The 259,693-nt window shown below is 45.3% G+C and overlaps 5 protein-coding genes, 1 long non-coding RNA gene and 1 pseudogene across 15 annotated transcripts; 3 read left to right on the top strand and 4 right to left on the bottom strand.

Annotated features, from left to right (window-relative positions):
• Positions 1–16,254: 16,254 nt before the first annotated feature.
• On the bottom strand, positions 16,255–50,657 carry LOC311533112. 2 transcript variants are annotated; one of them, XR_014714504.1, is made up of 4 exons: positions 50,573–50,657; positions 31,223–31,411; positions 22,095–22,264; positions 16,255–16,861 (listed from the first exon to the last, which is right to left on the bottom strand). It is a non-coding gene; the product is annotated as an uncharacterized lncRNA (long non-coding RNA). The 2 variants fall into 2 exon arrangements; XR_014714505.1 differs by lacking the exon at positions 22,095–22,264.
• A 51,576-nt stretch (positions 50,658–102,233) lies between these two features.
• LOC311519494 (protein spire homolog 1-like) lies at positions 102,234–122,380 on the bottom strand (the record flags this gene model as incomplete). Its single annotated transcript, XM_084626035.1, has 16 exons — positions 102,234–102,537; positions 103,976–104,118; positions 104,699–104,726; positions 105,601–105,665; positions 106,996–107,124; positions 108,564–108,712; positions 109,341–109,413; positions 110,969–111,108; positions 111,533–111,662; positions 112,118–112,279; positions 114,714–114,884; positions 116,258–116,326; positions 116,626–116,751; positions 118,463–118,627; positions 119,286–119,317; positions 122,125–122,380. The coding sequence occupies 16 exons, from the start codon at positions 122,378–122,380 to the stop codon at positions 102,351–102,353; spliced, it is 2,025 nt and encodes a 674-aa protein (XP_084482161.1). The 3' UTR covers positions 102,234–102,350.
• Positions 122,381–124,152: 1,772 nt separating this feature from the next.
• Positions 124,153–138,482, top strand: RMP64 (ribonuclease MRP subunit p64). Of its 2 annotated transcripts, none has more exons than XM_084638194.1 (9): positions 124,153–124,266; positions 125,201–125,238; positions 126,290–126,366; positions 130,596–130,727; positions 131,083–131,160; positions 133,132–133,487; positions 134,397–134,458; positions 134,930–135,159; positions 135,713–138,482. In XM_084638194.1, the coding sequence occupies exons 1-9, from the start codon at positions 124,167–124,169 to the stop codon at positions 136,131–136,133; spliced, it is 1,494 nt and encodes a 497-aa protein (XP_084494320.1). In that variant the 5' UTR covers positions 124,153–124,166; the 3' UTR covers positions 136,134–138,482. The 2 variants fall into 2 exon arrangements, with proteins under 2 accessions (XP_084494320.1, XP_084494321.1); XM_084638195.1 differs by having other exon boundaries at positions 124,161–124,266; positions 125,201–125,355; positions 135,713–138,481.
• Positions 138,483–138,563: 81 nt separating this feature from the next.
• TAF13 (TATA-box binding protein associated factor 13) lies at positions 138,564–145,426 on the bottom strand. The gene is made up of 4 exons (XM_084638215.1): positions 145,337–145,426; positions 143,960–144,038; positions 143,078–143,175; positions 138,564–141,890 (listed from the first exon to the last, which is right to left on the bottom strand). The coding sequence occupies exons 1-4, from the start codon at positions 145,361–145,363 to the stop codon at positions 141,720–141,722; spliced, it is 375 nt and encodes a 124-aa protein (XP_084494341.1). The 5' UTR covers positions 145,364–145,426; the 3' UTR covers positions 138,564–141,719.
• A 69-nt stretch (positions 145,427–145,495) lies between these two features.
• On the top strand, positions 145,496–174,314 carry LOC311520481 (kinetochore protein NDC80 homolog; annotated as a pseudogene). The gene is made up of 17 exons (XR_014714712.1): positions 145,496–145,619; positions 146,549–146,677; positions 147,700–147,771; positions 148,346–148,472; positions 149,380–149,554; positions 152,646–152,747; positions 155,261–155,350; positions 156,879–156,972; positions 158,033–158,139; positions 159,017–159,161; positions 160,227–160,432; positions 163,119–163,271; positions 165,295–165,384; positions 167,602–167,694; positions 169,325–169,452; positions 171,722–171,824; positions 173,979–174,314. The product of XR_014714712.1 is annotated as a kinetochore protein NDC80 homolog (transcript).
• Positions 174,315–179,856: 5,542 nt separating this feature from the next.
• Positions 179,857–229,250, bottom strand: GTPBP8 (GTP binding protein 8). Of its 6 annotated transcripts, none has more exons than XR_014711604.1 (8): positions 229,118–229,247; positions 226,526–226,787; positions 186,339–186,437; positions 184,545–184,675; positions 184,032–184,131; positions 183,427–183,545; positions 181,195–181,336; positions 179,857–179,999 (listed from the first exon to the last, which is right to left on the bottom strand). XR_014711604.1 is itself a non-coding variant. In XM_084627925.1 (7 exons), the coding sequence occupies exons 1-7, from the start codon at positions 229,228–229,230 to the stop codon at positions 181,255–181,257; spliced, it is 906 nt and encodes a 301-aa protein (XP_084484051.1). In that variant the 5' UTR covers positions 229,231–229,246; the 3' UTR covers positions 180,749–181,254. The 6 variants fall into 6 exon arrangements, 3 of the variants coding, with proteins under 3 accessions (XP_084484051.1, XP_084484052.1, XP_084484053.1); XR_014711605.1 differs by lacking the exon at positions 179,857–179,999 and adding an exon at positions 180,034–180,234; XR_014711606.1 differs by lacking the exon at positions 179,857–179,999 and adding an exon at positions 180,241–180,650.
• On the top strand, positions 224,733–247,023 carry CD200R1 (CD200 receptor 1). 2 transcript variants are annotated; one of them, XM_084627905.1, is made up of 6 exons: positions 224,733–225,110; positions 239,288–239,602; positions 241,478–241,717; positions 242,766–242,859; positions 244,095–244,146; positions 245,587–247,023. In XM_084627905.1, the coding sequence occupies exons 1-6, from the start codon at positions 225,023–225,025 to the stop codon at positions 245,713–245,715; spliced, it is 918 nt and encodes a 305-aa protein (XP_084484031.1). In that variant the 5' UTR covers positions 224,733–225,022; the 3' UTR covers positions 245,716–247,023. The 2 variants fall into 2 exon arrangements, with proteins under 2 accessions (XP_084484031.1, XP_084484032.1); XM_084627906.1 differs by lacking the exon at positions 242,766–242,859.
• Positions 247,024–259,693: the final 12,670 nt, after the last annotated feature.

Below are 259,693 nucleotides of genomic sequence, written 5' to 3'. Positions count from 1 at the left end.
TCTAAATCCACAGGACTGCTGGTGAAAAGGGCTTGTCTACACTTACTGCTGCAATCGATGCAGCGAGTGTTGAGTTAGGGAGTCTGGTGAAGACACACTAAATCAATGGGAGAGCACTCTTCCATTGATTTGTGTACTCCACCTCCAGGCTTGTGTACACTACCTACCAATGGATGGACCATGATCGAGCCAGCGGGGGTCAATTTATCGTGTCTAGTATAGACACGATAAATCAACTGCCGATCTCTCTAGCGTCGACTCCGGTACTCCACCTCAACGAGAAGCGCAAGGGGAATTGACGGGAGACACTTTCCTGTTGACACAGCACAGTGTCGCCACCGTGGTAAGGGATCTAACTGTGTCGACTTCAGTTATGTTATTCATGTAACTGAAGCGGCATAAGTAAGATCGATTTACCACGGTAGTGTAGACCGTCACACACGTCCTTAAGCGTTAACAAGCTTGAGCTTTAAATTGTCAGTTCTTTGGAGCAGGAGCCCTATCTCCCCCACGTTTGGCCAACAGATAGCACAATAGATCTCCCGCTGTCATTGAGGCCTCTGGATGTTCTTTTCACCATGGGCCCAATCCTGCCCCCACTGACATTACAATTCCCATTGACTTAGGGCTGGTCTACACTACCAGATCGATAAGATCGATCTAAGTTATGCAACTTCAGCTACGTGAATAATGTAGCTGAAGTCGACTTACTTAGAACTATTTACTGCGGTGATAACACTGCACTGTGTCGACGGGAAAGCATCTCCCGTCGATTCCCCTTGCATGTCTCGTTGACATATAGTACCAGAGTCGATGCTAGACTAGACACGATAAATGGACCCCTGCTGGATCGATCGCTGCTTGTCAGTCCGGTCGGTACTGTAGACATGCCCTTAGAAAGGTGCAGGATCAGCCCCCATATGCATCATAGTGAAAGAGATGTGTAACTATCAAATGATTGGTGATACATTGTGCAATGCAGTCTACATGGCCTGATCCTAGGAACTGAGCACCCACAAATCCCACTGATTTCAGAGAGAGTTGTGGGTGCTTAGCACCTACTGGGCTCAGAGAGAGCCATCATTCACTGAGAGCAACATGGCCAGAACAGAACGTGGGACATCGCAAGCAAGTGCTGACAAAACCTAGATAGTACATCACTGCTTGATGGATTCTGCATGTGCTACAGATTTAGCAGAAAAGTCACTTTAGAGAGCTTTTAAAACATTTTACTGGGATTATTTTTCATATCCCTCAGCCTATAAAACCAGACTCCAGTGATTATCATGACTGGACCTTGGAGAGAGAGAGAAATAACAATAAAATGAGCTACTAATAAACATGAACAGAATCTTTATGGAAAAATCCAGTCGATTTTAATATGGATGAAACTTATAGGGGTCTGTAGAAATTACTTTGTCTATAGAATTAAATAGAGAGGATGTCTTTTCTATAGGTGTTTTTTTAACCATGCTAACGGACCTCTAGCAGGGACATAAATCTCTATGAAACTCTTCGGGTGGTTCAAAGGTTCAAGAGGAAAATTGACATTTTCTATTAAAATCTGTAGGACTGTCCCATAAGGGAATATGTAATATAACCACAACATCATGGCCCACCCTTTTCTGCAGCTTCAAGATCTTAGTGTAACTTCTTTCCCACTATTCCATCTAGAAATTGCACCAGTAAAGAGCCAGACCAAACGTTTGTATTAAATACACTTCTACATGTAACATTAGCACATTTACCTGCTGTCCTTCAGGGCCCTCATGAAAATTAGATCCAGCACCCTGGCTCTGATGATGACTCACTGTGTGATCTTGGGTAAGTCCCTTCCTCTCTGTGTGCCTCGGTTTCTCCAGCTGTAAAACAAGGATACCCCTGTGAGGCAGATGACTTGTCTGTCTCACAGGGGTAATTAATGTCTATAAAGTGCTTTGAAGCATTCTGTCTGGCCAGTATTACCCAGGTAGTGGTTCCTCTAAGTGAAGGTCCCCCTTTCCACTGATGTAGTACCATTAACGAGACTGGGCAGTGAGCAGAGGATTTACCCTCGGATGCCGTGAAGTATCCCAAAGGAGAGAGGGCAGGAGAAAACATACACTAAAAGGGGAATGGGGTGAAGGGGAGCAAAAGAAAGAAGAATGAGAAAGAGGAGTGGCAGGGAAAGAAATGAAACCTAGTGAAAGATTCAGGGAAAATAAGAGCAGCCCCAGCAATTCCAAGGCAAGAGAAAAAAGACTGCAAACCGCTGTGCAGAGAGAACAGAACGTATGGCCTGGCCAGGGAACAAGAGGGTGGAGCAGGGGAATGCTGGCAATGCCACCAGTTAGCCAAGCCTCTTTCCCTCAGCAGCAGGGCCTGGCAAGGCTCCATTCCCAGGTTCAGTCCCTTTTCTTGGGGTCTGCGGTTACACCTCCAACCCCCCCTCTCCATTTCTTCTGAGCCTTCCTACCCCCAGCACAGGAGTGGCCAACCAGTGGCTCCGGAGTCACATGCAGCTCTTCAGAAGTTAATATGCGGCTCCTTGTATAGACACCGACTCCAGGGCTGGAGCGACAGGAGCCAACTTTCCAATGTGCCGGGGGATGCTCAGAGCTCAACCCCTGGCTCTGCCCCTGGCTTTCCCACTCCACCCCTTCCCACCCCCTCCCCTGAGCCTGCCATGCCCTTGCTCCTCCCACTCCCCTGAGCCTCCTGCACACCACGAAATAGCTGATCTGGAGGTGCAGGGAGGGAGGGAGGGGGAGGTGCTGATCAGCGGGGCTGCCAGTGGGTGGGAGGCGCTGGGAGCGGCGGGGGGGAGCTGATGGGGGGCTGCTGACATATTACTGTGGCTCTTTGGCAATGTACATTGGTAAATTTTGGCTCCTTCTCAGGCTCAGGTTGGCAACCCCTGCCCCAGCAGATCCCTCTTCGAGCAGGTGGCCAGGGATTTGGAGGAACTTGTCCCTGCAGAAGCTTTGGGATATAAATCATCAGCTTTCCCCTGACACTCAACAGGCAGAAAAGCCTGATGATAGAAATGCAGCAGACAGATCTTCTTCATCAAACGCTGTCATCACTGGAGACCAGAAGGACTCCCCATAGCCCCGGGACTGTGATCTTCTCTAGATCCACCATGGTGCATTGCTGTTGTCTAGTCTTCACCAAGATCCACCCTGGCTGACTTGGCAGGGTAAGGGGACTGCAGACGTTTATCAAAACTGCATGACATTTCAGGACAAATGATGTTTATCTTTAGCCAAATATCATAAGTCACCCAGCCAAATACAATAGTCAAAAACAGCCCCTGCAAGCAGAAATTAATACTCACCCCCCAAATCCAGCAGTATATATACAGTAACTCGCACATCCAGTCACGCACTGGGAATTAAAACCATTGGAACAACTCACCTAGTGCTGTGATAGATTCCATCACTTGAAGTCTTTAAAATCAAGACTGGATGTATTTCTGAAATATATGCTGTAGCATACCCAAGACTCCATCTAGGCTTGATATAGGGCAGTGGTTTTCAACCCATGGTCTGCAGACACCTGGGGGTCCACAGACTATGTCTAAGAGGTCCACAAAAGGTTGTCGTTACCATAGATCAGTGGTTTTCAATCTGTGGTCCACGGACCCTAGGGGTCCACAGACTATATCTAAGATTTCCAAAGGGGTCCACACCTCCATTTGAAATTTGTAGAGGTCTGCAAATGAAAAAAGCTTGAGACCCACTGAGATAGGGGAATGACAGGGTGAAATTCTATGGCCTGCGTTATGCAGGAAGTCAGACTAGATGATCTAATGGTGGACTTCAAAATCTCTGTGAAGTCCTTCAACCACCCCACTCAGCAAAGGTGCAGGAGAAGAGCCGAGCCATGCAGGGTGCCCCATAGGCCAACAGTTTTGGGCTCTGTTTGACCAGATAAAAGGCTTGAGTTCCACTTTTGAATATCCCTCTGTTTTGCAACAGGGCTTGTTAGCTTGAACCCTTCTGCAGGCCAGGGCTGCATGACTACCTCAGGGGAGAGAAGAGGGGCAGTCTTATCAGGTAGGATGATTCCTCCCAAGCTACTGAGGTCAAAACCAACATCTTAAATTACATCTGGAAATCATCATTCAGTGCAGAGCTCAGAGTGTCTGTACAATGTGCTTTCTACAGGCAGCACTGTTTAACAATCAGCCAGCCACATTCTGCACTAACTTAGGCATCCAAGCAGTCTTATGCAAGAGTACATGGCCTTTGCAACACATCAGATCTAAGTTATGCAAGATGGACCCCCGAATTATGAAGCAATGTGTGTCCCCCACATGCCTTCTTCACCTCACTGTCCCCACATCCAAGCCAATCAGTACACCTTCCAGGCATTATTTATATAATTTGATATTCAATTCCATTGGTATTACTTTGCTCCCAAATGTGTAGTGTGCCACTGTTTATGAACTGCAATGTATAACTGCACTGTAGAAGTTGTCGGAAGGGACGCTCAAAGTTCTGATATCCGAGAAAGGGGCAGTTGGCGCTTTCGGTAACTACACGTGGGAAGCAGTTTAGGTTTCTGTTAATGAGAAGACAACTGAGGCTTTTATATTGAGGAAGGAATTCATCTCTGCCCTCCCTCCCTCTTCATCCCAGCAAACCAGCTGCTCCCGTGACTCTCTGATCCAATAGCTGCCCCTACATTCAGTCACAGCAACAGTGGAAGAGAACATTTCTGCTGAGGTGATCAGCAGTTAATGTTGACATTTACATTGTCATTAGGTTTCAGAGTTAACATCACCATTAAGAGGAATCAGATTGATTCATCTGGGTGATGATTTGGGGTGGGGAGTTGTGTGCTTCTTTATGATGTATAAAGTCAACCTGGAAGTTATTTTTAAAAGTTTTTTCTGCTGGTTTTTTATATTTAGACATACCACGCATGTCAAATCTGGTCTGCACTGGAGGATATACTAGAGATCTTGAAGGGTGTGTATCACTGGATCTTACACGTGTATTGAATGGGCAGGTTTACTGAATCTTTAAAGATTTTCTTTCTCCAGAAGGTTAACTTTCATGTCTAATGAACCAAAACAAAAACAACCCAAAGATTTTCTGCTCAAATATGGGTCCTTATGTTTAGCTCCTAAATCCACATGTAGGCACCTAAATAAATGACCTGGTTTTTAAAAGTGCTGATAACCCAGCAGTTCCCACTGAAGTGAAATAACTTGTCTGACCATTAGTTCCTGCATAATTTAAAGCCGTTTTAAGATGCTCTAAATTAAACAGGAGCTGAACTGGCCCTTGAGCAGTTTTAGGATTGGGGGTGGGAAGGAAGAAAGAGGAGAGAAAGGTGCCTTAGAGTTACCTTACCTTATCCAAAAATCTGGCCCAGGGTTTGTAAAGAGAGATTAGTGTTAGTACAAGGCACCAAAAGGACAGCTCTGGAGTTTTTAGTTCTTTGTTTATTCCCCGGCAGGGAAGAGTACATGTGAGTGCAGTGCAAGTTTTTCACATGCATTGTCCTCCTTGTATGCCTCATCCCTAAACCCAGGGCAACCACCTCTAAACTGAGAGGGTGTTTCAGTTTCTTTGGCACTTCAGACCTGGGCACCTCTCCTGAGAATGCCAGAGTGCTACCAGTGGTGGTGTTTTTTGTGACAGGGAGATCTGCCCCCTGGGCACTCAACTGGCACCAACTTCTTTCACACTGGCCATCAAACAGCCATTAGACAGCAATGACTTTTGGTTACTGTTGACATGGACCAGATTTGAACCAGCAACAAAGCTGAAAAAGCCTCTTTAGCCCCATCCCCTAAGTCATCCAGTCCCTCAGAGGAAACTTCTTAACATGAACTGTTTATGAGGCCTGAGCCCCAGCGAGCAACGTTTCATAAGCAGTACGTGCCACAGTGTCTTTGTTGTCCTAGGCTACCAGCTAGTCTGAATAAAGCCCAGCTTTTTCTGGTCTCACTGCTGCCCCAGTTAGATTAAAACCCCACCTCCTCCAAGCTGCAGAAACTCCAGCTGTTTGACATTGTGCTGAGGAAGACAGGGGAGCATAAGAGGACTCCAGATGAAAGAGAGAACTCAAAGGAAACTGGACAGTGGAGTTTCGATAAGACACTCAGTGGGTAACAGGCTCAGTTAAATTTGTTCATTCAGCCAGGGAAGAAAGCGAGTTTTCTCATACATCCTGCTAGGCTGAATTCATCCACACTGGCCATCCAATTACTGTAGAAGTAATAAACAGAACAGGGGTAGGGGGAGCTCAAAATTCCAGATCCAAGCACCCGCAAAACTTTGGAGAAGTTTTCAATCTGAATTTTGTGGCTGACAAATATCTCTGCACTGAACCCATCCAAAACCAGGAATTCAAAATGCCTCTGACTTCTGTGAAAATTTGAATCCTGATTATAAACTCTGTGATTCAAGCCCATCTCAAATCAGAATTAAAATATACACCGATGGCTGCGCAATTAGAGTGTATTTCAGTCCTAACACCAATTCCTTGTTCAGGCAAAACTCCTAGTAAAGTCAATGGAAAAATCCTCAGTGAGGAAGTGCTTTCAGTTCTTGATCTTAGTGAAAATGGGAGTTTGCTGGGAGGGGATTGGGCCACAGAGCCAAAAACTAGACAGAAGGGGAAAAAACCCTTTTGCAGGGGTACAAAGCTGTCAAGCTGGATTGCTGGTTATATTGGTGAAGGGAAGAACAAAGAGGCTATGATTATTTCATCCAGAGGACAGGGCTGGGCTGAGGAGAGCGGCCTCTATTAGAAGTGGCCAGAAAGTCATCTTGACAGCAGCAGGGGAGAGAGGGAAAGGAATCACATTAAGAAGTGAAGTGATTAGAAAGCCCCTAGTTCAAAGACTTGAGACATGAGTTTTACTTTGTTTACTCTGTTGTAAAGCTATTTGTGACTTTGATAATCCATAGGAAATGGGATCGTTTCTCTCTTGGCATGTCAAATTAAACAAACAAATAAAACCTTGTTTGGCTGGAGAGAAGATCAGAGAAGAAAGTGTCAGAGCAGGATTCAGAAACTAAGCATCTTTTAACAATAGATTGGACAAATCAGAGAAAACAAAGAGGGAAGGGCTCGAGTCATCAAAACACAGTGTACTAAATTTCAAAGGTGATGCAAGAACTAGGCTTATCTAGTTTAGGAAATTTGCACTAGTGTAAACTAAATTGCTTTGATGTTGATTTAGTGATATCAATACGACCCCTTAACGTAGACACACTTCAAATGGTTTTAAGTCACATTTAAACTAGTTTATTTTAGGCCTGGTCGGCGCTTGGAAATTAGATTGACCTATATCCATCACTTAGGGCTGTGAAAAATTGTGTGCCCTGTGCAATGAAGTTAGGTCACCCTAACCCCCAGTGTAGATACGGGTAGGTCAACAGAAGAATTTGTCCGTCAACCTACCTACCACCTCTGAGAGATGGATTAACTACATCAACAGAAAAAAACCTTCCCTCGCTGCAGGAAGTGTCTACACTACAGCAGCACAGCTACAGTGCCATAGCTATACCACTGTAGTGGCTGTAGTGTAGACATAACCTCTTACACTTAGGAGGCCCTTTCACCCCCTTATTAATGTGTAGAGGAGTCTAAGATGGTGAAGTTCCCCACTGAGCAACCAGAAGGCACTGTAACAAGGTGTAAGTTATAGCAGAGTGAGAACAAAGTTCCTACATCCTCCTCCTGTTGATTGTTTTTCTTACTATACTCCTTTTTTTCTGGACCCTCTTGTGTAGCCATAGATTTTATGCCCCACTTGCTCTGGCCTAGGCTATGCAAGTTTTGTACCAGCATAATTATCTCAGCTAGGGTGGGACTTTTTTTTACTGGTCTAGTTATACCTTTACAATCCCTAGTATGGACACAGCTATACCGGTGTAACAGTGCCTTATCCTGCTATAGCTTTGTTCCCTTCCTGCACAGGTAGAGCTATGCTTGGTAGAAAGGTGCTTGATACTATACAGCTGTATCCACCCTCAGATGGTTTTGCTTCTTTAGCTGCACACTGGTACAGCTAACGAGGTACAATTTGCGTGCATAGACAAACAGTTGGTGGGTGTAAAGGATTGTACAAGATGCAGGGCAATAGTCAATAGGCCCCTAAGGTTGTGAGTTACAGCTGTGTAGACTCACCTTTAAATTTGGTCCACTGTCTTAAAAATATTCGGGGATAGACTATATTATATTAACTTCATGGTAGAATATCAAAAATGTTCATGAATGGTTAGAATGATGACTTTTTCATGCCTCTGATAGAAAGGTGGAGCATTTGGGATTTTTCCTGTACTCAGTGGCCCATAATGAATGAATGCGCCAAATATAAAAAGCTTCTACCTCAGTGAGAAAGTGAAAATAAGTGTTTCTTAAAGGCTCCCCGTTACAAGTGCCTGTATTCAACTATAATTCATAATTATTACTAATTAATCTAAGTGAAAATGCCCTAAACTAATTGTCCAGACTGAGCAAAATACAAAAATTGTAAAAACAGCATACATAGTGAGACCACATTTTAAAACACACGATTTTTTTTTAATAATTAATCATATTTAAATGGACTGCTCCCAAATGGCTCCTGGGATCTAAATCCACCCAAGCTTAAGGGAAGCTTAGATCCAGGACTGATTTTACCATTTCTAATTTCTGAAGACAAGTCCTCTCCTTGTCCTCTTTATGACACCTTAATGTATTAATTTAAGCACAGGAAGAATTTCTTTCTCCACTGCTGGTAATGACTGATGTCCTGCATTTCATTCACCAGGAACATTGAAAATTGGGGAGTTACGGTTTCACTTTGAGTTGCAAACTCTGGCCTTAATCTTGTATTCTTTGCACATCCCAAACTCTCACTCCTGTCAGTGAAAATTTTATGCCAGTTTTGTGCCTTTGTTGTTTGGGTCATTCTGGGGGATGCGCAGGCCCCTGGCACAGGTTAGAACAGCCTGAGGACTACCCTAACTTGTGCCCAACTGCCTGCAGCCCCAAGAGAATTACAGCACCCAGGAATACTCGGAGCTCAATAGTACGTGGGCCATGCCTCTTCACTCCCAGATATGCCCCTTGAGACAGATACTCCTGTATGCTATGCCTGTTCTGTAATAGCTGGGGGAAGCCTCCTACATCAGGGGCATCCCCTGGTTGCCATAAAGGGGCCACATGGTAGCGATGGATTGGAACCAGAGGTTTTAGAAGCTCCAAAGCAATGCCCAGAGGGGCCCCCTCTGCTTCCCCCAGACTTGGTGGTCGATGTGGCTCCTACTTCTCATTAATCTCCACTCACACTCCCTGGTGCCCAGAATCTGCTCTGAGCTTGGCCTTAGGCAACCTGCAGCCTTCAGTGCCTTGTCTGCAGTCATTAGACGTGGGCAGGCAGACATAACTGCTGCCTCTGTGCAGTTCCCTGGCCCCCCTTCTGCTCCTGTGGTGACATTCAAGTACTTAAGAGCAACGTATGTTGTTCTCATCTAACCTGCAGCACATAAGATCTCCAAGACCCTAAGCACAGATCCTCAAATATACAGGTTATGAGTCCACCACAGGACAGTTGCACTTGGATATACAATAGTCAGGGCAGGGCTCTGCAAATGGTGCTCTGGCTGAGGGGAGAGGAGGCAGCGGAAAGAGTTTAGCCGAAGCACCACTCTTTGGAGCACTAGGTTCTAATGTGAATAAACAGTGAACCCGATGGCACTCTTTTTTTTTCTTTTTTTTTGCATTTGGATCTGTCTTGCGAAACTTTGGTTCTTAAAGGTCTAAATAAATAAGTGAATCCACAATGCAGTGCAATAGTCTTTTGCTATTGTCTGTGATCCTTGGTTGTTATCCGTGATGATTATGCTGCGTTCTGATTTTTCTGAAACCTTCATTTTTCCAGAGGCTTCATTCAGGGGTCCCTGTGGCTTGTATTTATTTATACATCCTCATTCTGGCTAGGCATCAAAGCTGATGAGATGAGATGGTTGCGTTGTTCTGATTTGGTATTCTGGGCACTGCATCTTTACCCTCCTAGGAGTTTTTTCTTTGTGGAATCTCTTAAACTGAAATAAAAGTAATCTGGGCAAAGATTGAGTTGATGCTTAGTGCGTGGAAAGCAGCAATAATGCTAGAAGGCTGTTCAAGGGGTTTCTGGGCTAATTTTGCTGATTCAAGAGATCCTGAACTTGCGGTCCAGTCTTTGAGGGTTCAGGGCATATTTAATCTAGCTCTAATCACACTTCTTCTCTGATAAGACTGCAAGAACAGGACTGTATCTGTAGGCATGGCAGAAATCAATATTTAAAATAATTGATAATACCCTTCAAATATTTATTGTAAAGCGTTTTTTTCAATTTAAGTGTTCAAAGTTGTGGGAAGTTATGGAGCGGGATGTCAGACACTAATCACGTAATGAGAGTAGACCCTGTAGTTCAAAAAGCTAACGTTTTATAACTGTTAACACAAACTCTCTCTATCATATGTCAAAATTTTAGCCTTAAATCAAAGTAAATTCTCAAGCAGCCTATCTGTAAATTTCCATCATCATCAATGGAAACATTTTTCTGTGTGTGCGTGGTGAAAATCGACATTTACCAATAACAATCTAATCCTTCCAAGCTTAATTATCTACAGCTGTATTCCCCTCCCCACTTGTTCTTTTAGTACACGTCCCCATTGACCTAGGTTTGTTCTTTCTTGGCCCATTCAGATCACCCTAAAATTGAGAGCCTATCTTCAATATGTGAAGGGACTGGGTTTCTGATCTCTCCAGCCCCCATTAGTCCATACATCCATTTCTCTCCCTCGCCACATCCCAAGCGTAAAGCCTGGATTAATCCAGCGTGGAGCACATTGTGCGTGAGTCATGACAGACTCACTAAAGCATGCAATGCTGATAAAAGGCTGTCCTGATGGGCTCTGTGAGGGACCGTGGAGAAACAGCATGGAAAAAATCTGCTAACCCCTATCCCTGCTCCAGCACCTGGGATTCCAAGACAGGGAGGCACCTAGGACAAAAGCCTACAGTGCTGGCCTGGCCCTGTTCCTGCCTCAGCCCAGGAAAGAGCCTTCTCCACAATCCCCATTGCCTTCTGCTTTCCCTGGTGGCTGCTGCTTTCCAGGGGCTGCGTGATCAGTTTCAAACTGCTGGGCCAAATTCACCCCTGGTGTAACCCCACTGGCCTCCATGGGATTACACCAAGAATAGCCCCTTGGCCTTCTCTGCTGACAGGGCCAGAGAAAGATTCAGATAGTTAGTGACTTCTAGCAATCAGAGATGGGGCAGTCTTGCCAGGCCCCTCAGCCATCTGCCTGACAAAGGGTCCTTCCCCACAGTACATTTTCCAGCACTTTGTCCCATTCAGTTTGAAATGTCCCAAGTGATGGGGTTTCCACACACAATTCCACAGCCTCGGTTCTCAGCGTTAGCAAACTTACTGTTATCCCTTTGGCCTGAGTGGTTAGCCAATATTCGGGGTCCTTGCGGGACTGTTTCCATTAGGAGAAATGGATGATAGAGGCAGGTATGTTGTCTGGTGCAATCCTGTTTATTTACAATGAGTTCCCACAAAACCCTGCTCTCCTGAACCCAGTGGGAACACACAGCAGGCAGTTTCCTTGGTCACTGTTTCCAAGTCTGCCTCTCTAGTCAGTTCTGCACACCAAAGAATTGTGTCTCTGCTCCCTCTCAGGGCCACGCTGATAAATGTTTCTCTTTCTGTCTGCTGGTGCTCTCCCTCTAACACACACCCAGCTTGACAAACAGTCCCTTAGCCCCTGCATTTGCAATCAGGGAGCCCCTCAGCCCATATGACTTAGCTTCTGATTGAGCCTTGCTATGCAGCCCCTTGCCTTGGACAGTGGCTTCTGTTTCCAGCAAGCTCACTACATGAAGGGTTTAATTGCACCTTCCATTTTAACCTGGTCTGTGATTGTTTATAGATCAAAGACCCACTTAGTGGCAGCCACTACCACCTTCCAACATAACATTATGTTATTCACTTTAAGTTGTCCTTTTCAGCCCATTACTTCCAGTGATAAGGATCATCCTAAACAATTCCTCACGATTTCTGGTATTAAGACATGCAGATACTGACTTACAAACTTAAGCCTCCTCTTTAGCTGTTGTTTGATACACACATACCCTCTTCTCTAGTTACAGTATCTCTTTTCATAGTTCCTCATTCAGAACAACACTTTGTCCCTTTAAAGGCCACCACAATGTTGGAACATGGGGATCCCCACTCTGGATTGTGCAACAGGCAAAAAGAGTTGTGATAAGAGCTGTACCTGTGTGCACACATGCCTGGATTTACCTTGCACTAGGCTGGACACACATTTCTACAGCATCTTTCAGACCAGGATCTCAAAGCATTTAACAGCCACCCTAATTCCTGGAAACTTTCAAAACAAAAAGTCATTCCTGACCTGGAGCTAGTCCTGGGGCACCTCTTATAGGAATATAGGAACAGCCAGACTAGCTGAGTCCCAAAATCCATCTCATCCAGCATCTGGCCTCTGACAGTGGCCAGATGCTTTAGAACCCTGCAGTTGACAGATACAAGATGGAGATTCTGATTCATCGATTCCTGATATTCAGCCTAAATTTTCCTCTGCTATATTTCGTCCCATTACTTCTGATTTTACTAGGTTGAACCATCCAAAACAAACTCTTGCCCACTTTGGTATTTCTTTGATCTCATCTTAACGGTTAATTAGAAAGCAATGCTTATTTCAGGCTTGGTTCTTCTCTCAGTTACCCTCATGTAAACCCCACTTAATTCACACCAATGTAAATTCTAGTGTAAAGTGAGAGGTGAACGGGGCCTTTAATTCTTTTAGTTTTCCTGCATAAATTAATTCCTTCTGCAGCTCCTTAGTCATTTTTCCAAGGCCCAAACATGCACCAAGAAGGTTTTAGTGACTCTAGAGAGATCAAATTAACTGTGAAGATTCAGTTACCTTATAGGGCAGCAAACAGCCTGGCCAGAGGCACTGAGCTCAAAGTGTAGCGGGCAGCACACAGGTCTGTGTCATGAGAAGGACTCTTGGATGATGGATGAAGTTAGCAGTAGCTGCTTCTGTCTGTTTAAATGACCTACCAGCGAAATTACTATTTACAGATCGATCTTGATCTTGATCAATACATTTGCCCCTTCTCTATCTCAACAAAAGAGAGGCAGCTTATCCTCCCAAGAAATTAAACTATTGCTAAGTAGTTTTTCATGGCTGTTTCTTTAGTGTCTCCTGCTGGGGTTGGAGTAACTATGAATTCTCCCACAGCCAGGGTTCCTGCACTGCTGCCTACAGCGCCTCCTGCTGGGACAGCCTGGGACAGGAGTAGCCATGAATTCCCCTACATCAGAGTGTGTACCAAAGCCTGCTCTCATGGTGCGAAGATTGTTATCCTCGGCTCAGGTGCCTCCTGTTCTTTAATCAGGTAGCAGATTTATCATCCTGGAGAGTCCCACAAGGTTCTTGTAAAAACTCATATCTCCTGCTTGAAGCCAGAGGACTGGGCCCCACAGTGCTCAGAAGACAACACTCTTGCCTGTTGGAAAATGGGTGGAGTCCCCAGGGAGGAGGTACATTAAAAGTGTAAGATACAGAACGACTTGGACAATTTTCTCCCCCCGACATACACACCTCCACCCGTGCCCCCTCCACAAAAAATCCCACACTAACACTCACACTGCATGAGATATTTCAAATCCAAATGATTGTTTTTTAGAAAATACGAAAATATTTTTTTTAAAAGCCTTTTAACAGAAGTTGTCTTACAATCTTAAAAATATGCTATTAGGTTCTTTACAAAAATCCTTTCCTATAACGTGTTAGGGCTGTGATTTTCAAAAGACCCTAACTGAATTAGGTGCCAATTGAAATTCAGTGAGATTTGGGGACTTAACTCATTGAGATCCTTTTGGAAATCCGACTCTAGGTTACTCAAATAAATATTTGTCACACTATTCCCATGGCACTATTTGTCCTGTTTACGTTTTGCACTTCTCACAGCTTGGACAAGGAAAATAGGTGGCTGTTTTGCCGTCAGTTTCATTAGCAGGTCCTTATGCCCTAGCACAATGATGCAATGTTTGGGTTGCAAATGCCACAGAGGAATGTTTTTAGAGCTAAAAAAAAATTGTTTCCATTTGAATGATCTCGTGGTCTTTGGTTTTGTAAGAGCTTGGGTTTTTTTCTTCTGCTTCCCCCCAGTTCCTAAATTTGGGCCCAAATTTAATCCTGATAATGTCATGATGAACTCTCTGGCATTTCTACCACACATCACATGGTATCCACATGCCTTTGATCATGGTCTTAAAGCTCTCCTCAGTAGGGTCATCCTTCAGTATCATGTGGTTCCCAAATTCTCTTTGTCGGGTCAGGGGCAAGGGGCAGGTGGTGACCATGACTAAAAGTCCCTGATTTGAACAACCCCACATTATTCCTTACCTGAGACTGACACAAGCCCACCCCTCATGCAGGGCAGAGTACAATATGTGAGCAAGTTGGGAGAGTTAATTGGAAGTGTTACTAAGAAGGAAAAACAAAAAAGTAATAGGAAAGGCATCCTCATGTGACCAAGGGCTTAACCAGAACCAAGTCTTTTTCCTTCATCCTCCCCGCCTGGAAAACAAGGGACCAGCCACTCACAGAGCACCCTTCCACTGGCACGCTGCTCTCCTGGTGGTCTCAACTCTGCTCGGTTGCTCTTGTCTCGCCATACCACGTCAAGCATGCAACCCGCTCAGCTGTTGTGTCCTGGCAGCAGACGGTGCAGTAGGTCTGCAAAACTGGTCATCCAACCACCGCTTCCCCTGCTACTCTGCTGTCCTGCAGACGCCATACCATGGCAAGCATGGAGCCCGCTCAGATCACCACAGCAGTTATGAGCATTGTAAACACCTTGCACATTACCATGCAGTATATGCAGAACCAGAACCTGCAAAAGCAGGCAAGGAGGTGATGGTAGCACAGTGACGAGAGTGATGAGGACATGGACACAGACTTCTCTCAAAGCATGGGCCCTGGCAATCTGGCCATCCTGGTGGCAATGGGGCAGGCTCATGCCGTGGAACGCTGATTCTGGGCCCATGAAACAAGCACAGGCTGGTGGGACCGCATAGTGTTGCAGGTCTGGGATGATTCCCAGTGGCTGCGAAACTTTCGCATGTGTAAGGGCACTTTTGTGGAACTTTGTGACTTGCTGTCCCCTGCCCTGAAGTGCAAGAATACCAAGATGGGAGTAGCCCTCACAGTTCACAAGCGAGTGGCGATAGCCCTCTGGAAGCTTGCAACGCCAGATAGCTACCGGTCAGTTGGGAATCAATTTGGAGTGGGCAAATCTACTGTGGGGGCTGCTGTGATCCAAGTAGCCAACACAATCACTGAGCTGCTGCTATCAAGGGTAGTGACTCTGGGAAATGTGCAGGTCGTAGTGGATGGCTTTGCTGCAATGGGATTCCCTAACTGTGGTGGGGCGATAGACAGAATGCATATCCCTATCTTGGGACTGGATCACCAAGGGAGCCAGTACATAAACCACAAGGGGTACTTTTCAATGGTGCTGTAAGCACTGGTGGATCACAAGGGATGTTTCACCAACATCAACATAGGATGGCCAGGAAAGGTACATGATGCTCGCATCTTCAGGAACTCTGGTCTGCATGAACAGCTGCAGCAAGGGACTTACGCTCCAGACCAGAAAATAACAGTTGGGGATGTTGAAATGCCTATAGTTATCCTTGGGGACCCAGCCTACCCCTTAATGCCATGGCTCATGAAGCCATACACAGGCACCCTGGACAGTAGTAAGGAGCAGTTCAACTATAGGCTGAGCAAGTGCAGAATGGTGGTCGAATGTGCCTTTAGACGTTTAAAAGCTCGCTGGTGCTGTTTGCTGACTAGGTTATACCTCAGCAAAACCAATATTCCCACTGTTATTATTGCTTGCTGTGTGCTCCACAGTATCTGAGAGAGTAAGGGGGAAACGTTTATGGCGGGGTGGGAAGTTGAGGCAAATCATCTGGCTGCTGATTACACGCAGCCAGACACCAGGGCGGTTAGAAGAGCACAGCATGGCGCACTGCGCATCAGAGAAGCTTTGAAAACCAGTTTCATGGCTGACCAAGCTACAGTGTGACAGTTCTGTTTGTTTCTCCTTGATGAAAACCGGTTCCCTTGGTTCACTCTAGTTCCCTGTAAGCCAACCGCCCTCCCCTCCCCACTTCAATCACCGCTTGCAGAGGCAATAAAGTAATTGTTGTTTCAAATTCATGCATTCTTTTTTAATTCATCACACAAATAGGGGGATGACTGCCAAGGTAGCCCGGGAGGGCTGGGACAGGAGGGAAGGACAAGGCCACACTGCACTTCAAAACTTATTGAATGCCAGACTTCTGTTGCTTGGGCAGTCCTCTGGGGTGGAGTGGTTGGGTGCCCAGAGGAGGCCCCCTTCCCGCGTTCTTGGGCGTCTGGGTGAGGAGGCTATGGAACTTGGGGAGGAGGGTGGTTGGTTACACAGGGGCTGCAGTGGCGGTCTGTGCCTTTCCTGCACCTCAACCATATACCAGAGCATATCAGTTTGATCCTCCAGTAGCCTCAGCATTGCATCCTGCCTCCTCTCATCATGCTGCTGCCACCTTTCCTCTTGATCTCACCACCTCTCCTGTTGCTCCCGCCACCTGTCCTCTTGCACATCCCTCCTGTCCACTTTGTGCTTTCCTGGACTCTGCCATTGTCTGCCTCCACGCATTCTGCTGGGCTCTTTCAGTTTGGGTGGACTGCATGAGCTCAGAGAACATTTCATTGCGAGTGCGTTTTTTTCACCTTCTTATTTGCGATAGCCTCGGGGACGGAGATGCTAGTGGCAGCATTGAAACATTTGCAGCTGCAGGAGGAAAAAATGGAGAGTAAAATTGAAAAAGACATATTGGCCATTTAAAAGGAGAGGCTGATGTTTTCGGGTTAACATGCAGCACAAACCCAACTAACCCCTCGACACACCCAATTCTCTGGGATGATTGCTTCACTCCTCCCCCCACCATGTGGCTAACAGCGGAGATGATTTCTTTTTGGCCACAGGCAAACAGCCCAGCAGGAATGGCCACCTTTGAATGTCCCCTTAATAAAATTCATAGCATCATAGAATCATAGAATATCAGGGTTGGAAGGGACCTCAGGAGGTCATCTAGTCCAACCCCCTGCTCAAAGCAGGGCCAATCCCCAACAAAATCATCCCAGACAGGGCTTTGTCAAGCCTGACCTTAAAAACTTCTAAGGAAGGAGATTCCACCAGCTCCCTAGGTAACGCATTCCAGTGTTTCACCACCCTCCTAGTGAAAAAGTTTTTCCTAATATCCAACCTAAACCTCCCCCACTGCAACTTGAGACCATTACTCCTCATTCTGTCATCTGCTACCACTGAGAACAGTCTAGATCCATCCTCTTTGGAAGCCCCTTTCAGGTAGTTGAAAGCCGCTATCAAATCCCCCTTCATTCTTCTCTTCCGCAGACTAAACAATCCCAGTTCCCTCAGCCTCTCCTCATAAGTCATGTGTTCCAGTCCCCTAATCATGTTTGTTGCCCTCTGCTGGACGTTTTCCAATTTTTCCACATCCTTCTTGTGGTGTGGGGCCCCAAACTGGACACAGTACTCCAGATGAGGCCTCACCAATGTTGAATAGAGGGGAATGATCACGTCCCTCGATCTGCTGGCAATGCCCCTACTTATACACCCCAAAATGCCATTGGCCTTCTTGGCAACAAGGGCACACTGTTGACTCATATCCAGCTTCTCATCCACTGTAACCCCTAGGTCCTTTTCTGCAGAACTGCTGCCGAGCCATTCAGTCCCTAGTCTGTAGCGGTGCATGGCATTCTTTTGTCTTAAGTGTAGGACTTTGCACTTGTCCTTGTTGAACCTCCTCAGATTTCTTTTGGCCCAATCCTCTAATTTATCTAGGGCCCTCTGTATCCTATCCCTACCCTCCAGCATATCTACCTCTCCTCCCAGTTTAGTGTCATCTGCAAACTTGCTGAGGGTGCAATCCACGCCATCCTCTAGATCATTAATGAAGATATTGAACAAAACCGGCCCGAGGACTGAACCTTGGAGCACTCCACTTGATACCGGCTGCCAACTCGACATGGAGCCATTGATCACTACTCGTTGAGCCCGACAATCTAGCCAGCTTTCTGTCCACCTTATAGTCCATTCATCCAGCCCATACTTCTTTAACTTGCTGGCAAGAATACTGTGGAAGACTGTGTCAAAAGCTTTGCTAAAGTCAAGGAACAACATGTCCATTGCTTTCCCCTCATCCAGAGCCAGTTATCTCGTCATAGAAGGCAATTAGATTAGTCAGGCATGACTTGCCCTTGGTGAATCCATGCTGACTGTTCCTGATCACTTTCCTCTCCTCTAAGTGCTTCAGAATTGATTCCTTGAGGACCTGCTCCATGATTTTTCCAGGGACTGAGGTGAGGCTGACTGGCCTGTAGTTCCCAGGATCCTCCTTCTTCCCTTTTTTAAAGATTGGCACTACATTAGCCTTTTTCCAGTCATCCGGAACCTCCCCCGATCGCCATGAGTTTTCAAAGACAATGGCCAATGGCTCTGCAGTCACATCCGCCAACTCCTTTAGCACTCTCGGATGCAGTACATCTGGCCCCATGGACTTGTGCTTGTCCAGCTTTTCTAAATAGTCCCAAACCACTTCTTTCTCCACAGAGGGCTGATCCCCTCCTCCCCATGCTGTGCTGCCCAGTGCAGTAGTCTGGGAGCTGACCTTGTTCATGAAGACAGAGGCAAAAAAAGCATTGAATACATTAGCTTTTTCCACATCCTCTGTCACTAGGTTGCCTCCCTCATTCAGTAAGGGGCCCACACTTTCCTTGACTTTCTTCTTGTTACTAACATACCTGAAGAAACCCTTCTTGTTACTCTTAACATCTCTTGCTAGCTGCAACTCCAGGTGTGATTTGGCCTTCCTGATTTCACTCCTGCATGCCCGAGCAATATTTTTATACTCTTCCCTGGCCATTTGTCCAATCCTCCACTTCTTGTAAGCTTCTTTTTTGTGTTTAAGATCAGCAAGGATTTCACTGTTAAGCCAAGCTGGTCGCCTGCCATATTTACTATTCTTTCTACACATCGGGATGGTTTGTCCCTGTAACCTCAATAAGGATTCTTTAAAATACAGCCAGCTCTCCTGGACTCCTTTCCGCCTCATGTTATTCTCCCAGGGGGTTCCCTGAGGGAGTCAAAGTCTGTTTTTCTGAAGTCCAGGGTCCGTATTCTACTGCTCTCCTTTCTTCCTTGTGTCAGGAAGGACCATCTCATGGTCACTGCCTCCCAGGTTCCCCTCCACTTTTGCTTCCCCTACTAATTCTTCCCGGTTTGTGAGCAGCAGGTTCATGAAAAGCTCTGCCCCTAGTGGTTCCTCCAGCACTTGCACCAGGAATTGTCCCCTACACTTTCCAAAAACTTCCTGGATTGTCTGTGCACCGCTGTATTGCTCTCCCAGCAGATATCAGGGTGATTGAAGTCTCCCATGAGAACCAGGACCTGCGATCTAGTAACTTCTGTTAGTTGCCGGAAGAAAGTCTCATCCACCTCATCCCCCTGGTCCGGTGTTCTATAGCAGACTCCCACCACGACATCACCCTTGTTGCTCACACTTCTAAACTTAATCCAAAGACTCTCAGGTTTTTCTGCAGTTTCATACCAGAGCTCTGAGCAGTCATACCGCTCTCTTACATACAATGCAACTCCCCCACCTTTTCTGCCCTGCCTGTCCTTCCTGAACAGTTTATATCCATCCAGGACAGTACTCCAGTTATGTGAGTTATCCCACCAAGTCTCTGTGGGATAATTCCCCTATTTCAACCAGGTGACCATGAATGATTTCACTCTCCTGAGGGTAACACAGAGAGAGATAAAGAATGGATGTTGCTTGAATGCCAGCAAACACCGGGACCACACACTGCCATGCTTTCTTATGCAATGATTCCAGACTACGTGCTACTAGCCTGCCATGGTAAAGTATCCTACCATGGAGGATGCAATAAGGCTGCCCTCCCCAGAAACCTTTTGCAAAGGCTTTGGGAGTACCTCCAGGACAGCTTCATTGAGATGTCCCTGGAGGATTTCCGCTCCATCCCCAGACATGTTAACAGACTTTTTCAGTAGCTGTACTGGCTGCGAATGCATCCCAAGTCTTCAGGGCAAATTAATCATTAAACGCGCTTGCTTTTAAACCGTGTATTATATTTACAAAGGTACACTCACCAGAGGTGCCTTCTCCGCCTTCAAAGTCCAGGAGCTCGGGTTGGGAGGGTGCTGTCTCCAGGGTGATAAACAGTTCCTGGCTGTTGGGGAGAACAGTTTCTCTGCTTGCCTGGTGTGCTCTATCATCTTCCTCATCCACAAAATCCTCATCCCTGTTGCGTGAGACTCCCTTGTCTCCACGTACAGGTGAGGGGTAGTTGTAGGGGCACCCCCTAGAATTGCATGCAGCTCATCATAGAAGCGGCATGTCTGAGGCTCTGACCCCGAGCGGATGTTTGCCTCTTGGGTTTTTTGGTAGGCTTGCCTGAGCTCCTTAAATTTCACATGGCACTGCTGCGGGTCCCTGTGATAGCCTCTGTCCTTCATGCCCTTGGAGATTTTTTCAAATATTTTGGCATTTTATCTTTTGGAACGGAGTTCTGATGGCACGGATTCGTCTCCCCATACAGCAATCAGATCCAGTACCTCCCATTTGGTTCATGCTGGAGCTCTTTTGCGATTCTGGGACTCCATGGTCACCTCTGCTGATGAGCTCTGCATGGTCGCACCGCAGTGGCCAAACAGGAAATGAAATTCAAAAGTTCATGGGGCTTTTCCTGTCTACCTGGCCAGTGCATCCGAGTTGAGAGTGCTGTCCAGAGCAGTCAGAATGGAGCACTGTAGGATAGCTCCCGGAGGCCAATACCGTCGAATTGCGTCCACACTACCCCAAATTCGACCCGGAGATGTTGATTTCAGCGCTAATCCCCTCGTCGGAAAGGAGTACAGAAATCGATTTTAAGAGCCCATTAAGTCGACAAAAATGGCTTCGGCGTGTGGACGGGTGCAGGGTTAAATTGATCTAACACTGCTAAATTTGACCTAAACTCGCAGTGTAGACCAGGGCTGAGTCCTGGCTTGTTTATAGCCATACAATCTAGGACACTTTAGTGCGCCATGATACTGTACAGGACATCATAACCCCACCCCTGGCATGGCTCTGGGAGTGAGTGGTACTGTAGGCCATAGCAGCACACACTGGGAGACACCTAGAGAACGAAGCCTCCCAGCTGGTGATGTTATGGTACCCCAAGGGGCACACTCTGTGGAACACCATAATCATCAGTCTGGGCCTGTGTGAGAAAACCAAGGGACACTTTGTATGGGACATGGTAACTGCAAGTCCGAGAGTTCAGTAACCACCGTACACCCCCAGAATGTGTTATAGTTCTGGGGGCCATGTTGACTAGGATATGGTAACTACACGCCCTGTCTCCCCTGTTTGCACATCACTATCTGCTGCTGGATTGTGGTTCCTTAATGTTATAAAAATAGGCTATTTATTCAGTTTGGCATCTACATCAATTCTTTCGTATTTCTCTCTTCCCCTCCCAATTCTGCCTCCCCCCAGCCAAGCTAATGTCTTCCAGATGAGGTGCTAGGAGCTGCTAATTGCACCCGGATCCATCATGATTTGTGCTTCAGTCAACAAGGCACCTCACTAATGGATCAGAGACTTGGCAGTGGGCCTGGGACCAGCGTCAAAGGAAACAGATGAGAGAAAGAAAGAGCAGAGGGTTAGAGAGAGAAAGAGCGCAGAGAGACCAAGAATGGGAAACTATCCCTCTTCTGAGCAGCCAGTGCCTGAATCCTGATAAGGCTTGTGGTACTCCCCAGTGAAATTGCATGTGTGGGATTTCAGACAGCACAGCCTCATTCCTTTCCCTGAGCAGAAACCTGACACCTGCCCTGGCTGGCCCTTCACTTTCTTTCCAATCACTTGGCAGGGAGCACACAGCTCTGAGGGAGGCTCATGTTCTAAGGCTGACAGCAATGCAGAGCGATAACACACCTGGGTTTTATGAGCTTTCCTCCCATGCAGGGCCTCTGCTGGCTTGAGCTACTGGAGCCAGTTTTCCTGGAGCAGAGCTTGAAGAGGCCTGGCTGAGGAAAGCTGGGAACCCCAGTCCAAGCCGTTTCTTCCCAATCAATCAGATGCATTCATCATGCTTTAGGAACACCCTGTGGGAGAAGAGGAACCAGACAGGCCAATGGGAAATCTGAATCCTGGTGGTGGTGAGGGGAGGGAGAGACGAAGGGTAGAGAAAATAAGAGGGATGGAGAAATAGGGTTGCCAGGTGTCTGTTTTTGACTGGACCACCCAGTCGAAAAGGGACTGTGGCAACTCCACTCAGCACCACTGACGGGCCATTCAAAGTCTAGGTGGCACGGGGCTGACAGGCTCCTGGAAGTGGTGACACATCCCCCGGCAACTAGGTGTAGGTGCAGCCAGCAGGCACCGCTCCCACAGTTCCCATTGGCCAGGAACCACGGCCAGGGGGAGCTGCGGGGGAGACACCTGCGGGTGGAGGCAGAGCGCACCGCATAGAGCCGCCTGGCTACCCCTGTGCATAGGAGCCAAGGGACATGTTGCCACTTCTGGGGAGCGCCCCCCAGAGGTAAGCACTGCCCAGAGCCCACACCTTGAACCGCTCCCACACCCCAACCTCCAGCCCCAGCCCAGAGCCCCCTCCCGCACCCTGACCCCCCCACATTTCTGGCCCCACTCTGGAACCCACACCCCTAGCCTAGAACCCGTACACCCTCCCACACCCCAATCTCCTGCCTCAGCCTGGACCCCCTCCCTCACTCCAAACCCCTCAGCTCCAACCCCCAGCCCAGAGCCCCCTCCTGCCCTGCATAACCCTCATCCCCAGCTGCACCCCAGAGCCTGCTCCCCAGCCCCCTGGCCCCAGGCCAGAGCCCCCTCCTGCACTCCAAACCCCTCATTTCTGGCCCCCAACCCACAGCCCACGCCCCCCAGCCCAGAGTCCCCTCCTGTACCCCAAGTCCCTGCCCCATCCCAGTGAAAATGAGTGAGTGAGGGTGGGGGAGAGCGAGCAACAGAGAGAGGAGGGATGGAGTGAGCAAGGGTGGGGCCTTGAAGAAGAGGCGGGGTTAGGGTGTTCAGTTTTGTGCGATTAGAATGTTGGCAACCCTATGGGGAAGTGGGGGCATAGGTGCCAACTCTGTGGGTGCTCCGGTGCTGGAGCACCCATTGGGAAAAATTGGTGGGGTGCTCTGCACCCACCGGCAGCTCCCCGTCCTGCCCCCACCGCCCCAGCTCACCTCCGCTCCTCCTCCTCCCCTGAGCGCGCCGGGCTCTGCTCGGGGAAGAGGCGGGGCTGGGGCGGGGATTTGGGGAAGGGGTCCAATAGGGGCAGGGAGGGGGCGGAGTTGGGGCAGGGACTTTGCGGAAAGGGTTGTAATGGGTGCGGGGCAGGGGCAGGAAAGGGTTGTAATGGGTGCGGGGCCAGTGGGGGCGGGCACGAGCACCTACCGGCGCCGGGGAAGGTTGGTGCCTATGAGTGGGGGGAACGGTGCAGAGGGAAAGAGAACAGGAAGGAGGGAGTGAAGAGGGAGGGAGATGCAGGAAGGAGAAGGAAGAGAAAGAGCGTCTGAGAAGTGAGAAACAGAATGTGAGGTACTGGAATGAGGTGAGGAGGCCCGAAGGCACAAAGGGGAAAAAGGGGAGTAGGGCAAGGAGGGAAACACAAGAATGAGCAGTGGTAGGAAGGAGCCTGATAGAGTAGTTAGGGGACAGCCATTTGGGTCCTATCCTAGCTGACTCACACACCTTTCGCTGTTTGGAGAGGTTCTGTTACTGGTTTGACTGGGCTTTAGTTTTCCCTGTCTCTGAACTGTCTGGTTTCATCTGCAAAGAGCACCACCAAGATGGCATGAGGGAGATCACTCACACAACTCTACCCACTAGGCCAGAGCCAGGAGGGCTGAGAATCCTCCAGGGACTTCCAAGGAGAAGTCCAAACCTGTGGGGGCTTCTCCCAATGTTATAGAAGTTTGCCAGTCAACATGGCTGGAGGGTATAATAGGCCAGGATACCACGTATCTCCCTTTGGAGGCGTGCCGCTGGCCTGCCATCTTTCGAGTGCTGCCATGCTGCGCCCCGAGGCTCCGCTCCCGCATCCCAGTCTTGCCTGGCGGTCCTGCCCATGCTGCTCCTCTTCCCATCCCTGCTCTACTGCTTCTCCCATGGTGCCCCCCCAGCCATCTCTTGTGCTTCTCTGGTGCTTCCCCGCTAGGGTGATGAGGTGTCCAGTTTTGGACCAGAGCACCCAGTCGAAAAGGGATCCTGGTGCGGCTCTGGTCAGCACCGCTGACCGGGCCGTTGAACGCCCAGTTAGCACGGCACCACAATGGGGCTGGCAGGCTCCCTGCTAGCCACCATGCTGCAGACCATGCAACTCCCAGGTTGGGTAGCAGCTGGCGTGTCTGGCTCCTAGCCTTAGGGGTTACTGGGGGGCGGGGAGTGGGGGGGTCCACATGCTGCCCCGCCCCCCAGCACAGCTCCCATTGGCTGGGTCAGGGCAGGGGAGGAACTAGTGCCACTCGAGTGCTCAGCAGGAGGCTGCTGAGGGGTTGCGTGGTGCCCGCCTCTCCTGCCATTGCCCGGCCCTCTTCTCCTCATGTGGCTGGGCTCGAGCTGCGGCGCGTGCCCTGCGGCGAACCGCGGTCTGTGTATCCCCGTATCTGAATGCTGGGAATGGGGCTGCATCCCCATCCCTGCATCCCTCCCCATCCCAACCCCCTCACACCACAGCCCTGTCATTGCATCCCTCCCCTGTCCCATCCCAGCCTGCCCCTCACACCTACCCATCCCAGCCCTGTACCTTACAGTGCTCTCCTACCCATCCTCTCTACCGCCTGGAGTCGCCACCCCCATGTCCCTCACCCCCCAAGCCCCTGCACCCCATTCACCTCCATACACTGCTACACACCCATTATATCCCTATATAACCCTGTTCCCCCCACATCCTCATGCACCTGTAGCCTTCTGCCTCCCCCTGCATCCCCATCCATCCCACATACCTCCTCTCTCCTTCACTGCCCCCTCTCACCCCAAGCCTGCTCTCAGCCTTGGCCTCTTTCCCTCCCCATCCTCTCTCCTCCACCTCCCCCCACTCCAAAATCTTTTTCCCTCCAACCCATCCTCCTCTCTTCCTGGCTGGGTGATTTAGGCAGCCCCTGAAAAAGTGTGTGAAAAAGTGTCTCTGTGTAGGCAAGTGTGTGCATGTATGTGTGTAAGAGACTGTGTGTGTCTTTGTGTAGGAAGATGCGTATATTGCTGCATATGTGTATACCTTTGTGAATAAAATTAGTAGCCTAACTCTTTGACTTTTATTCCTTTTGCTGGCTTGCACACACAAAAAGTGATGACATAAAACATGTGTATTCATTTCATAACAATTTTTTAAAAGAGAAGGGAACTCTAAAAGATATGTATTGTTTCTTAAAAAGTGAATGTTGACTAGTAATTGCAGAAGAGCCAATATATCATACATTTCTCCCAACCTGTCTAGCTACATTATAAACTCTTTGTTGCCAACTCTTTTTGTGTGTATATCCAGCACCTACGGCCCTGGAGCCCTGATCTTAGTTGGAGTCTCTAAGCACTAAACAACAATTGTAATAATAAATATATTTCCACATTATGTGTGAGTGCATGCTAGATGTGTACACATGAATACACGCGTGTATCTGCATGTAGGTTTGGGAGTGTGTCCATTTCTGTGGTTGTGCTCTATGGATTTGTATTTGGGCGTCGGGAGTGAGCCTTCAATGAACCCATTGCAGCTGTGATAATGTCTGGTCCTAATTCCACATGTAAAATTACAATAACATAGTGAACAAAAAACATGGAGCTGGTTACAAAAAAATGGAAAGATGGGAGGGAAAGAATCATGAAAATCTTTGTGAAATTTCATTTTTTTAAAAATTAGCCTTTTTGACTGTTTTGCTGCCAGCTGTAGTGTCCTGTAACAAATAAAACCTGAACTTAGCATAATATATCTGTCAAAACAATAAATATGACTGTTCGGGCCTTGCAGTGAAAATGAGCACGTGAGCGATGGTGGGGGGAAGCAAGCGATTGGGGGGGGGGGGGGGGGGGGAGAAATGGAGTGAAGGGGGTGGGGCTTCAGGGAAGGGGCGGGGCAGCAGACAGGGCAAGGGTGTTTGGTTTTCTGGAATTAGAAAGTTGGTAACCCTACTCCCCCCGCCCCCACCCCCCGCTGCTTCTCACACTTCTCCACCCACTCAGAGGCAGAGATGTGTGCACAGGGGGCACCTCAGAAGAGGGGGCTGAACAAGGCCAGGCCTTGCGGGGAGCAGGGGGTGGGGCCACAGTCCAGGTGCCAGTGCCCCCTTCCTACCACTTCTAGGGAGCTTCTGGCACTAAGGCCCAGCCTCCCCAAATGCAGGAGTCGCGCACTGCCTGTGCCAATCAGTACCTGAGACACAGGCCAGTTATCAGGCAGCTGGATGACAACTGCAAGGACACCAGAGGTTGGGAGCTTCCTACACAGAGAAAGATGCATTTCAGGCCAGGAACAAGAATGATGTCTTATGTGAAAGGGGTAAGATGTCCAATCTACTAGTGCCTCCCTGTTGACTCTGTTCCATAGCCTCTATAAGGCTGTCACTGGTAGGGTGGCCTGACAGCAACTGTGAAAAATCAGGACAGGGGGTAGGGAGGGGAAATAGGAGCCTATATAAGAAAAAGACCCAAAAATCGGGACTGTCCCTATAAAATCGGGACATCTGGTCACCCTAGTCCCTGGAGCTTCCCCCCCTCAGTAACTGTTACAAGTGATCAGCAACAACAGCCTGCATCCTTGTACAGGAGACCAAAGACCTCTAGCACCACATTCCATAAATCTTCCGCTTCAGCATCCAAACCCTGGGGTTGGGGGAAAATTTGTACCAATCCCTCTGATATTAGTCCAAATGTTACATGACTATCTTCCCCTCTAGTGGCCAGAGTCCTTGTGGAGATGTAAGGTCTAAAAGTGGTGGCAATGCTCCCCACCAGTGAAATATGCCTAGTGTTCAAGTATAAACAAGAATTAGCACATATGGAGTGCTTTTCAGCTGTAGATCTCACAGCACTTTACAAGAGACAGGCCAGTATTATAATCTCCATTAAGAAATGGAGGCACAGACTAGTGAAGTGACTTTCCCATGGGTCACACAGTGAGTGAATGGTACAGCCAGGAATAGGCCTCAGGAGGACTCTCAGTCTTGTGCCTTATCTATTGGACCACATCTGTTGCACCATCACCTGTGAAGTCCACACAACCATAGAGTCATTGCTGTGGGAAGCAAGGTTTAAAGCCAGATTTAGGCTAAATGCAAATTCCAAAGTAGTGTGAAGAATAAATGGAACGGTGTTGCTAATCTGGAAGGATGGGAAATGCTCTGAATTAAAATTCCATCAATTGCAAACAGGAGAAGCCTGGTAGAGAGACCTAAAGAAATGATCTGTGGCTGCCAGGGAAGGCAGGTATGGAGAGAGGCTTCCAGTAACAATGTTACAGGGCCAGTTGTGTTAGATAACCACTACTTGTGCCCTCTAAACCATGGCTAGACTCACTGTGTGTATGTGGGCACAAATCTCAGCTGAGACACCAACCACGACCCTCATGGCCTATAGGCACCAGCTCTAATGGGACCCTCTGCTGGTCCCAACCAGTAAGAACCACGCAAAGCTCCTCTTGGCTGAACGTTGCTCTTTCATCAACTTTGCAATTCTTGGCAAAGTTCATAGGGAGTTTCCACTAGACTATGATTCATTTAGTGAAATTGATCTTGGCCAGCGAGGGAGGGAAGCAGAGACAGACAGAGACACCACACACTTTGAGCAGAGAAAAGAACTGGGGAGTAGCCAGAGATCGGCTGAAAAGCAAAAGGGACCTGTTCTACAAGATATGGGGCTTTTGTCAGCTTTGCTGGACAGTCCATTGGTTTCACAGTGAAGGCAGAAGGTTGAACCCATTGCAGACAGTGTGTATTTACAGACTAGCTAGCTCATGTCTCTAAAGCATTCTGGAGATGAAAGGCAGCTAAGTATCTTTTTTCTTACATACACCTAGTTATTCTCGGCCATGTTTAATAAATACACTGCCCAGGTGTTGGAGGCACCAAAACCCCAAAGATGGAGATTTCTGACAACCTTTCATGTTTTTCCATACACAAAGAGCAAAGTATTTCCCATCTGGGTGACCTTTATTGTAGACTGAAACCAAGTCAAAGGGAAGAAAGAAAGTCTCCCAGCAAGAGAGAATGACAGGTTTGTGCATCTCCCCTATGTCTGCTCTGAAACAAACAGAAAACGTCTGCACATGATAGAGCCCTTAGAGATTTAACAGCTTGGCACAGTACACTGAAAACAAAGGCATAATACTGGCATAGCTAATTGCAGCACACTTTTGACCTAGTAGCTATTCCAAATGTCATTGCTGGAGGGTGCCTACTATAGGACAGTGAGGGGAACCAAATGCTCAGGCCATCAGGGCTTCTTGTGAAGATGTACCAGCAATGCCTAGCTGTTGCACCATGACTATATTATGGTTCTGCAACACCCATGTGATGCAAGGGCACATTCATCCCTGGTATAATCCCCACCTAAATAAATGGAGTTGCAGCAGGTCCAGCATCTCCTACTTCTTTGCTCCACCCCCCCTTTGTGGCCAATTTCTGGTGTGTTCTCTCCCTCCCCCCCCACCCACCCCTGTCTACTTGTAGAGATCTCTCACATGAGTGAGGGAGCTTAGGTGTCATAGTGCTCTGCTTGCTTGGCATAAATCTAGGCCAAGCAAAAGCTGCTCCAGTCAGCCCCATGGCCCCCACAGGCAGCCCCTGACATGCCTGTAGAGCTGCAGGGGATGTATCTTCTCTAGGAGATCTCTGACACTCTCCCCCAGAATGCTAATTTCCTTACTGTGACTCTCTGATGCTCACATTAGCACCGTGCTGTTTCTGCTTGGTACCTGGCCCTTTGCCTGCTCCATCCTTGTTCACCAGCCACAGAAACAGGAGCGAACAAGTGCTGTAGCAGCCACCTATTACTGGATGGGACTCCCTTAGAAGTTAAAAAAAAAAAGCTGCCTCAATCTGGTTGAGGCAGTACTGTTGAGAAATACAAGGCCCTTCCTTCATCTCCATCTCTCCCCATCCTTCCCAGGGCTGAGCCATCTGCTGTCACAGCAGTCTTGGGGCTGGACAATGCAGGTGGGAAGTCAAAAACCCAAGGAGTGGGGACTAAACAGTTGTCTTCACAGCACTAGACTCAGAAATATAGGGCTGGAGGGGACTTGGAGAGGTCATTTAGTCAAGGCCCCTGTGCTGAGGCAGGACCAAGTAAACCTAGATCCTTGACAGGTGTTTGTCTAATCTTTACTTAAGAAATGATAGGGATTCCCTAACCTTCCTTGGAAGCCTAGTCCAGAGTTTAACTACTCTTTTCCTTGCTGTAGATTAAGCCCATTTCTTGTCCTACCATCAGGAGCTGTAGAGAAAAGTTGATCATTCTCTTTATAAACAGCCTTTAACAGAAGTGAAGACTTCTCAGGTTCCCCTCAGGTCTTCTTGTCTCAAGAAGAAACATACCCAGGTTTAAATGGTGTCAAAAGTCTTTCTAAAAATCAAGGGACATCTACTGCTCCTCCCCCTACTGCACTAGGCCAAAAATACTGTTAAAGAAGGAAACTAGGCTGGTTTGGCATAATTTGCTCTTGACAGATCCATGCTGCCTATTCCCTTATAACCCCATTATCCTCTAGGTGCTTACAAATGGACTGTTCAACAACATGTTCCTATATTGAAGTTAAGCCAAGGCTACAGCAATAGGCTCAAGGTACTCAGCATGTGTTCAACATTTCTTTTAAGCCCAATGTTGAGAACTTTGGCTGTGACAGTACCATTTATTTTTTCATTATTTTATTCACACTCTATCAGATTAGGCCAGTTCTTGATATAGTGCTCAAGACAGTTCACTACTGAATTCCATCGCACATCTTGGAGGAGAGTTAGCTTGGTTCCTCCCACTTTTTTCAGAGCAGCTGCTGCATGGTGGTTGTGATGGAAGTATTTTGCAATTTCAACACTGAAGTCTTGGGCTAGGAGGTGAATCAAATGAGCACTGCAAGCATATGTTATTAGCTTGGGACTCTTCACTCTCTAAATTTCTCCTCATCTTGGATACATTTGCAGCATTGTCTGTGACCAAGCTGCATACTAGACATTTGAATTCCCCCCCACAGTTTGTTATAGCTTTTACTGCTACTTCTCATAAGTATTCTGCTGTTTGGGCATTTCCTGATGTATCAATTGTTTCTGACAACAAAAGGGAATGGCTTCCTTACCCACAAGCACAAACAAAGTCATTGCGGACCGTGCTCCACTCATCAAGACTCAGGTTAACAATTTCACCCTCTAGACCTTTTGCACGCTGCTCAATTTCTCTTTCATACACTTTATCCAGTTATTTGCCTGCAACATCTGCTCTGTTGGGTGGACGGTATCCTGGTCTTAACGACTGAACCATTTTAATGAAGTGTGGGTTCTCAAATCATATGAAAAAGGAAAGTCTGTTGCATAACAGACCAGGCAATTTTCTCATCAATTACCTCTTTTCATAATCTGCTGGTTCTTATCTCCATCATCCAGAAACAGCCATAGACAAGGTTGTGTTCCCGCCCCCCCCTTTTGCTACAGGTGATATACTGTGGCTATATGACATACATGATATGACAAACACTATCATTGGCAGATAACTCTAAAACTATAGAAAATGGTGATCTTAAAGGTGGATAGTCTTCAGAATCCTGCATATTGAGGATGGATTCTCCTAAACAAAATAAGTCACTGTAGTTATTTAATCATCCTGTTTTTAGTATTACTCATTGCATTCACTGACACTCTGTACTACTTTAAAGGTGAAATTGTAAAAGGAAGATCTGCCTATTTCAGCTATTTATTTTTATCACAACTGCATCTAAAATGCTAGTGCCATCGAGTAACAACTATATTTTTTGCTCAAACATGAGAATTCAAGAATAGTCCAGAAGGAAGACAGGCAGTCCTTAAGAAACAAGTATGAAATAAAAAAAGTTTACCAACCTGAAGATCCTGCATGTTCAGTCATGTTCCTTTCATCATCTTCAACGGAGCTTCCTCCTGAGAAGGAACACTTCTCAGGATGTTGTTTCCTTTGGGCAACCAGGCCTTGCATTTCTTTGTTGCACTGTCTGCATTTTGCAGGCATGCCTGTCTTGTCCACTGTAACCCCTAGGTCCTTTTCCGCAGAACCTGTGGGTAAGAAGCTGGATATGAGTAAACAGTGTGCCCTTGTTGCCAAGGCGGCTAATGGCATTTTCGGCTGTATAAGTAGGGGCATCGCCAGCATATCGAGGGATGTGATTGTTCCCCTGTATTCAACATTGGTGAGGCCTCATCTGGAGTACTGCGTCCAGTTTTGGGCCCCACACTACAAGGATGTGGAAAAACCTGGAAAGCGTCCAGCGGAGGGCAACAAAAATGATTAGGGGACTGGAACACATGACTTATGAGGAGAGGCTGAGGGAACTAGGATTGTTTAGTCTGCAGAAGAGAAGAGTGAGGGGGGATTGGATAGCTGCTTTCAACTACCTGAAAGGGGGTTCCAAAGAGGATGGATCTAGACTGTTCAGTGGTAGCAGATGACAGAACAAGGAGTAATAGGTCTCAAGATGCAGTGGGGAGGTTTAGGTTGGATATTAGGAAAAACTTTTTCACTAGGAGGGTGGTGAAGCACTGGAATAGGTTACCTAGTGAGGTGGAAGCTCCTTCCTTTGAGGGTTTAAGGTCAGGCTTTATAAAGCCCTGTCTGGGATGATTTAGTTGAGGATTGGTCCTGCTTTGAGCAGGGGGTTGACTAGATGACCTCCTGAGGTCCCTTCCAACCCTGATATTCTATGATAGAGAAACTTCATTAAAATATTCCCAAACTGGGAATATTTTACAGCCTGCTGCCATTATAGGTTCCCTTCTAGGAAGAGAATGGTATGGTAGATCTCAAATCAATGAAGGCTACACTCAGGAAGACCTCAAGACTTCTGGAATATGATGCTCAAAAACAGTTTCACTTTTGTTTCTACTGCCTGTCTCTTCCTTCTCACATTTATCTCCAGACTTCTCCTTGTCCAGATCTATTCTACACCCAACAATCTTCTATTCATTGAACTTTTTGAAGTTTTGCATTTCTAGAGAGGTAAGGGATTGACTGTGTCCCTCTGCAAATCTGTGGACAATAGGATTGAGGTCTGTTATTTCTCACCCCTATATATTATTTAAAAACATTTTTTGCTGTTAAGTATGTTCTCTGGAGACACAAATCCAATTTGAGAACTGCAAAACTAAGCATCTCTGATGGCAGAGTCCCATTGGTTAGATAGAAAATTTAACCTAAATAATCTATACAGAAGCCCCTGGAACCCCATAAGATTCAGTCCCTAATCCATGAACTATTGGAACTCCTTTACAAAAACTTTTCTTAAACGTTACATGAATATATTCTCATACTATAGAATTACACTTTATAATCCCTATTCCATGAGGAGATCTTTGAGTTATAATGTATCTTAATTATAGGTTTCAGAGTAACAGCCGTGTTAGTCTGTATTTGCAAAAAGAAAAGGAGGACTTGTGGCACCTTAGAGACTAACCAATTTATTTGAGCATAAGCTTTCGTGAGCTACTGCTCACTTCATCGGTTGATGAAGTGAGCAGTAGCTCACGAAAGCTTATGCTCAAATAAATTGGTTAGTCTCTAAGGTGCCACAAGTCCTCCTTTTCTTTTATCTTAATTATGACTATTCAGATGGTTTTTCCAACAAAAAACCTTTGAGCAAAATAAAAAAAATAAACCCGTTTTTAGAATTTTAAAAACCAAGCATTGATTTTTAATCCACCCTGGACTGAAGCAAAATAGGCACTGAACTCTGACTTCTTGAAGTCAATCATTAGCTCTCCTTCCCCACTAAGTAGAGGGCCCATGCTTTCCTTCACCTTTGTCTACTCCCAATGTATTAAAAGGAAATAACAGGTTCTTTATGTCCATTGCTAGGTGTAGCTCATTTTGTGCTGTAGCTTTTCTGATTGTCCCTTTATGTTTCCACTTTTTGTGGTATTCCTCCTTGCAATTCATCCATGTTTCCACTTTTTGTGGAATTCCTTTTTGATTTTCAGGTAAAGAAACTCCTGATGGAGCCCAATTGGCCTCTTACAAAGGAGAGATAGGAAGAATAGTATCAGGATAGTTTGTGGTTGTGCCTGGACTATCGTCTCCCTGAGAAACTGCAAGTTTTCCTGAACTCCTTTATCAATTAGATTTTCTTCCCATGGGACCTTACCAACTATCTGGAGTATATTAAAGTCTGCTTTTTGAAGTCCATTGTCCTTATTCTGCTGCTCTCCTTTCCTTAAGATCATGAAATTTATCATCAGCCACTGTCACCCAAATGGTCTTCCACCATCAGATTCACAACCAATCCCTCCCTGTAGGTCAGAAAGAAGTCTAAAATGGCCACCCCCTGGTTACTTCCACCACTTTCTGAAACTAAATTCTCTAATACATTCCAAGAGCTTAATGGAAATTTTGTGTTTTGCTGAATTAGGCCATGTTTACACTACCACTTATGTCAGCAAACATTATGTTGCTCAGGGGTGTGAAGAAATGCCCCGAGCCACAGTTTCACCAGCATAAGGGGTAGTGTTCACAGTGCTGTCAGTGGGAGACCTTCTCCTACCAACATAATTAAGCCACCCCCCAACAAGAGGTGGCAGCTATGTCAACAAGGGAGCTCTCTGTACAGCTGTGCCACTGTAAGCTCTCTAATGTAGACAACCTTAGGTTTTGTAGGTAAAGTCCCCCATTACTACTAGGTCTTGTATTTTGGATATTTGTTCTAGAAATGTCTCATCCACATCCTCTTCTTGATTTGGTGGTCTTTTCCCCCCCCCCTCCCCTAAAGACTTTCAACTGGTCTGCCTCTCACCATCTTTTGGACCTCAGAAAAAGCATATATATTCTTGATGCATAATGTACCTCCCTTTCCCCTGCCTGTCCTTCCTTGTCAAGCTATAGCCCACGGTACAAATATCCCAATCTGGAGATTTATCACTCCAAGTCTCTGATGCCAGTTAAGTCATAATTTAGCTTTACACTAATACTTCCAGTGCTTTCTGTTTAGTTCCCAGACACCTCGCAGTTGTGTCTAAACATTGGAGATGTTTAGCAGATTCCCCCACTGATGTCAAGCATTCAGCACCAGAAAACCAGTCTCGGCCCCACAACATTTAAAAAAGGATGTTTAAAAGTGATAGATTGAGTTGGGCTTAATCTGGCTCTATTTTGGGTGGGCGCAGGAAATGGCCTGTTTTATTCCCCAGAAGGGGTTTTCCTTCTCCAAATCAGCAGCCTTCTATCTGCTTTCACACATGGACATTCAGTCCACTATGGTGCTCTCCCTCACAGTGGGACCTGGAGCAGATGTTCCTCAGTTCAACCCACTCAGCATGTGATTTATGAAGCATCTCAGAGGTCTCTTCTTCCCTCCCTCCATTTCCTTTTAGCAACTCTGGGATTTGGGGGTTTTTTTTAAATTAAAAGAGCACTCCAAGTTTCTTTAAGGCAGGTCCCCTTGATTTATTGTGTTCTAGTTTCAGGAACAAAAGGCTTTTTCCTCAAGTCTTTTGCTACTTTGAGTGGTGGTTTCCTGTTCTACCTCAACCTACCTTCAGGCAGAGGGGAGCAGAGGACCAAACCCAGGTCTTCCCCCAGCATCAGAGAACAGCAAAATTGGGCAGGGATAAGATGTTGGCAAGGGATAATGGACTCAATCCATCAAGAGGCTGAACTTTGTGCTGTGCTGCTTTTATACCATGTGGTTTTCAGCAAAGTCAGTCTAGGATTCAGCCACATGCTAGATCTGGTCTGTCATCCCTGCATTTCACATGCTAGTTTAGATAAAGATACAAAGCAACCCAAACAAAGTAAACATCATGATAGTGGCATAGAATTGGCTATGAAAGCATCACAAGAAAAAAAAATCTGCAGGTCAGCTATGCCATAAATAACGCCACCAGATAGATAACCCTCCACTAAAGTTATGCAGTGGCATAATTCAATGTGAGCAAAACCATCTTTAACAGCCAGTACCACCAACTTGGACAAAATCTCAACAGTAACCCTGTACCTACCATTCTGCAGACAAGCATTGTATGTACACAGGAACCCCTGCAACAATGGCTGCAGAGCAGAACAGAGTGGGCTCCTCCTAGTCAACATACAGAAAGCACCAACAACCCTGAAAGCACTCCCTTCCTCCATAAAGCACTAGACTCAAGGATCCAAACCAGAATCCAACTGGAGACAACTTACTCCTATAAAATCACCACATGCAAGTCTCTACAACCTTCTGACCAGTAGGTTATCACCAAAAATGGAATGATGCCCAGGTTACTGGACCAACATTAAAAAAACAAAAAAAAAAACCCCATAGTCAACAGGGAAGAAGAAAAAAGATTTCAAGAAGTCCCTGCACAAAAGGAGGGCACTAAGACAGTGATTCTCAACATTTTCCATAGTGTGACCCCTGGTTAAGAAGAGTGTCAGGACCTACCACCAATCTAACCTTAAAGGGAAGCTGGCTGCAACTCCTTGGAACCTGTTATGGCCTCCCGGTTGAGAGCCCAGGCATTAGCTGACATCTCCCCACAGTGAAATGGGCAAAGCTAAGTCAGACTTACCAAATACAGATTTGCTCTATGAACTGCAAACTATAAAGCTCTATAAAGCCAATATGACAAAGGAGAGAGCAGGACAAACATGTTTCTTATTCTAGGTCCAAAATGGGGAGGAGGGTGTTAAAAAAAATACATAGTTCCTTGAATTAACAGAAACACCTCCCTTTTATAAGTGTTGAGGAGACACTGTACCTAATCCTAGGTGAGAGGTGGTCTACAACAGACAGCACCACACAACAGCCAACCATCAAATCATGAATGTGCAGCAAAAACAAAATGAATCAAACCCACAAACACAGATCTGGGGTCACAGATCTGGCCAAGTGCCCCTGCCAGCCACACACCAGACTGTTGTGAGGGGAATCAAAGCATCTGGAGCTTGATTGAGTCCGGCCACTGCCCCAGCCTAGGGGCTCCCTAAGCACAGGCTCAAGGTCCAGACCTGCTGTCTAGTACCTCACCCTGAAAGCTGCCATCCAGCTGCCTAGGCTCAAGATGCAATGCTGACTCCCAAGATACCCCACTTGCTTAGTATCCCAGCAAAACTCTCTCAGGGGGCTCACAGTAACTGATTAACAGGTTTCAGAGTAGCAGTCATGTTAGTCTATATCCGCAAAAAGAACAGGAGTACTTGTAGCACCTTAGAGGCTAACAAATTTGAGCATAAGCTTTCGTGGGCTAAAACCCACTTCATTGGCTGCAAGCAGTGGAAAATACAGTAGAAAAGATTATACACACACACAGAACATGCAACGATGGGTGTTGCCGTACATACTCATTACAGTGATCAGTTATGGCAACAAGTATGTACGGCAACACCCATCGTTTCATGTTCTGTGTGTGTGTATAATCTTTTCTACTGTATTTTCCACTGCTTGCAGCCAATGAAGTGGGTTTTAGCCCACGAAAGCTTATGCTCAAATTTGTTAGCCTCTAAGGTGCCACAAGTCCTCCTGTTCTTTTTGTGATTAGCACATATATGATAGCCTCAGCAAAGTGTCTCTCCAAAGCACAAGAGATCACAGCTCAAACAGAAAAACATCCTAACCACAGAGCCCCTCAATAGCTCCCCCTGCCCTTGGGAGCCAGTGGAGGGCCATCTGGGCTCAGGTAAGCAGGCAGGCCCGCCCCTCATCTTACACCGGCCCCACATACTGGAATGATTCCCTTTTCCTCTGAGCTGGAGATAAAATGGCTAACAACCCCTTTTTAAGCTTTCAGCCCCCTTGGTCAGATGGCCCCCTTGCCCCCCTCCAGTGACTTGATTGCCAAGGTGACCTCTCCCTTGTCAAGCCAGTTCTCTTGGTTAGGAGCCAGCCTATGTTTAATGCTATTCCCTTTCAATGGAAGGGCACTTAATGTTAACAACTCTTTTGCCACCAGCCTTTGAAATTTCAGTGCAAAATGGAGGCAAACCTGATGATAGAAAGGGCCAAACTTTAAAAATGAATGTATCTTTACCAAACTGAAAACTTCAGAGAGGCATTCATGCTACAGCAGTCTTTCATAGTAATTCTTATTATGTCATACAAAGCAAAGGGCACTATGAGAACACACCCCTTCTCAGCAGGAGAAGTGGAAACCTAGCAGGAGTATTAACACTAAGTGGAAGAGAGATGCAGCAAGCAGGAGCCAATTACAAAACAGCTGCTTTAGGGATGCCAAATTTGAAAGGCCAGTCAGAGGAAAGGTGTGCTGGGAAAAGATGCCTGTAACAAGGCAAGCCTGCAGCAAAGAGTGTGCAGTTCTAAGAGATGGTACTATGGGTTGTACACTACCCATGTATTGTAGGCATTGCTATCTTCTGAACTGGAGAAGAGTTGGTTAGCAAATTTGTGGTTTTGTCTCTATAAAAGCTTATGAGACAGTAACCAAACAATCAGGAATCAATTCAGTTAGACACAGCATCCTCTGGCCTGGTAATAACAACAACACTGTAGGCTTGGCATAGCCTATTTCATCAGCAGATCTGCAAGCAACTTACAAATACTAATTAAACTCCATAATATCCCTGGAAAGCAGGTGAGCTTTGTTACCCCATTTCACTCAGAGGAAACTGAGGTACAAAGCAAGGAAGTTATTTTCCCAGGGTTCTGCAGCTAGGGTTGGAACCTGAGAGTCCTACCACCCAATTCGCTGTGCTCACCAGGAGATCACATTAACTCCCTAGATACGAGGCAGGATCTGAAGAGACGATCTACCACCAATGACCACATAAAAATGACCCTGTGACAGAGGTCAGGCTCACCTGTTAACTCCCTGCACTTTGATCACTCTGGCACTAATTAGCTCCCTCAGAGAGGGCTGATTAGCTAATCACATTTCATTCCCCAATCAGGATAGCAGGCTGGGTGAGCTAAAGGATTAATTAGCCCAATAGCTGTAGACTGATGAAAAGGCACAAGGCGGCCATGTACAGGGGAGGGTAAGCAGTGCTAGCCAAGTCTAGTATCAGAGAATGCTTCAGCAAGAGATCTCTTCTCGGACCCTGGGAAAAGGGCTGTGGAGTCAAGGGATATTGTAACTAGTATTGCTGCACAAAACTGTAAAGGTGTTTGTGGAGGGAACAGCCAACCAGTGGAGTCTGAGTAGGTTTCTGAGCTGTAAGAAGGGAGGAGCAGATTGTTCTCGGCTACAGACTCCAGTAAGAGACCATTCAATGAGTCTGATCTTGGGTAGTTATTTCTTGTTTTTAAAAGGGCAAAATCATCCTCTTAGCCTCCCCTTTGCCTGCAGCTCTGAGTTAGAATCCATCTCTGCTTTTCCTTCAGATCTGGCTGTTGGAAACATGGATGTGGAACAACTAGAGATCCATGCTCCCTTTGCATATGGTCTATGTTTAGCCTACAGAGAGTCTTGTATCTTTTTGGTTCAAGATCCCCCTGTTGCAATTGGCTAATGCTAGCTGACTCCCCAGATTCCCCTCTGACTGTACATTGAAACAGGGCTCCTGCAATAGAATGAGCTCCTTCCCTCCTTTTTCCCCAGCTGCTCTCAAACAGGTTAGCTCTCAGCCATATTCCATACTTCTCCCCATTTCAGAAACAACTGCAGAATACAAGAAAAAGAAGCAAGTGGTGTGACAATCCAGAATAAAGCACAGCAATGAACTGTCAGCCAATTGTCCCTCTGTTCCCCCCCCAGCATGAGTCTCTATCATTTGAGTCAGACTACCACTAGGATTCCATCACTCAGGCATACCCATATTTCTCAACCTTCAGCCCTGCCAATGTGTAAACTCCAAGTGCGGGGGGGGGGGCGGGGGAGAGGGATAAAGGACTGAAATGTGAAACACCCATGTTACGTTTTTTAACCTATCAGTTATAGTGCAATATGCAACAAAAAACCTGTTTTTAACGCATGTTTCTCATTCTGTAAATTAAATCAGCTTTAAAAAAAAAAAACACCTAGAAAAGAGTCCCAGTTTATTTAACCAAAAGCCTGCTCCTCTGCCCCTAGTTGGGGCATCATCATGATTTGAATCCAGGACTTCCAGACAGGCAGCACAAACTTGCTGCCAAACAAGCTACAGGAGTAACTTACTTTTCTTGTAGACCAGCTAGTGGGATACAGAATTACCTGGCAGACAGCAACAATAGGTTGGGATCAGGACTCCTTGGTTCTATTCCTGGCTCTGACAGGAAAACATTGAGCAGCAGTTACAGAGTGGGTAGGCAAGGATATGGACTTGACAAGCTTATTTTGAAAGGAGATGGGGCTGAGTGGATAAGACTTGAGCCTGTCATTAGAGACTTGGGTGAGATTCTCAGCTCTGCACAAAATATCATTACTCAGCTTCTCATTTAGCTTACTTGTGCAACAGGGGAAAGGATACTTGCTAGCCTGCTAGGATAACTGTCTGGAGTCATAGGTGCCGACTTCTGCTGGGTCCGGGGGTGGGGAGTGGGGTGTCCTCAACCCCCCCCTTCCCCAAGTCCCCACCCCGACTCCACCCCATTCCAACCCCTTCCCCTGAGCGCACTGCATTGCCACTCTTCCCCCTCCCAGAGCTTGTTACGCCACAAAACACCGGTTTTGTGGCAGCAAGCACTGGGAGGAGAAGTGGGGACATGGAGCACTCAGGGGAGGAGGCGGCAGAGGTGAGGCAGGCGGGAACTTGGCTGCCAGTGGGTGCAGAGCACCCACCAATTTTTCCCTATGGGTGCTCCAGCCCTGGAGCACCCAGAGTCAGCACCTATGTCTGGAGTTGCTCAGAACTGAGAGTGCGTAACAGGGCTGGCTCACCTCTCATGAGCACCCCCTTGAGTAAGTGCATGTGCCTGCATTCTCCCTCTTTCAGTTTGTCCCTGCTCTGGGATAGGGCAGTGCCCCAGAGTTCCCTCCCTGAAGACAATGTCTTCACCCTCTTGAGCGACTGCAGCTCTCCAGCTAGGCCACTATAGTTCAGTTCCCCCTCTGGGGTGCCTCAATATCCAGACCTCTGCTCCCATAGCTAATGGGGGTACCCAGCCCACCCATACTCCAGGTCCCAGCCCCAGGACCCTGTAGATAGTTAAAGGGACACAACAGATGACTGCTATATCCCCACAGCCCTACACCATCTTCACCCATACCTCAGGGCCTTGTCTTAATGGAGTCCAAGCAACCAGCACAGGGCACGCACACATCCTCCCCCTCCCCCAGCCACACTACTACAGTTCCAGCAAGTAACTGAATGTCTAGTGGCCCTGCAGCTCTTCTTATACTAGGCTGCTGGGCCCTGATTGGCTGTGTCCCACACAACCACTCTATGCATCTTGGAGGACCCTCTCCACTGCCCTTTTTTGGGGGCAGGGTGTGGCAGGGCCACGAGGCCTCCAGAAGGGGGCATCAGAGGGTCTGGATAACCCCATCACAGAGTGCCTATCTCAGGGCAGACTGTCAGAAAAACAGGCAGACACCCCAAACTAGTGGTGTGTTCTATAATTAGATTTCACCAAGCCAGTGACAAATGTGAACTCCTGGGTCACTATACCAATCTTACCATGGAGACACAGACAGTCCCCTTAGACTCTCCAGTCTAACTTGCCACCCAGACAAACTGGACTTTGTGAATAAAGGTCCCTAACCCCCCCCCCAAAAAAAAATCACACCACATCAGGTTGCTCCCAGTCCCAAAGGGCAAGCCACTTACCTCAGATCCATTGGTACTCCAGATCTTACACCAAAGACAATGCTGGTAGCGAATTCTATTGTAAACTATCGGTTTATTAGCCAAGAAAAAGAAATGAAAGTTATTGCAAGGTTAAAGCAGATAAAAAAAAATTATTAACAGGTGAATCACAGTTTGTAGGTCTAAATGGAAGCAGTGATGGAATAAACTGCTAGTTTCCCAAAAGTGTTTTCAGGGTACCCAGATTGTCTTGGGGGGATCTCGGTTTTGAATCTGGTATCCTCCTCTGTAAGAGTTCAAACAGTCAGAGATACAGGATCTTTCTTTGAATACACATTTATAGCTTCTTCCAACAGAAAACAAGCTGACAGTCTCTCTACTCACACGGGCTTTTGCTGTGATGATGGTGAGAGTGAGGAATGCACTTGATCTTGATCATCACACACAATGACCACTTGCTTTGAAATTAGCATTTTCTGTTACAGTTCTTCATTTGCATTCCAAAGGGTTTCTTTCTCCTTTGATGAGTTATTTAGTTACAGGGGTATACACAATGTAAATGTTTGTGATTATATTATAATGGGATATAAATAAGTGAAAACAATGCAAATAACATCCCATTCGTTTTCATGAAGTTTAAACACCCAATACACTCTTACACCATCTAACCATTACTTGATCATAGAATCATAGAATCATAGAATATCAGGGTTGGAAGGGACCCCAGAAGGTCATCTAGTCCAACCCCCTGCTCAAAGCAGGACCAATTCCCAGTTAAATCATCCCAGCCAGGGCTTTGTCAAGCCTGACCTTAAAAACCTCTAAGGAAGGAGATTCTACCACCTCCCTAGGTAACGCATTCCAGTGTTTCACCACCCTCTTAGTGAAAAAGTTTTTCCTAATATCCAATCTAAACCTCCCCCACTGCAACTTGAGACCACTACTCCTCGTTCTGTCATCTGCTACCATTGAGAACAGTCTAGAGCCATCCTCTTTGGAACCCCCTTTCAGGTAGTTGAAAGCAGCTATCAAATCCCCCCTCATTCTTCTCTTCTGCAGGCTAAACAATCCCAGCTCCCTCAGCCTCTCCTCATAACTCATGTGTTCCAGTCCCCTAATCATTTTTGTTGCCCTTCGCTGGACTCTCTCCAATTTATCCACATCCTTCTTGAAGTGTGGGGCCCAAAACTGGACACAGTACTCCAGATGAGGCCTCACCAATGTCGAATAGAGGGGAACGATCACGTCCCTCGATCTGCTCGCTATGCCCCTACTTATACATCCCAAAATGCCATTGGCCTTCTTGGCAACAAGGGCACACTGCTGACTCATATCCAGCTTCTCGTCCACTGTCACCCCTAGGTCCTTTTCTGCAGAACTGCTGCCTAGCCATTCGGTCCCTAGTCTGTAGCTGTGCATTGGGTTCTTCCGTCCTAAGTGCAGGACCCTGCACTTATCCTTATTGAACCTCATCAGATTCCTTTTGGCCCAATCCTCCAATTTGTCTAGGTCCTTCTGTATCCTATCCCTCCCCTCCAGCGTATCTACCACTCCTCCCAGTTTAGTATCATCCGCAAATTTGCTGAGAGTGCAATCCACACCATCCTCCAGATCATTTATGAAGATATTGAATAAAACCGGCCCCAGGACCGACCCCTGGGGCACTCCACTTGATACCGGCTGCCAACTAGACATGGAGCCATTGATCACTACCCGTTGAGCCCGACAATTTAGCCAGCTTTCTACCCACCTTATAGTGCATTCATCCAGCCCATACTTCCTTAACTTGCTGACAAGAATACTATGGGAGACCGTGTCAAAAGCTTTGCTAAAGTCAAGAAACAATACATCCACTGCTTTCCCTTCATCCACAGAACCAGTAATCTCATCATAAAAGGCGATTAGATTAGTCAGGCATGACCTTCCCTTGGTGAATCCATGCTGGCTGTTCCTGATCACTTTCCTCTCATGCAAGTGCTTCAGGATTGATTCTTTGAGGACCTGCTCCATGATTTTTCCAGGGACTGAGGTGAGGCTGACTGGCCTGTAGTTCCCAGGATCTTCCTTCTTCCCTTTTTTAAAGATTGGCGCTACATTAGCCTTTTTCCAGTCATCCGGGACTTCCCCGGTTCGCCACGAGTTTTCAAAGATAATGGCCAGTGGCTCTGCAATCACAGCCGCCAATTCCTTCAGCACTCTCGGATGCAACTCGTCCGGCCCCATGGACTTGTGCACGTCCAGCTTTTCTAAATAGTCCCTAACCGCCTCTATCTCCACAGAGGGCTGGCCATCTCTTCCGCATTTTGTGATGCCCAGCGCAGCAGTCTGGGAGCTGACCTTGTTAGTGAAAACAGAGGCAAAAAAAGCATTGAGTACATTAGCTTTTTCCACATCCTCTGTCACTAGGTTGCCTCCCTCATTCAGTAAGGGGCCCACACTTTCCTTGGCTTTCTTCTTGTTGCCAACATACCTGAAGAAACCCTTCTTGTTACTCTTGACATCTCTGGCTAGCTGCAGCTCCAGGTGCGATTTGGCCCTCCTGATAACATTCCTACATGCCCGAGCAATATTTTTATACTCTTCCCTGGTCATATGTCCAACCTTCCACTTCTTGTAAGCTTCTTTTTTATGTTTAAGATCCGCTAGGATTTCACCATTAAGCCAAGTTGGTCGCCTGCCATATTTACTATTCTTTCGACTCATCGGGATGGTTTGTCCCTGTAACCTCAACAGGGATTCCTTGAAATACAGCCAGCTCTCCTGGACTCCTTTCCCCTTCAAGTTAGTCCCCCAGGGGATCCTGGCCATCCGTTCCCTGAGGGAGTCGAAGTCTGCTTTCCTGAAGTCCAGGGTCCGTATCCTGCTGCTTACCTTTGTTCCCTGCGTCAGGATCCTGAACTCAACCAACTCATGGTCACTGCCTCCCAGATTCCCATCCACTTTTGCTTCCCCCACTAATTCTACCCGGTTTGTGAGCAGCAGGTCAAGAAAAGCACCCCCCCTAGTTGGCTCCTCTAGCACTTGCGCCAGGAAATTGTCCCCTACGCTTTCCAAAAACTTCCTGGATTGTCTATGCACCGCTGTATTGCTCTCCCAGCAGATATCAGGAAAATTAAAGTCACCCATGAGAATCAGGGCATGCGATCTAGTAGCTTCCGTGAGCTGCCGGAAGAAAGCCTCATCCACCTCATCCCCCTGGTCCGGTGGTCTATAGCAGACTCCCACCACTACATCACTCTTGTTGCACACACTTCTAAACTTAATCCAGAGACACTCAGGTTTTTCTGCAGTTTCGTACCGGAGCTCTGAGCAGTCATACTGCTCCCTTACATACAGTGCTACTCCCCCACCTTTTCTGCCCTGCCTGTCCTTCCTGAACAGTTTATAACCATCCATGACAGTACTCCAGTCATATGAGTTATCCCACCAAGTCTCTGTTATTCCGATCACGTCATAGTTCCTTGACATCACCAGGACCTCCAGTTCTCCCTGCTTGTTTCCAAGGCTTTGTGCATTTGTATATAAGCACTTGAGATAACCTGTTGATCGCCCCTCATTGCCAGTATGAGGCAGGAGCCCTCCCCTCACAGACATTCCTGCCTGTGCTTCCTCCCGGTATCCCGCTTTCCCACTTACCTCAGGGCTTTGGTCTCCTTCCCCCGGTGAACCTAGTTTAAAGCCCTCCTCACTAGGTTAGCCAGCCTGCTGGCAAAGATGCTCTTCCCTCTCTTCGTAAGATGGAGCCCATCTCTATCTATACTAATCTTGATCTATACTAATACACAAGCGAATTTGCCTGAGGCTCAGGCATGAGCTGGCACCGGGCCTGTCAGTATCACAATGGTATGAAGCCTTCTTTAACAACAAGGATACACAGAAATGTAAACAGCTCATAAGGGTGACATTTGAATGTGTGACCTCCTGGCTCCCAGCTCAGTGCACTTTCCCCATGAAGTCTAACCTACTGCCTTTGCCAGCAACCAACCTCTCTCATAACCAGCTCAGAGCTGTCTGTTATTTACAGCTGGGTGTGCAACCCTGCATAAGTCAACCCACATTAGATCTTGGGCCCTCTTATGTGCAATTTTTTCATGGAGGAATTGTGCTCTGAGGGACAACAGTGTCCCCTGTCACCAACGATGCTAGTGGCCTAGCTAGAGAGCTGCTGCAGCTAGGCAGTAGGGCATGGAAAGATGGTAAGTAACTCAACGGGTACATAAGTGGTCAAGTAAATAACTCAGCTGGTGGCTAACTCACAGCCTTTGATGGGACTGCTGCACATGCAGCACCAGAATCAGGTCCTGTGGTCTCTTTCTTGATGTCAGTTTGCCCCTTCCCCTCCTTTGGGAGCAGAAAGAAAGGAAAGGAAACATAACAACACTTTTAGACGAGCGGGTGAGAGAATTCTTAGTGCTTAAGAACATTTAATGGAAACCAGCTGCCGGAGTGAGACCAAAGGGTTGGTCATGCTGGGGTATTGTTCCTAAGGTTACTCTGGAGCAGTGGTTCTCAACCTATTAATCATTGTGGGCCGCAGGTTGAGAACCGCAGCACCCCCCCTCCCAAGTCCCCCCCATAAATCCATATGCCCAGCACCCCCTGCGTAGAGACCCCTCCACAGAGTGGGGCCAGGAGCGGAGCCCTGGGCGTGGGGCTGGGCAGCTGGGACCCAGACCCAGAACCCACCAAGCACGGGGTCGGGCAGCCAGGCCCTGCCAAGCGTGGGACCAGGCAGCCAGGCCCTGGTCACTGCTAAGCGTGGGGCCAGGCAGCTGAGACCCAGACCCCGGACCTCACTGCATGCTGGGCAGGGCAGCTGGGACCTGGATTTTTTTTTTTTTAGTACGCAGCTGCAGGATGAGAACCACTGCTCTGGAGGTACCTGCTGAGGAATAGGGAGGGGGATGGTAGAGAGACTGTGCAGTGAAAAGGAGGAAAGGTGATGGGCGATGTTTTCCCAGGCATTTTACCTCAGAGCTCTGAGAGGCTCCCTCCCCTCACTGTTTAAAGGAGCTGCTCTTGGAGAGGAGCCTTTTGGGACAAAATGAGATGGCGAAAGAGAGAATAAACACAGGTTGAGGGGGGATGTACGTGACAGAAAGAGAGTGGGTGGACTGAAGGAACGAGGATCCCAAAGTTCAGTGCACAAGAAAAAAAGCCAGGGCCTGCCCTGTGCCCCCTTCCGGTCCTCCTCAAATCCAGACAGCTGCAATTTAGATGTAACCGATACACAGACGGCTGTTCGCCCAAGTCAATGTTCTCTCGCTTCCTCCTGATCCGTCAGGCTGTCTCTAATGTGCCCAGACCTGTGGTAACTGCCAAACCCAAGGAGAGTTCTGAGATAGCCAACACATGAACAAACATACAAATGAGTGCTCTGTGGCTGCAAACCTTTGGTGAAACTATATAGTGGGAAGAGGAGCCTAGTGGGGCAGATAGAACTGGGTGGAATAGAATAGCGAGTGCTTTAAACTAGTTCTTCCTCACCTAAGAATAATCAACTCCTACTAATGCCAGGCAATGCCAAGGCTTTGCAACCCCATCACCTTGAAGTCCAGGAGAGAGACTCATTTCCCTACTGCTGTGCCAACTCTATCTCCTGTGCAATGAGGCCTTGCACCCATCAAATCATTGGTCTCTCCCTGTGCTTTCACCAGATCCTACTTGGCATGCTTTGGGGTACAGATCACAACCTCCATTGGTGCCTTTGACCTGAGGTCATAGCTCAGATGCTTCCTCTCTTAGGTGCATTTGCCTTTGTCGACTCTTAATTCGCAGCTTTGGAAACAAAGGTCTGGACATGGTAAACAGGCAAACCTTGTGAGTTCTGTGCCCAAGAACAGAAATGCAATCTGTCAATAGACGAAAGATATGGAAATTCAGATACCCAACTATCCCTTTCAGAGTTTAAAAAAAATTTTTTTTCAACAGAAGAGATGCTCCAAATCAGGAAAGGGTAAAGTACCAGGGGGGTATATGTAGCTCTGAAACTGTAATGCTGTATTAGGACTGCTTGAAATTTAGGGAGATTTTCTCCTTCCATTCGATTTCTTTAGAATGGTGGTTTTCAACCTGTGGTCCATGGACCACTGGGGATCCACAGGTTATGTTTAAGATTGCCAAAGGATTCCTCCATTTGAAAATTTTTAGGGGTCTGCAAATGATAAAAGATTGCTAACCACTGCTTTAAATGAAACACGCCTTTCAACTAGAAAATTTGGTTCTGGTCTATAGTGCTTGTATGTCATCTCTCCTAGTCCCTGTGGAAGACAAATATTTAAAAGAGATGTCTTGCCAACCCCAAAATTCAAAAATCATGAGCCAGGCACCCCCAAAACCATGAGATTGGCTTAAAAATCAATAAATCTGGGGGTCTTTTTGCCTTCTGGTGTTTGAGCTACTAGATTTTCTGATTTCTAGGTGTACGAATACATAAAAAGTAGCAGTCTCTCCCCTGAAGCATTTACCCTACAACTAGACAAGAGTGAGAGGGGAAAAGGGGATGTAGAGAGTTGAAGGGTGGTAGTAGAGGCAGGAATAGGACCCATGTTTTTTTGATTACTAGGCCACTGCCTTACTCACTGAGCCAGGCTGCCTAGTGAAATACCAGTCCTGCCTTATCTACAGTAATGTTCTCACTGTTTGCTGCCATCAGTGAAGTTGCAGCACTGCAAGAGCAATGGTGGGAAATTTAAAGAAAACCTCAGCCTATATGTGGGTGGCTACATTTCCCCATAGCAGTTGGCCAAAACTGTAGAATGGGTGGCATATTTGGGCACCAAAATCTAGAAAAGAGAAGTCTAAAAAGCGTGAGTCTTAGAAGCAGGAATGCTGTGGTGGGCTCCAGTGTGGATATGATTTTCTGTTCAATCTCCTCATTGTAGCTCAGAGGACAGTAAATTATGACTGAAACAGTTAACTACTGGTCTAATATTTCTTAGTGGTGCTCCTGAAGTTGGAAAGAGTGCTGCATAGTGGAGTTATGTAAGGTCAATTAGGGGTGAAGGGATTTTTGTAAGCATGAAGCTAATATGAAATAATTTGTGTCTTGAGCCCTACCTAACAACCCCCTTTCCCAGCAATAATAAAACACCTTCTTTTTCAGTTTGTCACCTTGTGACGAAGATGGCATACTGCTTCAAACACAGCCATGGATCAAAACTTACCCCCCTGCTGTGGCTTTAGCTTTATCCACAAAATCCAGCCCAAGCCTTCTCCCCAGACTTGGTTGCTCTTCCTTGATGACTGCTCAGCCCACACTCTAGGTCTTCTGTAGGTAGCCCATTGCTTATATCTGGATGGGGTAATGAGTCATCTCGAATAGAGTCAGCAGAGCCCACTTAGCATTTCCAACAGGATAACCATTTGTTAAGAAGGTACTTATTTTTTCAGGAACACACTGCCAGCCTATTGCACACCTGCACAATGGTTGATAACAAATTTAAGCTCTAACTGCTCAGATCATTATGATACTACAAATGTGTAACTGCATCCTTACGGGTCAAATCCTGCAAAAGTTACTCTTGTGCATATGCAAAAAGAAAAGGAGTACTTGTGGCACCTTAGAGACTAACCAATTTATTTGAGCATAAGCTTTTGTGAGCTACAGCTCACTTCATCGAATGCAATATGCATATGCATATGCTTACTCCCATACAGCATCCCATTCAAGCCAACAGGCGTCTGCATGGGGGCAAGGATACATGCTGTAATAAGTGATGGCAGGAGCAGTCTCTATGGTAGCATCAGTAAGGTAGTTTGTCTAGTAGTTAAAACAGGGAGCCAAGTCTCCTGAGTTCTATTCCCAGCTTTACCATTAACTCATGGTGTGACCTTGGGCAAGTCACGTCTTTGCTTTGTGCCTCAGTTTTCCCATCTGTAAAACTAGCTGTGGATCTGTCCCCAGTCTTCCTCAAGTTCAGGGCTGTGTCTCTTTAAATTCAGGCTCCTCTCTAATGTAGATAGAATGTAAGCAACAGTACTACCAGTTATAAATGGGGAACGAGATTATGGGGAACTTCAGGGGATCATGTCCTTCAGGTGGGTCACTCCTTCTCTCCCTCTCCCTCTATCCAGCCCTTTTATTGGTTCTTACTCCATATCCTTCACTGGGCCATCTGAGTGCCCTCTTCCCTAGCACACACCCCTCCCTTCATTCTTAGCCTTCCTGTCTTTTAAAGAAAAAATTGTACTTGGATTTCCAAACTGCCTTCCTTCTCTCTCTGTCTGTCTCTCTCTCTCTCTTTGATGTTAATTGTCTGCAGTGCTGGAGAGCTCCTTGGCTGATTAAATCTGAGAGTTCTCCCTGGTTTTATTGACCCATGAATGGGGGCCTCTTCAGTGCTCACTGGAGTGCAGTATCATTGCCCCTCCTCCTCCCCCCCCCCCATTTGGTTTGATGGATTAATCCCGCTGTGTAAAGAAAAGTGGGGTGGGATGGGAAACTGAAGCAGTGGGAAAGGGCGGGTGGGGAGAGGGGAAGAGAGAGAAGGAGCTTCAGCAAATGCTCAGCTGCCCTTGCTTAAAATAACACAGTTTATTTAAGCAGGTCAGCCACACAATAGCATGAGGGAGGTTGTTACCAAGCTCATGGGACCTTGTGTGTGTTGTGTAAGAGGCTGAAGTGGGTTTTAACCAAACTAGGAAAGCCGGCCTCTTCCTCCCCCCATGTGCACTGCGTACACACACTCTCCTCTCTTCTCCATAACACATAGCAGTCCTTGCTTCTCGAGCGCTGGCATGATGGACAGCTTGGGATGACACTGCTTCTCCAGCTGTGCTGACTGAAGATCCAGACTTGGCTTGGCTGGCTTGCTAACCTGGACTCCTGGCGGAGCTGTGGGTGGGGGTGTCTTTGTTGGCACACTGCCCCTCACCCCCCCCACTTTGTTTGAGGCATGTGCAAGAAATTCTCACCTCAAAAGGCTTCTAGCAACTCAGAAGCACTCATCCCTCAATCCCCACCCTACCCCCATTCTGATGGCATAAATGCTCACTCTGAATGGCACAGACTGTCTGCAATGTTTTCAATGTACAAAGCTTCCTGAGCATGGAGAATTTCTTGGTCTTAATATCACATGTCAGAATTTAGTGTGGAGGAAAATAAGGTGGGGGGGGGGGGGCATCAGCTAAGTACATTGCAGGCTGGCTTCACCCTGTTCCCAGCTCTGCCAAAAATATCTCCGTCTTCCAGAGACAGAACATTCCTTGGTATTTCAGCCCTGGGCTCCCCACAATTAGCTCTGCCAATGCCCCTCACTCCTGACCCATGAACAGATTCAACTATTCCAGTCTTGGGTCCTTTCTGATCTGACACTGCCAACTGATCAAATCACTCCAAATTGAGTACTGGTGATTTTGTAACTCTGGGAAATGTTCACAGATGAGCTGGGTTAGGCCACCAAATTCATTTTTCACTTGTGATACAAACCAGCTGTTGAATCGGGGTCACCACCCAGCAGACCAGAACAGTACGTGCTATTGTCCCCCAATAAAAACAACCAGCCCCTAAACCAATTCATGCGAAATCCATGCGTAATTCCCCCCACGCTTCCCCGTTTCCCTCCACTCACCAATGGCTGTGTGGGCTGATTTATACAAGGACCGCTACAGAATTGTACCACTCCTGATCGTATTCATCTTCCCCACCAGAAAGTCAGCAACAGGAAATGAACAGACTCTCTCTCAGGAGACTTATGTAATTTTCCAGTCTCTCTCTTTCTTTCTCTGGCTTCAGAGTGAGCACGTTGCTGTTGGCACCACCTTGCCTGCTTCCTGGCACAGTTATTCAGTCAGCCTGCCAGACGTTTCAAGGCTTACTTGCCCTTTCCAGAGAATGGAAGCAAAGAGGGGGAGACAGGCTCCCTTGGAATGAATTGGCAGCCAGCATGTTTCCAAACACTGAGAGAGAGAAATCTGCCTCTCCAGACTCACCAAAGCTGCCACCGTAGCGGATCTGGGCCAGACAAATCTTAAAATTACCGCCATGCTGCTGGACACGCATGCTTTTTGGGGGACAGAACGGAACAACGAGAAGGGGGCAGAAGGTGCTGGCATTTTCTTTTAAGTCTGTGTTTTTGCAAAAGAGCACCACATAGGCACCACATAAATTCCTGCTCTGCATATGCTGCTTATTTTAATATGTGGAATTCAACCAGTGTAATTAGGAGTAGCTGCAAATGGCCATTTCTTTGCAGAGAGTGCTTATTCCTCCCAGTCCACCTGTCTGCCTGCGCCTCTTTGTATGTGTGTGAAAGAGAGCATAGGGAACTGTGTGTGTGTCTGCGAGAGAGAGAGAGAGATCTTACATTGTGTTAGAGAGATTACAGTGTGTGAGCATGGGGGAGATTGTGTGTGTGTGTATGCATGAATGGACTGAGTGTATATCACTGGACTGTGTATGTATATAGATGAGTGTGTTGCTGTGTTCAATCGTGTGTGCACAGTGAAGACAATTAAGGAGGCCTTGCTCTAAAGGCACTGGACTGGGATTCAGGAGTTCTGAGTTCATTTCCTGTGTGACTTTGGGCAAGTCACTTAATATCTTCATGACACAGTAACTGTAAAATGGGGCCAATAGCACTTTCTTGCTCTCACCCATATCCCTTGGATTGTAAGGCAGGGACTGTCTCTCACAGTCCTAGCACAATGGGGCCCTGAGCTTGATTAGGCCATTGAGGCAATGCTGTAATATTACTAATAAATACATGACAAGTTATTTAAATTGGACACAAATTGAGCAAAAATGGCTTCATTGCTGATCTGGAGAAAATGAAAACAGACTTACTGCCCACTCCACAGCGTAGAGTGGATCTGCAGAGCTTTATGAAGGGGATACGTTATTTTTTGGCAAAATTCATTCCAATTTATGAGTAAGGGCTTTTAACCTGTCAGGTGCTGAGCACTCTGTTCCCAGTCCAGCAAAGCACTTGAGCATATCAGTAATATCACTGACTTCACAAAGATTACTTCTGGTGAAAGGCGCTACGCAACACAAGTCAGGCACCTAGTCCAAAGGAAAGATGGCACAGGGGACTGGAACTTAGGTTCAATTCCCACCCCAGCCACAGACCTGCTGTGTGACTGTGGTTGCCAATGTTGGTGGGACGTAGGCCTGGTGGTTTCATTGCATGACATAATGACTCCAGGACAGCCCTGGAGGGTTGGCAACCTATGTGTGATGGTGAGCAAGTCACTTTACCCTCCCTCTGCCTCATTCCTCATCTGCCCTGTGGGGATAGTGGCTCTGTACTATTCAGAGGCTAATGTCTATTATTGTCTGTGATTTGCTTGGCTACAAAAGGGATGAGGGCCAGATAAATCCTGAGGCAGAGAGGCAAAGTGATACTGATACTATGAAATCCAGGTCAAATGTCTGTTACTATTTCAAACAGGGAGACCGTGCATTGTGGGTGAACTGACACTAACAAGATGGCCGAAAGAAAGAGCAGGGTCAGAAACCAAACTGAGACTGCGCTGTTTGTGAGGCAGGATGAGGGTGGCCTCTCATGCGTTCCCAGAAGACAGGACATTCTGGTATGTCTGGGAAGGGCTTGGGCCTACCCCACTGGCATGACCCCGCCCCCGCCAGCGTGTGCGTGCGAGGCCATGCTGGTGGAGGCGGAATGTCATGCTCTTCAAAATAGTGTCCTCTGTCTGACACCAGACAAAACCACATCCAGATGGAGGGGGACTGTTTGGTTTAAAACCGGATGAATGGTCTGCCTCAACAGGACACCATCCCGGCATGGACTGGTGCCTATCCAGTCCAGCAGTCGATGCCTCTTATATCTCACCATCACTGCCACCAAGTCCTTCTTCAGCATCAAGACTGGATCAGCTCCAGCCCTGCCTGAGGCACCTTTGCCCAAAGGTTGTTTTAAAAACCCCAGCCCTCATTTGTTTAAAAAACAACAACTCCCAAACATCTTGGCTTTGAAGAACAGCCTGGAGAAAAGAGAAAATAATTTCCCTTTCCTTTTAGTGTAATTCCTGGTACGTGTGTATTAGGGACTGGAGCACACAGGGATGGGGGGAGAGGGAGAGAATGGAAAAGTTCTCATTAACGGGGACAGCTCCCCCCAAACTCACACACACAGGTTCCCAGATTTCTCTGAGCTCGCTTTCTTCCATGGAGCACATCACAAAGCCATCTCTTCCTCCCCCGCCTGGGTTGTAAAATAACAAGTGTCATGTTATTGCTGAACTGCGGAGGTCTGGTGCCCTGCAAAGAGAGCGGGGCAGTCTAATTAGGGAAATGAGAGCCATCCTTAATGAGCACTCCTGACTCAGTGGAGTTTAAAAGAGAAAGGAGAGAAAACTGGCTTGATTCACACAGCTTTCTCTTTCCCCTCCTTTCTGTCCTCCCCATAAACCTACTGCAGTTTGGTCCTAAGTCCAGGATTCTCTCTTCACTTAAATATTCAGCTTCTTGCTCCATGTCCGATTTCACTATTGATTCCAGCTTCTTGGCTGATTGCATTTTGTGAAGGTGTGTTTGCGTCTGGCTGTTTGTGTGCGTCGGTGTACCTCACTATGCTTTTGCCTCTGTGACTCTATGTATATCAGTGGGTAGCTCTGGGTCTGCTTCTTTATGAGCACAGATTGATGTGTGTGTACCTGTGTGTGTCTCTGTGTACACAGACTCCTCAGTCATAGAGAAATATACCATTGTCACCATGTGTGCTCATAAAACACATAAAGGCGTTCCTCACATTTCACGAGAGGTACCAGCGTTGTTCCAATTGCCCCAGCGCCAAGCAATCAAGACAATGGCTGTACCTACACCTGTCAGGTTGAGAGGGCTTATGTGGAGGGATGGGAACTGCAGATCCCCTTTTATAGTGGGAACTCCCAGCTCAATCTCAGGGTGCCCATGCCCTCTCTTTAGTGAGCACTTTGAATTTTGTACCCCAGCCTTGGGCATCCCATAGATCAACTGTACTGGACGTCCCTTCCCTGCATATAATGCCCTGCACTCAGCTCAGATTCTCCACCACAGGTTCTAGAATGTTCACTGCGGTCTCTCATGTTAGCCACAATTCTTTCCAGGTTCCCACGCTGAGTTCAGCTGGACTCGTAAGTGTGCTGACCTGTACCTAGAGCCCCTCTGGAGGAGGAGAAGTCAATTGCACAGATACACCTGTGAATTTCTCTCCTGCACTGATTTTATTAGCTACTCTAACTAAAGTTGAGCTTGAATTAAATGTCCCTCAACTTTGGGAGAGTTCAGCTCTGGCTCCCAGCTTTGCAGCTTGGGCCCAAGGGGAAGGAGGAGTTTGAAGTAGGTTCTGATGTAGGGTGACCAGATGTCCCGTTTTTAGAGGGACAGTCCCTTTTTTGGGGACTTTTTCTTGCATAGGTGCCTATTACCCCCCACCCCCATCCCATTTTTTCACAGTTGCTATCTGGTCACCCTATTCTGAGGTGCACCACACTCCCACTTTACTGTCAGCCATGACCTTCTGCTGAGATCCTAGAACTTTATGGCTCCATAGAGAAGGTACATAATGCAAGGCTGAATGGAGGGCCTTATCTTCCTGAACGCAGAGGAAGCAGAGTGCTCCAGGGTTTACTAGACTGTAGCCTCCAGCTAATATTGGGATGTTATTCCCAAGTGTCTGCCAGAATCCTTGTTCAATTAAATTAGCACATGCTGAAATGCTTATGATAGGTTGTAGGGAGCTAGCTCTAAGCCAGAAGCGTGGGAGGAACGCAGTCCGACAGAAAGGAAATAAGCAGAGAACATTTTACCCATAAAAGCACTTTGCTTTCTCCTTGCTTCATTAATCAGCTTTCTCTGATCTCATCCAAGAAATGCCACCAGCTGCCTGCTTCACCCTGCCTGGGAGATGGGCTCATTTTTTGTGTTTGGATCTTACCTTGGGGCAATTAAGAGATCAAATTGTTTCCACCCCTCTCCTAAAAATTAGGGAGAAAACTAGTGTCTAGCATAAAGCTGCAGGCCCCATCTAGTGAAGTATTGAGCACTTTCCCTTCCTTTAGAAGGCAATGGGAGCTGGGCGGGCTCAGCACCCCTGAAAATCAGGTCATTTATTTAACTAAATACAGAGTCAGGTGTCTAACTCTAGGCATATGGCTTTCAAACTGCTGGCCTAAGTAACTTGCCTAAAATTGCATAGGGCCAGATTGGCAACTCCTTATGTCCACTGCTGAGTAGTTGCTAACATGTGTCAACCCAGTGGTTTCACTGTGGCTACTCAAGTAAGTAATTGCTCACCACTGAAAGTAAAGGGTTCACAATCTGACTGATAGTGTGTCAGTGGCAGAATGAGGAGTAGAACCCAGAAGTCCTGAGACCCACTTCCCTGCACTAATCACTAGATAGTTTCCCTAAAGCTGGTGAAAATTTTTTGAAATTTCAATGGAAAATGTTTTAATCAGTCTAATACTCATTTCCCTTTATGGCTCGAGGAGCTCCGATCAGTGCTGAGCACCTGCAGTTTGAATTCGACTGGCACAATGTTTTTTTGTGTGTGAATTACGTAGAGAACCTAGAAAGCCTTAGCCTGAGAGCCAGTTTCCCTCTCCTCTTCCCCTGGCTTGATCTGACAGAGCTGGTGTGAGCCCAGTGTAAAATGACTGTGGGCACCACATCCAAACTAGTGGAGTGTCCTTTAGTTTTGAAGTTGATGTCACACTCAAGTCAAAAATGTGGTTACGAAATTGAGTAGGCAAGAAAACAGGAAATACGGCACAGCTCAGAGAATCAAAGCTTCATCTCCATAGCAGAGTATAATGGTATGGGCCCAAGCTGCAAGAGTTTCATCCGGTTTTCAAACCTCTGAAAGTCTGGCTGTGTTTGCCATCCCCTTTTCGGTTCAGCCCATGATAATGAAAGCTGCCAGTCACAAAATTTAGATCCATATCCAGGCTGTGGTTCTGCAGTGGAGTCAGCAAACTATTCCATGGCTACTCTGTCCAGGCCAGGATTTAGGGAAATCCTGTGCTATGATACTGAGCAGCACAGGCTGTGCTAGTTAGTCAGAGGGAATCACAGTGTCTGTTGGTGTCCAGAAAGTCTCAATAAAGAATCCTCTTTATATTCATGACAGCCCAGTCTTGTCTCTTCTCCACTGTGAGGGACAAATTCTTAATATTATCAGAATGGCCAGGAGGCCAGCAGAGGAAGGAACAGATGCAGACTGGGGGATGGCTTGCGTGGAAACAGGCACAGCTAGAGCAGGAGCAATGAGTTGAAATGACTGGCCATTGGAGTGTTCCCAGCCAGCGTTCCCAGTGACATTGAGCGGACTGGAGAGACTGCTTCCCTTAGGAGCCTGTACAGCTGCCTTGGGGATCACCTGTATGCCAGGAGAGGTCTTCGCCTGTGGGTTGGCTGAACCCTGGTTGAATATTGTGCCTATCATAAGACCTGCAGGTAATTGCCTCTGATGACTCATCACGCTTTCTGGTTCACAAATGACTCATCAGGTTTAGGCAGGCTCAGACACAGAGACACCACATCACTCCACCCCAACCCCCCCTTCAAAAGATGCCTACCAGGCATCTTCAGGCCTGGTTTGTCAGGGTATGACCGATAGAATTTCTGAAGTAGCTTGGGTTGTCAGCTAGCCCTTCCAATCAATGAGGTACCTGAGCCTCCCTCAGAAAACCTTGGAATCCAAAATCTGTTTCATCAGGTATTCTTCTTGCATCAAGACCATGACTGGGGGAAGAGGTGGCTGAATTCATCTGGGAAAGAAGTTGTTGGTGTACTTTTTCAGCAGAAAAACCTGGAACACTGGTACACCTTCATCATATTGGGTAGTTGGAGTTTGAAGGCCACTGGATTAATCTGTTGGCTGACCCAGAATGGGCCAAGATATTGATAGTCCAGCTTTCTTGAGTGATGGTGGACAGTGCCCAGGTGTTGCATCAAGAGCCATACCTTATTCCCGACCACGATATGAGGGATGTCCTGCTGATGGAAATCAGAATATCATTTATAATCCTTGGCTAATTCAAGGTTGGTTTTCAGTTGTTGTGGATGTGGTGCAGGTACTTAACCATGTCCATGAAGAATTGAAAATCACCTGACCTGTGGATTGGCTGAACCCTGGTAGAATGGCATGGGGCCTATCACAAGACCTGTTGGAAATTGCCTCTGATGACTTATCACAGTTTCTGGCTCAGGAGTGACTCATCAGGCTTAGACTTGGAGGTAGCTTGGGCCTGGTCTACACTGCAGAGTTAGGTCAACATAAGGCAGCTTATGTTGACCTAACTATGTAAGCATCTACACTAAAATGTTGCTCCCACTGCTACAACTCACCCACTACGCCGATTTAACAACTTCACTTCCGCAAGAGGCGTAGCACTTAAGTCAATGTCATTAGGTCAACGCAGTGTCAGTGTAGACGTTGATTACCTGGTTAACGTTAACATTGGTCAACCGTTGCTGCCTTTCAGAAACCATCCCACAATGCCCCACACTGGCAGTTAAATTGGTGCAAGCGCTACTGGTGAGGATGCACACCGCTGACACAAGGATAGTAGTGTGGATATGTAAAACCAATTCAATTACTGCAGTTGACGTAACTGAGATCAACTTAATTTTGTAGCCTAGACTTGTCCTCTGACTTAGGCAGGCTCAGGTTCAAAGATATCACAAATATACACACATCAACACACCTAACATTTGGAGGTGTTTGGATCTAGGGTTTAAATTCAGGTGCCTCTCTAACTGTGATTGTGGATGGACTCAACAGCTCTGGAAATCTTTGAAAATCTCTGAGTTAGGGATGGAGCAAACCACCATTTGCAGCCAGTCTTTGAGGGGTGCAGGGAGAGAAATTGTTTAGGTTAAATTGTTTAGATTGGTTCCTGAGGTTACAACCAGATAGGTAGGTTGTAAGTAGGATAGAGCTTACAGTCTACGTAAGTGGTATAAACCCCATCACAAATAGACCAAAACACTGGAGACCATTAGACTACAGGAAACATGTATTGGTTGGGCTGGGTTCATAATAGAGTAGACTGCCTTTAACTTTGCCGCCTCTAAGTATTATGACTCTGTGATTACATAAGAACAGGCCTCAAATCTCAAACCAAAATAAATCCAACCTTTCCCTTTCTTTCTGAGTCTCATTTCTTGTTCCAAAAAGTCTGGTCAACTTTTTTTTTAATTTGCTCGTCTGTTTCATATTAGTTTGTCCCCCATCCCCATGTGCTCCTTGGTTATTATCTTGGGAAGCTGAAGTACCCAGTACAAAACGAAAAAAAACAAACAAAGCACCTGAAAAGCACCGAGAATGATCACGCTCCAGGTTAAGCCTTCAAAAGACAGTGGTGTTCACTAAAAGTTGGAAAGCAGGTGCAAGGGCCGAATTACATGCCAGAGGAAATGCTTCTCCGGCAGGTCCAAAAGCAACAATGTCAGCGCTCTGAGCCGTTCCCAACCATCACTTAATGGGCGGCTGTGCCTGCCGCTTGTGCTTTCTTACTTTGAGCTGCTCTGCTGCAGGACTACCACCCCCAAACACATACTCACACCGTCTTCTCTACCCCTTTTCCTATTCCTCCCCAAACAGACACACGGCACAACCCCCATTCCTCTCCTAATCCTTGGAAAGGTTTCCCTGATTTTCTTTTGAAAGCTTGGGTCATTCTAAAGCCCTGGGACCCTATTTGCCTCTCACTTGATCAGGAGTATCTCCACTGAAACTAGTGGGTGCAGGAGTGGTGCAGGATACTGGGCTGGATGGACCTTCGGTCTGACCCAGTATGGCCATTCTTATGTTCTTAGGGGGAAGATCATCAGTGAGCCAGGTATAACTTCCTGACTCCACTGGTCTAGCCCTGGTGTGAGCACTGCCACTGGTATGATGTCCCTATGGATTTAAGCCAGTGGAGAATTGGTGATGACCCACCATACCTGCTTTGTCCCCCAACAATCCCCCTATGCTGGGGTGGGGAGTAGATGGTGCAGGAGCTGCCGCTGCCATCTTCATGCCAATGAAGAGTTCCCCTTCCCAAAGGTAATTCTCCACTGACCATTTATGGCCAGAAAGTGACCTGTTTGTGTCTTTGAGAATCAGCTCCTCTAAGTCTTATTTATCTATAACTGCAGAGAAGCCAGTGGAGTTCCATCAGGGCTGAATTGACCCTGTGGAGTTATACTGGTGTAAGTGAGAGGAGAACCAGGCCCTAGATATCCATAAACTCCTAGTCATCCCAGAGCAAACCTCCATGAACAGAACATTAAGAGTCTGCCCCAAGAGATGCTCAACACCCTCAACTCCTACTGATGGGAGATTGCTACTCAGAGGTCAGGATATGCCCCAGTTAAGGCTGCACACTGCCTTAACTCCTCTGGGTTTTTTGTGGAGGTTCCTAGTACAGCATGAGCAGTTAGTCTCATTAACAGTGTAGAGTCTATGTCTTTTGTAGAGTGTTTGTTTAACAGGCAAATGTTTACACAGCTTGTGGGGAGGGATTTTAATAGAAAATTAAACTACTGTAGCGCCCTTCATCTCTGTCCTACTCTTGCCAGGTCTCCACAGCCCCCAGTTTCCCATCCCTTTCCAGGGCACTCGTAATGTCTATAAAAGTCGAGAAAGTCTGCGTTGTAAATCAGTTTCTGTCCTTTATAACCAGAGAAAAATGTGTTGCATTTAATGTTGGGTTTGAGGAATTTATTTTTATGATTGTGGCTGGCTGGCTTGAGGAATAAGTCAATACATTGTGCTTGTAAAAAAAATTGTCTGGTCTTGCAGTGTGTGTGAGAGAGAGTATGCACACATGGGGTGTGTAACCACGTGAGGGTGTGTTTGAATGGGGGTTGAGACTGTGGGTATTTGAGGGTGTGGGTCAGGGAGTATGTGTGCATGTTTGTGATTGTATGCGTATATGAGGACATGGGGGTGGGTTTGTGCATGCTTGTCTCTTTGAGTAGGGGACAGGAGCATGTGCATGAGGCTGTGCATATGTGGTGAGTGGAGTTGTGGGGGAGTCCAAGGATATGCATATAGGGGTGTACATAGATGAGCATGTGTGTATCGGATGTACAAATGTGGGAGGAAAAGATGCACTTGTAGTTCATGAATTTAGCTATAGATCCTGTCTGGTGATCTAAATAATTATAGGCCTGTCAGTCTGGCATCAATCCCAGACAAGATAATGGAGCAGCTAATACAGGATTCCATTACTAAATAGTTAAAAGAGGGTAAAGTAATTAATGCAAATCAACATGGGTTTATGGAAAATAGATCCTGTCAAACTAACATGATATCTTTTTTGGATCCAATTACAAGTTTGGTTGATAAAGGTAACAGTATTGACATAAGATACTTAGACTTCTATGTGGCGTTTCACTTGGTTCCACACGATATTTTGATTAAAAAACTAGAATGATATCAAATTAACATGACACACATTAAATGGATTAAAAATTGGCTAATTGTTGGGTCTCAAAACGTAACTATAAATGGGTCATCGTCATTGAGCAGGTGTGTTTCCAGTGGGACTCTGCAAGGATCAGTTCTTGGTTTTATGCTATTTAACATGTTTATCAGTCACCTGGAAGGAAACATAAAATCATCATTCATAAAGTTTGCAGATGACACAAAAAGTGGAAGAGGGGTAAATAATGAGAGAACAATTGATTCAGAGCAATCTTGATCTCTTGGAAAGTGTGCACAAGCAAACGTTATGCATTTTCATCAGGCTAAATGTAAATGTATCCACCTAGAAACAAATAATGCAGGCCATACTTACTGGAAGGGGGAGTCTATCCTGGGAAGCAGTGACTCTGAAAAAGATCTGGGGGCTGTGGTGCGATAATCAGCTGAACATGAGCTCCGAGTGTGATGCTGTGGCCAAAAGAGTTCATGTGATCCTGGGATGTACAAACAGGGGAATCTCAAGTAAGAGTAGAGAGGTTATTTTACGTTTATATTTGGCACTGGTGAGACCACTGCTGGAATAGTATGTCCAGCTCTGGTGCCCACAAGTCAAGGAGGATGTTGATAAATTGGAGAGGGTTCAGAGAAGAGCCGTGAGAATGATTTAAGGTTAAGAAAACATGCCTTATAATGAGAGACTCAAAAAACTCAGTCTGTTTAGCTTAACAAAGAGAAGGCTAAGGGGTGATTTTATTACAGTCTATAATTACTTACATGGTGGGCATGGATCAACATTCATGTCACGCTCCCAGTCAGTAGCCAGCCCAAGCCTGGGAAGCTAATGATCCAACCACCGGACCAAATTTAGGGATGAATCCTGGTGACTCCACCTGAGGCACATTGCACATATGCTAAGAAGAGAAGTATTTACATAGGAAACAAATTTTAATAATGGGCTGCTCAATCTAGCAGAAAAAGGTGTAACACGATCCAATGGCTGGAAAGTGAAGCGAGACAAATTCAGACTGGAAATAAGGTGTATATTTTTGACAGTGAGGGTAATTAACCATTGGAACAATTTACCAGGGGTCACGGTGGATTCTCCATCACTGACACAATTTTAAAATCAAGACGGGATATTTGTCTAAAAGATCTGCCCTAGAAATTACTTTGGAGAAGTTCTATGGCCTGCGTTATGCAGGAGGTCAGCCTAGATGATCACGATAGTCCCTTCAGTCCTTAGAATCTATGAGGGTGTATGTGTGGGTGTGTTTGTGTGTGGGGAGGTGTGCATGTCTGGGTGTGTGGGTATGAGATGAATCCTAGCCCTGGGTCACTGGCTTTTGGAGTTTATTTGCCAAATAATTTGGGACCCATTTCAAAAGATCAGTACAAAGCTTCATTTTCTAGATGTATTTGGAAAGTTTCCAAGCTCTCCTGATATACCTGCCCTCAGCTGCCATATCACCCCAGGCCTTTTCTCTCCTCTCACTCCCTTTCTCTCTTCTGACCTCCCTTTCTCCTTCTCCCATTTCATTCCTTCATTCCCTATATCTCTTCCTCCCCTTCATTTCTTCCTTCCTCTTCTTTCCCTTCCCTCTTTCTCTGCTGCTCTTCTTGTCTCTCTTCCCCCACTCCTGCAGCCTTCCTGCCTCCCCTCTTTCTTTCCACTCTCCTCTCTTACTTCTTCCCCTTGCTTCTTTTCCCACTGCGCTCTCACCCCACATTCTTTTGTTCTCCCTCTTTCTCTCCCCTCCACCGCCTCTGTCTTTCCTGCTCTCAACTTCCTCACTCCCCGCCCTTGCCAAAATAAAATTCCCCCATGTGAAGCTACAGGCTGCCTTCCAGCTGCTAGTGAGACCAAGGGTCCCGGGCATGGGCTCAGCTCTGAGTTCCACAGGGTATTGTAACCTTGGGTACCAAGGCTATAAAATCTTTAGTGTCTCTAGGAAAGATGATTGTAAATTCTTCAGAAGTCGCACCACGGGTGTAAAGTTTCTCCCTCCTTCCCCCAGGCCTCTATGAAAGGGGCTGTGTAGTAAAACAAGGGGCTCACACCTCCCAACAATCCCAGCTGTTAAAGCACTGGCTTCGGTCTATGAAATGTTGACCTGTGGCTGATGTCCTGTGGCCTGATTCTCTCACGGAGTTTTTAGTATCGTGCAGGGAAGAGAATCAGGTCTTGTGGATCTTGGTCACTTTTAGTATTTGACTTTAAATACATGAGTAACAATAATAAGAAGGATCTAGAGGGACTCTGTTCTGACTGTTGAGCAAACAGAAACACATAGACTCTGAAAAATCACTGCTAACATGATCCAATTCACTCTCACTGATTCTGTATCAAAGGTGCTCAAGTTTTATAAATTCAGAAATGTTTTTACTAACTTCCAGTGCCACATACTCCACATGGGATCTGGCTATTCAGCTGGGTGTGTCCTGGCTCTCACTCGGTCACCCATTTTAAAGATCCTGCCATCAGAACTCAGCTGAGAGTTTTGCTCACATGTTGTAGGGAAAGAATAGAATCCAACTCACTGTCCTATAGCTGTTTGGCTGACAGGAATAAAACCTGGAGCAGGTGTGGTGCAAAGACACACAGAGAGCTTATGCTCTAATAAATTGGTTAGTCTCTAAGGTGCCACAAGTCCTCCTTTTCTTTTTGCGAATACAGACTAACACGGCTGCTACTCTGAAACCTGTCAAGAGAGCAGAACTGTGGAACAGGAAGGGGCCATAATTACTCGATCACTTTTCTGACCCCAAGCATAACATTATGACACTCTGCATGGGAATTTGACCATGTGGCCTTCCACAAAAAGAATCAGATGCCTAAATTCCTGGGCATCTTTAGACAATCAAAAGTCCAGAAGGGAGGGCTGGTAAGCTGAGAGGCTGGCAGGATGAGGTAGGAATCATTGATGACTGTACAGCAATCATAGCATTGTACCATGCATAGATCTGTCAGATGAGCTAGTGTGAGATTGCAGTGTCAAATCCAATGTCTCACATTAACAGCCTGATCAATAAATTTAACTCTAATTTGCACCCAGGTCAGGTCTGCTCTTCACAACAGGCCGCCATTCAACACATAGCAGGAAGTGAGTCAGACACTAATAAGATTCTCCTCGTTCTCCTAGATTTCTCACTCAAAGAATGAAGAAAGGAGCGATGCTCGTGTTAATGAACCAATCTGTCACTTCTGGAGACAGTGGCACAAATTTGTTTCACATGACAATTGAAGATGAGTTTGTGATTCTCGTCCTTATCGACTGAGTATACATTTGCCCATAGTGTCAAAGTGCTGCCATTCAGCATGATGGGAAAGACCCAGGCCTGGAAGGGCATTGGCAGAGCTGTGCAGGGAGCCCCGGACTGGAGTAGCAGTGGGGGCTGCAGATCAAGAGAGAGGGGCATTGGCAGAGCTGTGTGGGCAGCCCAGGACTGGAATGGAGGGTGACTGAAGCAGCCAGGGCATTGGCAGAGATATGTGTGGGACAGCAAGGAGTTTTGTAGGTCAGGCGTGATGCGCATTTAGCAGAGCTGTGTGGGAGACTCGTTCCGCACCTGGCTCACTCTGGTCTAGTCTACACAGGGAAATCCAGGGAAATTAATCCAGATTAACTAAAGGGATCAATTTGAAGCAGATTAGTTAAACTGCATTAAACCCCTGTGTGAACACCCTCATTTTGGGCTTGTCTGCACTATGGGCACGACAGCAGCACAGCTTCAGCACTGTAGCTTCCTCTCCTGCTCTTGTTACCTCCCCAGAGTCCCGGGGGCTTTCAGCTTCCCAAGACTATTGTTGTCAGAGGACCATATGGATTAGTCATCCATGCCTCCAATGTTGTCCACGGCCTGATGTACCTAGTCCATTGTGCAACAGTGGACATGATTATGCCCTGTACCTTACTTTCCTAGACAGGCTGAGCTGTAAATCAGGTCTCCAATGATCAGAGCAATGTGGCATAGTGGATAGAGCACTGCAGTGGGACTCAGGAGACCTAGGTACTATTCCCAGCTCTGCCACTGGGTGACCTTGGGCAAGTCATGTCCCCATTCTGTGCCTCAGTTTCCCTATCCCCCGCTCCAAAGTGTTTTACAACGAGCTCTACTGATGAAAAGCACTATATCAGAGCTAGATATTACTATTTGTGCAAGTATTACTCACTGGTGAGTGCATATTACAAGTCCCCCTCTGTGCCCATTCACCTACACAAGCAGGTCAGGACCCCGCCCTGGGTTTGGCTGAACCTCCCCAAGAAAAATAATCTTCCCCCCTACTCAGCCCAGAGATGTCTCCCAAAGATTTGCCTTTTTGCCTTCTGTGCCATGGGCTAACCCATCAAAAGAGCTCAACAATGGCCTCCCCCTCTGGAATGTGCCAGCCTATTTGATTTCTGGGTTGTTGGGCAAAGCCCATCAGGACAGCACAAGGTCCACCCCTCAGGTGTCAGGAGGCACCACAAATCTCAGAACATCAATTAATTACATGGGGCAAAGAATGAAAAACAGGGATGGGGGAGCAGGTCACAAGGTCACAGGGAAGCCTTATGCGGAGAGCCATTAACAATGTCCCTGACCCAAGGACGCCAAGGAATCAGTGCAGCCAAAAAGTTCCAGACTGACAGCCAGGGATACTGAAGTCCTCTCTTCATCCATAAAACAGGTACAGCACAGAGCCAGCTTCCCCGCATTGCTCTGGCCATGTGCATTCACAATAAGCTAGAAGAGGGACTGTCTCTAGAGATGAGAGAGTAATTCAGTCTCCAGGCCCTTGCCAGTCCTTGGCCTCTCCACTGCAACCACCAGAGAGAGGGTCCAATGAGTGGGAATTCAGGGGGTAGCTTTTGTGATGTGTCCCCAGGGTGGATTGAACCCCACCCAGCTCATTTCCACTAGGCCACCAAAACAGCCAGTGGAGGCGAATGACTTTCAATCACTCCTGACCTAGGCTGGCTTTGAGACCATGACCCAAATGCCCAAGTCTCTGTAGCAAAGTGGCTGTTTAATGACACTATTCTAGCTCAAATTCTGAGCACAGGGGCTTTGACATTGCTGTTTATTTTCTTATCTGAGAAGCTCAAGAGAAGCTCAAGACTTAAAAGCAAACCCTTGAAAGCAGAGCATTTCTAATCACATAAAAGTCTCTGTGCAGGCCAGGGCTAAAGAGGGGGTTTGTGACTTTAATCTTTGCATATCCCTTTCTTTCTTCAAGCATCTTTCTCTTGCACACACACACTCACTGCTCCCCCCACCTTCAATAGTATAATACGCCTAGAGGGGAAAGCTGAGGAGGAGGTGGAGGAGGAGGAGGGAGGAGGAAGCCAGCCCCCACCCCCACCCGCCCCCATGCTGAGTCCGAGTAGACTTTGTGAGAAAGCGTCTCTCCAGCTGCAGCCCAGCCCGGTGGGAGTCAATTAATTCTGAATAACCTAAACCGACAGAGGTATTTGCATTCACAACCTGACTGATGACCGTATAAAATTGATTTATGAATTGAAGTGCTTCCCCTCCCCTTATCCCTGATTCAAGCCATAATTGATTATATGTGCTGCAGCGAAATTAAAGAAAAGAAAATTTAAAAAAGAAAAGAAAAAAGGGAGGCCCCACAAATGCTGCTCTGTATTCTCAAGGTTTCCCGGGATTAGCCGATCTATTCATCGCTTATAATTTTTTATTTAAAAAGTTGCTTCCCCTCCCCACCCCGGCGACCACCACCTCCCACTCTGGGATGCAGCCCAGAGCGAAGGACCAAGAGAGAGGTGGACGGGAAGGTGCAGTCCGACTGCCAGGAAACTAGTAACTTGGCTGCCCCACAGACGTATGGGAGTAGAAGGGTTCTCTGATGCCCTTACTGGTGGGGAAGGAGAGCCCATTCTTCAACCTGTGCCCAGCGCAATAACAATGGTAGGCCTCAATCCTGCAGAGGCATAAGCACACGCTTAACTTTGTGAGTAGTCCCATTGTGAGCCTTTGCAGGATGGGGATTTCACTTTGTCCTTCTACAGTGCTTTCTGCTGACGATCTTTAATAGCACCATGTGTATGGTGTCTTTCATCCATACATAGCACAGCATCCATACCCACAAAGGTGGGTAACTATAGCAATATAGGAATTAACAAAACCAGCTCAGAGCCATGGTTCCTCTAGTCCAGTCCCTGTCCGTGACCAGCATCAGCTGCTTCAGAGGAAGGTAAAAAAAACCTTCCAGTAGGTCACGGGTGGGCAAACTATGGCCCGCCGCATCCGGCCCTCCAGATGTTTTAATTTGGCTCTCAAGCTCCCACTGGGGAGTGGGGTCTGGGGCTTGCCCCACTCCACATGGCTCCCAGAAGCAGCGGCATGTCTCCCCTCTGGCTCCTATGCATAGGGGCAGCCAGGGGGCTCCACACGCTGCCCCCGCCCCAAGGAACCATGGCCAATGGGAACTGCAGTGGAGGCGCCTGCAGACAGGGCAGCGCACAGAGCTGCCTGATCGTACCTCCGCATAGGAGCCGGAGGGTGACATGCTGCCATTTCTGGGACCTGCTTGAGGTAAGTGCTGTACAGAGCCTGCACCCCTGACCCCCTTCTGCGCCCCAACCCCCGGCCCCAGCTCTGATCCCCCTCCTGCCCTCCAAACCCCTCAGTCCCAGCCTGGAGCACCTCCTGCACCCCAAACCTCTCATCCAGCCCCACTACAGAGCCCGCACCTCCAGCCAGAGCCGTCCCCCCAGCACCTGAACCCCCTGCCCCAGCCCAGAGCCCCAGCCCGCACCCTGAACTCCTCATTTCTGGCCCCACCCCAGAGCCTGCACCCCAAGCCATAGCCCTCATCCCCTCCCACACTCCAACCCCCAATTTTGTGAGCATTCCTGGCCCGCCATACAATTTCCATACCCAGATGTGGCCCTCAGGCCAAAAAGTTTGCCCACTTCTGCATTAGGCAGTTATAGGACAACCTGCTCCAGAGAAAATTTCCTCCTGACCCCCAATAGATAAAGGATGGCTTGAACCCTGAAGCATGTGGGTTTATGTCCCCGCCAATTTTCTTTAATTACTGTTCTAACCCTGGATATTCTCATTATCCCATTCTTTTCATCGACTTATCTCTTTGCCATTCAGATTTATATAGATGGGAAAACGGCTGCAAAGAGAGGTGATGTGACTAGCCTAAGGTCACACAGGGGATCAGTAGCAAAGTCAAAAACAGCATGTAGGTAAGCTGACCCCCATTCTAGTTCCCCTTTCTCACTCCCTCCTTCTAAACAGTTGCCAAACATTCAAGAGAATCGAAGCCTCTTCAGACAGAGGGAGGTGACTTTTTACCAGAGCCAGGTGAGACATTTCCCTTACAGACCCCAAGCCCCATGAAAATCCCCTGGGTTAGGATTTCATTATAAATGCATTACCCACACCAGGCTCATCTCAAAGTATTCTAAGGCTCACAAGCCTTTTGAACAAGAGCTGCAAAGTTTGGGCCTGAAGCCAGAGCTGAACTCTTCCAAAGTTCAGGTGTGTTTGGCTCCAGGCTTTGTTTTGGCTCCATATCTGGTTGACATGATTTTTTATCATGCAGTTTTGAACTGCTTTAGTATTCATAGACTCAAAGATGTTTAAGGCCGGAAGGGACCATTGAAACCACCTAGCCTGACCTCCTGCATAACACAGGGCTATTTTACAGTTATGGAAACTGAGGTGCAGAAAAGGAATTTTTAGCTGTTGTGAGCAGCTGGAAAGAGGAGGTTAGGCTAGCAATCTGAGCCCTAACTACAGTGTTGCTAGTGTCACACTGTGATGTAAATCTAATTGAATCTAGTCAGATGTTTCTAAAGTGCCCAGGCATCACTTTAGTCTACAGGTGCAATATCTAGTCTGATGAAGACTTCAAAGGCATAAGTACATCTATCAAGACTACATAAGGTTGCCACGCCTGATGTGGATGTTGCTGATCACAGGCAGGGAACTAAATGACGAAACATCAAATGAAGGATTTCCCTTGGCAGCTTAGAAAGCCTGTTGGTAAGGAGCTGATCCAGGGGCCGTTGCGTGGCCAAAGTAGTAGGGATAGCTGTCGAGTTAAAAGAGAATCCACTTTGCCTGTCGCCTACAGGCTTAAAAGGACTGCAGCCAAAGGTTTCAGTCAAAGGCCGTATCCTGACCCTCATGAATGAGGCATTAATTTGAACAGAGAGCAACCTCATACAGATGCGTAAAGCAGGTGCACATGGGACTAAAAGCCCCTGAGATTGGCCTGCCTTCTGCCCAATGGCTAGCGACTTCACACCCTCATGCAGACCATCGCCGAGCCCAGCCTTGCTTATTGTTTGGCACTGCGCAAAGGGCAGGTCCGCTCAGAAATGCTCCCAAGGAGCCAGCCGCTCTCTCTTCTGCTGCAGCTTCTTGTGAATCCATTAATATTCACCCCACTTATACATCTGGGCTGTCACGGCATGAGTTACTTATACCATTAGCTTTACAGTCATATCAGCCATTGCTCAGGGATAAATTGAAAGTTTCAGGGCGTGTGGGAGTGTGTTGTGACAAGGTCCCAAATCCCTATTTGCGTTCCAGCAAAGCGGAAGTTAACTCCTGGCTCAGATCTCACTTAGGTGCTCAGGGAAGAGCGATAATGGTGGGGACTGAAGACCAAGCCAGCAGTCCCTCAGAAGGAACACGGGCAATCCTATCAAAACTGAGTGGGACTCAGAGGGAGGCTTTATGGGTGCAGAATTGCAAATCCAGTGGAAGGCAGCCTACAACCTGAAGCAGAGTTCTGGCTCTGTTTAAATAATTATGTTCTGTTGTAACGTGGGACCACGAATAAAACTCCCACATGAAATACTATTGTGTCATAGCTGGACCTCCTCCACCAGCTTACGGGGGGACTGCTGGGAGATGGTGCTGCAGAGCAATGCTCACCTTGAGTACAAGCTCTAGTCTACTGAGGCTATGTAACCATGCTGTGTGATCCTTGGAAAAGCCCCTGCTCAGTTAGGAGCCTGAGCAAACAGTCACTGTTTGATGCGGACATTAAGGAAGCAAACACATGGCATCTACTCAGACTGCTGTCTAAAAACGCTGAACACTACTCCTAACCCAAACTCATTCCAGACAGCAAAGGCTCGAGAGCAGTGGTTCTCAACCATTTTGGGCTCAGGACCCATTTGTAAATGTTTATGGCCTGTCGCGACCCAGTAAATAGTCTGAGGTTGGAGGCCCCGGGGTGGTTTTGGTTGGGCCCTGCCAGGCTGGGGGGTTGGGTCCTGCCCGGCACTCACCCCACAGTGGTGACCCCTGCAGCTCCTGTGCTGTGGGGCTGGCTGGGCTTGGCTCTCCACTCTGAGTGTTGCAACCTCCAGGGCTGCAGCGCCACTCAGGTTTAGCCCCCTCCCCCTGACTGGACCAAATTTGTGCGAGTTAAGCTGTGACCTGGCTCATGGGGTTGCAGGGCCACTCACACACATTTGGCCTACCCGGGCTCTCGTCATCATGACGGCTGGGCCAAAGCTGAGTGGCACTGGGACCCTAGAGGCTGCAGTGCCTGGAGCTGGGAGGCGAGCACAGCCAGCCCTGTGGGACAAGGAGCCACAGGAGCTGCCACGTGACCCTTTGAAATATTCTGGTGACCCAATTTTGGGTCCTGATGCAAAGGTTGAGAAACCCTGTTTTAGATCTCATTCAAGCCTATTGTTCCCTGGGGCTGGGCTGCTCCCCCTGACAGCAAAGGCTTCGAGGCTGGCTGAAAGTTCAGAGTTATTCCCCCTCCCTCCACCCTGGCCAGTGAAGTAGGCCCCTGGTGGAGAATGTTCACTGCACCCCGTCAGAGGTTGGTGGGGTGGTGGCTATGCTCCCTGTGTGTTGCGGGATGTACAATGCCTGCCTAATGTATGGTGTCTCCAAGAGCTTCTCCTGGCAGGTGCCTTGAGGGCACAATTTAGCCCAGAGATGGGATGTTAAAGTTTGGCTGTAGACATTGATAGTCCAACAGCTTGTTCTATTTGGCCAGTTGGGTTTATTAGATGATGACACCACGTGCACGATAACATAGTCTGTAGTCCCGTCCATGACTAATAAATCCAGCCCAGAGCAAGGGAGAGTCTGTGAGGTGACATGAGGCAGCATGAGCTGTGTTAGTCTGTCTGGGAACTGGAGAGCTAGCAAGAACCGCAGGATCTGTCTGTGTCCAGCAGCCTCAGTAAAGAATCCCCTTTGTACTCAATTCGGCCCAGCTCTGTCTCTTCTCCACTGTAAGGAACATTACAGATGCCAACTTCTAAAAGTGCACAGCTGGAACCTCATCCTGAGAAATACTGGAAGGTCCCTACATCCTGGCTGTTAAATGAGTGGAGAAAGAAGTTAATAGGGGAGACAAAAGGGAAGCTTGAAGAGGTGGGTAGAGGGAATAGGAAATGTAGGGACAGGGATTGGGGCAATCAGGAGGAGAAAAAGGGACCGTTTTATAATGTCCCTTCCATTTTTCCATACACATCATTTAAACCTGAATGATTTTTATTGTAGATGAAGGAAGAACAATAGCAAGAAAGAAAGAGAATGGAAGTAACGTCTCCATTAGAGAGCACAGAGTTTGTGTCTCCACCACACCAACCAGCAGCAACTCTGAGAACAAAATGGCAGTTGGTGCTGCAAATTAAAGTTACAATACACAGAAAATAAAGGCATAATGCAGAAAATAAATGCAGTTTCATTACTCCATATGTCCTTACAAATTAATTATAACAACAAACTGCTTCTGTATTACCATCATGCTTAGGAACTTCTGTCATGATCAGGAGACCCCATTGTGCTAGGTGCCGTACAAACACAGAACAGAAAGATGGTCCTTGCCCCAAAGAGTTAACAAACAGAGTGTAAGACAAAGGGCACCAAGTGGAGACAGTTTGTGGCTCTGCAGACATTTTAAACTTTTGTTTGGTATAAAGACTGATTCCGTTTCCCCCTGAAGTTAATGGAAATCTGTCTATTGACTTGAATGGGAACTGGGTAGGCCCAAATGTGGGCCTTGTTTGATCTGCCAAATGTAGTTTTTATAACACACGTTGAGCCAGAAACGATGCTTGGGTCACAAACTGCTCTTGAGACTGTAGTTGGGCATCTGTGGGGGTGGAGAATGGAACCAGAGAGTTGGGAGAACGTAACAGAGAAAAGTTTAGCAAAATATTCATGGATAAGTATATTTCAAAGAGTTCCCAGTCCCTGCTTTTTTTAAATCCTTCTACCAGGAACTCTTTTTTGTAACGGAAGGCGCTGCTGCGTACTGCACTCCTTTCTTCCAGTATTTGTAAATGTTAAAAAATAATAATCTGCCACACACTAATAAGCTACATGTCAGCCAGGGTGGGCATTAGTTCGCTATTGGACCACTTTATGGGTGGTTAAAGGCCCTCAGCCTTTGCCCTGTTGTCTGACAATGCATCCAAGGCTTGCATCTCTAGCTGTCTGTAACTCCCCCTTGTTGTGGTTTATGGGGGTATAACTTGGTCCGTGATCATGCCCTATTTCTGTCATTGTACAGGATCTGTTCAACTGTTACAGAGTGAAACAAAATCCTGTAAGAAAATATCTGTTTATCAGGGGGGAATTCATCCCCATAAAGAGAGACACCAAAATGCCTATGCACGCACCACTGAAGTCCAATTAAGCCCTCAAAGTAGGGAGGAGAACAACTCTCAGTTGGTGAATGGTGATGGTGCTGGCTCTTACATCAACTGCTCCCCCTGCCCTTGTAGGGGGCATGATGGGGCTGGAAGACAGAGAGGGAGGAGTGGAGCTCTGCTCCCCTATAACAATTCTCAGCTGGTGTCTGACTCCTGAGGGACCATAGTCAGGTGTTGTAAGTGGGAGCAGCTCTGAGGCTGTTCTAATTTACATCAAAGTTGAGGCCAGGGGAGCCTGAGAATCAGGGAGTTGTAATTATCCAAGTGCCAAGATATGACTTGGCATATCTTGGTGCAGAAGACTTCTGCACCAAGCATATCTTGGCACAGAAGACAGGCTGGTCTGTTGGTATTTTTACCTGTTCTTTCCCCAGTTTTAATAACCTGAGCTGCTGAGGAAATTTTTTAAATAGATGTCTTTGATCTTGATGGTACATTATTATTCCTTATTTGTATTATGGTATGTCTTAGGGGGTCCCACCCAGATTGAGGCCCCACTGCACTGCACTGGGAGTCAGAGATGGTCCTCGTTCTGAAGATCTTATTACTTTAATATCACGTACTGCAGGTCATTTGTAGATACAGCACTTATTTAGGCAATGCAAAATTCAAAACGCAAAGTAAATATTTTTCTAAACAGTAAAGTCCCAGCACTCATGCCTGGCTGAGCTGTGTTTTACACACTACCCAGACATGTGAGGGGACGAAAGATGGCTGTATAAGATATGCTTTAGTCAAATACAAGTTATTGGGCTCCACGCATGGATAGCTGAGTGAAATGTGTTTTACAGGAGGTCAGCCTAGATGTTCACAATGGTCTCTTCTGAGTCGATGAACTGATATGCCACTTTAAAATCCTCACATCCCCTGGAATGCGGGGGCCATGGGGGTGATTCAAACCCAGCAGCTTCTGGGCTCCCCAGCCATACTCCTAAGCTAGGCAGTGTGAAGGGGGTGCTCAGCTTTTGAGTCACTTTGCACCACTGAAGCAGCACACATGATGGTGGCTATTACAGAGGCTGGGATCCTGCCCTAGCTGCTGCAGGATCAAAGTTTTTCAAAGAATGCCAGCATCTCAGTTCTCTCGCTGTTTCCCAGATATTAAGGTGAGGGGCACCTGAGAAATGTAACAGATTTCCATTTCTTTCCATCTGGAAAATAGCAAAAAACATTCGGTTTCTTTTATAAAAACAGATCATCTCAGCAATGTTGACTTTTGTAAATTGAAAAAGGTTTTATGAGAGTCAAATCAAAATTCCATCTGTGATGCTAGCACAGCTCCACACAGGCAGGGTTGTAAGAGAGAGGAAAATCTGCCCCCCCTTCCCCAAATATGTATTTAATTTTTGGAGGGGGGAAATAAACGTATGGAGCCAGAGATCCCAAATTACATGTGGAGAGGGAGATTTTTCTGTGCTGATTCCTTAAGCCAGGAAAACACAGGGTGGGTTGTTTCTAGAAATGGCAACTCAACAGCTGTGCCAGCAGGTCGTATATTACAATCTGCTATAAATCCAGGAGGGGATGCAAAACAGAGAGATAGTTCCTAGATTTCACTGGGTTTAAACTGAAATTCCATCCACTCTTTCCTTGTAGCAGCAACCCCCAAAGCCCTGGGAAACTGTGATAAAAACAAGATTTCACCTCCATTTACAGCTTTTTTCACTTCAGATAAATAAAAGTTTTTCCAAAATTACTTTTGCACTCTGCCCCTCTCTGGCCTCCCCCCACCTCCGTAACAAAACAGCCACACACAAAAAAAAGAAGTTTAAAAGACATTCTTTATTTCCCCCTACAGCTGCCCCTGTGCAGCCCCCCCCTCCTTGCTCCAGTGCATGCTGGGTAATGCCATGTATTCTTAGACTCCCAATGGCCCCCATTACTGTCAATTAGTTACGGAATGCTACTGGGATTCATGCCTGACAGCTCCAGCAAAGCAGGAGAAATGGGCTCAGTAGGGAGCGAGGGGCCTGCCCTTTTTTTTCCTCCACCCCACCCCCCCATGAAAAATACCTTTCTCAGCAAGGCTTTCTAACAGCCGCCTCTGCCCCCCATCCACTCTATCTGCATGCACACACATGATGTGTGCTTGTGTATATTGTGCTGGATGGTGAGAACGCTCGGTTCAGGAGACTCCGAGAAAGCTGATCTCCTGAAATAAGGGGGTCTTCAAAATCCTTGCGTGTTTCTCTCAGTAGCCCCAAAGGGCCTCCTGTTACAAATCCCTTGGCTTCAACTCCCTGAGTGTGTAACATCTCACTCCTCCCTTTCAACCCTTCCCACCCCCCTTCAGAAGGAGCTGACAGGTCGGAAGGTTAACTTTATTCTGTATCAAGTGTGGGTCTCACTCACCAGAACCCGCTTCTTGCCCATTTCTGCTGCCCTCCAATGTGAGTGCAACTCCCCCAACCCTGGAAATCCAACACAATAAAGGACTAGGAGGACGGGTTGCTCCAATAATCTCACTGTGAATGTTTGCACAGCAAGGTTTTAAGGAAGAGGTTTAGGGTTTAATGGTTTGGGGGTTTCTCTGGACACACTGCAGAAATGAGATATCATTTGGGCGAGAAAGTTTCCCCACTCTCTAACCCTCGGCACTGGGCTCCTAAACACACCCATGGCGTTCTCAGAGAAGGGGAAAAAAGGGTGTGTATCATATAAGACCCAGTTATGTCACTTGTAGCACTGCCATTTAGAAATGGAGTTAACTTGCTTCCAGCCTGGTCCCTTGCTTGTATCATCCTAACTGGTTTGATTTTTAAATATCACTTCACTCTTCCATAGTGCATTTTACAAACATTGGACCAGATTCTAAACTGGCAAAAATCCATGAAGTGCCATTGACTTCTTTGGAGCTAACCCAGTTTACATCAGCTGAGGGTCTGGCCCACACAAACTAGTGTTGATAGATCAATGATCGTATTGTGAGTAAAGAAGAGGATTTGGGGGGTTCTATTCCTGTCTCTGCCACTGACCCTCAGTGTGGCCTTCGCAAGTCATGTCACCTCCCTTTAGCTGGGCCACGTGCAAACATATTCTTTGGTTTTGGCCCATGTGGCTTCACTTTCCCTTCCCCGTGCTTCAGACTGAAAGCACAATCCAATTTAAGCCAATGAGTTTCACCTGACTTAAATCAGAGTGGCTCAAAACCAGCAACTTCAATCTGAACCATTTCACATTTTGAAGGCGAGCAAACTGTCAGATTAAAATCCCTGGTCCTGAATCCTCCCCTACAGTTTTAGTTCCTGGTCAGACCCAGACCAAGGAGAGGCTGGTTTTTGGTCTGGGACATGGCTGAAAGCCTGAGGTGCAGCCCACACTGGAGGCAGCTTGCACAAGCAGCTGATCTCATGAGATTTCTGCCATTCTAAGGGATGCAACCCTTCAACAACAGAGATTTCCGTACCATTGAAATAAGCTACCAACCCATTCCTTGATGTGGCCTACAGACAGAACCCTGAACGTTAGACAAATCCAAAATCAGAATGTGACAATACCACCTGGGCCCACGTGTAGCACGAATGAAAAATTATAAAGTGTCCCTGATGTACTCAGAATGGACTAGGTTCAACTGAAAAGCTCATGAACATCAGTGAACGTTTAGACAAACCTGGCCTGAGTGTGTTGTTTATAACAAAAGCAGACTCCTGGTGAGTTGTGTATGGCTTAGTTTGGCTGTGAGCTATTATTTTTATGCTATTGATATCAAGAATGTGGGTGGAGGGGAGGGGGTGTCAGACACAAATATCTAGAGATCACAGGGACGGGTCTGCTATTATTTATGCTCACAAGATGCATGGATACTAAGGCAGAAGGGACCACTTGTGATCATCTTATAAAAAGGCCACAGGACCCCCCACACACACATACACACAAAGGAATTCCTCAAGCAGATCTTGTAGAAAAACATCCAATTTTGATTTTAAAATTGTCAGTGATGAAGAATCCCCCACAAACCTTGGCAAATTGTCCCAATGGCAAATTGTCCCAATGGTTAGTTACCCACACTGTCAAAAATTATTGTCTTATTTCGAGTCGGAATTTTTTTAACTGCAATTTATAGCCATTGGATTGTGTAATACTTTTCTCTGATAGATTAAGGAGCCCATTGTTAAATATCTGTTCTCCAGCTAGGTACGTATAAACTCTGATCACCCCTCCCCCCCCTTAACCTTCTTTTTGTTAAGATAAATAAATTGAGCTCCTTGAATCTATCACTACAAGGCATGTTTTCTAATCCTTTGATCATTCTCATGGCTCTTCTCTGAATCATCTCCAATTTATCAACATCCTTCTTGAATTGTGACACTATTCCAGCAGTGATCACACCAGTGTCAAATACAAAGATACGGTAACTGTTCTACTCCTACTCGAGATTCTCTTGTTTATGCAACCACGGATGGCAATAGCTCTTCCGGCCACAGCATCACACTGGGAGCTCAGCTTATTATCCAGCACAACCTTTAAATCTTTTTCAGAGTCACCACCTCCCAGGACAAAGTCCCCCATCTTGCTTCCCAAAAGGGGTTAACAACCTTCCCAAGCCACCATGGGAATAAGATGGCCAAAGAACAACTTCCATCGGAGCTAGTTTTAGGACAGCTTCTATTGGCTTGACAAGAGGGTGGTTTGCTTTTGATTTACTAGGCAAAGCCACTGCCTATGGACCACAAGGATACAAGTTCAAACCCTAGTTATGCTAATATTCAGGCTGTTGATGCGTTGTGAGTGCATCCCTGGAGAAGGGACTCCAGTAAGCCGATTAAGCCCACTATAGTGTGTCACTGGCAGACCCAGTGGCTTGCTTTCCCAGTGTTTGATTATAGGTCTTATTAAAAGGGTTAAATAACCACATGGATACCTATATAACAGCACTAAAGTGAGTAAGCACCATAGTGCTGGAGAAGTTTGTTTTGCTTCTCTTAACAACAAAATGCTCCAGAGCCTGGGTTAGGGATCAGTAATGGGTTAGGGACTTTCCAAGTCTAGGAGAGGGAGGAGGTAATTGGCAGTTGTCTATTTTTTGGTGGTCCATGTGAAATGAGTTGAGCAGGTCCATTTCCTGGTGGACAGGTATCCACAGCACAAAAACTGCCACCAGAATTGGCTACCTTGTTGACAGCCTCACAAAAGAGGCTATAGACTTGAATTACCTTTCCACTCCTCCAGGACAGGGCATTGCCTTGCACGAGTGTTGCTCATACAGTACCTATTTTGTGGCTAAGAACTTTGGTCTCCAGGGCTGCTCATCCAGAATCTTTCCCCAGTGCTCATTTCACACAGCAACACACAACTAACGCACTTTGAAAACCTCTCTGAAAATGGCCTGTCTCAGGAACAAGGAGCAGGAGGAAATCTATGCTTGTTATCACAGGGCTAAACTCATCTCTGTGTCTGAGCCATGGACCGCTATGAGCCAGGAGAGGCTAAAGAGCGTAGAAGAGGGAAGAAGAAAGACTGAACCGCAAGATCTTTTTCCTAACAGGCATCTCATAAATAATGGAAACATGTTGGGGCAGCAGAAGGAGGAGGAGGATGACGAGGGGGATGGTGAGAAACCAGCCAAGGAGGAGAGCTGGTCGTGAAATGCTAGGGGAGGCCACTTTGGTCACATGGTTTCCGAACTGCTGAAGAAAAGTTGACATGAATGTCAGGGCATGAAAAGGCAAAATGGCCACTTTAATTAACTCCTTTTCAGCAGGCCTGACCAGAAGCCACCTCCCTCTTCCCTCCCCTCTCCCCTACCCCCACCCCATCCCCATCCCCATCAAGCCCCTAGTACTTGAGCTGCCTGAAAACAGGATAGTGTGAGAGATGTTTATCACTGATTATAAATGTATCGCTGACAGGGTCAAGGGCCCCTGCTTGCTGCTTCTGGGAGTGAGGCGATTAACTCACTGCCTGGGATTGCCTGCTGCAGACACAGCCAGGGAATAGTACGCTAGTGGCACAAGAGCGGGTCAAGGCCTAATCCTCCCACAGCAGTGACCCCAATGTGTGGGCTCCATTAGCATGTAACATGCCATGTGAAACGGGACTGTCGTCCATTGTGAGTTTGCAAGGCCGGAGTATCACTATCATACTGTCCCAAAAACTGGGGGCTGGAGTAGGAGGACTTATCCTGTCAAAGAAAAGTTCTTCCTTCCCATTTCTGTCCCCTCTAATATCAAGTGCTATGTTGGGAGAAATATTTGGTGTCTTCTGAGGCTAGATCCGCAAAGGGATTCAGGCCCTGAAATTCCATTGATTTCCATGGGAGTTAGGGGCCTCAATATATTTGAGGATCTGGGCCCTGGTGCCATCTAAGTTCATTGCTTTTGTGATGGTAAATTAAGGTGCAGTGGGAAGGATCCACTAGTCTGGGCCCTGATACTCCAAAGAGAACCCAATGCCTCATATCTCCTGTCCTGCCAGAGTAATTTGGCGTGCTCCCAAAGCTGTCCCTAGTTGTACTGGGTGAAGATGGTATTATGAGTCACCAACCCACCACTCCCTTCTCCTGTCCTTTCCCCCAGCTCAGTGACCCACCCTTGTGTGATTTCCTCCTACAGAAAGGGGATTCAACTCTCTGCTCTTTGGGTGTGGGGACCAGGGGCTGGGGCAGGGGGGTAGAAGATCTGCAGTCAGAGAAGATGGTTCACTGACTGGCCTGTTGGTGAGTGACCATGACAGTCCTAATACTGGTGTGGTGCCCCTTCATGCAGGGAACTTTCTACTTAGTCTGTGACTAAGGCTGCCCTTGGGCCACAATGTGTTTTTGACTGATCTGGGTAGCAGAGGAAGGACGGTTCATTGGTTAGGGCTTTGAGAGGCTTGGATTCAAGTCTCTGCTCTGCCACAGGTTTCCTGTGTGATCTGGGGCAAGTCGCTTAGCCTCTCTATGCTTCAGTTCCACATCTGTACAACACAGGTAATAACACTGCCGTACCTCACAGAGGTATTGTGGGGATAAATAAGTCAAAGATTGTCAGTTACTAAGGTGATGGGGACCATATAAGTGCCTTAGATAGATACAACGTGTTTAAACATAACTGGTCCCTGCACTTTTCTTGTTACTGTATCCCTTTCTATCTATCCGTCACACAAGACATCTCTGGTTTGCCCTAGATGGCTGCAATTAAACACAGGGCTTGAGTATGATCTTATTCACCCCAGTTTTGTACCATTCTCACTCCTTTTAATTCAGTGGAGTTACTCCTGGTTTATGGCAAAGTAAGTGAGAGGGGAATTAGACCAATAGGAGCAAGAAAGGGACCTGAACTGAAATAATCTAACTGAAATCCCCAGAAGTTCAGCTGGGGATTGGAGGGTTTGAAATATGAACTAAATCCTGCAGTTCCCCTTATACAAAAGTCTTATAGGGGTTAAAAAGGATGAGACCAATAGCATTCTAAGAACTTACTTTCAACCAACCTATAGGATGTAATAGGGATTGAGATCCTTCTGGTAGTTTTTTTTTTTTTTTGAACTGTCCTATAGACTTCTACAGCAGGGGTATCATTTTCTGTTAAATTGTGTTGGACTTTTCCATCTCTAATAATGTCTTCTCTTTGTAGGTCCATCTACGCTAGAGGGCTGGGCAGTTGCATGGTTAAACATTGCAGCTAAGTTTTTCTAGCACCATTTGCTCCTCACGTGCCTCAGTGTAGCCATATTTACCAGCCTGGTCAGCAGGAAGCAGTTCAGCATGTCCACATATAGTATTCCCTCCAACTGTCGCTTTACCAGTGCATTGTGGCATCTAGTCCATGACTGCAGACACAGCTCCCTGGAGTGAGCATATTGCAGGTGCACTGCATGCTCGCAGGTGCATGTGTTACAATATATATTGAATACGGAAAGGGGTTCAAATATGAGCCACAAGAATGACCTGAGGTCTGGAAAACAGCAACAGCAACTCAGGAAGCTCAGTCTATCCAAGCAAAGATTAATAGGTGCCATGATCGTATTCTACAAGGACCTACATGGGAAAGAGATTTCTGCTAGTAAACAGCTCTTTAATTTAGCATAAAAAGGCATTATGAGAGCCAATAGTTGGAAGCTGCAGTCAGACAAATTCAGAGTAAAAACAAGGCACAAATTTTCAATAGCAATGGTAATTAACCACCAGAAAAACTTGTGTTGGATTCTCCATCACTCGCAGTCTTTAAAGACTATATGCCTTTCAAAAAAGATATGCTGTAGTTCAAATAGAAGTGATGGGCTTGTTGCAGAAATTCCCAGGTGAAGCTCTCAGGCCTGTTATACAAGAGGTCAGGTTAGCTGATCACAATGGTCCCTTCTGGCTAAACCTCTATGGTGTATATATATGCATGCACAAGCCCAGTTTCTCAGCTGGCATAAATCAGTGCAGACCCAGCTAAGGGTCTGACCCATCCTTCCATTTCAATTTAAAAGCACTGAATAAGCACCCAGCCCATGCTCTGGGGACCTTTTATACAAGTTAAAATTCCACAGTTTCCAAATAGTTCCCACCTCACAATGGACAGTGTTCTCAGAAAGACCCACCAGAAAAAATAACTGTGACCCCTCCACAAAAGCCAGGTAATAATGGAGAGAGAGGGTCATTGTGTCTGTGGGCCTGTTGGATCTGATTTCTCTGTCACTTACCTCAACGTAAATCAGCAGGAATTCCACCCAAGCCAGAGGCCCCAGTTCTGTGCACCTGGAGTCATTTCCAACTAGCAAAGGGAGTGTACATTGTTACTGCCAGGGTGACTAGGGGGAGGATTCTGCTTGGCTAATGCTTCCACAGGTGTAACTGGTGACACAGGTGCAAGGCTGGGGAGAATCAGGCTCCAGTGGAGCTGGAGTGGGTGTAGGAGGGGAGGTGGGTGAGGAGTGTTGTGGTTAAGAGTGTGGGCAGGGGGAGGGCAGCAAGGAAGAATCAAGTTCTGGTATGTGAAGGGGGAATGGGGTGGAATAACTCTGCCAACCTTATGTTCAATTCCACCCGATCACACTGAACCTAGGGCAAGTCGGAGCAAAAAAAGCCACTTGTTGACTGAACTGCTCTTCCAGTTCTTTCAAGCTGTGTTTTTGGTTTTTTTAATGTCATTGAGGATCTCCCTCGCTCTTTTTTTTGTGGCAGAAGGGGAGAAACGTTGCATACTTAGGGGCAGGGGGGCACTGCATACTTAGCGCTGAAATAAAAAAGCTCCTTCTATTGACTCCTGAATGGCTGAGATAAAGAGAACCACATGGGAATCATTGTTAGAAACGAGAGCTCCACAGCCTGGCCTCTGCTTTCCCATTATTGTACTATTCTCATCCCTTCCCCCCAGCCTCCTATCCCCCTACCATTCCCCCTCTCCCCTGCGCAGTCCCAGGGAATCCTTTTTCAGGCCTGCACTGCCTCAGGCCCCTCCATTTAGCCTGAAACCGCCATTCAGAATCACTGGATTGGGCAAAATCCCTTCTTCCCCCTCCCCCTCTCCACACACACAACTTGCCCTCATCAGCTGAGCTTCAGTTCAGACCTCACAAAACAAAATGCAACAAAAACCAGCCTGTATAACTGATGGCTGTTGTGGAGAGAGACACCTCCCCCCCACCTCCGCCCCCTTCGTCCACCTTCCTCCCTCCCTCCCTAGCCCCCTCCCAGCAGTTCCTGCTGTTGCCATTCTCCATCTCCTCCCTCCTGACTCTATTTTTTTTAGTTAACAAGTGGGAACTGTTATTATTGCATTCCCCCCTTCCATATTTATTTCCTTTCACACTGGAGTGGGGGGGCTGGAACATGCAATGGAGAGATTTTCTGACACCCGGGCCCCTTTCCATGTACCAAGGAGAAGCTGCAGTGGCAGCAACTCATGCTCCAGAGCCAAGCGGCACAATGCTGCTGGGGTGGGGAAATGAAAAGGCCCTCATGAGCGCTTGGGGAATCAAATGAAAGGGAATCATTAGAACACCTGGGGCGACCCAGCTGGGCAAAGTGCAGCGAGACGGTGAGCAAGGCTGTGGCTTAGTTAATAGGCTGCATGAAAGTTAAATGGAGATTGTTTTCATTTCTAAAGGACACAGGGACTGGAGAACTGTTATTCTGTTCCTTAGAAAGTGTGGCACAGATTGCAAAAAAAACCCCACTCTGGGTTCTTAGCTGGTGTAAACCAGAATAGCGCCATTGACTGTGATTCTCTGACTGCAATGGTTCCCTGTTCTGGTAACTATTAGATAAGGAGCTGAATTCTGATCTCCTTGACATTGGTGTAAATCCACAGTTCCCTGAGACAGAGAATGATCTCTCGTACATGCAGGTAATTATGGAGTAACTGGACCTGACAGCCACCATCTTGGACCGCTAGACCTAAAAGCCTGAGCTGCTACAACCTGTACTGAAGAGCCAAGCCTCTGTAGGCGGGGCTGTAACAACTCATGTCCTCAGTGGCTCAGGAGCCGGTCACACACACATTGCGCAGTGGGTTACATAGTCATTTAAGCCCTAATTCAGCAAAGCACTTAAGCATGTGCTTAACTTGTGTCCTTGCCTTCAATGGGACTCAAGCACATGCTGAAGGATGTTCTTAACGGCTTTGCTGAATAGGAATAGACTTAATCACATGCTTAAAGTTAAGAAGTTAAGTGCTCTGAGGAATAGGGGCCTTGCACCTGGGGAAAGCAGGTGTAAAAAACTGCCCAATCAGAACAGGACGATTGGCGAACGATGATCAATTCTTTGAGGTTATTAATGGTTCTGACCCTAAGGAAGATCAGTGAAAAGTCTCATTTTGTGGAGCACAGATCAGGTGTAATTAATCTGATAGTGTCTTGGATGGATATTTGATGTGTGAAAAATATCTGGGTGGTAATATTCTACATATCTTACTGTCAGCACTATGACTGCAGTTCTTGAATTGGCGAGGTCTGAGAAAGGTGTATAGGGTTTTCTCATCCTAATATGGTTGCACGGCATTCTGTTTTTTCTCTATCTTGAATGCCACAGCTGTTTTATCGGAAAAATGTTGGGCCAGATCTTCTGCTGGTGTAGATCAGCAAAGCTCCCCTTAAATAGCCGGTTTATACTATCTGGGGTCTGGTCCTGTATAAATGCAAAGTTTAAAAAGGCATGGTAGCATTTCACATCCATTTGGCACAGGTGTAAATCATTACACAAGGTGCCAGGCAGTGGAGAATCCCACCTTCTGATCTCACTTACATTTGTGTCAATTTGTAGTAACTGGGCCAGGTGAAAGGTGCTGGATTGACAGCCCTGAAGTCTGACATTTTCTATTGGGGTTAAATGTTGACGGTTACTGACTTGGAGTTGCAGGTGCTCAGCAGTTGTCCAGGTCCTTTTAGGACTCTCTTTATCCCAGACCACTTACAGCATGGGCAGCATCAGTGCAAGCTTCCCTCATGCTGACCCCTGACAATGTGCATTATCATGTTCACCGCATACACACATAGGAGTTAGATTAAAACCATAAAATGCTCTTGTTGGAAGGTTGCAATGTAACACCACTTTATTTCTTAAAAACTTGGAACCATAACACACAAGAAACAAAAACAGAGTGAGACAAAGCAGGCTGCTCCCTAAGGCAGAGAAGCACAACTCACCTCACCTTACTGCAGACTCACTCTGTTAGGTTGAGACCACATACTTTCTGACAGAGGCCCCTAGCCTACAAACAGGATCAGGAAACATCCCTGAGCATTTAAAGTGAGAGCTGACAATTTTAATACAGCTTTCAATACACCACATGTATCAACCCTGCCCTAGAAGGATCTGTCCTTAGGGGTGAGAAGGTAGTTCAATCTCCATTGTCCATTTCTGTTGAGACTACCAACTAGGGGGACTGTTCCTGTCAATTGTGATGTGGATTCCACTCCTCAGAGGACTGTGCAGAGTTCAGTGATTATTCAGTAATCCCAAAGAGAACTTCTTTATTTTGTCACATGGTTCCCCACTGCCTCTGCATCACAGTGCACGCATCGCCCTCCCCCGATCTCCTATTAGGAAGCTAAACCACTTAAAGGTACATTTTCCAATCAACATGCAAAATCAAACATAGCTTTTCTTCACACCTCGTGACCTGCCAAGGCTCAGACATGGGACACGATGTGTGACAAAGACCCACAATGAGGGTTATGCAGAAATTACCCATTTAGGGAACTCAAAATCCCATGGGATTCCTTCTGTAAATGACTCTTTCTATAGGTACAAGTTCATGGTTATTTATTGATGATACAAATAATTTTCAACAATAAAAGTAAAAGGACCTCAAATTGGTGTGGAACACAGGTAACTTGGGACTAAAATGAATGACATCCCTCAAAATGAGGGACATTGGAGAGGTATTCTCTCTAAAAATTTAGACTTGCCATGGACTTCAGTGAGGACTAACATCTTGGATATTTCTGAAGCCATCTAATTAACAAAAATCACAGTTACTCAATTCCAAGCACCACAAATGGGTCTCTCTGAAATTACAGTAGGGAAAGGGGTAAAAGGGAAGCGCCAAATGTTAGCAGCAATCAATGGGCCAGTTTTTCAACCATATCCTACTTGGACACATAAATCCCCAGAGGTTTCTGCTCAAGAAGTGCATGTGCATGAAGGAAGCTTCATTCCTAACATAAATGTGTTAAAAATGCATAAGCATTTTTGTACACCCATGTTTGAAAATCTGGCCCTACATATCCTTTAGGTAGGATCTTTTAGTCAAGGTGAACAGTGCTCTGTGGTATCCTTTACTGCAATAACGATGCAAGATCCTTGTGAGATCCCATCTAGATTCCAAATGAGGATTTTGGAAGATACAAAACTGATTCTTACACCAGTGATGAAAGGACAGAGCACTCTGAAAAGTTCATAGCCAGGTCCATGTCAGCCACCAACTGGCCTGCATGCATTTGAGAAAGCTGCTAGGTCTTTACCACAATACTGAGTCTCAGTTTAATAAATCAAGACTCTTAGAATTCAGAGACACAAAATCGCTCCTTGACTTTTCAACTTGACACCTGCAGAGCAGTTTATTGAAATAAGTGCTGGGAAAGCAGACACAGAGTGAGGCGGGGTTATTGAAGCTGGTGTGATTTGGGAATAGGTGGGTTCTCCAAAGTTTTTTAATGCTAAGTGACCCCAGGATTTGGGGAATCGGGTTGGTATTGCGTGAGCCAATGATTTGGAGAAAAAGATAGTGTTGGGTGGGCTAAGAATTGAAGAGACTCAGTAAGTTGTGCAGATGGGACCAAAATGCAGGAAATTTCTCCTGTAGGATGCTCTTTCATATCCAGCCCATGTTGGTGGAAAAAAAACATAGAATTACTCAGAAATTGGAGGAGGGTGTATGTGTGTGTGTGTGTGAGGGGTGGTGGTGGTGATTCTGACCCCCTTGAGGGGGTTAGCATAAGGAATGGCCTTCCTGCAGCCTGGAGGCCTCTGCGAGATATTACATATCCCTGAAACTCAAACTCACCTGAGGGTGATATAAAAGTAATGGTGTAGCAATGGAAATAAACTTGGGCAGTGCCACTGGCTCAATGCATCCTGGGATGAATAAATAATGAAAGCAACAAGTATCTGCAACTAAATGGCAGTATACATACCTGTTGTTCTTTACCCCTCTCTCTCTCTCTCTCTCTCTCATTGACCTAGGTTTGCTCTTTCTTTGCCCCTTCAGATCACCCTAAAATTGAGATCCTGTCTTTGACAAGCAAATGGGTTCAGGCTTCCGATCTCTCCAGCCCATGTTAGTCTGTGCATCCATCTTTGCTCGTCTCTCTCTCTCTCCCCTCGCTTCACGTTGCCACATCCTGAGCATGAAAGCTGGCTGGATTAATCCAGCATGGAGCACATTGTGCGTGAGTCATGACAGACTCACTAAAGCGTGCAGTGCTGATAAAAGACTGTCCTGATGGGCTGTGTCAGGGATCTTGGAGAAACAGCATGGAAAAAATCCACTAACCCCTATCCCAGCTCCCACGTCCAGGGCCCCAGACAGGGAGGCACCTCAGAGAAAAGCCCACAGTGCTAGTCTGGCCCTGTTCCTGCTTCAGCCAAGGAAAGAGCCCTTGTCACAGTCCCCACTGCCCCATGCTTTACTTCATGCTTTTCAGGGGCGGCATGATCAGTTGCCAACTTGCTGGGCCAAATTCACCGCGGCATAACCTCACTGGTCTCAGTGGAGTTACATCAGGGATAACCTGTCCCACTCTGCTGAAGGGGCCAGAGAAAGATTCTGATGGTTACTGACCTCTAAAAATCAGAGTCAGGGCAGCCCTGCCAGGCCCCTCAGTCCAGCCCTCTGCCTAATGCAGGGTCATCACCCACAGTACATTTTCCAGCACTTTGCTCAGTTTAGGGCTACATGGTGGCTGTTAGTCACTGGCCTGCTTTGGGGGTGGTGCCCAGCTACATCAGACTCATGGGAACCCCAGGCTGTCTTGTGCCTCAGGACAACACAACACTCTCCAGGGTGTGAGGAGAACATTCCAGCTGCGAGACCCTTTAAGGGGATGTAGCATCTTCCCTGTGCTCCCATCCCTGAATTTCCAGAGACATCTTTGTTTGAATAAGGGCCCAGCTCTGATCCCCACTAATCTGGTCTGGATTCGAAAGAGTGACTTAGAGGGGAAAGTGGCTGTGTAATATTAGCATTTACACAACCTTGTCAGTCTCTCTAATCTTTGACCCACCCCAGCACCACTTCCCTTCCAAATTCTTGGGGCATTTGACATATTTTCACCTGCCCCACAGTTTGTTTGTGCTCCCTTCTTATTGTTATTTGAGTTACAGTAGTCCCTAGATGCCCATGGGGAGACCATGGCCCATGTTGTTCTAGGCACTGTACACACACATGCTATGAGACAACTCCTGGCCTGAAGAGCTTACAGTTTAAATAGACAGGACTGAGGAAAGGTGAGAGGGAAAAGAGAGGCATAGAGTGGTGAAGTGACTTGCCTGAGGTCACACGTCAAGGCAGCAGCAAACCGAGGAATAGAACCCAGGTTCATGCCTCCTGGTGCCCTATCCACTAGACCATGCTGCCTTCTGTGTTTGCACAGACTGTGTCTGTCTGCTTGTCCCACGTGCCTTTAGATTTTAAGCTCTGTAGGGCAGGACTCCCATTGTTTCTATCACATGCTGACCAGTAAAGCACTGTGCAATACTAACATTTCTCTATCATGATTAATCCTAATATCTACTACCACCCAAGTTCTTGGCTCACTCAGTACTCTACTATCTTACCATCCTCAGCTCACCCAATGCTATCCTCACCCCTCATTTGCTTGGCCAGCACAATTGCCCCCACCATCACCCAGTCGCCCTTCCCAAACTCCAGCCTCCTCGTCTGCCGCTTGGAATGAAGAGGGAACACTTGAATCTGAACTTTCCGAAGCACGATTCCAGCTTCCAGGGAAGGCTAAAGTCCTCACATGGTTGTCTGTCACTGATTTATCGACGCCTCCCTAATCGTGGAATGCCAGCCATACATGGAGATCTGGGGAAAGAAAGAGCTTTACTTGAGGAATGAGAGGTCATTGCCGTCAAATCAGATATAGGCTCCAAGGGATTCCGCCCCCCCGCCCTTTGCTGCTGCTGCTGTTGTAACGAATTTACATCTGCTGATCTGTTTCAGCTGCCACAGTTTTCCGTGTTCCAGACTTGGACCTTAACTCTATGGAATGGGGCTGATTGCTCGGCCAGTGGAAGCTCTGAGTGTGTGTGTCTGGGTCAGTGTGAGTGACAGTGTACTTTTACCAAGGCATATTCTTTTTAATCCCCTGCCAGCCATTTTCTGAATGGAGATTTTCATCCCCCCCTTTTTCAGCCATAACGTAAGCACGAATCTAAGAATGATCAGTATAAATAGGATTTAATGAGCTTACTGACATCGTAGGAGGCCAGGAAAAGATGAGAGCAAAATTCCAACCCTCGTCTTTATTAACTTGTTTATTAACAAATCTAAAGAAAATATTATTGAACAAATTCATTCATTTTTGACTGATTGATGTGACTATTCCCCATGAGCTGCAGGGTTCCCCTCCCACACACACACACACTCCCTGTCAAACACTCTCCCCCTCCTCCCCTGCAACATACACTTCAGTTGAAAAGCACCTGGCAATCTAGTAGGGTGCCCATGGAAAGATGGGATTGAGAAACCTGCATCATGTGACACTGTACCAGCCCCTAAGACATTGCAAACCCTTCCCAAAGCACCCTGCAGCCAGTTGAACAGTGGGATAGCTACCCACAGTGCACTGCTCTCTGTGTCGATGCAAGAGCAGCTAGTGTGGATGCGCTCGGCCAATACAAAGAGCATAGTGTGGACAGGAAACAACGGTTTAGTTAAAATGCTTTAATTAAAGTGGCATAACTTTTGTTGACAAAACTCTCTAGTGTAGACAATGCTTAAGGCTCAGGATCACTGGGGTGAAATCTTGGCCCATTGAAGTCTGTGCCAAAACTCCCAGTGACTTCCAGAGAGCCAGGATTTCACCCCAGTCCCTGTTGAGGAGATGGGGAAAGGGAGAAGTAAACCCCAGAAGGAAGGTGTGTGTGTGTGTGTGTAAAGGGGAGAGACAGACAGAGTATGTGTTGGGGAAGTGTGTGAGAGATTGTGGGGGGGGAGTGTATATGTGAGAGAGACAGTGTGAGTTGGGGAAGTGTGTGTGGTGGGGGAGAATGGGTCGGCATGCTGTCTCTAAGTTCAGACATCAACCTAAGCAAGCGATCCTGGGGGGAGGGGGACATCACCCCCCACACATCAGCCCCCAGCTCTGTACAGTACAGCAGTTCCTCCCCCTGCCCCCCCCCCCACAGCAGCCGGCTCTGCCTGCCTGCTCATGGGTCTGTGTTTCCCTCCGAGTTCTCCCACAGCCTCCTCAGCTGCCTGGAGCAGCATCCCCAGCAGCTCTGGGAGCTCTCCAGGCTGAGGAATGTCAAAACTTCCCCACGCTTTGAAAGGGGAGAGGTGCATGCCAGCAGGGCAGCCAAGATCAAAAGAGTGAACAGAGCAGTCACGGCAGGTGTTGTGGGATACTGCGGGAGGCTAGTTATGTCGACAAAACAAACAGCAGCGTCTACACTGACGCTTTGTCACTTTAACTTTGCCGCAAAAAGCTCTGTGCCTCTTGTCAAGGGGGCTTTATTTTGTCAGCAAATCAGTGGCGTTTTGCCCCCAAAAATAGCTTTGTGGCGTGTACACCTCCCCTGTTTTGTTGGCAAAACTGTAGACAAGGCCTTAGTAGCAACTTGAGGTGGCTGCCAGACTGCCTTTATCCCCTCTAACTCCTTTCTCTCTGCACATTGTCTCCCCTGAGGATGGCTCTGGCCTCCTTGTGTTGGGTCTGTACCGTGGATCCCAGTGCCACATCCCTGGAGTATAACTCAGGAGGAGCGTTGATTTGATGATAGACTGAGGGGAAACGCAATGGCCTTTCACCAATGCAGACTTAATGCAGTTGTTCCGGCAGAGGGCAGAATTAGCCTGCTGAGTTCAAATTTAAAGGAGAGCACATGTCAGGAACATTGCCCACAGAAACAGAGCACCCACACCACACGACACATTGGTTTGAGTGCGAAGTTCTTGTTAGGAGAGCTCCAGGACTGGAACAACGGGAGAAAAGGGGCTGCAGTGCAGGAGCGAGGGGCACTGGCAGAGCTGTGGAGAGTGGGGAGCCCAGGAGAGGAATAGCAGGGGATGCTACAGGTCAGGAATGGGGTGCATTGGCAGAGATGGGGGGAGCCCAGGACTGAGGGTGCTGCATGGGCAGAAGAGAGATGCAGAGCTTTTTGTGAAGAGGTTTGTACAGCACCTGCCTGAACTACTCCTGGACCTCATAGGTGGAATTGACCCTCATTCTCCTGACGACAAATTCACTCTCCAAAATACAATACATTGAAACACAATCACTTCCTTTGAATGGAGCTGTGATGGAGCACAGACCTCTGGTGGAGCAAACAGCGCTGATATAAAGTGGATTCGTGCCAAATACAGGCTAACAGAATATTCTAGGAACTGAAAAGAGAATGGTTTCATCTATTGGGGAACACTTCTGGGAAAGACAATCAGCCGCCCCTGGGGAGGGACCCATTAACACACAAACCAATGTGATGCTAACTAAAGTGTATGCAATGAAATGATATGCATTTTGGGGTGACAGCTACTTAGATCAAAGGAGAATGTGGGAAACTGACTTCTACTCTGGGGGTGTGTGTATATGTGAAGGGCAAACTTTAATTAACCATGGCAGACAATGACTCTTTTTCTGGGAAAGGGACAGAGCTTATATCACTTCCCAAGACACTGCACCTGAGCAAATATTATGTGGAGACACCCTGCTCGAGGACTCCATGGCTAGTCTGGTAATGGCAATCCAACCCTAACTTCAGAGATTGCCAGGAGCATTCCTGAGGGGCCAGATTCCCAGAAGCACTCAGGATCCATCAGTTCCCACTGAGAACAACTGGAGCTGCTGAGCACCTCTGAAAATGTTGCCACTTCAGTTATGTGCCTCAGTGGGAACTGAGCAATGAGTATCTGGACCGAGTAGAGAGCTCTGACACAGAGCTGGGCCCGTTGACTTAGAGGCGAACCTATGAGGTGTTGTGATACTAAGAGACTGGCAAGGGATTTGGCAGCAGATAACAATGGGGCTGCTGTAACCCAGATGTTGCGACCCAGACTTGGACTAGGTATGATTTTCTGCCATTCATTTCTGCTGTAGTATGATTTTTCCTCTCCATTTTCCAGCAGACATAGGCTGCCTTGGCAATATTTCACTGAGGACAAGGAAAATGAATTCCTTGCTTCTGGGGGGAGGCAGGAGGGTAAAATGTGCCCAACTTAAGGAATCTGTTCCAAAGGCCTTGCCAAATGACTGCCTGCCCCAAGAGGTGCTGCCAAGATACTGGTTGACTCCATCATCCCTTCTCTTTGTCATGATTCCTGCAAAAATCTCTAGACAACAGTCAGGGTGCTGGAATATAGAGATCACTGCCCATTATGGCACTGTCTCATTGTTTCCTTGTACTCCCCCATCCGTCTTCGCTCATCTGTTGCCTCTTGTCTTCTACTCTGATTGTAAGCTCTCCGGGGCAGGGACTACCTTTTTGTTCTGTGTTTGTGCAGCACCTGGCATAACGGGGTCCTGGCCCATGACTAGGGCTCTTTGGCACTATGGTAATACAAATAATAATAATAATAATAATAATTAATAATGATTGATGTCAGTAATATACAAGGGTAAGGCTTGTGGACCATGAGGAGTGAGAGGTATAGGGGACTGAAGGTACTTGGTTTAAAAATATCTTGGGCATGATTCGTCATTGGATCACTCTAATTTAATGCCAATGTAATTCTATCAGTTCCAAGGTAATTACACTGCCGTGAATTAGACCCGTAGCTTTACGACCCTCTATGAATGTAGTTTCCATCCTGACTAGTGTGGGGCTGCAGAACAGCTAGGGAAGCATCACCAAGGATTTCTTATACAGATAGGCTCCAGCCGGACCCTGAATCCAAACCTCACCCAGTTTTGGCAGGGTTCCTGAGCTAAACTCAGATCTGCAAGCTGGTCTTCCAGGACCATGGAAATGACCCTAATATTATTTTGGGCTAGCAAAAAATTGCACCATTGCAACATGCTGGTGTATCTTTTAGAGTTGAACCCACCTCTTGTTTCTTTATGACTGTCATGTTGTGTGGCCCCATGGCAACCTTTTTACACAGTATTGTGGAGTAGAGCAAACAACTGATTCCCATTAACAGGCTCTTAAACAAAAACCTAACTCCATTTGTTTGACAGGCTCTTGTCTTTTTGGAATGTCCATCCTGAATATTAAATAACCCTCCGAAATTGTGATTATCAGTTTTTGGCAACTGCCCTGCAGTTGTGGTGGTGGGGGGTTGGTGGTCTATTTACTATAAGGATCGATAGATTGGTACAACACGCATTTTAAAAAAACCATACAGAAACCTAGTCCTTGAATATTTGACTTTTACAACATCTCTGCTGGGTAGTAGAAGACTGTGAGCTGGATTCTGGCTGGTGTCAACTGGTGTATTTCCATCATTCAAAGTAGCTTTGGCTATTTGCCTCAGCTAAGCAGTCTGCCATATATCTCCACCCACATAAATCTAACTAGCCCATCATTAGAACCCAGTTTTCGTCAATAGTTTCCCTATGCTTTTTGATGATAAAAGGCCATTTGCTCCCTGAGTAAATAAGACCATAAACCTTCTGTCCAAGCCAGTACAGAAGGCACAGTGTCTAATATCCACTGCTTATGAATTATTATGTTGTACTGAGTAGTACCTAGGGATTCCAGTCACAGACCAGGACTCCATTGCACTAAACAACATACAAACAGCATACGGCCTTTTTTCACTATTACTAGCAAGACCATACATCTTTCTTTAATTTTATTCCAATTAACACTTGTCATCATACCTGAATCACAATAATTAAATGAGCAAGACGTCACATACAGAAGCCACACTACAGCGGGCCAGATCCATTGACTTCAGTGGAGAGACACTGATCTCCACCAGCAGAGGATCTGGCCACCAAATCTATGCCCCACGTTTCTGTGTTCCAAGACGTGTCAACAGCATATGGAATACTGATGCAACTCCCATTTTACGTTTGGTGCAAGTGCCACAGGCTTTGTTACAACCCGAAGTGATTTGTTGGTTTGGAATTGCGTTAGGTCCTGTCTCCTCAGCGAGGCCATTCTCTCCGCTTATGAATCACGGGCGTAAGCTAGTAAGTGCACTCAGACTCCCAGTGCAGCCAGGGGGAAATGACAAATGCTTTCTTAGTGGCCACAGCAGCCCCATTGTAAGAAACCAAGGAATCACTTCCCGGTTACTGTAGCTTGCAGATACCTTGATCCAACTTGAACCCCCAAATAAAGAGATTCCAAATGATATATTGGCTCTTCTGCTTCAGTGACTGACCACTCGGGAGCAAGAATGCAGCTCCAAGGGGCGCAACACAAGGGTCTGAAGAGCTTGGCTGTATTTTCTTCCACTTAAAATTTGGAGAGGTGAATAGCTAGTGAAAGTTAGAAGGAGATTGATGGCTTTGGAAGCTGCAATGCCCTCTTCCTATGCAGGACAGCTTTGGTACAGGCAGGCAACCTCATGCCTGACCTTCCCCTCCCTGCCCCATCAGTGACCTCAACCCTGACCTCCCTTTCCAGGGGTGAGAGATGGTTAGAGAATGGGGAAAGAGTCTAAGAAGAGATCAGCTCAAGAATTTTGGCGGGAAGGGGAGGCAGGAGCAGAGAGCTGGTGGTCTCTCCATGCTCAGTTATTATCTGCCCAATGGCTTTATACGGGGCATACACCATTTGCCCTGGTCCAACTCACTTCACTTCAGCTCAGCTTGGAACTGTGCTCCCTCTGCCCATGACCCCATGGAATTCCCATCTCTATCTCACTCTGGCTAATGTGAGATGGGCAAGACACATCCCAGATGGATTGTTAAAGTCTCCCATTCTGATGCCCTCTAGGTCCAAAACAGCTGCTTTCTGAACCAGCCATGACCTAAATATTTCAACAGTGCAACCGTAAATCCGTCTGCAGCTCTGTTTCTCTCCTTTCCCTGGAAACTGTCTCCTTTCCACTCTTCCTTCCCCCCGCCGGCTACCTTTCCCTGTCCTGCTTCTAAAACACTCAGCCCACGTGGCAACTGGGGGAAGCCGCTCAAATTTCACATTGATTTAATTGCCATGGCTGTGCTTGTTTGATTTATCTTCACACATACACTTGACAGATATTGTCTCATAAAAACTCCATGGAGAACCCTGCCAAAAAGGCCCCCAGCCATACTCTGCTAGCCTGGAATCTCGCTGGAACAAACCAGCTAAGTAGGGGGCATGCTTAGTAACAGTACCTAGATGGGAAACCTCAAGACTTGTAGAAAGCATCGCTGGTGCTCAGTTGGGGTGGACTGATGTATCAGGGGGTTTGACGCTGCTGGAAGTGTTGTTAAACAAGGTCCTCACTGCTCGGAATCACTAAGGACTGAATGGCACTTTATACAGGCGCTGGGAGGTATATAAGCTGTATACAAGCGCTGTATAAGGTAGTACCTTGTTCAAATTATCTCATATTTGGACTGCTAACCCCCTTCTGGACTCCCATGAGGTACAGAAAATTTCAAGACAATCCAAGAAAGCATGTGGATTTTACAGCTCTTTGAAAAAAATCAGTTGTTAAGCAGTAAGCTAGTCTCAACCAATAGCCGTGCTACCAGCCAACTATAATATTTGCATTGTGTCTAAGGGCTTTTCTACACGGTGCAGAAATGCCGACTACTAGGTTGTTACCAGGAGGAGGGGAGGAAAAATGTTTTTCTTAACCTCTGAGGCTAGGACAAGAAGCAATGGAGTGAAATTGCAACAAGGGAGGTTTAGGTTGGACATAAGGAAAAACTTCCTAACTGTCATGGTGGCTAAGCACTGGAATAAATCGCCTAGGGAGGTTGTGGAGTCTCCATCATTGGAGTTTTTTAAGAGCAGGTTAGACAAACACCTGTCAGGGAGGGTCTGGATAATACTTAGCCCCGCCTTGAGTGCAGGGGACTGGACTAGGGGACCTCTCGAAGTCCCTTCCAGTCCTGTGAGTCTATGAAAGTGCACTGATGTGCTGCACACTAACTGACCTGTGTAGACCCTGCTGGCGTGCACTAAAAGTTCCCTAGTGCACTTTAACATGGTACTGTTTCAAATGGTCCTATGTCAAAGCATACTAGAGAACTTTTAGTGTGCACCAGCAGAATCTACACAGACCAATTAATACCTGGCCTATTAATGTGCTTTAGAAATCAGTCCCTCATTGCTGCAGCGGATAGACAAGCCCAAAGTATAACTTCATTTTAGTTTTAGTTGATGCATTGCTCTCAAATTCCCATCCTAAACTACTGCGCAGTGGTTCTAACAAACACGTGACACGTCCCACTCCAGTGACCTACGTCTCCGTGTGAAGTGACCAATGCAGAAATAGTTTCGGACTGTAAATGTCAGGGATTGTTTCTAAAATGGGTGCAGCTCTGAAAATATCCCATGTATATAGGTGAAATAAAACAGATGCAACCGAAGTCACAAGCGCATTACTGATGTTCACCTGTAGGGTTCCCATTGCATCCAGTCAGTGTTTTGTTATATATCATATAACACCCCATATTCCTGAGATTGGCACAGTGATCTGGAGGAAAACACTGTGATGATCAGTCTGACCTATATGACAGAGCCCATACAAATCTCCCAAAATAATACCTTTTTACCGATAGCATATATTTTAATAAAAACATCAATCCTAAAATTGCCAGTGATGGAGAATCCACCACAAACCTTGGTAAATTGTTCCAATGGCTAATCACCCTCACTGTTAAAAATGTACACCTTATTTTCAGTCTGAATTTGTCTCGCTTCAAATTCCAGCCATTGGATCTTGTTATACCTTTCTCTGCTAGATTGAGGAGCCTGTTATTAAATATTTCTTCCCCACACAGGTACTTAAGGACGGTAATAAAGTCACCCGTTAACCTTTTCTTTGTTAAGCGAAATAATTTCAGCTCCTTGAGTCTATCACCGTAAGGCATGTGTTCTAATTCTTTAATGATTCTTATGGCTCTTCTCTGAACCTTCACCAATTTATCAACATTCTTGGACTGTGGACGCCAGAACTGGTCACCGTGTTCTAGCAGCAGTCGCACCAGTGCCAAATACAGAGGTAAAATAACCTCTCTGCTCCTACTTGAGATTCCCCTTTTTATGCAACCCAAAATTGCATTAACTCTCTTGGCCACAGTATTGCATTGTGAGCTCATGTTCACTTGATTATTCACCATGACTTTCAAATCTCTTTCATTCACTGATTCCCAGGATAGAGGCCCTCATCCTGTAAGTATGGCCTACATTCTTTGTTCCGAGATGTTTGCATTTAGATGTAGTTGTATCAAAACATTGTTTGTTTGCACCTAGCTTGCCAAGAGATCCAGATCACTCTGTATCAGTGGCCTGACTTTTTTATTATTTACCACTTTCCCCAGTCTGTGTGTTGTCTGGAAACTTTATCAGTGATGATTTTATGTTCTCTTCCAGATCACTGATAAAAATGTTAAATAGCATAGGGTCAAGAACTGACCCCTGCAGGACCTCCTTAGAAACACACCCTCTGAGTGATGATTCCCCATTTAAAATTACATTATGAGACCTTTCAGTTAGCCAATTTTTAATCCATTTAATGTGTGCCACATTAATTTTTATGGTTCTAGTTTTTTAATCAAAATGTTGTGTGGTACTAAATCAACCGTCTCACAGAAGTCTAAGCATATTATATCTACACTATTACCTTTATGAACCAAACTTGTAATCTCATTAAAAAAAAGGTATCACGTTAGTTTGACAGGATCTATTTTCCATAAACCCGTTTATTGGCATTGATTATATTACCCTCCTTTCATTCTTTATTAATGGAGTACTGTATCAGCTGTTCCATTATCTTGTCTGGGATTGATGTTAGACTGAAGGCCTAAAATTACCCAGATCATCCCATTCACCCTTTTAAAATATTGGCACAACAGTAGTTTTCCTCCAGTCTTCTGGAACTTCTCTAGTGTGCCAAGACTTACTGAAAATCAAGATTGGTCTAGGCTGCTCCTCAGCCAGCTCTTTTAACACCCTTGGATGCAAGTTATCTGGACCTGCTGATTTTGGCTCACAACATGGACAATATAGCAGAGGCTTCCATCTAGAAATCTGTCACCTGGATTAGTGAGTCCCCATAGATGCACAAAAATAGAGGGAGTGCCTTCAGGTCAGAATTACAGTACTTCAGCTGAGACCATTCCCGGGAAAGTCAGCGGGGCAGGGGAGAAGATAGTCCATAACATATACATGTTGTACTCCCACACTGACAATATGGCTATGCTGTCAGAGGACTTCTCCCAACTCTCTTCAAGTTCTTTAGCTTCTTGGCATGTTCAGACCTACAAGTATGAGGTAGGAAGAGATCTACAAAGCGTGTTCCCCTGCCAAGGAAATACACCCTTGCTCTGCTAAGCAGGACCCGAGGAGCCAGAGGGTGAAATTCACACAAAAGTATTATGTTCAGTTTAAGTCTCTAGCAAAAGAAAAGAGCTGCTGTTGTTTCTTAACACAGCCTGAACAGTCTAAGACGATTCCTCATGCTGGTAAATGGTTATGGAGGACTCTGTTAAGGCACATGGCAGTCTCTCTGCAGGTAACCAACTAGTGAAGAAAAGAAGAAAGTGTCATTTTGGTTCCTTGAAATATCATGGCAGAAAACTTCTCAGCCTGCCTTGAGGTATTCTGTTCATAGTAAGGGAGACAAGGTGGGGTGAGTTAATATCTTTTATTGGACTAACTTCTATTGGTGAGAGAGACAAGCTTTCAAGCTCCACAGAGCTCTTCTTCAGGTCTACATATTCATAGTAAAATACACAGCTGATTTCATTCCCTGTCAGACCAGAAGGCCATGCTCTAACTGCATCAAGAAAGCCCGATACTCATGTGATCCCATTTCAGGGGACACCAAGAAATCAATAGGTTACAGAGTAGTAGCCATGTTAGTCTGTATCAGCAAAAAGAATAGGAGTACTTGTGGCACTTTAGAGACTAACAAATCTATTAGAGCATAAGCTTTCGTGGGCTACAGCCCACTTCAGATGATGCATAGAATGGAACATATAGTAAGAAGATATATGTACTCCTGTTCTTTTTTTGAAGAAATCAATAGTTGTGGTTATATGATGCTGCTCCACCAGGGACTAAAATCACCATGTGATTCCACTTAGATTGGACAGATCCCTGTGACTGAAGGATTCTCCTTCATTTTGGTGATTCTACTTTGCCTGGGGAGAATTGATGTAACTCCTGGCCTCACAGAGAGCAATACCATTCTTGCACTGGTACAACTGAATAGAAAGAAGATTGCAGAGTTCAGAAAATGATGGCTAATATAAATTACAGTCTTTTGCTGCCCTCTGCTGGAAGACTGAGCACATAATTCAGTTTTACTATTCATGGACATCCTGCTTGTTACAAGAACAGATATACTGGTGGAGGATGAATTCATAAAGCTATTTCCCAAGCCAAGGTCAGTCACTTGAGCCTACTGTAGTATAACAAAGTGACAAGCATCACAGGTATTGAGATGGGTGTTAGCTCATCATGGTTCCCTCCTCACTCACCCTGTTTGAACCACAAGATAAAGGCAAAGATGTTTTGCAAAAAGAAAAGGAGGACTTGTGGCACCTTAGAGACTAACCAATTTATTTGAGCATGAGCTTTCGTGAGCTACAGCTCACTTCATCGGATGCATACTGTGGAAACTGCAGCAGACTTTATATACACAGAGAATGTGAAAAAATACCTCCTCCCACCCCACTGTCCTGCTGGTAATAGCTTATCTAAAGTGATTATCAGGTGGGCCATTTCCAGCACAAATCCAGGTTTTCCTCACCCTCCACCCCCCCACACAAATTCACTCTCCTGCTGGTGATAGCCCATCCAAAGCGACAACTCTTTACACAATGTGCATGATAATCAAGTTGGGCCATTTCCTGCACAAATCCAGGTTCTCTCACCCCCTCCCAAAAACCACACACACAAACTCACTCTCCTGCTGGTAATAGCTCATCCAAAGTGACCATTCTCCCTACAATGTGCATAATTAAGGTGGGCCATTTCCAGCACAAATCCAGGTTTTCTCACATCCCCCCCACCCCCATACACACACAAACTCACTCTCCTGCTGGTAATAGCTCATCCAAACTGACCACTCTCCAAGTTTAAATCCAAGTTAAACCAGAACATCGGGGGGGGGGGGGGAAGAGAGGTAGGAAAAAACAAGAGGAAATAGGCTACCTTGCATAATGACTTAGCCACTCCCAGTCTCTATTTAAGCCTAAATTAATAGTATCCAATTTGCAAATGAATTCCAATTCAGCAGTTTCTCGCTGGAGTCTGGATTTGAAGTTTTTTTGTTGTGAGATAGCGACCTTCATGTCTGTGATTGCATGACCAGAGAGATTGAAGTGTTCTCCGACTGGTTTATGAATGTTATAATTCTTGACATCTGATTTGTGTCCATTTATTCTTTTACGTAGAGACTGTCCAGTTTGACCAATGTACATGCCAGAGGGGCATTGCTGGCACATGATGGCATATATCACATTGGTGGATGTGCAGGTACACGAGCCTCTGATAGTGTGGCTGATGTTATTAGGCCCTGTGATGGTGTCCCCTGAATAGATATGTGGGCACAATTGGCAACGGGCTTTGTTGCAAGGATAAGTTCCTGGGTTAGTGGTTCTGTTGTGTGGTATGTGGTTGTTGGTGAGTATTTGCTTCAGGTTGCGGGGCTGTCTGTAGGCAAGGACTGGCCTGTCTCCCAAGATTTGTGAGAGTGTTGGGTCATCCTTTAGGATAGGTTGTAGATCCTTAATAATGCGTTGGAGGGGTTTTAGTTGGGGGCTGAAGGTGACGGCTAGTGGCGTTCTGTTATTTTCTGTGTTAGGCCTGTCCTGTAGTAGGTAACTTCTGGGAACTCTTCTGGCTCTATCAATCTGTTTCTTTACTTCTGCAGGTGGGTATTGTAGTTGTAAGAAAGCTTGACAGAGATCTTGTAGGTGTTTGTCTCTGTCTGAGGGGTTGGAGCAAATGCGGTTGTATCACAGAGCTTGGCTGTAGACGATGGATCGTGTGGTGTGGTCAGGGTGAAAGCTGGAGGCATGCAGGTAGGAATAGCGGTCAGTAGGTTTCTGGTATAGAGTGGTGTTTATGTGACCATTGTTTATTAGCACTGTAGTGTCCAGGAAGTGGATCTCTTGTGTGGACTGGACCAGGCTGAGGTTGGTGGTGGGATGGAAATTGTTGAAATCATGGTGGAATTCCTCAAGGGCTTCTTTTCCATGGGTCCAGATGATGAAGATGTCATCAATATAGCGCAAGTAGAGTAGGGGCTTTAGGGGACGAGAGCTGAGGAAGCGTTGTTCTAAATCAGCCATAAAAATGTTGGCATACTGTAGGGCCATGCGGGTACCCAAAGCAGTGCTGCTGATTTGAAGGTATACATTGTCCCCAAATGTGAAATAGTTATGGGTAAGGACAAAGTCACAAAGTTCAGCCACCAGGTTAGCCGTGACATTATCGGGGATAGTGTTCCTGACGGCTTGTAGTCCATCTTTGTGTGGAATGTTGGTGTAGAGGGCTTCTACATCCATAGTGGCCAGGATGGTGTTATCAGGAAGATCACCGATGGATTGAAGTTTCCTTAGGAAGTTAGTGGTGTCTCGAAGGTAGCTGGGATGTTTTGGTTTACTTACTTCTCCCTACTTATGAAATTAGTGGAATAGGCTGGATTAGCTAAAAATGGAAAAGAACTAGCATATCTATATATCCCCTCATTCTCCACAGCAACTTGTTCCATCAGTTTGCCAAGTCTCTCTTTGAGCAATCCCTAGCTAAGGCATTTCTGTCTCTTATGATGGACTTCTCTGAAATATAACAAGTTTTGTTGGTGGGATATTTTGTCTGACACACAGTTAGAGTTATGTCTCAGCATTCTAGTTCCAGCCTCTTGTACCAACCTGAGCACTCTTCATTCATGATTGACTACTTGTGTTGATCTAAAGGCTGTAGGGTTGTGTTGACGGTGGTCATGACACATGGAAATTCCACTACTGGCATGGGCCAGTCACTCTCACCTGTAGTTTGAGGTGGGTGGGTTCACCTCTCCTATAAGGGCAGAGCGCTTACTGTAATGGTCCAGTCACAGACTAATGTAACTCAAGGTTTCAGGAAGAATGGAGAGAAGATTTTGTTTTTCCACTGCTCTACTTTAGCACTGGTTCAGTAGGACTGTGGGGTAAACTTTTGTCCTCTACAACCGAAGTATGCCCCAGCTTGTCTCTTGGAGACTAGCTTAGTTTACAGCTGAACCATGACACAGTGAGCAGAAAGCTAGCATGCTAGTGACAGGAGCCTCAGGACAACTCTAATGAGTGGACTACAGTTCAGTGTTTGAAGTACTCTGAAGTGCTTTACCTTCACTGGGGCAGGCACACAGCCTAGTAGACTCAGCTTGTGTTGTGAATAACTGTTAGTCTGGACTGCCTCTGCCCAGCTGACAATTTACATCCTTTGATTTGAATTTCCAAACTCTTCAAAGTCAGATCTGAGTTTTGCAGCATGGATCCAGCTCAGATGTCATCTTGTCTTCCCTCTGCCCTAGTGGCTCTAGTCTAGAATCAGCCATTTACCTTTAAGTTCCAGATGTTACTTCATCCAGCATGAATGTCACCACAAGCCTGTTGACAGTCCTGGTGAAAGCAGCTACCTAGCATGTCAAATTCTTACCGAAAAACCCTCCCGCACAAGCTGAGGGAGGAGAAATCTACCTTTGAACGACATTTGTTTCTACAGGTGTCTTAAGGGGAAAGGGGGGATTTAAGTGGATTCTAAAATTCATATATACCAGCAAACCCTCTTCCCTTCCACCCCTACAATTTGAGTTTCCCCTTCACAGAGTTTACCAAAATGCTCTTTATTTTTCTACTTTAGCATCACAAAGCAGCAATATGGTCCAATTCAGAACAGTTGAAAAAGTTCAAGGCCAGACTAAAAGCAAAGTACTGGGCTGAGAGCAACTACTGTAGGTGGTGATGGAGGGTTGCCAGTTACAGAGAGGTAGGAGGGGAGCAGCCCTGCTGGCATAGTACTGACAGCCTCCAGAAGAGCTGGAAGCACCAAAGAGACTTGCTTACCAACCAAGCTGCAAGCCCTGCAGTTTGTCTGCTGGCCATAGCTAGAATCCTATTCTGTATCTGCAGTTAATTTCTGGTGATGTTAAATGAGCCAATTATTGGGGGGGGCGGGCGGGCGGAAGAAGGGCGGAGTGAGCATGAGGGGTGTGATCATGTGATGGAAGCCTCATTTCCCCCTGCTAAGCAACAGAGCTTTGGGGTGAGTATTCCCACCCACTTACTGTGCTATTTCACTATTTAGATGATAGGGATTGCCCTTTGGCAGTGACTATTAGATTTCCATGGTCTTTATGGGTGACAGCAAGTGTGGTGAAGGATGAGATGCGAGAGGCATGATAGTGCTTCAACATTTATTATTTAATTTATTAAATAAATAAATTAAAAGCAGATTGCTGAGAGCCACAATGTTTTACACTATTTCACTATAAGTAAACAGCTGTGCCTTCTGGGTAGCCAAGAGTATCCAGCAGGGGGTCTTTTATTCAGGCCTTTATGTTAATATATTCACTTCTTCAGGTGCAAAAAAAACACAAAAATGTAAAGGACTCAATAGGACAGGAGACACATTTGGAGAGGAGTCATTCCAGTTCAGTCCATGACCTGGATCTTTTCTTGGGAGGGATGCATTGCTGCTGGCTGGAGAGGACATGCAATAGGTATTGCTCACATTTGGTACAGACGTCCATAGAAGGCCAGTCCATCACGGTCTCTCTCTGAGAGGCAAGAGACTGTGCTAGGCAATAGGGTTCAAACACTAGTGGTACTCTGAAAGTTACAAAAATGAATCCAGGCTTCAGTTAAATAGGTGGAGTGTTCTGCCAACCCCTTTCCCGATCTGATCCAACACCCACTTAGCACTTCATCTAGAGTACAGTCCTGGATGGTGCTGAGCACCTTCTACTCCCTTCAGTGTATGACATGACTGGAACAAGCAAGCACCAGCTCATCTGCATTTGGGGAGGGGTTGGGGGTGGGAACATGGCCTCCAATGATCAAGATAGCAGTGACCTCTAGGATGCAGATAAATAGATCCCCACAGTTACTAATGTGCTTTCTTTACAGCTGTGGCTGGTCAAGACGGGGTCACAACTTTCTGATAAATGGTCTGGCCCTGGTGATTTGTATTTGTCACCTCCAGCCTCAATCACCACCATGTACCATGCCTTGCAATGAGAGCAGCTACCCTGGCAGAGCTCCAACTGGTTCTGAATGCAGCTACCCACCTGTTAAGCAATACTAATGGCTATCATCTCTGTACTCCGAACACTGTACTGACCCACACTGAAAAGTAGATCAAATCCAAATGCTGCAATGGACAGGTCTTGTCCGCCCCAAAGACACCTTTCAAATCCAAGAGTTTCCTAATATTGCTCTCATAATGGACAATGCAACTTCAGCCTAGAAGGAAGAGGTCTTCTGACCTCCCCCAACCCTTACCCTGCCACCAGCCCATAGCTATGGGGCTCCTTATAACGAGAGCCAAGAATGTCCAGACCTTAACACATTCGGGACAGGTTTTAAACTATCTTTTTGGAATAGCTTTCCCACAATAAAAGGGGAAGACAAAAAAAAGTTAACATACTAGCAGAAAAAGGAGAGAACAAAGAGACTGCTTGCTACTTTATGTATTCTGTGATGCACTCAGATACTGTAGCCTATGCACAAGATGCTATTAGTTTGCCAGAGGGGAGGATTCCTCTGGATCACCTAAAGTTACTGCCTGTGAACAGGAGTCCCAGTTTGTATCTAAGCTGTGGTGATATACAAGATATATTGGACCCTGAGGGAGTTTTATCCGCTTTAATGTCCCAGAGAATAAAAAACAAACAAACACTGGATAGGGATTATTGGGTGAATTTTTCTCCAATAGCATTAACTTGGAGAAAGAGACAGATATCAGGTATGGAAGTCTTTTAGGTGAGACGTTAACTGTAGTCTACTCTACCCATCTCTGTTCGGAACCTGAGATCTGATGGTCCCTTTTCAAGAGAGTCATTAATAAACCAGGATAATGGGTAGGCCGACAGCCATTCAGTGTAACATACTATTGGCCAAAGGCACTAATGTCTAATAGCCATTGTATTTGCCTACCCTGGTCCCACTTCACAGAAGCAATGCCTTCCCTTGAAAGGAACTTTGAGACACCCAGAAAGTGAAAGACTATAGAAAGTCTTACATTTAAAACAAAAACAAAAAACCTCACCTAGAACAATCCCAATGTTCTACTTCAAAAAACAACTGTGAGGATTTCTGGTCTTGGGTAGCCGAGTCCTCCTCCTTGGAGAGTCTCAGTGGTTTTATTAAGCTAAGCGGAAGATGCACACATGGTCTGGAGGGCAGAGACATCTAGAACCAGAATGCCATGAAACTTAAGTCACCAACAGAACAAATTCTCAGTTTTGAAAAGCCAGTATGGCTCAGGACAAGTTTGCCAAATGCAGGACTAGTCGATATATTAATATACTAGTAAGGGGGAGAGATTTTAGTTGTACCAGGGTCAGGAAGTTCACTGTAATAAGTACTTCACCCAGAGGTCTCCAAGCACTTTACAAAGATGGATAGGCATCATCATCTCCATTGTCACAGGAGTAAAAGGAGGAACAAAGTGAAGCAACTTTCTTAACGTCACAGCAAGTTAATGGCCAAGCTTTGAAGAGAAGCCAGAAAAATATGTTGTTTTCCATCTGGTCCCTTAGACTATGCAACTGACCATACTTTTGGGGGTGTATATATTTTTGTTACTGATTTGGAATCTTGAGACAGCTTCTTCCATCTTCTTCGAGGCAACCCGGAGAGAGGTTTAAGATAAATTGGAAGAGGCAATGGGACAGAGGAAATTATTTTATGATTAGGTAAGACACATGGTGGGGAGTGTCAAGACATAGAAATTAATCAGTTAAACTGCTGTACAGAGTAACGGACTTACCTTGATGCAGCAATTGCAGCAGATGACACTAAAGGGGGGAGGGGAGGGGAAAAAACAGTGTTATTATTTGAACAGAGTTCAGGAGATCTCAATACTGCAGACAAAGATGTGTCTTCCAAACAAGCTCAAAAGTATTTGCAATTCTGACTTATTCACCTGGCTTCAATTAGAACTTCCCTGTTCACTGGTAATTTGTGAACAGACTAATACGTACTAGTTTAAATGACTGATGTGTGAAAAAGCTCCAGCCTACGGAACTACTCACTATTTGCCACATGTACTCAATATTCACAATTCAGTACTAGGGTTGTGTGACTAGGTCACCAAATGACAGGGTGTTTGATTGCTGCTGGATGACCCACGGTTCACAAACTGCTTTGCCTCAAATGTAGTTAAAATGACTAAGTCTGTAACAGGCCCCAGATTTGTTTCCCCCCCACACACATGAACAAATCTTACAGTTTATGAACAAGCAGAGGGGTCTCAACGTGTTCCAAGTCACTGAAGCATTCAGATAATTTCACTGTTCATCCATAAGATCCTGACTCTGAGCATTTGCCTAGGAGCCTGATCTAGAACCAAGCCACCATCTGCCCCAGGACTTTGGGGACAGTCAGATTCCACCTTTGCAGCGGAGAGCAGTCTCAAGTATAGGGGAACAAGGATGGTTCTTGAATGGTAAGAATTTCATTATCTTTCATGAATTTTAAAATTAAATTAACTAAGACACTACAAAGGGAACAGTCTTCCCAACATGAGAAAACAGTTACAATAGTGCTCAACTATGCAGGCAAAATTAAAGGGATAAACAACTTGCTCCATTGAGTGCTGCAATTGGACACTTTATGGGGCAGGAGAAAGGATCATAAAAACTATTCTAAAGTCCTTCTACATCAGCTTACCTGCTACACAGATGACACCTGTAAGGCCACAGAAAGACCATCTGCTTATGGCAATTGAAACAGACCTGCAGACAAGAGTTACCTATGAATGCCAATGGGAAGTAACTCTTGGCAAGCAGTAACTGTTGCCAGTACAGAATAGCATATCCTATATTATTCAGCATCCTGAAGGCTTTAGATCTACATACAGTAACAGAGTTCAAATACAGGAAGGCAGAGACATAAGAATTAAAAGCCATAGGCAAAGAAGTTTTCAGAGAAGATTTGAAACTTGAGTGTTGATGACAAGATTTGATTCAGACAGTAAGAGCTGCTCTTGATGGCTAGATTGTGTGGACGACCATAGCCATCCAATAAAGAAAGCAAGGTGGGGATAGGGAAATGAGACAGACTATTATTTCCAGGGAGATTAAAGTGTCAGGCAAATTTTGATCCTGAAGTGGATGATGAGCCATAGGAAAAGCTGAGGAATAGCTTGGAGTTTTTTTTGTTCTGTTTTTAAATAAAGCACACATGGTGGTGAGAAGCGGTATTGCCACAGGTCTCAGCCTGGAGCACCAGAACTTGGGGAGGCCAAAGAGGAGAGAGTTTCAATAGTCAAGAAAGGGAGGGGATCGTGGAAGACTATTACAGAAGAGGCAGAAAGAAGGCAGGGTGTACACAAGCAGCGTTGGGGACTCCGACAGAAGTGTGAAGAAAGTGAGGATTCAGTAGGGTGACCAAATATCCTGTTTAAAGGGACAGTCCCATTTTTTGGGACTTTTTTCCTTATATAGGTGCCTATTACCCCTCACCCCCGTCCCGTTTCCTCCCCCCCTCCCCCCACAGTTGCTATCTGGTCACCTTAGGATTCAGGGTGAAGGACACCATAGTTGGACAGTGGAAGTGAACAACTATGTTAGGAGAAACTCCTTTTGCTCAAGAAAAACACTTTGGTCTCATAGTCCAAGTATCTGAATGTCCTTCAGCTAAAAGTCTAGGGTTTGCATTTGCTTAGAGCTTTTAGGAATGTCAGAAATCCTAGTTAAGTATTGCATCTTAAACCCATTTGGTTCTTGTGGGCCAGCTATGACAGAGTTTTCTTACTTTGGAAAGAAGGGATCTGTTGGGCAACAGCATGGAGTACTGGAGAACTAGCTAGGGTCTAGGCTCAGTGGGCAAATTAAACTTACTTAGAAATTTAACACTGTGCAGTGTCTAAAGCTTCCATGTGGACCGGGGCAGGATTCCTGAAGATCAGTGTATTATAGGGTTAAGTGAAGCCACTTGGGATCCATTTGGTTATCAGGCACATGTTATTCCCAGGAATGAAAGGACAGGAGTGCATGGAGAGGAATGGAGCCAGCAGGTTCTTCAGAAAGAAAGGGCAGTACATCTAGGGAGAATGGTAAATACCCTGGCTCTTGAAGATCTACTATAACCATCTCTTTGGCGGGAGCCCTCCATTTCAGACATCACGGCATATCTGCTTCCAATCAGTTCAGCAATGGTTGGTGATGGCCAACTTGTAGGAGAGGGGTAATCCTAGACAAAAAAAGGATAGCTAAGAGTTAAAGACCAAAGAAAAAAAAGCCAGTTGTTTGAGTGGGATTCTAAACCCGAATTGAACTCCAGCCCCAGGTGACTGATGGGTCTGCAGTACAGCAACTGCCCAAGTCATCTCAAGCATCTCCTCTCAAGCTCAGGTTCTGAGACAATAGAGGGCTGCCTGGTAAAGTGCCCTTCTGAGTCACAATACAGCCATGCCAGAGGCTGAGGGGAGTGAAGGATGGCAAGGGACGCACCTGGCTCCCATCTTGAAGGTGAGCCATGTTCTGAAGAAGTAGTTTTTGAAAACCAGCCATGAAAAAGAGCTTCAGGCCACACTTATATTCTCTGCTCCCGATACAATGAAGGGCCTCTTTGTATTAGGATAAGTCCAAAAGGCCACCCCGATACAAAAATGCGGTGTATCCCTTTCTGCAGCAGATAGGTGACAAAACAGCAGGTCTTACTGCAGCAGTGAAGGGACCGCATTTAAAGGTGCAGTACAAAATTTAGCATGGAGGACCAGAGCCACAAAGGTACTTAGGCACTTTAGTCCCAGTTTTAGGCTCCGCTGCAGACCACAGAACTCCTACTTGGAACCTGTGCGACACCTGTTGTCAGTCATGGCTTGGTTTTCCTAACAACGCCTTGAAATGCCTTATTCCTGAAGTTCAGTTAGGAGCACCGTGTAGCATGCTTGTTAACCGATTCTGACGTTATCGGTTAGTAGAATGTGCGTTATGCTAGTTTCTGCTGAACATGCACTTTCAGGTGCATTTTTAACATTCTGCAGGAGCTCTAGAACTGTAGCCATATACCATTTAGTTTAAACATTACTCATCATCAAGGGATAGTTACCCCATCACATATTCAGAAGAGCCAAGCTAGAAGGGAACAGCACCAGCTGTGCTAACTAGCAGAGGAGCAGGCACTGAAGAGCAGAGTTGTGTGAATAATGGGTTTTTTGCGCTTGCTATCAATTCTAAAATCCAAAGGTTTGAGTTGAACAAAACGTTGTGTTTTGATTTAGAATATTTTAAACTTGGATTGATTTAGACTATTTAAGTGTTTTAATCAAACAGTCATTTGGAACCAAAAATGGATTTTAAAAACAAAAAATCTAAACATTTCATTTTGACACTTTCAAAACAAAAATTTCAAACTGAAACAATTCAGCAAAACTGTCAAATTCGTAAAACATTTTGGTGTTGCTATATCTATTTTTTGTTGAAAAAGTTTGTCAAAATTTGGCCAGCTCTATTAAGAGTTCAAATTACAAAAGTTGGGGGAAGTCCATTTTCCCCATCCCATGTTCCATTTTAGCGCTCACTTCTATCCTAACATCAAGCTGCAACCCTTGGGACAGTAGCCTGGCCAGCTCATTACCAGCTTTTGGCACCACTGGGAGCGGAGTTGCAGGCCCATGCAGGACTTACATCTTCCTCGATTTGAAGGGCACTCCTTAAAGACTTGGACCTCCCTCGGCAGAAAGGCTGTCGTGGATTTAGATTCAGGAAGCTGCTTGTTTTACAGTCTCCTCGCACTGGCACGCTCTTGGGGGTAAATGTGCAGTCTGCAGAGCAATCTGGAAATGGTAAAGTAGGAAATGACAACAAGGAGTTAAAGCGTAAATGTGATCTGGTAACTTCTAGAGATTCTCTAGATGAGTGAAATGCTTAAATACTACAGGCTGATCAGTTTCTGAAGGCAGTGAAGCCTGTTCTAAAGACCCTCTTCCCTTCCTCCCCCTTACCCAAAAATCACAGAAGCACCAAGTAATTGGGAAATTCTGATTAGAAATGTAAGCAAGAAACTGATGTTTTGTTTATATATGGGTCCTACTTTAAATCAATGATTAACTTATTCCTTTCATTCACACATTCTAAAGCCTCACTGAATGTTTGCTACCATAACATACATCTTGAGGCCTGAAACTGGAAGCATGAAGAATTTTGTTACTATTTAGAAATTTAACAGATTCAAGAAGTTTCACAGCCAGGAATTGATTTGAAAGGTCACTCTCCATGCCAGCAACTCCATGTTATGGAGATCCTCACATCAGATGGCTCTAGCAGACAAGTGACTTCAAAAACGAGGAGGAAGTCGAGAAAGATGGACTGGGGTCAGCTCATCAGAATGTGGAGGACCCATTGATTCAAGAATTTAGACCATGTTGTGAGAGGGGAGAGTAAGACAGGAACGGGCATACTGACCTGTGCTGCATGAGGTCAGTACAGATCTGTGTGAGATGACTCCCAAGTTGTATTTCAATGCCCCGTCTGCTTCCTGTGGATCACAGGTGGGAGATTCTTAGTGGGTATAAAACACCACATCAGAGAGGTAGGGTTGGGTGGGAAGGTCACCTCCCCATAATCTATAGCCCCTGAGAATAGCAGATATGCTCCTCATTGACAATGAAGGAGACAACAGGGGTTCTTATGAGTGCCAATCTGGCAGTGGTAAGGTAAGCAGAAGTAGTGGTGAAATTAGCTGGCTTGTTCACCTCAATTCACACACCATGCTCCAGATTATTAAGAGCAATAATGAGTCAAACTCCACTGGAGTTACATCAAGGATGAATTTGACCCAGTAAAGATTTTAAAAAGTGGAGATGGGACCCAAATCCTAACGTCAACTCCAGCCACCCTCAAAAGTTTCAGGGATGGAAGATGTTCAGATGAAGCCCTTGAATCTAGATTCTCCTCCTACAGCTTTGGGGCCATGCAGGAAGCTAAATTTTCCCTGGCTCCAGTTTGCATGCAGGAACTCATGAAAGCAACTCAGGAAATTCTGTGGGTGACATAGCCTAATCCCCAGATGGTTCCAGGTACCAATGCCTTGGCCTCTCTCTAATCTAAACTAGTGGAAGTTCAAGACCCTATAATAGAAACTGCTTAAGAGATCCTTAGAATACAGGAAACCTTAATAACTGGATTTTGTTTTAAAATCCTGAATTGTTAGCTTGTGCTGCTGCAATCCTGCTAGCCAAGAGCATTTGTACAAGCCTTACCACTAGAGATACACCAATAGGATTCAGAATAAATGGAGCTATATGAGACATTGTCATCAGAATGATCACAAGTTTCTACCAACTATACACGGGAGCTGTGCAAATACAGCTAGATATTTTATGCAAATATTCATTCACATTTGCAATTGCTTAAGTCAAAGGAAAGCATTTCACTGACAAAAGTGCATGTAGGAAAACGTCCAGTTTATGTGCAGGAGTATTTGTGCCAGAAGAAAAAAAAGTGACTGCATTAGGTAACAGAAAACAAAGAAATGTGACTGATTAAACACAGCTTGAATTTCAGACACCAAGTACTCAGAACTGTTCATGATCAACTCATAGGGTTATTTTTTTAATATTATGATCATTCTAATTTATTGAATTAAACTGTTTGCTCAGATATTCCACAAGCAGAGAAGGTTGAATGATTAACTTGCAGTGAGTAGTATATCTCCACTATATCCCATAACACGTGAAATGCAGACATCTCTGGAGTGTAGATCAGTGATAAAGGGAAGGGGAGCAGAAGACATTTTGGCTAACATTGGCTTCACAGATTCCAACTCTTATGAAAAGAGTCATGGAATGTGCACTGAACCTCAGTTTTAAAGCCTCCATCCATACTACACAAATGATCCATTTTTACACAGGGCTTGGATTTCCGGAGGGTAGATAGGACTCATATCAACTGATTGGTACTCCAATTTATTCACCCTAGAAGAGTGAAGGGCCAAGTTGCCCATGCTGGGCTTTGAACCTGAAGTTCCAGGGTGCCAATATATTTTGGCCATTTCAGCCTCTAATAGCAAGATTTCATTTAAAAGGACTTACCTGAAATTCTGGGACCAGCAAGTCAGGGATCAGCAGCTGTTTTTTAACTTTGTGAATTGTAAGCCCCGTACTGGCATTTTGGACAGATAAGACATTGCCACACAGGGAATTCAAAGAAAACATTGGCATCACAAAAGTATCTGGAAAAAAACAAAACCAAACCAAGAACTGCAACCTAAGTGAGCAAGACACTGACGACAGACTCCATAAGTCTCACACTGGACCTCTCTGAGGCGGTGATGGCTCAGCAACCCTTTGCCTCCTTTTAGTCTCATAGGAGTAGAGCCTTTTACCCCATCTTTCTTGTAAGAGGTGAGAGACTCCAGCCCAGGCACATGGGCCCTAGCAGGTGACATAAGCCAGAGATGAAGGGGACTGGATTAGATGACCTCTCAAGAGCCCTTCCAGTCTTACAACGTTATGATTCTATGTCTGAAAAGTAGCAATGCTGGTGCCTCTGAAAATTGATCCGAGTGCCTTAGCATCCCTTACTTGACCCATGACTAACTCATACATCACACGTATGCCTACTACTAGTGGATGCTCAGCAGTACCAGTAGGTACCTTTGTGCCTGCTCCCATTTGTCTCTGTGGAAGACGGTCGAAGCTTGTGTGTCTGTTTTATTTCTGTCATGAGCAGGTCGTGCAGACTGGGTTCTTTGGGGGAGTTCTCTTTCAGCTTCCTCTCTGAGGCCTGCAACATGAAGTAGAGAGCTATGAAAAGCCACTGGATAAAATGAAGATCCCAGAGCAATATAGACATGCCCTTTCTGAGAAGGGCACTGTTTCACAAGTCAGTCTCCACACCCAGCCAGAAATTCTGTATCCCCAGCACTCTCACCATTTGTAACCTGTGCACTTTCCACACAAATTCCAATCTATAGGAAAAATAGAGTGTTTTGCTAATCAATGGAGAACATTTCCATGGACCAACTCAAAGTAGAAGCTATAGTAAGTGAACCATAGCTTGACCAAGACTGTTCAGAAACATTTTAGGAGGCAAAAAAGAAGAGAAGCAGCTGCATTAGTTAGAAATGACTAGGGGAGAAAAGGTTGAAGATCTGAGTCATCTTCCCTTCCCCCTGTAACACAGGGGGTCTTTTAATTTGGCCTATATATAAAAAAGGGATGGTCTAACATTCCAGCTACCTTGCCGGACTTGGGAATGGGATAGGTCAGTGTTGCTTCAGCCAGTTCAGGGATCCTTCTGTTCATGCCATCACAACTAAACAAGTCACTTATTGGCTTTAAAGGAGGCTGTGAAGGACCTGTGTTGCCTTCAGAGCTCTTGCAGTTTTGCTCACTGTTGATCTGAAAGGGCGAAAAGGACACTGAAGTGATGAAAGTTCATTTTTTCTTGAAAAGCCTCCTTCCCCAGAAATGGAGGATGAACTAGGAAATACAGTTTCATGACCTTACATAGCCACTCATGGCATTTCACAAGTGTGCCTCTAACTCAAGAGAATCTTTATAGGCAAGAGATTAAACAAGAGTCCTATTATAAAACACTTCTTGGGAGTGAAGGGTAAAAAGGGCAATAGGATTGTAAGATGTTGTTGCAAGGAGAAAAGCCTGTGAAGAAATAGCACATGACTATCTACTGGGAGCTGGGTAGAGCACTTAGGTATGTGCATAAGGCTTACAAAATTCCTGCAGCCCATGAAAAGATCATGCATAGAAGTAGCATAAGGAGTTTCAAGGCTCTAAGAAACCTCAACATACTCCAACTCCAAAATTACAATATATCCAGACCATGGTCACACAGAGAGGGGACTTCATGCATTAGAGCTTAGCAGAACTTCCCCACCCAGTAAAGCACGAATAGCACCTCCTTGTAGTTTAAGAAGCTCCTAAACAGGTTAACTGTAACAGAAGTAGCTAGCAGGCACATACAAGTTTGTTTCTCAAGTTCTCATTGGAGAACACTAAGACAGATTATATCACATGGGCACCTCTTCTGCAACCCCTCCTGCAGCAAGCGTAGGGCTGTCACAAGAGGACAATATTTTGAGAAAATGAAACCAGACTCCATTTAGTATAGCGGGTGAAGCTGCGTTTGTTGGCTAGCCGTATTTTGTACCTGTGCTGTTCGCTCTAACACCCTGCTCTTTAGGAAAGCACTGGGGAATGCAGAGAGTGAGGGGAAGATACTAGCACTGGGTCTCCAGGTCAGTTTGCCATTTATCCTCGTGTTGCCTGTTCCTCTCATTTGTGCTTGCAAACTTGACCCTGGTTTGATACAGACTGATGCAAAGCAGCACTGAAGGTGCAGAGGGGCTCATTTGAATTTTGATGACTCACTTGTGGTTTCCAGAGGCTGTTTTGATCACGGACTGCACTGTAGCTAGCAGGAGGTACATGTACAACTGCTTGATAAATGCTTTTGTTACAGTGATGTATTTGTGACACTAATGATCCATGGATCACAATTGAAGACCCAGTTCATTCTGCTGCCTTAGGTTTGAGTGCACCTGCAATTTATGCCTCATAACATATAACAGCTAGTGATATACCACCTCCTATGTGTACGTAACCCACTCACCTCCTGAGTGTGGTGTTCAGTCTTATCTAGTAGCACCAAGACCACTTAGAGATAAAAAGACCAATAAGTCTGCTCTACAGCCTTAGTTAACAGCCAGCTCATGTGGTGGAGGCTCATGCACTAAGCTCCAGAGGTCCCAGGTTCGATCCCACCCACTGACAACCGGAGTCTGTTGGTGTTACATATAGCCTACTCTAAGGTACTTCCTCTGCTTTCCCCTGATCACCAGAGTATCTAAGCACCTTGTGAATGGTGTATGCCCTATTAGCGGCGTTCAGACTCAGGCTTCAAGTACAGTTTCTCAGCCCAGTTGGAAGGACACCACCACAGTCCAGGAGCTGGTGTTTGACAGCTGGTGAAGGAGGGCGAGGGGAGGATTTTCAAAGTGAAGCTCTTCAGCCTTGGCTGAGCCAGGTATGTTATTCCCCCTCACCTTAGGAGGGCATACAATAAGCAGCTGAAGAACTGGCGTTTAGCGTGCTAGGCAAGATTTTTATTTTGTAACTGTCTCATCTCATGCCAAAGAGTCGGCTTGCAAGAGATCGCAACACTGCACAACCTCATGCCAGCTTTTAAAACTGACCTAGCTCAAGCAGTGACAAGTGAGTGGTGATGCTGCAGTCCTTTAGAGGAACTCCATCGTCATCTCTGGGCACATCAGCAGCTTTGGAGCCCACTAACACTTCAGCCAGCACAACAGGACTTGCTGGGAACTTGTTCAGCTTTCCTTATTTTGCCCAAACCCCCATTCAAGTCAGTGAGTGCTGCTTAAGGCCCTCTGCTTAAGGCAGACCACTAGTAAACTTCCCTTTGGATACATTTCATGTAAGAGTCCTCCATTTCTGAATGGCATACTGCCAAGAAGATCAGGTAGGATGCACCCTGGAGAGCCTGTGGAGAGACAGATCAGTGATTCCAGAGCTGGGAAAGGTAGCGAGCAAGAGACAGTCTTATGAAGTGGCTTCAGACAAGGTAGCCTAGAATGGTTTACACAGCGCTAAGTTTAGTTCTTGGAAATGAAGTGAGTTGGTGGGTGAATGTGGTGCCCATTATATGCACAAGTGGAGCTCATGAATTCTCATTCACCCTTGGAGCCTGGAAGTTATTCCGAGGACACAGGTTGGGTTTAATCAAACAGATGTCAGATGCCAGGTAGCTAGAGTAGCAGATGCCAAACTAAGCATGTTGAGAACCATTGCTCACCTTCACCTTGCGGAGGGTGTACCTCTTGCATCGGATGTCCTCTGTCAAGAGCTCATAGGGAGAGCGGGTGTATTCCTTGGGAGGAACGTTACGTCGGGGTCGCTCCATGGCCTTGCGCAGCCTCACACCATTCTGCAGCTCCCCGAGGACACCGTGCCACAAGCTAGCCTGCTAAAGGGCAACATGCAGAGGAAGAGCTAACAGCATTAGCCTCATTAATGCAAACGGGGGTGGAGCTATGCACATGTTCCACCCACTTCAGCCATTTGTCAGGGGGTGCACACACTTAAAGGCTGGGGCAACAGTTATATTCCAAAGAGGCATCTAAGCATTGAGGTCAAGATGATCGGTGCCTTAGATACTCCAACATACGTATATAGCTACGACAGCACAGCTCTGCACCAGATGTGCCAAAGGAGGGGTCTGCCTAATGGTGATATTCAGCATATTAAGTGTATAATCCTGTGCTCCATAGACTGCTTTAGCTACTAGATACCATTCAAGGGGTTGACATGAATCTATGAAGCCCTGCTCAACGTGGGCCCTGGCTACCTGTCAGGATAGTGTAAGCAACTGGCTCTTTGGGGGCTTGAATCTGGGAGACTAGAGGCAGAGGATTGGCAATGGGGCTCTTGCTTTTGAAACAGCACTTTTCTTAATTAAGTGCAGCAGAATCTCTTGGGATTTCAGGCCATACTGCAAAGGCCCATGCATTTACTCGGGTCTTCCCTGAATAAGCTATGAGGTTGATTTAGTGGTCTGGGGAGTGAGAGTTAACTTGCTAGTTTATTTTAATACATGACAAAATTGAAAATATGCCTAAACACAAACTTCACAAACATTTTCATATGAATGGTTTGTTATGTTTCAAAGTGAACACTATTTAGACAAAGAGCAGGTCTCTTGGGGGTTGCTGTTCCTGTCTCTTAGCAGACTCCAGTGCATTGGTTTACCCTGGCAAGGCTCCAATCAGAAGAGCTGTTTACTTTTGCATGAGCACTGAATTCACTGGCCCTGGACAGAACAGAACAAGTAGTTGTCCCTGCCCCAGCAATCCTGGAGTTTACCAACTAGAGGGATAAGACTAGAAGGGATGGGGAGGAAGGGGGGGGGGTCGGAGAGAGAAGAATATGGAAGCTATATCTATAATGAGCTTTTTCTGGGAATCTCCCACCATTGCTTTAGCACTGATGGAGCTGAACAGGTGCTAACAGTTGAAGCCAATGGCCCTCAACTATCCTGACATCTAGACCTGCTCACAGCAGGTCTATGTGACATGGTGGCTAGAATGTCCCTGGCTGATCTACAGTGCTACAGTAGGAGATCTCCCCAAAGTTGGCAGTGTAGACAAGACCAAAGAGAAGAGACCTGCTCTTGGTGTGGATAGCAATTCCCAGAAAGAGCTAGAATTTAGTATAACGTGTCACTTGGTATTTAGAGGGTTTTAACTGGTTATGTTTATCTATTTGTTTTAAGCTGGGAAGTCACGAGAAGGCCTCACAGAGGGAGTATAAAAAACAAAACCAAGAATTCTAAATCCTTACCCAGTAATTATCCTTCTCCTTCTGAGTGTCATTTTCCAGCAAGTCCTCCATATCCATTCTTCGTAGACTCTGTCAAATGAAGATGTGAGCTGATTAGTCTGTACTGTTCCAGTCATTCCTAGACCATTCCTGTCCATCCAGCCCCAGTCACAGTACTGACAACTTCAACAGTTGAAAAAACAACATGGAAGACAAATCCATGAGATTAATGTATTCTGGCTCTTGGGAGAAAGCCCACCCCTTTCACATGCAGGGAATAGAACTTTAGCTTAATAACCTTCTGCTTGGGGAAAAGGCAAGAGGATTAGCCTGGAATTAAGTGTGTGGGGTAGGAAGAAAGAGACAGCTTAATGATGGTCCCAAAATACCTCTTTGGAGCTCTGTAGGGTGAGCATTAGTTTCTGAAGATCTATGTACTCAGCAAAGAGAGCCCTGCAGACTGTTCTGTAATAGCTGGCAGCCTCAGAGGGCCTGGGCAAATGCTCCTCACAGATCTGAAAGGAAATTCAGCCATATACTCAGCACTGATGGTTGGAGAAAAGTCCTCCTTGAAATAAAGGATCTGGGGACAGAGGCAGGTTGCATCTCTCAGTTTCCAGTTTACTCAGGTTCTGAAATTAGGATCACCTTTTCTTGTGTCCCTTGCATGTTATAGCTCAGAAGAGCCTTCCCTTCTGCTGGGAGGGCAAAGGACTAGAGAAAGGGAAAGCTCAATTTTGTGCCAACTATGATGTAGGGAGCTATGTAATTTATCCTCTTTTATATACTGGAAATTTAAACACTGTCTTCTGATGAGGCTGCCCTTTTCTGAGACATGGCAGAGACAGCACGTTAGAGGAAGCCACTGTGTACTCTCATGAAGACTTGTTTTTATTCTCGGTTTTCCTTAAATCTAAAAATAAGCCTGGCAGACTGAAATTATGGCTGCTTGTGCATTGAACACACCAGCCAGTTGACCGGCAGCGAGAAAGCTTCGTTGAGAACAGTAATGGACTGAGCACAAAGTAGGAATCATTAGCATTCAAACACCAGGTCTTTCAGAAACCTGGTATAAGGCCTTGGACAAATCAGGTTTTATGTGCCTCAGTTTCCCCATATGTAAAATGAAAGAGGGGTGGTGAGGCTTAGTGTCTGGACTGTGCTTTGAAGCTAGAGCACTGACCAGAGACCATGTGTTGCTTTGGATAAAGTTTTTCTTAGTGCCTGCATGCTGCCCAAGTTCTACTGATACAAAAATACCACCCCATATGGGGAGGGCTTCTAGTAAAAAGGCTAGTCTAGCCTAGAGGTGGGTTTGCAAAGCTATATCATAAGAGTCTTGCCTGCTAGAGACCAGAGGCCTGAAAAGAGGCAAATTAAGATTAGATGAAGCATTTCCTTTAGCTTCAGTGCTGCTTTTGAGTAGAGGGTCCCATTATCCCTTGGGATATGGGAAAAGGTTGCTTGGGAGGGTCCACTTTCTGACACTGCACTAGTCTCTCCTGACTGCCTGCACTTACATTCAGTTGCCAGGCCAAGAATAGTTTTAGGTAGACGGAATGCTGCAAGCACTGATTCTCCTCTTATCTGCAAGAATCTCTCCTGAAGGCAGGACAGGTGCATTAATACCATACTTTCTTACGGATGTGCCCATAACTTTCTTTTTACCACCTGGGGCTTATCTAGACCCCATCCAAATAAGCTGAATCTCTGCCGGTGACTTGGAAAATCAGGCAAAGGAGAGGGAAGTAGGAATCAAACAACCTCATAGAAATATGCCTGCAGGGAGCATAAGTTCAAGGCAGGTACTTGCACCAGGAGACAGCCATAGGAGAACCAGAGTTTAAGAGCCTACCCATGCTACAGATATTAATTGAGTTTGTAAGTCGTTAAGACATTACACATGGTGTATTTTCCCATCCTCACTACAATTAGTAGCTATGACACCTAACTGTGTGGGGTCCTTGCCAGTGGCCTAAGATGGCATGAGGTTTCCTGCAAACAGTGTGGGCCATGTGTACGTAGCCTGACCAATGTGAAACTAGTTTGCCCCTTCTTCCCATCTCTGCACAGCAGGATCTTCTGGAGTGCACCAGCTCACATGCGCTGGTGGGGCCAAGACCAGATTTTCCCAGAATACACTGGAACAACTAGGTAGTATGGTAAGTGTAGATACATTAGAGAATTTGACATGGTCGTATAGTAAAAATAAGAAGGGGTGGGAACCTTGAGGACATCCTGGAAAGTGATGGCTGGTTTTGTTGCCTCAGTGTCTAATTTCAGGAGGAGGGAGATCAGCTTCTCCAGTGATTCACTCAGCTCTCGCTCCAGATGGTTGTCAATCCCCCAATCCAGGGCTTTATAGATCACCATTCCCAGACACTCTGTCAACTACAGAAGCCAAGGAAATGGTTTTTCAGATTAATGCTGAAGTAATTTGGTATTGTGGAGATAAAGTGCCCAAATGGAACCCCAACATTTCTATCCCTCCCAACCATGCCAGCACCTTTTCCCACATTCAAGGCCATCTACCTCTTTGGACACAACATAATCCTACTGCTGTCATTCAAGCGGCTACTGAGATGCTCCATGGATCAACTGGCGATGAGAGACTGGGGCCTAATTCAGTTGTAACACCCAAATACAGTTAGATAACATTGTTTAAGTGAGCTGTGGCAGCAGGGAAAGCAGCCTGCTTCATCTCAGACCCACCGTTGACAGCATTTCCTGCCACAACCCAACCTCCCCCACCCCTTCAGTGTCTATCTTATGCCTAGTCAATTTGGGTCATTTTTTAATTTAGCCTGGAACTTCACCTAGATTTCCACTCCCATGCAGGAGACAACACCCTAGGCAAGCCACTGGGATAGCATGAGTGCCATGAATATTAGATGACCATGGAATCTTATGAACCTGCTGCATCACTGAAGAGCAAGACTGCCGAGATTCCTTTAGCTAGTCCTTTTATCAATGCAGGCTTGTATCTGTGCATTTGCCAGACTAAAGATCACAGGTTCTTGAATGTCATCTCTCAACTCCAGAGTCTTACCTGCTCCTCCAGTTGTTGAGTCTCATTAACATCTGAAAGGAAAACAAGTGAAAAAAGATAAAGCAGTTTACCAATCCCTACAGACTTTAAGTCCATACTAGAGAGGGCAATTGGAGTCGGCGTTTGGTTTCTTGCTGGCGGTGGATTTGACTGGGATACCACTGAGCCCTCTGACCTCTCACACTGTGCTGATATGACAAGCTGCAGAACCCACTCCTGGTCCTACACTTCCACAGCATTCACCCAGGTAGGGACACACCCAGCTGAAGTTACATGCAAGTTCTCTGACCAGCCACAGCATGAAGCAACAGTAGAAAGGCTACAGCCAAAATAACCCCCAGCTTTTCAGCCTAAGACCCCAGAGTGGTCTAGTCCTGCCCTGGTCCAAACACCAACCAGTATGAATTTATTATCCAGTTCATCTCCCCCTCTATGTGGAGAGGAATATGCAACAGCCTCTCTGAGCCAAGATTCCCAAGTACTTCACTCCAACTCAGTGGTTTAGATAAAGCAAAAACAAGTTTATTAAACTACAATAGATATCACTTAAAATCTAGCAAACAGATCAAAGCAGATTACCTAATAAACAAAACACACAAACTAAACTTAATATACTAAACAGATTGGATATGAATAGCAGTTTCTCACCCTAAGAGATAATACAAGCAGGCTTCAGATTCTTAAGGCACAAACTACACTTGCTTTGCAGCTTGGAATCCTCAAGTCTTTCATACACAGGCTAGAAATCCCTTTAGCCTGGGTCCAGCACTTCCCCCAGTTCAGTCTTTGTTCCTCAGGAGTCTTCTTGCATGGGGAATGAAGAACCACTGATGTCACTCCCTTCCTTCTATAGCTTTAGTATATGTTGGGAACCCTTTGATCCAAAACTCAGTTTGTGGAAAAACACTGACAAGGCCTGGCTTGACAAAGCCTCAGCTGGGATGATTTTCATAGATATTAAGGTCAGTTGGTCCTGCTTTGAGCAGGGGATTGGACTAGATGACCTCCTGAGGTCTCTTCCAACCCTGATATTCTATGATCCCAAGATGGAGTCCAGAAATGTGGCCTGGTCTCATGACCTTGTGGAGTCATAGCAACCATTACTTACAGACTGTCTGGAGCATTCTCAGGAAGGCTCACCAGGTGGGAGGTAAGCCTCTCCTAAGGCCTATTGTTTTCCCTAAGGGCTCATTACCCTGAATAGGTCCTTCCCAGCCAGCTATCTAGACTATCTTGCCTAGTGGGCATCACCCAGGTGTAACTACATTTGATATAAATAGTCAATATTCATAACTTTAGATAAGAAAATGATAAATGCATATCAATAGGATAATCATATTCAGCAAATCATAACTTTTCCAATGACACCTCACTTGACTCATCTTGCATAAAATGCATCATAATTATGTTTAATCATACATAATATCACTATGAAGAATATTGGGTACAGTGTCACAGTGGAGACCTCCAGAAGCCTTGGATCACATCAATCCTCCCCTTTCCAGAGGGGGTAAACCGAATATGACTATCTAAGGGTCACTAGAGAAGGTGCCTGGCGCATCTTCCATCTCGAGCCACGCATGGTGGTGGTGATCTGTTAGTGGATGTTTGTTACCCCAAAGAAAGAATAATTCTCCTTTCCTTCTGCATCCAGTAGTCTCTGGGGTGGTGGTGGTGTGCTAGGAAGAGAACATGCCTAAATATAGCTCCGTCTTTGCACCGTTTGACCTTTGGTAAAGGAAGGCATATTTATTGTCCACTCCAGGATACAAGATCTAGCAACAGCCACAGAATCCTTAGAGAGGTTTCAGCAAAAAGGAATGTGGGAGAGGTGCTTTGCTCTGAATGCTGCCACAAAATGAACTCCGAGTCTTTATCAGCCACTTGTCCCTCTTCCCTCACCACCACAGCTTATGCTGACAAACACATACCAGCACAATTGCTACTTCCAGAGAAAGTCTAACAGCAGAAAGCAAGCAGGCTAGGAAGTACATCAATATGACTAAGCAGCTATCAGGTCACCAAAGCTTCAGATTAAAACATAAATATGTTGGGGGTGTGTGCACCCATGTAGGTGAAGACAATCAATTTCCAAACCAGAGCCCCTTGTCTCAAGCATTTGTACAAATATCCCACAAAACAAGTGATTCAATAATCAAAGATAATGGGTGGGGGGGGAAGAAGAGAAGGAATAGTCCTACATTGAACTTCTGTAGCACTTTCTGGCCAAAAATACTTTACAAACTGTAATTAAGTTTCAAAACATCCCTGTACACTAGAAAAAAAAGAAGTATTTCATCCCCATATAATAGGTGGTGAAGAGCAGTAGATGCAGAACTAGAACCCGGAAACTTTGACTCCTAGTCAGATACTCTAACCATTAGAAATACTACTGGTTACAGAGTAGCAGCCGTGTTAGTCTGTATTTGCAAAAAGGAGTACTTATGGCACCTTAGAGACTAACGGATGCAACCGATAAAGTGAGCTGTAGCTCACAAAAGCTTATGCTCAAATAAATGTGTTAGTCTCTAAGGTGCCACAAGTACTCCTCATTCTTTTTTAGAAATACTACTGGTATGCTTCTCCATTCTCTGTAGATACTCTAATTGCTATGGAGAATACAGCCTTTCACATTAGGAGCATAGACATTTAGTTCAGGAAATACTACAAGTTAGTTTTTTATTTGTAGATTGATTCATGGAATTCACCACAGAAAGCATTTCAAAGACAGAATCACATGGCTGTACATTCTCATAGGCACAATAAAGAAACCCATAGCATTATCAGAGGGTGAAGACTTTTGTTTAAGAGCCCCATCCACCAGTGCCTTTGTTCTTACCAGGCTTAGGATGCACCATGAAGGAAACAGCACCATCAGAATGGATAAGGATGCTTCCCAGACCTTTAATCACCACAGGGTAGGGGCCCTGAGCCAACTGCTTCATTTTATGGCAACATTGAAAGCAAAGGGCCCAGGCTTGCTCCTCACTTATTGGCTGGTCACAGCATCTCAGAAACTCTCCCAAAGAGACCTTAGTGATATTCCTTCCTTCACAGCTTGAACAATCTACTTTTTTACTTTCACTACTCCCCATGTGCTTGTTTTGTTCTAGGATGTTCTACAACCACTCCTTAGACAGCCATAGGCAATTCTGGCCGTCTTTTATCCATTCTGCCTTGTCTCTTCTTCAGGTGGGACCATTTAGAGCAACTTTAGGCTACAGCTCCTTAAAGGGACACCATTATTTTCATCATCTACTCTCTATTTATACAAGCACCAGTGAATGAAGACTGAGAAAAAATTAAAAAGGACCTTGAAAGATTATAAACATGAAAAAATTAATGTCTGGCGTAACTCCATTGACTTCAACAGGTTTGTAATTAGAACAAACGTGGCTCTTGGGCTCAACAAATCAGATTCAGCATGGAAAAATACAAAATCATCATTGGTGGGGGTGGTAATAATCTACTATACAATATGGGAAGGAGACATCTGGTAATTAATGATGCTGAAAGAGACCTCTGGATCAGTAGACAGCAAGGAGGTGATGTGTTTTCAGAGACATGTCCCATGGGGCAACCACATTCTATATAAGCTGGAGCTTTTGCATTTTATCCACCTTCAGCCCCAGAAACAGTGAGTTGCAATTACCCAACTGGAGGTAATGGATACGTGGATCACTCTGGCCAGATCCTCACCACAGGGAAGGGGTAGTTTCTTAGCAAGCTGCAGGTGGAAGGCTTTTCCTTTTGTTCAGCATTAATGCTTCCTGATCACCTAACAGTAAGGGCACACTTACACTAACAGAGCTTTAAAGGTATAGCTATACTGGTAAAACACTCCTAGTATGGACTCAGCGTACCTTGGCAAACCTGTGACTTCATCAGTATAGCTTATTCCAGCCCCACCCCTCCATTAGTGATGAGACAGGGCCCCCAGGTTTCACACCACTTTGGTGAAAGGTGTCTGGATGCCTGTGATGGACAGACCATGTGGAGTTTTTTATCTTTTATCATTTCCCCGTGTGAGTTCAGTGTAGTGATAGTCGCATTTCACCCACATAGTTATTGATGGGGCATTTAGTTTACTGGATGAGGGACACCATATGCTGTGATAGACACCCGTGGTACCCGTGGCTCTTGAAAGGTGTACCGTGGGGAGCATCGATTATTGTAGCCGACACAGCGATGATATAGCCGCAGGTTTTGCATCTGTTGTTTTGGCAGCGTCTGGTGCTGCTTTGAGTTGTGATGAGGGGGCAGTGACCTGGCTTGGCCACACTGCCCCAGATCCCTGCCATGTGGATGCCCACTGGGGTGATCTCAGCGGGGGCAGGAGCGCCGCCAGCCCTCGCTGTTCAAAGCTCACAAGTTACAGGCCCCTGAAAAATCATGATATTGGCTTACAACTCATGCGATCAAAAAGAAACTAATGCCTGCTGGGTTCTTCGCCTTCACAGCCTTAAGGCTTACCCCGGGGTCCCGCTCTCAAGCTGGGCTCTGCAGCCGGGAGGGCGGGACACCTCCTGCCCTGGGGGCCAGCTCAGCTTCTCCCCCCCATCGCCTGCCTCCAGGAGCTGGGGCCTGAGGCACAAGCCCAGCGGAGGCGGGGCCCTGGCAGCACCCGGCCCACGTGGGGCTCTGGCCTCACCCGCCCCCCGCGCTAGGGACCCCGGGGGCCAGTGGGGCGCCACGAGACTCAGCCGCTCACGAGGAAGCCCGGGGAGGGGCGGGGGGGAAGCCTCGCACCAGGCCCCGCCCAGGAGAGCCTGCGCTTCCCCCGCCCAGACCATTTGGTCCCGCCCCGCCCCGCCTCCTTTCTTGTAGCCCCGCCCCCATATCGCCGCTCTCGGAGTCCCCGCCTCTTCCCACCCCGGCAAAATGGCGGCGCTTGGGCAGGGGGAGGCGGCGTGGAACCGGTGGCGTGTGCCGTGGCCGGCGAGCTGCGCTACGGTGGCCCTGCCGGCCCAACACCCCGCAGGTAGCCGACCAAAGGGCAGCGCTGGGGAGGGGGCCCTGGGAAGAACAAGCACCTACCACCGTCCGCTGGGACCGAGAGGGAAGTTGGCAGGGGCGTGCGTGGGGCTGCACGGGAGGGATGCTGGGGTCGGGGTTGGGGGGGCTGCACTGGAAGGATGCTGGGGTTGGGGGCTATAGTGGAAGCAGCCTTGGGGAGGAGGAAAGTAGAACTCACCAGGATATGTGGCGACCCTCTTCCGCCCCCCAATACGTACAGGGCCGTTAGCTCTTTCCCTTCCTGTCTGCAAACTTGAGGCACCAGTACCTGACTCTCAGATCATCTGTGACTCTAAAACACAGCTAGGCGCACACTGCGTGAAGCATGTGTGTGACTGGGATTGTCACGGATCTGGGAATGGATTTTTAGAGGGTCTGATCTAGTAGTTTTAGTCCCAGAGTTCTAAAGGTTTGTGGTTTAAATACAGAACAAAACCTGACTAGAAGTGATCATGATTAAAAAAACCAACCCCCCTCCCTCAGCTCACTTCCTGGCAGTTTTATTTCTATTCCCTTGCAGTTTTAGGAACACAAATCCAAATCTATTGGACTAGCTCTAGTGATACTGCCTAAACTAGAACACACAAGTTGCACTGTCCAAGCTAAGTGAAATGGAAAACAGAAGAAGTGGTGAGAAGTAAATGACTTAAAATTCTGTTTTAATGGAACTCCCATGTGTTATATATCATAAGTAAGGACTAAAGAATGTATTGCAGGCAAGAGTAGCAAACTGGTATTTGTTCAAATGTATTTGAAAACAAGACAGGTAGTTCCTAGCTTTTATGAAGTATGTTTCTTTGGCCCATGTGCTTTGGGACATGGATTGTTGTAATTTATGCTGTCCTAATATGATTTATCGTGTATGGAATAAATAATTAATGTCTCCGTTTTTTCCTCAGTGAGATGCCTTCCAGCTGTTATTAAAGGATGTTACAAGGTCAGCACGTTGCTAAAGAATAAAGCTGTGGATGCAGAAGGAAAAGTTTTACATTCGATCCTTTATACATTCCACAACAGAATGTCTCACCATAAAACCTATTTGTCTCTGAAACAGGTCAGCAAGAAGCAGCTTCATGAAATAATTATGGTTGGAATGAGTCTTCTAAATGTCAGTTTTTAGTCCATTGCAATTTTCTCAAAATTTCTTTTGAGGAAGAAATTTGGCAGGCTTGTTTTCATCCCAAAAGTGTGGGGTTTGGTAGTTTCATAACTCTCTTTGCTTGTCTTTAAGATATTGTAAGTTCCACTTATTTTGAACCAATTCTTGCTCCTTTGTAGTCAATGAGAATTCTGCTATTTATTTCTGTAAGAACAATATTTAGACCCTTTGTGTTCAAGTTAAGACCCTAAATAAATGTAATTAGATGTTTTTATCCATTTCATGCTTCTTACAATTCAATAATAATAGAAATACAAATATTTGTGTTCAATGGGTGGGGGAAAATAATCCACAAATTGCCTTTGAAATACAACTTCTGCAAACTGTCCTTGGGAAATAACTGAGTTTTTCAAAGCAGCTTTAAAAAGTGAAGTTGAATATATTTGCTGAATATCAATTAAAAAAATTTTTTTTGGTGTATTTTAGCTAAATATAATAAGTATGCTGCTCATTGCTGTAGCCCAACTGAGGTTACAACCCAGGTTTTCTGACTTCCTATCTATCCACTTGACACACTGCCTCCTTCTGAAGTCATTTGCATTTTTATTTTTGAAAACTTAATTAAATCCCCAAAATAGCAACATGCAACCTACAGGAGTCAGCAGTAATCAACAATCTCTTTGTCCCAGTGTAAATTCCTGTCACAGTAATGTCATAGAGAGATCCCACCACCATTATTTGGATATTTGAATGTACCAACTCAGAAGGTCCACCTACTGCCCCTGGCAGACTGAGAAGGGGAGATGTTGCGTAATTTAATGGACAACTGTTAGGCTAAAAAACTTGTTTTTCTGAAAATATCCACCCAAGGTATTTGTTCTCTTTCCAGGTAGAACAATGCTTAAAGCGTTTAAATCAGATGAACTTGACGGGCTCCATTCAAGACTTGGCGGAGTTGTGTCCCAAGTAAGTTGCATGAAACTGTATATCTTACCACCCATTCTCTTGCTATGTGATACAGTATCTTAGGCCATGTCTACACTACAAACTTTGGTCGACACAAGTTATGTTGGCAGAAAGCTGCCACAGGGTATATTGCTTGTGCACGTGCATACTTGGCTCCTAGCATCGGCTCTGTGCATACTTACCAGGAGTATTTGTGTCGATGCACAGTGCAGTGCACCATGGGTACGTATCCCAGTGTGCAACCTGCCACCGTCCAGCTCACTGTCTCTTGGGAAGTTTTGACAATGCATGGTGGGGCAGAAATGAGTTGTGCAGGGGTGTCTGGGAACAAGGGCTCAACTTTTCAGTATGTAACTGCCTCCATCACAAAATGCCATCTATATCCCATAATTTTCTTGTCTTTAAAAAAAAAAAAAAAAAATCCCATGAAACTGCAGAGCCATCTTCACTGTCCACTATCTCCGACAGAAGCATGGAGCCTGCACAGCTCTGCGCTACTGTCATAAGTGTTGCAAGCATAGGACGGATGCATGATCCTCCAGTATTTGCAGAGCCATAAGAAGAACCGAATCAGCGAGGAACTTGATGATTTCTTGGATGACAGATTGCTGTGGGACATAGCGAGAACCAATTCAAGGTTGCTAGTGTCATTCACAGAGCAGCTGCAGAAGGTGAAGAGCCACTTCTGGGCCTGAGAAAGGAGTCCTGACTGTTGGGATCTTACCGTAATGCAAGTTTGGGATGATGAGCAATGGCTGCAGAACTTTTGGATGTGAAAGGCCACCTTCCTGGATCTGTGTGCTGAGCTCGCCCCATCCCTCCAGCACAGGGACACAAAATGAGAGCTGCACTTACAGTGGAGAAGCAAGTGGCAATCGCACTGTGGAAATTTGCAAGGCTGAATTGCCACCAGTCAGTGGGAAATCATTGTGGAGTTGGAAAATCCACAGGAGGGGCTGTTGTCATGCAAGCATGCAGGGCCATTAATTGTCTCATGCTACACTGGACCGTGATTCTCGGCAATGTGTAGGGCGTAGTGGTGAGATTCCCAAACTGCAGTGGAGCAATAGACAGCATGCATGTCCCTATTTTGTCACCAGAGTACCTTGCCATAGAGCACATCGACAGAAAGGGCTACTTTTCTATGATTTTGCGAGCACCGGTGGATCACCAGGGATGCTTCACCAACATCGGTGTTGCCTGGTCAGGGACGGTGCATGACACTTGCATCTTTAAGAACACAGGACTGTTCAGAAAGCCACAAACAGGCACTTTCTTTCCCGACCAGCGGATTACCGTTGGTGATGTTGAAATGCCAGTAGTGATCCTGGCAGACGCAGCCTACGCTTTACTCCTCTGGCTTATGAAGCTGTATACCGGCCACCTCAACAGCACCAAGGAGAGATTCAACTATCTGCTCAGTAGGTGCAGAATGACAGTTAAATGTGTTTTTGGTAGATTGAAGGGATGCTGGTATTGCTCACTTACAAGATTGGATCTCAGTGGAAAAAAACCCATCCCAACAGTTACAACTGTCTGCTGTGACCTGCGTAATATCTGTGAAGCAAAGAGGGCAAGTTTGCTGCTGGGGTGGAGTGGCTGTCTGCTGAGTTTGAACAACCAGACACATGGGCTAGTAGAATTGCTCAATGTGGAGCTATATGGCTCAGGGAGGCTTTGATAGAGCACATCAACAGTGAGTCACAGGAATGTGTTGTGGTAGACTGTGCTCTCCCTAGACTTGCTGTTTGGGGCCTGTTAGGAATTGTGTGGTGGTTGGTGTATATCTCTGAATATCACACTGTCAGTGTACTTGTTAATTTTGTGGCGCTTGCTGTACATTTATGATTATTACACTGTAGGTCATTGATCCTCTGAGTTGTTAAACCAACAACAAAGGGGTACTTTCAGAACTGCTAGGCACTCTACAGCATATGTTGTGGTCTAATAAAGATGAATTATTTTCGAAATAATAGAATTTTATTAATTAACAAAAAGTGCAAAGAAAAACCTGCAATTTAAAAGCAAATACATTAAAAACTAATGGAACAGAACTTAAATAGGGGGAAGGAATGTTCATGTCCACTTTACCTACACATACAGCAACTGTGGCTTTCACAGGTCAGTGTATGTGATGCTCTGGTTGTCCTTAATATTCTGTGGGGTGGAATGATAGGGGTAGGGATGCGGCCCATAATGCCATGTGGAATGTTAGAGGGGGTGTAAGGAGGTGCTGCAATGGAGTTCTCCATGGACTACAAAGGGAGGCAAGCCCAGGACTGTTGAACCTATAGGTCCAGAAGAATCTGCAGCATTTGTGTTTGTTGTCAGAGAAGCCCCATTACATCCCAGTGCAACTTCCTCTCCTTTTCCTGCTGGGATTCCTGGGCCTTTGACCTATCTGCTCTTTCCTTCTCCAGGCCGTCTGCAGTGTTCACCCTTCAGGCCCTGTGCTTGAGCTCTGATACAGCACTGGCTTGCAGGATTTCATTGAACATGTCACCCAAAGTCCTCTTCTTTCTCCTCCTTATCTGACTCTCAGATGTTCAGTGGATGTGGAGCAGGAACCCCTCAAGGCAGCAACGACATAAAATGCACAGAGGTACCATTGTCAGTATATTCACAACGGAAAGCGAAAGTTGAGGTTCAGAACTCCCATCCCTTGCTCCCCTAAAGAATTAAACAAGACCCGCTCATTGACACATCTGCTTTGGTGTGCTTGTGCCGGGCGCCACTCACAGCACCAGCCACAGTGAGCGTGGCACGCCGGGCGTGAGGGAAATGAGGAGGGAATTGCTCAGTTGCATGAAACTGTGAGTATAAGGCAACAGCACTGAATACTGGCACCATTTCCCACGCAGAGGGGTGGTGATTTTAGCTGATATCTCAATTCTCAGGGTAACAGAGAGCACAGCTGCTGCCCGGGCCTTTATGCTGCTACCTGTGTACTGCAATAGTGCCTGCCAAAATTATCGCGGAGTGGTGTGAGAAAGAAATAAGGCTGCCATTCCTAGAAACCTTTGGGAGAGGACTGTGGAGTAACTCCATGAAAGTTTCTTCGAGATCGTTCAGGAGGATTCAAGGGCCATCCCTGTGTATAAACAAATTGCTCTATATGGCCCCCTTGCCTAACTCTACAGGGCAATGAAAAGCAGATAACGATGCTACCTCTCTTTGTTCTACTGCTACCTCGTCTCGTATGAGTAAACTAATGAAAAGTCGATATGGTGCCCCCACCTTAACAGGACACAGCTCAGTACATCAATGTAATGGGAAATACAGTTACACTTACCTGGGTTCCTTCCTCTGCATCGGACTTCCCCATGCTCAACTGCCTGGACTGCAGTGGAATCTCAAACAGGTCCTGATGCTCAGCATAGCTGGGTCCTTGGTCACTTGTCCCTCATCCTTGCTGTTCATGCCAGGGGCCTGTGGCTCAGGCTCGTTGGAGGTATCCATTGTGGTGATGGGGTCTCTGCCAAGTATGGCATGCAGCTCTTTGTAAAGGTGGCATGTCTACAGTTTGGCACCGGATTGACTGTTGGCCTCCATGGCCTTCTGATATGCCTGATGTAGTGCCTTCGCTTTCATGTGGCACTGCTGCTGGTCCATGTCGTACCCCTTCTGCACCCCCCGTGCAATCTGCTCATAGATGTCCACATTTCTACAGCTAGTCTGTAGCTGTGTCTGCACAGCCTCTTCTCCCTACAGGCCCAGGAGATCTAATATCTCCTATGTAATCTGAGCTGGCACATGTCTGGAGTGTGTAGCAGTCATGTCCAGCTGGGCAACTGCACACAGCAATGGAGAGCTGCTAGGTGTGCTCACCAAGTGGGACAATCAGGGGGCTTTAAAGGGGAGGGGGCCTTCCACTCTCTGTGATCCCTAGGCAGTGGAGTTCATAATTGTGACCAGAGCAGTCTGTGTCAGGCATTGTGGGACAGCTGCTGGAGGACTGTTAAGTAACACAGTGTCTGCACTTGTGCTGCGTCAACCTCAGTACGTCGACCACGGCTCAGCGCCACTTGGGGAGGGGGTGTTACTGTGTTGCCATAACAGGGTGCTTATAGGTGGGAGATGGATTTAAGAATAGACACATGCACAAAGGCACCTAACTTTGTAGTGCAGACCAGGCCTCAGTAAGCATTACCTCCAAGCTGCTAAAAACTTCAGAAGAAAATACAAATGCTAAGTGTAACCACCATCTCCTTACCCTTCTGACAATGTAGGAAAAGTAAATCTGAAAATGCAGGGGAGTGCTTAGTTCCCAGCCAGCCTGTGACAGAAGTGGTGGCGGTGAAGATCTTGGGAGGCTGTAAGCTCTTGCTGCGCTTACTGGAGTGTTGCTGCAAAGCATTTGTGTATCCTTTCTCTTTACAGAATGATTTTCTTAAATATCACTTGCAGCCCTCCCCCATTCAGCTTCATGGTGAGAACTGGATCTACTGTAGGCTCGTAACTGCTGCTAGACTCAGCCAAGCAATTCTTTTTTTTAAATCTATTAAAGAAGCTTCAAGTTGCATGCATGTATTTGTGTTATTAGGTGTGAAATTTGCCATTGCAGCCCCTAGTAAGCCTGCATTTGGGTATCCCTAGCCTAAACAATTGCCAAGGCTATTGCTGCTTGAGGTTTTTTTTAAGGAAAGTCTCTTTGCTCACTGAGTTCCATTGTACATTGTTATAGTGTTGTCTAACCTTAACCAGCTTAATTTCCAGCCTATCTGTTAAGCATCTGTGTTTGGAAGAATACATTCTCTTGAACACCGTGGTTTCAGGATTGTTAAGTAGATTATGGTTTGTACATTTTGAAAACTAATCTTTACTGTTTTTCATCTGTCTTCTTTTCCTTGGGTACTTTCACCAGCAGATGGCATGGCTGTACTCTGGCCTTTCTGCTTAGTGAGTTGTCTCACCAGAATAGGGTGGTGTAGTCCTAGTCGGTGCCACCTTCCTTCTCTCTTGACCTGTCAGTTTCAGGTGCGACAAACAAGCTGTGTTCTCTTACTGGATATCCTGTAGGATGCTGTAGTGGATGTGAAATGTGCATACTTGGCACTTAGCAAATTTCTCTAACCTTAACTATACCACAATCAGGGTGGTTAGAATTATTAATACAGGTTTCAGAGTAACAGCCGTGTTAGTCTGTATTCGCAAAAAGAAAAGGAGTACTTGTGGCACCTTAGAGACTAACCAATTTATTGAGCATGAGCTTTCGTGAGCTACAGCTCACTTCACCGATGAAGTGAGCTGTAGCTCACGAAAGCTCATGCTCAAATAAATTGGTTAGTCTCTAAGGTGCCACAAGTACTCCTTTTCTTTTTATTATTAATACAGGGTATTACCATGACACTAATTTAACCATAAATTCCTTTATTAAATCCAAAGGTGAAATGATATTTATAGTTGCTCCAAATGTGTCTTAAATGCCTAAGCAATAACCACACCCATATAATAACATGCAGTTATAAGTATGGAGTAGATACTTACAACAGGAATAGACCTGGGATGCTCAAACCCATGTTGGCTGGTTCCAGCTGCACAGGGCAGGTACTCAGAGTGAACACTCAGCCTGTTATACCTTTATCAGACCCTACATGACTGAAAATTTCTTTTTGATTAAACCAGTTTGAACCACTCTTGGTAACTAGGGTGTCTTCTTTAAGGACTTTCCCTCCTATCTTGTCAGTTACCTTCCAGGTCCAGTTTTTCCAATTAGCCCTCTTCCTTCAAGGCTCTCCCACAACTGCTAACAGGACCTGCACTTTACATGAACTGCAAAACATATATTTTCTTTAGCCAAGTTCATTTCACTCTGTATATACCTATCTATACTACATGGTGTCAGTTTGCCACAACATTTTTTAACATCTGGGATTTTCCAGTAACCAATCTGACCTGCCTCATGCTGAAAATAAAATTGATAGAATGGAGCCAGTCCTCAATGCTCCTGATTCTTTCAGTGAAATCATTGTTCCAGTCTCTTCACATCATTGTTTCATGTACAAAGTGTGCAATTAGACTGAAAAAAAAATGTAGATTCTCTTGCATGGCATAGCTCCATGTATAATAAATTGTATAAGAGCCGTTTGGAACAGGAAAATAATTTTCCAGTTGACATTGAAAAGGAAAGTGTATCATATCAAATAAGTAGGCCCAACTGTATTGAATTGATGCAAAATGTTTTGGTGCATGAAAGAATGCCCGTTAAATGGGCTTGGCTGGATGTTACCTGGGAACCTGCTAATTCCCAGGGTTTATGGAAGATCCACAAGATATAGTGCTAGGGAAGAAAAGTGGTTTCTGGAGGGTGGGTATTGGATGGAGACTTATAGAGTGGAGCAAGTCCTGTCCTGTTGCCCCATGCTTAGGGTTGCCAAGCTTCCAGGATTGTCCTGGAGTCTCCAGGAGTTAAAGATAAATCTTTTTAGTTAAAGATTATATCATGATGAAACCTCCAGGAATAGGTCCAACCAAAACTGCTAACCCTCCCTTAGGCCAGAAATCAGCATTGAGGAAGCAGTTTACATTGGGAGGTTAGGCTATTTGTAGGGAAGAACCAGTTTCGAAACACATGCAAGGAAAGGTGGTTGGAGAGCATGAAGTCAGGACCCAGAAGTGTCGGGGGCGGGAGGGAAGAGGAAAGGGACTTCTTTAGGAGAAAAGGGGAGGGAGAGGCAGGTACAGGATTAGTGTACTTGCTTAGTGAATACAAGTTAAACAGCTTGTGTCTGCAGCTGGCTCATGCCCATGTGTTTATTTTCCCAGGATTCTTTATAGGTGTGTATTACAAAGCCTCATTTCTTTATATGGGGTGTTGTCTGGGTTGCTGCAGGAGGTGTCCAGGACCCAGCAGATGCCTTATATTAAGGGGTTTACCTTCCCTTCTGAAATCACTGAGTTTCTGGGACCCCTTTATTTGGAGATTAAGAAAAGACCTAAAGTACTTGCAACAAAAAAGGCAACTGGGTGGCTGAACAGACTGTTCACAGGGCCTGCAGTAGCATCCAGGTGCAGTAAAGAGAGAGGCCTGGCAGCTCCCACAAGGGGCAGCAAGAAGATGATGAGCATCCAGCGCCCTATTGACATTGGGAAGCCGGTTCTGGTGAAGAGATCTAATAAAGGTAAAGAGTTCTGCTATAGTATTGTTGGTGGGGAGGGCCATGTTTGCAACATGCCCCTAACCCTTAGGTTCTACCTAACTTGCATAAAATCGAGTAAATCCTGTGGCTCAGGGATACAACAGGTCCCAGCATGAAATGCTTCATTTTAAGCTTCTCTGTGCCAGGTATATGCTGGGATCTCTTAACAGAAGAGTGGTAAGAAGTGTGCTTTGGCCTATGTTTCTCTTTCACGTCCTCTTTTGAAGTGTAAAGCTTTGCAATTTTGTTACTTGTTTTTCTGGAAATATGTGAGGACTTTTGGTGCGGGGGGAAGTGTGTTAAGTAATGCTTTGCACTTCCATGGTGCGGTACAGTACAGGATCTCAAAACCCTTTACAAAGATGAACAATTTAAGCCTCTTAGTAGGTCTACATAGTAGACAGCTCATTCTTATCATTCCTCCTCCCCATTTTATAAATGAGGGGACAGTGAAGCTAAGTAAACTGGCCAAGTCCCACACAGCAGAACCTAGATCTGTGCTTTAACCACTAAACCTCCCTTCCAGGAGGGCTGGTGGCAGAAGCCAAAAGCATCAAAGTGCATGAATGGCTTTCTTTATCCACCTAATTTTTCTGTGTTGCTTTCTGTGAATCTCGCCATCCATTTTGTTCCTTGCTCCTAGGTGGCTGAAATGTATCTTGCATCTGGATCCTTTGTTCGCCCCTCTTTGCATTGCCAGCTGGCAATGCTGAGCCCTGGTGTGAGCCAGTTGTTAGTAAGCAGCTTACGGCCCGATGTCTCCTGTATGGCTATGCAGCAGACTGAACAGCTGAGCTGGGGTGAAACTGCAGTTACGGAAAGGACTCTTACCAACATGAACTAACTCTTCCCATTTTTAAGCGACAATCTTTTCTTTCTCTCCCTCCCTAGGGGAGCAGTTGGGATTTGACATCAAGACGTTATGTAGGCAACTTAAACCCAGAGTCCAAAAGGTTTGTATGGCTTAAATTAACACACGTTGTGTCTCTTAAAGAGGACATCAGGGCTCCAAAGGCTTTTTCTGTATGTTTGTGATGGAAAATATTCTCTTCCCCTCTGCGTTGCCTGTCCCTGGTACTTTGAAGCTAGTGGCTTCCAGGGCTCTTTCCCTGGCTTACCTTGTCTTAGCTCCTCAGACTGGCATGGAGGCTTTGCATAGACGATGTAGTTTATCCTTTGCTTGCGGATCTGAGTGCTTTACAAATGTGGGTATCCGTCTCCATTTCACAGTTGGTGCTAGAGATGGGAATTGAACTGCAGTTTCCTGAACTTAAGTCCCTTGCTCTTAACAACCAGACCACTGCGCCTCGGTGCAGTAAATGATGTTTCTTTAACACTAAGGATCTGAGCTTTTCTCCTGTTGAGGATCAATTGGACACTGATTTTTTTTAAAACACTAATTTCTTCCTTCATCTTTATTTCAGGATGTAGACTTCAGACTAACACTTTCTGAAGCAAAAGCAGCGAGATCCCAGCATGCCAAATCCCTTGTGTTGAGGTTTAGAGAAGCCTGCTCTTTCAGAGAACTGTCTGAAGCACTCAAAATGGCTGTTCACTGCTGCAAAAGCAAAAAGCTCAAGTCAGAAGCTTTCTTTCTGGGAACCAAACTTTTGAAAAGCAAACGGCTGCAGCATGTGGAGGCTCAGGGCTGCAGGCAGGTGTAATTTAACATGGATTTGTGGTTTTCTGGGACACCACTTTACTGTTCTTCAATATATCCTACTATTTAGGTCTTACCTATGTGGGAAAATTGTATTGGCATCACCTAAGTGTTGACTTAAAACTAATGTAGCTAGGCTAGTACAAAACCTTGAGTGGCGACTGCTGTTCTGGTATGAGTGGGGTTTTTGGCTTAAGATGACAGAAATCAGCTATTCTTAAACGAAAGTTAGAGTCCACCAGTGTGCAGTTGCTTAATTAAATTATTCTGTTCACTCATCTGCAGTGAGGCTTTTATAAATGTGTATGAATACTTTCTACACTGCAATAAGATGAAAGGGTGGGCGAATATTCTTTCTACCTGGGATGGTGATTTTTTGCAAGCCTGGGCTTATGATTTCCAAGATGCTTCAATACCTCTGAGTTGTGAGGGAAGAAGGGAAATGTCCCAACGCTGGGAGGGTTGAATTTTGCCAGAGCAGAAACCCTTTTGTTTTTTCCCCCTTCTCACTGAAGAATTGCTTTGTTTTTCCCCCTTCACCTTAAAGCTTGCAGAAAAAACTGGGCTGTGTTAAAGCATCTATCTGCAAATACCTTCTCTCTGGCTTGCAAAAGGCACGTTGGCCAAAGCAGTACCACAGAGCAAGTTCCTGGCAGCAAAGGAAGATCAAACTGTCTAAAAGGTCAAAATCTGTCTCAAAGAAGACTCCAGAGTTTGTTCAACAAAACACTTCCATCCTTTTTGAAGACAGTATGCCTGGTGCTGTGTCCCTCTTTCCTGCTCAGCAGTGTGAGTATTCACTTCACTTAAGAAAAGCAGGAGACTGTAGTGCTACCAAGCATGTTAGAGAACAAGACAAAGTGGGGACCTCTGAACCTGTGGCGTTGGAAAGAAACCCTGGACCTACAGTGAAAGGGGCTAGTGAGAACAATGATATTGATGACATTTTTGCAGCAATAGGTGTATAACACTGGTGTGATATGTGGGTGAGTCACTGTAGTACAGAGGTCCCCAAACTGTGGGACATGCCCCCCCAAGGGTGGGTGTGGAGGAACATTGGGGGGGGGCACAGTGGGGCCCAAGCCAGTCCCCATGGGGAGTGGGGGAAGAAGCACCACCCAACCCCACTCCAACCCCTCTGCTCTGGCCCCATGCGCAGCCTCAACTCTACACCCGTCTCACCCCTAGTTTTGGCCCCTCCCCAATCCTTGGCCCCTGGCTACTGCTCTGTTCCCAGCCCTGGCCCGAGACCCGCACCGAGCTGCAGCCCCAGCCTTGGCCCCCTTACCTGTGTTTATCTCCACCCCCCCCCCCCACCCCAGGAGCTACAGCCCTGCTCCTGGGCACATGGGGTAGGGGTGCACAGAGCAGTGTATGAACCATGAAAATTTGGGGACTACTGCTCTAGAACTCCACAGTCTAGCTTTTATAACTGCCTTTAACAATGTTTCTAATAGTTTCCTTTAGGAGACCCCAACCCATCTTCTTAAGTGTTAATCTCTGTAATCCACATACTTAATTTCCCCACAATAATTGGGGCGGCGTGGTGGGGGCTAGTGAGGCTGCACTACAGAAGATGATGGTCTTACTAAATGTTTCTTTGCAAAATGGTATTTTAGAGGAGATATCTCAGATGGACAGTCCAATAAATCTTCATGGGTGAGAGGGCCTTGCTAAGGGAACAGTGGTTTATTTGATGCGTTTTTCATCTCTTCATCTCTCTTTAGTCCTACTGCATGACAATGAGAGACCTGTCTTTATAAGTGCTGCAATCACAGAATGTAGTATAAAACACCATGTTAGAAACCAACTAGAGGACAAGATTCCTCTAGCGTGTGGAAAGAGCCAGGCCACCTGCTTCTGGCTATCAAAGGAACCCCTCCCTTGCCTTGAGTGAAGATTTAAAATACTTTCTAAGTATCTGTAGTGTTCAAACAAGCCAAGACTAGGTTCAGTCACCCCTTTAATATTTGCTGCTAGTACAGAAGCCAAAATGTCTTTGTATTGTCATGATCCTAGAGGGAGGACAGCAGTCTTTGCCATTCTGATGCCTAAAGCATATGGGAGCACATAAGCTGGCTCCTACAGTGTTGCCTTCAGCCAGGAGTACATGTGTCCTTGGAGTACACAGAGGTCTTCCAGGGGGTACATCAACTCATCTAGATATTTGCCTAGGTTTTAACAGGCTGCATAAAAAGCACTAGCAAAATCAGTACAAACTAAAGTTTTATACAGATAACTTTACTATACACTGAAATGTAAGCACTATTTATATTCTAATTCATTTTTTTACATGATAAAAATGAATCAGTTTTTCAGTAAGTGTACTGTGCCTCTCTTGTATTTTGTCTGATTTTGTAAACAAGTAATTTAAGTGAGGTGAAACTTATGGGTACTCAAGACAAATCAGACTCCTGAAAGGGGTACAGTAGTCTGGAAAGGTTGACAGCCACTGCTTTAAGCTACCCAAACTCCAGTGCTTGGCCAGATCTGAAATGTAGGTCATACAGTGAGCATGCATTCCTGCTGGTGCTGTGAAGTTTAAGCCCCACCTGTAAGAGTGATCCATATAGTAAGTCTAGTAGTCAGGGCTGGAGGTACACTGTAGAATAAGTGTCACAGGGGTTAGGGTTTCATTGAGAACCCCAGTTCTGAAAGATGCTTACCTATTTGAAGCGCTGATTCGGTGCATAAAACAACTCAGTCTGGAGGAAGAGGTGAGCTGATGTTTCAGCTTACACACAATGTAGCTGAGGCTACTTTAAGGGTAGTAGCCAACTATAGTGCACTGAAGAAGTCTAGCTGCAGCATGATTAAAAATAAGCGTTCTGCCTTCATTCATCAGAAGACACAAATCCACTTCCATGGAGTTATTACACTGCAAAAGGCAGGTACAGATTAAGCTTTTCAGTAGAATATTCCATAACTCAGTGCTGGACATAGCTTAAGAAGCAGCTTTCAGCTCAGAAGGCTACTTTCTGGGAAAGATACAAGTAACTGAAAATAAGGATGGAGAATACATGAGGAGCTGACCTGTGGTCTGTTTAGTCTAGTAAAGCCTATTTCTACCAGGGACCAGCACCAGCTGCTTCAGAGAAAGGTGCAAGAATAATAGCACCAATCAATCAGTTATGAAATACTTAACTTCACTACTGCTCAGAGGCTTCCAAGCAACATTGAGGTATTTTGTATTTATTTGTATGTACCATAACTCCTTGCTTAATGTTGTAGTTATGTTCCTGAAAAATGTGATTAAGTGAAAGAATGTTAAGTGAATCCAATTTCTCCAAAAGAATTAATGTAAATGGGGGTTAGGTTCTAGGGAAGTTTTTTGTTTGGTGGAAAATTTTTTTTATATATATATATACACACACACACACACATATACACACACAGAGTACAAGTCTTAAACAATTTAATACTCTACACAGCAATGATGATTGTGAAGCTTATAAGGGAACATTGCACAACTTTAAACAAGCATGTCCCCCCATTGATCAGCAATGAAACAATGTTAATGGGGATGACTAAGTGAGGAGTCACTGTACAAATACATACAGAGCCATGGTCCATGCTGAGGACAACTTAATTTATGGTCCTGCTTCTATATCACTGCTGTACAGGAGTAGTCTTATTGAATCCAATGGGACTACTGTTCATAGTTACATGTGTGTTCCCAGGATCAAACCTTAAGTGCCAGAGGAGGGGGGAGGATGCAATTTTTTGTTTAAATACTTTCTCTGGTCAGTTTCCTGTAAGTATCACAGCAGAGTGGGGGGGGCAGCTGATACAGCAGTTACCAGGATGCCACTGAAATCTTGGATTTATCACAATGCCCCAGTGATCTGTTTTCACCTAGAAGAATGTTGGGGGTATATGAAATACTCTGTTATACAGGACCTACTACAATGGGGTGCTGGTCCAAAACTGGATCTGCTAGCCTTATAATACACAAAATAATCTAGGTGCTATTCCTCCTTAAAACCAATCTTTACAATAGTGCCCACAAGAAAAATAAAAGGTAGCCCAGAGGATGGAAGAACAAAGCTACCCCATCCTATAAGTCTCCTACCTCACTTCAGCACAGACACATTTACATTTTATACAGCACCATCCCCATTGGTGTTAAGTATTCAAATTAAGTCACATTACCCATGCATAAAAATGCCCCCCCCCCCCCCCAAGTTTTGTGATCTTATTTTCTTTGCATACAAGTTAAAATTTCTACAAAAGTCCTCTAGGCAGGAGTGGCCAATCTGAGCCTGAGAAGAAGCTAGAGTTTACCAATGTACATTGCCAAAGAGCCACAGTAATACATCAGCAGCCCCTCATCAGTTCTCCCCCCCAGCACCTCCCCATCAGCTGTTTCTTAGCATGCAGGAGGCTCTGGGGGCAGGGGGAGAGGAGGAGCGAGGGCCTGTGGCAGAGCCAGGGGCTGAGCAGTGAGCGCCCCCCGGCACAGTGGAAAGTTGGCTCCTGTAGCTCCAGCCCCTGAGGCGGTGCCTGTACAAGGAGCCGCATATTAACTTCTGAAGAGCCGCAGGTTGGCCACCCCGCTCTAGGCTGTTATTTACAAGGTTAAATGCTACGTTCAGGCACTAGGCTTGAGTAGTCCTGCAGCATAATACAGCAGGCCAATCTTGGAAGAAGCGGTCTATTTTAGTGGCTTGATTGGCTTCCCCCTGAAATTCTCTTGTCATGTAGTAAACTATAATTCACACTTAACACCTTTCTTTTAGAAGATCCCACACCACTTACAAGCTATCACTACACAAATCACAAAACGATGTCACCAGTGGGTTAGAGCAATGGTTCCTAACCAGAGTTACGCATACCCCTGGAGGTATGCAGAGGTCTTCGAGGGGCTACAAAAACTCATCTAGAGATATTTGCCTAGTTTTACAATAAGCTACATAAGAAGCACTAACGAAAACAGTACAAACTAAAATTTCATACAGACAATGACTTGTTTGTACTGCTCTATAGACTACACTGAAATGTAAATAGTGATATTCCAATTGACTTATTTCATAACTATATGGTAAGTGAGAAAGCAATTTTTCAATAATAGTGTGCTGGGACACTTTTGTATTTTTATATATCTGATTTTGTAAGCAAGTAGTTTAAGTAAGGTGAAACTTGCCGTCCACAAGACAAATCAGACTCCTGAAAGGGGCACAGTAGTCTGGAAAGGTTGAGAACCAATGGGTTACAGGGATAAATATGGTAATGTCTGCTGTTTCAAAAGGGGCACCATAGGATCTGTAATGTTCCTATCAAACAGGCAGGACTTCTGTTTATGGCCTTCTGCAGGAGATCCACGCAGAGTAAAATATACGGAATAATGTGTGTCTTAAGGATGAAAGGTAAGTCAACTGTAGTGGAATTTAAACCTAGATTTGAAAGGCTCCCTCTAGTGTAATGTTTCAAACATTACACCAGCTGTGAAATGCCACAGCAGCTGCATCTTCCACCAGTACAAAGAACTATTAAATTATTTCTGACTGAACAGAATCATTAAGCTTTATTATGCCAGAAGGAAACTGGAACCTGCTGTTTATTCATCCCTGGCTGCTTCCTTCTCTTGGTTAATAAATGCCTGAAAACCCAGTTTTGTCTTTCTAGACTACATTATGTGGAAAGAACTATTAGAGTGCAGTTAAATCTAGGGGAGGTGAGCCTAGAGAGTCACAGCTAACTGAAGCTAAATCCTAAAAAGTCAGCATCCTCACTAATATCTGGCAGCGTGCACACAAAAAAACAAAGCCATTTCCATGAAAATCATATTTTAGATTAAAACTCCATTGAGACTACTGGACATGCAGCATTTTAGTGCAAATAAATTCTTGTTCCTTATGTGGAAATATTCTCACATGCCTTGAATATATTTAACATCGCAGACTCAAAGCAAGAGTGAGTGAGTGAACTGTTAAAACATTTTATTATTCATAAATACCCCCTTATAAAGAGAAGACGTGGAAAAAGCAGAAGTTTCAATACTTTGGCTAACTACACTGTTTAAACCTCTCCAAACATAATGATGTTCAAACACTAATTTTTCAGTTATTCCTTTGAAATCAACTTGGTGGATCAGGTGAAGGATATATGAATCTAATGAGAACTGTGCACAGTCGCCAAGCATCTCTTCTCATTTAGCTTTCTAGTCAGTCATCTGGTACATGACAGGCTGCCATAGCTCAAAACAAGAGGTGCGACAAACAAGCATGAAGAACTTCTAGAACACTTCTAGTTTGAACTCCCTTGCCTTTTCTTAAAATAGCATAAAAAGAATATACAAAATATTAAGATACATTTACAGGCTTATCTGGCAGTTCTAACCAGTAAATGCTGCTTTAGACACTTCAGCACTGAAATCCATCCAAAAAAACCCCCAAACAAAACAAAACCCCACACACACACAAACCCCACAAAAACAAACTGAAAGCAGTAGGGGTTAATTTCTCAGTATTGAAAAAAAGAATTGCTTTTTAAAAAAAAAGTATAGGGATAACATGTAGCCATAACGTTTACCATCTCTGCACAACACAAAAGCATCAAGATCCATAGTTTGCTTCATCAAAAGCCTTCCTGGCTCGTTTCAGTTCTTCATTCATAGTCAACAGGTCTTTTACTCTAGCAAACTTCCGTGGGTCTTTACGGATCAAAAAGACAATATCCTCAACCTGTACACGACCCTGCCGTCCAATTGACATTGCCTTGTGTGTCTGTTTAAAAAAAAAGTAGTAAATGATTTCACTGAAAGTTATGCTTCCTTTTCCCTCTTGTAAGTTACCTTACACACTTTTTAGATGGTACACTGACACTTTGGTTCTAACAAGCCAGGCTTTGCACTTTTGAAGAGGAAACCAATAGTTCCAGAGATTGAAAGCCACCATCCTAGCTAAACTATGGTCAGGAGAGCCTTTCTAGGTGGTCTATGAACTACCTTTCACACTAGTAAAAAAAAAAAAAAAAAAATCAGTCTTTTATGCAGCAACATTACCTACCAGTTATTTACTATTTGCAATACCATAGCAGTTATGAACAAGATTCATGGACCAGGATCTATTGTGCCAGTCAATATGCACCCCACTCCAAAACTCAAATAAATAAAATCTGGAAATCTTATTTCGTGGCAACTCACATATAAGTGCTACATTGTAAGGTGCTTTGTCATAAAAAAAGTCACAAACATAACATAAAATTCACAGCCAAGCCTATGTCTGCACCCTGCACAGCTGCTTTGTGCCTTCACTGAGTGCGTGTGCGTGTAGTGAATTGTCATCTAACTTGCTGATGACACCAAAATCAGAGTAGCCACAAGTGCACAGGAGGACAGGCCTAACTTGCAAAATAATGTAGAAATAGAGGAGTAAACTCCTGTATCCCAGGAGAAGAAAACACACAGCTCAGTTAAAAAAATGGAATCCAGGAATCCCTGGCTCAGGGCAACAAGGCAAATCTTCTCTTACAACAATAGAAATGTGAGCCAATGCCCACACAGAGCATGCAGGACTTTTCCTTTCCCTTTAAAAGTATCATCTAAAAATGCTATACACACTGTTGAATGCAGAAGATCATCAACCCTGGAAGGATGAAGGGTTAGTGACTTCTGGGGTGCAAATCAGATGATTAATCAGCCAGTTACTGGATTAGTTCAAGACATTTATTAATGGTTTAAATTTATGTAAGTTTATTTTTTTTTAAATTATAGGTCTTTTTAGTGAAAAATAAAAAAAGCCTACTTTTAGAGTCTTTAGAAAACTAAACCATTCCCTTCCACTGATCTTTTTTTAGAAAGGGCTTTCCTAACCACTGTCCATAACTAAGAGTTATTTGTTTTTAAATGGACTGCTCTTTCTAGTCATTACAGTCCAGAAACAAATTAAGCAGATTTTTTAATATAACTTACCATCTCTGTGATGAACTCTATCACCAGGTCTTCAAGAATATCTACCGATTCTGTGTAGGGATTCTGGTCATCTCCAAACCCATACATCATACATCTTACTGGGGAAACAGAAAACATAGTATGACTGAAAGAGCTCCCTCGTTCCAGCTATGCAGCAGACTTAGCAAATGCAACAAGTTCTTCAAACAAATGCAAATCTACAAGTCTGTGCAACCCAAACATGATAGAATTGTGGTAAGAATGACATGCAGATGCCATGTGGCTGTTAACAGAAACCATATTAGCAACAACCATTTGAAATACATACAGTACATGTAGTACTACCGGAACTATGCTTGACAACAAACGCTAGGATCAGGATACTGGATTAGATGGACCTGGGTCTGATCTAGGGTTGCTGTTCCTGTGCTTCCAAAGAACAGTTTCTATAATGGTGATTAAAGTGATTTGTAGTTCAGAAAGCAATCTAACAAGTTAAAAGGGCTTCATTTTTCAGCTGACAATGATTTTCAGCATCCTAGATCAGTCACCAGAACTTAATGAAAGGTGCTGGTCTCCAAAATGAACATATTGAGGGATCATATTCCCTGTGGTATGGGTGCAGGGACTACACAATCCAAATTGTGACTCTAATTAGGCAGCAGTACAACCTGTTGCCTTCTTTACAGTTACAAGTTATACAACAATACTCCCACAGAGATCCTGGGGGCCTGTCACCTTGACTGGCTTATTTCAATTTACAGCTACATCCTCATTTAACAGACTATAATCCCCAGAAGAGTGAAGGGTACCCTGGTATGCCATAAATGTCGCTCTCAGAGATCCTAGGGTGGGGGGTCCTTACTGACCCGGACATGGAGACACACACACACGTCGACTCACGCTCTTTGGAGAACAGCCTCTTCCTCTTGCCCTGCCCACCATCTGGGCCTCCTCCAGCTTCCTCAGTGTCTTCTTCAAACTAGCGTGAGGCAGACACCAGAGAGGGAGATCAGACAACAGCACAGCAGACAGGCCCAGGTGGTCACACAACCCAAGCCCCTTCCCTCTGCTCCCCAACATCTCAACCTCCCCATAAGGGTCTCCCAAGCCACCCCAGAGTTACAGTGTGGGGGGATATATCTGTCTAATTATGAATTCCATTTGAGCATGAGAACTATTTGTACTTAAGACCTAAAGTAGAGCTCTGTGAAACTCAAAAGCTTGTCTCTTTCACCAAGAGAAGCTGGCCCAAGAACCAGTGTTGCTAACTCATAATTGTGTCACGACTGTCATCAGAAGGATTGTTTTCCTTAAAGCCCCAGCTCCTGGAATCAAGTGGTTGTGTGATGATTTCAGCCTTCATTCTTAAAGAAAAAATAAGTTTCTAGCCCTTCTGGCTATGGAGAAAGGCTCAAAATGTGACCCCAGTGCAGGCTAAAGCCTCAAAAAGCAGAAGGCAAATAAAAAGAAAACCAAATCTAGTATTTTTACATGATCTCCTGATTTTTGGTGAGCCTGACCCATGATTGTTGAACGTTTGGAGTTAGCAATATGGATTTAACTCAGTCACCTTGTCTCTCACTCTCTGTACTCACAACAGTCAGCCTGGGAGGGAGCTTCCAGTTTGTGGCAGAAAACAGACTATGTCAAAAGCTGAAACAGGACCATAAACCTTCAGTAGCACAGATGCTGGAACTAGGGGTGCCACACACCCCCGGGGGCTTGAAGCGGTTCCCATGACACGCAGGGTTTACAGCCTGGTTCAGGTTTCAGAGGAGCAGCCGTGTTAGTCTGTATTCGCAAAAAGAAAAGGAGTCCTTGTGGCACCTTAGAGACTAACCAATTTATTCTCTAAGGTGCCACAAGGACTCCTTTTCAGTTTGGTTCAGTGGCTCTCAACACCCCCCACTATACACATTGTTCCCGCTCGGCAGCCCTACCCGGGCTGGGCAATGGGGACTCCCGGCTAAGCCAGTGACTTGCCACATCCTCTGCCAGCACCCGTGTGTGTGTGGGGGGGGGGGGGGAGTGGGGGGAGGGTGCGTGGTACAAGCTGGAGAAGGGCGGCGGCGGCGGCCAGCACACGCGAAGCAGCCGGGAAAGGCCCCAGGTTGATCTTCAGAAAGAGACACTCTCCCGGCGCCCCTGCAGCCGGTCTCTCCGGGTCCCCGCCAGACGCGGCAGCCAGACCCCGGCGATCCCCGAAGTCGTTTCCCGGCAGGGGCCGGGCCGGGAAGGAGGCACCGGGGTCCCCCAAGCCCTAGTAGCTTCACTCACCGGCGGATCCTCCTCCTCGTCCGCCATGTTCGCCGCAGCCTCGCACTTCCCCGCTGGGCGGCGCCATCTTGTTGTACGGCCCCAGGCCCGGCCCCGCCCCCCGCTGCTTCACTTGCCCCGCCCCGCCTAGGCCCCGCCCCGCGCCCCGCGGCTAGGTGGGCTAGCGCCTCGCTGCTGTTGCTGCCTGAGGCAGGCGGGCGGCGAGCCCAGGCTGCCGGGGCCCGATTCCCCGCCCCCCCCGCAATATACCGGAGCGGGCAGGACCCAGAGCCCTATTGCCCTGGTGTGTTCAGCAGTGGGGGAGGGGCGGATAAATACCCAGCTAGGCAGAGCCCCTCCAGTCCCGTCCCCCCCCAGGACGCGCCGTTCTCGGGAGGGGAGAGATTCTGCCACCGCCACCAGCAGCTCTGGGGCGGGAGCCGCCCCGCTCAGGGGCTCCCGCGGGCGCAGCCTTTCAGCCGGGCCGCGGGTTCGATTCCCGGGAGCTTTCCTTTAGCCGGGGACCCCACTCTGAACGCGGCCCCTCGAGGCTCACTGAGGCGATTGCAGGGTGCGCTGGCTCCTGTCCCATCCTGTGCTGGGGGCTGAGCGCTACCGCCGGAGACCCGCCCGCCTGGGGCTGGGCCCTTTGTTTTCAGGGGCGCTATCACCCGGGTGGGGGTGCCTGCCTGTGCCTGCGGGGCGGGGTGCTGTGGCTGGTGCGCTTTGCTGGGAGCTGGGTGGTAGGAGGGGCAGGCACCTGCTGAGGCCTGGAGGGAACCAGAAGAACTTTTCTTCTCTGCCTGGTGACAGGGGACTGAGCGGGGTCTGGCTTCAGGGGTGGTCCCCTGCAGCCCCCTTAGACCTTTTACACGTGGATTCTGCCTGTATTAGAGGAAAGGGCCCAGGGATGTGAGATGTTTTGGGGCTTGATTTAAAGGGGGAGTAGGTGGACGTGATGGGACATGTTTCTGTGTCAGGGAGGCCGTAAAATTTTAAACGAATTAAAGCAAAACTGGGCCCAGTCAGGGAAGTCATTCGCACGAGCCAAATTGAGAAAAGAGTCTGTCTGAGACCCATTAATATGAGGGACTTGTTTAGTATCCTCCGAGCTGCTCCTTCCCCCATTTCTGGTCTGGCTTCTTGCTCTAGCTGGGTTCTCCAATAGCTGTTCTGTCTGACCTGTAAGATCAATATTTCCCATTTTTGTTTTCTGCATTTTTTGGCTGACAGGCCTTTGTCTTGCAACTTAAACAAGATGAAACAGAGCTCATCTTCCAGCGGTAGCACTGGCCAGGCCTCCCTGCTGCCCGTTAGAGTTCAGGATGCAAGCAGAGCCGGTCTATACACACCTCAAGCAACGTATGTGCTGCTGATCTCTAAGCACACTTATGCTGATGTAACTGAGAGGAGGAGGGTTGTGGTCATTTGTTGTGGACTTGGTGTGAAGAGATTCACTGTTACGGTAAAGGGCACCTGGATGTCTAGTTCACCTCTAAATACATCTCTGAGTGACCTAGTGCAGGGGTTCTCAAACTGGGGGTCGGGACCCCTCAGGGGGTTGCAAGGTTATTACCTGGGGGGGGTCACGAGCTGTCAGCCTCCAGCTCAAACCCCACTTTTCCTCCAGCATTTATAATGGTGTTAAATATATAAAAATGTGTTTTTAATTTATAAGGGGGGTCGCAGTCTCAGAGGCTTGCTATGTGAAAGGGGGTCACCAGTAAAAAAGTTTGAGAACCACTGACCTAGTGATACTGATGTAAATTTATAGTGTAGACCTGGCCTAAGGCTAACATCATTTCAGAGAGGTGGCATTGGTAGTACCTCCTGTAAATTTCGCTTGTGTAGGCAGGTTCATGGAAACAAGAACACCACAGTGACTTGACTTAACAGAACACTGTCCATTTAAAAATAGCAAAAATAGTTTACAATGTATTATCAACTCCACATTAGAATTTTCAATATGAAAGCTTTTTAAAAGTCCTTTAAAGGGACAATGTCTACTTGAAATCTAGTAAATTGTCAATTAAAATGAGTTAAAATAACTATTATGACACCTGCCATCTAATCAATCCATTTGCCTATTTTGGAGGGTGGGGGGGAGTTATGTCACACTTTTTTATTTTTCAGTGTTTTTTTCTTTCCATTGTTACTGTGTAAAAGACCCACACAAAGTGAGAAGACTGACTTCACTGGGGAAGTGGTGAAACTGTGCTTTTGACAGCATTGTGTAAGTAATCAATTTTTTTTAAAAAATACAGAAATACAATTAAAATAGATTCCTAATAATCTTGGGTTGTGTAACAATAGTTGTGAAACTACTGGCAGCACCCTCATAATGCTTTAAATGACAGTGTAATGTTTTGTGATCTTTTCTCTAGAGAACGATCGAAGCTGAACATATCTAAGTACACTGGTGGCTCTGACGGAAAAATCAACTTCTCTGTGAGAAGGTACTGTTACAATGCCTCCTGACTTGTTTCACTCAATATTTCCAATATAAAATAATGAATAATTAAAACTCTAGGCTTTAAAAGTGGCTTGCAAAGGGGGCAGGGGAGGAAATAGAGATGTGTCCTTTTTTGCTATTTTGATGTATAAAGAAGACCTAAAATATTTGATTCCCCCCCCCCCGGCTCTTTTTTTTTTTTTTCTGTTTGATTGTTTCTTTCATTAGATTAGAGAGTAGGCACATAGGAATTGTGCACAAATGCTATGTTAATGAGTACAATGTAAGTGCATAGGAAGATTGCTATCCTGTATGAGATCACTGTAGCAGGTCAGATATTCCTCTGAAGCATGTATGAATCCCTGTAATTGGACAGTTGTGGAATAACCTGCCTGTGGGGCAGTTTTTTTTTCTTAACTGCCTTCATTAGATGTTTGGTTTATGCTTTGAAGCATGAGGATTTTATAGTTCTTGTACACTTTGGATATCCTATCCAGTGTGATTCTGGGTATTCTGTAAATGCTAAAAGCCCACAGCGCGTGATCCAAAGCGATTTAACCGTCTCTGTTTGGTTTCAGGACAAGTGGTTCTGGAGCATTGCGAAATACTCCATGGGGCTTTTTTGCTGGTACAGAAAAGTTAAAGGATCTCAGGCCACTTCATGACAAGACTTACATCCAGCAGTGCATCTGACAGCTCTGTGAGGTATACCTGGGTTCCCACCCACTGTGTCACCAATATCTGCTGCATCTGCTCATAACAATGTTGTACTCTAAATGCGAACATGGGATGCTCTCTTTGGCAATAGATTTGGTTCTGTTACAGCATTAGGATTGTACATGTGATACACAGAAGATAAAACTGAGATAGCTTGTGATTGTGTGGAGAAACTATGATAAGCAGGTTTCAGATTGGGGAGAAAAGTGGTGGTGCTCTAATCAGGTTATGCCCGCAATCCCAAAATAGCTGAGTTTTTCTGCTAAAATGAGCAGTGAGCAGTTGATATTAAAATTGCCCTAATTAGACTTGAGAATTAACACTGTGTAGAGATGAATAGGGCCAGTTTGCATCTCTCTCCTGCATCTTAGTAAAGCAGCATGGGATTGGGTCATATTTGGAAGATTAGCATCTAGAAGGGCAAGAATAATGCCATTTGATTTAGTGTTTTGTTTTTAACTGAAAATTTAGTTATTGCGGATTCTGTTGAGCCATCAGAAGTGCTGGCACAAGGAACATCTGTTCAATCAGTCACTTTTTCAATGAGTTGTTTACCTTCTGCTACGATTATCATTGTTGTAGATTTAACAGAGAGCATATACAAATCTCAGCTTATTCACTGGCTCATCAGACATGAATATATTTTTTTCTGAGCCTCTCTATCTCCCCCTCTGAATGTTAGTCTTCCAGAAATGTGTGGCTGTAATGAGGGAGAGTTCTTTGTTTTAAATTGAAAATACCCATTCAGAATGTATTGATCAGTGTATGTATATTGACTTCTATTAGTAGCAATGAAAATGTAATGTTCCTCAAGATAAATGCAGACATTGACCTCACCTTTGTCAAGATCTGATTAGAAGTGTCTATTAATCTTTGTGTCTGTTGCCTTTCTTAGTTTCTTGTGGAGAATGGCTATGCCCAGAATGTGTCTGTGAAATCTCTCCAAACTCCATCTACTAAGGACTTTTGCAGGATTTTTGCTTTTATATATGTTTTTTTTGTGCCCTTCTTATGAACTTCCTGATTCTAAAATTGAAGAGGAGATCCCAAAAGTCTTTAAAGAACTTGGGTATGTACCAGAGCTGATCAGAGATTGTATAAAGTGGGCACCCTTATGTTCAAAGGGACAGAGTCAAGATAAAGATCCGGATTAAAAAAAATTCTGAAAACAACATAACATTGATAACACTTTATCTTTTTCTGAAGGTCCCCGCTGTTGAATCCAGGCTCTGGTGTGTGAACAAGGCAGTGGTTCTTGTGTCAAGCCCTGCAATGGGACCCAGGTGCCCTTTTGGTATACAAGGTGCCAATTCCTTTCAGTGAAGGCATTGCCACCCGGTCACTGCAGCTCTCAGACTCCATGACTGTCTGACTCCACTCAGCCTCTGGTTGTTTTTTACTTTGTGTTCCCTTGGGGATATTCTGCTGTCCTCTAGTGTTTCAACCTCAACATTTTTCTCCCCCTTTAAGCGTTTGAATTGGCAGGAGAGTGAGTTTGGGGGGGGGGGGGGTAAGAAAACCTGGATTTGTGCTGGAAATGGCCCACCTTAATTATCATGCACATTGTAGGGAGAGTGGTCACTTTGGATGAGCTATTACCAGCAGGAGAGTGAGTTTGTGTGTGTGGTTTTTGGAGGGGGGTGGGGGAGTGAGAAAACCTGGATTTGTGCTGGAAATGGCCCACCTTGATTATCATACACATTTTAAAGAGAGTGGTCACTTTGGATGGGCTATTACCAGCAGGAGAGTGAGTTTGTGGGGGGGGGGGGGGGCGGAGGGTGAGAAAACCTGGATTTGTGCTGGAAATGGCCCAACTTGATGATCACTTTAGATAAGCTATTACCAGCAGGACAGTGGGGTGGGAGGAGGTATTGTTTCATGGTCTCTGTGTATATAATGTCTTCTGCAGTTTCCACAGTATGCATCCGATGAAATGAGCTGTAGCTCACGAAAGCTCATGCTCAGATAAATTGGTTAGTCTCTCAGGTGCCACAAGTACTCCTTTTCTTTTTGTGAATTGGCTCAATTTGCCAGTGTAGGTTCTAGCTACTGCTAGGTTGCAGTGTTCAAGAGACACTGGAAAATGCTTGAAGCTGGTACAAGGGCATCTTTAGGCTAAATATCCTAGCTTAAATCATTTGTTTCCCTGTATGACTTCAGAGTTACAGAATCATAGTTTTTAAGGCCAGAAAGAACCATTAGATCATCTAGTCCAACCTCCTGTGTAACACAAGTGATAGAATTTCACCCAGCTACTCCTGTATTGAGCTCAATAATTTGTTGTGCTTTAGTCCATCTTTATTACTAGTAATGCCAAAACTGTGAAAGCCAAAATAACTTACTTTCACCACTTCTGTTCTACGTTTTGCCCTTCCTTTATCATATACAGTGAAACTAGCTGGCTCTATTTTACTTTCTGGTTCCCATGCACTAGCAAAACGCTGTGATGTTTGGGTTTCTGATATTGCAGGGAAATACTTTGAGCAGTAGATTTGATGTTTCACACAGTCAGTGCCTCGGATCTAAACTGAAAAGGGAAACTCAAGTAATGTACCTATGCCTGACTAATCCCACTGTGGATTTCTTCCAGAACTGATGAAATCCCTTTGAAATGACACAGTGGGTTTTGTTATTTCTCAGTGATTCCAGATAAGTTGTACTTGTGACTGGTTTCCGCCTCTTCGCTTCCCCCCGCCCACCCCCGGGTGCCACTTGGAACTGTGGGACTATTGAGCCTGCCTAACCCGCCAGCCTGGATTCCCTTTTACACTGTGGTTATGTGATAAGTTGCCAAGCTCTCCAAGCTTGCTCTTTCACCAGCATACACACAGATAGGGACACACCCAGCTGCAGCTTCACACACACATGCTGAGATCAGCACTGCATTGGAAGGCTCAGTTAAGGCACCTCCTAGTTGGTAAGGCATGGCCCCCCTCTTGAGTGTAAACCCAAAATTATACCGTCTTGCACTGCACAGGGAACTGCAAAGCATAAGGTCATAAAATTCTCCACTCCCTCAATGTGGAGAGAGAGATGCAACAGCTTTCTGCCCCAAGTTATAATTTCCACATACTGGCTTTAGAGAAAACAAAAAACAAGTTTATTAAATACAAAAAAGATTATAAGAGAGAGAAAATAGATCAAAGTAGATTACCTTTGTAAATAAACAAAAACTGCAAACTGAGCTTAACACACTAGATAAGTAGGACATGAATTAGCAAATTCTCACCCTGAGTGATAAACAGGCTGGCAGATTCTTAAGGCACAAGCTGCCTTGGCTTTCCCAGGTTTTCATACACAGGCTAAAATCCATCTAGCCTGGGACCATCACTTCCCACAGTTCAGTCATTGCCCCTCAGGTGTTTCCAGGTGTGGTGTTGTAGGGAGAGTGAGGTACAATCATGATGTCATTTTCCCTCTATATATCTTCCTCCCACTTGCTGGAAAGCTCTTTTGCTGTGACGTGGGTCAAACATTTCCCATTGTGTAGTGCTCTCTCTGAGGTTTCTATTGTACGCAGTTCCTGGGGTAATACTTGTGCTTGTGTGCATTTTCTTAATAAGCCATTTTTTCAGGTACAACAGGAAAAAGGCCTAAAGGCTGCTTGTGGGTGTTTTCAACCTCATAACATGATTCAATAACACATACGTAGCCAAATTTCATAATTTCACATACGACAATAGCAGATACAATCCAACGAGATATTAATGTCTAGCAGATCAAGACTTTTAGAATATCTCAAAGGCATACTTTGTACAAAACATATCCTAATTGCATGACAGTGGTGAATAGTGGGGTGCCAGGGTGTCACAGTACTCAATTTACAACTTAAAGGTATTTTTCTAATTGCCGGTGCCACAAACCCCACCTGGTATCCAAAAACTGAGTTGTGCTTTTTTTTTTTTTTAACTTCTTTACAAGTGGCAAAGATACTGCAATTTGACCTTAGCTGACAGAATCAGTTGATGCATATAAAAGGAATAAAATCAGTTCATGATCTGTAGTGTTAACAATAGTGAACATTCATCAGAAAAATAGGCAGAAGTCTGTGTGTGTCCAATAAATCAAATCTATTTGGCAGGGAGATGTCTTTTAATTCTCTGCTGATTACAATCCTGCTCAGGTAATTGGAAACTGCTCTAACTCTTCTTTCCTTGTAAGTATCCCTTTCCATGGCCAAAAAGCTCCATGTACACCGTGGGTGCACTGCATGTCTGGCCTCAGGTTGCCGCTGCACTAGTGTGGTTAATAGACTGCATCAAGGTATGGTGACAAAAAGGGAGGTCAGCTGTGATCCAGTGGATCTGAGCTGAGCAGGGAGATATGGGTTCTGTTGCAGGCTCTGCCATTGACTTTGGACTAGTTAAGGCCAGAGTTTCAAAAGTATTTAGGTGCCTGAAGATGCAGAGAGCCACCTAGTAGTGAGATTTTCAAAGAGCACCTGAGCGAGGTGGGAACCTAACTCCCATTGAAATTGATGGGTTTTATGTACCTAACAGGTAGATGCATCTAGTTGGATTTTCAAAAGTGCCTAACTGCCTTTAAAAATCTGACACCTAATCCCTATACCCCAGTTTTCCCTTTTGTAAAATGGGACCAGTAATATTTCCCTACTGCACGGCTGGGTTGTGAGTATATATTCATTATCTTCTTTAAAGTGGCTGGAAATCCTCAAAGGGAAGATGCTAGAGAAATGAAAAGTAGTAACTATTACAAATAACAGTACCCACGGTGTGTAAGAGGAAAGAATAAACAAGAGAAAACAGTCTACATTAAATTCTGATAGAAATGAACTGAAGTTTTAAAACTATAATCCTCCAAGATCCAGAATTGTCTTCATACAGCCTTAGGGCCCTACAGCAATATCTTAGATTCAGAAGCTGTCTGGCTTTTTGACTGCAGATATAAGCAGGCAAGGCTGCTGAGATAATGTCTCTGCATCTGTTGGAGGAAAAGTGGCTTTTTTTATAGTAACTGCCTCTTACCTTAGCCACAGTCGATCAACTTCTTTCTGTCTTCCTCTAGAAAATTCCTTTTTATTGGCAATCTTTACAAGTGGTGATACCCAGCTGGGCACATGTCAGGGGGCGGGGGAACAGTAACCCATTTCTTGTACAAAATCTTGCAGTGTGGTGTTTGCTATTTTATTCATAGGACTTCCTGGTGTATTTGAGGTACACCTGCCCTGTTGACTACTTTGTGTCAAGCTGCAGTGCTTTAAGCTTATCCTCAAAATATGTTTTCTCTTTCCTCCCTTTGAGATCCTCCCATGATTTTCATAGTGTTTCCTCAGAATCTGCTATGCCATTAAAGCGTTTGTCTCTTTGAGATGTATTGCCATTAACAGATTGAAGAGAATGGGGTATGATCCCTGCAGTATGAATCTTTTTTGACCACATCAGTTATGTTAGTTCCGATGTATGTGTCAGTTATCTAGGTGGTGTGCAGGGGCTTGTGTTTCACTGTAAAAGTCACAGACTATATATACTGACACTTAGTGAAGAGAACTCTTCCCCTTTGACAATTTAACAGGCTGCTCTGAGCAGAATGTTGTACCACTCCCATTAATCCTGGGTTTTTCATCCATTCTTTCCATCGTTCCTACTGCCACTGTGTCACAGCCAACCATCTACTAACACAGATTCCAGTGCTCCATCAACAGATGTAACGCTATTCCGTAAAGTCAGGGGCTCACTTGGACCAAGTTACTGTGTTAACCGAGCAACATTTCCCATGTAATTTTGCTGAAGGAGACTTTTTTTACTCCTGGGGGAATTCTGCAACAAAAAATTTTAAAAATCTGTGCATGTTTTAAAATAAATAACAACATAATCTCACCAATTTCAATTATTTTTGGTCATTTATTTCAAAATACCAGTCAGCAAGTAGGTGTGTAACAATACAGACAACAAAAAAGATTCAGGAAATGTTTTTTGAGAAATAGATTCCTTACTAGGCATATTAATACAGAATTGAGTAAGAATTCCTTTAAACTACAATACAGAACAGTATTTCCCACACCCCTCAGAAGCAGTGCAAAGGCTTGAGGGAGTCAGGGGGAATGGAGGAGGTGAGGGAGAGGGAAGTAATTGCTGGGAAGGAGCCTAGGTGTCAACTTGGAGGGTGGGAAAAGTACAGAACAGGGGTTTTTTTGGGGGGTGGCGGGGAGGGATTGCTAGGGAACATTCCCATGCAGACCCTGGCAGACCTGTAGCCTCTCCCATTCAGTCAGGCACATCTGCCCCTGTCCCAATATGTTCCTGCATCCCCATGTGTCCTTGCACTTCCTGTCCACGTCTCTCCACCCGTACTCAGACAACCACTCCCCCATCCCCATGTTGCTCTGTACCCACTCCCTCTGTCCCTGTGTGTCCCTGTCCCCACTCCCCAATCCTCATGTGTCTCTGTGCCCCCACACAGCCATTCCCCCTGGTCCTGTGTAGCTCTGCACCCCATCACCATGTGGCCCTGCACCTCCCTCTCCCACTAGTCCTTATGAGCCCCTGTCGGACCAAGATTCCTTTTTTCAGCATTTTGCTGTAGTACCAGGGGTTTAGCTTTTTGTTTAGAGATAAAAGGAGGCTTCCACACCAAAGAAACAGAGAGCTCCAAGAGTGTGCAACCCACCCCGATGGGGCTAGCTCTGCCTTCTTACATTGTTTTATTAATACAAATATGACTCTGATATGGAGGCTAGTGATGGGTGATATCAAATAAGGATCTCCAGTGAACACTGTGCATTTCTAATTTGTGAGGTTTACTCTGTCCCTTTTTAGATCTACAGTGTCATGAGAGATAACTCAGATGTGCTTGTCGATACTCAGTGTTGGTCAGGAGAGGCTAAAGATGAAATTGTAGTTAATAAGGATTTGTACTACATTAATTGTTCATCAGACAATGTTCACTACACTGTCAGGAAAAGTAGCGAATGAAGTAAATGTATTCCCATTTTGGTATGGGGTTTTTTAATTTGGATTTTGATCAGCCCTTTTTCTGTTCATACTCAAGTGTGTGTGGTTCTCAGTGCTCTTCCAAAAGAGGTGGACAGAATGTAAATGTAAGAACTGTTGTTAAAATAATAATTAAAAAACCGCACTGCTTTCTATAATGAGTTAGATACCTGCGGTTTACAACTGGCATGGGATTTAGCTGGCTATTGGATTAATTACAGAAGGGAAGGGAGAAAAGGACAGCCTTGTTTTCTAGCATGCTTTGGGAGGCAATTTGGTCTGGTGGATAATGCACGGGATGGGGGGAAGGGAACGGTGATCAGAATCGACTCAGTTCTTGACTCTGCTACTGACTTACTATGTGACCGTGGGCAATTTATTTTAGCTTTGTTTTCCCCTGTGTAAAATGAGCACGACACTGATCTACCCCTGTAAAATACATTGAGATGTATGGATGAGAAGTGCTCTCTCTTAAAAAGACAAATCATTTTAGACAGATAAGTTTGCATTTATCAGTTGTACCTTTATAATACAGTGCTGAAGGAGAGGAATAGATCTGCCATCCTTCGATTTTCCCCCCCCCCCCCGCCATTTCCCCTACCAAGTGGCTGATAGCTTGGACCGTTGCCTGAAGCCATCTCTTTTTCCTAACACTGTCAGCACATGCTGCTCTTCCCACAGAAGCAGTGGGAGTAGATGAAGGGAACATACTGCTTATGCCACTGGGCTGAATTGGCAAGGGGAAGTGGCCAGTTGCTAGTAGGGGTCCCACTTTGGGACCACACATGCAAGTCAAAGGCTTTTTCCCTGTACCCCAGTGGCCAGTTGCTTGGCTTCTCAAAAATAGGAGCAGCTATTTTCAGAGCTTGCAGCCCAGAGGACAGCTGGCTGTTTAACTGCTCCTCTCTGCCCACCCGTAAATCACATGGCAAGTTACGGATTTGGGAATACCTTTCCCACCTCAAATAAAATCAGCTTCTTGCTCTGTGGGGTCTCAGTCTGATTCCTTTTTGGTCAGGGCCAGAAGGGGATTTTCACATATCTGTGTCAGTTTCTCACGTTGGCACCTGGCATGCTGCCCATGCAGTTCTGGTTAGCTCTGGGCCTGACGTCAGGCCTAGAGAAACCCAAGTCACAGCCTGCAACGAGCAAGTGGACACCCAGGCCAGGAAACAAAAAGATCCCGAAGTGAAAGCTGCTTTTTAAATCAACAAAAATAACCCAATCTTCTAACTGGGGATTTGCCCTAAAGCACCTTCTTAGATTTAAAAGGGTGGTTTGTGTGGGCTGTCATTAAGCTCAAGCTTTAAAATAGAACTTGTGACCTTGTATGTCCATTTTAATAATATTTAACTAAGGTGTTGGTTTGCCCCATGGCTTTGTATGTCAAGCTTGCTTAATGGGTTTTTAAAAGGCTCTAAAAACCACATTGTTTGTTTTTCAGCTACTTATGGAGTACACTGAAAAGTGTTATGATCATTTCATGAATGGAGGAGATGCTTTTGAAGAGATGGATGCAGAACTACAGGCAAAACTAAGTAAGGGTGGCCATCTGAATTTGCTATTGCAAGGAACCACATGCAGGCTAGTAGAATTCTGGGCCTTGTCACACTTATTGCCTTCCTTACAGGGGTTATAGTAAGGCCAACATCAGCATTTTTCAAATGGTGTTGCCTACCTATGGATTGAGTGCTTAGAGTTAAGCACTCACATTCATATTTAGATATCTTATTTAGGAAAATGTTGATGTTTAAAAGTGAGGGTCGAAGTGTCTTTACTATGGCCATCATTTTCAGAAGTGCAAAGAGACTTGGTGCCTCAATTTGTGGTTGCCCACCTGGAGGTGCCTTAAAGGGGCCTGACTTTCACAGGGTGGGTGCTCAACACTTTCCGTACACCAGGCTCCTTTATAGCCTCTCAAGGTGGGCTCTCAAAATCACCTGTCACTTTTGGCATATACCTCCTCAGCTCACCATCTGTTGATTAAAAATAGCTGATTTGATATTGGATCAGGATTCCACACCCTCTCAAAGAAATAGCAGCAGCTCATCTGCCTGCTCATAGGACATTGCAAGGTGCTCATTTTTAAGAGTGAATCTGTTTTGGTGTGGTTTCTCCTTGCAAATCACTTTGACTTCCATTTTCCTCTTCAGACTGTTTCGTTCCCAAGACAGGGCTTCTCCTGTTGGCAGTGTCATCTCTTGTTATTGCATACCATCTGCCTTTAAGCATTTCTAAAGTGCCCGGCAGCAGTTCTCAATCTGTGGGTCAGGACCCTAAAGTGGGTCACAACCCCATTTTAGTGGGGTTGCCAGGGCCAGCATTAGACTCACTGGGGCCCAGGTCTGATGCTGAAGCCCGAGGGCTTGAGTCTGGGGTAGCAGGGCTCTGACCCCTCCTCCCCCCCATGCCTGGGGCTGTGGGGCTTGGGCTCCGGCCTCCTCCTATGTAGGGCCATGTAGTAACTTTTGTTGTCAGAAGGGGGTGGTGGTGGTGCAGCGAAGCGTGAGAACCACTGTGCTACAGTATTGCGGCACTGTTGTCTGGTATGACTATCGAGGCTCTAGGGTTATTCAAACCCAGTGTGGTTTCTTGCAGACAAAGTGTTTAAAGTAGACCATTCCAAAGTGAAGACCTTAGAAGCAGAGAACAAAAGGTTGAATGAAGAGATTGCAAGGCTAGAGAGAGAGAAGGAAAGCGAGCCAGTTAGTAAACCATCTTTCTACTTCTTTCAACTATATCAAAGCTGGGTCTTCCCTTATTGGGGTTCCAGGTGCTGTAATCTCACCAGTAATGTGTACATACTGAGCAAGTGGTGGGGGCAGCTGAATCGGGGGTATCTGAAATTCTGCTTCCTAAGGTGATAGGAAGGGGGCTGAGGTGCTACAAAGGAAACAATCTCCAGAGCTATAGGTATCATCTGGGACACTCAGAACTCCTGGCCCCAGCTGGTGGAAGAGTCAAGTCCAGTGTCTCAGGCTCTCATAGTAGAATCTTGCTTATTTTTTTAAACTAAAAGCTGGATATGAAATTAATACTGAGGGTCTCATTTAAAGCTCTAAATGCAAGAAAAATCTGAGTTGAAGCCTCTCTCTGTCCTTACAGAGCTGTGACTTATTACTGCAGTGCATCTGGTACATGAGACTCAAGCATTATTAGACTCCTGAGATGCATGACAGCCTCACCTCTGACCTTATTTCCTCCTGTAGGTTTTAATTTCTTAATGTTTCAATTTAGCTGGCGTTGTAATGATAAAATTTAAAATTGTTAACTCCCAAGAGCTAATTTATCAGGCTGGGAATAACTATATCTCGTAGTCTGAGACTGAAAATTTGACCCAAATAAGATAAAGGAGGGAAGAGACTTTTGGGGTAAGGATTGTACAGGGATAGACAGAATGGCAGGGTTCACCACCATTTAGGCTTGCAAGGAAAATTATCTGCCTTGGTAGCAGCTGATTCAAGAAAAGATGCAGCCGAAAATCTATCATTGAGCTACTAATGTTTCCAGTAACCACAGTAAAGCAGGGCTGATTCTTCTAAATACCAGTTAGGTTATTAACACTCTTCTTTCTCCTCAAAGGATCGTCTAGAAATGCTGAGGAAGCTGAAAGCTTCGCTGCAAGCTGATGTTGAAAAATATCAGGCTTACATGACCAATCTGGAATCTCATTCAGCTGTCCTGGATCAGAAACTACATAGCCTCGCTGAGGCGTGTGAGGCATCAGGTGAGAAGGAAGCTGCATCAGAGATGATTGATGATGATGATGCATCATCACTTCCTTTGTTGGCTAGTACTGAAGATTGAAGGCTCTGAAACGGACATACACTTACTCCATGGATGAATTTGTACTAAAGCAGATTTTACTTGGCTAGTAATCTTGTACTTTCTGGGAAAACAGTGGGGCCGTACATACAGGGATAGGTGCTTCCTGGACCAGGAGGTGCTGGATGCATCTTTAAAAGCCATGGCCTTGATTTCTAGGGGGAGAAGAATTGTCTTTTGAGGCAGAAACATGTAAGTTGTCCGGCTGTCGAGTGTGGGAGATGACAAGATTCGGGGGTAGACTCTGCCCTCTTGGACCAGCTTCCTTACAGTTGGTCTCCTTTGCTGCCTTCCCTCACTGAACTATGGGAAGAGACCAATCTTGCACCAAAGCTTTCTTGCCTCAAATTAAAGGAAAATCCCTCAGCCCTGAATAGTGAAAGCACAACCTGCCTAAGTTGAAATCCTTCCATTTAAAAAACAGTAGATCTGAGTCGATCTCACTGATCTAGAACAAAGCAGCACCGCTGGGGGAGAAGGGACATAGCCCTCTGAAATGTGCACGTAGAGCAGTGGTTCTCAAACTTTTGTGCTGGTGAACCCTTTCACATAGCAAGCCTCTGAGTGCGACCTCTCCCCCTCCCCCCGATAAATTAAAAACACTTTTATAATGGTGTTAAATACGTAATAATGCTGGAGGCAAAGCGGGGTTTGGGGTGGAGGCTGACAGCTTGCGACCCCCCCATGTAATAACCTCGTGGCTCCTGAGGCATCCAGATGCCCAGTTTGAACCCCCTGATGTAGAGCCTGAAGTGGAGATCCCATGTTAACCTACTCACAAGTGCTGTGAGGCTTAAGTTTGTAGAGAACTTTAAAGATGGAAGCAGTACACATTTGTATTACTGCTAGGAGTACACCTCACTGATGAATGGGATGTTTATACTGGAAAAACAGGGGTGGCGACACTGTGACCTTTAGCAAATGTCCAGAGATCTCTAGCTCCTCTTCTTTTTGTTGTTGATTACAGAATTGGAAGTTGAAATGATGAAGCAGGAAAATGCCCGGCTGCAGCACACTGTTGATAATCAGCTGTACGCAGCTGTAGACATCGAGAGAATAAACCATGAGAAAGATGAGCTTCAGCAAACTATCAACAAGCTTACCAAGGAGCTAGAGACGGAGCGGCAGCAGCTATGGGCTGAGGAGCTAAAATATGCAAGAGGCAAAGAGTCGGTGAGTGAAACCATTACTGGGAACTGGGACAGGCAATCTGGCAACTTTGCAGTTTTGATATTCAGGGTCAAAATACAAGAGAGAGAAAGTTGGGAACTTAAGAGGTTGCTGTCAAGTATTTTTCTAATGAAACTAAACCAGGGCAAGATGAATTTTTGTTCAATATCTTCATAAATGATCTAGAGGATGGTGTGGATTGCACTCTCAGCAAATTTGCGGATGATACTAAACTGGGAGGAGTGGTAAATACGCTGGAGGGCAGGGATAGGATACAGAGGGACCTAGACAAATTGGAGGATTGGGCCAAAAGAAATCTGATGAAGTTCAATAAGGATAAGTGCAGGGTCCTGCACTTAGGACGGAAGAACCCAATGCACAGCTACAGACTAGGGACCGAATGGCTAGGCAGCAGTTCTGCGGAAAAGGACCTAGGGGTGACAGTGGACGAGAAGCTGGATATGAGCCAGCAGTGTGCCCTTGTTGCCAAGAAGGCCAATGGCATTTTGGGATGTATAAGTAGGGGCATAGCGAGCAGATCGAGGGACGTGATCGTCCCCCTCTATTCGACATTGGTGAGGCCTCATCTGGAGTACTGTGTCCAGTTTTGGGCCCCACGCTACAAGAAGGATGGGGATAAATTGGAAAGAGTCCAGCGAAGGGCAACAAAAATGATTAGGGGTCTGGAACACATGAGTTATGAGGAGAGGCTGAGGGAACTGGGATTGTTTAGTCTGTGGAGGAGAAGAATGAGGGGGGATTTAATAGCTGCTTTCAACTACCTGAGAGGTGGTTCCAGAGAGGATGGTTCTAGACTATTCTCAGTGGTAGAAGAGGACAGGACAAGGAGTAATGGTCTCAAGTTGCAGTGGGGGAGGTTTAGGTTGGATATTAGGAAAAACTTTTTCACTAGGAGGGTGGTGAAACACTGGAATGCGTTGCCTAGGGAGGTGGTGGAATCTCCTTCCTTAGAATTTTTTAAGGTCAGGCTTGACAAAGCCCTGGCTGGGATGATTTAATTGGGGATTGGTCCTGCTTTTGAGCAGGGGGTTGGACTAGATGACCTCCTGAGGTCCCTTCCAACCCTGATATTCTATGATTCTATGAATGACTCTAACAGATTAAAAATAATTTACAATTTTGCTCTTGCTTCCAGTAGGCCTGGAATTTTTTCATGTACTTGTTTGTGCATCAGCAGCCAAGGCCTGATTCAATGCCCATTTGAATTATTGGATATCCAGACCCCGAGAGGCCACAACAGGCATGTGTATTGCTTTCAACTGTAGTTGCAGAGATAGCTAAGGAGCTTGAAATAGTCTGAAGAGCCTGAACATAATTATCCCCATTTTACAGATGATAAAACTGAGGCACACAGCGATTCCATTACCTGCTCAAGACACAGTAATTTAGTGGCAGAACTAGGAATTAAACCAAGGGGCCAGATCCTCTGCTGGTGTAAACTAGTGTAACTTCTTTGACTTCAATACAGCTATGCTGACTTAAACCAGCTGGCTTAGTGACTCAGTCCCAGTCTGATGCCCTGTCCCATGGACTGTACAGACTCAACACTCTTCTCCTCTTTCCCATGCCCACTGCTATAGTGAGATGCCCCATTTAGAAGCAGGCCCTTGTTCTTCATAAAGTTTACCAAGCTGTGTCAGTGACTAAAACCACAGGCAAGAGAGGAAGGATGGCCCAATTATGGTTAAGGTGTCAGCTTGAGAGTCAGGAGACACGGGTTCTATTTTCTGCCCTTCCAGACATCCTGAGTGTCCTTGGGCAAGTCACTTAGCCTCTGCTTCAGTTCCCCATCTGTAATATGGGACAACAGCCCTGTCCTCTCTCACAGGGGTGTTGTGAGAATAAATGCCTCAGAATGTGAGACTCAACTACTATGGTGATGCGGGCCATATAAGTACCTTTGACAGTCTTTGCATTTGTAAGGCTGGGTCGCTCGAATGTATTCTTAATTTATTTATCACTTGTAATACTCTTCCCAGCCAAAGATCTTACATTTCTTTACACAAGTCCAATTTTACAGAGCGGCAATCTGAGACATGAGGGGGTGAAGTGTTTCTTGCCCGTGTTCACAAGGGAATCTGTGGCAGAGCAGAGAACAGAGCCCAGATCTCTGCACTCCCATTCTCATGCTTTTCCACAATCTCATCTGTCCTCTTTACAGGCAGCTTCCAAGGATACACACTAGCTAATCTTCCTTGAATATTCAAGGGATAGGTGGAGCAGGCATTTATGAAGCATCCAGGAGAGGAAAATACAACTACTCAGAAAGGAATGGACAGCTAAAAACTGCTCAAGTCTATCTGTATAGGCCATTGAGCTTCAAATCACATCACATCTCTGTGCCCTGGTTTTCCCATCTTTGAAACTGGGATAATGATACTGACCGTCCTTTGTAAAGTGCCTTGAGATTGATGGCCGAAAAACTGCTCCATAAATAGCAGAAATGGTTATCTCGCTCAAAAGCTTCCAGTGCTGACTAATATTTTAAAGATTTTTTCTGAGGTCTCAAAATGTCTGTGCATCTATGAAGCCTTACCTGGCAGTGGTACCCTCTTAGAAGTGGCAACAATAGTGATCCATCATGGAAAGTTAGCAGTAGCCATGTTTTGACCTTTTCTATTCAGTGTCTTTCTCTCTTACCATCCTTCCAACTCCACATATTTCCCAGATTGAAGCACAGCTGGATGATTATCACAAACTGGCTCGGAAGCTGAAGCTAGTCCCAGCAGGCATGGACAATTCCAGAGGCCACGATTTTGAGATTAAGTTTAGCCCGGAGGATGGACCCCATTCTCTCTCCAAATACAGAAGGCAGATCAACGTAGGTGTGCTTTAACAACGGCTTTTGTTTGGAACATTTGTATGGGAACAGTCTGTGTTTCAGCTGTAAAATGTTAGGAAATACACAAGGAACGTCGTCCTTGAACATCCCTACTATAGCTGCAGTACAGTCTAGCCTGTGTGGGATGTTGCTAATGGAGCTGAGTGAATAATCGATTTTTTTTCCAGTTTTGTGTCCAACTGGAAAAATCGGGGGGGGGGGGGGGGATTGGGTGTCTTAAACTGAAACTGAATCCCCCCCCCACCCCAAAAACGAAAAACCAAAAATACTTCGTTCAGGTTAAACTCAATATTTGGATGTCTATTCTAATTGACATTTCGAAAATGCTTTTATTTTCAGGTTGGTTTGTTTTTTAGTTGAACATATATGCAAAGAAAAAGTTTCACTCATCTCTCTTTGCTACAGAATGGAGGGTGGGCGTGGGAGGCATATCAAGCCAGATTTCTTGAATCAAAGAGGGAGGGACAGACATAGCTGTTAGAAACAAAAATTACTCTGGGGGGAATTCTGCACCAAAAAAGTAAAAATTCTGCACATACTTTAAAATCCTGCATATTTTATTTGTCAAAATAACACAATATAATCATGCCAGTTTCAAATTTATTTCAAAATACCCATCAGCAAGTAGGTCTCTAACAATATAGACACTCCTTTTCCCCCAAAAAAAATTTCTGGTAAAAAAAAATTTATTTTTTTTTGACAAATAGATTCCTTACGAGGCACATTAATACAGAACTTTGTGTAATACATTTCTGTAATGTAATTCAAATGAATTTCCCACACCCATCAGAAGTATTGCAAAGATTTTGGGGAGTCCAGGGTAACAGAGGAACTGAGGGAGAGGGAAGGAGCCTGGACCTGGAGGGTTGTTCACTGTGGGCGAGAAGTATGGAACAGGGTTTTTTGGGAGGACGGAGGGATTGTTAGGGAGTTGGGGAGCCTCTCCCATGCAGACCCTGGCTGACTCCAAACGTCTCCCATTCAGTCAGGCACAGCTACCACTGTCCCTGCACCCCCATGTGTCTCAGCCTCCCTCCCCATGCAGCCTTGCACCCCAACTCCCATTTAGCCCCTGGCTCAATGCTGTCACCCTACTAGCTCCTCTGAGCCCCAGTCTGTCCCCCCACTAGCCATTCTGAACCCCAGTGGGATACCCCCTCCCCCAGCAGCCCCGTGTGCCCCACTCTCTATCCTAACCTGGTGCTGCAGGCAGGGTTCTGTGATGAATTTCTAGTCCTGGGGGAATTCTGCACCACTGGGCACGTGCAGAATTTTTTTCCCCCCTACAGGAAAAAAAATTCTGTGGCATCAGAATTGGGCAAAAGGCAGAACTGCAGCACTTCTCGGGCAGAATGTATTTTCTGCAGTGGGGAAAAAAAATTCTGCGTGTGCACAATGGTGCAGAATTTCCACAGAAGTAAAAGAGTGCAGGGATTGGATAAAATCTGCAATCCCTCAGAGGAGAATTCTAAAGCCATCTTCATCTCACTTGTTCCTTTTTTTTGTCTGCTGCAGCATGTATTGTTCCCCCTTTCCTGCAACCATTTGCAACCAGCTACACTGCTTCTATTCCTTCTCCCCTGCCGAGCTGTGCTGCCTCTTTGAAACACGGTGGAAAACACCTACCAGCCGGCTAAATCTGTCCATTACACAGATGCATCTCTGAACTGTCTGTGGGTCTTGAGTGCTGCACTAGTTTTAAAGTTTGTTATGTTAGAACAGTGACCTGCCACTGATGTAGGGCTGAGTCTTACCTGGCAGGAGTAACTTTTGTGGGGGTAGGTGGTGGGGAGAATACATGTTTTGGGATGTGGGGAGGAAACATTTCTTTAGCAGGCTGATTTTAAAAAAGAAGTCTGTTTTAAAGATGCTGAGAGATTCTGAATACCCATTAATGGGCAGTATTCAGTCAGCAATTCCTTGTAAATTTCAGAACTGTACCACATGGTTCTCTTACCTGTGTGTGTGTGTATGTATCTTTTTTTTTCAATGTGCATTACAGGTTCCGCTTATGCAGATAATAGATGAGACTGAAGAGGCAATAAGTAAAGCTAGTAACAAGAAAATAATTTTAGAGGATTCCTTAGAACAGGTGAGCTCTAAAAGCTTTATACATCTTTGCTTATGGAGTTTAGGTAGTAAACATTTTCAGAATGGTGGCCTTCAGGCAGTGAGTCAGTGGGCTATATATTATTCTTGGCATTTCTGGTTCGAGAAACCTACTGATCATACACTGTAACTTCTCTTAAATCCGCATTCTTTAACTGAACACCTGCCACAAAATATTTTCATCCAAACATGTATGGTTTGGTGCATTGAAAGCACGTAAATATCTCTGGAGGAAAGCAAACTTCCCACCTAGGTATCTAGCAGAGGGTATGGATTGCAAATCCAGCTACCGAGTTCCCTGTAGGTGTTACAGATCTCAGCTCGGTCAAGCAAGTGTGGATTTTCTCCTATTCAAGAACATGTAAGAGTAAACGAATTCAGCAAGCAGAAAGGCCTAGGCTATATAAGGTGACCTGTGTTGTAAGATGGTGAAACAACCAATTTAAGTGATAGGTTTAAACCATGAATATAGAGAGAAATTTACAGTCAAAATATATTCTTCTTTGGCAATGAGTCTGCTGCTCCTTGATTTGTTTCAGCCGAGCTCCAGACCTGAGAAGGAAATACAGGTTATTCCTAAAAAAGCAGCCAGTGAATTAACTTGAGTTGTAGGCGCTGTGTGCGCTAAGGTAGATACTGTATTGTTAGTAACACAAATAGTCATTTGTAATCAGCACCAGCAATTCACCACCTCCGCTCTCCAGCCTTCGTTGCTTAATTCGTGCAAATGAATTGAACACTGTTCCAGGTCTTGAATCTGAAATATGATACCTCTATCCTGAGCCTCTGCAACAAAGCACACTTAGGACATGTAATTCAGTAAAATAATCATTCCACAATCCATCCAACAAAAAATGGGAATCTGCTAAATGCTGAGACACTGGCTTGGTCCCTATGTTGGGTCCATGGAGAAGGTGGCAGCAGGACAAATGATCCTGTTAGCCACAGAAGTGTTCCAGCAGACAATACTGCTTGGGCTAGGTAGCGGAAACCTGGACCCCTGGACAGGGGTCTCAAACTCAATTTACCTTAGGGCTAGGGCCAGTGCCAGTCCTCAAATACTCCCAGTGGGCCAATCATGTCACTGAAGATGGTGTTCAGAAAAGAAAAGGTTTATATTGTATTTTTTATTTTGAATTTCTCAGAAATAATAAAACTATCATGCAACTTTATACAATTCTTCACCTGCCAGAGAGTTTTTAGTGTTTGCCAGACACCTGGCAACGCTTCGGTTCTGTCAGTTTGTTGATGTTTGGCCTCAGTGACTGAGCAGTTGAAACCTTCAGGATTGCAGCAAGGTGGGCATCAGATAGTTGTGTTCTGAAGTATTTTGACTTGTTTATATTCGTTGTGGAAAAAAGTGATGCTGCCTCCATGGCTGACTGCCAGGCAACTGCTGATGGTCTCTGTCCCTCTCCCCCAGCCAGTAGGTGGTGCGTGGGGGGGGGGCGGCGCCGGCACCTGCAGCAGACAGAGCTGGCAGCGTGCGTGTCTCCTCCGCGGGCTGCAGTTGGGAGGTTCTTGGGCTGCCGATTGCCCGCGGGCCGGGACTTTGAGACCCCTGCTCTAGTGTAGGAAACCAGGAGAAGCAGTTTACTGAAGGTGTGCGATAGAATAGTTAGTGCACAGGGAAATGCATTGCGTCACCCCTTGAGACAAAAACACTTACTTATTTTATAAAATATAGTTCATTAGTTTTTTTATTAGAAGTCCATTCACTTTCTACCTTTTTCAGATGCCCATTGAAAAGGGTTATCTTCCTATTGCTGTGTAAGTGCAGACTACTGTAGAATTATAGCCGTGTCACTGAAAATGATTTGCATGGGTTGAAGGTAGTGTACAAAATTTGAGCATCTGTTTATTTTTTCCAATGAAAATTTCTCATGGACTCTGCAACCGCACTAGCACCTTTCTCTGTTTCTGAGGGAACATAAATTCATCTGGCTTCCTGATGTGGGAAAATTAACATGACCTTAAATAGTTCTCCAGTATTTCCTTTATCTTAATATCTATATTGTGAGTTCAGGCTGAGCATTTATCTCTAGCACTTGAGTAAGGGTCTTTGACCTTTGTTTCAGCCCTATATAGCTAGTCTATTGTTTGAAGTTCTATAAAACTCTGAGGTTTTGCAAGATATTTCCAGCCAGCTGTACATGTGGTGGGTTTTTTTGTTTTTTTTAAACCAAATCTATTCTTGAAGTTGAATGTGGTGATAGCAGAGAAGAAAAGCAACATAAAACTGCTGAAAGAAGAAGTCCAAAAGCTGGATGACCATCACCAGCAGAAGCTCAAGGTAGGAATTTACTTTTCTAAAGTGAAAATAAATGAGAGATCTTTGAATGAGTAGGACTAAATTCTGCACTGACTTACACCCTATGTCATGCTGAATTTAGCCTGATGAATCATTATATGACTTTGGACAGTCAGCTGGTCCTCTTCTAGGTGACATCTCATGAGTAGAAACTGCTATCCCTCTGCCTAACTTCCAGCAGAAGAGCTCCCTTCCCCACACCCACCCTTTGGATGTTATTTGTTCTTGGAGATATGTTGCCTCTCATTTCTCTCTGAGTTGTCAGGTATGGTACCCAGTTTCCGGTCAGATGGAAGTATTTAGACACCCAGTTTTTTCTTGGAACAAATATCTTGTTGCAACCTTTTTCCGCAACCCTTTCTGGACCGGGATCTGCCTTGTTGATGGCTTCTCTACAGCAGAAATTGAGTCCACTTGCACCACACCGTGATGTTTTTAGGGCCCCGGACTACCTTAATCCAGTCCAAATCTCACTTGTTCCTCACTAAGGGGAGGCGGGGGTAAGAAAAAGCCTGGTGAGGTTCTCAAAAACCATTCCAGGCAGCATGCTGGTGTAAGCAGGTGCCAACATGCATGGACAGAGCAAAACTCCTTTTAAAAAAAAATAATAAAATGGTTCACAAAATATTTCAGATTTGGTACTGCAAGGACACTTCAGGGTGTGCAGCCTCTCATGATGCCTGCCTGGCTCATTACAAAACATGCCTGACCCGATGCCCAACTCATCTAGTGCAGCATTTCCCAAACTGGGGTCCGCAAGGGTACTCCAGGGGGGTCTGCAGCTCTGCTGATCAATTCCTCCCCCTCCTTCCCAGGGCCTCCTGGATGCCAGTGGTGTGCAGGAGGTGCTGGGAGGGAGGGGGAGTAGCAGGGACAGGGCAAGCTCAGGGGAGGGGGCAGAAAGTGGTGGGGAAGGCATCATGGGGGTGGGGCCTGGGGCTGAGCAGGGAGCGTGGGGGGTCCACAAAAAATACTAAATCAAAATGGGGGTCCTCGGGTTGCTAAACTTTGAGAAATCCTGATCTAATGGATACAGGAGAGAAGTGTTGCTTCCTGTTTCTTCTTTCAGAGATCTTGCTAAGTCATTTTGAACCCCATTCAGATTGGGGGCTGAGTGGCAGGCTGCCCATGAGAACAATGGCTCCTCCTAAAAGGAAAAGGAAACCTTTAAGGAGTTACTTGTTTTATTAAAGGAATCTAAGTTTGGGACTATTTCTAGTCATGTATAGTCCTCTTCCATTCCACACCATCTTGCCATACGGTTGTTGGACCTTTACCCAGGAACACTTGCTTTGCCTTTTAAAACATGCTTGTGAGTTGCACTGCTATTTGTCACCTCTTTAAACAGTTCCTTTTGGTTATATTGATACTCTTGGGCGGGGGCGGGGGTGGGGGGGAGGGAGGGAAGGGGGTCAATTTTTGTTACTAGTTGAAGTTTGTCCTGCTGAGGCCTTGGTTTGATCCTTTCATAGGGGGAATTCCTTGGGGTTGCCTGTATTCCTCTGCTGGCAGGAGGTCCACTCTCCTAGCAAGTTCTAGGACTTTAATTATTGGTGGGTACACTTAGTCTGAGAAACATGTTGCTGATCAGAATTTGTTTATCCTTCCTTAGGTGGCAGAAGAAGAAGAAAAAAGTGCAGCTGAACTGCAAGCTCTAGAGATACATGAAAACCTAATTGAGACTGGAGTCAATGAGGGCCTCAATGAAGCTATGAATGAGCTACATGAAATTCAGAAGAAGTAAGTGCAGCACATCCAGGTGTGGGTTTTTTTTTGTCTTCTTTCTTAAACAGATTTTTCCTGAGAAGTCTACTGCATATCAATGCAGAGAAAAGACCATACTCTGGAGGGTTGATGGTGAATTTCTGTAGTTTGTATAAGATTTCCTTGACTGAGTGCGTAACTAGCCCTTAGTCTTGTACATATACTATTGTTCCTATATCACTAATACATTCTCATTCCAGAACCTTGCAGTATGGAGTATTAATTTATGGCTGCAGAGCAAGAGCAGGTTAAAATGTTGTCTGTTTCAATGGAAAACTGAGTATTCAACTAAAGACAAACTTAAGAAAAGTGCCTGCTACTTTCAGTGGAAAATGGACTTTGTCGAGAAACCAAAACCTTTTCACTTTTTGAAAACTTTTTTTTTTTTTTTGACTGACCAAATTGATTTGAAGGGAAAAGCCCATTTCTAACCAGCCTTGCTACCCTGAGTCTGCCATAGTGAGTCCGAAATGCCTGTATGTGTTTGGACACATTTTCGTATACTGTGAAATTCAGAAGTTAACTTTCAATAGTAACTGGACTGTAAGAAAGGAAATCCTGTAGTTAAAGGTTCCAGTATCCTTTACAGTTCATGCATTCTCTAATATCCAGCCATGTGAAAGTTAGTTATTACACATTCCAGTGACACCAACCCCATGTCCCATCTATCAAGAGTCTGAGTTTTCAAGTTCTACAGAAAGGCCCTTAAGACTTGACACATTTGCTGAACATATAAAAATCCTAATATTATACCTTCTAGCTCTTATAACCTTTCATCAGTAGATATCAAAGTGCTTTGCAAAGGAAGTCTGTATTACCTCCATTTTACAGATGGGGAAACTGAGGCACTGAAAAGGAAAATGCTTGGCCAAAGTCACCAGCAGGCTAGTGGCAAAGCCAGGAATAGAACTCAAATCTGAGTCCCAGTCCCCTGCTTTATCTTGTGCCATGCTACATAAACCATGTACGTTCAAAGTCTAGCCCTATACATATAACTGCAGAATGTTAATATTTTAACAATACAAAGCACTTATAATATTGTTGTGTAACTAAGATTTATCATTTTAGTCTACATCTATATATAATACCTAAAAATACTCCGGTGTACATGGATGATTCAATGCCTTTACAAAGTTTTTGATATATTTGGACTGATTTAAAAATGGATTGGGAGAGATTAGACGTAAGGTTATTGTAATGTCTGATCATGCTGAATTGGCTAGATGTTTGCTAAAGAATGTATAAACTGTATAGATACTCAGTTTTATCTATAGTCTTAGTTTCAGGATTGGATTTTATTTGAAATTGGATTTTTATTTTATTTAAATTACAATTTTGTATAAAAATAAACAAAATGTTAAGGCCTAAATTTATTCTCTTAAAACGTTAAATAAAAAAAATATGCTGAATCCATGAGCCTTGATTTAAAAAAAAACAAACTGAGTTAATAGCTGCTTTTCTATATAAAAGATGTTTTTCCTGAGTCTAACTTTTGAGGTCAAACTTTTTAAATATGGCACAATGGTCAGCTTGAGTAATTTAGGAGACTGTCTTATTTTCAAGAGACTTAGGTGAGACTAGGAATTTAAACTGTCACTTTCATTTGAAAATTTTCCCAGGCTTACCTGAAACAACCAGTTTAATTCACTGAGTACAGTTAATCTCTGTTTAATAAATCATTTAGTTGTAAATGTGGAACGTGCTTTGATAAGAGATTATCTATCCAAAATATTTAAGGTGGTATTTTATATGCTGTTTGGAATTTAAACAAACACAAGTTACCCATCCTAATACAGCTTGACACAAATCAGAGCAAAAAGTAAATTATCTAGTAAATAAGCAATATCATTCACCATTTTCTAACATACTAAAAATGTACAGTTAATCTGAAAATATTAAGATACATAATTGCTTAAATGTAGATAGTTCTAGTGTATCCTCTTAGGTAGCAAAAATATGCACTAAATCTAGTGAAAAGGCTTGAGTTGTAAATTAATGTTTTAATAGTTTCATCAACCAATGAGAATGCACGTTCCTGTAGAAAGAAACTGAAGTACAAATGGAAAAGTAGGTTAAAATCAATTATTTAAACCGAGGCTTTCCACTTGGTGATTTTTAAATTGTCTTGATTTAAATTATCCAGCCTATTGAATTTTTCTAACATTTATTACATGTCAACCTTAAAATGAAGGGGTTTCTCTTTGGCCTGGGCATGCAATTAAGGGAATGTATTTGTATTCCTCAGGCACCAGATTGCTGTGAGGACAACAAATGAAGAGAAAATGCAAATGCTTGATAAATTGTACCATGTCTTGGAGATCGTGGCTTTTCATGTAGGGTCTGTAGAGGTAAGTCACACCCATTACTAGGAAATGTACATTGCCCAAAAGGCAATTTACGGTCAGTTCATTTCCACTCCACCCCTCTTTAATTCTCTCTCCCCATGTCCTGCCCAGTTCATGGCAGGCTATGAAGAAAGAGGTGGTCCGTTCTCCCCAGAAGTGTCTGTCTCTCTCTCGGGAGTGACTGGTGTCTCCAAGCTCCTTGGAAAGAACAAATCTCTCTCCTGTTTGTCTGGGCATGCTGAACCTTGTTCCTTCCTGTACAGAAAAGTCCACAACTTCTCCCAAAGGGACACCATAGTAAATTCCATGTGGATTAAAAATGTGCTGAAACTAACTGCCATGTGCAAGCAGAGCACCCAACCAGTGTGTGGTGTTGGGAATAGCAGCTGAATAGTCTCTTGTTCTAGGGTTCTTTGTATTGATATTTCATGACTGATTGCCTTAGTCATATATACACGCTCATACTCCATAGCTCATCTTCCCTACCTTCCCTTCAAATTATTAACAGAGCCAGTAAAGCGACTAGTCTACTGGTAAAATGGCCCCTTGTAATGCTTCCACTGTCTAACCTCTTACCAAAAAGCTTGGGTGCTGCTAAAGTACAGCACCATGCCCTGCCAACCTCACCTAAAACAGCTGTCACCACACTGATTGAATGTAGGGTGAAATAGCAGTAACAATTGCAATTGTTCTTTCTGGGCTGTATTGGAAAAAGGAGAAATTAGAGGTCTCCAAATACGTGAATTGTTGGTGTTCAGTACTGTCGAGGTAGGTGGATGTTCTAGCTTGTTCAGACCTTCCGTTATCAGAAATGTAGAGATCATTTTGGAAAGATGACAGTAGCCTCTCCTGTAGTGTTCAAAGGCCTACTTACCAATCTGCAAAGGGTGGGATGTGATTTATAGTTTGCATTACAGTAGCAGCTAGAGGTCCCAACATCTTGTACTAGGTGCTGTGCAGAGACTGTCCTTGACCCAAAAAGCTTATGTTCTAAGTAGATAACACAAACTGTGGGAAGGGAAACCGGCACAGAGGGGGCCAAGGATTCACTTAAGGGCACCTGGCAGGGAAATGACAAGTAGAAATAGCACTCTGGGCTCCTGACCATCCCTAGAGCTTCTGCTTCACAATTAATGGTGCCAGTACCTTTGTTCATGGAAAACAATTTTAATCAAGAGGACTTAAAGCCATAAAAGATGTGTAGTTTGCTGTGTAAATCATCTGGGTGAGTGAAAGTATTGGGCCATCAAAGTCCCTTCTAAAATGGAATTACACTTGCAGTGACTGTGCAGGGGATGGCTACAGAAGTGAGATGAATGCTTAGGCTATTGGACACAAGCTAGGTGAGGTAATATTTATTGGACCAACTTCTGTTGGTGAAAGGGACAAGCTTATGAGCTTCACTGCGCTCCTTCAGGTCTGGGGAAGGTGAATGGTTAGGACACTGTAATCCAAGTGCAAGACTCCGATTGCATGTTTCCAATCTGAAATATATACATTAATAGGAAGGAGAAATGTGGAAACAACTAATGATAGACTAGGAGAGAGAAGAGGCATACTTAGATATTAAGAGTGAAATCCTGCACTATTAACTTCAATGAAACTGGGATTTCTCTGAAGGTTTGTACCAGGAAATAGCAAAAAAAAAAGTCTTAGGTCTGTGAATAAGAGGGATTATGCCACAGAGCAGAGAGCTACCAGTCACTCTGCAGACATTTAAGAGGGATCTAAAGCTTCCTAAAAATCAGCAAATTATCCAAGCTTCTTCAGTGTTCTGCCCTGCTAACCTCCCTCAAGAACAAGATTGGCTTTTATACCATCAGCCTATGGGTTGAGATTTAATAGGCAACACGGCTGTGTCTCATTCACAAGAACTCCTGGGGATCAGATTTGTGCCCTAGGAATTTACAAAGTGTGGTGGCTAGCAAACACAGCTGTTTTTAACCTGGTTACTTTACTATCAAGTCAGCTCTTGGAGTTTATTTGATTAATTTTTTTATTGAAGAAACCAGTTTTAATATTTAAATTATAGATAGATGGCCTGATACCAAATGCAGTGAATAATAATAAAAGATGCACATGGTGCTGACACAAGCGCCATGTCTTTTAGGTTAAAAAAGAAAGTTGGAAATCTCACTGGTAACATTCTCTTCGTAGAAATACCTGGCTGAGCAAAATGAAAAAGCTGATATGGTGTTTGAAGAATTTATGTCTGAAGATCTCTTGGACAACGGGAAACAAATCCTAGCCAACTATAAAAGTAAAGCTGATGCTCTATAACCCTTGCATGGAGGACTTCACCTAGGCATTTTTTCTGTAGCACAACTGTAATGTGGTCCAGTCCTACATTCCTTCCACAAAGTCCCAAGGAAGTCAATCCAATGATAGTTACATATGTACAAGGACTACAGGATCTGGTCCATACTGTGCTGTCTCTAAGTATATATTTATTAAATTCTTACAAATGTAAACTATGTATTTAAAAATGAATCAGTCAAAGGTATTTTGTAAAGATTTTTGCTAGCAGTTGGTGTAGTGGGTTTTTTTTTAAGAACCTTGGGTTTTGCAGGCAGATGTATATCAAGCTCTAGGATTTAAGACACGCTTTGCAGTAGTGTCCATTAATTTTGGATGCTCCGCTTGGAAAGCATGCAGCACTCAAAACTGAGTGGCTGCTTCTGAAAAATGTTTGCTAGCATGCTGAAACTATTCACCAAGAACGGGTATTGAGCTATAGCACGTGGCGCACTCTTTGCCCCTGAGAGCTGTACCATCTGGGACAGCACATCTGCTGTTATGATACTGAGCCCTTCTAACAATGGTTATGTATTGAATCAGATCCTTCAAGCAGAACAAAGGGAGAGTCAGGGCTATAACGCCTAACTACTCTGATCGATCTCTCTTGCTTCTAGCACATAGGAATGAGCGTACTGCATTAGGCTACTGTTCCAGCAACTCCCAGTCTTGAGGAATGGCTACTATCACGTAGTAGGATTAACATCTAATGACAGTGAATTCCTGAGGTCAACTAGGTTGGGTAAAAAGCATTTCCTTTTATGAGCAGAAATAAACTAGACCACGCAGCCTCTTAATCTACACTTAAGTCACATGTAGAGTACAGGCACAGCATGCCCAGCTTACAGTGGTATTAACAGCACTGCTTAGGTGAACAGAGTGCCCTACACACTGGAACCCCCAGGAGTACCTCCTTGTTCTACAGAGCTATTTTTAGCAGTGTAACATCCTCCTACTCAAGCCTTCCCCTGCCCCCATGAAAAGCTCCAGCCACTTCCCACTCTTGAAGACTTTTGCCATGGCATACAGCTAGCCACTGCCGTGACAAGTGTGAACAGAGCCTGTGCTCTCCACACACCATCAGTGTAAACAGAGCTTAAGAATGGGCAATCTGCGGGGAAGAAAATCTTACCCATCAGTAATGCTACAGCTAGGCCATGTCGTGGGCATTGCTGAATAGATGCAACTTAGCTGTGGGCTAAACGTCTCACACTATTATGTGCCCCTGAATGGGAGGCTACCACTGAGGGACAATGTAGGGCCAGATATGTAGCATGTACCTCATTTGCCATTGAAGTTCACTCCCTTATGGTCAGTTGTCATCACTAAAGAATTTTGGCTTGTTCTCTGAGATGTACAGTACAAAAAGGAGAAGTGAACCCCCTACCTTGAAATCCTCAGGCCTTGCTCTCCAAGGGTATGTCTACACTATGGAATAAGGTTGAATTATAGAAGTCGTTTTTTTAGAAATCGGTTTTATATATTCGAGTGTGTGTGTCCCCACAGAAAATGCTCTAAGTGTATTAAGTGCATTAACTTGGCGGAGTGCTTCCACAGTACTGAGGCAAGCGTCGACTTCCGGAGTGTTGCACTGTGGGTAGCTATCCCACAGTTCCCGCAGTCTCTGCTGCCCATTGGAATTCTGGGTTGAGATCCCAATGCCTGATGGGGCTAAAACATTGTCGCGGGTGGTTCTGGGTACATATCATCAGGCCCCCCTTTCCTCCCTCCCTCCGTGAAAGAAAGGGCAGACAATCGTTTTGCGCCTTTTTTCCTGAATTACCTGTGCAGACGCCATATCACGGCAAGCATGGAGCCCGCTCAGCTCACTGTCACCGTATGTCTCCTGGGTGCTGGCAGACGCGGTACGGCTTTGCTACACAGTAGCAGCAACCCACTGCCTTGTGGCAGCAGATGGTGCAATACGACTGGTAGCCGTTATCATCATGTCTGAGGTGCTCCTGGCCACGTTGGCCAGGAGCGCCTGGGCAGACATGGGCGTAGGGACTAAATTTAGAGTGACTTGACCAGGTCATTCTCTTTAGTCCTGCTGTCAGTCCTATTGAACCGTCTTATGGTGAGCAGGCAGGCGATACGGATTGCTAGCAGTCGTACTGTACCATCTTGTGCCGGGCAGGCAAGAGATGAGGATGGCTAGCAGTCGTACTGTACCATCTTCAGCCGAGCAGCCATGAGATGTGGATGGCATGCAGTCCTTCTGCACTGTCTGCTGCCAGCCAAAGATGTAAAAGATAGATGGAGTGGATCAAAACAAGAACTAGACCAGATTTGTTTTGTACTCATTTGCCTCCTCCCCCGTCTAGGGGACTCGTTCCTCTAGGTCACACTGCAGTCACTCACAGAGAAGGTGCAGCGAGGTAAATATAGCCATGTATCAATCAGAGGCCAGGCTAACCTCCTTCTTCCAATAAGAACAATAACTTAGGTGTACCATTGCTTATTGGAACCCTCCGTGAAGTCCTGCCTGAAATACTCCTTGATGTAAAGCCACCCCCTTTGTTGATTTTAGCTCCCTGAAGCCAACTCTGTAAGCTGTGTGGTCAGTCGCCCCTCCCTCCGTCAGAGCAACGGCAGAAAATCGTTCCGTGCCTTTTTTCTGTGCAGACGCCATACCAAGGCAAGCATGGAGGCTGCTCAGCTCACTTTGGCAATTAGGAGCCCATTAAACACCACACGCATTATCCAGCAGTATATGCAGCACCAGAACCTGGCAGAACGATACCGGGCGAGGAGGCGATGTCAGCGCAGTCACGTGAGTGATCAGGACATGGACACAGATTTCTCTGAAAGCATGGGCCCTGCCAATGCATGCATCATGGTGCTAATGGGGCAGGTTCATGCTGTGGAACGCCGATTCTGGGCTCGGGAAACAAGCACAGACTGGTGGGACCGCATAGTGTTGCAGGTCTGGGATGATTCCCAGTGGCTGCGAAACTTTTGCATGCGTAAGGGCACTTTCATGGAACTTTGTGACTTGCTTTCCCCTGCCCTGAGGCGCATGAATACCAAGATGAGAGCAGCCCTCACAGTTGAGAAGCAAGTGGCGATAGCCCTGTGGAAGCTTGCAACCCCAGACAGCTACCGGTCAGTTGGGAATCAATTTGGAGTGGGCAAATCTACTGTTGGAGCTGCTGTGATGCAAGTAGCCCACGCAATCAAAGATCTGCTGATATCAAGGGTAGTGACCCTGGGAAATGTGCAGGTCATAGTGGATGGCTTTGCTGCAGTGGGATTCCCTAACTGTGGTGGGGCCATAGACGAAACCCATATCCCTATCTTGGCACCGGAGCACCAAGCCGGTGAGTACAGAAACCCCAAGGGGTACTTTTCAATAGTGCTGCAAGCTCTGGTGGATCACAAGGGACGTTTCACCAACTTCAATGTGGGATGGCCAGGAAAGGTACATGACGCTCGCATCTTCAGGAACTCTGGTCTGTTTCAAAAGCTGTAGGAAGGGACTTTATTCCCAGACCAGAAAATAACTGTTGGGGATGTAGAAATGTCTATATGTATCCTTGGGGACCCAGCCTACCCCTTAATGCCAGGGCTCATGAAGCCGTACACAGGCAGCCTGGACAGTAGGCAGGAGCTGTTCAACTACAGCCTGAGCAAGTGCAGAATGGTGGTAGAATGTGCATTTGGACATTTAAAGGCACACTGGCGCAGTTTACTGACTCGCTTAGACCTCAGCGAAACCAATATTCCCACTGTTATTACTGCTTGCTGTGCGCTCCACAATATCTGTGAGAGTAAGGGGGAGACGTTTATGGCGGGGTGGGAGGTTGAGGCAAATCACCTGGCTGCTGGTTACACGCAGCCAGACACCAGGGCGGTTAGAGCACAGGAGGGCACGGTATGCATCAGAGAAGCTTTGAAAACCAGTTTCATGACTGGCCAGGCTACAGTGTGAAAGTCCTCTTCGTTTCTCCTTGATGAAACCCCATGCCCCTTGGTTCACTCTACTTCCCTGTAAGCTAACCACCCTCCCCCCTCCCTTCGATCACTGCTTGCAGAGGCAATAAAGTCATTGTTGCTTCACATTCATGTATTCTTTATTCATTCATCACACAAATAGGGGGATGACTACCAAGGTAGCCCAGGAGGGGTGGTGGAGGAGGGAAGGAAAATGCCACACAGCACTTTAAGCACAGCACTTTAAAAGTTTACAACTTTAAAATTTATTGAATGCCAGCCTTTTTTTTGGGGCAATCCTCTGTGGCGGAGTGACTGGTTGGCCGATGGCCCCCCCACCGTGTTCTTGGGTGTCTGGGTGTGGAGGCTATGGAACTTGGGGAGGAGGGTGGTTGGTTACACAGGGGCTGTAGTGGCAGTCTGTGCTCCAGCTGCCTTTGCTGCAGCTCAACCATACACTGGAGCATACTGGTTTGGTCCTGCAGCAGCCTCAGCATTGAATCCTGCCTCCTCTCATCACGCTGCCGCCACATTTGAGCTTCAGCCCTGTCTTCAGCCCGCCACTTACTCTCTTCAGCCCCCCACCTCTCCTCCCAGTCATTTTGTGCTTTCCTGCACTCTGACATTATTTGCCTCCACGCATTCGTCTGTGCTCTGTCAGTGTGGGAGGACAGCATGAACTCGGAGAACATTTCATCTCGAGTGCGTTTTTTTTTTCTTTCTAAGCTTCACTAGCCTCGGGGAAGGAGAAGATCCTGTGATCATTGAAACACATGCAGCTGGTGGAGGAAAAAAAAGGGACAGCGGTATTTAAAAAGACACATTTTATAAAACAGTGGCTACACTCTTTCAGGGTAAACCTTGCTGTTAACATTACATACATAGCACATGTGCTTTCGTTACAAGGTCGCATTTTGCCTCCCCCCCACCGCATGGCTACCCCCTCAACCCTCCCCCCTCCCTGTGGCTAACAGCAGGGAACATTTCTGTTCAGCCACAGGCAAACAGCCCAGCAGGAATGGGCTCCTCTGAGTGTCCCCTGAAGAAAAGCACACTATTTCAACCAGGTGACCATGAATGATATCTCACTCTCCTGAGGATAACACAGAGAGATAAAGAACGGATTTGTTTGAACGCCAGCAAACATACACTGCAATGCTTTGTTGTACAATGATTCCCGAGTACGTGTTACTGGCCTGGAGTGGTAAAGTGTCCTACCATGAAGGACGCAATAAGGCTGCCCTCCCCAGAAACCTTTTGCAAAGGCTTTGGGAGTACATCCAGGAGAGCCGCGAATGCCAGGGCAAAGTAATCCTTTCACATGCTTGCTTTTAAACCATGTATAGTATTTTAAAAGGTACACTCACCAGAGGTCCCTTCTCCACCTGCTGGGTCCAGGAGGCAGCCTTGGGTGGGTTCGGGGGGTACTGGCTCCAGGTCCAGGGTGAGAAACAGTTCCTGGCTGTCGGGAAAACCGGTTTCTCCGCTTGCTTGCTGTGAGCTATCATCTTCTTCGTCCCCAAAACCTGCTTCCGTATTGCCTCCATCTCCATTGAAGGAGTCAAACAACACGGCTGGGGTAGTGGTGGCTGAACCCCCTCAAATGGCATGCAGCTCATCATAGAAGCAGCATGTTTGGGGCTCTGACCCGGAGCGGCCGTTTGCCTCTCTGGTTTTCTGGTAGGCTTGCCTCAGCTCCTTCAGTTTCATGCGGCACTGCTTCGGGTCCCTGTTATGGCCTCTGTCCTTCATGCCCTGGGAGATTTTGACAAAGGTTTTGGCATTTCGAAAACTGGAACGGAGTTCTGATAGCACGGATTCCTCTCCCCATACAGCGATCAGATCCCATACCTCCCGTTCGGTCCATGCTGGAGCTCTTTTGCGATTCTGGGACTCCGTCATGGTCACCTCTGCTGATGAGCTCTGCATGGTCACCTGCAGCTTACCACGCTGGCCAAACAGAAAATGAGATTCAAAAGTTCGCGGTTCTTTTCCTGTCTACCTGGCCAGTGCATCTGAGTTGAGAGTGCTGTCCAGAGCGGTCACAATGGAGCACTCTGGGATAGCTCCTGGAGGCCAATACCGTCGAATTGTGTCCACAGTACCCCACATTCGAGCCGGCAAGACCGATTTAAGCGCTAATCCACTTGTCAGGGGTGGAGTAAGGAAATCGATTTTAAGAGACCTTTAAGTCAAAATAAAGGGCTTTATCGTGTGGACGGGTGCAGGTTTACATTGATTTAATGCTGCTAAATTCAACCTAAAGTCCTAGTGTAGACCAGGGCTAAGGCAATAGATGCCATGTAAGTACTAATTCTTCCAGCAGAGTGCTCCATCAACAAAGTCACAGCTTTCCTCCTGCTATTAGTTCATCTGCTCTTTCTCCTAGGAACTGATGGGGTGGTGGAGAGCCCTCACAGCTTGTAGCCAGTGGTGCTTGATTACATTAGGGTAATATTCTTTTGGAGCACAGAGTGGCGTTACCTCCTGGCAGAGGTACCACATAACTCCATGCAGCCTGTATACCAGACTTCCTTTGCAGGCATCATCCTCTCATAACTTCTGAAAGGATAAGTCCTTTCCACCTCCAGGTAGGAAGCCCTACAGCAGGAAAGAGTTTCATGCTACTTCCTTGTCACCAATAATCTTAGAACTGAACACATACATCAACAGGTTCTAATTCCATAGGGTGACCCTATTCTCATATATTATCTGTATTAAAACAAGTTAACTGAAAAAGTCACAGCTGATCAGTGAATTCTGGATGTACTTAATAAAGGCTGTTGCTATAGCCAGGGCCCCATGCACTCTGCTGGTTTTTATCTCTTGCTACACATCTATGTTCTAGCATCTGAGCTTTCATTTAAAACCGCTTCACAGTTAAGGCTATCTTCACAACAAGGAAGGGAAACAAGTGGAAGCTTGTTAAAACACAGCCTTTAAAAATCCTTTATTACTTTTTGTCAATTTAGTAAATTAATACCAATAAACAAATCTGGAAAATCACAGATCACATTCTGCTGCATGAATCGTTTAAGCATCCTTAAATGTTCATTGACAAGTTATTACAAACCCTCAAAATAATTTCACTATTTTATACTATTTACAAAGCAAAAGGCAATGTCCAGAGCAGTATGTTTGGTACCTATTGTGCTGGATGGGTAGAGTACAACAGGAGAGTTGTGGACACGGAGAGGTAGGTCTGTCAGGAATTCATCAGGGGAAGGTTTCCTGTAACATGGGTTATAAAACACCTCAGCAGATGGATGCCAGAATACTCTATGGAACTGTAGAAACAAAGATTTACAGGTTCAGGTCGTTGCTTCCTTCAAATGCAGGTGCCTAATTCTGCTAAACTGCCACCGTCCCTTGGAGTAAGGGGTACCTGCAAAGTCATCCAATTGTTTTTGATACATTAATAATTTAGTCTCACAAAAATCAGGAAATTTATAGTTTCTGCAGCAACTGTAACTTTACCTACTGAATGATCACAGAATGGAATCAGCAAAAAATGTTATGGCACATCACAGATTCTCTTCCTTTAGCTTTATGGTAGAAGGAAAGACTTGTCTTTCTGGTGCAAAAATGCAGCTTCACAAGAGTTCGAAACTGCAGCTCTGTAGTGTGCTAAACATTTTCTATCCAATGAAATTAGTTGTTAATTCTTCCATTTAGTTCATTGCTGCAATAATAAGAGTTGCTGAACTCTGCAGCTGAGGTTTATAGTGCAGCAAACCTTAGTACAAGTTTAACAACTTCACAAGACGTTCAAAGTAAGGTGATGTTTAATATTTTTACTAGGGCTCTCTGCTGAGAATCTTTTAAACAAGGGAAAAATGTTACACAGGATTTTTACCACTTAATTTAAATGTCATGGGTCAAATCCTGGCCTATTGACTTCAATGTCCCAGGATTTCACTTACATTTCTACATAAAGGAGCTACACTTGAACTTTCATCAGCTATAGAGTACTCAGAAATGGAAGCTTGGCTGTGGCTCATCACTTAATTCAGGATCTCATTATAAAGGGACATTATCACAACAGTTACAAACTGGTGTACTCTTTTACATGTTCTCCTCTTACAAAAACCAGTGCTGATCTCCCCAGCACCCTCCCCAAATTGACAATTGCTCACTGCTCAATATCAAATAAAAAAAATCCTGATCCCATATGCTAGAAGCTAATAAGGGCACAGCAACCCTTGGAGAGGAGCTATGATACTAAAAGCACAGGCTTTGGATAGTCACTTATACCATACCAAGTGGCTATAGAACATTACACCGCTCTGATTTTTGGTAGCATTTTGCACTAAGGTAAGTGACTTCACAAAGTGCAGAGGAATGGATATCTGGTCTATCTCAAGCTCTGCTACAGGTTTTCGGTGTGTCCTTGGCCAAGTCACTTAGGAGCCTACATAGCTTTGTGGTTCTAGACCTTAGCATAGTTCTGCTCTGAAAATGGATACTGTAAAAGGAGTGTTTGGGGGGTCACATGTTTGACGTGCTCAATTTACACAAAGAGATTTTTTAAATTGCCACAGTCTCACCCCAGAAACTGGAAGTCAAGCTGGGTTCTTTCCAACACATCCATCACCCGTACAAGATTCTATATGCTAGATTCCATTCAGTTAAGTTTGTACCACATGGCTGGGTTCAGTAAGGTGGTACCCATGTAACCAAGGGCAGAGCTGGGCTTAAAATCAGAAACTGGTTACCTGGTCTGTTAATGCTGGACCAAAACAGAACCCAGCTCCCTCTCCCACAGTTGTGGAGACTCTGGAGGGCTAACAGGACTAAGAACACTGAAGTTAAAGTTGCACATAGGCAGCAGAGCCGTTACATAAGATGCCATTTTGATGTGATCTTTTTCAGAGTAGAACTGCATGTTAGCCTCTCTGCCCATTCCCGCATCTGCAGAGGGGATACTTTGCATACAGTCTGAGAGCAAAGTAGCGTTAATTTGTATTGGGCAGCATGATTGCAAGTACTATCCTTCTTATGCCTAAGAAAGCCAAAATCATTTCAAACCTGGCCCCAAGCTATTGCCCATATGTGGTCTGTTTAAAATGAGTGCGGTGGTCTCAGACCGGCATTCACACCACAAAACCCACAACCGTATGTTGTGCCTCTGCTGCCAGTCTCATCTGAAAGACCCAAGGAGGAATGGGCCTTGAAAGCTGAACTCTCCTCTCACCTCTTTAGGGGGTTCTCCCTCAGACAGGGTGGGGTTAGCATGGGGGTGACTTGCCCCGACACCGCCCACTGTTCCTGTTCTGGGCATAAATAGGAGTTCAGTCTCCCAAACTGTCAGACCTTTCAGTGAGTTTGGTGTTTTTCAGGTGCTTAAAAATAAGACATCAGTAGAAGTGAGCTTTACCTGACTGGGAAGAGTTGAGGAAAGCACCCCTGAGTGTGTTTCTCTGCAAAGTCCTGGATCTCCAGTACATTTTTAACCAACAGTCCCTTGGGAACTTTGTCGATTTTGGTTAACACAAGCTGCACAAATACATAAAGAGAAGATTTAGGGAGCGGGCGGGGGGTGGGTAGAACATTGCTTTACTGTAACCCTGGAAATGTTTGCCAAGATGTATCACCCTCCCACTGCTTTCAAACCGCTTCATGTCCTATCTAAATGGGATACTAATACATGAATGCTGAGCCTATTCAGATCAGACCTCTTTAAGGGGTGTCAAACTGGGCACCAAAAAGAAGGTCAATTTTGAAAATTCAGATCTTAAAAAAACGCAACCAATCATAGACAATAGATTTTCAGGCCTCCCTATACAGTATGAATTAAAAAAAAAGGGGAGGGGGGGAAGACAACTTTTTCCCCCCATGCAGATCACCTTTTTAACTTACTGCTAGAGCTCTACTGCTGAGGCTCATCTAGCTGAAGGTACAAAATGTTTAGAGAATGCCCTTGAGCCCAGCCAATTTGCATTTTTATTTTGGTTCGTGTTTTAAAGAGAAAGTATAACTTACAACGTAAGGGATCCCAAACTCCTCCAACATTTCTATGGCAATGTCGTCTGCCTTCTGCAATCCTACCAAGCTGTCCACTAATAAGAATGTCCTCTTCAAGCTAACGAAGATACAGAGAGTAACACAAGTGAGGGGCAATGTAACAATGGTTGTTTCTACGTTAACTAGCATGGGGACTGAGAGGCTACCTCACAGGATTTGGAGATGAACTAGATGAGACTAATTCTCTTTTCCCATCCTGAGAGGAGTCAATACAGGATAGCACCTAAGGGGAATATTTTCCAGAGCTCTGATCCATCCAAGCTTCAAAACAGGACTCAAACAATGGTAACGTCACCACTTCACTCTGGAAGCTATACTATGGTCTAATACATTCCACCCCATTGTTGGCAATAACTTCTTGATATCTACACTTAACTCTTCCACCTTTTTATAATCTATGCAAACATCCCGCTGTTCTGATGCACTGTGAGACTGCAGGTAAAACACGACAGCATGCAACGGTTCTCTTACTTCTGACTCTCTTGTAAATAGGCCTCCACCATGTCAGCAAAGTCTTCGGGGGCTCGGTAGCCATAGCCTGGCATGTCCACCACCGTAAAGTATTTCCCCACTTTGAAGAAATTCATTTTCTTTGTGTGGCCCTGCAGAGAGAAAGGTTGGGCTTTATTAAATATTACTAAACAACCATGGGATTATGGATTTATTTAAAAGGTTCTTTATGCCCAACATTAGATATCTGAGCTGAATATGGACAAGAACCAAGAATCCGATGGGCCTAGAAGACTGGAAACTGTTTTAGATTCATTAAAAATGCCAAATAGACGTTATAACGTGTCCTGGGTTACTGACAAGCTGATAATGAGGGAAGCACCTCATGGTTTAGTAGAAACAGGATACCATCCCAGCGACTGATACATAAGCTTAAGTTTGTCTAAATGTGACTACACAAATCTATGTAGTTGAGAGGAGGGAGATGCTGTATGAGCTCATGTAGGAGAGTCCAGTAGGCACACGATGTACTGGATTTATATTTTCTGAAATTATAACCCTAGAGCAGAACACTAGTACTTACCGTACTATTTAGCCATGGTATCAGAAAGGATTTTAGGAAACACTCTACAGCAGTGTTTCTCAAGAAAGGGTACACGTACTCCTGGGGGTACACAGAGGTCTTCCAGCGGTACATCAACTCATCTACATGTTTGCCTAGTTTTACAACTGGCTACATAAAAAGCACCAGTACAAAGTCAGCATAAACTAAAATTTCATACAGTGACTTGTTTATACTGCTCTCTATATTATACACTGAAATGTAAGTACAATATTTACATTCCAGTTGATTTATTTTATAAATATATGGTAAAAATTAGAAAAAGCAAATTTTCAGTAATAATGTGCTGTGACACTTTTGTATTTTTATGTCTGATTTTGTAAGCAAGTAGTTTAAGTGAGGTGAAACTTGCAGGTACGCAAGACAAATCAGACTCCTGAAAGAGGTAGAGTAGTCTGGAAAGGTCGAGAACCACTGCTTTACGGATCCTGGTCTTCACACATAGCCAGAGAACCTAGTCTCTGCCTATGGGAGGGTCTCAGTTTGGGCACCGTGGATGGGTACTGGGGACACTGGAATACTTTCCCCACCTCACATGCTGAACACAGGATACCTAGGGAACTGCTCCAGAACCACCACTGAAGCCTCTGTGCTGAAGTAGCATCAGTAACACACTAAAAATTGTTGTGTTTAAGCCAATAGATCTACAGAGTCATGGCATCACTGGCCATGCCTCCAAGTCTTCCCTCTGGGGACCATAGGGTGTGGCGACCCCTTGCACAGCCTCCCTGTGGCCTGCTCTTCTCTGTGCGGAACAGACTGCGACAGTTCCACTACTTCAAAGACCTTCCACAGTCATTACCTGAGTAGGGGGATTTAGCTCCGAGTGCCAAACTACTCTCAAAAAGTGACTACAAATTAGCTTGGTAGGGCTGTGTGTATGTTTTGTCTCAGTGACTGCACATCAAATATGCTCAGCTTACGAGTAAAAAGATTATTTTTTTCCTCCCAACTGCTAGCCCTGCAAACTCATCCTGAGCTCTGAGAGTCAAGCTGGGTTCTTTTCACCTCATATTTCCAGTAATAAGACTTTTGCAAATGAACCTTAAAATTTCTGTTGAAGATGCGCAAGCCAGAGAAGAATCCAGCTTATGCTCCCAGAGCTTTGTGTTACCCCAGACCTCTTTCTCTCATCTCCCCTGACTGGCAGGAGCTTCCAGTTGAGATGGAGGGAATTCTGTAACATCACTTACTGGAGTTTTTGACACTCTGACTTCAACGTCTGGAGCCAGTGAAAACAAAGCCTTTATTAAGGAGGATTTCCCAACATTGCTTCTGCCCAAAAAGCACACCTGGAGAGAGACAGGAGAAAGGAGATACCATTGTTAGTTTTCTCTCCCTCATCCAAACCCACCTGTGCAACAAGAATGGGTCACTCCTGCAAATCCCTCAATTTGTTCTCATGGTCTTAGCACCTTAGATGAGGAAGGATGGTCCAGTGACTAAGGCACTCACACAGGACTTGAGAGACCGGAGTTCTAGACCCTGCCATAGGCTTCCTGTGTAAAGCTGAGCAAGTCATGTAGCCTCTCAGTTCCCATCTGTAAAATGGGGATAATAGCACTTCCCTATCTCACAGGGGTCTCATATTATAGATTGTGAGGTGCTCAGATACCATGGTGCTGGGGGTCATATATGTAACTAAGAGACTCGCTTTCAGGGAATGTCTTGGTGCTAATTCATACCCTCCTATACCAAAAGCCAGAGAAAGGGCCAAGTTAGTTTGAAAACTTAGTAGCCCTGACAATATGAAATTTCCATGTAATTGTCCTATCTGTAGGGATAAAATACTTTGTTCCCTTCATAACGGACTTAGTCCTTCAGCTCTGTAGAAGTTCCAGGATCTGTAAAATCTTGGGACATCTGCAGAAAGCCCAGGGCTTCAGTCTATTCCTTGGACCCCAGGCCCTTCAGAAGCTGCCCTTCCATCAGTTCCCCTGCCCAGTGTAGACAAAAATGCACCACTTTGCTCCTAGGGAACTGACAGTGCAGAGCAGGTTTCCCTACATAAGATCATGCTGACACAGCCCCCATGGTTCACAGAGGGCGGAGGCGGCACAGAGACGCTCTCTTTTGGCTCCACATAGTCAAGCCGACTGCCAAAACTACAGCACCCAAATGCATGACTTCAGAGGAGAGTAGATAGATAAAACGCTGTATAGGACGGACTCCCTGACAGGAGGTGTTCTGACCACAGGAGCAAGGACACCACCTTCCTCTCCACCCCAGGCAATGGCCTCACCTCAGGCTGCGACAGCCGCGGTGCATGGTCCATGCGGATGGCAGAACTGAAGTAATCAATCACGTGTCTGCCCGAGGGTTTGAAAAACCCCTCCGCCCTGTGGAGGTCACCCAGGCTGGGGCTGAAAGTCCGGAAGCTTGCAGTGTTCACGTCCGGGGCTAGATACTTCTCTAGGCCCTGGAGCGGGAAAACGACGCCCCTCAGCTTTTTATCCTCCAGCTGCAGCACTTCCGAAACCGACGCATTGTTGGTGGCGCTCCTCCACGCAGCGCTGCGCCTCCGGAGCGGGCAGCTTGGCCCCGCCAGCCGCCCCAGCCTCTGGAGCCGGAGCATCTCCGCCCGCGCGGCCCGGGCTCCCGAAAGCGTGGGTCGTGCTCAAAGGCCTGAGCGGAGGGCGCTTGGAGAGGCACCCGCCTCACACACACACTCACACTCACACACACACACACACCCCCCGAAGCGTCCCCGGCCCAGGTGTCAGGCAGGGCCCCCCGGCTGGGGAGGACGGAGTCACCCAGTGGGGCTGAGGCGGCCGCGCCGGGCAGGCAGGAGGTCCGTGGGGGGCGGTCGGGTCCCGCGCGGAGCCCCAGGCAGAGGCCGGCCCGGGAGACAGGCCCCCTGCGGCCGGGCGCTTCGCAGCAGCGAGGGCGGAAGGGTCCCGAAGCACAGCGCGGTGGGGGGGCCTCCCGCGGGCTTGCGATGGCGGCGGGGGGGGGACACGCTCCGCCCAGCGGCGGCGGCCCGACCTCTCCGCCGCCCTTAACCCCGGCCGGGGCGCTCACTTCCGGGCGGGGCGGTGGCTCCGCATGGAGGGGCGGGGAGAGGCACCGGGCAGCAGAGACCCGCCCCCCCGCGGGCTGCCCCTGGGGCCCAGCGCCACCCCCCCCGCCCCCAGACTCTGCACCCCCACTGGGCGCTCACCGCCCCGTCCCTGGCCGGCCAGTGGGGAAGCCCCCGTCCTGGGCTCATGAGCTGGCTGGTGCTGAAGCAGATGAATGGAGAGGGGCAGGGAGGTTATTCACAGGGTTTGAAATTGTGTTACTTCCTATTTAACTCAAGCGCCGGATAAACCCAGGAGACTTGCGCTGTATTGATGACATCTTCATCATCTGGACCCATGGAAAAGAAGCCCTTGAGGAATTCCACCATGATTGCAACAATTTCCATCCCACCACCAACCTCAGCCTGGTCCAGTCCACACAAGAGATCCACTTCCTGGACACTACCGTGCTAATAAACAATGGTCACATAAACACCACCCTATACCGGAAACCTACTGACCGCTATTCCTACCTGCATGCCTCCAGCTTTCACCCTGACCACACCACACGATCCATCGTCTACAGCCAAGCTCTGCGATACAACCGCATTTGCTCCAACCCCTCAGACAGAGACAAACACCTACAAGATCTCTGTCAAGCTTTCTTACAACTACAATACCCACCTGCAGAAGTAAAGAAACAGATTGATAGAGCCAGAAGAGTTCCCAGAAGTTACCTACTACAGGACAGGCCTAACACAGAAAATAACAGAACGCCACTAGCCGTCACCTTCAGCCCCCAACTAAAACCCCTCCAACGCATTATTAAGGATCTACAACCTATCCTAAAGGATGACCCAACACTCTCACAAATCTTGGGAGACAGGCCAGTCCTTGCCTACAAACAGCCCCGCAACCTGAAGCAAATACTCACCAACAACCACATACCACACAACAGAACCACTAACCCAGGAACTTATCCTTGCAACAAAGCCCGTTGCCAATTGTGCCCACATATCTATTCAGGGGACACCATCACAGGGCCTAATAACATCAGCCACACTATCAGAGGCTCGTTCACCTGCACATCCACCAATGTGATATATGCCATCGTGTGCCAGCAATGCCCCTCTGCCATGTACATTGGTCAAACTGGACAGTCTCTACGTAAAAGAATAAATGGACACAAATCAGATGTCAAGAATTATAACATTCATAAACCAGTCGGAGAACACTTCAATCTCTCTGGTCACGCAATCACAGACATGAAGGTCGCTATCTTAAAACAAAAAAACTTCAAATCCAGACTCCAACGAGAAACTGCTGAATTGGAATTCATTTGCAAATTGGATACTATTAATTTAGGCTTAAATAGAGACTGGGAGTGGCTAAGTCATTATGCAAGGTAGCCTATTTCCTCTTGTTTTTTCCTACCCCCCCCCCCCCCGATGTTCTGGTTTAACTTGGATTTAAACTTGGAGAGTGGTCAGTTTGGATGAGCTATTACCAGCAGGAGAGTGAGTTTGTGTGTGTATGGGGGTGGGGGGGATGTGAGAAAACCTGGATTTGTGCAGGAAATAGCCAGACTTGATTATCATGCACATTGTGAAAAGAGTTGTCACTTTGGATGGGCTATCACCAGCAGGAGAGTGAATTTGGGGGGGGGGGGGGTGAGAAAACCTGGATTTGTGCTGGAAATGGCCCAACCTGATGATCACTTTAGATAAGCTATTACCAGCAGGACAGTGGGGTGGGAGGAGGTATTGTTTCATATTCTCTGTGTATATATAAAGTCTGCTGCAGTTTCCACGGTATGCATCCGATGAAGTGAGCTGTAGCTCACGAAAGCTCATGCTCAAATAAATTGGTTAGTCTCTAAGGTGCCACAAGTACTCCTTTTCTTTTTGCGAATACAGACTAACACGGCTGTTACTCTGAAACCTTGTTAAAGAGTCATCCAGCCTCCTTTTCCCATTTCAGGGCAGAGAAGGCTCCCCCTGCATATGTAAGCCCTCCAAAAGCAGGCATGATCCGACTGTACAGCCCCGCTCATTTCTGAGATTAAATCATCATAATGGGGAGGGAAGAACCCCACCTTTCAGGCCTTCTTCCCCCTTGTAAAGATGACGAAAAGCTCAGACCCCCTTCCCCCCCACCCCCCTTTGCAGTTCATCTTTAAGCTACCTCACCTCTGCATTCTACAGCGCCAGTGGATTTCAGAGCAGCCCAGCACTGCTCTGCCCGGAGGCTGGGCAGCGGCACGTGAAAGAGAAGCGGTTTCCCCTTCCAGCGTAGCCAGGGAGCTGAGCCGCTCTGGAGAGCGGTGGGCTGGCTCTTAAAGGACCTTCAACTGTATGGTGCCAAGTGAAGAGCAACTCCAACACTGAAGCTCGTTCACCTGCACATCTACCAATGTGATATATGCCAGCAATGCGCCTCTGCCATGCACATTGGTCAAACTGGACAGTCTCTACATAAAAGAATAAATGGACACAAATCAGATGTCAAGAATTATAACATTCATAAACCAGTTGGAGAACATTCCAATCTCTCTGGTCACGCGATTACAGACATGAAAGTTGCTATATTACAACAAAAAAACTTAAAATCCAGATTCCAGCGAGAAACTGTTGAATTGGAATTCATTTGCAATTTGGATACAATTAACTTAGACTTGAATAGAGACTGGGAGTGGCTAAGTCATTATGCAAGGTAACCTATTTACCCTTGTTTTTTCCTACTCCCCTCCCCCTCAGACATTCTTGTTAAACCCTGGATTTGTGCTGGAAATGGCCCACCTTGATTATCATACACATTGTAAGGAGAGTGATCGCTTTAGATAAGCTATTACCAGCAGGAGAGTGGGGTGGCGGGAGAGAAAACCTTTTGAAGTGATAAACATCCATTTTTTCATGGTCTGTGTGTATAAAACATCCTCACTGCATTTTCCACTCTATGCATCCGATGAAGTGAGCTGTAGCTCATGAAAGCTTATGCTCAAATAAACTGTTGTTAGTCTCTAAGGTGCCACAAGTCCTCCTTTTCTTTTTGCGAACACTGAAGCAGACAACGCAACTTTAAATGCACCCCAGAAGGGGGTTAGTAGGGATGGAAAGTAAGGGGGGCCGGGAAGAGGAAGAAGGTGGCATAAAAATGGGTTTTGGCTGCCTTTGCACTTAATGCTTATAATACTCAATTTAAAAATAGGAGGCAAAGATAATTATGATAGAACCCCTCTCCCCTTGTTAATTTCCTGGCTGTCAACCCCATTGTGGGTGTGGGGATTTCTGTTTTTTTTTATTCAGGAGGTTTTATTATGCATTTTTGGGAGTTAGTGCACAGCCATGTCATCACTATAAGGTTCAACTAGCCCATCAGAATATGGTTTTGGACCATCAGTGTTCCCAGCCAGACTCCCAATAATAAGGATAAGGCAGATCCTACAAAAAGAAAAAGAGGACTTGTGGCACCTTAAGAGACTAACAACTTATTTGAGGATAAGCTTTCGTGAGCTACAGCTCACTTCATCGGATGAAGTGAGCTGTAGCTCACAAAGGCTTATGCTCAAATAAATTTGTTAGTCTCTAAGGTGCCACAAGTCCTCCTTTTCTTTTTGCGAATACAGACTAACACGGCTGCTACTCTGAAGCAGATCCTACAGTTTATCCATTTCAAATCAATGAAGGAGAAACAAGCTAGAGGTAGGTCTTTACTGGGTTTTTGGTAGATACACAGATGTACCTGCATCAGTGCAAATTGTGATTTGCACCAGCAGGCTTTCTCTGGTCTCAAATTAAAAACTCCAGTGCAGATAAAGGCTATAGTTACCAACCCAGTAATAAAGGAAACTGGAATTACTTGCTCTGATCACTAGGTGGCAATAAAGGGGCAGTCAGTTAAACAGCATTTTTTAGAAACACTCACTGTAAATTACAGACAAAAACTATGTTAAAAGAACATTTGCAAAGTTAACCACTCAAACGTAAAGAAATACCAGATTTACATTGCTTGTGCAACCTTACTTTGCATATGCGCTTACCTTGTGCATATGCATTATGATACAGTCTTTATTTTGTCTATCTTCGAGTTTTATAGTCAAGTATCAGGGGGTAGCCGTGTTAGTCTGTATCCACAAAAACAACAAGGAGTCCGGTGGCACCTTAAAGACTAACAGATGTATTTGAGCATAAGCTTTTTTGGGTAAAAACCTCACTTCTTCAGATGTACGGAGTGAAAGTTACAGATGCAGACATAAATATACTGACACATGAAGAGAAGGGAGTTACCTCACAAGTGGAGAACCAGTATTAACAGGGCCAATTCCATCAGAGTGTGGTCCACTCCCAACAATAGATGAGGAGGTGTCAATTCCAGGAGAGACAAAGCTGCTTCTGTAATGAGCCAGCCACTCCCAGTCCCTATTCAAGCCCAAATTAAATTTGCAAATGAATTTTAGTTCTGCTGTTTCTCTTTGAAGTCTGTTTCTGAAGTTTTTTTGTTCAAGTATAGCTACTTTCAAATCTGTTATAGAATGTCCGGGAAGATCGAAGTGTTCTCTCACTGGCTTTTGTGTGTTACCGTTCCTGATGTCCGATTTGTGTCCATTTATTCTTTTACGTAGGGACTGTCCGGTTTGGCCAATGTACATGGCAGAGGGGCATTGCTGGCACATGATGGCATATATCACATTAGTAGACATGCAGATGAATGAGCCTCTGATGGTGTGGCTGATGTGGTTGGGTCCTCTGATGGTGTCACTAGAGTAGATACGGGGATGGAGTAGACAACGAGGTTTGCTACAGGGATTGGTTCCTGGTTTAGTGTTTCTGTGGTGTGGTTTGTAGTTGTTGGTGAGTATTTGCTTCAGGTTGGGGGGCTGTCTGTAAGCGAGGACTGGCCTGTCTCCCAAGGTCTGTGAGAGTGAGGGATCGTTTTCCAGAATAGGTTGTAGATCGTTGATAATGTGCTGGAGAGGTTTTAGCTGGGGGCTGTATATGACGGCCAGTGGTGTTTTGTTATTTTCCTTGTGGGGCCTGTCCTGTAGTAGGTGATTTCTGGGTACCCGTCTCGCTCTGTCAATCTGTTTCCTCACTTCCTCAGGTGGGTATTGTAATTTTAAGAATGCTTAATAAAGATCTTGTAGGTGTTTGTCTCTGTCTGAGGCATTGGAGCAAATTCGGTTGTATTTTAGGGCTTGGCTGTAGACCCTGGATGTGATCTATGCTGGATGGAAGCTGGAGGCATGTAGGTAAGTATAGCGGTCAGAAGGTTTCCGGTATAGGGTGGTGGTTATGTGCCCATCCCTTATGTAGATCTCTTGTGTGGACTGGTCCAGGCTGAGATTGATGGTGGGGTGGAAATTGTTGAGTTTTATAGTGACACCCATCACTGCAGTAGCTGAGCACCTTCCATGTAAAATCAATAGTAGCAAAGCCCTTCACTGACTTAATAAATTCTCTGGTGCTTCTCCCTCTTGGGATCAAAAATCTGCTGGGGGGAAGGGGTGGTTGTTGTTGTTGTTGTTTTAAATGATATTTTCTGGTTTGGTTGGTTTGGTTTTTTGTCTGGGGAAGGGGGAGGTTGGTAAGGGTTTGGGAACGGAATTATATGATCACATATTAAGATTTCCACAGGGCCCCTGCACAGAATGGACAGTGATCACTTAACGAGCACCCGTTCAATATTTTGTTTTCACCACGTTGTTCAGTGTGTAGCCCCAGGCCTTATTTACTGTACACTGTTCAAACCCTGCTCAGAAGACAGAATTATTAATTTCCTCCTACAGTATCTGAGAGCTTCACAAACATTACTTATCTTCACAAGGTGTTGTGGGGGGGTATTATTCCCATTTTATGGAGGGGGAACTGAGGCATAAAGTGATTAAGGTCCAAAGTACCTCTTCATTTTAGTTGCCTGATCTAAGACAAGGCAAGATTTTTCAGAGTATTTACCATTATATATTCAGGCTCTGCTCCCACAGACTACACTTGCAGCTGTGATTGCTCCACGCTCTGCAGATTAGACCCCAGGCTCTCAAGTCAGGCACCCAGAAAATGAGGAACACACAATTAGTGACCACTTGTGGAAAGTTCAGTTTGAGTGAATTGCCCAGCAGTACATGGGAACTCTGCGGCAGAGGCTAGGATAGAATTCAGGTCTCCAGGGCAGCAGTCATCTGCTTTAACCATGAGATCCTCCTTTTCTCTTCCTGCAAACCTCTGCTTCATTCAGTACACACCTGCCAAGTTTTGCAACAAATGAGGTAGAGGTCTTACAGGCAAGTCTCCTGTACAACACAGCCCTGAGTCTTCCCCAAAGCAAGTCCATGCTGTGCACTGAATGAGGCAGGGGTTCTGTGGGAAAAAAAATAGTACTGTATGTGATCATGAATTTAAAGACTGGATCATAATGTGTATGCACAAGGGGGCCAAATTAAGGTAGCACAGACAACCTTCATTCTGGCATTCCTGTCTCTTCTCCACCTCTGGCTCCTTGATCCAGTCCCATTCTCCTTGCCTACCCTGTTCCAGTCTCCACTCTTCAGGCTTCTCATTCTAGTCCCAGTCTCCTTGCTCACTTAGTCCTAGTTTCTCCCTCTGGCAATGGTGCCAGTTAGGCAGGGGTGGGGTCAAACCCCCTCTCCCCACTTTTTTGTACTTGCTCAAAGTTCTATTGGCTGCTGAGCTGGGGGGAAGGGGAGTCATTGGCCCTACCACTTTTATACAGTGGTCCCTTACTAAATAGTACAGCTATTGCCAGAGCAGTCTGGAGTGGCACTCCAGCTGCGTGATCGTAATGCCACTGAAATTTGATCCAGCCACCTCTCTGTACAGATGGAGGGGGCAGCTGATCCAAATATCAGTGAGGGTCATTGTGACCTGTTGCATGCGGTCACAGTGCCACTGAAACTTGGCCCAGTTGCCCCTCTGTCCAGACCAGTTTGGCTGGGCCAAGTGGTGTTAAAACCTGGTGCATAGTCTGTTCTTGTACAGCAGAGCTCAGGGGAGTTCTCCAAGAACTTGACTCCTGGTAGCACTGGCTCAAGGATCATGTGGGTAAGAGAGTTTGGAGAGTCCCTGGCTGAGGGAGACCTGGGACCCCCCTAGGGTAGTGGGGATGAACAGGGACTGAAACAGGGACCTTGCCAGGCTATCTGTGGAAAGCGCAGCAACTTCAATGTGATAAATGAACAGCTGTAAAATTTTCATAACTGCCTATGTGAAAAAGGAGACTAAATCCCATTTTCAAAGTGACTTAGGGCTTGTCTACATGGGGAGTTATTTTTCCCCTACCAAATTTCAAGTGCCTGCTTCAGAGTACGGGGACCCTAGTGTTTCTCAAAGAAAAGGTCATTTGCAGAAATGGCTGGAGCATTTAGGGTGAAACTTTCCAAATTTATTCAGCCGAGGCAGACATTCAGCTTGGGAAATTTCAGCCCAAGTGGTTATAGTTTGGCAATTGATAAGCAACCGAAAACAGGGTCTTACAATGGGAAGTGTTGGGCAACCTTAAAATAGGTACAGCTATGAGCCCCTACAATAGTAGAAAACTGGAGTATATATTACACTGAGCATACATTTGCATGTGCCAAAAATCACTGAGGATATAGATAGCTGGGTTGCTGAACTGTGCCAAAGCTGTTGATAGAACCTATTCTGTGTTCTTCCCAACAAGCCCAGGTGTACGTTAACAAAAAAGTGTTCTCTGTGGTAATGTAGGCCTTAGTGGATCAATGCAGGAGATCCATTAAAAGGTACATGGGGTGACCAGATAAAGTGCACAATGCCAGAATTCAAAAATAAAAGGCCGCACTTTCAAGAGTGAGCAAAATGGGAACTGCATTATCAGTATCCCCTACCAATACTGATGGTGTTTCTGTCCACACTGTGCCCCTGGGTGACCCTACATGCCCAATATTTCTATGGCTCAAGAAATCTCTCTCTGACTTTACAAACCCACAGAGAACAAAACCCTACTGAGCAAGTGCAGGACGAGGGTGGAGTGTGCTTTCGGGAGACGGAAATTAAGATGGAGATATCTACTGGTATCTCTGTATCTAATGTTTTTATTAGATGCCTGCTGCATTTTGCATGGGGATCTGAAAACATTTTGCAAGGGGATCTGTCAGTCAAGGCTACACTGGCCAGGCAGTCACACTGGCTCTGACCTATGTACAGTACTGCTAAACCGAGAAGTGACTGTTAACCTTGCTTGCAGTTTGTGGTTGCATGTAGTTTGAAACCGAGTGGGGGAAGTGGATGTAGGGCAACAGCTAGATAATATACTGTAATGCTGGTCTGTTTTGGTTATTTGCATTAAAACCACCCTTGTAAAATTCTCTGTAATTGTACTGTGCATAGTTTATAGATTATTTGTTTTTATGGTAGTGAGGTTGTTTTCTGGCTGTTTTTCAAATAACTTATGATGCAACAGGAAGGCATTGTTTGATTTGCATTAAAGACCAGTGTAACTGATGTGCAAAGTACACGTGACCTTTGTTTCAAGCCCGCGCTGTTTTATACTTAAATATGTGCAAAAGCCATACTAATCCGAATGTGTACAGGGGCAATGTTTGCCTTACGCATGCCTGAAATTGAGGTACATATTCTCCTTCCATTTATCTGGCACAGTAATTGAATGACTGGGGAAAGGCTGAGAAGGGCAGGAGAAGCTGGTGTAGGTGCCTATTGTGATAAAGCTGCAGTCAATGGGTGTGATTTTGAGCCCAATAACAACACCCCCACATCATCCTCTGTATGCTGCTATAGGACCAGCCATGGAAGAATTCCACCAGTGCAAGCACTGCATCAGACAGCTGCAGGTTGTCCTTTGAGGCTTCCGCCACGAATAGAAGGGGTATGCATATGGCAGGGGTTACAGGCGCAGGGCCAGAGCACTACAGCAATACTGGGTTAGGCTGCCACCCACAGGCAGTTCGGATTGGGCTGCTAACTTTAGGTAGCTCCCTGGAGCAGTCCAGAATCTGGAGGACACTAGGTGACTTTAAACCACCTTTTCCTTGCTTCTTCCCCTTCACACTTCCCCTGGGCTGTGAGGTTTGTGTTGTGCCTCTAAGAGTACATCTGCATTGGAGCTGGAAGGTGTAAATTCCAACTCAAGGAGACTTACCCGCGCTAGCTCTGAGCGAGCTACTGCACTAAAAATAGCAGTGTAGCCCCAGTGGTGTCAGTGGCTAGCTGCCTAGTGACTCAGATGGGATCAAACTCAAGATGCCTAGCCTGTCCTGCTGCTTGCACTGCTGTGGCCACACTTCTGTTTTCAGCACGCTTGCTCTAGTGCAGTTCTGGCTCCTAGAATCTGGCACGTAGCTGGAATTTACATCTTCTAGCTCCAGTGCAGACATATCTAAGGCACAGCACAGAATCGCCTCCATCTCTCTGTTGCTTCTAAATAGCTATTAAACAACTGGGGATGAAATTCTGTCTTCCCTGTGCATTGCTGTCTCCCTTCTTATGTATTCCAGCGTCAGTTCCTTGTCTTCCCACTGGTACCACTCCCTGCTTTCGCAGGGTGCTCCTACCTTTTTCAAAGTGACTGGCACATTAGATAGCCAGTCTGGGAGCATGGATTTTTAATAAATCTATCTATTCAGGGGTGCTACCATGTGACTAGAGAACAACTAACATCAACCTATATTTAAGACAGCGAAAAAAGTCACCTTTGTCCGGCTTGTCCTCATCCGTCCCTCCACGAATGCAAGTGAACACCACACCATTCGATTTTGTTAAGAGCGCGTTCTTTCCATTTCTGGCCGAAGAGTTTTGTCATGGGATCGGACTAGCGCGTTTTCAGTCTGCCCAGCGATCGCTTGTGGTCTCTGGGGATGTGTGTTGTCCACCTGTTGTCTTGACGGCGGACTACATGACCCACCCATCTTCGCTTTGCATCATACATCGCCTGCACTACATCGGTTACTACGTCTGTAATTGCACAGATCTATTAAATTATGAATGAAAGAATAATTAAATTCATGGAGATAAACGGAAAAAGGGAAATAATGCCACATGGACTATGCCAGACTAACCTGATATCTTCTCAAAGGAGGATAACTGATTTTTTAGGCAAGGGAAATGCAGTAGATCTGATATAGCTGGACTTCAATAAAGCATTTGACATGGTGTCACATGGAAAATTATTAGTTAAATTAGGGAAGATAGGGATTAGTACAAGAATTGTGAGGTGGATGAGGAACTGGCTCCTGGGGAAGGGACAACAGGTTGAGCTAAAAGGTGAACTATTAGACTGGAGGGAGGTTACTAGTGGAGTTCCTCAATCTTATTTAATCCTTTTATTTATGACTGGCATGAAAAGTAGGAATGCGCTAATGACATTTGTTGACAATACAAAGTTGGGAGGGATCGCCAATACAGAGGAGGATCGGAACATTGTACAGGAAGATCTGGATTATCTTGAAGACTGAAGTGACAGAAAAGGGATGAAATTCAATAGTTTGAAGTGCAAAGTCATGCACTTAGGATCTAATAATAAGAATTTCTGCTACCAGCTGGGAGCTCACCAGTTGGAAGTGACAGAGGAGGAGGGAGATCTGGACATGTGGGCCAATCAAGGATGACTAGGAGCCACCAATGTGATATGACTGCGAAAAAGGCAAATGTGATCCTAGAATGTATTAGGCGAGGCATTTCCAGTAGAGACAGAGAAGTATTAATGCCACTGTACAAGGCAGGGGTTAGACCTCCTCTGGGACACTGTGTGCAGTTTCGGTCACCTATGCTGAAGAAAGATGAACTTAAACTGGAACAGATGCAGAGACGAGCTACTAGGATGATCAGTAGGTTGAAGGGCCTATCTTATAAGAGGAGACTGGAGGAGCTTGGCTTGTTTAGCTCAGTGGTTTGAGCATTGGCCTGCTAAACCCAGGGTTATGAGTTCAATCCTTGAGGGGGCCATTTAGAGATCTGGGGCAAAAATTGGGGATTGGTCCTGCTTTGAGCAGCGGGTTGGACTAGATGACCTCCTGAGGTCCCTTCCAACCCTGATATTCTATGATCCTGTTTAGTCTTGCAAAAAGAAAGCTGAGAGGGGATATAACTGCTTTCTCAAAATACATTGTGGGAGTAAAACTCCAGGAAGGGAGAAGATTTATTTAAGCCAAAGGACGGTGTTGGCATAAGAACAAATAGGTGTAAAGTGGCCATTAAGAAATTCAGGCAGGAAATTAGAAGGATGTTTCTAACCATCAGAGGGGTGAGGTTCTGGAACAGCCTCCCTATAGGAATTGTGGGGGAAAAAACTTAATTAGTTTTGAGCTGGACCAGTTTGAGTATGATTGTACGATGGGGTTGCTTGTGATGATAGGGGCAGTGCTCAGCAGCCCTGAGGGTCCCTTCAGTTTCATGTCTGGTGTTCCTAAAATCTCCTGCTTGAGGGTTTTCATTTGGTCATCTGCAGGAGTCGAGAAGGGATTCCCCCCCCCTCACACATTATATTTTGGTGGGGGGTGGCTCCTTCCTCTGAGGCATCAGTGATGGATACAGCTGAAGATGGCACACTGGATGAGGTGGGCTGGTACTCTCTCAGGGCATTCTCTCTCTCAGGGTCTTGCCTGGCTGGGTCTTGCCCGCATGCTCGGAGTCTAACTGATCACCATATGTGGGGACAGGAGGAATTTCCCCACAGGTCACATTGACAAGCACCGTGGCCAATCACTGTAGTGTGTGGGTGCAGGTCACTTGTCAGGATTATCTGGGTGTATCTCACTTAATCATTTCCATGTTGCTGCGGGGGCTTCGGTCACTGGTGCACCTCAGTCCCTCCAATTCTTTGCCTGTGGTTCATAATACTTTAGTCTCCGGTGGGTTGTAATACCTTGGTTTAATTTTGGTTGCTGGGTTTAGTTTGCAGGGGCTGGGTGGTGTGGGTGGCCTATCACATGCAGAAGGTCAGACTAAATGATCTGGCAACCCCTTCTTGCCTTAAATTCTGTGATTCTATGACCTTCATTTTATGCTGCTTACCCTCATCTAATCCTTCTCTGAGCTCCCAGTCCCTGTGTGGTTCTGTGAACAGATCCTCTCTGCTTCCTGGACCCCCGGTGATTCATAAATAAGTAACTGGGCTGGGCTGATCTCATGCTGAGCCTGTGAAGCTTGTTCATCTGGAATGGGCCGGGGGGGGGGGGGGAACAGAGTTAGAAACAGTGTGATGCCTCATAAAATCCTGAAACACCCAGGAAGTAGATAAAAATAACAATTTCAGTTAACTTGTGGAGTCCAGCAATTACTAGGGGGTCCAGTTCCTTTCTGTGTAAGATAATCAGGACATAGAGTGAGAACTCATTGTTAGAATTCTCACACGACAGCAGTAAAAGGAGAGGGGTGTAGGTGCAAGATAATGAGACCACGGGGTGTAAAGGAGCTGGGGTGTCCTTGCAAATTGAGTGCCACAAATTACTTATTTTATAGAAAAACAGAACCTTAGAAAATCTCTCTCTGCTGAGGATCCCAACAAAGGAAAGCATTCAAACATTAGAGGCAAGGCTAATATGTTTGCACTGGAGTTATTTGCCTAGATGATTTTGGAAGGCCTGAAGGTAGAGGGAAAAAATAGCTTTGACCAATATCTTAATTACTAGAGTGGCTGTCTGGGTAGCACGTCTATGGGAAGTTTTGGCCTGCACTCCCAAGGTAATAGGTCTGCACTGAACCACACACTGGGGTGGGGGTGCGGGGGGAGTTTTCTGTTGCCCTTTTTGCCTTACTTGGCTGTTTTGTTATCAACATTATTCCTTGCTAGCTGTCTGTGTCATTTTTTGCAGAGTCACTCTACCAATTTAGATGGTCGAACAAAAACTGAGTCTCTGGCTGCTGCCACTTTGGGAAGGTTCATCCAGGGATCTGACCTTTGCAGCTCAGGGCCCATCTCCTAATACAGATGTGCAAATTCTGTCTGTGAAAAGTCTGTTAAAAGTAAGCTCCTAACCACAGACAATTGAAGCTGAAGTTTCATTCAGTGGGGAAGGCGGGGGGGGGGGGGGAGCCGCCTTACTGAGATGGTTTGTCTGTAAAGCGACTTTTTGAGAAGAGAAACTGCAGTTGCTGATGATGATGCACACAATGGAGATGGGAATGAAGATTTTGTTATAAAACCACGGTCGGTATTTACAGTTTCTCTGGACATTAATTCAGTTGCTTTTTGCAGGGCTTAACTGACAAGCATCAAACCATAGTCAAGGGATCCTGGGTTCAGAAAAGCAATCCAAAAATAGATGAGATGTTAGAATGTTCTGCTGAACATCATCCTCTTGCCTCAGCAAAATGCACCTTAGGGTATTTCCAGGATTTTAGCAGTGTCTCATACTAGGCAAGAATTTCAACATAGTCGTCCCAGACAGCAGCTGCAAGCAAGGGCTCATGCATGGAACAAAGGACTGGGAAGCAAGAATTCCAGTTCTTTCACCAACTCCTTTTGTAGCCTTGGGCCAGTCTCGACCTCTGCGTTTCAGTGTCCCCATTTTAAAGCAAGGCGTAACAATCCCTCACTTCTCGGATACCCTCTTGCAGCAGCATTGTTCCCAGGTTGTAGGCGTGCCCGACCCTCCAAGTAGGCCCCCTCTTTTGTCCCACCTCTTCTAGGGCTTCACTGTCTGTAACAATGTCCTTCACCACCGTCAATACCTAAATAGTGATGGGCACACTCCAGCTCTCCACGGGCTGAGTATCTCCTTGGGAGGGTGTCCAGTCCTTGGTTACTGGATACTCTGAATTTACAGACCTGCTGCTCCCAAAGGAACTGTACCCCCACCTGAGATCACAGCTCTATTTAACATACAGTACTTGGGTGTATTTGTAGTGAAAACAAATAAAAGTGTATTTAACAATGTATAGAGATTTGATAAATAGCAAGTAAAAGTATTGGAAACAAATGGTATAAAATAAACTCATTACACAGGCTAGAAACTAGCCTTATTTAACTAGTTAGTGTCATGGCTTATAGAGCAAAAGCTCACCCAGTATCCTTCCAGGCTTGGCTGTGATCTTGCATTCATAAGACAAGTCACGCTGAACCCTTGCCTCCTCAGTGGAAAGATACAGGGTGTACCTCAGTATCCACAGTTATACTCCCAAGATCCATTGTATTTACTCATAAACAAGACACCCTCTGGTGTTTTTGTTTTTTCCTACAGCTTTCTTCTCCTGTGGTTTCACATTCTATTAGTTAGCATCAGTCTCAATAACACAAATAGACTCACACCAGAAGCCACGCTATGACCAGCCAGAAACATAAGAGAATACTGCTCCCTGCCTGAACAGAACCTGTTTATCACCATCTGGTGACCGGTCTTAACTCGCATACCTTAAGAACTTTGTTTTAAATATAGATACATAACTCCCTAAATATCATCCAGCCATACATCTTGCAATGACTAGGATGACCAGTGTGTTACTGGCTGTTGGTAGACGCCATATGCCACCTTGGGTATGCTATTATGTAGACAGCAGACCCTGTAAACCTCTATGCACCTTTATGCCCTCTGCCAATTAGCACCAAGGGCTCCTTGGTTGCATGTCTCATTACTGCTCCCCTGAATCATCCAGTCCCTCTAACACCCTGTTGTCTTTGGCACCATGACAGATCTCGATGAAGGCCATGTAACTCAAGACTGCTAGCTGTAAGCCTCCTGTGTGCATGAAATTTCATATATGAAACTGCTGCACTACTAACTCTGGTGTATAACCTATCATTTAGACCAGCCTCTGTACCAGATGACTGGCAGATAGCTAATGTAACGCTGATTTTTAAAAATTGTTCCAGAGACAATCCTGGCAATCACAGGCCAGTAAATTAACTTCAATACCAGGCAAATTGGTTGAAACTACAGAACAGAATCATCAGACATATAGATGAACACGGTTTGTTGGGGAAGAATCAACACAGCTTTTGTAAAGGGAAATCATGGTCCTGCTTTGAGCAGGGGGTTGGACTAGATGATCTCCTGAGGTCCCTTCCAACCCTGATATTCTATGATTCTATGACAGAATCAGAAGGGACCTCGAGAGGTCATCTAGTCCAGTCCCCTGCACTCGTGGCAGGACTAAGTATTACCTAGACCATCTCTGACAGGTGTTTGTCTGACCTGCTCTTAAAAATCTCCGATGATGGAGACCCCTCAACCTCCCTAGGCGATTTATTCCAGCGCTTAACCACTCTCACAGTTTGGAAGTTTTTCCTAATGTCCATCTTAAATCTCCCTTGCTGTAATTTAAACCCACTCCTTCTTGTCCTATCCTCATAGGTTAAGAAAAACATTTTTTCTTCCTCCTCCTTGTAACAACCTTTTACATACTTGAAAACTGTTATCCTGTCCCCTCTCAGTCTTCTCTTTTCCAGACTAAACAAACTCAATTTTTTCAATCTTCCCTCTTAGGTCATGTTTTCTAGACCTTTAATCATTTTTGTCGCTCTTCTCTGGACTCTCCAATTTGTCCACATCCTTCCTGAAATGTGGCGCCCAGAACTGGACACAATACTCCAGCTGAGGCCTAATCAGCACAGAGTAGAGCAGAAAAATTAATTCTCGTGTCTTGCTTACAACACTCCTGCTAATACATCCCAGAATGATGTTTGCTTTTTTTGCAACAGTGTTACACTGTTGACTCATATTTAGCTTGTGATTCACTATGACCCCCAGATCCCTTTCTGCAGTGTTCCTTCCTAGGCAGCCGTTTCCCATTTTGTATGTGTGCAACTGATTGTTCCTTCCTAAATGGAGTACTTTGCATTTGTCCTTATTGAATTTCATCCTATTTACTTCAGACCATTTCTCCAGTTTGTCCAGGTCATTTTGAATTTTAATCCCATCCTCCAAAGCACTTGCAACCCCTCCCAGCTTGGTAACGTCTGCAAACTTTATAAGTGTACTCTGTATGCCATTATCTAAATCACTGATGAAGATATTGAACAGAACCAGACCCAGAACTGATCTCTGTGGGAGCCCACTCATTATGCTATTCCAGCATGACTGTAAAGCACTGATAACTGCTCTCTGGGAATGGTTTTCCAACCAGTTTTGCACCCACCTATAGTAGCTCCATGTAGGTTGCATTTCACTAGTGTGTTTATGAGAAGGTCATGCGAGACAGAATCTAAAGCTTTATTAAAATCAAGATATAACACATCTACCACTTCCCCTTATCCACAAGGCTTGTTACCCTGTCAAAGAAAGCTATCTGGTTGGTTTGACACTATTGGTTTTTGACAAATCCATGATGACTGTTACTTATCACCTTATTATCTTCTAGATGTTTGCAAACTGATTGCTTAATTATTTGCTCCATTATCTTTCCGGGTACAGAAGTTAGTTTGACTGGTCTGTAATTCCCTTTTTATAGACTGGCACTATATTTGCCCTTTTCCAGTCTTCTGGAATCTCTCCTGTCTTCCATGACTTTTCAAAGATAATCGCTAATGGCTCAGATATCTCCTCAGTCAGCTCCCTGCGTATTCAAGGATGTATTTCATCAGGCCCCAGTGACTTGAAGACATCTAATTTGTCCAAGTAATTTTTAACTTGTTCTTTCCCTGTTTCCTATCATAGACAGTTCTCTGAAAACATCTGGTCCACATGCAATGGCACTGAAAAAAGCTAACAATGTTAGGAACCATTAGGAAGGGGATAGATAATAAAACAGAATATATCATAATGCCACTGTATAAATCCATGGTATGCCCACACCTTGAATTCTGTTTGCAGTTTTAGTTCCCTCATCTCAAAAAAGATGTACTAGAATTGGAAAAGGTACAGAGAAGGGCAACAAAAATGATTAGGGGTATGGAACAGCTTCCATATGAGCAGAGATTAAAAAAGACTGGGACTGTTCATCTTAGAAAAGAGACAACTAAGGGGGGAATATGATAGAGATCTATAAAATCATGACTGGTGTGGAAAAAGTGAATAGGGAAGTGATATTTACCACTTCACATAACACAAGAACCAGGAGTCACCCAATGAGATTAATAGGCAGCAGGCTTAAAACAAACACAAGGAAGTACTACTTCACACAACTCAGTCAACCTGTGGAACTCATTGCCAGGAGATGTTGTGATAGCCAAAAGTATAATTGGTTTAAAAAAAGAAGCAGATAAGTTCATGTAGGATAGGTCCATTGCTAGCTATTAGCCAAGATGGTCAGAGTCACAAACCCATGCTCTGGATGTCCCTAGGCCTCTGACTGCCAGAAGTTGGGACTGGACAACAGGGAATGGATCACTCAATAATCAACCTGTTCTGTTCCTTTCCTCTGAAGCATCAGGCACTGAGCACTGTCACAAGACAGGATACTGCAGTAGATGGACCATTGCTCTGACCCACTATGGCCGTTCTTATGTGCGGTGTGGTTTCAGAATGATCTGAGTCCATCAGAGCAGACCTGTGGTATAAATGAACTGTAGAAGTAAAAATAGGGTTTCTCTTTTGCTCAGAGATAAGAATAAATATTTTAAAGTACAAACAGAAGGTGGCTGCTAATTCTTTATGATAACATAGCTGCCTTTTGCAAAGACATTGTGAACCCAGGCTCAGAAAACCAGGCTGGCCTCCTTTATATTTTTAATCACCTGGATTACTTAATTCACAATTTAAATGAAATTACTGCACATAAGAGGTGCTGGACTGACAGCAAAAGAGTGAAATCCTCTATTTGTTCAAAGAACAGGTACAGCACAAACAGCACAAAGTGAAACTTTGCCACACACACACATACACCTCACCCAACAGTGTGAGTGCCTAGGAGGGATCATTTCTAAGGTTAAAGGGGGAGTTCACACTTCAAGACTTATTCAAACAAAAGCAAGTTTAATAGGGAGCAGGTTTAAAACAAACAAAACACAACACAATGCACAGTCAACCTGTGGAACTCCTTGCCAGAGGATGTTGTGAAGGTCAAGACTATAACAGAGTTGAAAAAAGAACTAGGGGGGAGGGTTCATGGAGGATAGGTCCATCAATGGCTATTAGCCAGGATGGGCAGGGATGGTGTCCCTTGCCTCTGTTTGACAGAAGCTGGGAATGGGTGACAAGGAATGGATCACTTGATGATTACCTGTTCTGTTCATTCCCTCTGGGGCACCTGGCATTGGCCACTGTCGGAAGACAGGATACTGGGCTAGATGGACCTTTGGTCTGATCCAGGATGGCCGTTCTTATGATCTTACATATCCACGAGGAACTGATGGCCATCTCATATATTCACAGTTGTCTTTTGGTAGTAACTTCCCTTCTCTGCCAGCCACCTTTGGATTTGAACCAGCTACCTTATCTTATTTCTTGTCTCCTCATTCCGTTTGGTCTCCTAATTGTGACTTCCTTTTCTTCCTGACTGGTTGGGTATCTAGAGGAAGCGCAGGAGAGAGCACTAACTAGGGTCTTTGAAAGAAGCTCAAGATCCGTCAAGTTGAAAGGTGAAGATTTCTTACTCCACACAGTAATTGCACCCATGCAAGAATAAATCTGTCTCATGATTTTTCTTGTAGGCAGAGCTGGGAGTGCCATTGACAGTTAAGGCTGTCTGATTCTTCCCATTATACTTCCCAGTTGTTTAGAACTTTGCCAAACTTTAACTCTTTGGGCTGAACTTTTCCATGCCAGGTGTCTGCCTCAGGCTGAATTTCTTTTGGGAAATTTCAGCCAAAACAGCCATTTCCAAGGACAAGATTAAGGGACAATACCTTGTTTTTCCAATGTTAACAAAATCTCACAACCATTTTGTTGAGAATCTCTAGCACCTCCATGCTTTGAAGTAGGAACTTGAAATTTAGCAATGTTTAGAATGGCATTAAGAATGCACCATGTACTATCCCTTTGAAAATTTGCCCAAATTTGGCTGAATTAGAAGTCTCTGAAAAACCTCTGTTTGCACATACTCAGTAGAGGCTTGTGAGAGTTTGGCAGCTAAATTCTCTGACCAGTCTGTCTGCACTGGACATGCTCCACATCCCCTCACAGCTCCTGCCTGCCAACCAGGCGTGCATGCACCTCCTACAAAGTGACTGAACTGCTCCATCCAGGGACTGCCGGGCTCAGCAGGACTTTCCTGCACTTGCTCCTCCAGGCTGCCAGGTCACCAGGCACCAGAACTAAAAGCAGAGAGACTACGTCTCCTGTGTGTACTTCCAATGCACCCCCTCCACCCAAACCTGGTAGCGCCAGATAGTGAAGAAGAGAAGGAAGAAACATCTGACTAGAATTCAGGAGACAAGCAACGGGGGAGAAGACGTGCCTGACCTGGGGTCTGATTCACAGAAGTGCTGAGCACTCACCGCTGTGACTGAAGCCAATGGGGGCTAAGCTCTGAACATATAAAGTGCTACATAATGTGAAGTACTCTGAAAAATCAGGCCCTAGGGTCTCAATGTGGCCACCCAAAATTAGTGGACACTTCTTTTCCTTTATCTCTCCATGCCTCATTTCTAGCCTATAAAGTGTGGACCACATACACCACCTCACCTTACACAGGTGTTGTGAAAATGAATTTATTAGTGGTTGTAAAGCACTAAGATACTACAGTGGGTGCCTCACAGAAAGCCCAGGAGAGAATTCAGTGTATTCAATGCAGGGTTTAGATTGTGAACAGTAAATAATTTATGGGAGCACACATTGAATGAGGAGGGTAAAAAGGAATATTGAATAGCTACCCATTTCAGAAGCATCATTTTCCTGAGCACTTCATAAAGCAGGAGTCCTGTGGAAGAAACCAGTATGTGATCCTGTCAATAAAGATGGCATCATTTTACATATTAGTGCTGCCACGTGTCCAGGATTTCCCAGGATTGTCCCTTTTTTGAGGTAGCTGTCCCAGGAAATCTGTAAGGGGGCTCAGTACATGCTGCCAGCGGGCCAGTTTTATGGGTTCAAAATCCTGGATGTCCTGGGGTTTTTTGTACCTCAGAGGTGGCAACCCTACTGCATACATGCAAGGGGGCCAAAGGCAGATTGCACACAGAATTGTAAATCTGGCCTTTCCTAACTTTTGAGTGCTTGACTTTGCAACCTTAATAACGTTCTTTTCATGATTTTTTTCAAGGTAATATGTTAACAATATTAGGACAATATGAATAAGTAATGAGAAAAGCTTCTTGTAAAAAAAATCCTGAGATTGCCCCTAGCTTTCCCCTTCCAAAAAGGAGTAGAGATCAGTAAGTTTCAAACCTTTCTCCACCGTGTGTGCTTTTATATGTGAGACTGCAGACCTTTGCCCACAGACTCTTATTCTTTGTCACTTGGTGAACCTGTCCAGCAGAATATTATAGCATAATCCACCCACATCCTGTTAAGATATAGGATTTCTTTAGGGTTACTGTCACCGGAAATCTATGTATCTAGATTTCTAGATAAGGTACTTATATAACCTCATTCCCCTAGTATCTAAGTGCTTCAACAATCTGTAAAGTATTTATCCTCACAGTACCCCTAGGATGGCCACTGAGGCATCCCCATAATACAGGGCATCCCCTCGGTGGGAGGTGACGCTGCAGAATGGATGCCATGTTGCAGAGTGTGCTGCTCCACCCGGGCTGGCATAACCTCGCATGCACGTGCAGGGTGTGTATGAAGTCTGCTGCACGGAGGATGCCATTTTGCAGAGCACGCAGCTCCGTCCCGGCTGGCATGATGGTGCATGTGAGATCACACTGGCAGAGCACTGCATTACGATGAAATATTGGTCAAAACCATGTCTGGTTTTATATTGGTTCCGGACAAGGGACAAATCTAACAAAAACAGGGCTTAAAACTGGGCAAATACCCCTGTGAGGTAGGGCAGTGCTATTATTCTCACAGAACAGTTGGAGAACTGACACACAGAGAGACTAAGTGACCTGCTCAAGGTCACACATAAGTCTGTGGCAGAGCAAAGAAATAAACCCAGATCTCTTAACTCCCAGGCTAGCACCCTAACCATTGGGCCTTCCTTCCTCTCTTGCCTGTGATGTTCGTCACAGAAGAGGTCAGGGGAATTTTATGAAGCACAAGGCCTGATTCTACATAGGGTGTCTCCCGGTGGCAGAGGACGGGGTCAACATTTGAGACACATAAAATGGAACCCCACATTTATGATTTTAGGAGGAAAAAAGTTTTCACTCTGACCGAGCTGAAGTCTAACCTTTCAGCCAGATTTTGAGTGTCAAAAATTGCTGTTCGAAGTTGAGCTGTTCAGAGTAGGCAGGGCTGGTAGCATCACCTATTACTAAGGTGGCCTGATGTTTCCTGTCATAGGACCCTGTTTTCAGTTGCTTATAACATTACCAAACTTTAACAGTTTGAGCTGAAATTTTCCATGCTGGATGACTGCCTCAGGCTGAACATTTTTGGAAAGTTTCAGCCGAAACAATTCAGTTGTTTCTGAGAATACAGCTACATTGTTTGCATGTTTTAAAAAAAATTCTGTCAACCTTCTCTCTGAGAAGCCATAGTGCCCCATGCTTTAGAGCAGGGACTTGAAATTTGGCAAGGGTGTGGCCTTTATGTCAGGGAAATGCCTTTTGCCATCCCCATACAGGCAACCTTAATTCTGGCTTTTCCTAATGTCTGAGTGCTTGACTTTGCAACCTTAATAATGTTCTTTTAATATAATTATTTTGAGTGACATTAAAATATAATTAAAATAGAAAGGGCATGTTATAAGCTTCTGTCTGTTAAACAGGACCTGCCCCTCTCTGGGCCTGGCTGAATGTACGATTGGCGTTCCCCTGTATGGAGTTGGCCTTTTAGAAGGGTTGAGAGTGTGCCGGTGCATTGACCCAGAATCTCAGATGTCTTCAAACTTTCTATGGAACTGCTGACTAGGTAAATGTTTAGGTCCATGGACTTTCTGGGCCTGAAGTTATCAGAATGGGGAGGTTCTTCACTTCCCTAAAGGTAATCTAATTGGACCCCATTTGGTGATGCCAGCCACCTCAGAAGAGGAGTGCTCCAGTCTGATTCATCAAGAAGCTCCTGAGAAGAATTCCAAGGGGAGGAACAAGCCAGGTTTCCTGATCTATAAAATGGGGATTAATGATGTTTTCCCCTTTGGTAAAGTTCTTTGAGATCTATAGATCACCATACAAGAATTATTATTATTGGTTTTTACAGGAGTATTGATTAGCCCTTTGGGATCACATGCAAAAGCCACTCAGAAACCTGCTCTGCAGAGCTCTTTAGATCAGTGGCTCTCAACTTTTCCAGACTCCTGTGCCCCTTTCAGGAGTCTGATTTGTCTCGTATACGCCCAAGTTTCACCTCACTTAAAAGCTACTTGCTTACAAAATCAGACATAAAAATACAAAAGTGTCATAGCACATTGTTACTGAAAAATTGCTTACTTCCTCATTTTTAACATATAATTATAAAATAAATCAACTGGACTAAAAATATTGTACATTTCAGTGTCTAGTATATAGACCAGTATAAACAAGTCATTGTCTGTATGAAATTTGAGTTTGTACTGACTTCGCTAAAGCTTTTTCTGTAGCCTGTTGTAAAACTAGGCAAATATCTAGACGAGTTGATATACCCCTTGGAAGATGTCTGTGTACCCCCAGCAGTTTGTGTACCCTTGGTTGAGAACCACTGCTTTAGTTGGTCATTCAGCATTGTTACTTGGGCCTGTTGGAGTTCAAACATTCAAATCCCGTGCAGGAGAACTCGTATAAAAAATGCCACAGCCCTCTGCTCACTCTTGTCACCTTGTTGCTGTTTGTATCCTCCACCTACTTATTTTCATGCCTTTTTTAACATTCCTCCTATGACTGGAATGACTTTCCTCTTCCTACACACCATGCATCCTTCTTTGCCTTCCCCCTCCAAATCCCTCCCCCTCACTTTGCTTTGCACCACTGACTTCCTTCTGCTCCAGGTCTGCCTGCTTCTCTCCTCTTACCATATCTCCATCTACATTTTTAACAGACTATGCATCTCACTTTACTTTCATAATATGCCCCCCAGGCCTCTGTCCTAATGAGCAACATAAAAGGATCTAGGGCCTGTTTTTCTGTCGCTCTGTAGCTTGTGCTGTCATTTATGCTAATACAAAGCAGGTGTGAAATGCTCCCACAAACAGAATAGTAACATTTTTACACCCACTTTGTACTGGTGCAAACACCAGCACAAGCGGCAGAGCCCCAGAGAGTCAGGAGCCTGATGTGTTATGTTTCTCCATGCACAAGGTGCAAGCAGATACTTATGGCCTGAATTACTTATTTTAGAAGAACAAGAGAGAAGAAAAGTAAAGTATCCATGATGAAAGAACTCAGTGCCTTCCTTCATAGTGACTTTGTGTTCTGAACTGAACACAAATGACCATCCTTCCCTTTATACAGCAGAGCCCTTCAAGGTTCAAAGGTGACTGTAGAGAAAACAAAAATGTAAGAGTCACACAGCCAAATAAAGCAAAGGGTTTTAGGGGAAAAAGAGTATAAGTTTCATGCTGAAATCCTCCTTTCCGCTTGGGTTAACCCCTGCTAGCCCTACACACCTGCACAGGAGCGGTGTTTCTCTCCTGATTAACCCCTTCTGCAAATAATCTCCTCCCACCCCCCACCCAACTCTCACCTGACCATTACAGGGTGAAATGCAATTGAAAAGTTGTTCCTCAAAAGGAGGGCTCAGCAGGAATGTCTGCAAACCCTCCCCCCCAACTTTTCCCTGCCAGTGCCTGTGGTATGTGTCAGTTATTCAGTGCGTAAGGGTGTTTGGGGGGTGGGGGGAGTGTTGCAAGGGGTCACAGAACAGCAAAAAATAAATAAATTAAAAATCAAGCTAGGTCCCTGAGGGGTGCCCGTTAAGCACTGTTTTACCAAAGCAACTGCTCCCAGATTATGATAGCAGCCCCACTTTTTTCAGACCATTTTATGCTCTGCTGACATTAGAGAGTGTGCCTCTCATCATTTGCTTTTCCACTCACTGTACGATACCAGTGAGAGGCGAAGTACCTCTACCCGGGGAAGGGGGGGGGGGGGGATCCATCATATGCTTTTTATAGGTTCCCTAAATTAATAAGCCTTTTTCACTTCTCTTTGATCAGCAGATAAAAGATAAAGGGTCATTCTTTTAGCTTGCAGCTTCAGCAAAGGCCACGGAGTTACACCACTGAGTGATTTGGCCCACTAAGCAGATGCGGCATCACCTAAACTAGCTCTTTTCAGAAGCGCACAGTTACATCCTTCCTCTAGGCTTTGTGCAGCCTGGCTGGTTTTCTGCTCCTATTTGTTCAGTTGATAAGTTTATGCTGCATGCCAACAAACAAATAAAAATGCTAATGTCACAGTAAAGGTGAGATTTTAATCAGACAGTCCAAGTCAGGAAATGCACAATTAAGGTTCCCACAGCAACAGTATCTCAGCCATACTGCGCAGTCTGCTCACAGTTATGCTACTGTAAACCCAGAGTAATTACACTAACTACAGGGGATTTACACTGATGTAATAGAGCAGAATTTGACCCAATGTACAAATTAAGGTTTAAGTCTAAACAACTTGTACAAATCAAAAATTAGGACCAGGAGGCTACACTGTTGTACTAGTCAGTCTTTACTGCATTTCTGTAGAACTCATCTGTCCCCCCCTTGCACAGACTTAAACTGATGGACTAAACAAGGTTCCTTTCATCCACCTGCCTCTGGGTGAATAGCCACCCTACCGCTAAAAACTAAGCAAGTTTAGGGAAATAAGTGAATACTACCTGGAGCTTCTCTTCTCCCTGCCTCATAACCCGGGAACAAGGCATTATAATGTAGCAACTTCAAAACAAATTAAAGGAAATATTTTTTCACTCAGTGCACAGTTGGGCTGTGGAAGCCACTGCCACTTTATGTCAGAGGCCAAAATCTTAGCAAGATTCAAAACAGGACTGGACATTTAAATGGATATCAAGAATATTCTGAATTATAGTAGTGTAAACATACATCTTGGAAGAGATATTAAACCTCATGTGTCAGGGCTTAAACTCACCTCTAACTATTAGGGATTAAGAGGTTTCATACACCTTCCTCTGAAGTATCTGGATCTAGACAGTCAGGGACAGGATACTAGACTAGATGGATCTCAGGTCTGATCCAGTCTGGTAATTCCTATGTGTGGAATTGAAACCGTAAGGGGATATAAAGAGATGGAGTGTAATTACCTGTGTAGAAATTTGATCAAGACACGAGGGGAAACACCCCTACCCTTGTAAAAAGTTCCATGAGATCTTTAGTAAACAAACTTGGTCAGGACCTTGGTCTTACATCCAACCTTCTGCTGTGGTATTGGCTCATCACTGAACCGGAGAGAAGAGTCCCATACCACTGCCCGCAGCACCTGTCTCTTCCATCCAAGCACTGGCCTAGTCCAATGCTTCTTAGCTTGGGAGGGTTTTTCGGATCACACACAGCAAAAGTAACAGGTTTCAGAGTAGCAGCCGTGTTACTCTGTATCCGCAAAAAGAAAAGGAGGACTTGTGGCACCTTAGAGACTAACCAATTTATTTGAGCATAAGCTTTCGTGAGCTACGGCTCACTTCATCGGATGCATTCACACAGCACAATGGCTCCAGCTTTACCAGGAGGCAGAGACACACAGTTGTTTTAGGAAAAATAACTGAATTCCCTGACTTGTATGCCATTAAATTCCCATCTACTTTTCTCCTCCTCCTCTCTGAGCTTTAATGCTGCTCATAAGGCCAAAGTCAGAGAAAAAAGGGAAGAAAAAATACACAATAGGAGGAGGAGTTCAATAGGAGGAGTTCAACTCCACATAAACCACGAAATTTGGCAGATAAGTCTCAGACCTAGTCTAGCCTTAAGTAGTCACACGCAGGTGCGGCACATGTTATGGAAGATAACCCAAGGTCTTGAGAGCCCTGAAATGCTTACATACAATATCATTCCATTGACTTCAGTTGAATTACACCAGGGGTGGCCAACCAGTGGCTCCGGAGCCACATGCGACTCTTCAGAAGTTAATATGCGGCACCAACTCCAGGGCTAGAGCTACAGGCACCAACTTTCCAATGTGCCGGGGGGCGCTCTCTGCTCAACCCCTGGCTCTGCCACAGGCCCTGCCCCCACCCCACCCCTTCCCGCCTCCCCTGAGCCTGCAGTGCCCTCATTCCTCCCCCCCCCAGAGCCTCCTGCATGCCATGAAACAACTGATTGGGAGGGAAGGGGAGGTGCTGTGGGTGGTGCTGGGAGCCGGCGGGGGGGTGGGAGGCACTGATGGGGGGCTGCTGACGTATTACTGTGGCTCTTTGGCAATGTACATTGGTAAATTCTGGCTCCTTCTCAGGCTAAGGTTGGCCACCCCTGAATTACACAGTGATGAATCTGGCCCAGAATTTCTATCATTTTCTTTGTTGGTTGTTTTAAATTAGAGAGCATAGACCAGATTTATATTCTATGCAATGCCACTGAAGTCAATAGGAATTGCTTGGCATGCAGGTCAGTGCAGAATTTGGTCCCATACTTGTATGCTTTCCTTGCAATTCATGGGAATTTAACCATCTGATTCCCAGTTAATGTTCCTGAGAGTTCCCTGTCTAAATGCTATGCTGTAGTGTTTTGTATTTCATAGCACAATAAACGTTGGTTTGTCCTCACAAAGGAGATGGTTATGTCATATCTCCATTGAAAGGGAATTAGCCTCAGGAGCTGTCAATTGAAGAAATCTAGATAATTCCATCCAGCAGTGCGTTTGTACTTCTTAAAACATCTCAGAGAGAGCTGAGAGATCATCTTCTTCCTTCTCTTCATGTGAAATCAGAGTTATACATTTGTTCTGGTGTGAACCTCCTGCACAATTCTCCCCAGGACCAATGGAACAGAGGTTGGCTCCAGGTGTGCTGGAGACTCAAAGACAGGAGGGGAATTTCCTGGAAATAGCACCCTGCTTTCTTTCTCCCACTAAGCCCCCATCTCAGCAACTCATCCAGCCTTCTCCGGGTCTTTTCCTCTCCTCAAGGGGTTTCACTACTCAGTCATCAGGCACCCTCCTCTTCAAATGTGCTCTGATCCCTTTGCCCAGCCTGCAGTAGTGCTGGTTGAACATCTTTCTAAAAGATATGCTCTAGTTCACAGCTGAGCTATTGGACTAGAAGAAGGAATCACTGGGTGATGTTCTGTGGCCGGTGCTGTGCAGGAAGTCAGACTAGAGCAGAGGTCCCGAAACCGTGGGGTGCGCCCCCCAGAGGGGGGCGGAGGAACATTCGGGGGGTTGCCGCTGGGACCCAGGCCAGACCCCACGGGGAGCTGGGAGGGAGTGCCACCCAGCTCCACTCCTGGCTCTGGCTGCTGACCCCAGCTGCCAACCCCCACCTGGCTACTGGCCTTGGCCAATGCTCCACTCCCACCCCCAGCTGTGGCCCCAGCCTTGGCCCCCTTACCTCTGTCCATGTGCTCCCCTCCCGAAGCCGCGACCTCACTCCCAGCTCCCTGTGGGGCCTGGGATAAAAGGGGTGGGGTGGGGCATGAGGTAAAAAGTTTGGGGACCACTGGACTAGAGGATAATAATGGTCCCTTCTGGCCTTAAAATTAACTTAATGGAGCTATGAGAATTTACATCCACTGAAGATTTGCCCCTATAAATCTCTTTCTCTTGTTCGAGAAAGCAGGTATTTCATTCTGGAGGCAGAAGGATTATAAGAGACACTGGCTCAGATTCTGCAGCCGGGGGCAGGACGGGGGAGGAGTTTCCAAATAGATTTACATATAAACCCACTCCTCTAAATCTGCCTTGAAATGCTGGCAGAAATTCTCAGTCTATCTATGAGTATATACTATACAGACAACAAGAAGGAATTTAAACCTGTAGATTCAAGCTCAGGACAATTCTGTTCCTTCAACTGGAAAGAAAAGAAGCTAAAGGCACCGAATCAGGGCTCAGTCATTTTAGTTTTGTTATGAAATAAAAGCACCTTTGATATGTGAGGGTGCTGCACTCTGCCTCTGCCGCTCCTACCCTCCGGGGGGAGTCACAAAAGAAACCATATTCTCATCAGGACTTTCAGGTGTGTGGGTGTTTCCAGGAATAAACAAAACCAAGTAACCACAGAGCACCTAAGAAGCTGCTTCAGAAACAGCCCCAACCCCTTTACTCTGTGACGTTCTCCTCCGGGTTTCACTTTATCACTCTGTTAGGGGAGCAGGTTGGTCAGAGTTTGTTGTTATTTTGTGGGACTGAAATGATAGGAAACGACCACAGCAGGACATCCTTTACAGGGCGCTGCACGTAACAGCTGAAGCTGGATTCCATTATTTTAGCTGCCTTCACAGTCACATTTCAGGTGGGTTTGCAGGTTAGATTCAAGCTGCTTTGGTGGAACTCTTTGAAGGACTAGGACTGGAATAGCAGGGGGGGCAGCAGGACTGGACTGAGGGGCAATGGCACAGCTGTGTGAGGTGCAGAGATGAAATAACGGGAGGGGGGCTGCAGGTCAAGATTCAGGAACATTTGCAGAGCCGTATGGGGAGCCCAGAAGTAGAATAGCTGTAGGGCTGCAGGTCAGGATTGTTGTAGAAGAAGTTTGTACAGCATCTGCCCACGCAAAAAATGTCTCTATCCAATGCGTTTCCTTGTTCACTTTTATGACCACACACAACAAATCCATAAAATTCCTCTATTTTTTTTACTTGGGGGGAAAAGAGTTTAAAAATGAAAAAAAAAGTTATTTAGTAAAATCAACAAAGGTGGGGAAAACTATCAATAATTGTAAGTCTCTGGTGCAAATCATCAAGAAATAGGAAATTTCCTATTAAGCTTGATGCTCCAACTCTATTAGTGTCTGTAGGGGAGTTAAAGGTTCTTTAAATAGACGTATCATGGTGAGTAGCTCACAATGCACTAGACTGTAAATGCAGCCTTCTTGCCAAAGGCCAGAACAAGTCATTTCGTTGACAGGACGTCGTGTGGGTTCTATGCAGTCAGGTGAGAGTATCAATAGTGCAGAGACCAGCTCTCTTGATTGATGAGACTTTTCACATGTATCTATTTATGTCCAGATTACTTAGAGACATCATCACTCATTGGGGTCTCAAGGCCTAGGACTCTAGGATGCTGTGGTTGACACAATAGGCCAGATCCTCAGAAGTCAATGGAACTATGCCAGTTTACACTAACTGAGGATCTGACAAAATAACCACCTGTCAATATTAAGGCTCTATTAAGTAGTAATTTTACTCCCAAAAACTTATTTTCTATCTATACTTCAATAGTTACAGCGTATCTTCCCAAATCCTGCAGCTGCTCTGTATACTGAACAAGTTATTATAAGTTCTGTTGTCAGGAAAGGCTTAAGTCTGAGCAAAACCACTTCAAACGGAGCTGATCACAGACTGTGCATCTCTCAGGCAATGTCTGATGATACTATAATAAACAGACAGTGGATCTAAAGTAACCCACATTAAAAACCACAGTGGAGAACCCATACTTCAGCTACAAGAACAGACAAGAGCTGGCTTAAGACTGGCAACGTGACAAGTCTGCATTCCATTTCAAATAAATGGTCCTGGTGTTGACTCTGCTGTAGTGCTATGGTAAAACCACGCAACCCCACAGAACGTGTGCCCTCTGAGGCCTCTCAGGACTATTCGGTGCATGTGATTATACTGCTGTCAGGACTGTACTGTTGTCTGAAGGGATGCTGTCAGAGGAAATCATCACTACCCTCTCTCTGAGATTGTTTCCTCCCTTGGCTTCAGAAACGGTCATCTCTGGTGTTCTTTCTCCCTCTCCAACTGCTTCATTGCTATCTCCACTGGGGGCTCTTCCTCCTCCCTTTTGTTCTCTGTTGGTGACTCTCAGGGCTCAGTCACTGGACCTCTTCTTTTCTCCTCTCTGCTGCTACCCAGAGGTAACCTCATGCAGTCTCCTGGCTTCAGTTACTACTTTTAGTAGAGATGGCTCTCAGGTCTAGCTCAGCACCCTACCCTACCCCTCTTTGTCCAGACTCTTCTTGAATAATGCACACACCACCAGCTCAAGTTCAACACCATGAAATCCAATCTCCTCCCATTTCCTGCCAGACCTTTCCCTCTTCTTCCCCATTCCCTAGCCCAGCTGGCAACTTCTCCCATCTCTGCATTGTCTCAGCATCACAATCAACTCCCCACTCCCACCCTTCCTGTTTCCCCACATTCATGCTGTCAATAAATCCTCTCAATTTCCCCTCTGCACGATCTCCAAAGTCCATCCGTCCTCCTCCATTCAACTTATCCAGGCCCTGATCCTCTCTCACCTTGACTTCTACACCCTCCTCCTCACTGGCCTCCCAGACGTACAGCTCTCTTCACCTCCTCTGTAAAAGAGCCTAAGCTCCTCTGGTGTAACAGATAACAGTTTCTAGTTGAGAAAAGACAAAAGCATCTCCATTCTCTGGGGTGCAGAATCAAGAGAAAACATAAGTCCCACCTCAATAATTTTGTGTTTTGGTTCCCAGGCCCTTTGTTTATGGGGCAATCTTTTTACAAGAAAAGAAATAGTTCAAAACCCCAGCAGACTCACTGCCTCTGAGCTCTCTGGTCTAACACCCTTGCTGTGAACCTCTAGCTGGTCTCTGAGCTCCGAGGCCTCTCCAAGGCACTGTGGAGGTCTAAAAAGCAAACAAAATGTTCAAAAGTATAAGGGATGGAATGGAAAATATTATAAAACAATGGTATGTCCTCCTATGCAGTACTGTGCTCAGTTCTGGTCCCCTGAGGATACAGCAGATTTAGAAATGGGACAGAGGCAGATGGCAAAAATGATTAGAGACGTGTGAAGAAAGACTGGGGCTGTTTACTTCAAAGGAGATGAGCAAGATGGAATATAATAGAGGCATGTGTATACAAAATAACAAATGGTATAGTTAAAGTACATTGAGTGTTTTTATTCACCTTCTCTCATATTACTAGAACAAGGGGCATTCAATTAAATTACATTTAAAACTAAGAGGAAGAAATATTTGTTCATATAACACAGTTTACCCATGGAACTCATTGCCACGTGATATTATTGTGGCCAAGGACTCAGGACTAGACCTTTTTATGGGTACTGAGAACATCCACAATAACATTGGGCAGGATAAAAAAAATTATAAGTGGGATAAACTGTCACACTTTCAAGCCTAAACTACCCCTCAACTGGCAAAGATTAGGAAGAAACTGCCTCTAGGATAATCCATAATTGTCCATTATGGGATTTCTTGCACATTCCTCTAAAGCAGTTAGTAGCAGACACTGTCAGGATGGTGGACTAGATGGACCAGTGGACTGATCTGTTACGGCAGTTCTCATGTTCCCTGCTCTTTTCTCTAAGCAAATCTGATACCTGGAACCCACTTCCTGGCCTGCCTCCACCTCTCCTCCCATCAGTAGGTCCCCAACTTTATAGACCTTGATCCTGCTAGCCAAGAAGTGTTAATGTAACCACAAAAAATACATACCAAAGTCATGGTCCTAACAAAACACATGCCGGCCTCTCTGCTTAGTCTGCTTTTAGTGACAACTGTTACTCCCTTTTGGCTGTCATTCTGGATTTTAATTATTTTGGGTTATACATATGGCCAGCTAGAAGCCCCAGCACTTCTGTGGGACAAGAGAGTTCTGCATGTGAGATGCTGTCGGCTTGTGGGAGAAGTAACCAACCCTGAACTTGACCTGGAAGTGTCAGTGAGGAAGAAGAGAGATGGCGCCATTGTCCTAGCAAAAAGACAAAAATCTTTCAACCAGGGAGATGGGCTAGAAATTGGTGGGGGAGACAGCTGCCAAGCTTGGAAGGCTAAAGAACTTGTGTCCAAAGCTAAGTAAAAAATAGAAGTCTGTGGTGTTTTGATGTTGCTTGTAATTATTAGAATTGGGAGCACTGGCTGTTGGGAGTCTGAAAGGACAGGAAACTGGAAGGAGGGGGGAGGAGTTGAAGAGACTGAGGGAGAGCTACTGAGGGTGCAGCAGCAGCTTGGAAAAGAGGTTTCTACTTTAAAAAATAAAGTCCTGTTGAAGTTTGTTAGTACCTTGCCTGGTTACAACAACATTTTGGCGACGAGGATGGATCTTCCGCCTCTGAACCCACTTGCACCCCTTCTACAAAGCCCAGGTGAGCCTCCATTTGCTTTTACTGCCTGAATCCATATGTTTGAGACTTATCTGCTTACAATCAGTGCTACAGAGATTTCTGAAGTAAGAAAGTGTGCTCTGCTAATCCACTGCCTTAGAGCAGAAGGACAGCATATATTTTACATTTTTCCCCTTGCAGACAATAAATGAGAGACTCCACTCACTGCATTAAATAACTTTTTTGTGCCAAAAGTGAGTGTAGTAGCTAATCACTACAGATTTCGCCAGCGTGAGCAGAAACCAGGGAACACTATAATGCAGTATATTGCTTCCCTGAGGAGTCTGATTGTAACTTGTGACTTTGGGAATATGGCAGATGAGATGATTAGAGAACGTGTAAGAGAACGTTTACTTCTAGAACCACAACTTACACTAGAAAAAGCAACAACCATTGCTACCCAGACTGAGTCAGCTACAGCTGAAGCCAAAATAATGAGCATGGATACAGGAGGAACAGTCCAGGCTGTGACTCCTTTGCAGAAAAGTTCACTTTTGCTGCAGACAAACAATTACAAGAGGAAAACTAATGAAAAACCACCAAATCAGCAAATTCAAAATACAGTAAAAGCTTGCTTTCGCTGTGGATCCCCACAACACCTTGCAAGCTACACAGGATGTCCGGCAAAAGTAGCTCAGTGCTATCACTGCAAAAAGATTGGGCATTTTGCTAAAGTATGTCGCAGCAGCCAGTTCAATCAACAGGTGCATGCTGTTACAATACCAGATGTTACTGTGCTGAGTGTGGACAAAATCACTACTGCACATATTCCAGAACAAATAAAGGGCACGGTAAATGTTTCCGCCATACCCTCAGGCGAATCACACTCTATTCAGCTAACGTTGGACACTGGCTCTGCAGTATCTATACTACCTGATTCCATCTATTTGCATTACTTCAAAGACGTGCCTCTTACTGAACCAAACTTCACTTGGTGTGTTATTTGAAAAACCATATTTCAGTACATGGCTGCCTGCCAGCAACAGTTACTTTTGGTGATTGCTGTGTAACAATGTTCTACGTTGTCCACAAAGGCACTCCTATCCTTGGCAGAGATTTATTGGCTGTTTTAAATCTCAGGGTAGTTAATGGATGAATTGATCTTCCTCAGCAAAGCACACTTGTGGTACACACACCAGTTTCAGCTGGGACCCAACACTAGGTTGAGGAGAAACTCGGCTGTGGTTATGGGTTTCTGCATGAAGTTAAAATGCGGAATAATGTGATGCCTGTATGACAGAAATTACAGCGCTTACCATTTTCAGTCAGGGAAGCTGTTTCAGAGGAACTTAGAAAACTTGTTCAAGAGGACATTACTGAAGAGATTAACTCCTCGGAATGGGTTTTACCTATAGTACTGACGCAGAAGAAGTGGGGAGGCATTTGCCTTTGAGTGGACTTACGGGAGCCAAATAAAGGTATTGTGATTGACAGCCATCCTCTTCCTCACATAGCAGAAGTATTTGCAGAATTCCTTGGAGCAAAGATGTTTTCTACTCTTGATTTGCAGAGCGCATACCACCAGGTTATGTTGCATGAAGATAGCAGAGACCTCACAGCATTTATTACACGAGGGACTATTCCGTTTTAAACATGTTCCATACGGTCTTGCATCAGCCCCAAGTGCCTTCCAAAAAATGATGTAATTGATTTTGAAGAATCAACATGGAGTTCAGTGCTATTTGGATGATATTAATTGTGTTTGGAAATACTTCAGAGGAGCATGACAACAATCTGCAGTCTGTACTAAACTGCATCAGCAAAGCAGGCCTCAAACTCAATAGATCCAAAAGCAAATTTAGACAAACTGAACTCTCCTTTCTGGGGCATACAATTTCACAGGCTGGACTAAAACCTGATCCGGTTAATATCCTGGCAATTTCAAATGCTCCTCCTCCAACAGATTTGCAAACCTTACGTTCCTTCTTGGGTCTTACCACCTGGTATGCAAAATTCATTCCCAATTATGCTTCTGTCATTGAATCATTACGAGAATTACTATGGGGAAGTTCAACCTTAATGTGGACAACGGATGCACAAGCTAGTTTCAAAATGGTGAAAGACTTGATTGTACATAGTCCAGTACTTGCACTATTCAGTCCTGCATTGCCCACAATTGTAACTACTGATGCTTCTGATTATGGATTTGGGGCTGTCCTCACACAACTTCATGAGGACAACACAGAAAGGACTGTTGCATTTGCTTCAAGGACACTAAGTAATGCTGAGAGAAAATATTCTGCAGTCGAAAAAGAAGCACTTGCTTGTGTCTGGGCTACTGAAAAATGGAGAACTTACCTGTGGGGCCGCATGTTCAAGTTGCGCACAGACCACAACCCTTTGACGACGTTGCTCACCACAAAAGGACTGGGAAGAGCAGGATATGGTATTGCTCGACGGTCTGCAAGACTACTCTCTTTTAATTATGAACTGGAATAAAAGCCTGGAAACCAAAATGTGGTCACTGATTGCCTTTCTCGCCTGCCTTTGCCTTCACCTGATGGTCCACAACAGGATGAGGATGTAGTAGTTGCGCTTATTACAAGCACTCTTACTGCAGTTACAAGAGAACAATTTCAAGCTGCTTGTTCAGCGTGTCCAGTTCAACAAAAACTATGGGAATTTCTGACAAAGAGATGGCCCTGTAACCCTAAAACCCTTGACCCAGTTTTGCTGCCTTATTTTAGATTTCGGTATGAACTTTCATTGCTCGATGGCTGTGTGCTATGAGGTACACACCAGCTACTTGTGCCAGAAGAATTACAATCAAAACTCATACAGTTGGCACACGATACTCATCAAGGAATTGTCAGAACGAAACAATGATTACGGGATCTGTATTGGTGGCCAGGGTTGGACTCTCAAACTGAAGCACTCATAAAACTGTGTCACTTGCCAAATGCATGATAAGACAGCAGTGACATGTACCCCTCCATTACAGCCTGTTCCTCTTCCTGAATCTGCATGGGGAAAAGTGGCGATTGACACTGTAGGACCCTTTGATACTGCTCCAACTGACTGTCATTATGCCATCACCTTAATAGACTATTTCAGTAAATGGCCTGAGGTAGCGTTTACATCGCAAATCTCTTCTGCTAGAGTAATTAAGTTCCTCTCTTCAGTTTTTAGCAGGGAAGGTAACCCCAAAGAACTGGTTTCAGATAATGGTAGTCAATTTACTTCCCTGGAGTTTGAAACTTTTCTAGCAAAGAGGAACATTTTACACAGAAGGTCATCCCTATCCTACCCTGAAGCCAATGGGGAAATCAAACGGTTTAACAGAAGTTTGAAAGAGTTTGCAAATGGCTAAATTGGAAGGGCGATTGTGGATAACCTTCACTACTGATTTCTTGCAAGCATACCGGGCTACATGACATGCCACAAATGCAAAGATCACCCACAGAGTTACTGCATGGGAAACAGATGAATACTAAACTGAACATTGCTGGATTGTTAAAGGCACGACCTGAGGCCCCAACTGAGGATGATGTGAGAAAAACAGTTGAACAGAGCCAAGCAAAATATAAGCCTTTCACAGACAAGCGTCGGGGTGCTAAAGAACCAAAGTTTCAGTGTGGTTCCTTCGTTAGAGTATGAAAACCTGGAATTTTATGCAAAGGGGACGATAAATTCACAGCTCCTCTTAAAATCATAGAGAAGAAGGGACCTTACACCTATCGACTTTCTGATGGGCTGGTATGGAATGCTTCTTATCTTGCACCTGTCTGTGCACCAAGAGGAGATTATGCCAACAAGACATTGCACTGGAACCAGGGCTTGAGAGACGGCCTGTCAGACCCAGACGACCACCTGTCTGGACTAGAGACTATGTTATGTAGTATTTATAGTGTTTTTAGTGTAATATTTCTGTCAACAGTATAGTGCCTTGTTTCCTATTTGTTCCTGTGGTTAGAACAACAATGTTTATTGTAATTGGGAGAGTTTCTTAAGAGAGGAGGGAGTGTGGTGTTTTGATGTTGCTTGTAATTATTAGAATTGGGAGCACTGGCTGTTGGGAGTCTGAAAGGACAGGAAACAGGGGGGAGTGGGGAGGAGTTGAAGAGGATGAGGGTGCAGCAGCAGCTTGGAAAAGAGGTTTCCACTTTAAAAAATAAAGTCCTTTTGAAATTTGTTAGTACCTTGCCTGGCTACTACAACAAAGTCCCCTCCCCCACCCCACCCCACACACACATTCTCTCTTCTGAGGTTGGAGTGAGCCTCATTGTTTTAGAGTAGGATTAAGGCCCTGATCCCTACAAGGACAGAGCATCTCCTGTGGGGCAATTATTAAAAGAGGTCTTCGTATATAAGGTCTTTTAGAATGGAAGCCCTTCAGGGGTCGAACTTTTCTTGTCTGTGAAGCGCTGAGTACACTGTTATTACTGGATGATCCAACTCCCCATGATTAATATTCCCTCTCTGACAGTAAGCCCAGGCTTGAAGAATAAGCTTCATTTTTACTCCATTCTGAGCTCTGCTGTGGAGTTTATCTTCACACATCAGCACTGCAAGGAGAGCCAATGAACGGAAGGCATAGCTGCTAAATCTGTTTCCTCAATGTTTGCCTTGGCTCTCAGCACAGGAAGCCTAGTGTCATGAAAAGGCAGAAGAAGGAGCCTCTCTACCTCCAAGGAGCTAATCAGTCAGGAGCAGGCGGAGTTGGGGTGGAGGAGAGGTGGGGAAGTGGAAGAGGGAACAGAGACACTGGCTGGCAAGGGCACACTGTCACAGAGGGAAGCTCCCCGCGTCTGCAGCTGGTCTGACAACAGGATGGATGGAGTGAGCGAGCTGTGTGAGCGATGAAAGCAAAAGCTGACATGAATTGTTTAGGGAAGACTTTTTGTGCCTTCGTGCTGCTCACCGTCTCTGTGGCCATGGTACAAATAGGTAAGTTAGACTTCTCTTTGGGACCAAGCAGCTGCTATGGATCGAGGCAAGGGGAATGTGCTAGGATGTTTCCTTCACGTAAATGCTGTACTTACCAGTGCTGCTTTCATTAAAGGACAGAGTTGATTATGTATTGTTACTGGCATGTTAGACCTGCTCTTCATTCACTACATCTGCCTGTGATCACCAGGCCTATTGTCACTAGGCATGTGCCCTGTATCTGGTTTACTTAGCAACTGGGATTGATTCACAGTTAACAACATTATCAGCTGCCAAAAGACTCTTCCCTGTGTCTTTAAATTCCTGTCGTCCAAGAGGCTGATTTATTTAACAGACTGTAGGTCACACAGGGAATAGTGTGTGCAGCCCCGTCTGTGAACCCAAAGTCTTAGCCAGGGCGGGGGTCTCTTCTGGGTTTTGTTAGGAAGGCTGGTCATAGCTCCCATGGGGGAGGGTGGAGATCATAAATTTCATTCTGAGCACTGGTGGGAGATCCTATTAGAGAGTGGCAAGCAGCCCTGAGGATCCATTCTGAGAGCTGGTGGGAGTTTTACCATAAGGAACACCTGTCAGTGTTTGATCAAAAACAGCTTCTGTAGTGAAAACAGTATCATCTAAGGCCATGCTTCCTAAGCTTTTAGGTCAGCTGTCTCAGTTTTATTAGCCTTTTCGCTGCTCCAGCTACTGTCCACCAGCTCCCATTCACCTGTATTTGTAGAGCTCATGATCTTCCAAGCCCCACTCTCGTGAGTGCAAGGCGCATCCCCTGGGCTCACCACAGAAACTCATCACTAAAGCAGGGAGAGGCAGTCTCATGCACCAGTCACAAAAGCCTGAAGTGTTTATGCTAAAGTACACGTACTGGCAATGAGGAATTGGTCTAATGTGCTGAGCTGTTCAAACACAGGCTCCAAAGATAGGTTTCACATCTCTAGTGCCTTCCATCAGAGGAGTTCAAAACATTTACAACCATTGTTTAATTCAGCTTCAGCACCCCTGAGAGGTTAGGTTAGTACCTCGTCCACATTTTACAGATGGAAACACTGAGACACAGGAGTGTTAAGCAGCTCGTCCAAGGTATAACAGTGATCTCAGAGTCGGGGTAAAACCCCAGGGACTTAAATAGCGCTGGTCAGGAAATGAGGATTTTTTTCTAGGAAAATTTTGACATAAATAAAAGAATTCATTTTCATTGAAATTTTCTGAAGATTTCAACTTTCAGTTAAAAACCTGAAAACCTCTCAGCCACAACCCAAACCTTCTCAGTTAGAAGGTCTTTGATTTTTTTTTCTTTTTGACAAAAAGATGAAATTTTCCATGGAAGGCAGATAAGTTTGCACAAGAACAACTGTTTAATCAAAAACCCAATTTTCCACAGAAAAACAGGAAACAGAAATTTTCCCACAGGTACTTACCCTTGAGTGCCCTGTCCCAGACCAGGCTGTTTCTCTCTCTGCATAAGGTTGAATGCAGGAGGCTGCCTCAAAGCACGTAGTAAAACTCAGGCAGCTCCTCTGCATTTCCTCCATTCTGGCCTCCGCTCCCTCACAGGCCACAGGCTTAGTGGCGTAGGTGGGCCCAGTGCACGTACACCCATCATGGACACATCTGTCCCCACAGAGTACCAAAATTATTGGGAGCCCAGAGTCCCAGCCAGCTTCTGGGGGCCAGGAGTGGCTGTAAAATGAAACAATGACATTTGAAAAAGGGTGCACTTTACAGGCTCAGCCAGGCCTTAACTACATGAACCTTTTTCTTAAATCTCCTACTGCTGCACTAGTTTTGGTGACAAGGGAAGCACGAGCTTAGGCAAGGCGCAGGCGGTTTAACAGCTACGGTGTCTAGTCCTGGTCTGAGCTGTGTTAGATCAGTGGTTTTCAAACTGCGGGTCACGGAATGGAAGGCGGTGGCTCTGGTCAGCACTGCCGACCGGGCCATTAAAAGTCCTGTCGGTGGTGTTGGCCAGCTAAGGCAGGCAAGTTCTGACACTGTGCTGTGCCCCGGAAGCAGCCAGCAGTGGTCCGGCTCCAAGGCGGGGCGGGGGGCACGGGGCTCTATGTGCTGCCCCCCGCCCCAAGCACTGGCTCTGCATTCACATTGTCCGGGAACCGGCCAATGGAGCTGAGTGCGGGCGAGAGCCAGACCTGCTGCTGGCTGCTACCAGGGCACAGCGTGGTCCGCAATGCCAGGACAGGCAGGAAACCTGCCTTAGCACCTCCGCTGCACCGCTGACCGGGAGCCACCTGAGGTAAGCCCGCACCCCAACCCTGAGCCCCAATCCCCTGCCCTGAGCCCCCGCCAACCCAGAGCCCCTTCCTGCACCCCAAACAACTCATCCCCAGCCCCACCCAAGAGCCTGAACCCTCAGCCCAGAACCCCGACCCCCTCACACACCCCAACCCCCACACCCTGAACCCCTCATTCCTGGCCCCACCCCGTAGCCCTCACCTGCACCACAACCCTCTGCCCCAGCCCTGAGCCCCTCCCACACCCCAAACCCCTCATCCCCAGCTCCGTTGAGTCACGGGCATCAACAATTTTCTTCAGCTGGGTCGCCAGAAAAAAAGTTAAAACCAGTGTTAGATGACACATCATTTAAAATGCTGGTGGCCAGGGGAGCTGCAACAAATTTGTATGGTGGGGGTGTTGAGAGCCATTGAAGCACCTTGTGAACCCTGTATATGATGGAAACCACTTCAAGCCACTGGGTGCAGCCACACCTCAGACACCCCTAGTTCCAGCGCCTATGTTGGTGGCTGGTCTATACTAGTGATTTCACCATGGCAGGCACCAGAGCTGCAGTACTGGGAAATTGTAAGGAAAGTGCCAGTGTAGAGACAACCTCAGTGACTTTCCTTACTGGGTTAAGCAGAGGAACACCCCAAATATCTGGATATGAACGTCAAGGGAAGAGTGAGCAGTGTGGGGAGGTGTTCCATGGGGAGTTCTTTTAAGGTTGATGCAGCCCTGCCATCCTCCCAGCCACCTGCTCTCATTCATATTGGAACTCTACTCCTGATTTAAGACTTCATAGGATGGGGAAAATATTTAGATAAACTGCCTCTGTCTTCATCCCACTCTTGCTTTAGTGCCCCCTTTCTTTAGTGCACTGGCACCCTGCTGTTTATTTTAACATTGAAAACGTACACATTAAAGGGGGGGGAACATTTGATTATTTTTCTTACCCAACCATTTAAATAGTGTTCTGTATTTTTTTTAAATCATCTGAGACTTTTTTAGGTGATTTCCCCCCCTCCACACATACACACACAAATTCTTTAAAGGCAGATCCCGACATCGTCCTGACCAAGGACTGTTGTGCTCGCATCAGTCTCATTTGAAAACCCCAGCAGTAAGGAGGTTTGAAAATAGCATCCTGACCACATACAATATTGTATTTTCTTTAACTCTGACATATGAGTGTGGATGTACACACTGTTTGAAAACTCACCGCTCTTATTTTTTGTTTTTGAAGACGTGATCATTCACGTGTACAAAAAAAGGCAGGAAAGTCAGAGCCCTTATTATTTTTTCATATGGCAGCTTCATTATTAGAAAAATCCAAATAAATTATTATGTTAAAAAACCAACTTCAAAACAATTATGAGTGAGATTTTTAACTGCACAAAAGTGAGGGCATTAAGGACAGCACAGTCACCTTAACTCTGCCAGCTTGTACCTATAAATTACAACAGGGTCTTTCTTTAAATGATCACAAAACATACCATACCATAGGTAGTCAGACACACAAAATCCTACATATTTGCATCTATGATTCCAAGAGAAGGTGCAACTTCAACATAAACAAACAGAACAAAATGCATTTTAGTCCTTTCCTTGGAGGAGGAGAATTGAAATTTAGATTGAGCCTATGCAGCATCATAGAAAATGCTCCATGTTCATTTCTTCAGTGAAAAAAAAAATCGAAGGCCCTTTGTAGCTGTTTGGTAGGCAGTATGTCACATTTCAGCCATGTGAGGATTCCCCTATGCTGGAAAAATACTCACTTGTCTGCTTTAGTGCCCATTGTACTGCTGGAACAGCACTTAGTGAGGCATGGTGATCTAGCTCCATAATTCTGACTTTCTTGAGTTTGTCTGATTAAAATGTCAGCCTCCATGGATTAAAAAAAATATTTTCCTGCAAAGTAAAAAGACAAAAATAATTTAAAGTAAAAAAATAAAATCTATTTCAATAAGTGAGAAAAACACACACACATACACAGTGCTGCTTTTATATGAATCTTTAAATGGAAGGAATAGATTTTTCTTCAAAGGTTGGAAATGGATTTCCTCTCTGGACTGAAAACAACCAGGACACATTTTGGCCTTAAAGGGAACTATTTCTGAACATTATAAGCCAATAAAAATGCCATCTCAATTAGAACAATAATGGGAATGGTGAGGGTGAAATTCATGAGCCAAGCTGGAGTAAAAGCTACAGAGGAGTTTGCACACTAGGGCTGGCTCGGGTCCCCACTCGCATCAGTCCTTGCACACTTCATCTGCACAAAGCCTGATTAGAAGCAGTGTTAGTGTCATAATAAAAGCATAGATTCATATCACAAAGCCTGATGTGGGCAGAATACAGGGACGCATCCGCATGAGTAAACATCAGATTTCTTCTTGTGTTCCATCAGCTTGCTTGGTGATGTACAGAACATGGAGACGCAGACCTTGCCTTATATAGTTTACAGTTTAGGGGCCAGATCCTCAGCTGGTGTAAACTTTTAACTCCACTGATTTCAATTCAGGTATGATGATTTACATCCATTGAGGACCAGCCCTATGTGTTGTGGAGAAAGAACGATTCCAACCCCATGACACTACGCTGGCTGTCTGGATGACAGACCCATGCTAAAGTGGGGCCGCAATCCTTTTTTCTTTTAGCCTTTGTCTTGATTAAAACATAGCCAACCTTTCCTAGCTTAGACATGGCCTGAGGGTTGAGTTATGTGCTTCTTACATTGCTGAAGTATCACTGGAAGACTCCACCCAATAAGTAGTTTTTCAGGGAGGAGCCGAAGAAGAGGAGGAAGATTCTTTGGTGCCCAAGTAGAAAGAGGGAATTCCAGGCGTTTGGGGTGGCATGGAAGAAGGTATAAAGACAAGAGGAGCATTTAGGGGTGAGGCTTGGGCAGGTTAAAGGGAAAGAGAAGGTAACAGGAAGAAATAAGAGCAGAGAGTTGGCAGGTGCAGAGTTGTGTTTAGCCTGGAAGATGAAAACAAGGAGTTTGGATTTACATGTATTATTTAGCATTCTCAGTGAGCTCAGCCCAGTACAGTACATACAGCTGAAGTAATTCCTTGGCCTGGAGAGTTTACAGTCTAACAATAAACACATCACAGATAGGCCATGACAACGAAACCAGAGATGGGGATGACTTTGTGGGGAATGACTTAGTAATTTATCAGTAATGCCGAGAAGAAGGTGGGGGAGGGATTCACCCAGAAGAGTGACATGGTAACAATGGCAGAAGCGGAAGATGATTGCAAGGGAATGAAAGAAGAAGCTGGGAAATGAGAAAGCAGGAAGTTCATGTAATGGAAGCAAGAGACGTCTAAATAAACTAGGGTTAGCATGATAGAGATGGGGTGAGGACCATGGGTTTAGAGAAATTATCAGAGAATCAAGAGTCTGGATGTGGGGGTGGGAATGGGGAGCTGAAGGTGACAGCAAGGGATGAGTCCACACTGTCCTTATTTGTGTGTGATTCCCTTCAGCAAGCAACTGAACCCTTACCTCCTATATCTCACAGCTGCAGGGAGATCTACCCAACACACTAACTTGTTATTTCTACTAGTAGTACATACCTATTCTTACAACTGAAAAGAACAGGCTGGTGTTCAGAAGATAAGTGTGTTTCACAAACCCTTTGGGCCATGATCATTCCTGGTGTAACTCCATTCACTGCCATAGAGTTATACCAGGGATCTGTTGTCTGTCTGTTATGTTCTCCCACCCCAGCCTTGGTTAGTGTCACAGATACTCAGTGACAGAGTATAGATACAGAAAAAAGACTATACGTATTCAGCATATTACACCTGGCCTCTTTCAAACTGCAAATATTGCCCCTTGAATTGCATCATAGTGTAACTCATGTAACATTCATTCCAGGATGCAATCAGTCATCTGCTTGTGGTATATCGATTGTGAGTTAGTTATACCACTAATTTGAATATGTTATAATCTGTTGCGTGTGGGGCCATGCACTGAAAAGTTAAAGAGGGTGTTGCTTCAGGAAATCAATGTACAATAGAACTCTCTCTTTAGAGGGTAAAAATCTCTTTAAAAGCTTCAGTTTCTTAAAGAGGCTATTAAGGAAATTAAGTAGTCTCAGAGGATGAGATTTCAGTCATGGATATAAAACTGAGTTTCACCAATTTGAAATCTACTCAGTATGAAAAGAGTTAAAAGTCTTTTCAGGTTCTACACCAGCCCCCAAGACCCCCTGTGGTTTTACAATCATATTTTCCTATTTTTAAAAGTGTTTCTCTCTCCTTTTGCTGTGTGAAAGATTCAAAGAAACAGGAGAAAATGACTAAGTCACTGATTATAGATGAGAACCAGTGAAACTGACTATAACCAAAGTGCTGTCAAATGCACAATGTACACAAACGAAAAAAAAGGAGAGAAAAATATTTTTCCCCAATCGCTTTCAGTTACCGTAATCTTAGGTTTTGCACGTGGTAGCTGACAAATTTTCAAGACATACATATGACTTCTAAATTGACTGTGTCTCTTTGAAAAAAAAACCCCCAAAGGAGGGGAAATGGCCCATTTTAAACAAGAAAACGTGTAAATAGTGGGGTGCCCTAAAAACCTACACTAGGATCACTGCTACTGAACCTTGTTTAACATTTAATGACATTGTTTGTTAGATTAATGACTGGCTTATTGTTGAACAGGGAAGTGGCAACATTTAGAGATGGTACAGAAATATTCAGGTGAGTCAAAGTTAGAGAATATTGAGGGACTTGAGAGGTTTGGAGATCAGGGCTCAGATTGGGGGAGAGGGGAGTGGCAGTATTCTTCCAAGCTCCATCATAACATAAGCTCCACCCACATGAGTCTCCATAATGAAACACTGCTCACACTAGATTTTGTGCACAAAATAGGATAGTGCAGCTCTCTGAGCTGCACTAGATTGGGCTCCTTGAGCTTGACTTCCCCTCAGTGGGGCCCATAGGCTCTGCTAAGCTCCTGGGGCTGAGCAAAAAAAAAAGTGGTGATATCTCCCAAATGTCACGGACATGTGGCACAAAAATGAGAAAACACTCACAGTAAGTTATGACCCAGTCTCCTTTCTTACTCAGGGAATGAAATAGTTGACATTTAAATTATCATCCCTGAGTGAATGCCTCAGTGAGATGAACAGGACACTTCACACCTGTCAGACCCATTGTACAAGGCTCTCTGCAGACATCTTTGTATTGATTATACACAGGAAGTTAAACCAGTATGAGGTAAAGTGTGAATTTACACCACAATAGTTGTACAGGTATGGCTCCCCATTTGGACACTCGTATTCTGGAATAAGAGCGTGTTTTTTCTGTATAACTTAAACCACTTCCAAAATGACAGAAGGTAAACTGGGAAAAGTCACTTTTATTCTGTAATAAAAGTGTCTATACAGGGAGTAATACCAGTATACATATACCAGTATAGTTTTGCCACTCAATTTCCCTGTGTAGACAAGCCCTATATTCACATTTTTTAAGGTTTTCTTTGCAAGCATATCAGCTATAGACTTACTCTTTTTTTCAAATGAAAGCTGAGATTCTGGAAGACAAGATACTAGCTTCTGAGAGGTGACAGTATGGCAAAGGCCTATGGTATGCACTGGCTGTTTCTAAGCTTTTATCTAAGGATAAAAATGTTTACGGAATATAAACCCTCATGCTTCAGGACATAAATTAATCAATAACTGCCTTGAGGAATCCTTAGCAGCCCCTTTAGAGCTGCTTTAAGGTCCTGGCAGCACAAAGGGGCCTAAGTATATCTGCCCCAGCGATAGGTCTGAACCAAAACCACTTCAAATCTGAACATCCCCAAATATGGGGAAAATTCATGGCTGCCAGACTGAGAGGAGAAGGCGGCTGAGAACAATTTCCATTTAGAGACAACCATTTATGCTAAAGGATCTCAAAGCATTTTATAAACTATACACACACAGGAATCACTTCACACAACACTGAAGTATAGCCACCTCTGGGGCAAAAATAGCAAATGGTTAGCAGTACCAAATACCACTTCACTACAGTTTGGGACAGAAAGTGAAGAAGCATCCCATATACAATTGAAACTGGGCAGAATTTAGGGATGCAGAATTGGAATCTGGCCAACATCACTCCCTGATAGGCTATAGCACATTGGGTCTTTTTTGTAGGCCTCTTGTCTAAATGTTGACCAGGACCAATCCTACTTAGCTTGTGAGATATAAGAGTTAGTCCTTCCCATTTGAAACTAGCAGAATTTACATCTTTTGGACTCAGCGTTATGCAACGTTTCGCTCCATTCTGTGATAAGGGGGAGAAGAAATCACCCTTGAGCATGTCTTCCTGGTGTTGGATACACACCATTTTCATACTGAGATGATCTGGAGGAGAATGAAGATGGCTGCAGGCTGGACAAAGGTATCCAAATCCTTTATCAAACCCCACCTTCTCCCTCAGGGTATGTCTACACTTAAAACTCTACAGCAGCGCTGCTGAATCGCTTCAGGAGTTCTCTTGTAACTGTAGTTAATGTACCTCACCAAGATGCAGTAGCTAGGTTGATCTAGTTCTCTCAACACCGGGGGTTAGGTCGGCATAGCTATGTCTCTCAGGGGTGTGGATTTTTCCCACCCCGAGACATAACTATGCTGATGTAAGTTCCCTGTGTACACCAATCCTCAGGATCTCTCCAGCTCAGAGATCGAACACAACCATCATGGGAAAAAGATGTCACGTGTTAGCTGTTTCCTGGGAAATGATTAATGGGGCTTTGACATTAGATAATGGCCTGTGCTAATAATAATACTTTGCCCTTCTACAGCAACTTCAATCAGAGGCCTTCAAACCACATTAACATGAATTAATTAAACTTCACAATATGCCTCTGAGGTAGGCATTACCTCCATTTTATGGATGGGGAAACACAGGCACAAAGCTCATGCTTCTAGCATCATACATTATATCAGTGGCAGAACTAGGAATAAAGACCCTGATTCATATTTCCCCTAACGCCTCTTTACCCCACTCTGGCAGTTACAGAGAAAGCACATTATTATATTTACACCCAATTTAAGGTCCCCACTAGAGTGGTGGAAACTGGTCTAATGGACATGAGGCTCAGGTCCAGAATGTTTTAGACTCCTACTTAAACTATCCTGCTCAGCTAAAAGCCTTCTCATTAAAACAGGATAAAGGGCAATTCAAAGCCATTGTTTCAACTTTACCTAAAAAAGAAGATTTTACACAAACACAATTCAGCAGCTTTCAAGCTGTCTGATGTGGCTTGTGGACCGTGAGTGACTTGTACCTGACTCATTCCTGGCCATTTGTGATAGAGGCTGATGGAAAGGTGTAGCAAAAAGCAGCACCTCTTTCACTTCTTCTTCCTTTCTTGCCGCTGGCGATGGACAGCCATTATGTTGGGGAAACTGTACCATATCCCGGGAGGGTTACTTAAGAGAGGATGGTCCAGTAGGCCAGTACACTGGTGTCACATTTATTTGTCAAGAAGGGTGCACAAGACTGTTACTCTCATGCAGTAAAAACAGCCCAGCCATAGCAGTCCACTTGCACTCTTAGATTTGCTTAGTCACGTTTAGATGAGGTGAGTGGAATTGATGATGTGGCCTGACGTGATGATGCGCCTGACAAAGATAAGCCAAGCAAGGAAGCTCTTTGTTCTCCATTTCATTTTAAGAGACTTTCACAGAACTAAAATCAAGAACCCATCATGAGACATTCAGCCTCTCTCATTTCCTCTTCTGATGACTTTGTCTGAATTAGAAACAACCACTCCAGAAGAGTCTTTTCCTGAAATTCACTTACTGAGAACAATTTGCATATATTTATATGAAACAAATGAAACAAAAAACAACAACAAAACCCCCATCTTACTCCTAGTGCAGTGTTAGTGTAGTGAGAATGCTGTAGTCAATTTAATCAAATGGGCAAAGATTTGTACGAGTGATTTATTTTGTGTATACATTTAAAAAATCAATACAGAACAGGCACCAGAAAATTGTTATACTTAGGATTTTAATCTTCAAAATACTTTTAAACATGAACAATTAATCCTAACAGTTCACCTTAGATGGGAGGTAAGTATTATCCCCTTTTGTCAGTAAAGGCGGGACGTAGGAAGTCCCAAAGAAATACTTTACCCGCTATATCCTCCACTGTCACCAATAAAACCCATGAGAGTTACCGATTTGTTTTTTTACTGTCTGAGCTGAAGTAACAAGGATATGTTGTAAGCAGGGCGCAGTTGCAGCTGCATCTGTCCCCAGGACCGGCAGGATGTGGTTTTCTCTTGGGAATTTTCTGTTCTGCACCTGCAGGTTATATATTTTGACTCTTCTCCAAAAACTGAGAAAAGGCATGAGAGGATTCAGCCCCAAGTATGGGGTTAACTTCTTCTTCCCAATCCCTCACAGGGTGATGGATGTCTCAGTGCTCTGAGTTATACCAGTACTGTGCGGCACCAGGCCACCTTCTCTTTCACTAACTCACACCTAAAGCCCCCAGCCCAGGGGTTAGTGTTGCTGCCAATACCCTCCCAATGCAGGCTTTCCGTGGCACAGTAGAACCACACACGTTTCTCTGCCTCTCAGGGGTATGCCTCCATCAATGGAAAAATTTATCCCCGGCTGCTATATGGAAACCAAAAGCATTGCAGGGGCGGCAAGACATGCCACAGTCCACCGGGGGTTACACTGCATCACCTGCATCACCCGGTGCTATAGAGGTTGGGAATAACCCAAAACAATGGTGATTATCAGGCCCCTGGAGGATAAACAGGAGCGACCAGGGTTTAACCCTGGGGATTAGAGCCACTTTGTTACAAGTTCAGGCTGAAGGGATTTCCCTCTTTCATGTAGGTGGGGTAGGTCATCAACTCAGTGTCCTCAAATGAGCCCCCTGCCAGCAAAGAATCATAGACCCATAGGGTTAGAAGGAACCTCGAGGGTCATCTAGTCCAGGGATGGCCCACCTGAGCCTGAGAAGGAGCCAGAATTTACCAATGTGCATTGCCAAAGAGCCACAGTAACACGTCAGCAGCCCCCCCTCAGCTCACCCATGCCCTCCTGCTCCCAGCGCCTCCCGCCCACCGGCAGCCCCGCCGATCAGTGCCTCCACCTCCCTCCCTGCATCAGCTGTGGCATGCAGGAGGCTCTTGGAGGGTCTGATTGAGGGCATGGCAGGCTCAGAGGAGGGGGCAGGAAGGGGTGGGGTGGGGGCAGGGCCTGTGGCAGAGCCGGGGGCTGAGCAGTGAGCACCCCCCGGCACAGTGGAAAGTTGGCGCTTGTAGCTCCAGCCCCGGAGTCGGTGCCTAGACAAGGAGCCGCATATTAACTTCTGAAGAGCCGCGTGTGGCTCCGGAGCCACAGGTTGGCCACCCCGGACCTAGTCTAACCCCCTGCCAAGATGCAGCATTTGTTGTATCTAAACCATTCAAGACAGCTGGCCATCCAGGCTCCTTTGGAAAACCTCCACTGAAGGAGTTTCCACGACCTCCTTAGGTCTTGTGAATAGTTCCACTGAAGGCCAATGGAACCACTCCAGCTTAAAGCTAAGTATGGGCTTAAAGGCTTAGCTGAATCGGGGCCCTTGTGAAAGGACATTGTGAACCCCCACATTTATACGTCACTGTGTCACATTTGGTAGTAGCAAGGAGTGCAGTGCCAAAGAGCAAGTGCAATTCAGCTTTCCCAGGTGACCTCAAGCAAGCAATTATGCCTCACTGCAGGCATACACCGCATCCCCTTGGTCTCTGTGGAGGAGCTTGCCAATCAGAGGCTCTCCCCACCCCCACCCCCCCAAAGTAGAAGAGACCATGTGGTTATGAGCCTGATCACAGAAGCACATGAGATGGTCACCAAGGCAGACAGGAAAGTGGAGCTCACTCCCCTACACCGTCTCTAAGGTCTTGCCTAAACTGGCCTTTTTCAGGAAATTTCCTCATGTTGCATTGCCACCACTGTAGTGCTATCAGTGACAGCAACAGCGAGAGTATTAGTGTAGACTAGCCACCAGTGTCTCGACTTCCAGAGAGTCTCGGCTTGAGCTGAGTGACTAAATGGGTTTTGCAGTTCAGTGAACTGAAAAATAAGAAGTAAAATTCTGTTTGTTTCAAACCCCAACTGATTTTTTTCCTCATCAAAATGAAAAAAGTGAGGGGGAAATGGTCTGGGTTGAATGAAAAACCAACAGTTTATTTCTAAATGAAATGTCAAAACAAAACATTTAGACTTTTTTGGAAAAAAAATATCATTTTTTATTTGGCCAAAACTACGTGACCCGAATTCACAAATAATGTTGGTTGCTTGGCAACCACATTTTTCAGTTAACGTAGTGTTTACCAAACAAAGTTTGCCCAGCTCTCGTCTGTTCCTGTTCTGACCAGGGTTAAATGACATGGTGGTAAAAGTATGCCGATGGCCTATCTGTACTGGTGCTCACACCATGTTACTCCTGGCAGTACAGCAACAGAAAGAAATTTCCTAAGAAAAGATGTAGATTAGATAAGACCTAAACATTGTGTAGCTCACTGAGGACCCAGAATAAAAGTTTCATCTTCTGTAATGCAATAAACACACCCAGAAAAGTAACTTAGGGACCTAAACAGGTTGAAATTGTCCTTTTAATCAGTGTTGAAGTTTTTGTGATAGACTTATGTGGACATAATATTATAGTCTAATACATTTGATGTTACTTGGTGATGCTGATGATTCAGCCATGAAAATGAATTGTACTGGACTTCATATGGAATTTATATCCAGAATAGTAATTCTAAAAGCAGATGAGGAGAAGGGAAATTCCCTATTTGTTCTCAGCAAGGATTTTTCTAACTGCCAGCTCCACAGATTTCACTTGGGATCTGAAAATGCAGCTGGGTTCTTTGTTCCTCTTCCTCCACCACTGATGGTAAAGACTATTTCACTGGAACTTAACTGAGAGTTTTGTCAATGCTCAGTGAGGGAGAATAGACTCCGGCTTGCTCTCCTGTGTCTGTAGGGGCTTTGCAGGCCTAACAGGAGTAGAAACTCATTCTTGTCAGAGAAGTGACCAGATAACTATCAAATACAAACATTCAAATTTGGTTCTCAATAACATCAGTGTAAATCTGGCATAACACCACTAAAATCAAAGGACCTAATTCAGATTTACTCCAGTGTAGCTGGGCAGAATTTGGCCTCGGGAGGGTAGAGGAAGAAAGATATGTTGAATAGAAACTATTTTCAAAGTTGGGCTGCTTTTCCAGGATAATTGCATCTACACTAGGGCTTACATTGGCATAGCTATATTGGTAAAAAATAATCACACCCCTATCTGACATAGCTACCCCAGTATAAGTTTTACATGTAGACCAATCCTTAGCATACAGCTCCTGCAAAGATTTTCTGATTCTGCTGAGTTCCAGCTAGTCCAAGATGGTAGCTTAACTCCCATTGTGGATGGAGCAGCAGGAAGTGGCTCAGAAATGTCTAACTTTTCCTGATTTGTGCTTACGTCAAGGGCAGTACAGAACAGGCACACTACTAATGTTACTCCCTCCCCACCATTCATTTGCCTCACAATTGCTGCCAAAGCAAGGGGGAAAAAAAGAAAGTTAGCCCAGGAGCTCCTCCAATATAGCTGTGCGCCTTGCATCTCAGTCAGGCTCCACTCCGCAATAATGTCTTTATACTGAAACTTGGCAGTGATTGCAGTAGGGAAGAGGTTCTACGGCGTGTGAGAGCAGAGAGGTTAATCTTATGGACTGGTGGCAAAACCAAACGTCAGGTTATCAGTCACTGTTTAAAGCTATGGACACAAGGAGATGAGTCTAGTATCTGCAGAGGTGGGATCTTACTATGGAATATTCTATAATACTAGAGATGTTATAACCTTGGAGCTCTGGGGGTAATGACACTCTGGGTGACCTTTTCAAGTGTCCTTCTCTTCCTACATCTTGTCTAGATAACATCGGAGTGTCTAAGATAGCTGGTTCCAGCATTAATCTGACCTGTGGTGACATTTCAAGGCGGGATCTGGTATCAGTAGTATGGAAGATAAGACCAAGGAATGGAAATCACTGCACACTGGCATACAGAACTGATCAGAACAAGACAGACAGAACAAACTGCAATGAGAGAATGGATTGGAAATCTAGCCCTGAAACTGATAGTGCCCTTCAGATACAGCAAGTGACACTCACAGATGAGGGATGTTATAGCTGTGAAACTGTAAACAGCGATGGAACTTTCAATCAAACCTACACTCTGACTGTATTAGGTAAGTAACAGGCTGTGACATTCTTAATTGTCTACACAATCAGATTTATGCCTGACACATAAACCTCCCCTCCTCTTAGAATGTTGAGAATATAGGTTCAGAGAACTCCAAAAACTAAGGAGTTTAGGACATCTGCTGGGTTAATCCCCTTATGTGAATTCATTGTGGTCTCTCCTCACATCCAACCTCTTTACATTCTGGTCCTCCTTTCCCTCCTCAAACCTTTCTCCTTGTTTTTATGGCGGGAAAGGTTGGCATGAGCTATTTTTCTACCCAATGTTAACATCAATCTTTGGCTATTTGGTAGAGGGGCTTCTGTACAAACACTCCCAGCCTAAGCCATCCCCCCATGAAACTGCTTTTAAAAAGTTAATTTAGGCCCAGATCCTGAAAAGTATGTAGACTCCCAACTTCCACTAATTTCAATGGGATGTTAAGAGCCTAAATGCCTTTGAGGATCTGACCCTTTTAGTGCTTGTGAGAAATTCCAGAATGACAGTTCTGGAGACTGAAATCCTCTCTCCACAGAACATGTATAGCAAACAAGTCAACGTACCTTAAACCCTACTTGGTGAGGCCACTTTTGGGAATAACGATAGTTCAGTCCCCCCATGTTCAATTGTTCTTTGGTCTCTCATCTGAGACTGGATGCCCACTGGCAAGTGTAAACCAAGTCTGTTAGCACCAGGACTGAGGTCAGCTCAGTTCACCTATAGCAGATAGTAATGACTTTCAATTACTGCAAACCTGATCTGGTTTAGAACTGATAAGCTACAAGTAAAAGGCTAATAGAGCCTATTACCAACCCCCTCGGACATCCAGGTCTTCCTATGCTACCCCTGTAACATTTCTGCCTCAAACATAAAGAGGCTATTTGCTAGGAACATCATTAGTGCATTATCTTGTGCACAACAAAGGAGGATTACTGTGGTGACCCACCTGACATGAGGGCAGTAACTAGATCAGAATACTGAAAGTTGCCCAGGTAATTTTGGAAAGACTATATTAAATGATATAACCATAAGAATTTACTACTGCAAAATTGACTAAAACCGAGGGGAAGAGAGAGAGACAAAGACACACCAAGGATAAGAAATATACGCACACCCCTGTGTTAACTACTACCGGAGATCAGCAGCAGATGACACAAAATGTAGATCAGGATCCAGGAACTTTTTGGATATGGGGTTTTGGATTCAGGCCCATTTCTACACACCATCCCTGAGAAAACTGACATGAGTGGGTGAGATTGTTAGGAGTCATGACAACGAGACAATGCAGTGGAACCTGGGTGACAGATGAGCTCCTGGTCCCGGCCATTCACTTTGTGGGGTGGAGCTGGGAACCTTGGCAGTCAAAACAGTTTAAGGAAAGGGCTTACAGGCATGCACCTTTGCTTACTGTGGTTCCCAGCCTTCCTCCTCTCTGCTGTTCTTCCTAGTTCCCACTTTAGCCCTCAACATTCTCTAGTTCTGAAGTGAATACAGGTTCTGTTCTTTTGTTTATGTTCCATCTTGACAGCAGAGGGTGTATGAGAGCTTATATGTCTCAAACTGAACCAGGATAAATTGCTGTGTGAGGAGAGGGTACTTCATTTCCCTAAAGCCGTGTCTCGGGATATTATCTATGGTAGTCCACATGGCACACCTAAGGTTTTCACTCACCCTCTCATCCAAGGGATACCCCCATTTCAAGAGCTGTAAGGACTCCGCATTATCTATTCTGCTGTTGCAGGTGTTTGCTATTTATTGCAATACTGTCTTCACTCCCATTCTCCTCTTTCTGCTAGGTTCTTCTTGTATAGGAATGAGGAAAGTTGCCATACCACATGCAGCAAACTAACTTCAACCCTTTCCCCTTTCTCCTGTCCTGCAGTCCCTCCTGAAGTGACCTTGACCTGTGACAGTAACGGGGCCGCTGTGTGCAAGGCAGCTGCAGGGAAACCAGCTGCACAGGTCTCTTGGGACCCAAACAGAAATCCCAAGACTGAGCTTGAATATCACCCAGATGGGACAGTGACTGTGCTCAGTATATACAGCCCCAAAGAGACTAATATAACCTGCTTTGTCTCTCATCTGGCTTGGAACACAAGCCAATCCAAGGAATGCCAATCAGGTAACAGGAGACATCTCTTTTCTCTATTTAGTCTTCATTCATAACTGATAAACTATGTGCTCCTCTGTTCACCAGCTCCAAAAAATATCAGTGAGACTGGTGAGAGTGTGGCAGGGACCTTGCAAATTCAGCTGACCATTCCAGTTTGCTTCTAGAGAGGGAAATCTATAAAGGCTGCAGAAATACTCCCCAAAATTTAAGACTGAAGTGGGACCTTTTTCTTATCTCCTTTCCATACAAATGTCTAACCTGGGGGGCTGGGTCAGTTAGGGGACTGTACAATGGCTATGGAGCCTTGCACGGTGATGTCACCAGGTCACATCTGGCCCAGCTTGGTAGTGACCAAGAGTCAGTGACTTATGGGATATCATGACTTGGGCCATGAAACTCATCTATCCTACTCCCTCCCTGGAGATGCTCCCTCTAGGTCAGGGTTGTGGTACTTTATTGGCAGTGGGAAGGCATTGATGGGACCTGAATCACAATTGTCACTTGCTTGTATGGACAAGACGTTCAACTGAAAGAGAAGCATAAATAAAATTTGTTGGGATGCAAGTACGAATCCTGCCACCGGGGCTGTGAAAGGAGGAGGGGAGGAGAGCACATTCTAGTGTCTGTCCACCTGAAAACAGGGAACAGTCTCATAATCTGAACGGTAAATGGCTGTTATCTGGACTGTTTTATTTATTTTCCTTGCTCTTTTGCTTTGAAGTCATATAAGAGATAGCTTGAATGGTGAGATATGCAGAGTCTACAGAGCAACATGATCTAGTAATATAGTGCGTGATTGGCCATTGGGAGATATAGGTTCCCCTTCCAGATTGAAATCTCCAGGCATGACCTTGGACAAGCTATTTAACTTTTTTGCCTCAGTTTCCCCTTCTCTCAAGTGGAGATACTATTTATTTTACGGGCAGGCTGTGAGATGTAATTAATGTTTAAAGCACCTTGTGATCCTCAGGTGGACACAATAAAGGAGTTGATCAGTGAGGAAATAACTGAAATGGTGATTCTCCCTATTTAGAAAATCATGATTCTCTCTTATTAGACGTTTTTCTTCAGTATTTCGCCATCTCTGCTGGTCTCCTGGGCATCCTCTTCATTTTGGCTTTAATTTTCCTCTGTAAGCTCCACCGTGGCAGGTATGTATGACATGGCACTAAGGAATCAGTTCGTCTAGAGCTGAGAGGAAACTTAAGGTGTTATTTGATATCAGATCAGATGACATCCAAGCATCTCTGATTCTGTCACATTCACACAGGATGTGGCATGATGAGGCACAGTGTATCTAAGTGAATGATACACTGGTGGAGGGGGTGGGCATGGGACACAAGATGCCACCTCCTGACGCCAGGGAAACTTCCTGTCAGTATGGAGAGTTGGCAAAGTAAAAGTTGTTCTCTAGGTACTACAGAATATCTCAATCTGCTTCTTCAAGCCAGCAGTTTGGGGGATCAGTTTCCCTACCAAACAGTTGTCACCCAGCTCTGGAGGACGGAGCAGGACTGTCCTGTCAGAAGATTAATAAAGCTGAATCAAGCAGCAGAATCTTTATTCCTTTGTTGCGTGCTGCACTTCAGTTCCATCAGACCTTGCTTAAATGAATCAGAGGGATGCAGTTCCAGGGTAAAAGAGTAGGGAGCATTGTACTTAAATATAGACAATTTGTAACTGGGATGTTCTTTTCCTGGTGTAGGTGGTATTCCAGGAGAACCCCTCACTCAGTTCCTCTCCCCCATAGTCCAAAGTCCAACTGCTTAGCCTCATGTCCTCCTCCCTCAGAAGGGGATTAGTTCATGTAGAGTAAAGCTTATTCAGGGCAAAGCTCTTATCCATCCAGAGGACCTTGTCTCCACTATTCTGCTCTCCCAATAGGCTCAGGGCTCCCACAGGCCGGAGTAGGGACTTCACATATGTAGAGTCAGGAGATCAAAACATCAGAGTCAAGTGCAGTGGTTCTGAAACTTTTGTACTGGTGACTCTTTTCACACAGCAAGCCTCTGAGTGTGCCCCCTTTATAAATTAAAAACACATTTTAAATATTTAACTCTATTATAAATGCTGGAGGTGAAGCGGGGTTTGGGGGTGGAGGCTGACAGCTCGCAACCCGCCCTGTAATAACTTCGCAACTCCAAGGGGTCCCAACCCCCAGTTTGAGAACCCCGGTCAAGAGCCATCCAGTGAAGGATCTGAGAGATGACATTTAGCCCCCTTCTTGATGACTTGAGGAAGAAGGGGTTCATTAGTTGTGGATTACAGACTCTCTCAGGGCCCTTCTGCTCCAAGATGTGTGGTCTCAGTGGCCCAACCTAACACTGAAGGTAGAATTTGTTATACTTTTTTTTCCTGTCTTTTTTCCCTCTTTTCCCTTCCACAGAATTTGTTATAAGTCCAAAATCCCTGAGACTGCTCCCACACACAACCTGCAGGTAAGGAAGTGGATGTAAGCCAAGATGTCACTAAATCTGAGATGTGCTCCCAAAGTAACTCAGAAAAGTTTTATACATTAAGGGAAGCTGTCAGATTTTGGCTCTCCCTACTTTCTGCAGGTGCAATTGTGTTCCGCAAACTGTCACTTGACACAAAGCAGGACAGAGTCCATGTGCACTCCAAATATCAAGATTTGGACTTGTAATATATGCCTGCAGAGCACTGCCACAGTCAAGACTCAAACTAGCATTCTTGTGATTCAAAAAGCAGCAGCTCTGACAGTTCTCCCTGATCATGCCAGGAAGAGCTGTGCTGAGTATAGCTGTGATACACCTCGTGGTTTTACAGCAAAGTGGCTGGGGGAGGGGGTTGTTTTGAAAGTTCTTCTTATTGATCTAAATGAGAAGCAACCTTTTTTTTTAAATTTACAAAAGGAAAGATGTCATGTAACAAAATGGACTGTGAATCTCAAAAAGTCACTAAATTCTGAATGGCCAGATCTGTAATTTACATACCCTTTAAGGCTCCTTTATGGCCAGAGCAGTGTAAAGAGTCCTTAGCGAAAATGAGAGTCAGTCACAATTTAACAATAGTTAACTCTGATGTGATCAAATCATGTTACAATACAGGTGAGCTGACTAATAAGGACAGGAGAGGGAAGATGGGTCAATGGTTAGAGTGCTAGCCGTGGGCTCTAGTGAGCTAAGGTCAATTCCTTTGTCTACCACAGACTTCCTGTGGTGATTTTGAGCAAGTCACTTAGGCCCAGATTTTTAAAGGTATTTAGGCATTTCTGCCCTCAACATTGCAACATCTAACTGATTGAGGCACCGAAGTCTCATTTTCAAAAGGCATTTGGGCATTTAGGAGCCTAAATAGGATTGATTGTTTTTGCTGCCACATTAGCATAGATTGGAACTTAACGTTATTTTGTAGTTTTAGCCCAGTTTATTATTATTTATTACTGGTTTACAAGAGAACCTCTAGGCACCAACTGAGATCAGGGCTCCATTTTGTTTAATATTGTACAAAGACATAGTGAGAGGCAGTCCCCAAAGATCTTATAGTCCAAATAGGTAAGAGAAACAGAGCACTGATGAGAAAACAGAGGTGAAGTAAACATCTCCAGTTCGCTCAGCAGGTCAGTGACAGAACCAGGCACGATCCCAGTTTTGAGCCCCACTCCATTGTGCTAGGCACTAGACCATGCTGCTTCTTGATGGCTCTATCTGTAAGGCAGATATGCCATCAGCTGTTTCCATAGCATCAGCCTGTGATCATTCATATATCCGTGGAGCCCTGCTCCCTGTGTTTCTTACATTTAGGGGAGGGGAGACATGTTGTTGCTCAGTTCACACCTTTTTAAGATTCCAGAAAGAACTTTTATTTCCAAACAAATCCAGTCCTGGTGCTCATGGTTATTGCCTTTGATTTACTAGGATAGTAATGAGCAGCAAGAGTTGGAGCCCTACGCCAGCTATGTGCAGAAGGAAAACACAATCTACAACACAGTGTATGAAGTAACAGTGAGTGAAGACCTCCCACCAGGGCTCCAGTCAGAAACCTGAGAATCCAGCTGGGCCCGACTCACCACCTGTGTGAAGAAGGGGAACAGGTTGCAGGGAAGATTAATGATACTGGATTCCTTCCAGAAGAAGATCTCCATCACCAAACATTTTCTTCACGGGATTCTGAGAGCCAAGGATCTGCATAACCACTGGGTGCCTCCAAACATATCTGCTTGCTGATCAATTCCTCTTGTTTCCTCTTCCCTTTTTGTCACCCTCTGTCCCCATCCTGGGAATTAGCACTGTGAAAGATGGAGTGACCTGCTGCCATTGGTTTCACCATGGACAGCTCTTGTGCTCACAGGTCCCCACTGGCTGCCCTGACTGCAGCAATCCAAACATTGGACATTCCTTTTTAGGCATTAGTTCTGTGTCACTTTGGGAGTGGGAGGAGGAGTGAAACACCCACTGACGAAGTCTACTGTAATAGTAAGGGAACTGGTCATTAGATGATAGATCAGCTGGGATGGGAGATCAACTGAGTATCTCAGTATCCTCCCAATCCTGAGAAGAAGCACTATCTATTGAGGAGGTCCATTGGGTAGGAGGATGCTGAATAACTTGTCAGGTCTCCCATTGAACACAAAATGTTTTCTATAGTCTGTACTAAGTTACAAGTCATTCTCAGGAGTCTTCCCGTGGTGGAATCTCCTCCTTCAGGGAGCACAGGCATTAACATACTGCAATAGCATAATAGTCCTGCCACTCCATTAGTCTGTTTCTAACAGTGGCCAAGGCAAAATGTTTCAGGAAAAGAAGCAAAACACCAATAATGCATCTACTGGGATTGTGCAATAATGGACCAAGCCAGGGTAATTTCTTCCTGCCCTCAGCTGGTACTCAGTTTGTCTTGAAGCATAAGGCTTGCTGGCCCGTGTAATATTTATTTTAGCTAATGTTAATTGCAGAGGGTGGTTTCAATTATGTGCTGAAACCTTTCCTTGAATCTCATTAAGCTATTTTGTCTAAGTATAATTGCAGCACAAGATTAATTTACTTCATATAAAAATGAGTTTATCCATTTCAAACATGTTATCTTTTAATTTCATCAAAGTGCCTCTTGTCCATGTGTTATGGACAGAGGTAAATAGGACAAGGCAGTTGTCCTCTCTACCAGTGTTTTTCAACCTTATTGGTTGGGTGAGCCCTTATTTGAAGTCAAAACATTTCATGACCTTCTTACTTTACTATAACAGTAAGTAAAAAAAGTATTAATGCTAAGCCTGTATGATCTGTTTGTATGTACTTATTGAGAAGTTGACAGAGGCCACCTGACCTTGAAGGGTAAGGCTGTGTGGGCAGGAGGAGGAGGGGGAAAGAGAGATTTTCTTTGCTTTTGACTGTAATACAATTTTCAACATCTTGTGATCCCCTTTTGTGACCCTCCTGGTTGAAAGAAACATGGCTCTCTATTGGTCTCCTTTCCAAGCTTCTGTAAATAGCCTCAAACCTTTCCTCCTCGGGGAGAGCTACCCCACTCCACAGTCTTCTAAACACACCTGTTGCCCGTCTCCATTTCTGATGTGTCCTTTTTGTGTGGAGGTGGCCAGAGCTGGACACTGAATTCAAGGTGAGGAAGTACTTTGGCTTGGAATTTCCCAGGAACCTAAAGGAGTTTAGCACCCAACTCCCAATGGATTGCAATGGGACATGGCCACCAAACTCCCTTGGGCTTCTTTGAAAGTCCCAGTCATCTTAGAATTGATGTTGTCATAATGATCTGTTGCTGTCTTAATATAGCCAGAGATTCATTCCCTTTTTGCCTGCCACTGGGTGTTGAGCAATCACGCTCACTGCATTGTCAACAAGACCGATTTTTTCCCCTTGAGACTACAGCTGTTGTAGGTCAGAGCCCAGCAGTGTATAGAAGATTGCCTCTTTCAATGTACACTACCTTCCATGTGTCTATATTGGATTCCACCTGCCAGCCTGTTGCCCAGTTACTTAGTTTTGTTAGGCCTTTCTGGAGTTGGTCATACACTTTCATGTGCTTGATTAAGTCAATTTAATTTTTTCCAGGCCCAGTCTGTTTTTTCTCACTCTTTCTGGCTCTAGGTTACGTAGACTATCCCTTCTTTGCACAATAGCCATGTCTCCCACAGCACCAGAGAGCTTAGGTCAGGGAATCCCACAGGCTGCTTCTGCAGAAGGCAGCACTTTGCCTCCTGACCTTGGAGCTAACCACATCCCTCTGGGCCTCATGCTGCATTAGCCAGCACTGCAACTTGTCCCCCTTTGTAGTGCTAAATAGGAATGCTGCCCTGTAGCTGCATGATGGTTTAATCCAGGCCAGGACTTAACCAAACCTTGTATGGTAAATTGTACAGTGCAGGCTCTCAGCCTTACTCTGTGACCAGGATAGCCAAGACTCTTGACTATCCACATGTGAGTTAAGCATCTTTACTACACACAAGTTCTCTCTTTTCTCTGATGTGAAGAACATCACCAGTTTGGGGTGGAGTTTCTCCCTGCTCTTTTCCTCCGTCACTAGTGCACCCATCCACATTCCTTTCCTTGCAGTTCAGTGCCACTGTGCTGAAGCCACCCTCCAAGCAAGCAAGGGTGTTACATTTAATTCTGCTTCAATTCACTGTTACTTTGTGGCTCAGCCATGCGGGCTTCCTAACCAGCTCAGATGTGGCGGAGTCACAAAGGGAGACACTGCCTTTTACTGTTGTATTAGATCAGTGGTTTTCATTTTTTTCATTTGCAGACCCCTAAAAAATTTCCAGTGGAGGTGCAGACCCCTTTGGAAATTCAATCTGTGGTCCATGGACCCCTACCATAGAAGTCTTAGACTGAAAATTGACGGGGCAGAATTCAACTATAAATGTTGCATGTGCTCAGCGCAGCATTCAATGCAGCATGAGAAAGGGCCCCGAAGCTGTGGGTTTCTATGGTAATGACAGCAATGCCAGGTTTTGACCTTTAGGTGGGGTATTCACATACTTTTGACCCATCAGAAAAACAGAATTCCTTTTTGTGGGATCTGAAGATTTATTTTCATAGTCACCTTTCACTGACTCTTTAGAACAGGGGCGGGCAAACTTTTTGGCCTGAGGGCCGCATCAGATTTCAGAAATTGTATGGAGGGCTGGGCCTCCCCAAACAGCCAGGCGTGGCCTGGTCCCCACCCCCATCCGACCCCCCTGCTTCTCGCCCCATCCAACCCCCCTGTTCCCTGATGGCCCCCCCGAGACCCCTGCCCCATCCACCCGCCCTGCTCTCTGTCCCCAGACCCCCCGCCCCTAACTGCCCCCCACCGCCCCATCCAACCCCACTTCCTTCCTGACTGCCCCCCCGGACCCCTGTCTCCATTCAACCCCCCTGTTCCCCGCCCTCTAACTGCCCCGGCCCCTATCCACACCCCCGGCCTCCCCTGCCCTCTATCCAACCCCGCTCCCTCGCTCCCTGCCCCCTTACCACGCTGCCTGGAGCACAGATGCGCCGCACAGCACAGAGCACCGGGTCAGGCCGGGCTCTGCAGCTGCGCTGCCCCAGGAGCTCACAGCCCCGCTGCCCAGAGCATGGCGCCGGTGGTGCAGTGAGCTGAGGCTGCGTGGGAGGGGGAACAGCGTGGGAGAGGCCAGGGGTGAGCCTCCCTGGCCAGGAGCTCAGGGGCTGGGCAGAATGGTCCTGTGGGCCGGATATGGCCCCCAGGCTGTAGTTTGCCCACCTCTGCTTTAGACATAGTCTGCGGATCACAAAGTGTCCATGAACCACAGGCTGAAAACCACTGCATTAGATATTGCCAACTCCATGATTGCTCTTGACATTTTACATCCATTATTCTTGTTCTAATCCAGAGGCTGGTACTGCACTTCCAGGTTATTTAGGCTGGTGTCCCAATATTGTTTCTGTACATGTGCTACCTCTTGGTCCTCTCCACCCAGAAAATCTCTTTGATAGAGTCTATGAAGTCCTTTCATACCCAGTACCACAAAGAGTCATTGTAATGCACAAGGCTGGGAGACAAAACATGGGGTGAAATCTTGACCTCCATGGGAGTTTTGCCATTGAATTCAATGGAGCCAGGATTGCACCCATGAATTTTATTCCTAGCTCTATCGTTGACTCGCTGTATGACCTTGAACAAGTCTCAAGGTTGGTGTACCTCATCGTGGCTCTAACCCTGCTCTTATTGAAGTCAATGGCAAGACTCATGTCGACTACAAGGGAAGCAGGATCAAGCCCTTTAACCCCCAGCACGCCACCATGCAAAGTGGGGATAATGTCTAACTTGGTAAAGTACTGAGCTCCTAAGCCACAAGATGCTATATTATTATTCACCCTCTTTAAGTACCATTATTCTTTATTTATATTGCTGTAGTGCCTACCAAGAGCCCTGGTAGCTTTCCTAGCAACCTAACCCATTTTCCCTACATTTAGTTCTGTTCAGGAATTACAGGAGTCCCATTGGTTTCATCCCACCAGCTTTCAGAAGTGACAAACGTCTGGATCAGGGGTTCTCAGCCTTTTCCCTTCCAGGGCCCCACTCCCCCAACAGGCTATAAAAACCCCATGGCTCACTTGTGTCACAAGAACTGGTTTTCTGCATAGAAAAGCCAGGGCCATTGTTAAGGGTAGCAAGCAGGGCAAAATTGCCTGGGGCCCCACACCACAGCTACATTGCTCTGGCTTTGGGTGCAGGCCCGGGGGTTTCCGCTCCACGCAGTGGGGCTTCGGCTTTCTGCTCTGGGCCCCAGCTAGTCTAATCCTGGCCCTGCTTGGTGGCCCCCTTGAAACTTGCTCGTGACCCACCAGGGGGCCTCAGACCTGTGGTTGAGAACCACTGGTCTAGATTGTCCCACACCGTCACCTATTCACTCTTATCTCCTGCTCCTCAAGTTCTCATTTGTAATTATACTGCTGTCCCTAGCAGATTGCATGGTCTGATTTAACTGCTCTGCAGCACAGACCAGCTTGCCTCCAGGTACTAGTTTAAATAATTCCAACCCTCCCTGACCCCCACCCCCACCAAAATTTAGATTTATATTGCTAGCATGTAGACTAGAGTTAGGGGGATCTTCCATGATTATTCACTTCAATAAAGCTGCATTTACTTCAGAGGCACTGGTGCCCCCTGTATTCTCACTTTGCACAAATATTCTAGGAAATGAGTTTGTTGGCAGGAATGTTAAGAGAAATAGCAAAGACTAGAGAGAATTCATGAAAATCAGTTTTAATTTTTAAAGTCTGAATATGCACAGCAAGAACATGAATCTAAGAGTTATGTTTAACCAGTAAGGAAAGAGAAGTAACTCTATATGATGTGTTCAGTCATAACTAGAAAGATTGAATGCTAAGTACTCACATAAGCCCATGGTGCCAGCCTCTATCATTCACTTGTTAAATTTTTAGACAAGCACCTTCCTGCTTTCTCTCCTGCTGCCCCTCACAATTGGGAGAAACTCCCCATAAACGTCTGCAAAACTCACTCATCTTTCTTCAAAGCCACCCTGAAGAGTCTCCTTTGCCTTGATGCCTATTAAAAACTTGCCAACGGTTAGGCAGCTGGTATGCTGAGATAACTGCCTAGCCAGTATTGTCTCATTATTTTCCTGTGGTGCCCCCTTTGTCCGTATCAATCTATTATCTTGTCTTATACTGAGATTGTAGGCTCTTTGGGGAAAAAGTCCTTTTGTTCTGTGTTTGTACAGCGCCTGGCACACTGGGGTCCTGATCCATTGCTAGGGCCCCTTGGCACCACAGTAATACAAATAAATAATAAGATGCTCACAAATAATTCACAAACAGAGCAAGAGGTTAACTTTGTCGAGTACGTTATTCACCACAAATTATTCCATTTGCTCCAGTAGAGAACCGCCTTTCTGAACCTGATTGCCCTTGCCTGAAAGGTTCCTTGCTGCGTTATGAAAATAAACACCGCTGCACTAGAAAAGTGAGACTCTGCAGTGGACTCTGTCTAGCATGCATTGTGCATGGAACCAGGATTATTTCACACACCTTAGAAAGCGATGTTTTCCATATACAAAAAGAAACGTTCAGCCAGAATGACCGAGCAGGACAACTCATTCCATAGTACCTTGCTGATGCCAACAATGTGTCTTGTCTGCCTGTGAAGAGTTGATCCCTAGTGTTCTGTGTATCAGACACACTCTCCCCACTTTGTACTCTCACTGACTTCCTGGTCACCTTGGAGCTCCTAATATCTTAAATGCCCTGGCAGCTGTGAGGCATGAGCCTACAAGGGAAGCCCAGCAGGGAAGGGAAAAGAACCAGTTCAAGTGCCCACAAAAGTCTTCTGTGAGTAGTGAAGGTGCACCAAACACTGAGCTGGTGGGAGAAAAGTGGCTGAACCTCAAGATCCAGAAGTCTGGGACTGTGTCCAAAGTCAGCCCAGAAAAGGAAGGAGACAATGTGTGTGCCTAGTCCTCTCAGTGTGTGTATATATAATCCCCAGTGACTGATTACAAGCAGGTTAGCCCTGACTGAACAAGAGGGGACACATTAGCAAGAGACTTGAAGCAAAATCCTACATGCACCCTATACGCTGAATGCTGCTTTCAGTTACACCTTACACTTACTGAAGTTAATGGCTTTGCACAGGTGCAACAGCACTGTCTGACTATATGAGAATAAATTGGAACAAGTTTTACCTCCTGGGAGTTGAGTGCAGATGGTTTCTTTAAACTGTTTTTTTTTTTAAAGGAAATTTGTATCAGAGGCTGCTTTTAAAGTATTTGTATCACATTATTTAAATTTATCAAGATTCTTGTTCTTTCGATGTCACATTTTAGCCTTATTTCTCCTAGTTTTCAGTCTGCTGAAATTCAGTAGCCTTCAAGTTAACACCTCACTGAGATAATAAGCAAGGTGGAGGAAAAGAGTTCACAGCTTTGCTGCTGCTATTTAGCTGCAAAGAGTTGCCTGCAAGGACAGGAGTAAAGCAGCCTATGGGGAATGGGGGAGAAGAGAATGGATATGCTTCATTTTGATGTCTAAAGGCAGCATCAACGTTTCTCCTCCCCACCTCCCTAAAAGGTGGGCTTTTAGGCTTGTTTTTTACATTTTATTCTCTTGCTTATAGCTGATGTGTGCTGGGAATAGAGAGCTTTCCAACCCTCCCAGGTGAAAATAGTTGATCACCACCATAGGCTAAGATCTAGCAAGAGGCACTAGGTGGTGCTTCAACCTCACACCACTGCCAAAGCAGACAGAGTCAAAGTCATGCTGTGGAAGGAGACTTTGCATTATAGCTCCCCAAACACCCTCCATCAGAGTGCTGGCATCCAGTGGCTCTCAGATATTCTCACATTATGCTCCACTTCTTCAGGGATCATCTTGTGGCCTGCCCTCCCAAGCTCCCTGTCCGAAACCCATGTCTCCCCGGAGACAACTGGGGTGTTTAGTTACTTCATAAAAGGGTGCTAGGCCAATGTTAAGGAGAAAAGACGAAAATCAAGTCACTCCAATGAAATACACCCAACAACCAGACTCCCCTGCTCCCCTTGCATGTCTCACTGGCTAATAACCCTCCCATAACCACCACATTAGGTTCTACACGACACAAAATTGGAGTCTACTTGGGGGTTGTGGTAGTTATTCCCTCTCCTTTCCAGTCATCTTAAGGGGTTGTCCACGAGTCCATTCTTCCTTTTTTCTGGAGATGCCAGTGGGGTCACTGCCCACCAGTTCTATAGGGGCAGTCACCAAAATCTTGAGGGGAACACCTACCACATCCTTTCCCCAGTCAAAGAGGCCTGGGGAGGTTGGCTGACCAACAGGACTTAAAGCTGGCCCTGCTTTTTATAGGTTGGGCCAGGGAAATCTCACCCTGTAATGGGTGGGTTTTCCCTGTTTTGAGAAATCTCCACAAAATGCTGGGAAAGATTCCTCAGCACAAAGAAATCCTACTTACCAGGGGATGAGGTTTCCCTGACCCACTCCTCCAATTCACTGCCTCCTCATGACCATGACAACCATGGCCCCCTAACAATCCCATGCCTCCACTACAACTATACACCCTATGCCCCCCTCGCATTACTCCCTAGTGGCCCTCCACCTCTCCTCTTTCTACCCACTCAAGAATATTACTCTTTTGCCTTTCAATAACACTTCCTATTGAACAATCTCAAAGCATTTTACCAACAGCAACACCTTTAGCCTCACTAACCTCTTGTGAAGCAGGAATGCATTTGCCCTATTTTACAGATGGCGAAAAACGAAGCAGAAAGAGGTTGAGTGATTTGCACAAACTCACATAGAGAATCTGCGGTACAGACAGGACTAGAACCCAGAATGGCCTCCAGGGAAACTAGGGAAGGTCACATTTGAAACTGTACTGTTCAAATGTACAAAAAATTTCAGAAAAAATGTAACCCCTCCTCTTCCACTCACTCCTCTCAAAAAACCTTTAGCCCTCTTTATAAACCAGAAAGAAGCAGAAAAAAGGACATGAGCACAATTTAAAGCAGAAAATCCTTTGCAGATCTCTTTTAAGAGTACGCTTTCTTTTGTAAATTGGCTTTAATTTTAAAATGAAAATACTACAGTCTTACACTTATACAGCATGTTTCATCCTGAGGGATTCCAAAGGAGTCTACAAACTGTTGCAGATAGAAGTATCTCAACCCTTACTACAATGCAGCCATCTCTGAGGCTGAATACAGAAGCTGTACAAAACTGCTCAGCAATTCAACACCTTTATGACAGAAAGTGAAGAACAGGAATATCAAATCAAAATTGTGGGATGCAATTTGACTAGGCAAGATGCCATTAACCCTGTGTTTGAATTGAGGCAGGAAACTGGAGAGAACAACCTTACAAAGAATGACACAATGTCTGTAAGGGGTATAAGTTTTATGGCCATTAATATTTAATGAAAGACATCACTTCCAGCAACAGAAATAATCCCCAGCATTGTGCTGATGTGAGGGCAATGTACTATCTATTAAACAACAGCACTTTCTGAAGCACACTGGGTTTTCTTTCAAGGTCTCCCATCCAAATGCTGATCAGGCCCAGCCCAGCTTTAGCACGGAAGATGAGATCACATGCTGATGCTAATGAGGTAAATGAGGCTGAGCTGCTAACACTCCCAAGGCTGAAAATCTACAAGCACTGCCACGTGTATGCAATGAGCATGCAAAGCTCTTCAAAACAGAAATAAAAGCAACATACTGACTAGGGAACTCTGTTGTATGGAGTCAGTGTTTGCTACAACAAGGTCTTCCATTATATGGCTCTGGTTACAGCAAAATATTATTTTGCCTTATAAAAAGCTTCACCATGTACCTTGGAATGGGAAAACCACAAAATCACTTACAGATCTTCTATTTGAGAAGGAGGAGATAGGCCAAGATATTAGCTCCAAGAAGCTGCAATAAAAAAGATAAATGAGAATAGGAAGAGTTCTTAACGAGCAATCCAGAAAGACATCTCTTTCCCCTTTTGCCCCCTAACCCCCCTTATCCCTCCACCCCCACCCCTCCTAAAAATCAAGAAATGGACAACAGCCATATCGGGGGTGAAGGGAAGAGAGAACATTTGCAACATTTTCCATTGTCGCCTTTCAATTTACAACCAGATTCCATTAGCCTCAGTCATCCCATTAAGGGAGCAAATCTCAAGTCACATACAGTACCGAGCTTAATTGCTTTTAATAGTAGAAGATCGTATTCCCCTGTATCATGGCAAGGGATTAAAAGAAACCAAGCCAGGTAGGAGGTGAATGTAAAACCTGATGTTGGTGCCAAGCTAACTTTTTTTTTTTTCTGATTTCCATCCAAAACATGCTTACTTTGGCAGCCCAGCCAGAAGACTAATGAAATCATAGTAAACATGCTGTCCAATTCTTACCTCTGCAGGACAGTAGACCAAATGTAAGTCTTGCGAATAGCAGCTGTTTTTATGGAAATTGTTTTGCCTTTTGGATTGTCGTCTGCCCCTCGATGGGCTGCGCACATAGATTCCGCCTGGGAGCTTTTGCTATTATTTTCCTGATATCTGCTTTTTAATTAAGTGAAGTTTTGTTGTGGGGGGGCAAGGTGATCTGGGGTTTTTAAGAGCTTCCTTTCAGCAGACTGAAGGTATGGCTCAAAGGGACTGGTAACAGGAGACAGGGCTCTTCACCCTACCTTGTGGCTTAAAGTCACCCATCGGTTGGAACTGATTGAAGGTAGTTGGTTACTTTATTATTATTTTTAATCATGTTTCTTATGGTAATGCCTTGGAACCAGCCCAGAATGGGGCCCTATTGTGCTAACACAGAGAAGCAGGTAGTCCCTGCTCCAACGTGCTTACAATCTAAATAGACACGACGGACTCAAGGGAGGAGGGAGAGGTAGAACATAATTACCATTTGGTAGCTGCTTAGTGGCCTATGCAAAGCGAGTTGGTGTTCTCAGCCCTCTATCCCCAACGCGTCATTCTAGGAATCATGTTGGCTAAAGGCAGGGTTTTCAAAAGCACCTAAGGGAGTTAGAGGCACAAGTCCCATTGAAAGTCAATGGGATTTGTGCTTCTAATGCCCTCAGATGCTTTTGAAAATTCCACCAAGTTCTTAATTCTAATGGTTGAAGAGCAAGGTCTTGGATATAGGTACCATTTTAAATGCAACATCCCCTAGAGTCCAAGGATGAAACCCTGGCTCCATTGAAAATTCCCGTTGACTCCAGAAAGGCCAGAATTTCACCCCAGATATCTGGGACCTGATTTTGAGTTTAGGTACACCAGTACCAACCTGAAGTAACTCCACTGAAGTAAAAGACAGTGATAATAGTAGCTTCTGTGTAGCACTTTTCATCTGTAGATCTTAAAGCAAAGGTGTCATTATTCTCATTTTACAGGTGGAGAAACTGAGGCACAGAGTTGTGACAGGAATTAAGGCAACCCAGTTACTCTGGACTTAAACTGGTGTAACTGAGATCAGAGTCCAGCCCATGAGTTTTAGCAGGATTGGGCAATGGTATATTTCTGCTAGAATATAGCCTATCTAGCGAGAATCACAGAATCACAGAACTGGAAGAGACCTCGAGAGGTTATCTAGTCCAGTCCCCTGCACTCGTGGCAGGACTAAGTATTATCTAGACCATCCCTGACAGGTGTTTGTCTAACCTGCTCTTAAAAATCCTCAAAATGATGGAGACTCCACAACCTCCCTAGGCAATTTATTCCAGCGCTTAACCGCCCTGACAGGAAGTTTTTTCTAATGTCCAACCTAAATCTCCCTTTCTGTAATTTAAGCCCATTGCTTCTTGTCCTATCCTCAGAGGTAAAGAAAAAAAATTTTTTTCCTCCTCCTTGTAACAATCTTTTATATACTTGAAAACTGTTGTCATGTCCCGTCTCAGTCTTCTCTTTTCCAGACAAAACAAATCCAGTTTTTTCAATCTTCCGTCATATGTCATATTTTCTAGGCCTTTAATCATTTTTGTTACTCTTCTCAAGACTCTCTCCAATTTGTCCACATCTTTCCTGAAATGTGGCACCCAGACCTGGACACACTACTCCAGGTGAGGCCTAATGAGCATGGAGTAGAGTGGAAGAATTCTCGTGTCTTGCTTATAACACTCCTGCTAATACATCCCAGAACCATGTTTGCTTTTTTTGCAACAGCGTTACACTGTTGACTCATATTTAGCTTGTGATCCACTATGACCCCACTTCCTGGACACTATGGTGCTATTAAGTGATGGTCACATAAACACCACCCTATACCGGAAACCTACTGACCGCTATTCCTACCTACATGCTTCCAGCTTTCATCCAGACCACACCACACGATCCATTGTCTACAGCCAAGATCTACGATACAACCGCATTTGCTCCAACCCCTCAGACAGAGACAAACACCTACAAGATCTCTATCAAGCATTCTTACAACTACAGTACCCACCTGCTGAAGTGAAGAAACAGATTAACAGAGCCAGAAGAGTACCCAGAAGTCATCTACTACAGGACAGGCCCAACAAAGAAAACAACAGAACGCCACTAGCCATCACCTTCAGCCCCCAACTAAAACCTCTCCAATGCATCATCAAGGATCTACAACCTATCCTGAAGGACGACCCATCACTCTCATAGATCTTGGGAGACAGGCCAGTCCTTGCTTACAGACAGCCCCCCAACCTGAAGCAAATACTCACCAGCAACCACACACCACACAACAGAACCACTAATCCAGGAACCTATCCTCGCAACAAAGCCCGTTGCCAACTGTGTCCACATATCTATTCAGGGGACACCATCATAGGGCCTAATCACATCAGCCACACTATCAGAGGCTCGTTCACCTGCACATCTACCAATGTGATATATGCCATCATGTGCCAGCAATGCCCCTCTGCCATGTACATTGGTCAAACTGGACAGTCTCTATGTAAAAGAATAAATGGACACAAATCAGATGTCAAGAATTATAACATTCAAAAACCAGTTGGAGAACACTTCAATCTCTTTGGTCACTCGATTACAGACCTAAAAGTTGCAATTCTACAACAAAAAGACTTCAAAAACAGACTCTAACAAGAGACTGCTGAATTGGAATTAATTTGCAAACTGGATACAATTAACTTAGGCTTGAATAGAGACTGGGAGTGGATGTGTCATTACACAAAGTAAAACTATTTCCCCATGTTTATTCCCCCAACCCCACCCCCCACTGTTCCTCAGACGTTCTTGTCAACTGCTGGAAATGGCCCACCTTGATTATCACTACAAAAGGTTTCCTTCCCCCTCTCCCTCCCCTAACCCTTCCCCCCCTCCCGGCTCTCCTGCTGGTAATAGCTCACCTTAAGTGATCACTCTGGTTACAGTGTGTATGGTAACACCCACTGTTTCATGTTCTCTATGTATATAAATCTCCCCAATGTATTTTCCACTGAATGCATCCGATGATGTGAGCTTTAGCTTACGAAAGCTTATGCTCAAATAAATTTGCTAGTCTCTAAGGTGCCACAAGTACTCCTTTTCTATGACCCCTTTCTGCAGTACTCCTTCCTAGGCAGTCATTTCCCATTTTGTATGTGAGCAACTGATTGTTCCTTCCTAAATGGAGTACTTTGCATTTGTCCTTATTTGAATTTATTGTCCTTATTGAATTTCATCCTATTTACTTCAGACCATTTCTCCAGTTTGTCCAGATCATTTTGATTTATAATCCTATGCTCCAGAGCACTTGCAACCCCTCCCAGCTTGGTATCATCTGCAAACTTTATAAGTGTATTCTCTAATCCATTATCTAAATCATTGATGAAGATATTGAACAGAACCAGACCCAGAACTGATCCCTGGGGGACCCCACTCGTTATGCCCTTCCAGCATGACTGTGAACCATTGATAACTACTCTCTGGGAACGGTTTTCCAACCAGTTGTGCACCCACCTTACACTAGCTCCATCTAGGTTGTATTTCCCTAGTTTGTTTCTGAGAAGGTCATGCGAGACAATATCAAAAGCTTTACTAAAGTCTAGATATACCACGCCTACTGCTTCCCCCACATCCACAAGGCTGGTTACCCTGTCAAAGAAAGCTATCAGGTTGGTTTGACACAATTTGTTTTTGACAAATCCATGCTGACTGTTACTTATCACCTTTTTATCTTACAGATGTTTGCAAATTGATTGCTTAATTATTTGCTTCCTTATCTTTCCGGGTACAGAAGTTAAGCTGACTGGTCTGTAATTCCCTGGGTTGTCCTTATTTCCATTTTTATAGATTGGCACTATATTTGCCCTTTTCCAGGCTTCTGGAATCTCTCCCATCTTCCATGACTTCTCAAAGATAAATACTAATGGCTCAGATATCTCCACAGTCAGCTCCTTGAGTATTCTAGGATGCATTTAATCAGGCCCTGGTGACTTGAAGATAATCTCATTTGTCCAAGTAATTTTTAATTTGTTCTTTCCCTATTTTAGCCTCTTCTGATCCTACCTCATTTTCACTGGCATTCACTACGTGAGACGTCCAATCACCACCAACCTTCTTCATGAAAACCGAAACAAAGAAGTCATTA

The sequence above is a fragment of the Lepidochelys olivacea genome, assembly GCF_965140295.1.
Source record: "Lepidochelys olivacea isolate rLepOli2 genome assembly, chromosome: 1".
NCBI classification, from domain to species: domain Eukaryota; kingdom Metazoa; phylum Chordata; order Testudines; family Cheloniidae; genus Lepidochelys; species Lepidochelys olivacea.
Note: the sequence above shows the minus strand (reverse complement) of the source record. Positions and strands in the feature narration are given on the sequence as shown.

Coding starts and splice junctions, on each gene's coding strand:
- RMP64 (XM_084638195.1), top strand. CDS start 124,167: ATGGCGGCGCTTGGGCAGGGGGAGGCGGCGTGGAACCGGTGGCGTGTG. Junction 124,267..125,200: donor GCCGGCCCAACACCCCGCAG/GTAGCCGACCAA, acceptor TTTTTTCCTCAG/TGAGATGCCTTCCAGCTGTT. Junction 135,160..135,712: donor GTGGAGGCTCAGGGCTGCAG/GCAGGTGTAATT, acceptor TTCACCTTAAAG/CTTGCAGAAAAAACTGGGCT.
- TAF13 (XM_084638215.1), bottom strand. CDS start 145,363: ATGGCGGACGAGGAGGAGGATCCGCCG. Junction 144,039..145,336: donor ACGAGGAGGAGGATCCGCCG/GTGAGTGAAGCT, acceptor GCCTCACGCTAG/TTTGAAGAAGACACTGAGGA. Junction 143,176..143,959: donor GAGGCTGTTCTCCAAAGAGC/GTGAGTCGACGT, acceptor CTGTTTCCCCAG/TAAGATGTATGATGTATGGG.
- CD200R1 (XM_084627905.1), top strand. CDS start 225,023: ATGAAAGCAAAAGCTGACATGAATTGTTTAGGGAAGACTTTTTGTGCC. Junction 225,111..239,287: donor TGTGGCCATGGTACAAATAG/GTAAGTTAGACT, acceptor CATCTTGTCTAG/ATAACATCGGAGTGTCTAAG. Junction 242,860..244,094: donor TGTAAGCTCCACCGTGGCAG/GTATGTATGACA, acceptor TCCCTTCCACAG/AATTTGTTATAAGTCCAAAA.
- GTPBP8 (XM_084627925.1), bottom strand. CDS start 229,230: ATGGAGGCTGACATTTTAATCAGACAAACTCAAGAAAGTCAGAATTAT. Junction 184,132..184,544: donor TATTTACAAGAGAGTCAGAA/GTAAGAGAACCG, acceptor TATCTTCGTTAG/CTTGAAGAGGACATTCTTAT. Junction 183,546..184,031: donor AGTTTGGGATCCCTTACGTT/GTAAGTTATACT, acceptor GTATTTGTGCAG/CTTGTGTTAACCAAAATCGA.